The 281,241-nt window shown below is 37.7% G+C and overlaps 6 protein-coding genes, 3 long non-coding RNA genes and 2 pseudogenes across 24 annotated transcripts; 7 read left to right on the forward strand and 4 right to left on the reverse strand.

The window, feature by feature from the left end:
* The first annotated feature begins 4,262 nt into the window (after nt 1-4,262).
* On the forward strand, nt 4,263-17,199 carry L(3)mbt (lethal (3) malignant brain tumor). Of its 12 annotated transcripts, none has more exons than XM_071718340.1 (16): nt 4,263-4,367; nt 10,180-10,384; nt 11,418-11,709; nt 11,859-12,092; nt 12,184-12,800; nt 12,929-13,088; nt 13,171-13,342; nt 13,421-13,598; nt 13,699-13,897; nt 13,975-14,430; nt 15,063-15,252; nt 15,326-15,447; nt 15,522-15,912; nt 16,001-16,075; nt 16,165-16,480; nt 16,553-17,199. In XM_071718340.1, the coding sequence occupies exons 1-16, from the start codon at nt 4,333-4,335 to the stop codon at nt 16,676-16,678; spliced, it is 3,768 nt and encodes a 1,255-aa protein (XP_071574441.1). In that variant the 5' UTR covers nt 4,263-4,332; the 3' UTR covers nt 16,679-17,199. The 12 variants fall into 12 exon arrangements, with proteins under 12 accessions (XP_071574441.1, XP_071574449.1, XP_071574443.1 ...); XM_071718348.1 differs by having other exon boundaries at nt 10,180-10,294; XM_071718342.1 differs by lacking the exon at nt 4,263-4,367 and adding an exon at nt 5,709-5,882.
* Nucleotides 17,200-26,028: 8,829 nt separating this feature from the next.
* On the forward strand, nt 26,029-145,860 carry Fng (Fringe glycosyltransferase). Its single transcript, XM_071718338.1, has 9 exons — nt 26,029-27,033; nt 34,440-34,679; nt 42,943-42,991; nt 47,951-48,053; nt 78,630-78,789; nt 107,384-107,469; nt 127,159-127,324; nt 128,221-128,306; nt 130,834-145,860. The coding sequence occupies exons 1-9, from the start codon at nt 26,734-26,736 to the stop codon at nt 130,889-130,891; spliced, it is 1,248 nt and encodes a 415-aa protein (XP_071574439.1). The 5' UTR covers nt 26,029-26,733; the 3' UTR covers nt 130,892-145,860.
* On the reverse strand, nt 28,770-31,394 carry LOC139779864 (uncharacterized). The gene is made up of 3 exons (XM_071718337.1): nt 31,221-31,394; nt 29,949-31,133; nt 28,770-29,854 (listed from the first exon to the last, which is right to left on the reverse strand). The coding sequence occupies exons 2-3, from the start codon at nt 30,991-30,993 to the stop codon at nt 29,151-29,153; spliced, it is 1,749 nt and encodes a 582-aa protein (XP_071574438.1). The 5' UTR covers nt 30,994-31,133; nt 31,221-31,394; the 3' UTR covers nt 28,770-29,150.
* Nucleotides 145,861-158,510: 12,650 nt separating the features above from the next.
* LOC139779867 (uncharacterized) lies at nt 158,511-160,104 on the reverse strand. The gene is made up of 2 exons (XM_071718339.1): nt 159,558-160,104; nt 158,511-159,460 (listed from the first exon to the last, which is right to left on the reverse strand). The coding sequence occupies exons 1-2, from the start codon at nt 160,087-160,089 to the stop codon at nt 158,898-158,900; spliced, it is 1,095 nt and encodes a 364-aa protein (XP_071574440.1). The 5' UTR covers nt 160,090-160,104; the 3' UTR covers nt 158,511-158,897.
* Nucleotides 160,105-160,792: 688 nt separating this feature from the next.
* Nucleotides 160,793-163,032, forward strand: LOC139779865 (uncharacterized; annotated as a pseudogene).
* Nucleotides 163,033-168,432: 5,400 nt separating this feature from the next.
* On the forward strand, nt 168,433-169,546 carry LOC139779869 (uncharacterized). The gene is made up of 2 exons (XR_011720042.1): nt 168,433-168,820; nt 168,915-169,546. It is a non-coding gene; the product is annotated as an uncharacterized lncRNA (long non-coding RNA).
* Nucleotides 169,547-232,479: 62,933 nt separating this feature from the next.
* LOC139779859 (uncharacterized) lies at nt 232,480-240,432 on the forward strand (annotated as a pseudogene).
* Nucleotides 240,433-243,025: 2,593 nt separating this feature from the next.
* Nucleotides 243,026-246,464, reverse strand: LOC139779861 (uncharacterized). The gene is made up of 3 exons (XR_011720040.1): nt 243,811-246,464; nt 243,451-243,594; nt 243,026-243,347 (listed from the first exon to the last, which is right to left on the reverse strand). It is a non-coding gene; the product is annotated as an uncharacterized lncRNA (long non-coding RNA).
* Nucleotides 246,465-263,808: 17,344 nt separating this feature from the next.
* On the reverse strand, nt 263,809-266,031 carry LOC139779863 (uncharacterized). The gene is made up of 5 exons (XR_011720041.1): nt 265,895-266,031; nt 265,410-265,751; nt 264,820-264,865; nt 264,236-264,345; nt 263,809-263,955 (listed from the first exon to the last, which is right to left on the reverse strand). It is a non-coding gene; the product is annotated as an uncharacterized lncRNA (long non-coding RNA).
* Nucleotides 266,032-266,043: 12 nt separating this feature from the next.
* LOC139779862 (uncharacterized) lies at nt 266,044-269,287 on the forward strand. 2 transcript variants are annotated; one of them, XM_071718336.1, is made up of 6 exons: nt 266,044-266,166; nt 266,333-266,493; nt 268,226-268,444; nt 268,528-268,678; nt 268,834-268,937; nt 269,093-269,287. In XM_071718336.1, the coding sequence occupies exons 3-6, from the start codon at nt 268,243-268,245 to the stop codon at nt 269,218-269,220; spliced, it is 585 nt and encodes a 194-aa protein (XP_071574437.1). In that variant the 5' UTR covers nt 266,044-266,166; nt 266,333-266,493; nt 268,226-268,242; the 3' UTR covers nt 269,221-269,287. The 2 variants fall into 2 exon arrangements, with proteins under 2 accessions (XP_071574437.1, XP_071574436.1); XM_071718335.1 differs by lacking the exon at nt 266,333-266,493 and having other exon boundaries at nt 266,047-266,268.
* A 3,125-nt stretch (nt 269,288-272,412) lies between these two features.
* On the forward strand, nt 272,413-276,727 carry LOC139779860 (uncharacterized protein F21D5.5-like). Of its 4 annotated transcripts, XM_071718332.1 has the most exons (8): nt 272,413-272,545; nt 272,636-272,730; nt 274,199-274,576; nt 274,699-274,857; nt 275,900-276,181; nt 276,275-276,336; nt 276,425-276,558; nt 276,639-276,727. In XM_071718332.1, exons 4-7 carry the CDS (start codon nt 274,792-274,794, stop codon nt 276,426-276,428), a joined length of 414 nt encoding a protein of 137 aa, XP_071574433.1. In that variant the 5' UTR covers nt 272,413-272,545; nt 272,636-272,730; nt 274,199-274,576; nt 274,699-274,791; the 3' UTR covers nt 276,429-276,558; nt 276,639-276,727. The 4 variants fall into 4 exon arrangements, 3 of the variants coding, with proteins under 3 accessions (XP_071574433.1, XP_071574432.1, XP_071574434.1); XR_011720039.1 differs by lacking the exons at nt 272,413-272,545; nt 272,636-272,730 and adding an exon at nt 273,163-273,608 and having other exon boundaries at nt 275,920-276,181; XM_071718331.1 differs by lacking the exons at nt 272,413-272,545; nt 272,636-272,730 and adding an exon at nt 273,304-273,608.
* The last annotated feature ends 4,514 nt before the right edge of the window (nt 276,728-281,241 follow it).

A 281,241-nucleotide genomic window follows, 5' to 3' on the forward strand; every position in this document is an offset into this window, starting at 1 on the left:
AAAGAAGAACAAAATTAAAAGATTTCATGTCTTTATTAAAAACAATCAATTTTTTGTGGCTAACGTTACCTAATAATATTTATTGCAATAATAAGGTTTCCTTTGTCGAATCAGGGAAGCGGCGGCGGTAATCTTTTACAATTCGTAATAAATACTGTTTTTGATCTTCGTTTCTATAGTCATTAATTTACTGTAATCCTCCATTAACTTAACGCCTCTTTCCGCTGTATCGTCAACAACTTTTTAAGTGCTTTAGGCCGAATTTTTGTGGAAAATACGCTTTAAAAACCAATGTTAATGGAATAAACAGTTTAATACAAGAGAACTCAAATGTTTAAAAATCCCGGGGCACGGGTTTCCGTTATCCGATCGAGCTGAGCTTTGGCAGGGATTATTTTTTTGCGAATTGGAAACATTCTGGGGGGTGCCGCAAAAAAATTTAAAAAAAATTTTTTTGTCGAGTAAATAAGGACCACCCTAATGTATACTACTCGATTCTTGAATTCATTCGCAAGAAAAACATATGCGCAAATGTTGTTATGTTATAGAAAAGTTGCAAGTCGATTGGCTATCGCATTTTAACCAATCAACTTCCAACGTTTCTGTAAAGCCGGTTTTACAATACGTCGCAAACGATGGCAACTGTTAGTTGAAAAGTGTTATTTCCACGTTGCGCTTGTCAATTGCGTTTGTCAAAAGAGAGTTGGCGAACTTTTAACTTTTTTGGCGACAGTAACTGGCAATCGGCAATCAGAAATAACACTTTTCAACTAACAGTTGCCATCGTTTGCGACGTATTTATTGTAGAACCGACTTGAGAGCAGAAATTTCGCATATATGTTTTTCTTGCGAATGAATTCAAGAATCGAGCCCCAGTTTTCTCTATTCTGATTAATTAAATTTCAATCCAATCTCAATCCTAATCCGTAGTCTGATTGAGGGATTGAGATTGGATTGAAATTTAATCAATCAGAATAAAGAAAACTAACTTCAAGTTTAGTGAACTTTGCTCTAATTGGTCAAATTTCAATCCAATCTCAATCCCAATCCGTAGTCTGATCACGGCTTTAAGGCTGATTTATAGAGGCCGTAACCGTTGATTTAAGCCGTAATCTTTAAGAAATTGACCAATCACAGTCGAATGTGAGAAGAACAATCGACTGTGATTGGTCAATTTCTTAAAGATTACGGCTTAAATCAACGGTTACGGCCTCTATAAATCAGCCTTTAGGGTGCCGTCCCATGCAGGACGGAATTTCGGAAAACGGAATCTCGGAATCATTCTGATTGGTTAGCCTTATGGGGCTTGTACTGTGCCCCATGGGGCTTGTACTGTGCCCATGGGGCTAACCAATCAGAATGATTCCGAGATACCGTTTTCCGAAATTCCGTCCTGCATGGGACGGCACCCTTATACTTCAAAAATACTCCGAGGTCTATCTCCTTTTCTCTTGACAGTTAGTCCAAGAACCTAAAGTAGAGCATATGTGACGTCATTAACCCGATCTCAGGTTGGGTCAAACCCACCGCAGTTGAAAACGCTATTAATAAACAGACGTAAAATGTATGCGCCTGCATGACTACTAGGGCCGATATCACAGTCTCCGATTAACGTGATTCTCTGATTAAACTCACTCTCCATCTCTTTCTAACTGTCTTTTCGTCTCTTTCTAGGGGGACAGTTAGAAAGAGATGCAGAGTGAGTTTAATCGGAGGATCACGTTAATCGGAGACTGTGATATCGGCCCCTAGGCTTCGTATTACATTCATTTTTATGACCCCATATAAAGCCTTGTGTCCACGATGCTAGAACTGCGTCCGAGTTTCGGTTTAAGCCAATCAACTTGCAGCTCTTACAGAAAAGCAGCAATTTCATTGGCTTAAACCGAAACTCGGACGCAGTTCTAGCATCGTGGACACAAGGCTTAAGGAAGCGTCTCGTTTGACCACAGCCACTCACAGCCCCTGGTGCCTGGAGATTTTCCACTGGACCAGCCAATTAAAAATTTTTATTTTAAATCAGCCAATTAGGAATGTTCAGTGTAAAACTCGGGGCAGATGGCGCCATGGCGTTCTGTCCTGTCATGGCGGCGTCACTAACACTAACTCAATATACATGTGTGTGTTGGTGTATCTGTGAGCACATCCGTGAGATATAAGGTCTGTTTTTTGTTGCTGCACTGCTGAACTAGTACAGAACTAGTGTACTAGAGTGCACTAGTTCAGCAGTGCAGCAACAGAAAACAGACCTTATATCTCACGGATGTGCTCACAGATACACCAACACACACATGTATATTGAGTTAGAGTTAGTGACGCCGCCATGACAGGACAGAACGCCATGGCGCCATCTGCCCCGAGTTTTACACTGAACATTCCTAATTGGCGACGTGGTCAATTGGCCCCTACTCACTTCGGCAAATGGACTAATATGTTATTGCTTGATTGCAATATATATGACGTCATTAATCGTTCTCAGAGCGATTTAACCCGGCCCAGTCGAAAACGCTATAAGTTAAACCGAAATTAAAGTTAATTAATTTACATTGGTATAGAAATGCACATGAGAGAGATATATATTTTAGTAGGTATAAATTTTGTCTCTCAGTGTAAAAGATGTATTTTATGACGAAGGAAAATCGATTCGAAAGAGATAAGGTGGTAGTTTCGTCTCCCTTCTGTAATTTAATAAAAAATATACTTTAATAATTGTGACGAAGGAAAGTATATTAATATTTCAAAGTATATGATAGGTGCTTTTTATTTAGCGACACAAGTCGACACACGCACACATTTTGTCTTTTTCCAACATCTAGTGAACAACAAAGGCTATATTCCGATATTTACAGTTAGTACTGAAAATCTATAGTTTACGTCACGTACACTATAGATTTTCAGTACTGGCAGTGAATATCGGAACGTACATACATAGCCAAAAGGGAGCTTTCCAGCAAGAGACACAAGTCGACACAAGTGTCGTTTTGTCTTTTTGTTAACTCATTACCAAAAAATTAAGATAGATCGACGTTGTGTCGCTTTTGCTGGAAAGCTCCCAAAGATAGAGTGACGCTTGTGTGCTTGTGTTGACTTGTGTCGCTAAATGAAAAGCACCCATCAATTGGCAGAGATACTGATGTCTGAGCAGTGTTAAGGCCCCCGCACAATGAAAAATATAAGGAACAAGGAACAGATATTAGCGATTAGAAATAAGAAATCAGGAATAAAGCTGGTGTAGCATTAATACACGGTTTCCGATAGGTTAAAAATCTATAATTGCCTGCATGTGTTATTCCTTGTTTCTGTTGCCTGTATTTTTCATCGTGCATCCAACTTTATGATTTATTCTTTAGTCGGTAGTCCTAATCACTAATATCTGTTCCTTGTTCCTTATATTTTTCATTGTGCGGAGGCCTTTACGGAATTATACTCAAGACAATCAACGCAACAATGGCCTAGTTTACATCGATCACTTGATACGCGTATTAAATAGTAAATAACTAGTAAATTAGTTTGATTATTGGCTGATCAGTTCAAATATACTATTTGATACGCGTATCAAGAGATCGGTGTAAACTAGGCCATTGACAGCTGGGGGTCGATTATTGTGTCTCTTGAAATGAGGTAAAAATTACAAAAGTGAGAGAGAGAGAGAGAGAGAGGAAATTCACTAGCGTATCTACGATTTTATTTATCAAAATCTAGTAAAATCTGTTCATTTTTGTAATTTTCACCTCGTTTCAAGATACACAATCGACCTCCAGAACTGCCTATATCGATAAATTTTCGATTAATCCCAATGAATATATAGTTAGGATAACGAGACGAGACTTTCGTGAAATATACATGCTCGATGCGTGCGCATCACGTGACTATCATGCAGATACGTGTGTATATATATATAACAATAAAGGGCGCTAATATTAATAAACTACTTTACGCTTCTTGCTATTGTTTAAGTCAACGATAAGTCAAATGCATCGAATGTTCTATTAAACGCATGCCATTGATATTAATATTTCTATTATTTATCGTGTTTCTCGCGTGGTTCGCACGCAAACGAGAAATTGTCGTCGTTTCATATTCATGTGACTAACGTAGTTAGTAGTATTTTCCTGATCGAAGTTGTACTACGTCGTAAGGTGCACGTAGCTGCACCACGCTTTGTCCGAAGACGTTGGAAAGAGAGAGAGAAACTGTACAGATGGTGCAGAAGGTGTAGCTGCGGAATGGAAATGCGCAAGACAGGAAGCAGGTACGTGCCGAACGTCACTGCGCACGCGGGCGAGTTTCTCGTCGCGTTAGCATCTCTATTACCGCGTTTATCATCGTTCCATGACCCATCAGATGGCCCTGGTCAACTTTAAAACGTAAGTTGTTCATTTCTGCTATTTTACGCCCGTACAACGTGCCGCCTGCGTGCAAAATGGCCCGTCGTGCACGCGGAACGTTCTCGATTACTCGGTGTCGTTCGCAGCCCCCCGCGATCACTCCCTCGGCGCGTGCGTTGCTAAAATCATCGCTCTTTGTTAGGCCTGACGTTCGCCCGTGCGTGTTATTCCCTGATAAATATATCACGGGAGTATATACGACAGCGGGGCTCGTTGCGTCTCGCCGATCGTGTTTGCCGCGATCGCCCGCGGTTAGATTCGCGTAAATTGCAGGCACGGATTTAACACGAACTCTATATGTACGTGTATTTGCACTTTGCGTGTCCTACCGAGAATGCGCGGTATCGATATATGCCATGGTACTAGTCTTCTTTTTGTTTTTCTAATTCAGCATGGTTCGCTTAATCGCGTTCTCGAACGTACATATTTTTTATCTGGCACGTCGAAAATTATCTTTTTCTCGCACGGACCGCCGACTCGTCCGGGTGATAGAGCGTCAATTCGCGGGAGGGCGGACATATTTTATGACGTTTTACAAAGTTTTCGTTAACCTTTGGCCATTACGCGAAAGATGCGCGGGGTCTTCAGCGACGAAAATGCCCGACGGATATTTTATCGATTTAAATAGTTTATTTTTTTTTTACGAAGGATGATCTCTCGTACACTTTTCATGTCTTTTATATCGCGCTTTTATTTATTTTAGGGGAATGCCGTGCAAATTAATTGCAATCTTTTCTAGGTAACATTTGCTAAATAATAATAACGAAACGGCCATTTCTTATGTGCGTCAAAATGTGTCGTGACTTAATGGTGTGAGAAGTTTGACTGTGCATAAAATACTCCTCTACTTTCCCCGCCATTGCGACATCGAGCGCGATTTAACGATTCGAAGTTCGGACAGTGGTCGATTAAATTTTCATTCAAAGTAAGATCGAATGACACGGGAGCCACATGCACGGGACACTCGCGGCAGCAGCAGTTTGATGCATGGCTGACCTCGATTGTCGATACCTCTAGGCCACCCTGCAGCTAGCGAAAATTTCCAAGAGATGTCTTGGGGACGTCTTAAGGGGATCCTAAAGCCGTCTGTAATCCCGACACTTGTTTTAACCTCAACTTGCGAAAACATTCGCTTACTTAAAGTGTAAGTTTGCAATATTGCTTTTAGAGTCTAAACCTAATTCTGACAACGGTATCGTATTTTTGGATGTAATCCGCTGGGCATGCCACAGTCTTTTTGTAACAATACATTGTAGAATTTTTATATAAAGTGAATGTTTTCGCAAGTTGAGGTTAAAACAAGTGTCGGGATTACAGACGGCTTTAGGATCCCCTTAAAGACGTCTGAAGTCTTTTAGACGTTTTTGGGACGTCTTTTGGAAGCTTTCGCTAGGTTGCCAGATATACGCCGCCGTTGTGCGTGTGAAACGTGCGTGCGGCGAGAATTCACGGCTTGGAGGTTAAATACGCGCGAATGATGCCGCGAGCAGCAGGGTGACTTTTTTTCGCGCTTAATAATATGGTTGGTGGTTGGTCGGGATTCGGACTGTGTTACGGGTATCAAAGGAAGAGGACATCGATCAACGGAATTCGGAGCAACTCCGTCGAATTGCGTATACGTTCGTTAGCGACATTGGGAAACTCGTTGGTATAAGGAGTGGCGCAAACTTTCTCAGCGTGAGATTGCCGTTCGCCGATAACTTCGCGTGTAAGAATTGCTTAGGTATTAATCGCCCTAGCGAGAAGCAGGCGGGGAAACAGCGGTATTCCACCTTCGATTTATATCGATGTATCGCACACTCTGCTCGATTTCGCCTCTCATTGGTCCGCGCGACATTCGCGGATAAAAATATCCCAGACAGCCACGCATGTCCAAAATCGGAATAAAAGACGTCTTAAAGACATCGTTTAGACATCCTACGAAATTATGTCTAAAAGACGTCTTATGTCCCGATTTTGGACACGGTACTGGCTGGGACGCAACGTTGCTCCTCTCCCTTTCTTTAACGACTCTCGAGATGTAAGCTGTGTTTCCATATTCACTGCTAGTACTGAAAATCTATAGTTTACGTCACGTATACTATAAATTTTCAGCACTGACAGTGAATATGGGAACACAGCCGTAAGTCGGAATTTTGGCTCCCGAAGGCGAATGGAAAAGCGAATTTTCCCGTCGAATGTCGAGATGCGGCTCGAAAATCGTTAAAGGGAGACGTTGAGAACCTTGATTTTTTGTCCGCGAGTGTAAACTCGGCGTCTTCGACGCCCTCTGCTTCCGACTCGGCTGTTTCCGTCTCGACACGTATCTAGATAATCGGTGTGTAGCGGACCGTAGCTTAAAAAAAAAATCTAAAACTACATCTGTATTGGTTAACTTAATATTGCACAGCCTGCTCTATCCCAAGGTTCAATTTCTTTCGTACGCGTTAAACGTGGTTAAAACGCGTCTGAATTCACGGCGAAAATACGGGCGGGTTGCCCACAGCGTACTATCGATCGTATTTATGTAGTTGACGGTAAGCGAGCGAATTCGAAAGCTGATGTAACTCAATTTTTTTTAACTGAAAATTATATAAAGTCCCGTCGAAACGCGCCACTGGCGCGTTTTCGTGAATGATATTAAATAAAATTATCGACCGCACGGTTAACGAGTACACGAGAGACCGCGCTCTTGCTGGAAGGGGGAGAGGAAGAGAGGGAAAGGGGGGGGGAGAGAGAGAGAGAGAAACAAAAGAAGTTTAGTCGCGAAGAACAGAACTAGCAGCGTGGAGTTATCTGTTATCGTTGCAATTTTGGTGAATTCGGCGGCGCTCTAGATACGGTAAAGTATAATCGTTTGTTGCTCTGTCGTCGTCGCCGACACGGCTTATCTAGACGGATTTGCATGGATTTGCATATAAAGCGTGCACACGGGAAGATCGACCAATCGCGGGCTTAAAATAAAAGATGCCACATCGCGTGCTCTATACGATGATATACATGCGCTCGAGATGTGTGTTCCTTTCCCGGAGCTGCACTCGGATGTACTTCGGGTGCACGACTGCACGGCGTTTATCGGATGCTCCGGAGTACGTGTTTCAAGCTGATGTTAAATGTTCGATCTTCGTGGGCGTTTTGGCGGCGGTGTGATTAACGATAATCGTTTCGCGGAAGTACGAGGAAACGCGAGGGTCCGAAGCATTTCGGGAACACCGGGAATGGACCGACCTCTCCGTTTCTTTCTCGCTTGAAGACGCGGGGAGAGATGTTCGTTTTGCTCCGAGAGAGTTTATAAGAGAGCGGCGGGAGGGAAAAGGTAACAAAGGATCGTATTTATGTATATCTTATTGTGTCGCGCGGAGAAGCAGTTCGAGACGCAGTTCGATTGACACGCGGGTATCAATACTGTCAATTTTGGTTCCCGCGATCGAAACGTAGAAATCACGCATCTCCGATCGATTGCGTATGAATCGATCGCCTGCCAGCTGACGTTTGAAAACACGGTGTTACCCACTGTACGTGTATATACATGTTTAACCATATATGTATAATATACATATATAATATGTATATATAGATTGAACATTCCGCGGGGTGTAATCATGGCTAGCACCTTTCCCACTCTAGCTCGATATGGCCGCAGCGTAGCGTCGTAGAGAGAATCGAGACTTTATCCCACGAGTGGAAACCCGGTGAACACAATGTCTCAAATCATTAATACGTCTTAAAGACGTCATATCAGGAAACGTCTTTAGGACGTCGTATGTCTCGATTTGAGACATGCGTGTTGTCTGGGAACCTTCATCTCAAACAGAACAGAAAGTCACAATAAAGTCAAAAAGAAGTTAAAATGATGGTAAAATGACAAAAAAATCGTCATTTTGATATTATTTTAACTTTATTGTGACTTGCTGTTCTATCTGGCGCTTCTACTAAATTCTACTAAACGCTCGGTATATTCGCCGACCTAATATCGCTGGCATTTGTAAAATGTAAAATCGATGCGAGTTGTCGTGATTTTTCTTTGTAGAAGCGTTCGCGCGAGAAGCACGTCGTAAAGAGAGAGATATTTTTTTCTCTCTCTCTTTCAGTGAACATATAATGTCTCAAATCGGGAAATAAGACGTCTTAAAGATGTCATTAACATTAGAACTATCGAAGATTAATCTAGATTTATTTCTATCGAAGAAATCTTAGAAAGAAAAGAAAAGAGAAAACAAATTAATAAAATTATCTATGTAATTTCAATAAAAGTCAAGGAAAATTTCAGAAATTAAGATGTTTAAAAAAAAAAGTAATAAGTTATTTAAAAAATGTCAAACGGGTCATTTTGACGCCGTAGCTCTAGTGTTAAGATGTCTTAAAGACGTCTTAATGATGTCTTGAAGACGTCATATCTCCTGACTTGAGACATACGTGTTGATAATGAATAAACGCGCGATAAATAAGATCTACGCGATCGTATCGATCCGTACGATCGGCGATCGCGAAACGATCCGCGCGGGGATGGGGAATGGTGGGATTGTGGGACGGGGAACGGGGGCCGGGGGACGGGGGACGGGACAGGTCGCTTAATTCGAACAAAAAAAACGTCGGAAAAGCGACGTCGGAAAGAACGTTGGCGGCGCTGGGGCGGCGCCGATTGGCCGGCGCGACTGCATCCGTTCACTGTGCGGCTTGCGGCGACCAATGGGAGACGCGCTGCCGCGCCGTCGCCACTGCGCGTCCGGCCTATGGGGACGTAGCTGTGGCGTACGGGCGACCAAGGGCTCGAACGCTCAAAAGGAGTGTGCGGATATTTTTGTGTTAAAAGTTACGCGAGCGGCGTGTACGAATCGCTCACGGTTCGCAGACGCGCGGGGAAAACGCCGACCGGGCGATCGCGTGCCCCGCGCGAATCGACGAGACGAATCGCCGCCGCGGTATCGGGCCGCGCGTCCGTTATCCTGAAAAGTGCCGTGCCGCAACGCGCGTCGTGCCCCCTTCGTTCGACGAGCGACTCCGAGCGATGCGCGACGGCCGACTCGCCGAGTTTCGCGTTTGAATAAGAAAAACTGGCGAGCCCTCCTCGCCCCCGGCTGGCGGGACACGCGAAACGTTCTCCGTCGTCTCGCCCACGGTGAATTTCAAAGCGTGAAAAGTGACGTTGGAACGTGACTGCCGTACACCACGGACACCGACGGTTCGGCGCGCCATTTAAAATCGTGAACGCGATCGTTCTCGACGAGTGTGTCTCGCTCGGGCGTCTCCGAGGTGCAAATTCGCGCGATAAGCACGTCGCCCTACGTCCGTGCTTTTTCACAAACGGAGAATCTCGATTCTCCGCGAATTATGTAACTGGCACCGACGCCGATATGCCGATGATAAACGCTACGCCCGCTAGGTTCGTAAAGTTGCACTGGGTCTTTAGGGGGGAAAAAAAAGTGTCGTGTATTGTGTATTAGACTTTGTCTAGCACCCTGGCCTGTTCACCGAGACTGAATGACGATGGAACATTATTACGTTGCGATTTATTTCATGATTTTACGAGACTTCATCCAAACTGATCGGGCGAAATAATTTGTTGTGGTGCGCGTAATTGTTTAATTATACGAGAAGATATAACGTGTACATCATCAGATAATGTCGTGCATTTTCGAGCTTCACACTTTTCACTTTTTGTCTCGGACAGAACAAAGTTTGCCGAATTATGATAACTCATGAATTTTAGTTTACTTTTTTTTTAAATGTTCTGCACTGGATATATGATAAGACACTTTTAATGATGAGGGGGTGATACAAACTTTGACCATCACTTACTCTCTGTTGACAGAATGGAAGAGGAAATAGTGGTAGACGATATTGATGAAAATAGTACTGCGGATACGCAGCACAGTGATGGTACGACTACACCCGTAATGCCACTGCTGTACATCCAACAAAATAAAGTACGTTCTACTCTAGCGCCAAGCGTAAATCAAAATCTTGTTTCGCCTAGCACCCAACTCGCTGCCATTATTAATCCGGTTAATAACCAGGTAATTATTGAAATCATGGTGCACAGTACGTGTGCTGTGATGGGTTGCTCCATATCTTGCTTAACCCTGATGGCTTTGTACTTTGTGATTTATATAGCAAAGTTGAGAACCTTTCTACGTAGATTACAGTTATATCAATATTTGTAGCCTGTATCTCTTACATAAGCGTTTTAATATAATGGGGGAATATGTAGTATCATATGGGTGATTGGAACGTACAAGCGGCTTGCTCACAATAACCTAAAATTAAATATACATATTTTATATATATAATGCATTCCATATTTAATATATATATATGTATATAGCATATATATACAATATCTATATACATATAGGTGAAGTAGATATTATTGGATAAGACATTGTTGGAACAAAAAGTAGCAGTTCTAAATACAAGTCATATTCAGTATACATATATAGGTCTTGTAGCCTTACAAGGTGTGTGTAGGTGGTAGCAGTGATGAGTGGTGAATCTGTGCATCTTTCATAGTAAATGTAAATATAGATTTAGTCAACAGAAGTATGAATCTTCAGTGAGCATCAAGTTAAAGATGTGTATAAATAAAATTAATTCTCTTGTTGAGAAAACATATTTAAATGCTTATAATTGTTGAATTTTATAGTACTATATATGATATTTGTACTATCTTATCGTGTGAAGTACATTGACAAATAAAAAGTGAATATTGAATTAGTTTAGTGTTATTTGTAATAAATATGGACGTTATGTAAAAATTCTCATATTTGAATACTTTTGAAGTTCAGTTTTGGACAAAATTGTGGCTTTTAACGTTTACCACCAGTTTTAGACGGCGAATCCATTAAACTTTTATTCTAGATTGTAATTCGATAAAATAAGAGGTATTTCCGTTTGTTCTTTTTCGAAGAACTTCCTAAACTGGTGCACATTGGTGCAATAAGTTAAAGTGAAACGAAATATACTTGTCTCGTTCTAACTTATTGCACCAATATTCATCGGTTCAAAAAAGTTCTTCGGAAAAGAACAGACTTAACTTAACTTTTATTCTAGATTGTGACTGGACAAAATAAAGTATTTATACAAGGACCAAGTCAGGTAGCTACGTCTCAAAGTAAACAACACATCGTCATTCATCGTCCAATAAATACTGTGAGCACTGCGGCGACTTCACAGGCTCAAAAACACATTTTACTTAGAAAGTCGACATCTACTGCTCAGATAGTACCCTTGAATACAACGCAAGGAAATCAAACCAATTCGCAAGTGGGAAAGCATACATTTGCATATCTAGGAACTCTTATTAAACCTAACAAGTCACGAGAATCTGTCGTTATACCTGCAGGTAAGGAATTTTTGTATTTTACAAATAGCTACTTTACAATTTGTCAATTTATATAATATAAAAAAACTCAATACTTGATATATCAAATATCGATTACATTTTGGTCGAAGACTGCGCATTTACTTATTTAGTGTTGTATTCTAATATAGGGGCTCTAACACCAACTCAGATAACTAAGCCCAAATTAGTAATTACTCCAGTAATATCGCAATTAGCTCAATCCACAAGTACTACAAGCTCTCAGAGTCAACCTCCTAAACACATGGCGAATTTAATATTGCCAGTGAACATTCCCCAGCAAAGTTGCAGCACAAAACCTAGCATGTTCAATCTAAAAATCAATAATGGTCAACTCAGCACAGAGAGCAAAGGTACCATAACAGGTATAGAAATAAATTTCTAATTAGCATAATTATTTGGTATATTACTTTGAAGTAAAAATATAAAATATTTTTATTGCGTTGCGCAATGTAGTGTTACGTGAGTCAAAAACGACAAACTCAACGACACATCCTCCACCGCTACATCCAATAACGAAAATGAGTCTTTTAAATGCAAATAAGGGTAATTCTAATTCCATAGACAGTATAAAAATCACTGAAAACCCAGATTCAGCTGTTATCACGCCAATTCCGAAGAAGGAAGATAATCAACCGGAAAAGCGAAAAAAGACAATTAGCAACATATTACGAGGTTCTACTGAGAAACGGTTGAAGAAGCAGAATATCCCAAAATCTCCTCAAGACAGTCTGGCTGATTCCAATTACGCATTGAGCAGTCCAGAGTGTGAACAAGACAAAGATAAGAAGGCTCACAATGATGATGACATTACGTTAATAAAAGTTATTCCTAATGAGGATAAAGTTCCAAAACTTAATACGAATATGGATGATGATATAAAAATTGAAATAATTAAAACTCCAACGAATGTTGAAACAGTGCCAGACAATAAGAGTGAAGCAAAGAGTAACAATTATGAGGAGACAAAAGAACAGTTGAATACTCTGAATCAGAACAATACGAACTTTGATGCATCTAAAGTTTTAGATTGGAAAGACGGTGTCGGTACCTTACCTGGAAGTAATTTACAGGTAAAGGAAATATATATAGTAACTAGTAACATTAATTTAAAAATACAAGTATGTACATACATATAGCAAGATTGAATACTTTTATTGAATACTTTCGTTATTTATTTATTTTTACATATTTTTTATAGTTTCGTATGAATGAATTTGGCATCATGGAAGTAGTAGATGAAGATGAGAGTAATAAACAGAATAAGGACGGTATTGGTGACAAAGAAAATGTATGTTTAACACAAAATTCCTCAAAGACCAGCCCAGGAATCGTTAATAATACTAATGTAGAGAAAAAAGGTAATTTACAAATAGTATGTTCTGATAAATATTTTAGATATAAATATCTACACGTTACTGTAATGAAACACATTTAATTTAGCTGAAGATAGAAAATCTAGATCGGTAAGTGCAGATACCGTGTATCATTGTGAAGCTTGTGGATGTTACGGATTGGCTGCTGAATTTGAAAGTCCAATATCGTGTAGTCCTTCCTGCACAGAAGTGATAGAGGCTAAAAAACAATCTGCAAATCGAAAGGACAAGGATCTAAAGTATGTATTTTATATATAAATCTCAATGTATAATAATTTAAGAAATTATAAGCCTTATTCATATGATTGTTTGTACAGGGAAGTACGCATGAAAAAGAAACGCAAAAGGTTATTACAAGAACCACAATGGCCAAAGGAGATGGATGAAAGGTCTGATGAGAAGACACATGATAAAATAAAATTGGAGATGGATGAGGAAAAAGACGCGATAGCGGGTATGGATGATGAGATCCAAGGAGATTCCTCAGAATCAAAGGTAAATCAAATGTAGTAGTTAAAATATTAAATTTAATTAAATTGAACGTGTTAAAAATTATACATGTTAACTTAATTTTTTAATCTTATTTTATATGCAGTATCCTTGGCAAAGAGGAAAGCTAGGTTTTTCATGGCCAAAGTATCTTGAACATTGTAAAGCAAAAGCGGCGCCTGTTAAGTTATTCAAAGATCCCTTTCCCTACAGTAAAAATCATTTTAGAGTTGGAATGAAATTGGAAGGTATAGATCCGGAACATCCTTCTCGATATTGTGTTCTGACTATTGCCGAGGTTGTAGGTAAGTCATTAAAGACCATATATATACTACAGTACATATTACAACATGAAATTTATGAGATATATAACGTTATTTAGGTTATCGAATGCGTTTGCATTTCGACGGTTATCCAGAAAATTATGATTTCTGGATAAATGCAGATAGCATGAATATATTTCCCGCCGGTTGGTCTGAGAAGAACGGCAAAAAATTAAATCCACCAAAGGGTTATACATCTGCAACTTTTAATTGGAATGCATATCTAAAAATCTGTAAAGCGCCTGTAGCAGCGAAGAATCTATTTCCGAATAAAGGCGCGCTCCAAACCGTCTTTACCACAAACTTTCGCGTGGGCATGAAGTTGGAGGCAGTGGATAGGAAGCATTCTTCATTACTTTGCGTCGCTAGCATAGCAGGTTTAATGGATTCTCGAATATTAGTCCATTTCGATTCTTGGGACGAGGTGTATGATTACTGGGCTGACGCAAGTTCGCCATATATTCATCCTGTCGGATGGTCTCATCACAATGGACGCGTCCTGATGCCACCGAATAGTAAGAAATTTGAAATTAACGCATTACAATATATCGCAGGCTTGTTTAATCCGCGGCCCTCGTGAGCTACTCGTTTCGCTCTTTCCCCTACCTCGGAGCTCGGGCTCGATTCCCCCACTCTTCGATGGCTTGTTCTTATGGCTCTTGCACATAGGACGCAGAAATGCTTGCCGCGCGGCAAGAAGCGATGTAGTCAATAAACTTCGGGTTCTTACGGAAAAGCGGCACGTTGATTGGCTACCGCGTCGCTCTTAGCGGCGCGACAAGCGTTTCCGGATTCTGGGTGGAGAAGCCAATAGCCAATAGAAGTCTTATGAACATGTGCGTTTTATAAAATATCGCTTACTGCTTCTACGTTGCGACGCATATGTAAAAGGGCATTGTAACTTGTATTATTGTCTGAAGAAGTCGTATAGCGAGATATTATTAATACTATACTGCTTTATGCGTAAATAAGAACATTTACGACACGACGCAGCATCAAGCTACATCGGTTGTTACGGAAAAACGTGTCCGGAAAGTCCGAAGCGGTAGGCGTGAGATCGGCTTCTTCGCTCCTGGCGGTTAGACAGGCCTGATATATCGTATTTACTTATATTCTTCCACACGTAATTTGTAATATTTATGATTAGATTATAAGGATACTAAATCTTTCACTTGGGATATGTATCTGAGAGAAACCGGCTCAGTGGCTGCTCCGGCAAGGGCATTTAAACAACGTCCACCATGTGCGTTCAAACGTGGTATGAAATTAGAAGCGGTAGATAAGCGGGTTCCACAGCTAATCAGAGTGGCAACGGTCGAGGATGTAAAAGACCACCTGTTTGTATCGATTGCATTTGTTTTCTAAGTATCTTTATTTTGCGGGATAATAATTATATATATTTTTATGTAGATTAAAGATAAAATTCGATGGCTGGCCCGATAATCATGCCTATTGGGTTGACGACGATTCACCTGACATTCATCCTGTGGGCTGGTGTGCAAAAACTTTTCATCCACTGGAACCACCACTTAGTAAGCTAGCTTATTTTACATTTCGTATATTATAATTTCCACGTGCAATGTGATTTATTTTCATTATTGCGTAGCACCCGATAATTTGAATGATCGACCGGAATGTGGCACATACGGTTGCCGAGGTATAGGACATGTAAGAGGACCTAAATTTCTAACACATAATTCAGCATCAGGTTGTCCGTATTCTCCCCAAAATCTAAATAAATCGGGTCAGATGCCTGATAGACTCAACTTGTCGAAAAACCACGACTCTCACGAAGCCTATGATTATGAGGAGGAGATACAGGAAAAAATAAAATTAGAGAAGACTGACCGAATAAAGATAGAAAAGCCTGAGAAGTCCGATAAACTTTTGTTCTCAGACGATGGAATGTTAATGATCGAAAAAGAGATTAAGCAGGAAGATGGAGATTCATCAGATAAGAATGACAAATCTGAAATCAGATCGGAAAATTCAGACAAGTATGTTGTATATAGCGTGATAACACTATCAATATAGCGAATAATTGTGAAATAATCGCTACTTATTTATATCATTTTGCCGTTTCAGATCAAACAAGTTTAAGAATCTCCACAGCGATGGACAAACGGATGATGATGAAATTTCGAGAAAACGGAAGAAAAGGTGTGTTACTGAAATCATAAAAGCGAATTTCTCTCGTGTCTAATCATACTCGCATAATATTACAATTCAACGAGTTAATATATTTTCAGACATCCAAATTCGGAAGAGTCTTTGTTTACCGTTTCCAATGTTACGTATGGCGATCTGCATTGGAGTAGTACCACTGCATATGCTGCAAATATACCGGTCAAGCAATTGCGTAAAGAGTTGTATCAATCTGTATATAATCCGGGATATAATCCTCTGCCGAATGCACCACATATATGGGCGAAACATAGCAATGCCTTAAATAGAGTAGTATCTAGGCAGACTACGAATCCGCGACGATGGTCTAATGAAGAAGTGATCAAATTTATACAGAGCATGCCTAACTGTGCCGAAGCTGGAAATGTCTTTAGGCAGAACGTAAGTTTTAAAGAAAGTACAATTATATCAACAATTAGCTCAAGTAACTAATTGTATATGTTATTATTGCAGAATATCGATGGCGAGGCATTTTTAATGTTGACTCAAGAGGATTTGGTATCAGTACTACGTCTGCGACTCGGACCTGCGATTAAGTTGTACAATAGTATAGTTTTGCTACGTCAGAAAGCAGCATAAATTAAATGCGAGCGAAACATGTTTCATTGACTGGCGAATGATATGTGGCAGCTGCGTTATAATGGAATATATCGCCTATAATTTATTTAAAATATCAAGGAAATTTAATCTATATTTTTTTTGTCAATAAATTTCAGAATTGTATCTTCTTAAACAGGCAAACGAGCAAGAAAGAAACGAATAAGATTCATGCAAACGGACACTCGCAAGTGCTTGGTTCTGAAATATTTGTCTAAAATTTTTTGTTTAAATCGACAAGAGAAAATCGATAGAGAGAGAAAGAGAGAAAGCAAGAATTATTGCAAAATTGATAATGCTTACATGACACATTTTAATTTGACAATTCTATGAATCTTGCAATGGGACAAACTCAGTGCTGTACGCATTGCTCGAAGTACTTACGACATGATACGACATAATTTTTCGTATAAGATGAGTGTATTGAATCGTGTACAAATGTAAATATTGTTTTAATTATTAGGTATTGTAATAAAAATACTTATGCAAATCTTTTCACCTAATCCGTGCCGAGTATTTCTGAATTTCAAAACCAAGCGTATTTCCCATAAAAAAAACTCACGTCACTAACGGGACAAGATTCTAAGACGTTTTGGCTTCTGTTTTAAAATAATTAAATTATTGCGATTTGCAGTACGTCGACACTCAAAACTCCGAGAATCGCAATATTCCCTACATCTTCCATTTCAAGTTACAATCAGTCACTAAACGCGATCGTGACTTATTACAAATTTGAATATTATTTGACTCGTATTTCTCGCTTTTGTTAAATTTAAAAACTATCACACACGAAATATTAGTGGAGTATTTCTCGCGACGAGATAAAAAGCGTTCGCTGTAACGCATATATGTACATACAACGAATGTACGGATGTATCAAACTCGCTATAACATATATGTTGTTCTGCAATTTATATTTTATACGTTTGCGTTATTGATTACATATTCTTTGTAATAATTCATTATATTTTCCGAAACAATTTTCGAATTTTATTTCTGCGTTCAAGGATAGTCTTCGCGTTTCAGATTTGCTTTTAGACATTTATTTTTAGATTTTTAGATTTATGTAACAATATCATCCACTTGAAGCATTTGAAGTTGTTCCCAGACAGCACGCATGTCTAAAAGACGTCGTAAAGCCGTCTTAAGATGTTTTGATATGTATGTCTAAAAGTTATCTTAAAGATGTCTTTACGATGTTTTTTAAACATGCGTGCATGATGTTGTCTAGATTTGCTTCGTGGTTTTAACTTTATATATCAATTTTTAAGTTTTTTGCTCATGCACAATCAGAGGAATAATTAAGGAACAATAAGGAATTAAACATAAAGAGAATTCCATGTCTAGAAAAAATAGATAAGACCGTGTCTTGAAAAAAGACGCGATTATGATTCTTTCTACCTTGTTCCTAGCTTATTGCACAATTCCTTTCATTGTGCATGAGCCCATCCGCCTGAAGTTGCTCATTTCGAGTTCGATAACTTGGTTGCGAATGTTTCGCAACGTTGGCACCCTGTGACCCAGATAAATTTTGAATCGTCATTCGTCATTAGCTAGGCACTGTAGAAGGTCGGACGTTCGTGGACGTTCGCGCATCGGGATGACATGTATTAGTAAGTAGACGATCGCCGGTGTCGCGATTCCGTCGCATTGTCGCACATATCATCATCTCGAAATCCGGGCACCCGGAATCGTTCGAGATCCACCTTTATCGATGTACGATCGCCAGGTACGTATACGCTGTCTTTTTCTAATTATCCGCATTGAATTATTCGATCATCATTTGCATTTTTGTCGTTAAAGAATCGGTTTGACCATCTCCGATTAACTGCAACTCTCGATTAAACTCGCTCTTCGTCTCTTTCTAATGTCCATACCCAGGTAGCAAACACAAGTCATTTTGACGTCAAATTTTGGTCCTTTACTGACCATTCCTGACGTCACTAACTGGCGGCATAATGACGTTAAAATGACGGTCTAATGTCACAGACAATTGACGTCATTTTCTGACGTCTTATTGACGGCAAAAATAGGTCCATTGTACGACATACCGGTTTCTAGAAATGTTTTTTATGAAATTAAAATGTTAAAATGTCTACTTGATAAACGTTTATAAAAAAATGTTCTTTTTCTTTATCTAAGAAAAAAAAACTTTTTAACTGTTTCGTTACATGCCATGTGCGTATAGCCGCTCTCAAGGCGGTCACCCATCCTAGTACAGTACCGCGTCCGAGTCGCTTGACTTCGATGATCCAGTGGACAGTGACGATCTTCTCACCCTGATGCTTCCTTATTAACTGTACTTGTCTATAACAGGTACATCTTTAAAGTGTTCAAAAATCTTGTAATGATAATCTTCTTGATAGCTATAACACTGCGTGAAATAGTTATCATAAAACTATAATCACACGCAACTACATCCACTTATACCATAAATTCGCCACTTCAATCATAAAGTTGCTAAACAAACATATTGCAGTTAATTTTGTGGTTTTTATTTTATTATTACTTTATTAAACAATATTAAGAAGTAAAAATAGTTATATTACAAAAAGACCTTATTTGGACGACTTTAAGACGTCTTTAAAATGATGTCTTTAGATGGTCTAAGAAATGACGTCTTATAAACGTCCATTATTAGTCGCCGATGTCATAGACTAACCTAACCAAAAATGACTAAAAATAGACGTCATAATGATGTTATGGAATAACGTCAGTATAATGTCATTTTTAAAGACATAGTCGCTTTTTGGTCATTTGACGTCATTTGTACAAACATGACTAGTATTTGACGTCAAAATGACTTGTGTTTGCTACCTGGGTATCTATCAATGCAGATTAACTTCAATCTCGGTTTAACTTACTTTTTATCTTTTTCTAGTTTCGAAATTAGAAAAAGATAAAAAGTAAGTTAAACCGAGATTAAAGTTAATCCAAATTGATAGAAATGGTTATAAGGGGGACAGTTAGAAAGAGATGAAGAGTGAGTTTAATTGAAGGTTACAGGTTACAGTTTAATCGACGTTGGAAAACTGGCCCAAAAATGATATTTTTCAACAATATACATATAGTAACACATCGAATTTGTATCAAGTACGATTAATAAAATGGCCGTCGCGTTCTGATCGTCGCGACGTTACCAACGATCAATCATGTTAAAATTATACTCAATTTTTTTCAACCAAGGGTTTGTTATCTACTGTTGTGCCGTAACCGGGAGTTGGTGCTCAGGGTCGGCACAGGATTCGGGAATTCCGGGTCGGAGAATGAATTAACTCGTCGCACTGTGTTTAAGGGGATGCTGGAGCCGCAGGCGAACTCGATCAGCGTCGATAAAGAAGTGCTCACCGACTATATCTGTCCTTGTATAGACAAAGATATAGACAAGGATAGCACGCTACATTGCACGCACACATACGCACGATACACATCGACATTATACTTTTATATTACGCTTCCAAATCTTGATTTGGGGGGTTTATCGATGTTTTTATTGTTGTGCAATTCAGGGGAACTTGTTTTCGCGTTCGTACCAATGGTATATCTCTTATATGAAATACATCTTGTGACGAGCTGACAGCTCGCCGCTACTCGAGACGCCATATTGGGATAAAAGTAGATAAGGAAATCTGTACTTCCGTAATTTTTTCTCGTTTTCTATATAAAATCGGAGTTCCCCTGAATCATTAATGTATGTACTGCAATTCTGGAGAAGGATTTTTAATTCTGTCAAATATTAACGACGCTACGTGCCGACAACAAAATGCCGGTAAAACAGACGGCTCCAGCATCCCCTAATTGAAATATATTTCTTGTGTCAAGTTAACAATTGTCCCAATTACTATTAAGCCCCGATATTCGAGTTACACTTGAGTCGCTTAACGATTATAACGATTTATAATTATTGTGACAGTTATTGTGACGGTAAATTATGTGACGCACGTAAACGCTTAGATGTTGATTATATAGCGACTGCCCGCCTGATCTTTCTATTCGGCGATATTTTATAATGGGAGCTTTCCAGCAAGCGACACAAGTCGACACAAGTGTCGTTTTGTCTTTGTTACTCATTGCTAAAAAAGAAAGATAGAACGACGTTGTGTCGACTTGTGTCGCTTGCTGGAAAGCCCCAATGTCAGAATCGACACCCTGTTGCTAAGGCTGCGTTCGAAAACGTCACCCGAGTGCACACGAGTATACTCCCTTCTCTTTCTATCTCAGCGAGTTAGAAGGAGAAGGGAGTATACCCGTGTGTACCCGGGTGACGTTTCCGAACGCAGCCTAACTCGGGGGCTCCCGAGTTAGCGTTGACTTCTCGTTGTCAGCGCTTTGCGCTGACCTTCGCATCAGCGCTTTCGGTCGTCCAGGAGTTGAATGCTCCAGGTTCCGGTGTCGGTTTGCATCGGAAGGTCGATCGTCCGATGCAATCGTCACTCGTCAGGTTTTTGGCGGAATTCAAATTCGACTTTAGTTGCTAGGGTCGGATTACCTATTGGAGGCAACTCGGTGTTGCCAAGTACATTAATTAAGGGGGTAGCTTGGTCAAAAAAGTCTTTTTTTTTGCTTAAAATACTCCCCAACATCTGTAGAATACGGGGATATATTTGTTTTTTCGAAATTCGAACGGTAAGTCTACCGACCGAGCCTTTTTCCGAGCAGGTGAGCACGCAGTTGCCGCTCAGTAGTGCGATTCTGTAACTCGTTATGAGGTATCGACTATCGTTGCGCAGATATTTTATATCTTATAAAAAAGCTGCGCAATTGTCGTTATAGCTCATAACGACGGCATAACGAGTTACAGAATTGCACTACAGGTACAGCTTTGTACCGAAAACTTTAAACGCGTTTTTCTCGATAACATGTTTTTGAAATTGGCGTGCACGATTACTCAAAAACTAATAAACGGATTGACTTGAAACTTAACATACTTTGAAAATACATAATTCTCTTCTATATGAATAAAAAATTATTTTAAAAAAATTGTTTTAAAAAATTTTATTGGCCATTTTTACCGACTTTTTTATGCGAAAAATCGGTCTTCTTTTTTAAATTGCTGTAAAACTTGAAATTTTTAATTTTTTTAAATTTTGCGCCTATTCATATAGAAAATGTGAGTATATGTAGATTAGAAAATCATTTGAAATTTTCAGATTGGATCATTTTTGCGACCCAGAGACTGCACGCCGATTTGGTGCTTCGAATTTAAGGCGCTCAATAAGATCTGTTATATCTTTTGTTTAAATAATTTGTTTTTCATGAATAAAATTTTTCTGTATTGTCTAAGAGTTATACTAGTGTGCAAAAAAAGTTTTAAATTGATTGCAATTGTAGATTCTGAATACAACAGTTTTAAAAAATCACTTTTTTTCGGGCGCTTGACCAGGCTACCCCCTTAATCATTATAACGTTGTGCGCTCACAACACTACTGTCATTCTGTGGTCGATCTGTACACATATACATATAACGAATCGGTATTTGAATTTCATTAAAATTAAACAAAAATTAGATTACGGCACGTTGTTGACTACGAAAATAAATTTCTAAATTAAAGATATCGGAAGGTACATAAGTAACGGAGATTTATAAAAGTAAAGTTACAATGGGCGTATAAATGACTGCGAAGAGATAAATTATTTAGTATTTTATGAAATTATACTGCATAACATATATACAATCTATTTTATTTATATTTATTTGTATTATTATACCAGTTGAATAATATTACTGTTTACAGTACCATTACGTAATTACGTAATGGGAAATTTTGCTTCCTAGCATTGCTAACTACAAAAATGTGTTTATACGAAACATATATAGAGGAAAGTCCCCTATTATGAGATAGGCTCCTAATATGCGACAGCAAGGTTTCTGCTAAACTAATAGGCCCTATCTGTTGGTTCCACCATGAACTTATTACCCTTGGGATAAAACCTATTTAGTGGAAAATTCATTGTTTGATCGTGCGTGTAGCCGTTGCAGAGAAAGAAATTGTAAAATTGGATGTTGTCAAGTGCCATGGATATGAGTCTTTAAACCTTGTTTATTATATAATTAATAAATATTTGGCAATAAGTTCTGCATGCAGCGATAGAGTAAGGTCGTATTAATAGGAAAATACGGGATATGTTGAGTTGCTCAATTGTAGAGATTAGATTTGGTGATCGCGAAACCGCAAGGCGTGGTGCTCGTAACATGAGATACTCAGGGTACTCCTGGGTTGCTGGAGTATGAAAGTTATTGTATAGTAATAAAAGAAGAGAAAATACTATATTAACGTTAAGGGAAGGTTTATACGAATTTATAAGACTGTGCTGACCTTGATTTGAGGGGGAAGGGTGGAGGGGGAAGATTAGGTACAATATTGAGTATAAGTGGGTTTACGATTGTTGCAAATATGCTTCTCCATTACATTTGTCTTTCAAAAACTTTAAATAAAGTTTTTTAATTGCAATATGATGTATTTTGCACTTTATTAGCGATTTCCCGGGGTCTCTCATATTAGGAGCACACTTTTTCGATTTTTTTGAAAGTTTATTTTTTACATTTTTCTAATTTTCAGAAAAATCAATATTTAAATTAAATTTTACATTTTAGCATCTTAAAGCTTATTAAATTCCCTTCATAATGACCTACTTTTTTGTTCAATTCTGCCCATAAACTTCCGGCAATCATACAAAATAGATGTGGTATCTCATATAGTCATATATAATCGGGGTCTTTCCTCTATATATATATATATTTTTTTTCTGTAATTAAGAAAGATTGCTACGTTTAATTGTAGATGATTTTTTTCTTTTGATTTTAATGCATGAAATAGAAATATAAATTAAAAAATTATCGATCAATTTTCTTGTGGTATATTCTTTTTTGTATATTCTGTAATTTTACGTACAGACGGCGTCATTAATGCCTTCCACCTGAAGGCATAGTACATGTAACGTGCACTATAGAAATCCCCAGAACACAGCTAGGAAGGCATTAATGACGCCGTCTGTACATATATTATTCATACTTCTCTTTTCTTTTGTCGTTCTAAGACCAATATATTAGAGGATTTAGATAATGCAGATATTAGGTTTTATAGATATATAGCTTTATTGGTGTAACTGTTAAATTCGCGACAATGTAAAATACATACGATATAATACAAAATAGATAAAATTGAAAATTATAATGTTTTTGATTGAGATGACTTCGTTTCGGAATCGGGTTCGTCCATAACCTGTTAGTCTTATATTTAAGAACAGATTATTATTTTGAAAAATAATACACATATAGGTGTCTTTAAGATATGCATTTCAGTATATTATGTCATCAATATTATTGAAATGTGATAATTAAGTAAAATATTCTCAGCCAAAATAAATTCATCAAAACTTGCTTTTAGAGCGAAATTCGTCACTTCGACTGAATGTAACGTGACAAGATGTTTTATTTTTTTTTATATTAATATTTAATATTTAATATTTAATAGGTAAGACTACTCTCTTTAGTCTTTACGTGCACGGAAAAAATGATGATTAGACTGCATTAGCTAATTGAAAATAATCTTGTTAATTTAACAACAGTATTAATGAAACAAACAGGTCCGTACAAAAGGGAGTATAACGGATGCATATTAAGGGTGAAATTTCGGTTAAAATATAAGTATTTTCTATTCTTTTCAAATTAATAGATAATTATTTAAATTATAATTTGTATGCAAATTAATTTTGTTTCCATCTGCTTTTTATCAGCTTTACGAGTATATTTTACACTGTATACATATAACTGTGGAATTTGCTGAGAGAAGTTTTAGTAAATTAAAATCGTACTTACAATCTTCAATGTTACAAGAAAGAGTAAACGCTTGTACAATATTATCAATTAAAAATGAAATAACCAAAGATTGTAGTTTTAATTCTTTAATTACATTATCAGTTGGGTCGAAAAAGTTTTTTAGTTTATTATAGAATTATAAAATTCTATTTGTGTAATTCTATTTATGTTTTCACAATTTTGTGATATTCTGCTTTTCTTTTAAAAAATGTACTTATTTATAAATAAGTATAATTTTAATTATATTGTTTTATTATATTTTCTAATTTTCTTAAAACTTTTTAAATACTAAATTCAGGTAAAAAGTCCCATCCTTATCTTTGCACGGTCCTGGAAATAAATAAAATTTTTTTAAACATGACAAGAGCATGATATTTATAAATTAATAAGATTATTTTCAATTAAGACTGCTGTTAGCTAATACTCCCAATGTAACATTATTTTTTTTCTTTGCATACATACGAAATGTAATTTTTTACAAAACGCGAATTCACGCGAATTCGCGAAAGTTGCTTTTGCGACGTAAATCTCGATCAACTAACACCGCATGGAATAATATAACATATATTTACACGTACGCGCCCGTATGCTTGTCGTTAGAAACGTTTCGCATACCGAAAGGCACTTTTTAACCGACTTAAAAAAAAGGAGGTTCTATATTCGGCGTGTATGTATGTATGTCCACGATTTTCTCTAAAACTACTGGACGGATTTAAATGCGGTTTTCACTGTCCTAATAGAGCAATCCTCCCCCCCCCCCCAGTTTTTAGTACATAAATCGCGCTAGAATATCAGGGTACGGAGCAGTAAGAAAATATGCGATAATAATTATTCATATTAATTTAATGAAGCACTAAAAAAGTATAAAATAAAAAAATTTTTTTAAAATAGAACCGACTTCAAAAAAAGCTCTAAAAGGTATTTAAAAAATTTTTTAAAAATTGAAAAAGCTTTAAAAAGTATGAAATAATTGAAAGTATTAACTTTTAAGAATCCCTTTCAATTTTTTGAAATCGGTGCAAAATTAATAATACTTTTAAGAATCCCTTTCAATTGTTTGAAGTCGGCGCCAAATTAATAATTACTAAATTAATTTGGCGCCGACTTCAAAAATTGAGAGAAATTCTTAAAAGTATTATTAATTTTGCACCGATTTCAAAAAATTGAAAGGGATTCTTAAAAGTTAATACTTTCAATTATTTCATACTTTTTAAAGCTTTTTCAATTTTTTTAAAATTTTTTAAATACCTTTTAGAGCTTTTTTTGAAGTCGGTTCTATTTAAAAAAATATTTTTTTTTCGGTATATTTTCCGTCGCGCGTGACGTTCGAAAAAGCGGTGTGCCGGTGTGTGTACGCGTTTCTCGATCTATCCCCTCTCAAGGGCGGCCGCACGCCTGTTGGCTTGGCTCGGCACTCGACACCGCTTCTCCCCCTCCCCGGCCGGCGACGTGCCAGCCTGCTATGGCGATGTTTACAGCGTAGTCACGGCAACGGCTCGTCAGGCTCGTGTGATCAGTCGGTGGTCCGTCGTGCGTCGGGTAACAGTGGACGCGTTCGCGCTGTATATCGAATCGGATTGTGTTTCGCGTCACGCCGTCACCGTCACCCGCGGATCGCTATTCTCCCCAACCCCGTCTCTCGGTACGTTGACGGCTGCGGGCTGTCGACGATCGGCCAAACGGACGGAGTTCGACGAGACGGAAAAACGGTGCATGGGCTCGAACGTCCGGAAAAATGCGCGCGCGATGTTACATCGATGCGTTTCTCTCGCTTAACGCATGGATCTCGTTCTGTATGGATTAGAACTTAGAGGGTCGATTTCGTGACGAGTTCACGACCGGTACTCGATTCCGAAATGAAGTGCGTCGAATATCAAGGGATAATCGGAGCGCCGGCGAAGCGCGGATTCCATCGTTCGCGCGGATAAGTGTGCGCGTGCTCCGAATCGGTCGATTACACGAATTGACACGAAATCCAAAATGTTACAATGGTGCCACGTGAACCGCCAGTGACTGTGCGCGAGGGTGATTGACGGGACAATCGAGGATCGAGGCGTTCGAGAATCCGAGTGTCGCGTGAGGGAGAGAAGTAGCGCGCGAGGGGGTGCTTCGGGGAACGACGTGAAGTTGGCGCGGTAATCACGTGACTGCGCGGCGGGAAGGCCCGCGGATTCGCGAGAGCGAGATAACGCGCGCTCGCCGGCGTGTCGAATTGTTAATGGTCCGCGCGTTTTTGCTCGCGGGACGAAATGAGGGTGGCGACGGAGCGGCGCGGTCGTCGATGAGCCCGAAGGATCGTTGCGCGGATCCCGCGGTGGTGGAACGTGGGGGCCCGTGGCCCTGCAAGTCCGTTAGCAGCCCCCAGGCTCGTACGCCGCTCGCCGTCGCCGTTGCCGTCGGCCCGGGCATGATGCCACGAGGTCTGCCGACGACGAGACGTGGCCTGCAGGCGCTGGCGCTCGTCATCGCTACCGCCTACGCCACGATTCTCCTCTACCAGGCCGTCGCACCGCGCCAGGTAATTAGAACGATCGTTATCGTCGCGTTATCTCCCCAGATCCCCCTGCTGTCCCGGCGACGCGGACGTCAGTCCTGCGACGCCTGCGTTCGCCCGCCAGCCAAAACCGAGTCGAACGAGATCGTTTGAATCCGACTGACAACGTTGGCGTATACATATGTCGCTTGAAATCACTCAAAATCAAAGGGTTGGGTCTTTACTTAAAATGTAATGATCTATACGCACATTACTATGTAAAGTGTATACAATAAAGTACGTTTAATTTAATGTGACATGTCAATTAATCTTTATTAACTTCAACTTATGCCGAGAAGCGGACTTGGTTTACAAAGTAATTTAACTCACTCATACTTTTTATGCAACCATACTACTTACTAGTACTTACTCCTATCTACTCTTCCTTACTCTAACCTCTTTCTGTTTCCATAATTATTTCAACACCTTTCCTTTAACCGTCGTCTACAATACACGGAGTAAGCGTGGAGTAAGGAGTAAGAGTAGGCCTAAAAAGGCTATTTTCGGTTTAAGAGAGCTGGCGTAAGGGCGTAAGCGAAATAAATTAATTTTATTTCTTACTCCTACTCTTACTCTTACACTTACGCTCGGCCAATCAGGACGCAACAGGCTATAATGCTTACACCTGCCTACTCTTACTCCTTACTCCACGCTTACTCCGTGTATTGTAGACGACGCTTTATTTTAGCTCTATCTAATTCATTATTCCATATTTTATCTATTACTTCTTCCTCATTCTATAAACCAATCTTTGGTAAACTCACAATTCTCTATATAGTGTCTACTGTCTAATGCTATCTCTTACCTTGTCCGCAAAATAATTTAACGTGACATATAAACGATGAATAATCTACGGATCATCGAACATTTCTATTTTGTCAGAAATATCAGAAATTTATGTTTTGTTTGCAATTTTATTTTTAGTTACTATTATTTAATTTGGGCACAATTTTTAGGAAAATTACCTTAAGAAATTAACAATGATTTTAAAGATTTCGGTTTTTTCTATGAAAAAAGAAAAGAAATATTACATGCATGTTTTGTGCGTTGCAACTATGCATTAAATACTGCTTTTTGTCGTTTAAAAGCTCACAGTTCAATGTAAATAATATTTTTGCATTTACATATGTGTTAGAGTATCATACATCTTTAATTTATATCACTGTACAATTAATAAATAAATTATAACTGAAATGCATTTAATCTAGTTTAAAATTACTTTTTATTTTTGTAGGACTGTTTGCAAAAGTACAGTTTAAAGAAATCAATCAATTATTCAATTTATAATAATTTACACGGCTTATATTGTCTATGAAAAAGACTCGTTTAAACATAACGTAAATAATACGTAAACGACTCATGTAGATGTAATCTTGAAATTTACGGCACAACCTGCTTGAAATGTCGGGTTGTCGCCGCCGCATACTTACCCTTGATGCGACAGATAAGTTTAAGGTAGATACTGCATCAGCGAAAACAAAGATTTTTGATTGGCATGAAACTATGTTATTCTATAGGGCATTATACGTGATCAGAAATTAATTCACGATTTTTTACCACGTAATTACGGAAATATAAGCATTCAAAGTTGGTCAGTTTTACATTAGGGTATGTGTGAACGACGTGCAAAATCGTAATTCACGAGATTTTACGAGTATTTTAAAAAAAGATTGAGGTTTGGAAAACAGAAGATCTTATCAATTGAACTATTACGAATGATTTAAAAAAAAAAAACGTTAGTTCACCATTGCAATAAAAAGATATTCAATATTAAAGCAAACAAAATGTAGCTAACAGAGAAGCTCTGGCTAGTCGGCCATCAAAACTTGGCAACAGCGCGGACCGCACTTAACCTCACAGTCGGCGCAGATGTCAAAATAATCAGAAGCTCTCAACATGCTTTGACGCAATTCAAAGTATAAGCGTGAAATTTATTTGCGAAATATCAATTTAATCTAGAAATGAAAATTACCCAGTATATTGTTTAGTTTATTAGGATAATGAGCCCCCACAAATGTATTTGCATGTATTTTGGATTTGCTTTAGACGGTTTAGAAGGAGTAAGAAGTCTAAGGGTGCATGAAAATAATCAACAACTGTAATTACGAGTTCTCTATGACATTCTTTATTTGCGTGATTATACGTTGAATAACTTTTTTATTTTTCGTGACACGAGGATGTCCGTTGACATCTGAGGCTAAGAGAACTGTTACAGCGTCCTCGCCGCCTTCCAAAAATGATTCTTTTAAATGATTAAATGTTAAACCAGCTTTTGCCATTTTCGTTTTCATGCCTGCTGAAACGCCTTCCTTGATACAGTCGAACGAATTCTTATTTAACTTAGTTTTTGCGTTCTGCGCTTCTTCGATGAAAATCCCCTCAATAGATATACTCTCACCGCGAAGCTCTTCGTCGGTTATACCTACAACTCGAATAATATCTTCCAGAATTCTTACATCGACAGCCCCATTATGAGCGCCGGCAGAAGCGTTATCTCCGATAAATTCTTCCGCTAAAACCGATAAGCGGAAAGACTGCTTAGCTTTCACTCGTTCGGGAAGTTTTTTTTTTAGGACAGGCAGACTATCACAAAAGCCACAAGCGATTGCTCGAAATTCGACCATGAGACCAAGACTCTGTAATTCTCTGAGCAGCATAGGAGTATCGAATCGCCGGCCATTGTGAGCCACGAGAATTGTTGGACCTGGTTTTATAAATTCTAAGAACCGCAACATCGCAACTCTACGTGGTGTCGTCACTACTTGTTGACCGTGTAAATTCAGCTCCCCATTTTCGACTGTTAGTCCTAAAAAACACAAGGAAAATATCCATACATTAATTACTAAGTGACGGGTGCTTCATCCTACCAATGATTAGTATTATTCGCGAGCAAACCGTACCAGTAACAATAGATGCCGCTCGAGAAATTTCGTGAGTTGGTAGCATATATGCATCGAATTCCTCTGGACCACGTTTCGCTGATATTTGGATGATTTCAGAAGTGCTGTTGAGACCGGTTGTTTCCAGATCAAAAAATACGAGAATGCTGTCATTGGGGATCCCTTCGTTCTGAAGAGAGATTGGATTATCAACGTCCACCATTGCGTTAAACCCACATCCAGATGAATACGTGATGCCCTCCCTACTTTCTGCATTGTTATTCATTGCATGTCGTCCTTGGAAAAGAGATCGTCGTCTTTTTTTTGCCTCAACAGTTTTTGCCGATTTTCGCAGAGCTTTCTTAATCTTGTCCTTTTTTTCTCGAAACTTTGCCGTGTTTTTTCCTGGGGAGATATCTAGTTTCTCGTGGATATTTATTACGTAAGCCGTACCGTAGTTTTTTTGGCAAACCGCGGCTGCAACACGAAAATCATTAGATTCCGAACCCCCATAATGTCGAGATTTCGGCGCTTTGCTTGCGACTATCGTGTGAAATGCTTCATTCGCCTGAGTCGATCCACACGGTGCAAGTTTTTCAGCATTAGCAGCGAATTTCTTGAAAATTGCAGTCAGAGAGGCCTTCATATTAGGATCCGTGAGACCTTTTCCTCCAGGCAGTAACCGGTGCTTATAGTTCGTCGGATCTTCCTTATATGCGCACCACATGCCACACTTTTCGTGATCATCGAATGCATGCGGAACGATATTGAGAAGACCAGCTCGTACGTTCTCGACATTTCCTTTGTTCTTCAGCAATACGCAACCGAAGCAATATTTCATGTATTCAATGATTTTGCTCGGAATTTTTAGTTTCCACATATCCTTGCTGAGGGTGCACGTTGCGTGATTCTTGTCCGATTCTTTCTCGACTGCATGATGTGCTTCGCGACGTACATTGGCGATAGTGGACGAATCGTCGTCTCCTATGATTGTACCAATTTGTACATTCTCCTCTTGTAGCATCGGATTTTTTGTGACAATATCCACAGCCATTTTCTGTTCCATTGATTTCGAACTGCCCGTATGGTTGATTCTACAATCGTGGTCATCCGGTGAATGCCCTCTTTCGCATAGTACGCAGCGTTTATTGCGAGTGGCATAACCGCAAACTTTACCACCTTTAGCCCCTATCGCTATTGCATGTGCTGAAACACCAAAACACGAGGAAACATGTACATATATCCTATATGAGCGACATACATATTCATTAGATAATTCACAATATCAATTACCGGTGAGACTATTGTAACAGCGTCCAGATCCTTTTTTTTGCCATCCAGCGTCGTACGAAACCTTTATTTTCGTTGGAGATTTTGATAATTCCCTTTGGTTTTGTTGCTCGTCAGTTGTGCCGAATGTAGAAGGTTCGCCAGTACTTTCTACAGTACTTGCCACATTTTTAAAACTGGGGAATTAGGTGTGAAACAAAAAGGAAAATGCGATTAAAATATGAGAATAAAACAGGATAGCATGAAGTAAAAATGCATACAGTTCACGTGCCCTTCATATATAAATTGTGTGCAAATGCAAATAAAAAGTGCCACAGAAAATGTTTAAAAAATTAGAGGAAGATAAATAACAACAAAACCATAATCAGCAATATTAATAATTCTCAAACCAGAGGGTGTATTTAATATAGGGACATGCTGAGATGTCTCATACAGGAAAAAGAAAATCATGCAAAAAGGAAAATTGTGCTTTGCCACAGCAATGCTCACTAAGGGTATTATAGCAGCGATAATTCCTCCCATGACTGAAAAAACTTTTTTTTCGAAGAACTGCAATATCGAAAGCATGCACATTAGTTTAGGAAAATAAATATCAAGCCGAGTGGTGGCAATAACAATAACCAATGAAGAGTAACTGCATGGAACAGTGGCGTTGGCGAACCCTACAATGATGAACCATCGAGAATAGCAATAGCGGACTGGAAATAAATGCTGGAGCAAAAATCTGTATTACTTGACACAGCAAATTGGTTGTTTCTATGGAATAAGTATCTTATTACATATAATACTCAGTAATCATTCGTTCCTTTTCTCAGCGATGCTCGAATAACCTAAAAATATTGATAATTAGTGTCAACTATGGAATCAATAATTTTATGACTACATTTTTTACAATTTTTTATGTATGGAAATACTGAGCTGCTATTAACTATTTTTCGTTAACTGCTACTTCGTAAATTTTCATCTTTTGCAAGAAGTTGGAAATATATATTGGAGATATATAGACAATCAACACTATATGATCTTACCCTTCAGCTACTTCACTTAAATCCTTTTCCAATCGTAATGCGTCACGACAGCTCTCTTTGGCGATTTCTTCGATCTTTTTTCCAACAAATCGTTCATACCTCTTAATCGACGTGTCATGCACACTTGGAATATTTAATTCTGATAGAATGGTATTCAGATGAGTCACACCAATTCCACAATCGAGTATAGCTAGACAAAAGTATTATATAAGTTGAAGACCTAATAATGCACCGACCGGCTCCATATAGATTGTAGGTAATGTACTTACCAATAGCACTTTTTACATTTACAACGTATTGTCTCAATTGTCTGGAGCATGTATCGGTTCGGTAATGCCATTTCGAAGTGTGCACGGTATGTAACAGTAAGCACACGTGGCATTTGATCGTAAAGATACTCGCAAGACCAATTTTGATTTCGTGTATGACGTATCGAAATGACAGTGCCACGTCGCAGTCTCGGCACCACATTTCTTCGGCCAATTTTGCCACATCAACGATACGACGGCCTTCGGGGATACAATCGGAGAGATCTTCGTTTTGCACTTTTCGTCGCTTACATGCTATACTCAAATTTTCTTTCCACTTTATTTTTCGTTTCGTAGAAAACTGGCCGTTTTTATCGCGGACACGAGTAGCCGGCGTCGTCATATTTTTGCGCGTAACACATAGTATACAACACGTCAACATGTGGTTAACAGTCTTACCAATCTCGAAATATTGCAACGTTGCCACGTTTCGGTCGTAATTTCGATGCGATAAAAATTATAGTTATTTATACAATTAATGACCCAAAACTTCCAGAAAGTCATTTTTTATCATTATTATGATAGTTGAGAACCTTAAGACTATATTGCACCCAATTTTTTAGATTTTTTATTACAGTCGTTCTGACAAATGTGAAGTTGGTACCCGCGTGTAAGACACTTCGTTTTTAATTAATTACCTGTATCTGGGATTAATTATATGGTGTTATTATACATTTCTGGAGACTAGAAGTTGCACGGAACAAGGTGATACCAAATATACATTTTTTAATACATTAATAAAAATTTTTTTTCGAGTGCTCTATTTTGACTCACGACAACGCAGTATCTACCTTAAAGTTTTAGATTTGTCTCTGAGCGAATGTAGAAAGAAGAGAGCTTGCATTTAATACATTCCGTGGTTAAAATTAAAATAAATCTGCGATATATCGTCCATTTGCTGCAACAATTAATGACACAATTCAACAAATAAAAAGTTTTATAGAAAATGAGTTTGAATCAGAATGTTTTGAATCATTAAAATTTTGTAACATTGTATTTAAATGTTATTTTAGTGTAGGATAACTGATTGTAGAGGAATAAAAATACCTAACTATATATAAACTCTTCATTCAGTTCTCACCATTCTTTTGCAGTTATATCGTTGTAGCAAATAAGCGATATGATAGTTTTTATAATTTTACTCACACTCGTTCAAGTTACATTATATTAAAAGAGAAAAGATACCGTTTTTTGGTAAGATCATGCGCGTTAAAAGTATCTAGGTTCAGTTATAGCTTTTTATTATTTACTTAATTTTGACAATGTTTACCTGAGAAACTGATGACGTGAATGTCTACGGAAGCATTTTGCACATCAATGCTTTAGTCACAGACATATGGTATACAAAAATATTCGGACATTGATAGTTTTTGAATAATTAACATTTAAAAGTGAATGCATTTTTACAAACTTGGTTGAGAGAGTAGCGTAAATTAAATAACAAAATTACATTCTCAATTAATATTAAGTAGATTTTACTTTTATAGGGTTCGAAATTAAAGCTCAAAGAAACATTGTGAAGATATTTAATGTTAAGAATAGACAAATTCATAGAAAAATGATTTTTTTTATACCTTTGTGGAGAAAAAATCGAATCCAAATCGGTGCAACAAATTAAGTGTTAATGTGGAACATTATAATTATATTTTCATAATAATCAGCTATCTCGATATATTATATCAATTACTCTGTTAATATTAATAAGAGACATCCTGTTTTATTAAACGACATCGTGTCCATGAAAGTAATTGGATGTCGTAAGAAATATTTTTCAATCCTTTCTCAATACCTCTTGGCGCCGCGCGCCGAGGAAAGTCCACCGCAGGAGAAACTCACGCATTTTTCTCTTCATTTTAATAATATATTCTGGTAATTGTGTGTCGCAGTGGGTCGACGAGATGAACGTGGCGGAAGTGAATAGCCGAAGCGTGATAGTGGAGGTGCCGGCGTTGAGAAAGTTAATCAGCGAGGAGTCGGCGGTGACGCCGCCGGTGGCGACGGCGACTATGGCACCGTTCGCCACGAATCTCGACGACGTGTTTATCAGCGTGAAGACCACCAAGCACTATCATCACTCCCGCTTGCCGGCCATCGTCGATACGTGGTTCCAGTTCGCCAAGAATCAGGTGAGCCTCTTTAAGCCGCGCTGATCGCCGTGAAATGCCGATATCCCGGATTTATTAGCGTCGCTCGATCACCCCGTTTCTTGTGCTCCGACAACCTCGTTACGAATATAGCGCGATCGCCTGAAAATAATGAAGCTTTCTGAGACTGTTGTTCAATAACTGGGTTACCTTCTGATATGTGATTATGTATCCTTTATATTTGTTTCATTCATAACGGTACATTAATTTTATTATACCATTTTTGATAAGTTTTACTTGCTTTATAAACAGTTGTGTGTATTTCGAATTTTCGATGTCGCTCAGCATTTGCAAACTTCGAACTACCTCGAATCTACTTATTAATAACGTATAATTAAATACAACCGCTTTTTATTTTCCATTTAGACATGTTTCCTTATTACTAAATGTATTTAGTAATATTTTTAATGTCAAAGTTAGTTTTTACACGGGTGCAATATTTTTTCTGATAAAAATTACGTGGTATTTAAAAAAAAATTATTTTTGAGGAATATATTATTCGTTATTACTCGATTCTATTTGTTCGCTATTACTCGTAAAGAGAACAGAGGACGCGGATGAGAACCATAAGAATTAATCGTGTTAAAATGTGATAAATGCACGCACAGTCTTATCGCGATGTCTCCATCATCGCGAGATTCATCTACGCGCTTTCTTGCGGGGCGGAATAGGCCACACTTTGTACACGACTCGTTGGGCCTTATCCAAGGGTATCGAAGCGTATTCGCGCGTATTTACCGTAGACCGTGTCGCCGATGATCAGCGTGAATTCACGATTTCTCGCGCCGTGGGAATAAGATTCGTTCCACTCTTCTTTCTCTACAATTTCTCATTTGCCTTTTCGAATAATATCGCCGGTGCCGTCCGTACCTTGCGAAAACAAGAGGCGCTATATTCCTCGCCAAATTTACGCGATGTTGTCGCTACAAAATTAAATTGATTGGGCCATTTAAACTATAATACCATTTAAACTATAATAAATATACATATAATAGATTAAAATCTTTTTCTTTAAGCGCACGGCAATTATGCTATCTTCATTAGTATAAATTACATATTTGTATTCAGATTTAAATTAATAAATAATTACGTGTACATATGCGCATTATTATATATCTTTATTTTTACACATTTATTTATTGAAAAACATCGAGTACGTATCGAGTATTGTCTAGTTACTTGATAGGAATCGGTAGGACAACGAACAAGCATTTTTTGATAATTAATACTAATGAAGAACCTTGAGAATTTCTCATATGCCGGTGATGATTCTTGCGTCGGATAAAGAAACAAAATACTCGTGCATCTCGGCTTCCGCGTCCTTCTGCACTTCGCCGGGTTAATATACCGTTCCTCTAGGTAATTACTACCTGGATTTGCACGAATTCTCGCGTTTCCTGTAATCTCGGTTGATTTCCTCTACGCTCTTCACTCTTCAGGGAACAAACTTCACCGAATTCAGTTATGGGTACATTATCTCGCGTTTATTGTTCGCGTTGTTTATTGACATTTTGATTTGACTTCATTTTTCTAATTTTTCATTTCATATCCTCGATTCATTTATTTATATATATTATGTATATATTGTTATATACCTATATTATTGTGCGCATTTATCTATATATTATTTATATTATTTCTAGCAATTGGATATTTTCTTATCGAGTCTTAATTTTCAATTGTATAATTGCAACACTCTTTTTATATTATAAATTTCTAAGTCTCCATTTGATCAGTTTAATGTTATTAAATTTTTTTATACTTAATATCGCTATATTCAAGTTAAGCCTCAAGTTATAAAAATGAGAATATACATATCTATAAAAATAAATGTCATTACAAAAAATTTATTACATATTTGTTTTCATATCTTTCAATTACCATTTATTACAAGAATACAATTTATATACAGTGACAAAGCTCTGAATTTTCAGATGAATTGAATTAAGAATCGATAAGGATTTATGCGTAATATATATACGTCAATGATTTCGAGGAATAAGGATTGAAACAGATTATGAGATTATCCGAATTGTGTCCGCAATGAAAGCAGCATTCGTAATTCTTATGACGTGTCGCGGTGTCTTAATTTGCTTCGTATCTGGATTACTCTTCGCTCCCGTCGATCTCACGCTTTTTCCACGCGTACGCTCGCGTTGCACGTTGCCTGTGACTCGCGTCGGCACGCATTTTCCGCAACGCGAGCGAGAAAAAGTGCGATGAGAATAATAAAAGTCTGTGTACGGCTGTGTGTACGGTTTGTGGTTCGTGGGAAGATCTCACGATTTACCTCCGACCCTGACGACCTCCGCGTTAGCCGACTTAGTCCACCCACGAGCACTCTCAACGAACTCACCTTTTTCGTTGTTTCTTTCTCGATAATTAAACGATACGCCACGATCCTGCGAGTCGGCTGGAGCGATCGTTCTTTAATTTGCGTGTGTGAGATCGGGGTTATATTATTGATTCTCACGTATTGTTGCTGAAATCCGATGCACTCGGTGCATATAATATCGTATAAAAAAAAGATTATAATTGTATAAAGGAACTTTTTTATATTGTAAACGAGTATCGATTCAAATGATTACATGTTCGCAGCTTAATTCGCAGCTTAAGCGCATAATTAATGAAATGGTGCACTTGTAAAAGAGAGATGATTTATTTAAACACTTATAATTTATATATAAAAAACAGTATGGTTGACTCACACATAAATCTGGTTGTGCCAACCAGATTCAATAGTAAAATACGGAACAACCAGTTATGTGTTTGCTGCAGTCACAGAGCAATTGTTGAGTGACTATTGTTGCAGCAGTGACGATACCTGGTTGCTGCAACCAACCTATTTTCTTGATATTTCTTGATACTTCAACTACAAATATTGTTATGGCAACTACACCATTTGGTTGGCTTAGATAATATGTCTTGATGTAGTATAAAAGTATAAATCCCTATCACACCTTAATTACAACCATATTGTAAATACGATATGGTTATGTAAATATGAAACTGTCGTACCTTATTGGATTATTTGAAGGTATGTATGATTAAAAGTCGGTTTAGACATAACCGTGCCATACCCGTACCGTATCCGTACCGTGCACGGACAGAAAAATTAGACAAGGATGGAGACAATAGAAATCCTTGTCTAATTTTTCTGTCCGTGCACGGTACGGATACGGTACGGGTATGGCACGGTTATGTCTGAATCGACCTTTAATCATACATACCTTCAAATAATCCAATAAGGTACGACAGTTTCATACGTTGCAACGCAATTTTGCAACGCTCATCCATAAGGACGAAATAGAAAATGATAGAAACTGATAAATAAGTTGACCCGACGAACTCCTCAGTCAGCACGATATGTATACACTCTTGCACTTATATTTGACACTTTTCACCGTACTTATTTCACTTATATTCACCAGTCTTTGTATCAGCGATACTAGATAATGCGCTCTATAAACACGTTGCAACGCGTGCAGAGAAACGCGACTCATGACTCACTACGCTAGAAAATGTATGCGCGGGGCATAGCGAGTCGCTTTTGTTTTCTGACATCGCTGCCTCATCCCGATTGACGCAACTATACGGATAGATAGTCCATCCAAGTTCTGGTTGTGGCAACCAAATTCCGCGCAACTACATTCATGTAGTTGACATATAAAAGTAAATAAGTCACATCAACCATACACATAATTGTTACTCAAAGATAACTAGGTGATGCAGCTAGGTTGCTTACAACTAAATTTTTCTGGTTGTGTGCATCATATCATTTTTTTCCGTATAAAATTCACGTATGTTTTAAACGGTGAAATAAGAGTATCCGAAAGAGATGAAGAATTTTGCGAATGAAAAAATCAATCAATAATTTTGAACGATTAGAAAACTTGTTCTTTCTTTCCTTACGAGATTAGAAATTTACTATCCAATTTACGGTACCTGATTTATATAGGTGAAGATAATAGACTTGGGTAGAAACCCTGCAGCCACCTGCCTAGGTTCAAAATTATTTGCGGAGCAATGAGTCTGGAAAATGTAGATCGATTTCTGTGGATATTCCCAAAATTTCCTTAATTTTTCACAAAACAGTCTTAGCAAAAATGAAAGTAAATGCATCATGAGCTTTGAAGATTGATACCATAGCATGGAGTAAAAAAGTATATTAAGTTCCAATTGAAATTATGAAATGCAGAATGGCACTTGTTTACTTTTTGACGAAATGTATGAATTATATTTAAATTAAGTATATCTAACAATAAGTTATATTTAAACAGTCTTTTTAAACTAATTATTTTACAAAACTTGTAAATATTATGCAATCAATTGCGACTAATAACGTTATCTATATGTGAAAAGAAATTATCTTAGAAGCTGTGATAAAGAGAAAATTATATATAAATGTTATTTATATAATCAGTTAATAATCTCTTATGGTATTTTGCATTTAACAATTTCAATTTTAGAATACAATTTTATTGTCTTTAGTATATATATGTTAAAACTCTTTTCTGGAGTCTTAAAATAAGCTTTTATAGGTTTAAGAAAAGAAAAACAAGAGTATTGCGTGCAGTAGCTCGCTGTCGAAGTGTTAAGTTTCTCTCCTAAATTGGACAGAGGTGAGCAATAGGTCGCAATGTTTTGATTATTAATACGTCGTATATCACAAGTAATGCGTTTTAATAATGCGCTCCACTGAGGAGGAACATTGATTGCGCATTTATTGTTGACGCAATCCCCATGTTCGCCCCCTTTCTCCCCTTCGGCCACCACCTTACGACGCTGTTAATGACCTTTAATAGCCACATTTATACACCTCGCCACCTACTTCTTTTCTCGTTCTTATGGGCTCGGTGTTTTACGTGGCATGTAATAGGATCAAGTAGTTAATATCCGTTCGTTTAAGTCGTTCTCTAGACATCCGCCTGGAAATCCAGAAAACAATTGAGATTTATGTCTTGTTACAAAATCTGGATTGTTATAATAGCAGTAAAGATTACATGCATAATGTATGTGCAAATATTTTTTATACTATCTTAATGTTCAAGAATTTTTAATTCTGATTCTGATAATAATTTATTCGATCAGTTTTTTGAGTCAATATTTTCTCAAAATATATCCAAAATTTATTTGTTATGATTTTGCAATATCTGTTATTAAGTCTGAACAATGAAATGTCAAATTAATAAGCTTCCATTACTTCCAAATTACAATCCAAAAGAGTGGTTAAAAGCATTTTCTTTGGAATCTTTTCAATCAAATTTCGGTAATTTTATGCTTAATAAAGATTATACTTTTTTCGAAATTTTTTTGACTAAGCTTTTTTAGTTGTAACCCTTATTGAGACCGAAAATTCGACGAAATCTTTTCTTGCGCCTTTCTTTAAACTTGATGGTCATGCCGTTCGATTATCGTGTTATTAAGCGGAGGTGTGGACACACATGGTTAGGTACAAATTTTCGTGATTCATAAAAAGAACCCCTCGAGATCTCGAGGGTTGATCGCGGGTCAAAGTCGGGTGTCGTTACTTAGAATGACTCGGCCGATACTGCAATCCCCCAATCGTCGAAGGCCGACCCGCGCCGGTCGGAAACTGGCTTCGGATAATTGGTCGATTACTTTGGTTATTTAAGCAAGTCTTAAAAGGTCCGATGCAATTTAGCGCGGCGCGCCGATGAGAGCTCACTGCGCTTCGGCAAATTATTTCCTCTTAATTTCCATTGCTCTTATTTGCGCTGAGAGTTGCTAGGGCTGCGATTTTCAATTGACCTCCAATGCGATATAATCAACCATTACCGGCACCATCGGCATCGCCAAACGATAGGTATTTATCCAATTCTCTTTGATTGAAGATTACGTAAAAATCCCGTACGTCTCAAACAGGATTAGACATAAAAAAACTAAAATTTTGAAAGATTTCGCACGCAAAAATATATTCATCCTTTTGTAGCGTCAAATATATTTATGTTGGATTTTATTCATTTTTTACTTATTTATCATCCGTGTTCGAGAATAATTGTAGCACACAATCCATTCGATATATTAATGGCATATCTAATTAATTATAAAACTTTTGTCTTACATGTCAGAAGTTATCGCGTTTCATCGGTGTTATATTAATCAAGCTCAGTGTTACATTAATCAAGCTATTATTTATCTTAATAGGGAATTCGTATATAAATTCGTAAACATTTTTTATGACTTATTCTTTTCTTTATGGAAATTGGCAATGTTATGGGGAAGGCAATATGTTTGTTTCGCGTAGGTAGAACGCAATCGTTAAATTTCCTTTCGCGCTTTTAGGACAAATTCGTCTAATTAGACGTAACGAGCGAGTCTTAATATGATTCTACGCTCTTGACACATTCACAAATGTTGGATACCGTGCGATACGAGCGGAATAACCAACACTCGGGACGGCTCGACGAATTCCCGGGAAAAGCTCGAAGATCAGCTTAACGACGGCTCTTTTAAGTATGACATACGTGCGGGATTAATGCAATTATGTCGATGTAATGCGACGCCGGTGCCACTGACGTCATCGCGATACACCCGTCTCTTATTTTTGTACACGACATTCATTCGTTGCCGGATATTCATGTTCTCTTTCTGGGAACGCTGACGAGTTCTCAGGGTCTCTCTTTCTCTCTCCCTTTTTTCTCTATCCGCATGCCTCAGATAAACGTGTTGCAATTGTAGAGCCTTTATACACGCGCTATTTTTACGTTTGTCACGTTGCACCACGGATATCCGCTATAGCTACATCCGATCGAGATATGCAGGCGAACTTATTGAGGCAACTGCAGTTTATTCTGCTTGAAGCTTGCATAATCCCGATACACATGTGGTCGATTAAATTTGTTCTCAGAGATTGTATCATTGATTAAATCCCGCATTATTTATGTAATGCTTTGTGTGATCAATTCAATATAAGCGATTTAATTCTATTTTAATTAATGAAACAGAACGCGAGCATCGGCATGTACAGCGTGCATTTAATGATCGGCCGATATAAAATTTATAGAGATATTAGGTATGCCTTTATAGAGATATGCTGTAATTGCGTCGAAATTCTCTACCAAGTCGCGTTCGTGGAATTTTGTTAACGTACCGCTTTAGTGGTGGAAATGGCGAATGTAAAATCACGCAACCGAGCATCGCATTTTTTCGTGAAATTTTCTTCTTCGGTTTTCCCGGTCGCTTATAGGACCGACGCGATATATCGCTGCGTGAAAATCATCGGGACAATGCTTCTGACGTCTGGACCACCACACCTCCTCCTTCGGTTGTTCTTGCTCGTTCACTTCCTGAAGGGAACTACTCCTCCTGGGAACTAAAAATAAGCGACTACTTTAACACGTGTAGCGTACGCCGATCGTAACGTAACGACGCTGCGATACGTACGAGTCCAGATGCAAGTGCCAAGGAAAGGGTGTGCGAGAGAGAGATGCGACAGATACAAATGGGAAGTCTCAGCTCGCGGTGCTCCGAGATAAATTTTCCAGCGCGACGAAATACACGAGAAACTTGAATAGTTCTTAATTGAAAGTATGCCACTTTATCATTTATCATACGTTCTGGGCATTTTTTTTTTTACTTTTTTACTTTAGACAGCGATTAAAGCAAAAGAGAATTCTAATAATAAGATTTATCTATCTTCTTCCGAAGACATTTTAATTTACAACATACATATTATTTTACAGTCCGTAACTAGAAGATGTTGATTATATTTTCAAGTAGTTTTGTAGTTGCGGAAACAGAATATTCTACGTATATGCGACAGTGCGAGTTAGGATTAGAGTTGCTTTTTCTTGTGATTTCTATATATAAATATCGTTTCTGTGGTATCGCGCGTATATTTATAACGAAACATTTACATATGATACTTTTCTTAATGAGTGCATGTTTCTATCTCCCGTTTCGTTTTCAAAACTTGTTATGATTTCTATCTCGCGAATACAAAAATGAGAGAGAAGTGTATCGTAGTGGCGCAAAGTGCTTCAAGGCTATAAGATAAGATTTATTGCATATAACTGGCGAATGGAGCGATCCACTTCGAAGGGATAAGAAAGGGATTGAAATTTATGATCGATGCGTGTTGCGTTTGGCTGGATGGTCCGCGGTAAACAATCGAACGCGTACGTGCCGTAGCGTGATTATTGCGCCGCATCGGGTATAATCGAAAGGTGGTCGCGTATGTATAATCAAAATATAACGAATTTTTTTTTGTTTCTATTTGCAGACCTGGTTCTTCACCGACAGAGATGACCCTTACTTCCAAAATCAAACCAGTGAGTACTTGTCAATAATTTCTTGCTACTAATCCTTGCACGATAAAAAAAGATTGTCTAATTATTCGTATTTTTCATTCAAATTTTTGTAAACTGATTTCTAACTTTGTTTAAAAATTTTAAAAATACATTTTCAACGTTTAATACATACAGTCCAATATTTCAATAATAAGTTAAATAAAATTAAATATAGTATATGAAATAATTATTAATTAAACTGAAAGTTATATTTTTTGGGATGGTTGTATGATAATACATAAATTGTGTCTTACTACTTTATAAATTAATTTTTGATTTTGCTAAGATTTATAGTAGGTATAATAGTAAAAGCTACATAAGATGAAATTGTGTTTCGCTTGCAGTGTCTGTCGTCACGTTTGGACTTTTGCCAAAAACGCGAGGTAAAATATTAAGAGAATCCTTATTTTTCAAAGCAAAACTATGTTGTCGTTTGACGAGAGTGTAACATCAAATAATTACCATATATATTTAAATTACAATATTATCGCGCAATATATAGCGATGCGTTTATATCAAGTTTAACACTCTCCTCTTTTCTCTTTTATTTTAACCGGTGCCCTCCAAAGACAATATCGCCCTTATTTTTTCATCGTAGAGAATTATCGATTTATCGATTTTTTCAGTATGCAACGCGATTACAATAACATAAACACGGGGTAGTTTCGTATTTCTAACTACATAGCATGCGTTACGGTTTTACCGATTGCAATTTTACAAAGAAAAAGTTTACGTGAATAATAACGGATGTTGTAAACGTTGACCAACAATCTCGAAGTCATGAAAACACCTGTCGATGTGCGAGAGCGTATTAAACATCTCCCGTACAAATGGCTCTATTAAAAAAGAAACCCAAGTGAAGTACGTATATTCCCTATGTAAGACAAGACACAGATAATTACGACGGCGGGCCTTAATGATCGCCCTCATTTATGCGATAATTGCTGGCGAAACAGGCGCGTGTGCGGGAGCTTGTCTCGTTTGCTCGTAGGAGCCGAGTTGCCTCGTCAATCATTTCGAAAGTTTAGTCATATCCGCGTCTCGGTCGTCCGTTCAGAGAGTCGGGTTAAGGTGCGGTTTATTCGGACAATTACTCGAGGCGTCCTCGAATCGAGGGCACCGAAACAGCGAAAAAGTGCGATATAATTTCCATTTGTTTTACTATTTCATAATCTAATATTACGAGATGCGATCTATCTAAAATTTTTAAGCGAACTAGATACGCTAAATTAATTTTGTAGCAAACTTGAAGAGTTTGAAAAACAAAAACAATGAGTTTGATTCGCCAGTGAAAAATAAAAAATTTTAACGCAGGTAGCATGTGCCAGTTGGATCGATTAAAAGCTACCTGAGTTAAAATTTTTAAAGAGTTTGCTAAATCTGCTATTGCATATTTTACTTCTCAATTTACCTCTCGACTAAAATATTAAATAAAACAATCAAGTTAATGTAGTATATTTTGTAATAGAGCTTTGATTGCAGTTTTATTTTCGCGACATTCTGGATTCCGTCCTATTACGTATATGACAATTGTATTTTTTGAAACGAGAAAGATGCAAAATTATTTCGTTATCTATGTTGGCCAATCTTGTTCTTTCGCTTAAAGATGTCCTTTTATTTGGGAATCATATCGTTTAATTAATATCGCAGCGCGCGTTAACACGTATTGGATAATTACTTGCTGAGTGGACACTGGGTGTCCAATAAAGAGAAATCGATGTGTCGAAAGAAGCAGAGGGCACATGTGCGAGTTACTTCGATAGGTTCCATGATATTATTCCACATACATGCTAGACCGACCGGTTTGCGAACTCTGCACGCAAGCAAATTACATGAGATCCTGTAATGATCGATAGATCAATCGATCACGTCGATAACCTCCCTAGATATGGAAATTTAAAGCTTAGTCATCAGGTTCTTGGAATAAATATACGATAATCGTATTAATAAGCTGTTAAATTTTGTTTTGATTATTAAAATAGATTAAAATTAATTACATAAAGTTACATTAAATTATTTGTTTGAATTAATTGCATTTTTTTATTTTTAGTTTTTATTTATGTTTCTCTTTCGAAAATTAATTCATATGCATAAGAAATATGAGGTGCAGTCGTTCTTAATTAACTTTAATGGATTAAAATAGAAATATTTTTGCTTTTACTTCAAATGTAATTACGTTGATTATTTTCTTTGATATTTAATTCTATTATACAAAATTTGTTAAGTGTTATTGAAATTTAGTGTAACCACACTGGAAAAAAAATTATTTGTAAGAAAATAGATTTCTTTGAATTTAGTTTCTTTAATTCAAAGAAGTACTGGGTAGATTTGAGAAAACATTTTTCTGAGTTTAGAATATTTTCTCGAATCTAACTAATACTTCTTTGAATTAAGGAAAATAAATTTAAAAAATTATATTTTCTTGCATGAAGTAATATATTTTTTTAGTGCAGTTTTAAAATAAAATTTATATCAAGATTTTATTACTCGTATTATCGAAGCAAATTTTCGTAATATGATGGAAATCGGATTTATCGTTTGCTTCAGTCGCAATGTAAGTTAGTGACAGACAGGCTTATAATACTCGAGATAATAACAGCGGCGAATTTTGATCGGCGATATCATTGCTAACCTTACTATGAAGCGCATCCCAATTGCACCCTCAGGCGCGGATGCAGATGACGAGCAGGCGGAGAAAGCGGATGATGAGAAATGGCCAAGGGAGGACGGAAAGATGCACCGAGGAACGTGAATGATGCTCATTGTCAGTGGACGAGGTGAAGAGCAAGTTCTCGTTCGGCCGTTATTTCGGTCATCTGGACAATAACGCTGTCGTTCTTCGAAGATCGACAAGAAAGAAAAGGAAAGAAATTGTCAAGGGAAAGCATCGCAATTACCGAACTTTCACACGCGAGATAAAGAGTACTGGTATTGAGGATTAATTTAAGTGAACGAAAGTTGAACAACATATACGACAGTCGTAGGGCACGGAAAAGATGAAAGCGCGCGGATTACCGTAGCGCGCATAAGACGTTTCTATAATAAACTCGATATTATTTCGTGCTTCGCTCATAACTCGGGCTACGCATTAGTCACGAGCAGCGGAGGCAGGAGCGTGGGTGGACGCGGGTCCCGAGGAGGATAATATCGGGTACGGAAGGTCGCAGGAGGAGGGATGAGCACGCGAACCCTCGGGCACCGTCCGACATTTGACCTCACCACGCGCTCTGCACCGGTTTGCACCTCCGCATCGGCCATTTCTCATTACCGTTTCTACCTGACTCGAACTCGATCCATCCTGCGCGATTTATTCAGGTGTGGATGCCGAGAACCTCGCGCGGGAGATCTCGATCTCGCGCAATGACACCACAGAAAATACCAGTTACAGGAAATTAATTCGATTAAGGTGATTGGGCTAAGTACCGTATGAGTCGATATAAGGTCTAAATTTTTTTTTAAGAAAAACCCTTTTTATGCATATATTCTAAACACTTGTATAATTACTAGTTTTATAATGTAACTTTTCATTCGATCATGTATCAATTCATCTACTGATAAATGTAAACAGTTCAAGATTTGACTTCAGTTGACATTCATACAAGAGAAATGTCGGCAATGTCGCGACATTGCATCTCTTCGCTGTAGACAGCTATCATGCCAGTGCCATGTGTTTGAGTGAGGTTATGTATTGTGTTTATGTTGAAAAATAATGGAAGATAACAAACAATTGCGATAACGGGAGATTTGTTTGCAAAAGAATAGTGCTGTGGAAAGAAAACACTACACGGCGCGGCGTTGCCACATGTTCACGTCGCGTACAGCTGATCGAAAGGCCGACAAGAAACGCGACGATTCATCAACTTTTGATTGAATTTTTGGCCTTATTACACGTCAACGTCGTTTTGCCTTATACTTAACAAGTGCTAGAAGAATCAAATAATGTTATTTTCAGTTTTTTGAACTTGTTTCTTTACAGATAGTGAGTGAAATCCTCGAAAAATGTGTGTTTCCGGTACAATTTCCCGTAAAACCTATGTTAAAAATGCCAACTTTGAGATTTAATATCTCAAAAACTAGACGTCAGATCTTCTCAAAATTGCAAATTTAAGTGTATTTAGGTTTTCTTTATAACATATTTTTTAATCAGATTTTTTTCTTTGACATGCTCTGATGGCCCAATCACCTTAATTATTTATTGATTACACGGCATTTGGTTGCTTTTTATTTAAATTGCTTCTAAAGCAAAACCCTTGCCGTTCGGAGTTACCCGCCGGTTTTGCTTTTTGTTTAAAATTATAGTTTATGTTGATAATCTATAAATATTAATTATTGTAGTTTAAAGTCAAATAACTGGAGTATTATTTAAAATAAGGTTTTATAATTGATAAATAATCATTGACTTTATTTAACTTTCCCTTTAGGTGTTTGCAATTTCCCCACTCTCCCTTATGTATATATTTTTTCGTAAGTTGGCTAAATTGTAAATATGAAATTAATTGTTTTTCTATGTGTTGCGACGTGCCAATGTGACTTGTAGCCTGTAATCGAGTGCTAGTGCATGTTATTATAAGCAAGTCAGTTACGACCGAGACACAAGCTGCGAACGGATGTTAGAAGTGATCCTTTGGATCGGATTGCGAACGGATTTTCACTCTGAATTTCTTTTACGTATAATTTAATTTAAAATAATTATCTTTGATTACGATTAAGAATTACTTGCGATTTGATTGTTTGACAAAGGGGATACTCCGTGTATACGTATATCATCGATCGCGATACACCCTCTTTCCGAAAGGATGGTTCTCGCTCCTGAAGAAGCGAGAACCATCAGCTCGAATTAATTAGACCGCCGCCGCGCCGCAGCGGCTCACGAGGATGATTATTAACCTCTTAATTAATTGCACGCCCACCCTACATTCAGCCCTCTTCCTTTGCTTTCAGACAGCCACATGATCAACACCAAGTGCTCATCCTCGCACAATCGGCGGGCCCTTTGTTGTAAGATGTCGGTGGAATTCGACAGATTTCTCGACAGTGGCCGAAAGTGAGTACTATTTTCAGTCTCTAAAAATTCAGCAAATGTGTCACGAATATTATAATATTAGGAAACTTTTAATACAAGCACAGCAAACAATTTAATAGTATTAATTTAATAGTATCATTATAGATATCTCAGTTTTCTGCGTTGTTGATTTCGTCAGTAATTAGTAATATATATGTATATTATTAATATAATATGATTATATATAATTAAATATAATTGAAAGTATATCTGTATTAAATCTTAATATGTGAAAGATAGTATAATATTGTGTTAAAGTTTCTATATATTACTAATACAGTAAAGTTTAATCGCATAAGATTTCGAACGTATTATACTATGTGGTATAACTATATTTTCGCAATGATATTCTTGGAATATATCGCGTTCTCTTATTACTTACCGGATAATAATTAATGTCGAACGACTCAATAGGTTGATTCTATATCTTTTATGTCATCGGTATGCTCATCGTTTATTAAAATTTACATTTCTGCTTGTTCGAAGTTTCTAGACGTTATTCAATTTGCGCGTTTCTAGTGGTATGTAAATATTTATGGATTAACGCGTTTCTCTCAACTTTTTTTTTTTGCTAAGGGTCGTGCTTCGTGCTTGCTTCGATGAAAGCCGGTTATTTATAAACAGCGCGATTATTATTGCTTTGTAAGTAGGAGCACATTTAGATATATTTCCTTCGCCAATGGTGAGGTAATGATCAACGATTTATGTTTCCGCGTTGGACGATTTTTCGGAATAGTAAAGAGCTATGGATCATTATTAATCGGTGTGATTCTCTTTTAGTTTGATACGATGTAGACCACATGATATTTGTATTATATTTGATTATAATCTGAAGTCTTTATCTTTAAATCATATAATCGATTTTGAAAAAGTTATTTAATACAATATTTTGAGAATAATAATAAAAAATAATCTGTTTAAACCGCAAATTATAAAATATTATTTTGTGCATTAATAAATATAATACATGCACATAATATGCAATTAAAATTCAAAAATTAAATTTTTGTCTTTGTTTTCAAATAAATTTTGCTACATCAAAACATATCATTTGTGAATTTTTAGAAAAAGTAGGTAATATTAATTACAAACTTGTACCTTGTATTTATCGTTTTATCACATCTATCGGGTTAAATTCTAGATATTCTTAATGAGCATTAGAGAAGATTTTTTCTAAGCATAAACAACATAATAAGTATAGTTTGATACAGAAATAGCGCATTATATGCGTAAAATAAAACTTGCTGTAGACTGTTATTATTATATCCAGTAATGTGATAAACCATTATACACAATACACATATCGTGATATGTAGTAATATAGAGCCTATACCTAACGTATCGGATAGCGGTATCCCGGAAACTAAAACGGCTTCTCTGCTAAAGTAAAGACTAGCGATAAAGTGGAAGTTTCTTTCGCATCCGCTTCTGCACTTTATCTCGCTCGTATACCTTACATTTAGCGCACTAATAAGATTATCCACGCAATTGTCTCGCACGGGGTGGAACAGCACCCTATCGCGACTCGTTCTCGGAACAATTATCCGATCTCGGACACGTCGGGTGATCCGATAAGCCCCGAAGCGCAGGACACCCGGCGTATCGCCATCCGGACAAATAAATATCGCTGGTGAAGACAGGCTTTATATACGACGTCGGGACTATCCGGTGCCATGGCAGACACGTATCTCTTTTCTTCGAATAGACGTCCGGGTCTCCATTACCGATCCGCTATTTGGCCGTATGTCGATAATACTCGATATTCTTTCGATAAGACGTATCTATACTCGTGAGTATATGTGACCGTATATGTGTTCACGACGAACAATGCGTACAATGGCATGTCGCGTCAAGTTTCTTCGGACGTACGAGGTGAAACATTAACGATTCCACGTCGGAGATTTGTGCGGTTGATTATGTCTGAGTGGATAGATAGATTATAGATACATTCTTGGGGAGGAAGTAAATGCTCCTTCTTTATGAGATTGATATATGTATATCTACTATCATAGCCGCTTTTGTAGTTCGATATTAGAAATGAGATCAAACTTGACGTGAAAAATTTAAACTAATTTACTATTTTTTTTCTCTTTCGAACGAGGAAAGCTCGCTTCCTGTTTTGAATTTGATGTGAAACTTGATAAATAAATTAAAATTAACGATACCGTCCACTCGTCTAGAGATTTAATCGCGATTTAAAAAGTTACAGCAGCTTAATAAGATCGTAAGATATTCTTTTTATTTAGTTTTGATTTTGTATTTTTTCGCTGTTAAATATTTGTAATGTTTAAGCTATTTTTTGGAGAATTTATAAGGAATTTTTAATATATTTAGTATATTATATATTTTAATACATAATTAGTACTTATTGTTAGTTAATTAGTACTTGATATAACCGATTTTCCATTTTGATCCAAACTTACCGTAAATTTGAAACTGAAGCTCCTCTCTCCCTCTTTCTCTCTCTCGTGCTTTTATTTTATTTTCTTTTCAGCCGAATGTGCGTCACTGAAGCGCGTATCGCGCGCATTCTAAACAATCTTGGAGGCATGAAGAGACGTTAATGGATTTGCATAGGTGCGTTTTTCGAGGGTGGAAAATGAGCCGATGCACGAAAAAAAAATATATAATGGTTTAAACGCGACTATGCACGGCAAACTTCGGTAACCCGCCCGGGACTTCCGCGTTGTTTGCGCACGAAAGTGTTATTACCGCGACTTGACCGTCGAAAATTCATGTTTGCATAAGGTGGCCTAAACGTCGACTAACGTACGCAGTTCTAACCACACACACGCTCACACACACCGGCCACACACACCGGCCACGCATCGTCAAAATATTATCTCTACGAGAAGTGGTAGCGCCTAGAAAAACACATCTAATGGCCTGTCGCCGTCACTGGCGACTTCGTCGCAAACCAATTAACGTGGTCGGCGTTTCTTTTCATTTTGGAGAGACATTCTTTTAAAATTTATCTACGCGCGCAAAGCTTTAAAACGGGAGCTGAAAAATATCCGGAAATGCGACGTAATCTTTCTATAGATTGTTGCTTTGATCGTTCTTTCTTGTGTCGAATGTGCGATCTGTCAAAAAATTCTTAAAATACATCAGCAATGTTTATTTTCGTACAAACACATTTTAGTATTTTACATTACACATGTTAGGCATCTGGTATTGCCAGAAGTAGATATATGGGAAATTTTGCAAATACCATGCGCCTTTTACATAATCATTCTTTATTGTTGGTATTAAAATACTGTTTAGATTAATATATTCCCACGTTTATGCACGTTTTGTTTTTTGATTTATTATGATGTGGTGGCATATGTTCTTCCGCGTTCGGAAGGTCTCTCGTCTTTGATCTTGTATCTCCCTATATTCGTGCACCGTCGCATGCTTCCTCTAGTTTACTTGCTTCACCGCCTGCCTAAACAGGCGGTTTAAGTACCGACGACAGATTGTTCTGGGAAATTAGCTTACTGAATACTCGACAGAGTGAGTCCTTTGTGCGTCGCGGTAAAAGCTGTTTTAGTTACTTGGTGTTTAAATATCAACCTCCTCTCTGTTATTTTTCACCTACTTCACCTACCATCCGTAACGTTCGATGCAATTTCTAAAAATGTAGGAATATTTTAATATCTTACGCTTTGGGTTGTGTGTCATCGCGAACATATTTATACAATCCGCTGAAAATCGAAGAATACAGAAATGTTCGTTTAAAGCAGTTGATATCGGAGTTAATCTTCTCCGTGAACGAATACGCATTTTTCGTGGTTCTCTTAGGCCATTTCAAAATGGCTCGCAGCGAGAGCATTCCTTTGTGCTCTTTCAAAAAGTCTACAATACGCCACGATTCTGTGGTACGAACTACGAAAGTGATGAGGAGAAAGAGAGAGAGAGGGAAAGGAAGGGACGAAGGGTAGTGTTGTCTTTCATCGAGCTCGTCCGTGTCGTGAAGACGAGACAGGCGGGGAGAGATTAAGGACGGGGGGAAGTGGTACCAGCTGGCCAGGAGGAGACGATTCAATCTCTTTCTCTTCCTCCTTACCAACCGAAGCCTTTCGAGAGGACGACGGGAGATAGCCGGAGAAAGGGAAAAAGTGTCTCGGATGTCACATGCGGGCCTGCTATGTTTCTTATTGCCGCTCTTCCCGTCTTTAACTACTTTCCTTCGCTTCTACGGAAAACCTATTGCCTGTGTTTTTCTAGCTTAGATTTTTTTTCTTATTCTTTCATACACCGCATGAAGAAGAGAAATAATAATGACGTAGGCTTCACGAAAATAAAAGTTCAAGTAATAATGTGTTAGATAACCACGAGTCAAATAATTCTTCTTAATCAAAATTTATCGTCTAAATTTTTTTTGAATATTTTTAAGACATTTAAAAGATCTTGAGAAAAGATAGATGAATCGCGTACTCTCTTTTAAACAAATATACTATTTATTATCTTACATTTCCTTAAAAGGAAATAGTCGTATTAACGGTTACGCGAAGATACCATCGATGGTTTTACATAGGTTTTGTAAACTGCGAGATTAGCTTGACCGATATAACACGTGTGTCTTTTCAAGGCGTGGAATTTCAGTGTTTTACTGCTGAAACGCGTTACGACTTCGCATCCGTTTGAATTATCGTCAACAATTTCACACCTCGCTTCGTCCAATTATACAGACGTTTTACGCATAGCCACTTAGATCCTCAGCGTCGATAAAGAATAACCGTGGTGCAAATTTTTGGAACTTTGTGGAGACACATTTTCGTGGAATTTTTAAGAACAAATATTCTTTCAGGGACAATTTAATTGAAACTCGTATCTATTTCTTTTTATTTTGTCCACTTTTAACTTCTCTAAAAGAGAATTAAATTTTTTGTGATATTTAAATTTTAATAGAGGTATAATGTTTGACCCAACTGGCCAAATTTTATATTTAAATTTTATCCAGATATAATATTTTCGTTAGAGTATTTTAATTGTGAAATTAACTTGCGATATAGCTTAAAGTATGATAGTCGCGGGCAAATGTAACTATTTCGTTTGATAAAAGGATCTCTGCAGGATGAGGAATGCACAGCTCAGGCCAGCTTATCGTATCCCCGACAAAGTCCTACAGTTTGTACAACGATACCACCTATCATGTTCAAATAATATATTTTTTTCCAAGAAGTCTCACGTCTGATATGCCATTGGTATCTTGCATTCGACAATAAATACCGTCTGACATAGCGACAAAAAATTATACCTGAGCATGATTCTGTATCTTATAAAAAATAGGATATTCTCTGTCAGAAACGGACAGTTTATAATTTTTAATTTACGTATTATATTTTAATGTTCTACCTTCCACGCAGCTTCTCAATTAAAGTCGACAATTTACGGATATTCTGACTTTGAATATCTTTTACTGTGATATATACATACGTGAATATTGAGGCACGGGTTTATACATGATACGCATTCACAAGTCGATCTGCGCTCGAGCGCACCGACTTCAAGATGCTGCAAATTAGAGGGAAAACTCTTCCGCTTTTTTCGCGCTACTTCGCTCTCTATCTCGAGTACCGTACTGACTTCGGATGGTCGCTTGGTAATTACAGCGGATATCCTTGGATACAATTATCCAGCGCCACGAGCGCGCGGCACACCGGGACAAAAAACTCGCATCGCTCCTGGACGTGGAGTTCCCGCAATGGTTAACGTCGCGTGACCGCGTATTACACATATACAGGGCTGCCGGTAATGCCGCGTAATAAGCGTTTAGAGATGTCGGAAGGATCGCCTTGCGCGCTTTCCTTTTCCATTTTTTTTTGGTTCTTTACCACTTCGCTGTTCTTACCGTGATTTCATCCCGTGGGCGCTACACCTTACATACGGTCGCGTTCGTGCGTCCAGATTTCTCAACACCTCGACATGATAAATGGTACTTGGCGCGTTTCTATCATACCAATCTTTCGAAATTATTTGAAATTATATAAGATACTCTTTTTTTTAAGTTATATTTTAGTTATATTTTAGTTATATTTTATAATACAATTTGACGATTGTTACGCAGAAGTTGAAGTTTCTATACTGAAATTGGAATGATAATAATTGGATAGTTGAATGAAAAATTGTAGACAGAGCAGTCCGTTTGTATTCATGATGAATAAATATATTTTTTGGAGAAAGTAGACACATATTGCTTGAATTTTTCTCGGGTGACGTTTCTTTCAAGCTGCGACATCGACGAATGCTGCATGACATCGTGACGAATGGAAAACATGATTTACATCATGTACTCTGATCTAAAATCGATTGCTTTTATGAGATATCAGATATTTCAGTCTTTTAATATTTGATACAATAATTATATATAATTTAATAGACGATATTTAAGGTTTTTAAATATGTATATACTGTTTTTATAAACGCATTTGCATAGGCGGATTTATTTTCTATATTAACTTTGTTTTGCCGAGTTTTGCAAAATTGTGCAATAGAAAATTATACTGATACATTATATGTATGTATTAATATATTATACGTTGACATATAGTATATATATAATATATGTATATGTTAATATATTTTAATATATATCTATTTAATATATAAAATATATATTTTAATTATATGTATATTACAATAAATTAACTGTCGTACTGTTTTTGGCGCTCGGCTGTTCTGGCATTCTTCTACCATACAGTGCGTTATTGTGAACATGCGGTTGCCTCATTCTCATTAATACGCGAGACTCGACAGCGGATAGCGGCACGAGCCGTCACATTATCCTTTGCATTCAAGTGACAAGGGCTGGAAAAGAATGCGAATTTATTACTTATAAGATTACAAATAAATTCCTTAATTTAATGATTAGAAACTCGCGTTTAATCGATAGTCGCGATTAATTTGTAAACGAATTGACAGTGGAATCGAATTGATAAATCGATAATTATTTATCGAATTATTTCACGGATAATACATTTAATAAAATAGGAGTGATCGTTGCAATATATTGGAACGGGAACATTATACGTGATCGTTTTATGGTGGATATTTACGAGCGATTATATTTTTTTTAACTGCTGAACTCGCGTAAATCTTACATTGCTTTCGAACGTTTATCTGTATTTAAATATAATGCATCTATTATTTTTCTGATTGAGAATAATACGCTAATCAGATCGAATAATTCTAATTGAAAGAAGGCTATAATTACACTGACATTATGAATAATCGGAAATACAAGGAAACGAACAGAATATTCAGTGTACGTTTATTTTACGTCGAATACTTCTTACTGGTAACGAATTGATTTCTTCGCGTTCATGCTTTGCGGCGCATTGCGCGTTGTACGTTTACATTCGCGTCGGCCTTGTATTGTGCGCGAGAGGGTTGGGGGGGGGGGGGAGAGTCGAGTTGAGTCGAGTCGAGTCGGCAAATAATCTTGTGTATCGTCGTACCTCTCGAAACGCGATAAGGGCAAGTACTAATTATTGTATTAAGAGACGTTCAACGCGATCTTTTCGCTATGAATATTTCGAGATTGCCAGCTCGCGTAATCAATTTGCTCCCGCGATTCGTGAGAGTATTGAGACGACTGCAATGCTAGGGATGACGGGATCTTAGCAACAGTTAGCGGAAATGATAGTCCAGTAGATTTCGCGGAGTTGTTATGATAAGGTTTCAGATGCACCGCCAGAGCGATTATCATGTATTCTAAATATCGATAGCTGAAAAGACTATGTCGACGAAAAGCGAGAACGTTACTTTGTAAGCTATGAATAATGAAACTCTCGAACATTCGTAATTTTGAACAGTTATTAAAAATAAAAAATTGTTATTTAAGGTAAGAAGAATCAAATTTTTTCGACGTTTATCAATGAGAGTATTAATAACACACTTAAATTAGTTTTAATAACTTTTGCAATGTCATACTATATAGTTGTCTCTCTAAATTTCATAGAATGGCTTTGCCACTAATCTACTATGCATTTTGATATTTATCCTGCCCGGTATTTATTCAGAGTATTTAACATAAAATACATATTGGTTATATCCATAACGCGTCCCTGTCACGCTTGATCCCGATTTTAATCTTTAGCGGCATTAAGCGGGCTGTCGAATCTTGTTTCTTCTAATTCCTATCGACATGCGGCTTTAATCCGGGCGTGGATTGCTGAAATGAGGGATCCGATTTACAGACGACTGTAATCTCGCCTTAAATAGACGTTTCTTGTAGCCGCAGGTGTATCGTACTCTTTAAATCTCATAGAGTGGTTTTGCCACTAATAAAGTGATTATTGCGATAATTACTCCAAAAGAGAGGATTGTCAATTTTTCACTCAAATTTTTAGAGTGACATAATTAACTTCTATGAACACTGCTCTACTGCACTCGAAAAGAGTGCCCTTTCACTTAAATTGAGTGCGATTTCACTTCAATTTATAGAGCCAATTTTATTCTTTCTTAAAGTGGCGAATCACTCGAAATGCACAGGCTCAATTTTCACTTTTGCTACACTTGCATTTCACTCATTATCATATTTCACTCTTCGACTTTTAAGGAGTAGGTATCTCCCAAAACGGGATATGAATTTCAGTAATTCCATCTTTTTTTATCTTGCGTGAAATATTATTTCTCTCACAATTAGTACGACGCGTATAATATGCATTATAATATGCGTACGATGCCGTACGCATTTATATACAATGTTGTTTATATACATTTTGCTTATGAGGAGAAATATAAATAGCATTCTCATAAATCTCACTTTTAGAATTTTCCGACTTGGACTTCTGTCGTTCTGTCTTACACTAGCAGTAGAGATAGTATCGTATGAACAAGGGACCTAATGTCTTAAATTACTCTTGTTGACAAGTATAATGCTCGCCGTGATTAAATCTTCTTTATGGACCACATCGCAGTATCGTCTCGTCGCGTATCGCGTTATTTTATGCACGCGTGAACGTCTTTTAAGTGTCGTTATTACCATCGATCATTTAACCGAATCGACCGTTTCGTTTCAGAGCTCGCAATTGATTTATTTAACGCTCGATCGTTGAACCGCAGTCGTGACAATTGACTAGATTTGTCGTTGCGTAACTCCAATAAAATTAATCGGAGCACGATCGCCGCGCGATCATTATGGAAATCGTCGACTCGTTCCGTAGAAAATCGCGGTTGATGCGTGCGCGCATCAAGCACGATTTTGCTACTGGATTATTACTCGGCGATTGATCCTCTTCCAGGAGGCGCAGCCTAGCTCTCCTTCCAGTAATTTTCAGGCCGTATAATTCCGTGCGCGTAGACACGGGGGAGATCGCATTAGAGATGGCAAGAAAAGGTAAATCTCGTGCGCGAATAGTAGATCGTATAGAGGCAAGGCATGTTCTTGAAGGGATTGCTTTGAAAAACAGCGAATGCTGGCAAATGGTATGTCACTTTTGACAGAATAATTTATAGAAATATTTATTCGTCTAAATATTTAAGAAAACATTTTAATATAAATCTTTGTTATTAATTTTTTGTCAGTGGTTAATTCTAAATTCTAGTAATAAGTATAAAGTATAAACAATAATTTTACATAAGTCGATCTCCATTGCACTTTTTTTCATTAATTACTATAATAACTATAGAGTGATTGCGATAGTCACTCTAATTTGAGTAAATGCGGGCACTCGTAAGGAGTAAAACTTGCATTTCACTCGTTTTGAGTGATATTTCACTCTTTGACTTTTAGAGAGTAGTATTGCAAAACAGTCGTTATCTCCTTATATGTTACAACAAATGCATTTACCATAATCTACGAGCCATTTTTCTGAAGTACCTCCGGTATAATATGACGATAAATAAAGCAAGAAATTATATCGTACGTATCTTTCAACGCTCCACGGTCGTTTGGCATAATCGGTATTTATAAAATCTCGCGTAAAAATTCTGGGATCGTTTACGACCACGCGATTCCGCCGGCTGGCTAAGATCGCGGTGTCGTTCGCGGTGCTATTTATTTTATACATTCAGATTTCCACCGGCGTGGCGAGAGAAGGCGCGTAAAGTATATGTACGATAGTAACACGCGGTGCGTATACTTCTCAAAGCCTCAACGGATTTACATCGCCGCACGAACTCGTTCGGTAACAGGTCGCGCGCGCGTGCACGCATACACTCGTATCGGAGAGTACGTATCTCGCCATTTGCAGATCGCCGATGCACGACGGGCTCGATGTTCGTGCGGCTTTTCTATATGCACCGAAACTGGTTTGCACCTGATACTGGCCTCGCGATCGAATGACGCGTTTCAATGCGCTCTCCCTCGGCCCGTTCCTCTCTGATTCTTCTCCCGCTTTCGTTTTTCCTCGTCCTCTTGTAACCGCCCTACGGAGATACCGCGTGTGGATCACGCGAGTCCCCTCGGGCTCGTTTAATTCGTTCTTTCGTACCGCGCACCGCGATGTTTGCTCTCGTGGGACAAGATATCTCGATCGTAGAATTATGTTTAACGTATTAGAAACACGCAGCGGACATATTTCACGCTTTGTCCAGAACCAATCTGACGATTAACCCTTTGACTTCAATGACGGAAATATCTGCAAAAAAAAAACTGGCCAGGACTGTAAAAATTTAAAATATCACTCGGTTTGCACATAAAAATTAATTTCTAAGAATTTTTATAAATTTATCCGCTATTTAAAATTTTTGAAATCCTCTTTAGATTCAGCGACCCAAAAATCCGCAGAAAGCATTTTTTAAATAATTTTATTAATTCTTTTGTCAAAAACATTTTTGGTCCACAAGCATTTCTTTTTTCTTTGACCTAACAGCCAAGGGGTTAATCGCGCTTTTGGCAACTTTTTTTATGTTTAAAGAATGATCAAGTGAGTAATAAATATCGTCGATATTTGTGTTGTGTGTTCGTGTTGCATACAAGATAAGAGAATATAGTCAACTTGAATAAGTTTCGCCAAGCGTGTCGTGATTTTTCGCCTGTGAGATTTCTCTTCCATGAACAAAACCATGCCAGTTACAATCGAATACTTCGTGTTTTATGATCCGTGGACTGTTAACGTCCACGAGTTATCGTTCAAATCGTGTTAAAATGGCTCTCGTGCATCTATAATGCTGTTCACTAGAATAATTCTCGAAACGAAATAAAATTTATTGCAATACTTAGAATTGCTTTATTCACTATAATTGTTGATTGATTTATTTGATAACTTATTGGATACATTTTTTAATTTGTTATAATAATTACGATAAGGTAGTTTAATTTCTTAAAGTATACTTAATTTTATTTATGTGAGAATTTTATAATTAATTCCCCAATAAAAATGAATTAATAATTAGTTCTTCTGGGTATATTTATATAATATCACTTAGAATATAGTTGGACATATCACAGATTACAAGCAGTCATTTGCGGATTCTTGGAATCTCCGATAACCTCGGATCGTTTCGGTGCAGGTTTCTGTTTTCTTTATCTTATCAAGAGTAGCTTGTATGTTATATTTCTCCGCATGAATGATTCCATTGAGAACGCGAGTGGATAAGTCGAGAAGTCGGCACATAGAAAGGTCAATTCTCGGAGATGCTCGAGTTTTGATTAACAAAAAAGCATAAACGAAGCATGGACCCCCGAATTCCGTGAAGTACATTTGTAACATTGACGATACTATTCATACGAAAAAGTAGTAAGTAACGTTCAAATGCATGTGTGTCAGTCACGGTGCAACGATACGGATTCTCGCGGACTTTTTTTTTTGCCAGGACCTCGAAAGAAACGTCTTACCGTCCGTCGCGAGTACTTGGAAGGTAATTTCTGTTATCAATGTAATATTCTGCAGCGAGAGGCCCCGGAAATGGCTCATTGACTCTCGCCGCGCCGCTCATTGGTACATCCGGCGCGATGCTTGCTGGTACACAATATAACTTGATACACTCGAAAGTGGAACAAAAGAGTCTCTACGTGTCGTGTACCGCCCCTGAATTTGTGCACTCGCCTGAGGAGCACCTATAACCGATAATTGGGTCGCTTCCTTTTAACGCTGCCGCCCGTCTACCTTTACGACTCACGATTCGCTTCCTTGTCTTCTTGATGGCGTAAAAGCAGGTCTTTTCACAGAGTTGTTCGATAATAGGCGTTTTTGGTATCCGATATTCTTTTGCGAAAAATAAAACCATTTTTTCCCGCTAGTGAAGCTTAATTGAGAAAGCCACATTTACTTCTAGTTTTTAAAGCTTTAATATTAAACATTTATAGCTATATTATATTATCATCACGATTATTACATGTAAAAAATAATTGGATAATTGCAATGAAAGTATTAACAGCTAATTTAATTCCTTTCAATTCTAATTCTTGCAGTTTCTATTTTAGACGTCTTATAAAAATTATAATTATCAAGTAAGAGAGTGCGGTCCATTTTTAATTCCGCAAATAGTTTCAAGGTGTTATGTTTCTTAATGATTGAATAAATATGTATTTAGAATCACGCGCTGCGTGTTGTACGTAGCTTGTACAAACCCCATTGCTCGCGAGTCGTACAATTTGATCGTTTATTATCGCGTTTTTTTACAATGCTTCGTGCAACTCTACCTCGAGTTGTTTTATTGCGTTATGGCCACGCGCAATCGATTTTGCTCTCCGATTAACTTGATCTCGCTTTCTACTTACAATCTATTTATTTTGACGCCACGCCACGTTTAAGAGTCGCAGAACGTACGTATATATATTAACGTCGATATACCTATCTTCGATCGCTATTCGGTAGATTTGGCAGCGGATGCATTTCGAACTTTATATCGGAGCGTTTATTCAGAGAGAAGCTTTTTGAAACTATAAAGTTTATAAACTACTCGTAAAGTAGACATATCTTTTCTTTAGAATCTGGTTCTTAACTTTTGCCGATCAAAGACTATTCGTATGATTATGTTATTTTCCGTCTACGCAAAATTGATAACTCTGGTGGACGTTTTTAATTTAATACCGATAATCATAAATCGCTTTATTTATTTGGTACGGTACACTGAAAAAAAATTATTTAGATCCAAGAAAATATTTATTTAGATAGTACCAATGACTTATTTACTTAATATAATCACATATTTATTTAGAATTAGATATCTTTACTTAAATTAAGTAAAAATATCTAATTCTAGATAAATATGTGATTATATTAAGTAAATAAGTCATTGGTACCTACTATCTAAATAAATATTTTCTTGGATCTAAATAATTTTTTTTTCAGTCTAGTTCCTGCGTTTTACATATTTTACATAATTTTTTTTATCGATTATTAGAACGTTAAAATTTTAATTAAATGTTAATTAAACGTTAAAAAGTCGCTAAAATTATATTATTATTATGTAATTTCTATTATATATTAGATCGACTAATTCAAGACGTTGATGGTTTAAAAATATTTAGACTTTATGGATAGTTTAAGAGAGAGTATTTCGATTGTTCTATAATAATGCTTTTCGCGATGATACTCTTAGTATTACATTTCTTGCTATAAAATGTGAAGATAACGCATTTTTTAATCTGTGATATCTGCAATTTATAAGATCGTATAACCCAACGCTGCAGGCGTCTCAGCTTACCGAAAATAAAAGCCACGTAAAACAGGTTGGTCATCAAATAATAAAATGTCACAGTGCTGAAATCGTATCTGCGTAATAAAATATTCTGAAGACTGCAAAAAGAAGTCATGTGGTCGATATTTAAGTCCTGCTTATATATCGAGTGTACTCGAGTGTTACACAGAGAGTTTGATATTTTGCAACTCTTGCTTCTTCTCATTTTCTCCTTCTATTCGAACGACCATGATACTTGGTTTAATGTGTCCACGCATATCTCAAACTATTTTTTTGTTTCAAGCCAGAGACAAAGGAATGCACTTAAAACAGCAATATATATAACTTACATTAAGCAATATTTTAATAATATATATAGATGAACTTTTTATATTTATCTTTATATGAATATTTATTATATCTCGTGCTATTTTAACTTATGAATATTTATTGTGGACCAATAAGTATGTACAGAAATTTCTAAATTATGTATTTTACATTTATCTTCAAAGAGATTCTAACAAATATCATATATGAATATTCAGTTTTAAACGCCTCGACGTTATTTCTTTTTAATTATAATTTTTACACCATGAGTATATCGCATATGAAACTTGAGCTTTATATCCCCGGAGTATACCTTAACCTTCAATTACTTCATCAAGCATATGGGCTTTATTAGCCGGCAGTTAAGCTCTCTCGTGTCTCAAAATTCGGAAACGCATGGCGGTTTATGCGCTTTCTCGGCGCATATGTAAATATGATGTGCGTGTAAACGGAGGCAGAGCCCGCGGCGGAAGACGGCGAATGGTTCGTCGTCGGTGAGGGGTAAAAGCCCGTCTGATGTTCACGGTTAATCCCTGGCAAGGTGCGCGTAATTCCCGTCAGTTCCGCTGCACAACGCAACGCATTGCTACAGTGGTACCGTGGCGATGGATCAACCCGCGGTTACAGCTGTCTAGTTTAATTTTTTGTACGCCAATGCGTGTAGTATCCGCAACGTTTAACGTTACGAAAAATAGAATGCCTGAGACCCCGGACTAATTGAGAAGTTATTAATTCTTAATTATATGATATTTAAACGCATTATCATATTTATCGTAACACACATTTTGACTATTCTCTCTCTCTTACTCTGGGAAAATTTTTTACCGATTTGGACCCACAGTTAAGCACTTCAACATTTTGGTTTGTGCGCTTTAAGTGAAAATTATCTTTGCGTAACTGAATATCGACAGAACTAATTGAGAGAATTGACTAATGCAACTTAAAAATCTTTGAAATAGGTAGAATAGCTATAATTACGATTTTTAGTTACGCGGTGTTATTTCTAGTTCAAATACGTAAAATTAGGATTACGATATCCAAATAATTTGATTACTATAATTGTTGGGCCCCAAATTTTTCCCAGAGTAAAATCGATAATTTTCACATTATATAGCATCTGGATAATATTGTTTAGACATTACGATCTATGTTGAGACCGGCGTTATCCTTTTGACAGAATTTAATATTTAATTTTATGAATAATGCCGACACCTGGCGCGGCCTGGGTCAATGGCTGCCAGCACGGCGATTCTCTAACTAGTCTAACTCCTTAACGACAGTTTCGGTATCGTTGCGCAGCTTTTTTTACCATATAATACCTGCGCAACGATACCGAAACTGTCGTTAAGGAGTTAGACTAGTTAGAGAATCACCGTGCAGGGCTCTAAGTGATTTGACAAAATTACCTTATTAATTGGGCGCCAGTTAGTTTTGTGAGAACTAACAAACTTATATTCTCCTAATTTTCCGTAATCGGCTAGCGATTTTGAGCAATATATTATGAGACAACACAAGGGGAGTTCCGTCGGAGGACCCAAGGATAAATGGATTTGCAAGACTGCTATTCCAAAATTATATACTGCTTGAGGCAAAGAAATACAATTTATTTTGACTCACGATACAGGCTTCTCCGATTGAGCTGTCCTCAATCACAATTAAGTTTCACAGAATATTTGACACTTTATATAAATTTACAAAATCTCACAATCTCTATACTTTATATTATTCCTCGACTAGCCGCTTCAATAGACGGAAGGGAAGTATCCTTCCTTGCTTTCTAACGGCAGCGCGCGGACCGTTCCCCCCCCCAATTTCCTGATCTAACTCTTATATGGATCTATCCATACGGATCGATATTGAATTCTTTTGCGCACGTGCGTTACCGTTTATCAAATTCGACGGAGCTCGCTAACAACGAATAACGCAAAACACAACAACATTCAAATGAGACAAACAGAGGATACATACATCGACACAATTAGACAAATGGGCAAGTTTCGGCGACTCTTCGAGGAGTGATTGAGTCAAGCGTTGACGTCAGAGGGAATTTTACTTTCCTGTCACACTGTATTATACCTATAAGTGAGATAAAAATTATTAAGATTATAAAAGATTAATAAATCTTTTACTGCATGGATGCATATCAAAATTATAAAAATAATATTCCCAATCCTAACTAATGCAATTATTCATATGATTCAATGAAGTCGAATTATAATGACGGATAATAATGATGGTATAATTATATGTCAATTAAATATTCGATGTTTAATGGCTCAACATTGGAATATCGGTGCAATTAAATTTTATCCTCTGTCGATCCATCTAATGTCGATATTGTCGCGCATGTACATATGTATACATACATACATACATACATACATACATACATACATACATACATACATACATATACATACATACATACATACATACATATATATATACATGACTTTATGATTTGATCAGAAATTGTCAATCGCTTTGTAATGATGGTGTACTGGTTGGTTCTTTTACGATGTGTTTATTATTTGATGCCATGGTTTAGTGATCAATAATCTCGAATGTATGTATCATACCCGCATAATAACGCGTAATGTCCACAAAAAAGTTTCGCATAGTTATCCGAATATAGACCGACTGATGACTCACTTTTGAACTAATAATTATATCTGACGGAATTATAATACTTTCATCGAAGTATTTATATTATAATTAAATTAGATCCTGGCACAAATTAAAATATTAAACTTAAAATGTTTTTATTTTTTAAATTGTTAGTTTTTTAAATTCTCTCTCTCTTTCTTTGTTCTTTCTCTTTTATTTTCACGCTCGTCAATTTGTATCTAAAACTACACTTTGAGTACTTTAATTGTTTTTGTCGATCTTTTTGATCGATATGGTTGTCAGATAATTTTCGATATTTAAGTGAAGTGTTTTTCTGGAGCATTGCGACAAAAATCGACTGTTGACGACTATCCATCGCGAATTTTTTAACGGCGTATCTCGTGATAGTTACCGCGCCGCTGGGCCCCGAGTTTAATAATCAATAATTTCCCCCTGGAGGCCCCGGGGTTGCACGTGTACGGACCGTGCCGCGATCGTGTTGGACTTGCCGCGAGAATTTTGTCCGTCGTTGATCGTCCTCGCGAACGGTGCGGCGCCTCGTAATCTGGACGATACTTTCGCGACGGCCGAGGAGGGGGGCCGGACGCCTCCCCCTTTGAAACTCGGCCTCTCCGCTCTTTATCGTGGTCGTTTTATTTGACAAACAGCGCGCCCGAGCTATGCACACTTCCTCCGGGAATCTTGGCTTTCATCCGGGCCGTTACAGTGTTCTCGATTTTCGATGCCTCGCGCCCCCGGGCCACCGATCTATATTATCGTCGCCGGACTCGTCGTCAGAAATTGATGAGGACGAGAGGCTAAAAGGTAATCGCTGTTAAATTCAGTTTATTACTACGGCCGTGTAATAATCTGTAGGACATGGCCCCGCCACTTGCGGAAAATTGCGAAACACGCGTTATCGAGATCTTTTCTGGTTTCAAAAAGTGAATCGCCATCGATCACGGTGATCCATATAAGACGTTTTTGAAGTGACAAATAATTTTTTACAGAAATGCTATGTTTACCGAGAAAAAGGTGAGAGAGCGAAATTAAATTCTTTGTAGTAATCGAGATAAATTCTTCTTATAAAAGATCACAATATAGCTTTATGATAAATGATACATAATCGTATATAAATCAATTTCAGATTAGAAATAATTAATATCTTGAACCCCTGCCGAAATTAATTCTTCGCAGCGGAAGCATCTTGGCGAAATTGTATTTTTCTTGATAAAACGTGACACTTCCGGTTTCACTGAGCGGGTTGACTGGTATCGGGTGACCAATCGGCTGCCGCTTGCAAGATGTTGCGACGCCTGAGGGCCCCAAGACTGACCTGCGACCTCGTTCTCCTTGCCTCCTTACCTCCTTGTCTTCGAGGCGATAGCTCAAACGATCGCGAACTTTCATTGAAGAATACACCGGTCGTGTTTTCTCGAGATGACAGTCGAGAAAAAAAATCTTTTATCAGACTTTGTGCTAGATCAGTACGTAATTAATATGTGGCAATTTTTATGTGTTAGTGCTGATCAATAGATATTATTCATGTTCGTAACAGAGGAAGGCATATTTTTAAAATATCTGTTTATTGTTTTATTCACGTTTTAATTATTGATGGGATTAAGTAACTTACAAGCAGTTTCGAATCTGTTGGTGTAGTTTCGAACTCTTTATGATTACTTCGAAAAATAAAAGTATTTTCAAGTAGACTCGAACCTGAACGAAATAGATTCGAACCGTTTATGAATATCTCGAAAAACAAGAGTATTACTTCCAAGTGAATTCGAACCTGGATCAAATATATCCGCGAATCTTTTATGAGTACTTTATTAGAAATTTTATGTTCCTTCGAATCAAAACGTTTTATATAAAGCGACAATTATTTTAATATACTATTTTTTACTAATTACAAATATTAGTATTAGATTATCAATTGTTGGAACTAAATTTAATAAAAATATGATTAAAAATATAGAATAACAGTTACTTGAAATCTTTATAAATTTACATTTATACATTCTTTAAACTAAAAACCTCATTTTTAGAGTTTGAGACTATTTTTGTAAGAGATCCGATTCTTTATGATAGAAACTGTTTATAAGTACATTTTGAATTCTGCAAGTACCTATTCTAAAATTCGAAATTAACTAGTCGAGATCGATTACTTTGGAAGTACAATGTATAAAATATTATTTCTTATGAATATTACTCGAATTCTAGAAAATAAAACTTTATTTGTTGAATTTTATTGATTTTTATTGATTATTGAATTTCGTTGATTTTTTGAAGTACATATTGAACTTATTCCTAGTTTAATTCTTTATTTCTACTATTTCGCATTTTATCTGATTTTTCTTATTGTTATATATCATGCATCCAAAATTGTACGTCCAATTCTTTATGCATCTCACAGCATGTATTGGAATCTGCTTTTAATGGATTCACTAAGCTGTTATCACGTGTTATACATGTTACCCACAGGTGCAGCCTATATTCCCGACGTTATTTGCATGGCGACGTGATAAAATCTCGCTCGCATGTGTCAGGATATACAGGAAACCCGAGCAGATCCCCTCTGTCACTTGATACTATCAATTTGTCGTTAACGAGTCTATTTGTATTACACCGAGTGTATAACGTTATTTTACACCTTATTTTAAATTTTAAAGTTATGTGTGATAAGCGATAAATAATAAATTACAAAAATGTTCGGTATTTTATGCTAAGAAGTGATCCATTTCAAAGAACGTTCCGTTCCAGAGAGCTTGAGGGAATTAGATATATTTTTCATACAATCATTATGTGCGATTTTTATCCTTCTTCTTTACTGCTTTTACGATTTATTCTCACCTGGAAAGAAACCACACACATTCTTCTTTTCTATCCCAGCGGTATCGTTGGGTCATTTCATTATTTCCTATTGCGATCCCATGGTGTGTGTAGCTTTCGCGGTTACGTGGTTAGCTGTCCGCCTTCCTCGAGTGCAGGTGCAGCCGATATTTACCATGTTATTTACAATTTACGCGGTAAAGGCGATAAGATCGGCCGTGCGTGTTCGTAAGCGGAGAACGAACGTGTCAATATTGAAAATATGGAACGATATTTTATTATGCTCCTCCTATTATGGGAATTATGTGTGCGCATACTTTCGCTTCTTTTGCGGGCCGACCTCTTTTATCTTTAATCTTTCCGGCCTTTGTATCATCATGATTTCAACTCCACGGTTTTTCCGGTGTATTCGAGCCGTACAATAACATAATTTTAGATTTAACGTAGAAAGATTATTTTTATTGGCAATCTTACGAATAGTACAGGGCATAACTAGTGCAACATTAATTCCGCTTATCACTAGGTGAGAGAGACTATTACGAAAGGTCCTTTGCTGCGTACGCTCTTCCGGCGATGTTTGCCCGCCCTTTAATCGAACGGTTTATTTTATTACTCGCATAATTATCATAAATTATTGACGCTTAAGTCTCGATTTACCGTACTTAATACTCTGATAACGACGACTTCAGCGATCTTACTTGCGCCGCGTTGCAATATTACACCTGGACTTAACGTAGCCACCTTATCGTTAAATGTCTACTTAAGGATTGTGCGAAGACCTTAATACGGGAATTAATAGATCGGATAATGTGTTTCGATAATCACCGTATTTATTGCAGCTATTGCACGATTATTCGAGACCGTGACAAAATACAAATTGGCTCGTATCATGATAAGAATGATACGAGCAATTTTAGCATTTCAGCGAAGCTTTTATCGTAATTATTGTATATATATATAAGAGAATTCAATTCCAGTGTTATTTAGTTAAATATACTCTCTAAAAGTCGAAGAATGAAATGCAAGTGTAACGAAAAGTGAAAATTGAGCCTGTGCATTTCGAGTGGATTTGCCACTAACTATGAGAAAGAGTAAAATTGTGCTCTATAAGTTGGAGTGAAATTACACTCCATTTGACTGAAAGGCACTCTTTTCGAATGCAGTAGATCAGTCTCCATAGGAGTGAATTTTGTCGCTCTACAATTTTGAGAGGAAAATTTTATTTTGTTAGAGTCATTTATCGATCAGTCGATCTTTAGTGAATCATGATTCACTATAGCTTTAGAATGAGATCGGATCACTCTAAAAATTTGAGTGAAAAATTTACTCCTACCTTATGAGAGAGTGCCCGCATTTATTCCAATTAGAGTGACAATCTTCTCTTTTGGAATGACTATCGTAATCATTCTAATATATTAGTGGCAAACTGTATGAGATTTAGAGAGTATTATAACCAAGATTCGATATTAATCTAAATTAGGCAGTGCATATTTCATTAATTTTATAGATACGATCTATAGATAATCTATAGATTATTCCTTCATAGAAAGACGTCTTCAATTGAATTTATTTGATCAATTTCTTTTAATGCATCGTATAATGACTATAATGAATCGACGAATCACACGGTCGACTAAGCGAGAACGATCTGGCTAACTGGAAAATTAGCGGTGACGCTTGAACACGAAATTACTAATAATCATCGATACGGTCTAAAATATATTTCGAACGATCGACCCTTAATAGCTCAATTAGCGAGTTAAACACTCTCGGTAAAATTTGCTGCAAAACTACCGTGGCCGCGCGACACGTGTTTACCAACACCATTTGTCTAATTAATGTATGCTGCAACGTAATCGCGCCGCGTCTATCTCTTCTTAGAACGCGTGAATAAATCATCGATAGGAGTAATCGTTCCCGCGGCAAACGTTATCATTAGCCGACAATTAGTCAAGATACAAATCGACCATGCACTTGCCATTAAATCATATGCTACGAAGCTTCTATAGTACGGTCGACGCATCAGCGAATGACCGGTTATGGAATGTCTTTAGATTCAAATGTCTTTGCCGATTAAACTTATTGTTTTATCGTACAATTATCTTTTATATCGCGAACGTTGCCACTTTTACAAAAGTGTACTACTTATAATTAATAGTGTGAAAAGAGCGTATTAAAAGTACGAGATCATTGACTACACGAGTGAATGACTACTAGTTATATAGTAATTACGAAATGATATCGTATTATCAATTTTGAGAAAAAGGTACGCTTACATTATTTGAAATGTGGCCACGGAAATAAAAGAAAAACGTATACTGCTCATTTACTGTGGTGCATTAAGTTTCACTTCTCGAGTACGATCCATTCTCTCGTTTTTACTTCTCGTTTTCTGCCTGCGTATCTTTGGTTTTTTCTGCGCCTTTTCCCTCGTCTTTCGCAGTCTGGAATAGCTTCTGATAATCGTAGTGGCGCGGCGGCGTAGTCGGGACGGCTCGTTACCTTTACAAATCGAGTCGGCCGATCAGATTCGCGCCGGATGTGCAACAGGTGAAATTACATGTCGAGAAAATTGCCGATCGTCGATCTCCTCGCCTTTTCTTCGACCGAAGATTCTTCCTCCTTCCTAGTCGTCTCGTGCGTCTCGTTTCTAATTGCCGATTCGTTGACTTACAAACTTTCTTTTTTTTTTCAATTTTTTGCCAACATTACTAGTATTTAAAAGTTACTTATTTTTCTAAATAAAATTAATTTCAACACGTCTTGATTATTTGCTAGTATTGTTATGGTAATCATCACACGTATCAACTTAAAATAGCACTTGGCAAATAGCAAGTAACATTTGGTATATCGAGCATCGGATACGTCGTTGAAACGATCTAATCGAGATCAATTAAATTGTACGGGCTATGGCACACATGCATATAGCGAACACTTATCGCTTTGCGAGCCGCAATTGCTAGGTCATACGCTAAGAGCATTAATTCGGATTTCATGGTAAACGATGTGCTACTTCGATTAGCTTGGGAGTACAATCCGTGTTCCGTTATTTCGCGTATCGGAAATTAGTATCGCGGAGATACGCGGGGCAGATACGCCGTTCCCATTAATCACATGAGTCACGTCCGTTCACCATCCGAATATCGAGCATTACGGCATTATAGAAACGATTTAGCTTCAACACGCGGGGGTCGCGCACCCGGCACAAACGTGATTTAATATATGTTTTGCAGTCGGCAATCATGAGCACCACGCCCGTCTCAACGAGCCGGCACACGCCAGCCCTGACCTTTTCCATCCTCCCGCTCGTCCCGCGTAAGATCGAGAGATTGCGGCTTCCAGCCGCGATCGGCGCGAATGATGCCTTTATACGACGCTCCGAATTCCGGCGTGTACGCCATTTGGGGTACCGGGGGCCGGTCTTTTCATAGAAATTAATTAAAAGTAACGTGTTTTCCTCATCGAGGCGTTTCATTCTCCGTGGTTTTGTTTGGTACGCTTGAGAAAAGCGTAATCCTGATGTAACAAGTCACGCTCGTACGCGTCTTTTTTACCGGTCAATTTAATTATAATAACCGCCCTGGTGCCTTGTTTCGTTCAGCGGATTATTTGTATCGAGCACAGATTTTTCTGATACAAACGCGTGATATATTGCAATTGTAGTATTATTGCAATTATTCTATAAATTCTTATCAGTTATGAAGAAGTGAATATAAATAAGAACGTGAAGGATATTTTATCTCTCGAGATAAAATCTTTATTGTATATAGTAAGATATTAAAAATGGATAACTTACAAGTTCATATTTAATTATATACCTAATAAAAATGAATAATTTTCCAGAGATTGAATTTCATAAAAAATATATGTATCTCAAAAAATATGCACGAAGAAAAATGCAAGCAAGAAACCGGTTTAAGACTGGAATAAATTATTCGACACACGAGGGTAACAGTTAATTGTTGCGAAATGCAGCTGTTATAATATTCCGCTTGTTACATTCAGATGAGAGATTTACTGCCAAAGGATCTTCTATTAACGGATACGATTATTAAGTTGTAATCTTTTTAGCAGAAATTATGACTTAATTGCGATTTAATCGAGTTCCGGTCTTGCAGACTTTATTATAAATGCAGTGAAGTCATCTTCAGATACGAAGCCGTGATATCTCTTTCATGATATTATAGCTAGTTACGATTACGAAACGTTAATTAACGGGTAATCGCTGCCGCGTCATTACGTTCATTAGATCGATTGCGAATTATTCGAAAGTCGAAAGTCCCTTTGATGGGAATCAAGTCGCGATCAGTTCCCACAGTAGACTACCGCTACCCTCTGCAATCGCCATTTTCATCATCCCCAATCCATCTATTTTGTTGACAAGTGGTCATATTCGGTCGATAGTAATACGGCTGCAACTCGTCCATATATTCATATGCTCGCTTACAGACACTGGGTGGTCATGCAATTGTATGTTTGATCTCGAAACCATTAGAATTACAATAGAAAGGCTAGAAATACTAACATAACATCATGTAATAATTTAAAATAATGTAACCAAATTCGATCTTTCTCTCGGTGGTATGAGTTTATAAAAATGTATCTAATTCTTTGTTGACATTTTTTATCAAAAAAAAAAGTAAAATAAGTCGCTAAGTTGTTAAGATATAATATAAATTGACAAAACTTTACTGTTCGTAAATATAATGCAGACAAAAGTTTTTATTAAAAATTTTATTAGTTAATAATTTATCGAAATATTAACTGTTTATAGATTTACCAAAGAATCTTAGGCACACATGGTAGTTCTAAGTGCACGGGGATTCACGCGATATATGCGTAGAGAACCTTGATTCGGCAAGCACGCGTGTCGCTGCACGTGTGAGCGGAGCTTCCGGCGAGCGTCGCTGGTCGCTGCACGCTTCTCGAAAGCCCCGTGACTGCACGCGTGGCCGTGTGCAGTCACGTATGGGGGTCTCGCGGGTTCCCACGGGCGGATGTGCATTGTGGTACGTACGTACACCCACGGGGGAACGGGCTACGAGTGTCGTCGTTAACCGAATCATTCGGTCACATGCCACGGGGTTGCCGACCCACAGAAGCGGACCCCTTCTTCACGCCCTCGTGCACACACGACACACGCCGCGCTGCCGCCGCGCCGCCGACTTGGTCGCCTCGTTGACTTACGCTATACCAAACGCAGGTGGTCGAACGAGGGGTGTTTCGCTAGTAGGTATATACAAAAATAATGCGTGCAGATATCTCGCGTTGTATCGCGTTTGCGGGAAATACGTAGCGCGAGAACGAGTCGCACGTTTGCTTTAGTAGGCTGGGATTAAGTGAGACATCGATGAAAGCATAGGGAAACGGTAGAAGGTGGGAACGGATGATAATACATAACAAAGAGGGGTAATAAACTGTGTGAACAATACGTTCTTTCGCGAATTACATCTTCAGGATTTTTGCTATACAGGGTGTTTTCTAAGTAAGTACAAAAGCAGTTTAGGGCATATGTTTATAGGACATATGTTTATAGTTTTCTTCCTAAAGTAAGCCACGAAATATTCTCTTCAATTTTTTGTACTTACTTAGGAAACACCCTGTATTGGAGTAGGGGAGACCGGGGCTAAAACGTCTACGGGGTAAATACGTCTAATCAAATATCTCGGAACCTGTATATTGTGCAAACTCGCTATTAACATTGTAAACGCTGCTTATAGTACCCATGTGACCAACGGAGTTTCGGCAGGTTACCTGATTATGTTATGATTTTTACGAGGGCAAACGTGTTTTCGAAAGGTGAAAGTTACATTTTCTGCGCGTGGAAATTTTGTAATATCTGCAATAATATTTGCTCTCCAAATCTCTAGGTACGTGATTATAAAGAGTAATGCATGCTGAACACGAATCCAGTGTAGTTTTTTCATTATCGTTGATGTCTAATATTTCGTGGGCGATCAAACCTGAAACTTGTGTTTGGGGCTAATCGGTCAGTAAGCAGTCCGGGTGCATTTCCAAGGCATTTTCGGGCTCACTGCATATGGAATATGGATGAGACGGGAATTACAACCGTTCAGACACCGAATAGAGTCATCGGACGTCGAGGAGTGAAACAAGTCGGGCGAGTGACTTCTGCGGAAAGAGGAACCCTCGTAACTATTTTTTAATAATGTTTCGCATAAAAATTTTAAATAATTTTTTATATTTTTCTCTTAAAAAACAATTATTGCATGTATCCTATTATTTTTTAGAATTAGATGTACGTATATGTATTGAAAATGCAGTGCAGACTGTTATACCCCGGCATTTTTGAGATTTCAATTTTTCCACCGTTGTCGTTTTTGCTCTATACCGGTTAAACAAAGCGACGTAGACAAAAATTTCCTATATAAATTTTGTAGCTAAAGGTTCACTCTTTACAGTGGTATACCACATTTAACTACAATTATTTATTTTGTTGTTAAAAATCGGCACCGAAAAAAAACGGACTGTTTAGCCCCGGTCTCCCCTACATATGATGCGATTTTTTCGGGAGATGTACGTTATTCTTTAAAGCAATGAAGCGTTGCCGCGCTTGCGGATTGCCGGCGAGAACCTAAAGTTTTTCTTACGGTATTTATCCACGCACGATCGGATTCCGCGGTTAGGGCAAAACCGAAACATCGCCTTGAAACGATATCCATTCGTGTACGAAAGGGAGCAATTACGCTCGAAAAGAAAGTATAATTCGGTCGATTTTTTGCACATCCGCTCTCTACGATGTTCTCGCGAGTGGATTGCTAGTTTTCACGATAATTAACGGTACACTCAAGCCTTTCTGAGCGCAATGCTAATTTTATCATCCTCGTAATACAGTTTGTTTGTTCGAACACTCTCGTATACAATTGTCATAAAACTATACAAAGATAATTTTTATAAACAAATTATTTAATTGCCCGACATTCCGGCAATGAGTCGTGATTTATTACGAGACACAGTATTTTTGAACAATCGTTTAAGCCCTTCAGAACCATTGAGAGGAGTCATTAATTTCTATTGACATTTAAGTGTGTTATTAATGATACGAGCGTTGTGGCGTTACTCTTAATAGAAATCATATATCCGAACACGGATCTGCCTCGCCAATCCGGTACAGAGAATGATTTATCACTCGATTCGCCGAATATCCAAATCGTTCGATTATGCATATGACTAACGGATTGCGAAAGAAAACGTATTTAATTGTTTTTTTTTATTAGCGAGCGTGGCTGCTGGTTCTTCGGGCAGCCGTGTGAAGTTGGCCCCCCCACTACTGAAAATCCAATAATAACTATTACCATTCGTTTGGTGGTGTTTGGTAGTTCATTCCCGATGATTGGTAGTCAAAACTGTAACTAATAATGCGAAAAAAAGACATATGCGCGTGAAATTAGCCTCTCCTCTTGTAAAACTCGACTTTCCAGACTGCGTATATCGTTATAACTGTAAGCATTCGTTTGGTGGTCGCATGCTGACGTTTGGTAGTCCATTCCCGATTATTGGTAGTCAAAACTGTAACTAATAATGCGAAAAAAAGACATATGTGCGTGAAATTAGTCCCCCTTTTGTAAAACTCGGCTTTCCAGACTGCGTATATCGTTATAACTGTAAGCATTCGTTTGGTGGTCGCATGCTGACGTTTGGTAGTTCATTTCCGATTATTGGTAGTCAAAACTGTAATCAATAATACGATAAAAAGACATACGCGCGTGAAAATAACCCCCTCCTCTTGTAAAACTCGGCTTTCCAGACTGCGTATATTATCAAACCGAACAAGTAGCATTTTATGATGTTTGGTAGTTAATTTTCAATAATTAATAATTAATAATTAAATACATATGGATCAAATTGGTGTAATCCACTTCTAACATCAAAACGTTTTTTTCAAGCTTTTTCTATAATAAATCGATACAATAAAATAATATAAAAAGTTTTTTTTAATTCTTCTTGTAGTTATATTTCATAGTTATTTTTCGAAATGTCAAATAATATATAATCTTTTAATTTTTAGAATTGTAGAGTGTAATTAAAATAACGACTAATTATGTTTTGTGATTTTTACGACTATGCACATTTAATAATTACAAAAAATATATAATCATAAAATGCTCGTTAAATAAATATTAATGATTATAATTAAACATGCAATCGTACAAGAATATTTTTATAAAACGCGCATGGTTGCACACATATATATTTTATTGTCTTCTTTAACAATTATATTTTTAATTACTAAATGCACCAAACGAATTCTTATAGTTATAATAATATATGCAGGTTAATTATTTATTGGTAAAGTAAATGTTACTTGTTCGGTTTGATAATATATGCAGTCTGGAAAGCCAAATTTTATAAAAAAGGGGTCTAACTTCACGCGCGTATGTTTTTTTTTGTATTATTAATTACAGTTTTAGCTAACAATCAATGGGAATGGACTACCAAACGAATGCTTACAGTTATAACGATATACACAGTCTGGAAAGCCGAGTTTTACAAGAGGGGGGGGGCTAACTTCACGCGCATATGTCTTTTTTCGCCTTATTAGTTACAGTTTTGACTACCAATTATCGGGAATGGACTACTAAACGTCAGCACGCGACCACCAAACTAATGCTTACAGTTATAACGATATACGCAGTCTGGAAAGCCGAGTTTTACAAGAGGAGGGGCTAACTTCACGCGCATGTGTCTTTTTTTCGCATTATTAGTTACAGTTTTGACTACCAATCATCGGGAATGAACTATCAAACACCACCAAACGACCACCAAACGAATGGTAATAGTTATTATTGGATTTTCAGTAGTGGAGGGGCCAACTTCACACAGCTTCTTCGGGCTCACGCAACACTTTCGAGGAATTGCGTTTAATTAAAGGCGTCATCTCGATTTTACGAGGCGGCACAAGTCAAAGCGATTTATCTCCGACTAAAACGTAATTTTCGGATAACAAACATTTCAAAAATTGAATTTAATCGAACTTATTTAAAAATATTCGCACTATTGTACGCGTATTTTTTTATGAACTTGTTTTACATGTGTTTTACGTGTGTTTTACGTGGGCATGGAGAGAGCTCATCTTTATACCACTAACTTAATCCTTCTCCTGCAATTATTTCCTTCTTGAGAAAGAGATAATCCTCTGCGTTTCGTCCATTATACGACGCAAATCCGAGCGCGTGTGTCTGTATATTCATATTTTTGTCATGTAAAACAAATCGCAGAGGGCCTCGCACTCCGCCTTTTACCTGCCAGAAAAGAAATAAGAGTAATTTCACACCTTTGTTCTCCTCTTTCGGTACGTTTCTCCCTCGTTTCGCTCGTTGCTCGGCCGCAGGCTGATTCTAATATATATGTAAATTGCCGATACAAGATCTATCTCGATTTTACGAGTACATATAAGTATCGCAGTTTTCTTCTGTTGAGCTCACATTTTTAAATTAAAGTGCACTCTTTTTGAGTGCAGCAGATCAGTGTCCATAGGAGTGAATCATGTCACTCTACAATTTGAAGTGGAAAATTTCACTCTGTTAGAGTCATTTATCAGTTGATCTTTATTGAATCGTGACTCACTATAGCTTTTAGAGATCATATCACTCCGGTAGAGTATAATAGCCGGTGTAAAAATGTGAGTGAAAAATTGTCAATAATTAATATTAAATTGTCCAAAGACATCAATTTTTGATAAGTCAAGTGGTTGAGATTTGAGGTGTAGCCTTTAAGGGTTAAATCGTGGTTCGCGAAGGAACAGTTCGGTTGTACAGGGTGAAACGCACTGCGAGCGCCGATCGCACGGTGCGAACACCATTCAGGCTCACGCAGGAGATACGATCTCGCGCATATAGGAGCAGCAACGTCCTCGGTCTCGGTCTCGGTCTCGGTCTCGGGCTCCCTCCAGGCGTAAGCCGGCTACGCCATTAAGCTGGAATTCAGGTGTATTAACGATGCTGGACCGCGCGCGGCAGGTACGCAGCGACCACCCGTGGCCACCCGGTAGCACACTAATGGCAACGCTATGGCGGAACTGTTCGTTAGAGAGATTTTATTTCGCCTATCTTACGCGCTCGCGCTATGAGCAACACGACGTTTACCGTCGGCGCAACACGGGACTCGATGGGAAAGGGCTACGGGGCGCAATTGTGTACGATTGAGAGCGTCGCGCTCGTATACTCACGGGACGTTACCCTGATTGCCGCAGCCTCGATGAGGTCGACTGATTGTGAGAGGCTTTCGCGGTATTTTACAAAGTGCTCCGAGATTATTGCCATTTCATTAATTACTGTATTAACGTACTCCCCCCAACCAGAATCCCAGAATGCATTTGAAATCTGACGGAAATGTTAATTCGATCGCCGTAACTGCGACCGATGATGAAATTAAGTGAGAAGCTTAATTTTATGGTATTTTTAGAGATATCACTCAATTATAAATACAGTCTTAATTACTGTATGAATTTTTAACTAGAATTGGTTTGATAATATACGAAAACTTTATATCTCTACATGACCTTATTCATTCGTATATATATATCTCTCGCGGAACAAATTGCGCCGAAGCGGAAACGTAGCGATGCGACTAATCCCGCGAGAATATAAGCAGGCTGCATCGAGTCTCCGTGCTCTTATTTGAACTCGAGGCTAAGCGGCATCGTCGTTATCGAGAAATTCCAACGAAGGTTCCACAGGTGCTACGCGTAAATAAATGAAAAGGTCCATGCATTCATTGAATTATTTATTTCTCCGTCGTAAAAAGCTTCTATCGTCGATGGAATGTCCTTGTAACGATTATTCTTGTTAATGTGATATATAAAGTTTCTTTTTTAAATGTGTAGCGATTTATAATGTATAATATAATGTAAGATTAATATTTAAATCATAATACCAAGAATATCTTGTATCTGTTAATATTTTATTAACTCGCTTATAATTACGTCTATCTTAAATATATATCCGTGGATTAAGATTTTAATAACATTTGAGAAATTTGGAATGTTATTTGTTATAATTTAAAGACACAAGATTTACATTTTATTAGATTGTATTTCTTTGTGTATATCTGATGACACTTGGACGACAGTTGCATAATGAGAGTTGTGCAAGAAGTATGTTTATAACTAAGCCTTTGTATAACAAGATAAAATTATATAGTATATACTTTTATCTAAATTATAAAGAATTGTACGAGACAACATTTCTACTTTATTCGTATTTTTATTGTGTATTTTAGGTGGTTCTGCCACTTCGACGATGATAATTACGTGAACGTGCCGCGCCTACTGAAGCTCCTGGACAATTATAATCCACGCGAGGATTGGTATCTCGGCAAGCCCTCGATACCTGCGCCCTTGGAGATCATCAGGCAGGGCCCGGAACCGCAGAAACGACCGGTGAATATTAATTAATTATGCTTCCTTTTTTCGCATATTTTTCGTTCGCTTTTCGATATGCTTGGTATGTAAATTCGTTTTATTTAAAAAAGTTTGTCCAAAGATGGCAAGCAATAACACGAAGGCACTGCTTGCAATATAAATCAAGTTACTCGCCAAGATGACTGATTGTATAGTTGTTTGGGGTTACAATAGCGAACCCACGGATCCCAAGCTCAACATACTGTAGACACGTACATTTATTATTACACATCCGCGCGCTGACATACATGCGTTTTTGCGAGAGACAGTGCAGTGAATGATTGAAAAAGAATAAAAGCAGAAGCTAATCTAAGCTGAGAAAATGCATCACGTTAGGAACATGACTCATATATTTGAAGATTTAAACTGAATAATACAAGCTAAAGTTTTACTGCAAATCCAAGTGTGTTATTTGTACACATCTAACAATAAGTGTGTAAATCGTGTAGTCACTTTTTACGCATTTGTACGCGTGTTATTTTTTTTGAAAAATGTGTAATTTTTACACACTTGGCTTTGCAAATGTGTAATTTTTACACACGTGGCTTTGCAAATGTGTAAAAATTACACATTAAAAAAAAACCACGCGTACAAATGCGTAAAAAGTGACTACACGATTTACACACTTAAATGTGTAAAAATAACACACTTGGATTTGCAGAGTTGTTTTTACATTTTATTCTGAAAAAGTTAGATTATGAATATCCCTTAGGTATTATAAATATCTTATTTTTATTGAATAATATAGTACAGAGGGTATTCGCATACGAATTACCTATGTAATACATTTTTAATTTTCTTGACATTTATTAGATTTTTTATCTTGATTAATCTGTATATGTATAGCACATGAATTGGCTTCTTTGTTAGGTTTATTTTAATACAAATGAGATTATCGCTATATAGTACTTACAATAGTAGCTTACTCCGCGGACATAGGTTTTTTTATTACTCAAAATTTGAAATTGGGACACGTCTAACAATGAGATCAGCCAGCTATCCGTTCAAATATATAACGTCTGTATTTCGAGGGACCACCTACTTCGACCTAGATTTACTTATACTATAGATCGTGTGGACTATAATTACACCCTTCTCCGAAAGTCAACTTATTATCGTCCCTCGCGGTCAGTCAACCGAAGGAAGTTGTCCCTCAGGATTTATTTAGCGGCGTAATAGAGCTCAACAGTAGTAATTTGAAACAATGACAATAACAGGCGCTACAAAGACGTGATGCCTTTGCCGTGTCGGAGATGTCGCAAACATGAAATTCGTCCGACCGTCTTTGAAGCTTCCGGTGGGTCTCTCGATGAAATTAAACTCGCCAGAGGAAGAAAATGCCGGGAGGCTTTTAGAGGAAAGAAGGGAAGCAAAAGAAAGCGAGGGGTGGTGAAAGGGGGCAAGATCATCATTTGCGAGATTTTCTTTCTTCTCTCTTTCTCCTCTCCTCGCTTCGCGGTCTTTACGCGAGAAGCGTTACTATACTGTGCCATCACTAACGGGTGGTCTTATCGAATTTATGCATCCGCGAGGCGGCGGCTTCCGGCAAAGTCGAGCGCGTGCATACGTCTTGGCAAATGCAGGTTTAGGGTGAAATAGCGATCGCTCCGTATTTGTGAGCAGTTCGGTCGACGATGAAAGCAAAGAATATCGCGCGATAGCGTCTATTTTTTCCCTCTTCCCCGGCGGCGTCTTCTCCCTGCCGTGAGTTTCATGCTATTATTCCACACCTCGCATATATACAGGGTGTTTCCAAATATGTGGGAAGTATTCAGGACACAAAACCAATGAAAAAAGTTTATAAAAGTTTATCAATATGTGTTCTTGTTTACGAGTTATAGTCATGCTTGTACTCCAGTATTGTGGAGCAGTTTAACGTTATAGATGCTCGAAATGGCTACATTTGAATATCTCCGCAATATTTCCCGACCTTGATTTCACACATTCTATTGATTGAGTTTACTCACTTCAGTTCGTCCTCTTGCTAGAAGCACTTAATAATTCAATAGAATATGTGAAATCAATAAGGGGTCGGGAAATATTCTGGAGATATTAAGCACTGTTTACAAATACAAACCAAATATGACCATTTCAAGCATCTCTTATGAAGGTATAAGCAGCTGTAAATTACTGGAGCACAAAAATGGCTATAATTCGGGAACAAGATCAAATAGGACATATGTTCACATAAACTATCTTCATTGTTTTTGTGTCCTGAATCCACGACTGCAATACTTTCCACATATTTGGAAACACCCTGTATATTTCTCTTATTCCGTGCGAGTGCATATGTTTTTATGAGTGGATCTAATCCCAGGCTCGCGCCCGTGAAATTCCGATTTTCCTCCGCGGGAGATGCAGTTGTTGCGACCGCGGGCGGTTCACTATCTTCTCGCATATTCAATCTACGACACTTTTTGCACGCCTCAATGCGCGTATATCCGCAAAATTGTTCTCGGAGATTCGGCGTATGTATGTGAGACGTGGTATTCTTCTATCGTGAGTTTATAAGCAGTAACAGGAACGATGTCGCAAACGTCCAACTTATTGCACAACACGCCTATAGTGATCAGCTTATAAACATAATGAAGATGTATTGAATTAGAGAATGTTTTAAGTATTTAAATTTTATATTATGTATTTTTCATTTTTCAAATTATAGCGGTTTTCTTTTCAAATATTACTTAAGAAATTCAGGTTCTGCAAATGTTTTTTTTTTTAGAAATTCCTTGGAATTCTAAATTGTGCGTCTTATACGAACTGTGTCATAAAATGATCTAGCTACTATAAATTGTTGAATCGTGAATAATATTCTCTCGATCTTGAAATTACATTATGAATTTCAAATCAGTATGAAAGATGAATATGTTCGTAAGAGGCAGAGCGAAGTATAGAGCGCCTTTTCAAGGCACAAGCAAGCGAAGAAACTCGCCCGTGCACAATCACGAATCGATAAAAGCCCGTCTCACGTGCTGCTTTAGGAGATACACGATGCGATTCGGATGTCGCCGATATGATCGCCGACGCTCGGCAGCCGACAGTTAAAGGAAACCCGCGATCTTATCACGACGCAGTGTCATGCTATGAGGCCATTAATCCTTTTTCTTCTGCCGAGACGAGAAATGAAAAAGGAGATCCGTCGCGCCGTTGACGTCGCTCACGGTCGAAAGGACAGGTCGATTTATGCTCCAGAAAATAATTTCAGGACACGCGCGTCACTCGCTTTAGAAATTCATAACCGCTTTTAATTCGCTCGTTGGGAAATTTAAAATACTGCACCTCTTCTCTTTTTGCGCTTCCACTTTCGCGATATATGCGCATCGAATCAATTTTTAACCGATCGTTTTTTATATTCTCCCGGAATTTGCATTTCGCGGCGAAAAGTTGGACATGGTATATATATATATTCAATATAATTGGAAAAGCTGCTTCCCGCGTTTCTTCTTTCATCGCGGGGAGAAAAAGATACGAGGTTGTCGGGGGGAGGGGAGAAATAGATAAAGACGAGTGGAATCCGTGGTGCTCTCGAGATGAAACGATAAATCTTGCAAAGCCCATAGGATCCGTTCTTCCTTCTGAGATTAACCGTTTCTTATAAGGTCCGATCGAAGCCATTTATCAAGGTCCCTTTCTTGATATCTCTTTCCCTGATTTCTCTCCGCCGCTCGTTAAAGTCTAATCATAGTACAGATTCCAATTCTGTTTCTTTTCTGATATCCGTGAACTTCGCGCGATCTATGACTGCCAATAAATCGATCGGACCTTTCACTACTGAACAGACTACCGCACTCGCGGAGATTGAGCAGGAAGAGGAAACGAACGAGATTTAGATTTCTGATTTATTGAGTAGTTTACTTATTTACAATGTACTATATTGCGATCTATTTCAAGAATTTTCTCTTATTCAGCGTCGCAAACAGAGAGGATGCCCCAGATTTTGGTATAATATTATGACAGATTTGAAGGAATTTTAAATTGTCTTATATCTCTTAAAAGAAATTTCGAGGAAAACAAGCTTTTTAAAACTTTCATCTTTTTACATCTAATGTGAAATATTTTAATTATTAAACATTGAATTAAAATTTTATGAAAATAAAGTCTATTTCAAGCGAATAGTTATTTATGTTTGGACATTATTACTTCTTTATGAGAAAAATATCGATTTCTGATTAAAGAATCAGTCTTATTAGAAGGTCCACGTTTTATATAAACGATTGAGAACAATTAATACGAGAAATATTGCAAAAATTTGTAATCTATGATTTATAAGAAAAACGTTTGACGTACAAATTTAATGCGAGCGTTCGCGGAAAACCTCTTGCGCGCTTATTCGGCCGTCGGAATCATTTTTCACGCGGAATTATTTTTCATTATTTCATGTGGAACTGTTGTTGTGAGATCCGGTCCGACAACTACCACGGGGCTGATGCCAGTCATACAGCGAACTCGTTATCGGTCGGTGAAAGATACACGAAACTCGATTGATCATAGTATACGTGCATGTTGGTGTATCGATCGTCGCGTGGTAACCCATTTAAGGTGATCATGCGATGGTTCATGTGGAATTTAAATTGGTTGATACTCTGACATATTTCCTCGATATAAACTGACAAAAATAGCGCTGAATGCAAGATTTTTTCAAGTATACCGTCGAGTGTCGAGAAACTCTAATGAAATCTAATGAAATCATCGAGAGATGATAAGTCAACTATTATTTTAATAAATGTTAAGCATTAGGATCATTTATATGACTGAATTACTTCATTGCTATTAATTCAATTGCTATAAGTGAAAGTAGAACAATTCATAATTAAGGATTTTATTTGCGTCATGAAAAGAATGTTTATTTTATAAACTCGCTTTTAATCTGATTATGTAAAATAAATCTCACAATCAGCGTGCGGACATTACGTAGGATTTACGTAAGGTGATAAGCTCGAGATCAGTATTCTGATCGTTTCATTCCAGTTTTATTACGCAGCTATTTGACACAGTGTTGTTCTGCACGGTGAATGGACTGTTTGGTCCGTGCGGTACGTATAAAAGAGTATCGACTCGACGTTTTTCTGCTCTCTGCGTGGTCCTCTTTCTTCGCGGTCCTCTTCATTCAGCCTTCTTACGATCTGGTCGAACCAGTATCGTGTGCACGAAACCACTTGAAAGTCGATCGACCGCGGTTCCTGTGAGCACAAGTATCGATAACACGCATGCCAATCCGTTTAAACATTTTTTTGGCTTATACCAAAATCATTTTTATGCGAATGACGTCCGTCGCTGTGATACGAATTAAAATAAAAATCATGCCCGATTACTTTCTCCCCGTACCGGACACGATCCGCTCCGCCCTTTAATTAAGCGAAGAGAGACCTCGCTTCTTTATCTTTATTCATTTCATAAAAAAGATAATTTGCGTACAAGAAGAAAGTTGCCTGCTCGACCGAAAGATGGTCGTTACTTTGCGCTGTAAACCCTCTTCTTAATGCCTGCAAATATAGGATTATTTATTGAATTTTCGCGTTGAGAAAATTTCAATGCTGAAATTTTTAATTTTATTTTACTTCCCGCGCGGAATGAGGATACATACAATTTCTGTCAGATTTTCCAGTCGGTCTTGAATTTGGTCACGTCGCGTGCTTCTTTGCACGCGGATGCAGATGCATTCTGCTCGTCCTTATCTCGGGCGCGAATCGCGATTCATGGCGCGACATGGACTCATAGTAGGATCTCCACTCGTATGTACGGCGTAATACCTACGGTGTAATACATACACGCGGGTGAAAGGTGGTTACGCGTTCGCCGGGCGAGGCATGCCGGCCGCCGGAGAGTACTTGAATCCGTTGCCCGAGTACACTGGCCGTCTTCGTGCCGGCTTCGTCCCTTCGTCGTGGTCGAGCTATCTCTCCCGACCGACCCCCCATGGGTGTGGTACCATCTTCCAACCGAGATTATGGTCTCCGCCGTGGACGTTGCTCCCCGCAGGCTTCACGTACTCGTATATTATATTTGCTCGAGAAATCCTCGGCGGGACTCGCTCGATGCGCGCACGTGTATGTGTGCGTCCACCGTGTGCCCGGAAAGAATCGGCTCGTTACTGCCCCGGCAACTGGAGCGATCCGCGCCGCGTCTTCTCGTGAACAATATTGCATTTAAAAGATACGGCGGCGATTAATGAAGGCAACGATACGCGGTAACATCTCTGACAGACAGCGTTTTATATGAATTTCTTTTTGCGCTGAAGCAAAATTTTTGGACACCCCGTAGCGTGCGTAATATACATTTGGAGACCCGCCATCAACCACAGGAAGCCGAGATTCTTCGCTAACGCGGCATGCTGTGTCATTAAAGTTCTTGCAGTTTTTTTTTTAGAATTTTTGACGGAGCTAACCGATTTTTAAGAGGATCGCCAAGCGAGATCTGTGCGAGTTTGCTGTCTTATGCATTATGCACATGTACAAAGTCATTTCAGCCAATTTAAATGCATGTTGAATTTACAATTACTCTAAATTTTATTTATTTTAATTTTTGATTTGAAAAGATCATAAATCGATTTAACCCTAAACGTCCAAAACTTAAGTAAACTCGAAACATGGGTAAATTTTATTCATATTTTTATTTGCTCATAACATCCGGAAAAACGATCGAAATTCAATGCCTTTTTTTACATAAAACAATGAGGCCAACGAGATTTTAAAGAAGGTTAGTTAGGAACAGATTGCTTTATTATAAGAAAATAAGACATCTTAGTTCAACATGAAAAGAGAGAATCATATTGTATTATATTAATATTATATAAGAATCATTTGTATCAGCAGAATAGTCACGTTTTTGGACAAATTTTTAGTCTTCAACAAGTTTTAAATAAAAAAAAAGAAAAGAAAAAAGATAATCCTATTACATATAAGAAAAAATTAAAAATGAATTTTTGAACAAAAACTTTAAACATGAATAAATATGAATAAAATTTACCCAAATAAAATTTTGCTGTTTTTCTTGTCGAGAACGCTTAGGTGACAAAAAGCAGCTAAGTCATGCCTTCCAATAGAGAGAGATTAATAAACTAAATTTTATCTATGTTTAGGATTCCAGGGTTAATGATGTGATATTTGTTGAATAAATCGATTTACGGGAGATAGCATTCGTTTCCGATGCGTGCGCAATTTGCGTTATGGAGAGCTACGATCGGGCATAATTAACGTCCGCGGATTGACGAATGGTCAAGGCCCGTGATATACGGTTGATCCGTAAAAGCGTGAGAGCATGGCAACTAGAGGCACGATTTGTCGAAGGGACAATTAACTCGGCGCGGCCCACGGGGCGCGCATACGCGCGGATCGTTACGTTCGGATTCTTTCGGTGGCCCCTTGGCACGATGGTGCAACTGCAATGCGCTGCAACCGTTGCCTGCGGAACCGTTGTCTCGTCAGGTGAAAGGTGCTCCCGCCCGCGGTGGATGAATGAGCGTAACCGTGTATTCCGCAAATTGATAGGCAAAGTAGAGCTAGGCAGCAACGCGAACGGGTTCGCCATTCGTTGCTTGTAGGTCAATGCCGGCGGATAGCTTGCTATAATCGCGCGTTGCCTCACAACTTCGCGCGAACGTAATTGCCCGGGGGTGGGGACCCATATCGACGCCGAATCCATCGTCTTGTAATTTTACGAGCAACTTGTAACAGAATTGGTAGTGTAGGAAAAATCTTTGAGCTTGACTAGGTTGAGTTAGGATAATTCCTCAATACTTTATTAAAAACATTTTTTTTATTAACTTTATTTTTTAGGATAAATTATATTTTATATTTAACTTTTTGTTCTTGTTATATATTTTTTAACAGTGTTTACTCTTTTCTTTAACTCTTTATTTTTCAATGTGCATTTCATATTTGCATTGAGAAATATTAAAATTTTAAATTAATCGAGCCCATGGTATAGATAACTGTATATATAATTATCATTATATTACACATTCTTTTTATCGACTAGTCTTACAAGGAGATGCTACGAACTGCTAACTCTACTTTTGAATAAGCTTTAGTGCATTCGAAAGGGGAGGTCGAGAGTATAAACCGCGTCAGGGCTTTTGGGTGTATGGGCTTTAGTTTCGGAGAAAATTTATTGTAAAATTATTTATCTTAAAAAATAAAACAAAATTGTGTTACCTAACTCAACCCAAGTGGTATGTATCTTTGTATTCCTGAGGGTCTTTCTATCAACCCAAGTGGTAGTAGTTTTAATTCTCCTTGATAAAATTATAATATTACAAAGAATTATTTTAATCACAAAGAATTAAAGAGTAACATTATACAATAAAAATATTTAATTAAAATAAAATAAATAAATTTTTCTTCACATTTCACATTTTGACTCTCAGATATTTATTATTTTATTCTTTTGACGCACCTAACATCGTTCGCACGATGTAGCTTGGATACAACATCTGGCGACGCATGATTTAGTGCTGCGTGCTTAATTTTGTATATCTCACTTGAGAAGGACCAAATTGTGGTCGAAACGTCGTGAGTAAAATAAATAGGAACTGGCCAGTTGGGTCGCTTAATTTCGAACTTATTAAATTTTTCTTGTAAAAAACTTGACGCTGCTTTTTTAAGGTCAATCCAGACAAACTTGCATAGGTGCATAAGCATATGCATAAAGAGATGGATTGGCCTATTTCCTTTTGCACATATGTATATATGAACCAATCAATTTTTTACGCTTATGTTTATGCGCGATGCAAATTTGTCTGGATAGACCTTAAAAAAGCAGCGCCAAGTTTTTTACATAAAAAATTTATTTATTTTATTTTAATTAAATATTTTCATTTTATAATGTTACCTCTTTAATTCTTTGTGATTAAAGTGATTCTTTGTAATATTATAATTTTATCAAGGAGAATTAAAACAACTACCACTTGGGTTGATAGAAAGACCCTCAGGAATACAAAGATACATACCACTTGGGTTGAGTTAGGTAACACAATTTTATTTTATTTTTTAAGGTAAATAATTTTACAATAAATTTTCTCCGAAACTAAAGCCCATACACCCAAAAGCCTTGACACGGTTTATACTCTCGACCTCCCCTTTCGAATGCACTAAAGCTCATTCAAAAGTAGAGTTAGCAGTTCGTGGCATCTCCTTGTTAGTATAGTTCTTCGTGATAAGAGAGAAGCTTACGGGACACGCCCCGTTACAATGGAGTCGATTGCCCCGGAGAGCGATTAATTCACCTGGAGGCGAGGATCGACGTACGTCGGTGGTCGTTACTTTACATTTTCCCCGGCGGCGTCGTAATTGCGCCCGCAGGAGCGCGATATCGCGCGCACCACGCCTCTAGGTGAAAGGGTGAACGTGCGGGCGGCGTACCGATGCGGTTCGGTGGTGAAAAAGAGGCACGGGTAGGAATAGAAAGGCTGGCAGGCAAACGCGAACGAGCGAGCGAGCGAGCAAAGCTGGCAGGCAGTCGAGCTCTCGTTCGTCGTCTCGCGTCGTGCATGGAGGCTGAAAATCGAGCCGTGCACGAGACGGTCATTTTAGTCCGACGGTAGGCCGATCTAGCCGAGGGATAACCTGCCGATGAACCGTAAACCAGGAACTTATTATCGGGCCGTATACCGCACGGACGCTTTATTATTACGACTACTAGTATAGTGGAACCGGCGAAGAGGAGTCGTTCGCCGCTGCTAGATCTCGGAGCGAAGAAACTACGCGCCCGGCGTTCCTAATATCTCGCCGCTAACTCCGCGACTCGCTCGTTTATAATGATGTTGTCGTTATGATACCTCGTAAGCGTCACGTTTACAAGTTATACAAGCGCGGCCAAGAAAATTACGATTTGACTTTATCATCGGTTTCAGTAGATTTGATCTGGAAAACCGGAATGAGCTTGAATAGACTGAGTTATAGGAGAATTTAACGCGGTAACGTATGACGACGCATCTTCAAAGGATGTTAAAATACACCCGAGTATACGTAACGGAGTGCTGTGCAATGATTTCAGAGAGAACGCTAGAGTTTAGCTTAGAATTAATCTGGAATCTTCGACATTCTGCGGCTTATAACTTTGGCGCAACTTGGCTTACTTAGCATAATAACTGCGGAATTCGCGTCGGGCATTGTCCGTGAAGTTGCGCGAGCGAATCTTCAGGAATTTCAGGTCTTCGTTGCTTCGGAATAGCTTCAAAAGCCGCATGCATTCGTAGTTTACGATCGCCCCATCCATCAGCGAGCGGTCCAGCGATGTGACTAACGTTTTACCACTGCGATTAACCCCGATTCATCATCTACGCATAGAAACGTATGCGCTCCTCCAGCGTGTGTCTTTGCCTACATTATTATCTCCGGTCCTGGAAACAATTATTAGCGGCATATAAAGCATGCGACTGAAACAGTTGCATTATTGACGAAGAAACGCGAAGCGGAGACTCGTTCCGCTGTATTTATTGCGCTCTTGTATAGTCATCTCCGCTCGAGCAATGAATAATAACAGTACCAGTCGCGTTTCCTTCCGTAATGATAGGTGGAGTTCTGATTTTTCTACGAGCAATATTCGTCGCGATTGCATCGATATCTCTTTCCTCCTCTTGACAACTGGCATTTACATCGAAAAATATCGGCGCCGGCATGGCATGGACCGTAATTTTCACTCGTAATTTGAATTACGCTTACCATTAGGCTCGTAATAAATTCATCGTTCACCTGCGACGCTTGCTCTTTGCTGGTCGGCGGTTAATTACCGTCGGGGGTCGTAAGTGTTTCGACACGGGTCTTTTTCGTTCTCAGTCCCCGGCCACGCGGTCACCTTATAATTCGCGTCGCTCCGCTTTTTACCGGCAAACTCACCGCGAAAGTCTGCCAATTAATCGTCATTGTCCTCCAAGGTGAGACAGCGTTTTATCGAATTTCATCATACCCGATTAACTGATCGTAAGTAGGACAGAATTTAATAATGTCCGGTGATTGTCAGTCGCTAATAGCCTTTATTCGTGGCTTTTTTGCGGTTCTTTTTAATATATTTTTATATGTTTTCTTTTGCGTTGCTTTGACTTACACACGTACGAGTATTTAGTGGAAGAATATAGAGAAGTGCATTAGTATTATGTAATAAATATGGAGCATGTCTATTTTTATTTTATCAATGAAATAGCAAATCTAATAAAATAATTATACACAAAAAACCTCCCCTTTTATATTTGTGATAGAGACGTTTCACAACACGTAGCTTTTTACTCTCGACCACTAATTATGTGCACGCGTTTTGTTATAAAGATTGATGTGTTTTTTTAACGCAAGATGATCTCGTTGACAATAGATCTCATATTATTTTTGTAGCATTTTCGTGCTGTAAAACAAACCGAATCTCGCGTTAGATTGTGCGTGCATAAACTTCTGGGTATAAAGCGCATCTTTTCACGTCGTTGGCTATCTCGCTGGTCCGCCCACAACCAATGAAACAGCGCGGCCAGTAACGATGCACGATAATAGTAATAACAGCGGTAAATAACTATAATTACGCGTTATTGTTGCCGCTTATTATCGTTACCGTTAGCGGGATGCTTTTCTCGCGCAAGATCGCCGAAGCCACGTATAATCCACCTGTCGTCTGTTTTCTAACGACGTCGCCATAGACCTGGTAATTACTTAGTGCGCAATCTCCTCTTGTTTTAATTATAACGAGCGGGGGACGAAATGCATTCTTCTATAATAATCGGAGAACTAAACGGGGGGTCAAGAAAATACATCGGGAATGTAATAATAATATCGTCTTTCCGTGCGACAGAAAGATCTTTTTATATAAATTTTATTGAAAGCTTTTATAGGAAGGCCCGTTCGACGATTGTTAATTATGGTGTCAGTACACTTGTCAAAAGGGTATCGCGAGAAAAACGGATGGTGATATATGCTGTTCTTAACCGCTCTTCGGCATTGGATGCGATCGTGACGTTAGATATTGCCTCGGTTCTGGCTGTAATTAACAGGTAGACAGAGAACGCGGGATGCCGTAACTCTGTAGGGTGTTGACTAGCTTAATAGCCTATCAACGATGTTTTTCTTGCGTCCAGCTACTCTTCTCGTTTCGTTTCGTTCGAGCGATTTAGGTATGGGGCGATGGATCGTACGCGATCGTATATTAAACGATTTTATGCGAGCTCAGTTGACTGGACTGAAAAGGATCCTGTTACCATCAGATAGTCGATTTAGAAATCAACGTTATAATTCATTGTTAACGAACGTCTATTTAATTATTGTTTATATTATTCTTAGAAAGCATTGTACTCTTTGAAAGAATGTGAATATGTTCGTGACAGTCAAATAGCAATAATAGCATTGTCATTTATCTTAAAAAAAGGAAAGCAATATTGATCTCCAACTTAATTCTATGTGTAAAACAGAAATACTTAAAAGTTATAAGATGAAAACTAATTTTTTGTCATTTTTTTATATTCTATAAAATATGCATAATAAAATGAGATTTTATCGCAGCCTTTTATGCTTTGAATTTCAGTTTTAAACTAATTGGAGAATGGCAACTTATTTGTTACAAATGTATTTTTTAATTTCAAATATTTTTATCTCATTAAACATAACACGTACGTTATTAACTATGTATGTAAATGAGATCGCAGATTCTAAATACGTCTTGTATGATTTATGAAAATTAATGCAGGCATGCATAATTAAGATCAAACATCGGAGATTTTGTGTGATACGTTTGCGTAACAGACAGCTAGATGAGGAAAGACATAAAGAAATTGATATATTAGTCATAATTACGAAATCGGTCAGCGTTGCGATATCATGATATATGCCTATCTTGTGAAACTTTTTCTCTTGGAAACTTTTTCTGTTGTTTCAGATAAAAAATACATACTTGAAAGCATATCAGAAAAGCGAACGCAATTAACATTACTTCTTGTATTTAATTCTTGTATTCATTAACATATCAATATTATACATATGTTGAATATTATGCGTATTAATTGCGTTTATTTTGAATGTTATATTAAATCCATGGATAAACAATATCACGGGGAGTTGTCTTCGTGTCTTGTATTTATCGCGAAAAGCTGTTTTCGGCTTGGGTTTCCTATTCAGATCCGCGCAGCAATAAGAGTGACTGTCTTCCGAAGTGGGAAAATTCGATCAGTTCTACCCGAACGAACGATGGCAGTCGGCATAATGGCTCCATTATAGTCGACTCATGCGATTTGTTCGAATACGGCGGATTCCGCGGATACCTCGGAGTAGATCGACCCGATCTCGATTTATTCCTTCTTGGAATCCTTCTCTCAGTGAGATGCCCTATCGATTCTTCTCACCCCTGTCGGATCCTCTGTACCACCGCGCACCGCGTCGGATATTACTTCAGACTCGTCAAATGCGCTCCGGTAACGGCTACCCGGGCTTTTCGCAGTGATTGACAGCGGGGAAATAAAAGCGTTACGACTCCGTCGGACGTGTCGCGTTTCGCTCGTGCGTTCGCCAACGTGAAAAGCGTGAAATCGACTACCGTCTCTCCCGACGGGAAGGAGGATGCGTCAGTTCTTTTTGCAATTATATTTCTTTTGTCCTGCCTATGTGCCGTGACACCTCCATTATGATTATGCGGATACACAAGTGTGTAAAAAGCGGAGCGTACATTGATTACGACGAACGAATAAAAGAGACATTAATAGTTTTTAGTGGTAACATTAGCCTATATCTCTTAGATGCTAGAAAGTTTTATACTCTCTAAATCTGAATCAGTGAATGGTACTGCTGAATCAGTGAATAGTCACTGATATTAGTGTAAAATATGCCACTGATTCGAATCACTGATATCAGTGACTATATTCACTGATTCAGATTTAGAGAGTAGAAAATATACTCTCTAAATCTCATAGAGTGGTTTTGCCACTAATATATTAAAGAATTAAAGTGATAGTCACTCTAAAAGAGAAGATTGTCACTCTAATTTGAGTAAATGTGGGCACTCATAAGGTAGGAGTAAATTTTTCACTCAAATTTTTAGAGCGGCTACTCTACCGGAGTGATACGATCTCACTCTAAAGCTATAAGTATATAGTGAATCACGATTCATTAAAAATCGACTGATAAATGACTCCAACAGAATGAAATTTTCTATTCAAAATTGTAGAGTAACATAATTCACACCTATAGATCTACTGCACTCGAAAAGAGTGTCCTTTCACTCTGGAATGCGATTTCACCCCAACTTAAAAAGTTTCGAGAAATCGTATATTGACTTGCAATTTGATGATTGATTTGCAATCGGAAGCGGCTATTGGCACCCCGTGGAAATATATCTTGGGCATATCTGCACGACTGGCACGATATACCGCGTTACTAAATCGCATAACGTGGGCGTAGTCTCGGCCGTATTGGCAGAGGTCGGCCGTTCGTAAACGAAGAATACGACGGAAGGCAGAAGATGACGAGAAGATATAGGTACTATCGGTAGAACGAAACGAGAAGGCGAAGGAAGGAGAGAACGGTAGGTGGCCGCAGCAGGAAGGCAGTAAACTCGCAGCGCGTCAGTGGCCGTATTAATCATTTGAGAAAAGAAAGGGAGAGAAGGGCGAGATGGGCTGGGGGCAAGAAAAAGATAGGGCCAAGAGAAAGATAGCACAGGCAGGAAGGAGGCGGGCGAAATCTCTTATGAAATACGAGACATTTTATTAAACCTATTCGTTGGACCCGCGCTCCGACCGCAGCCGATAATTATCGGCTACTATTCGTTTTAATTAAGAGCACCGTGTGTCCTTTCGGAGATAATTTGGCCCGTATCTGCTAACGTTCCAATTGAGAATATTGCGCTGAATTAATTCTGTCTACATTCGGTTATTACTAGTTGTTATTTTTTATTTTATTTGGATTTACACAAACTCGCAATATTTCAATTTCTATTTTGTTTTACTTTTTATTTTATTTTATATGTATACCTATATTGCAAGACAGTTTTCTAAATTAAACTCTTTTTTTTTTTAGATAATTTTGTTACATAACGTTAAAAAGTGGACTTGATCTGTTGGCTGTTGATTTTACTCGGGTGAATATAAAGAACTTATAGAGCAGGCATATAAAGTTCAGAACGTGATCAATCATGCGTGCGCAATGTTTATTCCCTCCTTTTTTTGCGACGGTGATAGAGAGAAACCGCAAGGAAATCGCTCGCAGAGAACATGCCGCCACTCTCTGAGGCAAATAACCGACGTTGCTTCGTGGTGAACGCGGCCTTCTAATGTAAGATCAAGGTCGATGGGGAAGTGCATCAGCAAAGATCTCGAGTCTTACGCGCTTGGCATGTTACGCGTTCTTTCGCGATGGTGTAAATTACGGCGCTCTGTGGAATCGCTTTTTTTAATTTTATGACAAGTTAATGACTACATTTCAGTAGGACAGAATATGGCCTTAGACAAAGAATATCAATAACCAGTGACACAATATCTAATTAATCAACAATCATAGATGACATTATTATAAATTAAGGCTCTATATGTTAGGCTAGCTTGAAAATTATTAACAAAGATACGTGAAATAAGACAGTAATTATTACGCGGTGCGAAAATGATATGCATTGCACACCACTATACTATTTTTGCTCGTAAAAAAGAAGAAAATCGCATTTTATCTGTGGCTTGAAACCAAAGCACACGGATGTGCACCACATGTCGTGCATTCTGTGGCGAATCTCTTCGCTCGTTTTCGTTTTTTTTCCCCGTTAATTTTGCACCTTTTTCACCTAATCCTTGCACACTGTATTCAATACATTTACTCGTCTTAGCCGCATTTTCTATATTTCTTTTACTTCTTTCACTTTGCCTCTTTAATTTTTTAATTGCAAGTATCTTATACATATATGTAACAAAGATACTTGAGATATTTGTAACAAAATCAATGTAAAATTTTTAATTGATAATTTATTAAAATTTCTTGTTTAATTCGCGAGATAGAGTTTTAAAAAATTCTCAAACTTGATTATTTTTGCACAAGAAACTAAATATTATAATTATTTATAACCTAGATTTTCTTGAGAATAAACGTTACGATACTATATACTTTTGTTGGAGACTGTAGTACTGTTGGAAACTCTGCAGGAAGCTATTTTGTGAAAACCTTTTCGCTCTCTGGGGAATGTCGGCAGCGTCTTAAAAAATGTTGTCCTTTCAATGCATATTTTAGTCAAGGAAGCAGGTAAAAATCAACTGGCGCCAGGTATGGAAAGTATAGAGGGTATCCCAATTGTCACGTTAATGTTTTTCTCCAAGAACTGCTTGACCAAAAACAAGCGATGAACTGGAACGGCGAAGAAAAAACGAACTATTATTTTTCCATTTTTCCGGACGTTGCCCTCTGAGCGTATCCCTAAGGCGCTTAAGGATCAACGGGCATTTCTTTGTTCGCAGTTTGATTCTTTCAAAGTTTACAATACTGGTCAACAACGAAAATGCTTTGGAAACGAATTCAGTTAAGCTTTACTAATTTGAGATCGCTCCGAATACGTATTGAAAAATTTTAATTAACTCTAGTTTCAATGAGGTCTCTAAATACGAATCTTATAATATCAAGATTGCAATCGATCTGTTAGAAAATTGCAGTGGATATAAACAGACAGACAAGCGTACACAAACCTCTGCAAATAAAATTAAAAATCACCCAGGAATGCAAATATTATATTTGCAAAAATTTGAATTTTTTCTTGATAAAGTAGAAGATATAAGTTTTCTTTTGAGATGTTTCCGAATCATTTATCATGTTTCGTTGAAAAGTTACAACCAATTAAAAATAGTCAAAAAAGTGATTTTTAGGGATTTCAACTCCCTATATCATCGAAACTAGAGCTAATTGAAAATTTTTACTAACATATTAAGCGACCCCAAAATTAGTCAAGATTAGCTGATTTCGTTTTCGAAGCAGAAAATGAGTTCAATTTTGTTGACCAGTTTTTTAAGTAATTGCATTCCGTTGTAGTATAAAGAAAATTTTTTAAAAATTAAAGTTTGGATATACGCTAATGGTATATAGTATAGACAAATATAGTGGTTACACATACAGTTCTGAGGAGTTTGAGGATAAATTAGGTGCTATCAATTGAGCGTAACAATTAGTCATTTTGCAAATGGAGCGATAATGCGTTATGTCGTTTATATGTTGTCCAAACCATGTTTTCTCGTTTTCTGCCCCTCTGCCTTGCCAAGTTTTTGCCAAACCCACTCTACCCCTTCATTGGCTTCTAAATCATCGTTTAGTAAGTCTCGATGTTTGTTTTAAGCGGATTCTCCGATGAATTCTCGTGATATTTTTTCGCGATAACTGTTCATTAAATTCCAATATCTAAGCCGGAATAATACGCAATTAGAGCATATGCTTTCATCTCAAAACTTTGAGAAAGAAAAAGAAGGTAAAAACGACTCCGTAATCTTTCGTTATTTCGCGAAAGATGCGCTCTTACTCGCCACATGTCGTGCACTTCTTCCACCCTTTCGCATCCTTCCACCGTCTCGCTCCTATGGATTATTTTTTTAATGAGGCTTGCGTTTCTGCGGCTCCTCGCATCGCTTCTTTGGCTTGGCTTGGTGTGCTTTTATATTCGCTGCGGTTTCAGGACGGGAGAACCGTTCGGACAAGAGGAAGAATACGAGAGTAGTTCGGTTCGGCGAATGAGCGAGCGATCGATCGTAATCATCGTGTATCATAAAGAGAAGTGCGGTGGATTTTCGAACGCGCCACTCCTGGATGCCACGGTAGGCAATTTTTTCAGCAGTTCGATCGTTCGCCTGTTCTCGTCGATATATTATCACTTTTGCGCCGCGTTGCCTGATCTCTATAATTTACGCCACTAAAGTAAAATCGCTCATGTAGATGTCGATATTATTATTAGTATACTCTCTAAAAGTCGAAGAGTAAAATATCAAAACATGTAAAATGCAAGTGTAACGAAAAGTGAGCCTGCACTTCGAGTGATTTACCACTCTAAAAAAGAGTTAAATTGCGCTTTATAAGTTGGAGTGAAATCGTACTTTATTTGAGTGAAATGGCACTTTTCGAGTGCAGTAGATCATAGCAGTGTCCATAGGAGTAAATTATGTCGCTCTACAATTTTGAGTGGAAAGTTTTACTTTGTTGTCATTTATCAGTCGATTTTTAGTGACTCGTGATTCATTGTAGCTTTAGAGTGAGATCGTATCACTCCGGTAAAATAGCCGCTTTAAAAATTTGAGTGAAAAATTCATGTCTACCTTATAAGTGCCCGCATTTATTCAAACTAGAATAACAATCTTCTCTTTTTGAGTGACTATCGCAATCACTCTAATACATTAGTGGCGAAACCACTCTATGAGATTTAGAGAGTAGCATTGAAATCTGTAAATATTTAAATTTCTGTTCGTGAGATGTTACGGTTGCCGGTGAACGCAAGAAACGAGGGGGAGCGGAATCTGAAAAGTCCATTTCACAGATAATGCAGACAGAAACGAGAGTGCCGAGAGTTCGTAGAAGGCAACGAGCCGCTTATCTAGCAGTCTGTTGCACCTTCGGTGCATCCTATTAAACGGAGGTGTTAAAGTGGAGATACTTCGTGGTCTCGAGACCAGATAAAGTTGCATTTGTATATCAAATTTATCAGATAGATTTACTGCAACGGATCCGTGCTATCAACTGCTTCGGTAGATAGATGAACCGGCGAGTTGATTTCTCGGATACTTTACCATACTTACAGATTCGATATGCGTGCGTGCGCGTATATGAAAACGTACTTATTGTCGCCTACCTTGATGAATATGCGGAAGTTGGCCTCAATTAACCAAACCTTCGGGGTATTCGTCTACTGAATCATCCTGCATGAAATATACTTTACTTTTTGCGCGCCAAAAGCGCAATTGAAATTGGAATTGCGCGTCACAATTCGCGAAGATTATTACCAGCCCGGATGCTTTCGCGTTAGATTGCCATTCGATGTTATTTATGATTGAAATTAACATTTTGATCGCTGTAACGATTTTGCCTATTACGTTTTTAGTGTATTAATTGTACTTTGTTACACAAATTCTTTTTTCATCGACTTGTGCGTGCTTCTGCTTTGAATAGAAACATTATTTAGCCATCCGAGAGGAAAATTTTAAATAAGAAGATCTTTGAGTTATTTATTGTCGTTCCTAAAATAATTAATATTCTTGTCTACTTTTTTTTATACCAGACTTGTCATTATTTCACTTCAAGTTATTATGTTAGCAGAAAAATAAAATTAATTGAAGTATAAAAGAAAAAAGTTATTCAAAGAGTTGAATCTTCTTCTTTTATATCTCAACGAATTTTATTTCTTTTGATCTTCTTTGAGTTGCTTCGCTGCCGGTTTATCGAGCTCGTTTACATTGTATCTCATTCGATTTTTTCCTCGCCTGCATCCTTGATAACATGCCGAACATTGCACGGACAAATACATCCGCATCGCATCCATCAGGCGCCAAGAGGAAAAATGTCAATAAGAAGAAGACAATAACGCGAAATTCACGCGGAATGCGTCCGCTTCTCGTATAACCGGCCGAATCTCGCGGCTAATTGCATTAAGATAATTAAATTGGTACGGGCCATGAGATTCCGCGCAATTACGATACGCGCCGTAAAATTCCGACGTTATTTCTCGTTCCGAGCGCGCGCGCAGCCAGACTGTTGAATCGGATGAAATTCACGGCTATGCAATTATCTGCAGAAATAACGATGAGCAAGGAATTACGCTTATGGAATGAAAGTGTTTCGAACGGCACTGGAAGATAAAACGTTTCTTTTTGAGAATCGAATTTAAATGCACAGTTCGTGTATAATGTCTATAATTATAATATGATGGACATATCGTGCTTATTATTGGGCTCTTAACGTTTTACAGCCGTTTCTATATCGTAATTACTCTCGTTTGCAACCGTTTCCCTGTGCATGTAATGCTATTTGGTAATAATTTTCGAGTATCATTCACCAGTTAAATGATTCCGCGGGAAATCTTGTCGATTGTTGCGTTCTAATTATTATTAACATAGCGATGTATCAATTTTGTACAAATAAGAAAATAATTATATATCGTAGGTGAAATTTTGATTGTCGTAAAAATATTTTTGCAAGGGCGACATTCCATCCGACGAGTGTGACTACCGGCTAGCTAATCTACGAGAACCGTGTATCTAACATCCCCATCTTAATTGCGGCGCAAGAGATTTGCTTGGGCGCACTTGTCCCTAAACTTCCTTGAAAGCCCGGCGTGCAGAACGCGTTACGAACGTGGGAATCGTTTTCAAGGTGCACGACGCCGTGAAACGATCCTGCGCCCGTAACATCTTGGTGTTTACTCCGCCGGAAAATCAATATTATTCATGAGACTGCGCCCATGCGATTCTGATAAAATTATTTACAAAAAGTGCGCACAATGAGTGCCTTTAGAATAAATAAGTAATGACCGGACCGTTCTTCTTGTTATTCATTCGAGTCTGCTTTTTGCATTTTGTATTCTCTTCTCTCTAAATCTTATAGAGTAGTTTCGCTACTAATATATTAGAGTGATTGCGATAGTCACTCCAAAAGAGAAGATTGTCACTCTAATTTAAGTAAATGCGGGCACTATAAGGTAGGGTAAATTTTTTACTCAAGTTTTTAGAGCGGCTACTCTATCGGAGTGATACGATCTCACTCTAAAGCTATAGTGAGTTACGATTCACTAAAGATCGACTGATAAATGACTCTAATAGAGTGAAATTTTCCACTCAAAATTGTAGAGTAACATAATTTACTTCTATGGACACTAATCTACTGCACTCGAAAAGAGTGCTCTTTCACTCAGATAGAGCGATTTCACTCCAACTTATAAAGCGCAATTTTAATCCTTAGAATGACGAATCACTCGAAGTGCACAGACTCAATTTTCACTTTTTGTTACATTTGCATTTCACTCGTTTTGAGTAATATTTCATTCTTCGACTTTTAGAGAGTTATCATGAATCTCAGGATGAGCAAGAAATCTCGCAAATGAGGCATCTCGCGACATGCACCCGCGCGCGAATACATATTCCGCGGCTACATTTCTGTTGCGCACGGCTGCATTCTGCCATTTTCGCACTTTACGGAAGTTTTATCGCACGTGAGAACTCCGCCGCCAAGTGGAACGACGCGCAACGCGGTGCATCGGAAGAAGAAGCTCTGAGTGCAACGAAGAAACGAGCTAGGAATGGTAGGAACAGTTGGCATTAGCATGTTGCGCTCCGTCGGGCGCTTGTCCGGCGCGCTGCTGCGGCTTTTTTTTCGCTGGAAAAGTCGCGCCGTAACCGAGTCCGCGATTACGCATGCACGCGAATACGCGCGAAACGGAATTATCGGCAGTGCGTTTTCGCGAAACACGCGGAAGTGTTCGAGTAAGCGGACACGTAACGTTCGCGCGCGATTACGTTCGACTTTCATGTATGCCGTAGCGGTGTGGTCGGCTTTCAATTTTTCAACGGGAAGACAAGAGAGGCGGGGAGAGGGAGGGAGAGAAGAAGAAAGACCGTCCGGCGATTTTAACGAAGCTTTCGTAATTACAGTAGGTGGGCATTGTTCGTAGGATCGGCCGTAGGAATACAATGGATGAGTTAGCGTGACCCGTGACGACTGTACGGTATCCCTCGATGTTGTGAAAAATGAGAATGCGTCGGTTCCGCCGCAACGTCGTTGAAAAAGAAAGCTGCGCGGTTTTTTCAGAGTCAATTATATCGGGATAATGCAACGTCGGGCAGGGAAAATTGGAGAGGCGCAATGTAATCGTTGCATAATTTTGAATTAATGCACAGGTTGGAATAATACGAGATTTACTGGAATTTAAAAACCTATTATTATGGGCTTGAACTATAGAAGTTGCGTTTCCTCAAACTTCAATGTTTTTTATATTTAGTCAAATATCTAATATCTCTGGTTTTCTACTTTTCTAATCATACATTTCTACATATACATAACTTTATACTGCGTTCTCGCGTGCTCAAACGGCGCGAGCAATACATCTTTGTTCCCCGTCGCTAAATTGTTTAACGAGCTTGGCCGTAATAAATCATGCACCGTCATTCCCGCATTCTGCACTGCCGCGTACGACCTAACTCTTCCATCTTCCCTCCCCGTCTCGCAGCTCGCAGTTCGCAGCCGCCTATGCCACGCGATTAGACATCGGATAAAAAAAATTGACAGAATGAAAAGAGGACAAGGGAAGAGCGGTCGAAAGCCGCGAACCAACGATGGGAGATGCGCCCGTGACCCATGACGGCCTCCGTGGGCACACCGCGGAAAAGATGTATATCCATTCCGACACGGCGAAAGACATGGCGCGGCAGATAGGAGGGGCGAAAGGGGGTTGACTGATGTTTCCCTATGCCGCGTATGCTACCTCCATTACTTCGATATTATTATACCTGTTGCTTTATATCTCACGACACCATCTTTGTTTTGCAGCGCCGGTGCATCCGGTGCACCGCTGCGCGGCTGCATATCGTACGGTGCGGAGAGTTCTGCTTTATCAGTTTCTCTCGCTTTCTTCCTTTTTTTTAATTTTATTCCGACGACGGTTTCTTTTGCACGCTGCACGTGCATACGTTCATGAAGGTTGCAAGCCGGATGCCGCTAATTGCGTTGATATTACTGTACATTCAACGCAGAATCTCAAATACTTCGCAATCATTGGTATTCTGTTTTTTTTTGCATTGTACAATTCGCATAATAAATGCACAATACATTGATTATATGTACGATCCAAAATATTGAAAATACGAAATCCTTTTTTTTTTTTTTTTTTTTAAGGAGTTGCTGAACGTAAGACGTTTGATAGTTTACGTGAAATTAAACTACATCGTAAGTCGTGAAATGAAATCTAGCCGAGAAGGCGGCGCCGTGCTTACTTTACCGGTATTTATTTAGAAAAACTGGTCGGCAACCTTGTTTGGGAGCCTACCAATATTTGCATGTGCACGTGCTCCTCGGATTCTCGAGGGGTTGGCCAAGGATCGCAAAGTGGATTCCACTTGCGGCGGCTTTAGGAGCACACTCGTCCCTTTTACATCTCTCGAGGGATTTTATCCTGTCGTCCGATTGCTCAGAAACTCCGAGAGTGATGCTTAACGCTGTCGTACGATTTCATCAATTATTTGTTCATGAATTTGGGGCCTGTTAATCATCACAAAATGAATAATTATAATAATAACTGGTAATTTTGTGAGACAATGTACATTATATATTTATTCCAAGAATATATAAATGGTTTATTATAATTTATGATAAATAATACATATAGACATGTGTCGAATATAAATTGATTGATATCGAACTTGTTTTATATTTTTGAAAGTTGCTATTTATGCATGCTTATATTCTCACGTATATCTGTAACGCTTACTCTTTATCTTAAAGCTTTCATGTTGCGAAAGAGTCACGAAATGTTCTTGAAACCAAAAATAAGAGGCATTGTCTCTACAGTGTAACAGATTTATTCGTTTCGGTTAAATGTGATATTGTTCGAGATTGAAAAATGCTCGGCGAGGAATTTATGGCGATATCAAAGCGCGGGGTGTCTCTGTCAGTGCGCTCGCGTTTGTATGCCACGGGATACGTTCGAACGGATTGGAAACATGCAAGAGCAAGAACGACTTCCTGCCGACTGTAAATATCATTGATAAATCTACGTGGAAGTGCGGATGACTGTGCATATAAATCGCCAGCCATTGGTCTTGCGGCGTGGATAAAAACGCGGCCGGTGCGCTCGAAACGAAAAAACGTGACTCCGAAAGATCGAACGTTGTTTCAGGGTAATTCAATTAGATTTGCACATCTTTCGAAAAAACTTACACGATTACCCACGAATACACATACCCATACACACATGCATGCAAACATTGTAAACGCGAAAGAAATTGTCGCAGTCAGCCGACTCGTTAGAGATTTCCGAAAGAAAGTCGAGGAGAATGCGTTATCTTTGTTGCATTATTATCTCATTTTTATCGGCGTGAGGATTGGAATTCCTTTTGCCGTCTCTTTTTCCCATGCACTGCTACGGATGCAACGAATTTCTTAGTACGTAGCTTCGCACATCTGCTGTTCGTGGGGTCATATCGGTGCCTCTAATCTGTTCATTAGTCCTAATATACCGAGCAGCCACACGTTACCCTCCATCAGATATTACTCGCCGTGTCACTCAGCCTCGGTTTTATGACCTCGAGAACGAACCGCTCCGCGCTCGTTCTGAAATAATCCGGCGGTTGCAACAATCTTTTCTGTTTTTCTTTTTTGAACGATGGTCAAAGAAAAGTCACTCGATGTTTGACGAGCGTCTGATGTTTGTTAAATAAATTTTTAGCTTATCCGTTATATACCTGGTATACGATTATTTTGACTAGAAAATTAAAAGCCGAATAGTTATCTTGATTTAAATTCCTTTTGCTTTTCTTGTTCAATTACATATTGAATATAGTTGTTACAGTTTGTTTTGTATGCGCTTAAGAACTAATCTGCTTCCGCCGATTAATTGCATCATGTCGATGGTAAAGAAAGTAATATATGTTTGACGGGAAAAACTTATAGTTATATCGGAAACGATCGAGAGGTTCAGCGGAGATAGACAGTAATTAAGCGGAAAGCATGATCCCGAATAATTCGCATCCGCTCGATGACGATAACAGGTCGAGGAAGGCCAATCCAGTCGCGGAACATATCTACGGTCCCGCTGCCAATCGTCCGTACATAATTGGATATAGAATCGTGCGGCCTTTACCCGCGTACGCTATTCCCTCCGCGACGTGCCCCCGTCCCGGGTTAGGAATGTAATTAGTCAGACCGGCACAATCTTGGCCGCCGATCGGTAAGTCCCTTCGTTACCGATGATGCCTGTACGCGATGCCCCCGAGATTGCCGCGTCTGAGACTCTGAGATCGAGCGATTACCAGTCGTAAATACGCGCGCGCGATAATTAAAATTACTGACTGATTACCTCGTCGAATTGCGCCTGTGCGAGAGACATTTCTAGCCTAGCAAGTGCTGATCGTCGGAAAGTGAATCGTCGGCGGTGCTTCCTGTCTCCCGAGCCTCGTATTTTCTCGCTGTAGCGAGTATCAAACATCCACTACTTTCATTAGCAACAGGATCTAAAGTGCCGCTGTTGCAATGAAGCTGTCTACATTTCGGGCATTGAAGGAAAAGTTGAAAGTAACATACCGCTATCGGCTTTTTTTCCCCTCGTGCAATGAATATCCGATATTTATCTGCGTTATTACATTGAAAATCATCTTTGTATATCATATCACTCTACGCTCGTGTCAACGCTTGATAGTAACATGATTCTCATGATTCTACAAAATAAAAGATTAAGCTAGAGTGCAGGTTTTTAAAATTGCTTTGAAGGGAAGTTTTTACACAATATTATTATTAGACTACCAAGATCCAGTCCGGACCGTAAATGGTGTTTTTCTCTCTAATTGATTACATATCACATTGGTCCTGTTTAATTTATAATTAAAAAATTAGAGAAATGGCGTGCTTGAGATCGAGAAAGTGCGAGAGAGAGCCAGCCTGTATGAAAGGAACTTGCGATAGGTACACAGCGGGGGACGCAGACAGGATTGCGTTGAACATCGTTTCGCGAGGAATCGTCGGTACCGATCCCGCTGTCGTCCCCCGTATACTTCGCGCACGTTCCTTCGCAACAATAAGAACGAGTTCGCGGGCGATCTCAGAATTCTCGCGTCCCGGGTCGCGCCGGTGGCTTCCCTCGTGACTCCGCACGCCCGCCATACGATGTTGTGTTATTCAAATGGACTCGAAAGAGAGAAATAAAGAATAAGCTTCCTTCTTGTAAAAGCGTTCCGATACTATCTCGGGCTACCACTATCGCGCGTGTATATCTAATGCGTCAGTGGAGTCCCGTCTGCGTGTTGCTCTTTTTTTAGTATCTGTCGCTCGATACCTTCATAAAGCGAGTGACATCGCATATAGGAAAGGGTGATGGGAAGAGAAGACGAGAAGAGAGGTAACAGTTTTTAATACGAGGCAATTTGGGGCAGCATTTTTCGTGAATGATAAGTACTGCTGTTCCTGACATAAAATCTTTTAATAAAAGTTACTAAGAGTGAGGATTTTATGATATTTATTAAAAAAGTGTCTTTTTTGTCCGAAAGAGGAAAAAGATTTTTATATAAAATTAATCAAAAAAATATTGAAGATGTCTCATGTTAGAAACTACGTACTGGTTTCTCTTATCGCAGTCTGCTTGAAATTAATTATAACTTGCAAATTATTGATGAGATTAGGAAATTTACTATAGAAAAAGGTTGATATACTATAGGAGAGATTAATGGATTCTGTCGTTAAAATGAAGTCAATGATTTCCAGGACGTATCTAGAGAACATTACCAATCGGAATCGTAGAAGGGAGCAATATCGAGAACGAGCCACGCAAATCGCAGCGATGTGCAAATCGTAGCGACGCGCAAATCGCAGGGAGGCGCGGCAAGGCGCGATATTATCGTGGTAATTTCTGCCATGTCATTCGGCCCGGTAGGCTTTTACTAGCCATCTCATTACTTGCACAGCGGAGCGAAATTATAGATCCTCCAAAGTGCAAGAGGGCGATTATACCATTATATTCCCGCTTGCGCGCGCGCGCGCGCGCGCGTTCTCGTCCTGGGCGTAGGTATGCTGTACATCTATAACGGTAACGCCGATCGTCTTGTCAGCTGACCTTACGGATATATCGCGAGGTATACGTACGTGCGCCAGTACGATATGTCCGTGGTGGTCGTTCTGCTGCCATCCGTGCTCCACCACGCCCAGTCAGTGGAAAGGAGCACGCCGGCATCATGTCCGATGTCAAGATAACGATGATGTAGATTTATCTCAAATAGTTGCAGATGCAGAACTTTTTGAGTTCAAAGTATAGCACATAGCTGGTATATTTTAGAGCTTAAGAAATAAGACAAATCGGATAAGCTTTATAAGAATATTTGATTGTACCGGACATCTCAAAATAAACAAGCCAAATAGTAAATGAGAGATTTTTTAACCCTTAGCTGGCACTGTGGGGTATTAAACGCCCCAGCCTAGTTTAGCTCTAATTTAAGCCCGCTTATAGTACGAAAATGGTACTAAAAAATGGAAGAGTTAAAATGGAAGAGTTATGAATTTTTGAGTGAAAACAGTCATTTTTTCGTTTTCTTATACGTTCTCCAATTTTTTTCATACTTAATATTACATTTTATCAAAATAACCTATGACATCTGTTAAAACAACAATCGAAGACATCTTGGAATTTTTTTAAGTAAAAAAAATCAATAGCTTTCTCGCAGCAAGCATTTTAGTGTTGGGTCTGAAACGGCTCCATTGCAGTGTGCCAGCTATGTGATTCTGGTGAAGTGTGCCAGCTAAGGGTTAAATCGATTTTTTAAATCGATTTGACTTTTTTTTCAGAAGAATGTCGAATTCAAACATCCATATGAAAGTAAGCACCTCTTGATTATTCGAAAAGCATGACGGAATCTGCGTGATAGACCGCTAGAGTCATCAGCAACCACACCTGGCACTTATCTTTAATTAAGCGAATTTAGCGTTTGACTGATTCGCATCGCGAGATGTGCTTTGGTAACGTGCTCCGTTAAATTCTTTCTTCATGCATAGCGAATTAACATAAACGTCGACGATCCGCGCAGAAGAGACGAATAAAAACTCGTGACAGTTTTATCAGCGAACGCGTTGTGCATGCACGTGTGCGGCCGTTGGCTCGTGGACCGCGCTCGTGCACCACGCCTTCGTCAAGAAAAGGCGCACCGCGCACGGTTCTACGGTCCTATACCGGTATTGAGATAATATCGGTCGGCATGGATTGCGCTTAGGCCGCCTAGGAGTCCGGCTTTAATAGCCTGCAGCTACGGCAATCGGCCAGAAATCGCTCGTACCTCAGCTCGTTGTGTTTTCGCGTTCGCGCGTGCACGTGTGTGTGCATGTCTGCGTGCACGTTTGTACGCCCATCATGTACAAGAGAATGTTTCCTGGAGCAAAGTTTTCAGGTCAGAGAAAAAGACCAATCGGCAGTAGATACATTTTTTGACGCCGCGTTTTTTAATTTCATTATTTACGTCACTGTGCCCAGCGAACAAACCTTCGTATCGTTATTTATTTCTTCAGGATAATTGCTAATTAGATTATATGATGGTCGTTCGAGTGCTCGGTTGATGATTTCATCGTGGACAGTTCCGCGAACTTCTCGAAGCGAAAGTAAGGAACTGGATCCCGTGACTGGACGTAAGCTCGCCAAAATATCATGGCTTTTGTCATAATTTGTTCTCCCGAAGTAGCGTGACATCCGACGATACGTCAAGATGTAATCTATCCCGGTCCCTAATTCTCATCAAGCGAGTCATTCATCCTTAATCGGTTAATAACGGCCGTCGAACGCGGTCGGTGTGCGCCGACAACGATCGATCATTCGGCCCGATCTCGGATCGATGTATCGTATAATTACAACGGCGGCTCCCGCGATTTCTAGCTCGCCTCTCCGTTGAACCTCCTATTAAATCGTTTTTCTTTTCTGTGTGTTTCAGCAAAAGGTGAAATTTTGGTTCGCCACGGGCGGCGCCGGATTCTGCATCAGTCGAGCATTGGCGTTGAAGATGACGCCGGTGGCTGGGTGAGTTTCTCTACTTCCTTTTCGCACTATTTCCGTTTATGTCTCCTATGAAAAGCGAACTATTCCGTTTTACTGTTCGTTCCGCCGTACTAAAGAATGAAGTCAAGTGCGTTAAAATTTAACTAAAATTTTGCTTTAGTAACAACAACAACATTTATGTATTGCAATTATTTAAAACCTTATCTGATTTATCTTACTGGATGTTGGAATATTATTGGCGCTCATTTGCTACAACAACGACAAAGAAGGGTGAAAATTCTTACAATCGCTTTGTGAGGTAACTTGATCATAGTTTCATCAAATTAACTTACGATCTCTCTCTCTCTCTCTCTCTTTCAAATCTCTTTGCGGCAGGTGTTTTTTTTATCATAGAATAGAAATCTCCATGGAATGTGATCAGTCACGCATGACACGTGTGACATGTGTTACCGCTGCACATCGTGATGGTTCTTTCAGGATTTAATGTAACGTGAAAATGCATATTAACGATCGCGTTCCTCCCGAATACTATCTCATCTCTTTTTCTATACGCTATCCATCTATCCATTTCTACCTGGGGAGGATTAAATAACGCCGGCGCGCGGTGGCTTTGCCTAGTCACGCTTACTTCGATCGGAGCGATCGGAGCTATCCATTACCGAACGCTGATACAAACATTGTAGCTGATAATTACGTATAATATAGAAGTTTCTTTCTCCTGTAAAAGTCGTTACGCGGCTTTGCAGAAAACCGCGCGCTAACTACCGAAGCGTGGAAATGCAATGAATACAAATAAAAGAATCGTCGATCGTTAAGAGAATCATAACGATGGACAATTATGTCTGCTGTTATCGACGTTGCCCTCAATAAATGCACCTCAACGAGCACTGCAGTTAGCATGTATGACGTTTATATACTTTGTGCGTGATCATCGGGATGATCGCCGATGGAAGGTCGAAAGCGTTCGCGCACTCATGTTAGTCGTAAATCGCCGTTTATGGCGCACAGTGGCCAATTGTTTATCTTCGGTCCTTGAAATCGTTGATCGTTTATTGCTATTAACGATATAAGAATATAAGATGAAGGATCATATGTGGTTCGATCCAGTTTTTCTGCGGCGACTGCATTTTGTGCTTATCATCGTGAATCTGAAATTTAAATTTCGCGGCCACCTATATAAAATCTCTTTATTCGATTTCAGTGACTTGATCGGTTTATTTAGAACTTATAGTCGTCTTGCTCCTTCTCTTTAAATTTAATAGAATGGTTTTGCCACTAATATAGTAGAGTGCGATTGCGATACTTCAACTTTTAGAGAGTTCCCTTCCTCTTGCTCGTCCTTGTCCTCAGCCTCCTCCTTATACGGATTCGGTGGCAGAACGAACGCGAGGATGAACGCGAATGCGTTCTGGCAAAAAAGTCAGCACCTGGGAGGGCTCGCGCGAATTAGTTGTACCTCCTTTTTCTCGTTTTTTTTCCACTCTAGCTTCGTCACGCTCTTCCGTCCATTCTGCGATATACACGGTCCCAGCATTATCCTGCCTCCCGGTACACTCGTTCGCTTCACGCAGCGATGCGAATGGCGGGGAAAGGGGAAGGAAGCGGGGCAAGTACATCGAACGGCTTTCTCATTCAGAGCCGGCGCGGCACGGCGAACGATTCTCTCGTCGACACCATTTTATTTCGCCGCGCCGGACGTAATCCGCGGCGGCATTACGCTTTATCTGCTCTTACGATTTATCGCGACTAAACCGGTCGATGACAGTTTCGTAATTTATGCTTGTCGCTGTAATTTTATACTTTTTTTCGTCGCCGCTGGGAATTAAGAGAGACAATAATCTTTTTTGCTTGGAAGATGCCATATGCTTGCGGCAGCTGCGAGAAGTGGTAAAACTTCGTTATCAGTCGCGCGTGAATTATTCCGTGAAATTTCCATACATTTTTCGTCGCGCTGCTGGCTCGCGAGTGAGATGCTCGCGAGACGCGATGCTCGAATGAGTTTACCGGCCATTTTAGGCGTCCTTCATCTCCTGTCATCTCGCGTTTTACATTTTACGTTACTTTTACATTATTTCTAACGCCGTACAGTGGGAGGAAATGCCGTTTAAGCCGGACAAAAGGTCAAAAATAAAATGTTATTGTATATTCGAAAGTATATTAACATTTTTTACATTCAAAAATGTCCAAACATTATGAAAGAATGTATTCTTATTGCATATATAGCCTGCGTGTCTTTGTTTCGTGGTTAAAACGTGAGCGTTCCAAAAGCAGTGAAAATATCCAGTGCATTATAGGGGAGCACCGGTCTCCCCTACTAAGCCGACAACGGGGCTATTTGCATGGTTCTCAATTTTAATGAAAACCTTAAAAATAAAGCAAATAAGTTATTTTCCATTTAGTTTTATTAATATATGCTTCATACAACCGTTTACATTTACTTCTTAATGAATTAATATTAATCTAGTCATTCAGTAATTATTTCTTATATTTATGAAGCTATTCAATAAGTGTCTCGTGTCATACAAAAGAGCCAACGTAACCCAACACTAAAATATTTGTATAAATTGAAGACCTAAACCACGAGCTTGAATCTGAAAAAAATATTATCTGCGGCTGCTTGCGCTTTTGTATGACACGAGACACTTATTGAATCAAATGTCCCATTAAGGTGGTTCATGCAGTAATTTGAAGTCACAAAAACAACTATTGTTACTAGTGACAAATATGAATGATTTAGTATGTAAAAATCAGCATACATTAAAATTAATTATTCCTTAAGGTTTTTTCTCATTTAATCGTTGCTATAAACTGAAAATATCAGAGCAAAGTCACAAATTTGACTAGAGTTGGTGATATAACCATAAATATGATCACGCCGGTAAAGAATAAAATATACTAAAATAGAAAAAATATACGTCACAATTTCTACAATTCCGCGATAGTGAATATATTCATACAACTGCCGAAAAAGATATGTTATCCTTATAACCTCCATTCAACGGTAGGAGAATGGTAGGACACGCGTCTTGTGCGTCAGCTGACGCGTGCGACGCAGTGCGACGTTGCCAAGCAGCCATTGAAGACGGCTGCCATGACTCTCGTGTCGTGTCGAAACGTCGAAAGTTGCCGAAAGTTTGTCGAAAGTTCCGCTTTATTTATATACGGTACGGTCAATCAATTTGGTGTCGCGTCAGTATCTTTAGAAATGTTTATTGCATCGATTAAACAGTTTTTTATTCGTTCATCTACTCGAGAAGTATGAACGTATTCCATAAATGTGCGATCTGACCCTCCTTTCCCTATTATCACCATGTAAAATTGGCAAAGTTTACGGACATATATCTCCGGAACCAAGTGGTAAAAAAATTTGAAATTTTTCAGACACTCTAGGAACGTTAACCTTTCATTTAATATCATATTTTCCGGGCTATCTACATTTGACCTAAATGCTTGAACCACCTTAATATGCTATAATTCTTTGAAAATTTCTAAAGCATTTAATCTTTAATCTGTAAAAGTTGCTTATCTTATGAAGGTTTTTGCGATAATCTCATCTTTAATCATTTGATTATTTGCTCGTTACTTATTCTGTGAATCGCTTCTGTTCTGTCAGACGCTTTTCGCGCGCGCACGCGGTAATTGGATTACTGTATGTTTCCAGATATACTGTTTCTTGTACGAACAATTATTGTGGTCGGCCGAGCAGGTTGTCCTTCGACTTCAGCGAGTTCTCACGTTCGTTATAAGATCCACCTGAAGTTCTAGTGGACGTTCCACTCATTGCTTCGATTGATGGTTACCATACGCTTACATCCGTCCCGTTAGCTCTATTGCTATTATTTCTTCGTAGGGTTGATACTATAATAAAATACATGTTGATCAGTAAAAATTGTAATTTATTGTTTCGACGATAACTGATCTCAAATACTAACCGTACACTTTTTAGTTTAATAAAGAAAAATCTTTGGGAAAGTACTTAACGTAAAAATTCTACTGTTTTTTTTTAGGTATTTCTCTTATAAGTGTATAAAAAATTTTTCAAGTGACGTTTAATTTAGAAATTTGGTAATTAAATTTTGTACAATTTTATATTAGAGCAAAGAATAATTTCTTTTTTTACTATCGTTTTTGCTATTTTTCACCACAGTGAAGTACGCAACGTGAGACAGGCATTGGATTTTGAAGAGACTAAAAAATATATCTTTTCCATATTACATTTCTATTACCACGACACTAAGATTGTTTGCTCGTGCGGCATTGAAGTTTAAATAATTATAGCGGCTTCAATCTCTCCGTCGCTGAGAAAAGGCAATAAATCCGAATTCGCGGAGCGATTCCGCCATCGTGTTAGCCATTAATCGAGCGACGAAGGGGGATAATGGTCAGTTATCTCGTGGCTCTCGCGGAAATGGATCTTAATTAACGGCGAACGCAAGAAGCCGCCATTCGTTACAATGGGACTGGTGAGACGAACGGGTTGATTGCCACCCACGTGTAGATGCGGAGAAGTGCAGCAGGAAGGCATGCGTGGAGCACGTTGCGTATGCCCGCTCTTATGCGTGTACCTATATTTACATCATTTCCTTGTTAGCGCAGAGTGCGCACGCGGAAAGAGGAAGCTGAAGGAGGAAGAGGGCAATAAATAAGAGAGATTAGAGCGCAAGGAGACGATGAATGCTACGCGATTTCTACGACAGTTCCAGTTAGCTGCGTACTCGGTATATTTTATGGGGTATAGAATGAATATCGTTACATTTACATGTTAGAGAAATAATTTAAAAAACAAATTTTAATACTGGGACAGTTATGGAGTTATTTAGAATTAGAAAATTAAAGAGTTTTGCTTCGGGTTCCTGGAGAATGTAAATAACGAAAGCTTTTCAACTTTATTTATATATCTTACAAAAATTCAATTTCAGATAATATTTTAACGTTAAGATATAAATTTGAATATTAGAAGCTTATAATTAATAATTACGTCCCGTAAAACATAAAGTGATACTGTGGCTAGATTTGAAAAAAAGAAAGAGAGAAAGAGATAATTGTAAGACATTCTGTATAGATTTTAACTCGTACTTCCTCGTTTTACTATTTCTTGCTGTTCGCTCTCTCGTTTGCGTACTTTATCTTTCTATCCAGAAATTATAGGAGAATGAGAGCAAGAAATCACTAAAAACTATCCTCTCCCTATTGCTCTTAACTTTACGATCTTCGCATCGATTATAACGTTAACGTACCGAGGAAAATTGCCGCAAACGAGAAATGAAGTAAAATTCCAAGCTCAACGCGAAACGTCAACATCCTTCATCAGTACTGAAACCGGTGTAATCACGACAAGGCTGCGATCTCGATTCTTGAAAGGCCCGCATAATCTTGAAATCATTTCTATCTTTATTTCTGAAGAAGCAGAACGTAATAATATGGATAAGCTGCATTTTTTACACCATTGTGAAAAACAAGTCATTGAGAAATTGCACCGATTTCATTTTTCATCTCATTCTGAGACGTACGATTGTCGATCCGCGATAATTTTGAAAACGCTGTAAGATCGTGTCTCCTCTGCCAGTTGACTTCACCGCTTCGCACTTTTTTTCTTGTTTTCTCTTTTTCGCTTCGTTCGGTGCTTATGTACATATACATATATACGTATATACCTGTTTGCCGAGCATTTTTATTGCCCTTAAAAAACCTGAAGGTGAGTGAGCGCACCTGCGAGTGAGCGCTTAGTCTCGCTCGCCGACAGCTTCCTCCTTTGAATCCATTGGATTCCGGCTTGATCGTAAACGGTTGCTGTAGGATCTTTGGGAGATTTCTCCCGGCGATGACACGCACAATCAGATTCGGGAATTACAGGAGTCGCAATTTGCCGCTTAATTTGCAAATGCCGTAAATCCGGTTTTGAGTTACGTATCTCAATGAGATGCGTGTTTAAATCGACGCCGTTGCATTTACGTATCAAGTGTTGAAATCTTGACTTACTTACGCCGTTTTTGTAATAAATTTAATAAATTGTAATCTTTATTACGTTTATCTATTTGGCACGGGACAGTTATGAACAAACAGGCAGTTAAGATATCCGATTGTAGATAATTAATCGGGAATTTACTCTGCAATCTTTTCAATCTATTGTTACGTCTCGCTCGTAAGTCACACATACTATATTTATTATATGCCACATTTACTGATTGTGAGTTGAAACAGGCATAAAATTTATTAATATTACAAAAGAATCGTTTGTATAATTAAAGTGCTCTTCGTGTGCTAGAACCTGCATAGAGCTTAGGAGATGTGTATCTTTTTCAAAAAGCGTGATGTTATCTTAGAGTAAAATCTGGTGTCTTATCCTAAGAAAAATGCCAACGGGCGAAGAGGATCTTGTAATTTGTCATGAATTCTTTTTTAAGAGAGAAAGATCTCATACGTGTAATGCGGACAGCAGACATTTAAGCTGCCTTCTTATACGATTTTTTTTGCCTTCTTACCGTAATCAGATTACGAACCGGGAATGCGTGGCGTCTTCTTCTGCATGCACGTGATAAACGTGTCGTCGAAATTACACAGCGGGAAATAAGAAAGAGAAGACCTTCCGAGCGAAGCTCCGAGGGTTAAGGAAATCGTTAACGAAAGTGTTAACGAAATCGAGAACGCGATGTCGTCTTTGATAAAATTTATTTCGATTGCTTTCTGATTTATCATAATTACGAATCTAATTTACTATTACGACTCTTTATGCGCAATTTGGGAAGTTATTTATTTATTATCTAAATTCTAAAGCAATTTTCTACCGGATTTAATTGCTACAAAGTCCATATAGTCGTGGGGTTTGTGTTTCCGCTATAAATTGGAGACATTTAATCTTATCGGGGACTAACGAATTAAAATCGTCCCACGGGTTTCGGCCCGACCCGAAAGTTCCGATAATAAACGTGTCTGAATAATTCCGCGGTCGGTGAGAAATAGAAAAAAAAAGAATCGTCGAACTAAGAGGACGCGGAGAGAAAGAGAAGAGGGGGAATCAGAGAGATTCGACGAAGCTCGCGTCTGAGGATCTCTTCGATTCTCTTATTGCTTGCCTAATTGGATTCCTTTCTACCATCGGCGCGATCGCCGCGTATACATCTATCAGCCCGCGGCTCGTGAAACCAATTTGGGCATTCCTATACGTATATATGTATATATGCAGTTGGGGCTCGCGCGGTGATCTATAGATTGAAAACTACAGAGACCGCATCGACCCCTTCTGTTTTCTGCCGTCCGCGTCTTGTTCTTCGAAATGTGTTAGAATACGTCCCGTAGATTAACTTAAGTCACGTCATGATATATACATTTTATAATATCTATAATAGATATACATAATTTGTACATAATGTATATGTTGTAATTTAAATCAGGGTTGAATTTTTTCCCAAAATTAAGTGGACTTAATTCTTTTTTACCATATTCTTCAATATATTCGATGTTTAATATCGAATTTACTAAATGTAGTACAATTTTTTTAGCTTTAGCGTTAAGGTTGATAAAAAATTGCAATTAGATTACATGAATATATCGGGAATCGCTTCGTGGGCATGCACACATTATACATATAGATACGCGTATATATGTGCATACATCTCAATTCCACGTTAAACTCACGCTGCTGCTGTGTTTTATTGCTCGATGTCTTCGTGCATCGTCCACCTCGATCGATATCGATTCAATTGCGAATACACGACGTGTTTTCACGATCAGTGACCACTTTACCTTTCCTGTGTGTCGGATCAGAAAGGAATTGATGAAGTTGCGCACAATATGTCTAAATCTTGACTTTATTACTTTTGCGCCAAGATTTTAAAGAAATAAACCAATAACTGATTTTTTTATAGAGGTATTGATTACTGTCCTAATTTAAATTAATATTTTATATTAGTATTATGTCAAGTTAAAATAAATTATGATTTTAATATATATTTAAGCATTGCATCTCTTTCCTATTTGGCTTGCATTTAATTTATTTGTTAAAAAAAAAACTATTAATATCATGAGAAAAAAATGGATTTTAAATTGTGGACAGAGAATTTATAACTAAAAAGATTTTGGTAATTTTTAGACATATTGTGTATTTAAAGTTGATAATATACTTTATTTGCTACGAAATTCTGAGTGAAAAATCTCTTTGTATACTAATAAAACTTGTGGAATAAATATCTACGTATAATAGCTAGGGAGATCAAGTGGCGCTTCTTTCAATTCGGGTTGGTTTTAACATACACAGAAGCGTGTGCCACTGTGAAGTTGGTACCTCATTTTCAAAAATCGGAAATTTTATTAAGAGTTCCATTTGCACCCACAATAGTTCTACAGTTTCTGATAGATTTCAGAAATAGTTCCGTCGATTTAGATAAAAATATAACGATTCAAAAAAATGAGGTGCTAACTTCCCGTGACACCTCAAGTTTCGAAAATATTTATTTTTATCACGGAATTCTATAGTTCTTGAAGAGTTCTATAGTTCCTGATAGGTTTTAGCGATAGTTCTGGTCTTTAAGTATTTTTAAATAATTTTTTAATCTGACCGCTGGCACCTCAAGTTTCAAAAAAATTGATTTTTATCATGGAATTCTATAGTTCTCGAAGAGTTCTACAGTTCCTGATAGGTTTCAGCAACAGTTCTGGACTCTAAACAGTTTTTCAACAATTTTTTACTGTTACCGCTGGCACCGCACACAAGAGTAAAGTCATGAATCGCAGGCAGTTTCGATCAACTTTTTGACAGTTCTCGATAGTTCTCGCATAGTTCCAACAGATTTTTATAGATTTTAGCAACAGTTCCGGCCTCTAAATATTTTTTAAATAATTTTTTACTGTTACCGCTGGCACCGCACACAAGAGTAAAGCCATGAATCGCAGGCAGTTTCGATCGACTTCTTGACAGTTCTCGATAGTTCTCGCATAGTTCCAACAGTTTTTATAGATTTTAGCAACAGTTCCGGCCTCTAAATATTTTTTTAACAATTTTTTACTGTTACCGCTGGCACCGCACACAAGAGTAAAGTCATGAATCGCAGGCAGTTTCGATCAACTTTTTGACAGTTCTCGATAGTTCTCGCATAGTTCCAACAGATTTTTATAGATTTTAGCAACAGTTCCGGCCTCTAAATATTTTTTAAATAATTTTTTACTGTTACCGCTGGCACCGCACACAAGAGTAATGCCATGAATCGCAGGCAGTTTCGATCGACTTCTTGACAGTTCTCGATAGTTCTCGCATAGTTCCAACAGTTTTTATAGATTTTAGCAACAGTTCCGGCTTCTAAATATTTTTTTAACAATTTTTTACTGTGACCGCTGGCACCGCACACAAGAGCAAAGTCATGAATCGCAGGCAATTTTGATCGACTTTTTGACAGTTCTCGATAGTTCTCGCATAGTTCCAACAGTTTTTATAGGTTTTAGCAACAGTTCCGGCTTCGAAATATTTTTTTAACAATTTTTTACTGTTACCGCTGGCACCGCACACAAGAGTAAAGTCATGAATCGCAGGCAGTTTCGATCGACTTTTTGACAGTTCTCGATAGTTCTCGCATAGTTCCAACAGTTTTTATAGGTTTTAGCAACAGTTTCGGCCTCGAAATATTTTTTTAACAATTTTTTACTGTTACCGCTGGCACCGCACACAAGAGTAAAGTCAAAGCGAGAGCAAAAACTATGCGAGAACTATTGAGAACTGTCAAAAAGTCGATCGAAACTGCCTGCGATTCATGACTTTACTCTTGTGTGCGGTGCCAGCGGTAACAGTAAACAATTATTTTAAAAATATTTAGAGGCCGGAACTGTTGCTAAAATCTATAAAATCTGTTGGAACTATGCGAGAACTATCGAGAACTGTCAAAAAGTCGATCGAAACTGCCTGCGATTCATGACTTTACTCTTGTGTGCGGTGCCAGCGGTAACAGTAAACAATTGTTAAAAAACTATTTAGAGTCCAGAACTGTTGCTAAAACCTATCAGAAACTGTAGAACTCTTTGAGAACTATAGAATTCCATGATAAAAATCAATTTTTTGAAACTTGAGGTGCCAGCGGTCAGATTAAAAAATTATTTAAAAATACTTAAAGACCAGAACTATCGCTAAAACCTATCAGGAACTATAGAACTCTTCAAGAACTATAGAATTCCGTGATAAAAATAAATATTTTCGAAACTTGAGGTGTCACGAGAAGTTAGCACCTCATTTTTTTCAATCGTTATATTTTTATCTAAATCGACGGAACTATTTCTGAAATCTATCAGGAACTGTAGAACTATTGTGGGTGCAAATGGAACTCTTAATAAAATTTCCGATTTTTGAAAATGAGGTGCCAACTTTACAGTGACGAAGCGTGTCCCATGGAAATCGATATCAATCGTGTTTGATATCATGTGCTATAAAGCACGAAGTAAGAGGCTTTATAAATGTACTCTATTCGATCGACAGCACACGCGTGTATATGCGGGTACGCGTATTTACCGATCAATAAAGCGCTCTTTCAACCAGCGACCGAGTGCTATTTTGCAAGTTAAAGCGAATAATGCAAGAGTGGCAGAGCGATATGGAACGTAAAACACAAATCCTTTATTTGCGACAGACAATGTATGAACTCGTGCCGACATCGAAAATATTATACCTGTTTTTAATTCATATTATTCGTATGATACGCAAATTGCATGTATACATTACAATAATGTGTAAAATTGGTGTGTAAAATTTATCGAAATAATGGTCTGTTCTGTCTCTAATTATCGAAGAAATTTTATAAATCAGCAACGAATGATTGTTTTGATTTGTTTCTTCGGTAATTCTTTAAACGTTTGTTATTTTAGAGGCGGTGGACTAGCATGATGAATGATATAAATCAATACTTTTAATATGAACATATTAAACTTTCTGTTAATATATGCGAGCGATAAATTCGGGATTAATTAAAGGGAAGAATTAACAATTATAATTAATATCTGATTATATCATAAATTCAAACTTTATTTCTTATAGTTGAATATGTCCAATGTCCAATCAACAGAATTCAATTAATTTGATAAAATCAATATTCTTTTCCAAATCAATTAATATAATTATATATAATGAGACAATAGAAATATACCCACCATGATACCTGCAACTTAATTATTTAATGCCGCGTATTATTTTTTCGTTCGATCAAATAAGAGCCAACGAAATAAGTAGCAACGGAAATTTTTTAAATCACGAACGGTAGAGCGACAATTGGGAGAGTTCTTCCCCGAACTTGTCCGCATCGCGTGTCCGTGTGTCTTTTGCCATCGAGCAAACAACGACGAAAAGCACCAAGGACGCGAGGCCTCCCTTCGCGTCCCCGCTTCTTTTTCCTTATAACCCTGAAAATTCGATTTCGTTGCCGCCAGGTATTTTAACGAGACCGATATTCCGTGGCGGCGGTGTGTGCCGAAAGGCCGGCGGGTGACGAACGACGGGGTGGGAGCGGGTGTGTGTACACGAATTCGGGACTAATCTGCCCAATTAAAAAGGACCCGGTGACCACGGCGGAGAGAAACGGCGGGTACGACAGGCACAGATTCGAGAATCCGCCGATGGTATTCGCTAATGAGTGCGATTCCTCTAGCCCTCTCCGTTCCTCTCACGCTCCCTCTATCCTTCTCTTCGGGCTTTTTTCTCCCGCCCTCTTTTTCGGCTACATGTCTAGGGCGGTCACGATCCTGGGGGTATTGGAAAACGTTAATTAAGCACGCCGTTTTCGAGCGCTTTGCGTAGAACAGGATCGTCGTTAATTGGACAATCGCCACCGAGACTTTTGGCGGAGTTATCTCGCCGCGAGAAGCGTGAGAATATTGCGCGGGGAGTAATTTCGACAAAACCCGCCGGGAGGATTTTCTTAAGCTCATCGCTAAAATATTTGCAGGATTTGTGAAATGACTTTTTAATGATTCAGGATTTAATCCTTTATTAAACATCCCATGTGCGAATGTCGGACTTCTGCCAGAGTTGTCCGCATGGCCCAGAAGTGGCACAATATTGGCTGCCAAGACTTGATGGGTGGTGCTGCCCCAGTACGGATAAACCGCTAGATCAGTATTGTGCCAGTACCCCCATGCAACCATATTCTGTTCTGAGCCGAGTCTCGTCTCAGTACTGACCGTGTATAAGGCCAGAAATTATATTGATCTACGGCCGAGAGTCGGCTCAGTACTGGGCATGTATTGGGTCGACTTAGAAACTTTTCGCTCGGGCGGCGCCGGAGGTAACAACCGCGCGAAAGCAACACGCCGCGAGGGGATTTTTTGCTAGAGCCCACGCCGGAGGTAACGACCGCGTTCATGCCGTCGTCGTCGCTCTCAGCGGTCAAGTCCCGATGATCTCGATATTTCGCCTCCAGCGCCCGTAAGCGACCGTGCGTAAGACCGTGCGTCGCCGATTGCTCGGCCGGCCGGTTGGGTACTATAAGAGGTGCGGTGCGCTCGGCGAGCCGAGCGACACGAGCGATACGTACGGACGTGCAAACGCTTTTCGCTTGGTCCGTACAAATGTGTAAAACGTTTATGGAATACGTACACGAAAGGGGCACGTACGACGAAGTCGATGCGGGGAGCATCGTTTCCCGTTCGCTCGCGCTCGTAGTTGATCGCCACCGTCGTGTATCTTATACGAACACAGCATTGCCACGAGTATCGAAAGACCGAATTGGACTTGGAGAAATTCTCGCTCGAGCGGCGCCGGAGGTAACAACCGCGCGAAAGCAACACGCCGCGAGGGGATTTAGAAAGCTTTTTGCTCGAGCGGCGCCGGAAGTAACGACCGCGGCACGAAAGCAACACGCCGCGAGTATGATATGGCAATCAGTGTTATCCCCGTACTAGTACTCTGTGTCGGGCCAAAGTTGGCGCCAAGAGTTGGCCCAATACTGGCAATCAGTGTTGTCCCCGTACTAGTACTCTGTGTCGGGCCAAAGTTGGCGCCAAGACTGGGACCCGTGTTATCATTCCGACATTGCCCCAGTAATGACCCCGATCTTAGCTTGTACTGGCCCAGAATCGTCAGCCAGTACTGGTAACTCTGGCACCAGTACCAAGCCAGCACTGAGCCTTTATGAAATTCGCACATGGGATCATTTGTTGATCTCTCAGATAAAAATATAAAAATTTTAGAGGATAACAGAGGAATCTTCTCTCATTTATATATTGTTAATAACAAACTGAACAACCAATCTATCTAATCTGTCTAATATGAAAAATGATTCGGTAAATTATATAAGTTGTTTTAATATAAATTTACATAGAGTACACAGTAGAAAATTTTGTGTCAATGGAAGTCCACTCTCAATTTTGTGTTAAAATAACTCATTCATCGTGTTATTTTTGACATTTAGAAATGTTATATCGACATTTATAACATTTCTAAATGTCAAAAATAACACGATGAATGAGTTATTTTAACACAAAATTGAGAGTGGACTTCCATTGACACAAAATTTTTTACTGTGTAAACTATTTTAGTGTGCAATTTGAAGATTTAATTATTGATCGCTGTTATAGTCCGATTTCGGCACGCACGTTAAATTACTTTTATCTTTAAAATGAGATGCCGCATCGCGCCATTTACGAGACAAATGCACTGTATTATATTGGAGCGGTGATGTAAATTGTGCAATTTTTTAAGGACAATTTCCAAGTGATAAACACGATCGTTTCCTTTTTTCCCCATGCGAAATCGATCTCGTTAATAGAGGACTCGTTTATTAACGGACGCGTATGGCCGAGGTAACGTCAAACTGCTCGAAAGAGTGTTGGATCGGTCCTCTGTCAGAGAACATTATATCAACGTATAGTAGGTCCCGCATCGCGAGTACTTCATTTCGTTGTTACCTTATTTTATCCTGCCGAGCGCACCTGCACTCCTCCCTTTTCCTTCTCCCCCTTCGTCCGTTCTGCCGGTCGAGAGGCTCTCTCGTTGCATCGCAAATGTATGCAGGTCGTACACGACCTAGCCTAAGAAGTGTATTTCTGGTTCCGCACATTCAGCGGCCCCGAGAGATGTCGGATTACGTATCGGATGGTTGTCTAACAAATGAGAGCGCGGCGATCCGCACTGTCAGTGGGCACAGAGTCAGAGTTTCTGTAACATAGGCGAACTGAAATATTGGTTTAGTTTTCGAGCGGCGATTAACCAGTGACTCGACGGAGCTCATCGGAATTTCTGCATAACTTCAATTTGAAGTGGTCGAATTTCGTAATTCTCGTCTTACCTTGGGTTTATACGGTCACATGTTTGTTTACTAGTTGTAAATTGAAATCTTGAATTCTAATTTAGTTCGCTCCCTCGATATTTAGGAATTTCTTCTTTTCTTATCCCCAGCATACCGAACGTGCGTCCCATTTTGAGAGGCTTTCGTATTCCTTCGGACCGCGGCGGCGGCACCCCTTTGAGACATTTGTTCGTTCGTGTTCTTTCACGTGCCTGGCACACTCTTTTCCTTTCTTTCACACGAACTTGCTGACCGATATATATACGGGCTTTGGTCACCGGAGTTGTGACTACCTGCCGTCGCCTCTAATTGGCACGATTTATAACCGCCGTGGATCGTGCATCTCTCGCCTTGCGTCCGTAGCCATTGGCTCTTCGCCTGTCGAAATTTCCGTCGATTCGTGCGAATCGGCGTCTCTTTTTCGATGAAAGATCGCGACCACCTGTTGCAGGGAGACCCTGGTTCAATCTTGCTCGACGTGGTATCGCTCGGAAGCTTCAGCGACAGCCGTGGAAAGCGTCTCGTCTTCCTAAAGAAGAGTTATCAGCGCGATATACAAGCAGTTAGGGAAATCGGTTCCGCGTTCCTTCATGGAGACTACGTGTTCGCATTACGAGACGGTGATCTGCGCGATTCACAAAATAATTTCCCGATTGGTCGTGAATAAATCTCGTTCGCGTGTGTACACGCGATCGGCGCGATCGACTACGGGTCCTCAAGCGAATCGTTATCGTCATCATTGCTAACGGCGTCGATGACAGTATTCGACGGTGGATCTGTACAATTAATAGCGCGAATTAACGGATTAATCGACGGGAATTCGTTATCACGGAGCCGTGGCCGTGTATCGCGTGTCAGCGGCAGGCGCGCTTAATAAATGCGAAGGGGGGTCGACTTTAATGCGGACCCGACCAGTTTGAAGCGGAGAAGCGGTAGCGATCGCGCAACGAGCAACGGCAGTTACGAGCAGCAGGTGCGTCTCCCACTCGACCTAATCTACATGAGCGGAATGCAGCCGAATTAAAGTTCCGGTCTTCTTGTTGCGGTTGCCGTCGCCGTCGCCGGGACGACGCGGCAATATGCCGGCAATTAAACATTTACGTCACGCGCACCGAAACCACGGGTTTCCTCGTCATTTCTGCGCGCCCTTCGCTTTTTCTACGTCGCGCAAACTCTGTCGAACGCCAGTCGAGTAAATGCGCTAGATTATAAAGAAGAGTAACGATCGTGTCGGACGAGCGCGTTATTGGGTGAAAAGTGATCGTTACTGCGCGCGTGACGGCTGACGGAACATATCCATGCTCTGCACTCTGCTTTGATTAATGCTGAGATTAATGAAGGATATGACGGTGAGAAATGAACGTTAATGCGTCGCACATATGCAATGGTCGACCCCGCAAGATTATTATTGGCTAGTTATCTATAATATGAGAGTGTTGAATGATCGAGACATTGCCAGACGTGTATCTTCGAAGGGCAGTGTACCTACTCTTTAAAAGTCGAAGAGTAAAATATCACTCAAAACAAGTGAAATGCAAGTGTAACGAAAAGTGAAAATTGAGTCTGTGCACTTCGAGTGATTCGCCATTCTATTAACAATAAGAAAGAGTTGAATTGCGCTCTATAAATTGGAGTAAAATTGCACTCCATTTGAGTGAAAGGGCACTCTTTTCGAGAGCAGTAGATCCAGTGTCCATATAATAGGAATTAATTATGTTACTCTATAATTTTGAGTAGAAAATTCCATTCTGTTAGTCATTTATCAGTCAATCTTTAGCAAATCATTATAGCTTTAGAGTGAGATCGTATCACTTTAGTAGAGTAGTCTAAAAATTGAAGTGAAAAATTTGCTCCTATTTTATGAATGCCCGCATTTACTCAAATTAGAATGACAACCCTCTCTTTTGGCGTGATTATCGCAATCACTCTAATAAGTGGCGAAACCACTCTAGAGTTAGAGAGTAGATGAGAAGTATCGCTGCAGAGAAGTAAAGGGACAGTACCAGATTGGCCTTATTTCACGATTCGCCTAACCTGATGCTATGTCGAGCCAATTATTATCCTTTCTTTTTTTTTAAAGGAGTAGTATTTTTTTGCGACAATCTTCGCTGTACTTGTGTATGCACCCCTTTCCATACCTGAGAGCGACTCTCGCGTCGTCGTCGGGGCAGCAACAGCGTTCCGTCGGCGTCGCCGCGTTTCCGGCCGACCTTAATCGTGCATGCGTGTCGAGTGCCACACGAAGGACTTAAGGACCTTAAGCCGGCATCGCGTGACTTTCGGGGTGGTGCACAGGGCCGGTAATTTATTCCCTCCGGGGACCCTATCCCCGAGGTTCCGTGACGCGTCTCCGTCTTTTTTTCCCATAATTCGCCGCGGGCGGATGAACGACCGTCGCGAAACGAGTTGGCGGGGGGGACCCATCGTGCTTCTGCGGGCGCACGGACACACAAGGTGCGTGGCGCTACGGAAATGAGTTAATTACTTCATACGCAACGCGGGTAGTGGTCGGTAATTATTTCGTGTAGTAGCAGATGCCCGTAAGCAGACGTTGAACGTTCGAGCGGTATAATCGGTAAATTACATCCGCATATATCTCACGGCATTTTTAATGAAGTTAATAATTAATGGTTATTCTTATGCCGATGTTGATTGAAAATGTTAAAAAGATTATATTATAATGAAAATTGTATTATACTTATAAAAGAGCAATATTTCTCAACAAATTTAAAAAAAAAAAAGTTTTTGTTAAAATTTTATATAATAATACCAGAGATTGATATATTTATATAGTAATAATTTCTTTCAGCATTTAGGATAGTATCTACATTTATATATTCTATATTTGATTTACTCATCACACATATTGAAATTATTTTTGTAAATATTATAATTAATTTATATATTTTTCTCAATAGCTTCTTCGGTTAATGAAATATGCAGTTAATGTAATTTTAGCAGTTGTATCAAGCAAAGATTTAATTTACTAAAAATATTTACGGTTCATAAATCACATTTAATTTACACCGTTATTTAGAGAAGTTTAGTAGATTTTCGTTGATTTAATTAGTTTGTCCTGACACTACCGTTTCATAATTGTACTACTGAGACGATCGTTTTGAAATACTCATGAAATTCGCAGCTTTATTAGGTAATTAAATGGAAGGATTCTACGAAATAAATGCGGATATAAAGCACGAGTTATCGTTAAATGCGCCGGTTGAACTCCGTGAGTATCTAGATTTTATATCTAAACGAAGATCGTCGGTCGAAGTAACGAAGTTCGTATCGGCGATGTCTGGTTAATAATTTTCTTGTGTGTGTGACAGCAGTTATCAGATTTCCGATCAGGATTCCGACTCTTGACTACACCATGTTTCCTACATTCGCTTCTCTCATCTCGTTGAGAAGAGAACAGTCACTTGGTTAGCTTTACGAGTTTTCGAGTTTATAAAATGTGTCGTAGATCATACTATTTAAACATTATATAAATATTTATTTCAAACATTTATTAACCCTTTTAGGTCACACTGGGTAAAATACACCCCAGCGTTTTTTGACTTCGAAAACGACCCAGTAAACCAATGGAAATGGGCCTTGTGCCGCCATCTACAGGTAGTTGGGACCTTCAAGTATTGATCCCCGTCGGTGGTATATTTTTCGGCCCGTTAGTTCTCTCGGCATTTTTTTCCGCAAAAAATCGCACTTTCATACCTCAAAATCAATATACTTTTTGGAACGGCCGGCATAAACTGCAATAATCAGTGAAAAGTGCGTCATCTGAGGATGAAAAAACCGTTTGAAAAATTAAAATATCTTAAAAATTGAAAAAGTTACATTAGTTTTTGTGAAAAGTCACTTTTCCGACTTTTTTTTTTCAACAATTTTTTTACATATGTTAAATTAATTTTTTGCAAATCAAACCTATACAGTCTTTTTAAGGAAGACTTAAACTACAACAGGATATTTTTCTTTTTTTTTTTAAGGTCACCTACAATTTTTTATACACGTGTAAACACGCTGGGGGTGTATTTCACCCAGTGTGACCAGTACGGGATTCTCGGGAAGTGTGACCTAAAAGGGTTAAAATAAAAAATGCAGAGAAATGTTTTTTTTCGCTTCCAAAGAATTTCTTCTTAAAATATTTATTAAGATAGATTTGCGATAACTTGCATGGCAGATCCTATAGAATTATTTGAAATTATATAGTGAACATTTTTTTTGTAATTGGTAATTTTTTATAAGAGAAGAAGAGATAGAATCCTAAAATAAAAGAATATTAATTTAAAAAAAGTTTTTTAAATATTTTTTGAAAATTGTACTAAAAAAAAATAGTTTTTTCAGTTATCATCAGATAGCAACAGATATCAGTCGGTATATACATATAGTTCCAGACGTGACCACTAGAGTTCTCTTTCGCCACCTATCGTGTCCGCTTCGGTTCACGTTCTCAAGATTTTAAAGATAAAATTTAATTTAGCAACATTTTTAGCAACAGTTATATGCAACCATTAAACATCGGTCGAACGAATTAATTTTTACATTGAAAATTTAAATTAGTCTTGCATACTATACAAAAGCTCAACGATTTCCTGTGTTAATCACGTTCGATAGCTCTGCTCCAGTTGATTGGCTCTTAGATCCGTTAGCTTTGAATGTTACAAGATGGTAACTGAACGTTTTCCGGTACGTTGAATAAAATAAGTCGTCATCAGTTAGTCATCAGTTCGCCATTGTGCCGACACTGCCGACTTCACGTGCCACGTCACGTCGTACATTTATCGTTTATTGTTTATTTAATACGCAATAGACGTCTTTGGGAAGGTCAGGAGTTTGAACCTCTCTTTGAACATGACAAACGAAAATCGAAAACAGTCTTGTGGCATGGAATGCAAGTATCAGCGGTATTCGTTGTACGAATAATAATCGTCTTTGTGTAACAGGAGATGTTACGTAGAAAATACAGAACAGACAAACGATGAAGATACGTCCGTCGCACAGAGTGATGGTAAACGGAAAATGACTTGTAATAATTTAAGTCCGTAGAAATTGCTAGTTTTTCGATCTCGTAAAAATTATCTTAAGATTTAATCTTAAGAGTTAATCTTAAGAGTGCCCGCATTTATTTAAATTAGAGTGATAACCCTCTCTTTTGGAGTATCGCAGTTACTCTATAATATATTAGGCGCGCAATTACTCTATTACTACGTTTACGCAAGTGTTACTTCTGTAATAACTTACGATAATTCACTCGTTTACGCGGAGAAAATTATCGTAAGTTACTACAAAATCCCGTTTACGCGAAGGAAAATCCCGTTTACGCGAAGGAATTATCGTAAGTTACTACAGAAGTAACGCTCGCGTAAACGTAGTATATGAGATTTAGAGAGTAATAACTTTTCAAGATCTTGTAACCAAATAATATTTCGTGACTGACATGCGACATTTGTTTCAGTGGTGGAAAGTTTATCACCGTCGGCGACAGAATCAGGTTACCAGATGATGTGACAATGGGATACATCATTGAGTACCTCCTGAAAAAGCAACTCACTGTGGTGGAGCAATTCCACTCGCACTTGGAGCCGATGAAGTTCCTGAACAAGGATACCTTCCATGAACAGGTAATTTCAATACGTTCTTTGCCCTTTAAATTCTATTTTGATTAGAACAGTTTTATTATTTTTTTGTGACAGTCTATGTTCTAACTAAGCATTTCTTATTGTTAGTTACATGGTGGAATTTGATTTTGCGATAGATCTCTAGTTACATGGTGCTGAAACGCATTGCAGCGAATAACTGTTGCTCAATATCAACAAAATCTCTTCTCTACTTTATTATTGGCGTTGTAAAAATCAAACTTTTACGTTTCAGTTATTACATTAAGAGGTTCAGTTTTATGTCCGAATATCTATTGTATTGTAATTTGAATGTCTATGCATAGAAATAATTTTCTACTACAATGTGAAATAGATGTTATTAAGGGGGGAGCCCCCCCCTCATGTAAAACGCTGAAAACAAGGCAATTTTGTGGAATTTTTTTTAAAGAGACATTAAAATGAAACTTATTGAAACTTGGGTAATGGTTTTAGCAACATTTGTAGATGTAAAAAAATCTGTACTTTAAATATATCGTACATCTTGATATGTTAAACATCATTTTTTATTTTTAAACTCGAGATTCTTCACAAAAAATGATAAAATATTGTATTTATAAATTATTAGCCGTGGTATTGCCATATATCAAGATTGAGGTACAACGTGTGAATAATCTGTGTAGCCATGAAGCAAAATTCTGGCACAAGAAGTATTTTCTTTTATCAGCATATTTCTCTCTCTCTCTCTCTCTTTCTCTCTTTGCTTTCAGATTTTGCAAAATATGTGCAGGAACGCAAAATATGTGCGTCAAAAATAAATGATATGGCTTTTAACGTTACACAGTTTCTGATGACAATTTTCTACCGAAGAAAGCTTTTGCGATTTTTATTGAATTGAAATATTCTTTTTTTGTATTTTCCAGGTCTCTTTTAGTTATTCCAAGGGACCTAGAGACGAATGGAATATCCTGAAAATTGATGGTTTTGATATGAAGGAAGATCCAAAGAGGTATACTGTCTTGAATTTTATTTTACTCCCATGTACTTTAAAAACTTTTCAACATGAAAATATTCTCAAGATGGTCTTTGATGTTGAATCAATTCATACTGTTAATTTGCATCAGTACTGACAATTTATGTAAAAACATATAAATTTATATTGATTTATTTTTGCGACGGAAAGTTTTCTCTATTATAATTTTTTGTTTCTTTTTGAACTTGCGTGCTCTTTTATGTGATGCGATGTTACATAAAAGCTTTAATTACGTCTAATTATTAACTTCGCGTAGAGTGCTCGCACAGAATACCGGTCTGATAAGGAGACTCTTTGGGAGAAATAACTAAATTAAAGTACTTTCGCGGTATTTCTGCAAGAAAATCTTATAATATCGCAAATTAACGCTGCAATATTTATTTATTTTTAACTTTACGTTCCTCAGTTGGACAAGATTATATCATTATCAAGTGAGTTAGGCGACCGCGACAAATTTTTTAATTGAAATAGAAAGTACAGAGATTAAGAAAAATATCAAATATTATTAGTCTCAGTCTTTGCATATCTGCAATGTAGAATAATTTTGACGAAAAATGAAGAAAAATATTAATAAACACACATTGATATATATACAGCACATAGACCAAATTTCATTCTAAATTACTCTGTGTCATTCGCGAATATCTTTTGAAATACGTGAAACTATGTTCGCTGTACTCGCGGGTAATGATTAAATAATTCGCTTTCCTCGTCAGTCCATCTTAAATAATTTCATGTTTGCGCGCGCGAGTAAATGATCGTTTTGTGAAATGACGGTGCATCTCAAGACATTTGCAATTTGCGTTCGCGTTAATGTACGTATGCGAAATGCTTCACAACGTTTTCCGTGTAATTGCCACCGGTGAAAGAAGGGAGATGAGTAATTATAAAGACGACATCGCGGCATACTCTTGTAAGTTTTAATTGGCTTTACAATAATTGCGACTTTTACGCGAGCCCCTTTCCCCTCCCCTTGTCTCTCCTTACCTTTGCCGAGAGAAAGAGATGGCTTGTTTCCTTTTGATGCAAGTTTTTCGCGCCGCGAATATCTGCCAGAATTTTTTACTTAGTGAGGAATAAGCGAAGTTCTGTTTGTAAATATATATATATATTAACGAGGAAAGACATCGAAGCGAGTCGTTATTGGTGACGTATGACCTCAATGGTTTGCGATATAATCGGAATGACATAAAACGCGGATATTATAAATTGTGTTTTCTTTCGTTGCTCTCCCTGAAAGACGTTTTATTAAAAGTTTACGAAAATTCGCTATATTGATTGAATTGGTCATATTTACCATTTAGGCGGCAATTGTTGTAATTTATTGTATTTATTAGACACGAAGAGTTTATTATTAAGATTGCACGATATTACATTAAAATTTAATATTCTTTTATATGGGACTATCAGGATTTGTCCTAAGCCACTCGATGCAATATTCAAGCATTCACGAAAAAAATGAGTTAAAATTTTCCCGTGCTCGTTATGAACCGATTTGTTAAGATTGTCAGCTAATAGCCATAGTTGAGAGTTTAAAAGACCGTCTATAATAGCTGTAAAAGAGTGCAGTAAGACGTAAGCAGTAAGCTATTGACCAACCACAGTCGATTATTCTTGAATTGTAAAACTCCCAGTAGTCAATAGCTTACTGCTTACGTCTTACTGCATACTCTTACGTCTATTATAGACGGTCCTTAAGGCGACTAGCGGCCTACTATGATGGAATACTGTATCTTATAGGTTCAAATCTTGCCTTTTTCCTTTTTTCTAAAATCTGCATTTACATGGATGTAATTGTACAACATATTTTAATAAGAAAATTATTACTAAATATTTATGCTACTAAATCGACATTTGTATCAATGTTATTAATTTTTTACTTTTGTCACACGTCTCCAATTACAAGTTACATATATTAATATGAGCGAATTGCCAATAGGAAAAGTGCTTGCTTGAGATATATCAGAATGTATGTATAACATATATATGCAAATCAATGTGATACATATGTGCGAAATAAAAATCAAGTCTATAACTAAAGTAATTGATATGACAGAGAGTTGAGAAGGATACTGGTACGTTGCTCGTGCACAGAGAACAAATGCGAAATAATTGATCAGACAATAAAGGATTATTAATAGAATAGAGACTTATTAATAGAAATTAATATGCTTAATATAAATATTATATGAGTAATGAATATATATTAATTTTAAATGAGATAGAGTTATGTTAATGTAATAGCAACGATGCAAATAGCATAATTTTACATAATTGGCAATTATTTTATGGATAAACATTTGAAATAATCTACATGATTACAAAATGTTACGTTCTTATTACAAATTTTTTTGTAGCTTAAATTTATATATAATTTATAGCATTAAGTACAAAAATTTCTATATTTACAATTGAATTAAAATATTGTAGTTAAGTCTCTCAGGTTTCGTATTCTCGTTAATATATGTACCTACATACCTATATATCTGTTTTTTTGTTTCAGATTTAAATCCATCCATTGTCATCTGTTTCCATATGTTCCTTATTGTCCGCACAGATGATGAAGATTGCAAGAGGCGAAGCAAAATTTATTCCCAATTACGGAGGAAATGGAAGATCAACGTATGGTAAGGAGCATAATTGCGTATAAGATATTCTAGAAAAATTATTTACATTGACGGAAATAGAAATCCCAAATACATATGTTATTTTGCACCTATATTGCGCTATTGTTTATTCATGCTTGTTTGAATTTTACATGGACATTCAGAGCCTCTTCTCAGTCAGTTTTCTATCTTTCCAATTTTCTGAAAACTGCTTTAGATTTATGAAAATCGATACGTTGTACATACCTGTAAAACAAAAATTTATTACTTTTGTTTGTAACAAGCATGAAAGCTGTGAACTAAAGCTTTTTATTTTTATCCTATTGGCCTCATGAATAGTTTATTACTGTTCCTCTAAGAAAGATAATGGACTTTGACTATCTCATTTATAGAGATATCTGTTTAAACTAGTCACAAAGTCAATAGAATAAAAACAAAAACCGCTTAGTTTCAACAGTTATTAATAGCTAAGTTCCAAGATAACGCCTAGTATAAATTGTGAGGTGCTCGTCGAAAGAACTAATGCGAAATAAAATGTATTTAAAACCTTCTTTTGTTTGAACGTGAAGTTCAGCGTAACTCACAGTTTGTGTGATTTATGCAAAGTTAGTATCTTACCTTTGTCTAAATTTACTATAAAACATTATAGTATATGGTCACAGAATACTGAAACAATTTTTTGATATTATAAGTAATTCTCTGACGATCTAGTTTAATGAGAGATGTTCTGTCGATTTGTCTTATTTGTTAGTCTAATTGTAATTAGACCTGTTACTCCCTTTCTGCCTCAATTTCTTCATTAATAGATGAAAGAGTTACATTGATTGTGTAAGGGGAAGTCACAACAGTCAGCGTTCGGGAAAAATGTTTATTAATACTTATCGATTAAATCAATGTTAAACGCACATGTGCGACGCAGTTAAATTTTTTTGGTATTCACAATTTCATATTTTTGCCTCTCAAGTACCTCTCAAGTACCTTGATATTTCTTTTGCGTCTGTTGGAAACCTTTTACATCCGCGACTACCGCGATACATTTTATGCATTTTAGTTTTGTTTTATAATTTTGAAACTGGTATATGTATGTACCTCTCCTCTCCCAAGTCACACGTAGCAGTGCCCAATTGCTGGGAGAATCAACAACAATATTTCAAATTGTAGTCAGATGCACTCGAACCCGAGTCCTCGTTATACCGCACAGTCCCGTACTACAGTACGAAGAAGTATATGGTATGGGAGACTGTTCTTATTAACTCCTCTAAAAAAAAAAATTAACAGATTAGTCTGATTATTTAAAACTGATTCTCTTACAATATTACAATAAATTAGTGTACCATTAGATTGTGTTAATTGAAACTCAAGTATAGAGTGTTTTTTGTTACAAGAACCTATATGAAGGATTACATATAAAGGATTTACATAATTTCATATAGGAAGAAGTAGGAATATTTTTAGTTATATTACCTTCAAACGATTTGATTTGTTTAAAAGTGTAGTCAATCCTTGGCTGAAAACAAGATGTTTTACTCGAAGAAGAAAATCTTTCAGACACCAAACCGTGAACCAAAATTCAGACAGTTCTGATTCTAATTAAAGAAAAAATTTCATTTCTCTACCATTTTTCAATTTTTTAAGGGGGGAGCCTCATGCATGTAACCGATCAAAAAAATCGAAAAAATTTTTATTACATAAATCATTAGTATAATATCTCCAGAATATGTTCCCAAAGTTCCAGACCGAAATTCGAACTTGAAATAGCCGATTTTATACCTGAGCGTTACGCAAGTAAAGCGCGCGCTCCGAGAACTTGAAACTTTAAATGCGTTTTTCTCAAAACCATGTTTTTCAAATTGGTGTGCAAGATTACTCATAAACTATTCGACCAATCCACTTGCTTTTTGGCATGCATGTAGATAACTAAATACCATTTTATCAAATTAAATAACTTTTATTGCATAATTAAAGCCAAAATTTTTCCGTAAAAATCGAATTTTTTTTTCTAAGTCTTGTTATTTTTTTAATTTTGCATATTTTACTGAACAAATAGGTTTACCGGCAATGGTAACTTATAATAAAAGTAAAAAAATTTTGTATTTTTGATTCAGTGATTAATTGCAGGCGCACACCAATGCTGCACACTAATTGTGAAGTCCGCGGCCTTTGAGAATATGCTTTGTTGCTACTTATAAATAAAGAATTTTGCAATAAAAAATATTTTTTTACATCTACAAATGTTGCTAAAACCATTACCCAAGTTTCAATAAGTTTCATTTTAATGTCTCTTTAAAAAAAATTCCAGAAAATTGCCTTGTTTTCAGCGTTTTACATGAGGCTCCCCCCTTAAGTCATAATTGCATATAAATATTATATACATGTCCCGTGAGGAAAACCGGACCATTTATATTTCCATTTATTTATTATTTATTATTGTATTACTCTACCCCTACTTCATATTCATCAATATTTTATACGTTCTTAGATGAATACTTACTTACAACCTCGCGATAAGTGTCGCGTTAACGTGCCTGTATCATTGCAATGTTTTATGACTTTTTTACACTTTTGGCACGTCGCATCTCTGCCTTTTATATCGAACTTATCCCATGTTTTTGCTCTTGTTGTCACATTTCAGGTGATCAATTATCAATTAAATGTCTTATTAAAACGTGAAACAGTACCGTCAAAATAGACGCTTCTGACATTTTATTTTGTCAGTACCGTATATTAGAAATGTAAATTATATTTTCTTTTACTGGGGCGTGACGTGAAAAACATTTATTGTCTGGGAAATGGTGACAATTTATATTTTTCTATAATATTCATAAAATGACGTCTCATACGCTGTACGTTATTCGAATATTTTTCCTCACAAGGATTTCCTCCTAAGGCTACAGTTGTAGCGAAAGCGGCAGCATAAATTCCGCAACACGTACCGTCCGGTTGTGTTTGGACCTTTTCAAAAATTATATCACTTACGTTTATTTTTGGAAAACGTTTGCGAATATAATTTTTCTCCTTTTCTGCTAATTTTTTGTATGTACATACAGCCAGGTATGTTATCATACATATGAAGTTTGGAGCCATCAAAGTAAATACATCGCCAGTGATCAGTACAATTCCCGCCAATGATTTGTAAGCTTTTGTTACTGTCACTAGCTATAATCAAGTCAGGGCTTTCTATGTACTGAACGCTTTGCGTTTCGAAACATGAAGTTTCTCTTATGACACGTAAAAATAAATCTAATGATTCATCATTTACTTTGCTACGTGTGGGCAAGACATTCTGTTCTACCAAATGAAGAGGAGCAATTATGTCATCCAGACACTTTCTACGTCTTGCCATATCATCTTCAGTTAAATTTTGTTTACTATTGTCATAACTGATTATGATGCAATCATCATCTTGCTGTGCATCTGTAACAGCGGCAGATGGTGCTTTTGTTGAAAAAACGTCACATTTTAAACGTTTGCTCTTTGGAACAAATTCTTCTAAATTTTCCCTTTCAATACTACTTTCTCTGCTATTTTGCGGACTATTTGTTTTTCTACGCGCATCTTTAGCTTTTTTAGCTTCTTTAGCTTCCATTATATATTGTGGATTTCTTATTGGCATATGTCTATTATGGCGGCTGTCCAAAATTTCTGGAAGCATGCATTCATAATAGAAACGTGTTAAGAAAGGCAGCATTTGATTTTTCCAAAAAACATCGTCTCTTTTCACATCCACTGTTTTTATACTTTCTGGTGTCCATATGGCGAAAATGCAATAATCTCGCTGCGTTATGTTTAACTGGCTTTGAATTTGATAAAAGAATCGATGATTTCGATTCATTTTATTTGCATTCTTTTTATCGAATATGCCCTTCAATTGAGACAATCTTTTGACAGCCACATCAGCTGTTAAATTTTCAGCTGACAAGGGACATTTTATCTCTACTAGACCGTCTTCATCAATAAGTCCATCCGGAGAAGCACCCAAGAATGGATTTTCATTATCAATGAACAATCCGCATGGTGTGATATTTTTGTTCAGTTTTACAGCCAACTCGTTTCTGGCAACTTTTTCTTGTTTAAATTTTTTGGGGTTGCCATGAATTTGTCGATAATTTTTAGTCCTCGAAACTTTTTTTTGTCGTCGTTTTTCTAAACTCTCGACAATCGGAGGAACATTTCCACACACGTTTTGGTGCACTTGCGTAAGAACTTGTTGCGTATTATACTGCACAACAGCTCCCGCAATTCTCGTATTATAAGAACCTCGTAGGCCATAATTAATACGCTTTCCATCTATTTCTTTGCAGATTATGGAATTAAACAACTCTGCAGGATTGTTTGTTAACTCTAACAACAAACTTTCGGAATAAGCGCTCAAGTACATGATAGCACTCTCAATTGCATATAATTATTATATATGTGCCGTGATAAAAACCGGACAATTTACATTTTTATTTATTTATTATTTCATTACTGTACCTACTTTATATTCATCAATATTTTATATGCACGTTTTTGGTTAAATCTATACTTACTTACAAGCTCGCAAATTGACTCCGTAAATTTCGAATATCATCGAAATGTTTTATGCTCGTCTCACATGTGCTGCACGTCACATCATTGTCTTTTACTATAAACTTATCCCATATGCCAGTTTTTTTAACTTTTTTTGTATTAACAGATTCACATTTATGAGGATGAGTCCGGTTTAAATGCTTTGTTAACAAACATACGCCATTTTTAAAATTGGTTTTTCTGTTGCAATGATTGCATTTTGCTTCATATTTCGATATTAGATAATTCTGTCGTATAAAGGCACGTTCTCGATGTGTGTTTAGTTCTGTTATATCATGTATGTTGCATAAGTGATCTTTTAATTTTTTCTCGCGATCTGGATGGAAAAACACTTCTTTACTTACACATACATTACACTTTACTGAATTTTCTTCCGATGTAAAATATTTCGTCAACCATCCTCGAAGTTTCCCCATTTTTAACTATACCATACGAGCCTTTAAATTGCGATATTAGTTTACGCGCATACCCCGATGTGCTATCAAAGTTACTACATGACATAATTGCCTTCCCTAAAGTAAGGATATTTATGTTTAGCATTAAAATATTTCATTTTATAATTTTGCGCTTTCGCAATATTAGTTGTCACTTTTGTTTATAACAGTTTAAAGTCACGCGTCTTGTCCATATTACCATCCAGATATTGTTTTACTCCATCGTTAATTTGCTCGTTATGTTGGTCTAAATTGAACAACAATCTACTAGGAGTCTCTCCCATTGACCTATTTATACTATTATTTAAAGTATATTTAACTTCTCTCGGCTAGTATTTTGTACCTAATAATTTCTGATATCATTGTATCGATTTTTTCAACATAGGGGCGAATATTCTATTTACTCTCTCGATTTGACCGTTTTTGAGGTCGTGCTTGGAGCGAACCTGTTGCTACTATGACGTGCTTTACAGAATATTTCTCCAAGAAGTTTGCTTATCGAGAAAAATATGTTTTTCGATCAGATATTAATGCACGATTTTCTGTAATTTCTAAAATATTCGCGTAAGCAATTCATTGCCTCACGACTAGAGTTCTTGTCGGATATAGCTTAAATTTTGTAAACGAATCCAAGAGAAGACAAGAAATATGGGTCGCTTAATTAACTTTTATTTATGGGACCATAATGATCCACATGGATTGTGCAGAAAGGAATTTTGCCCTTCGATATATGTAGTACACCTGCTGATCTTCCTACGAACTTGCTTAGTTTGTTCAGATATCTGTAGCCAATGGTAAATTGATTTTTATTGATTGAAGACGCTAGTTCGGAAATATTTTTGATGTATGGTATAACTAGGAAGGTCTTTCTTGTCGAAATTATATACTGTCCGATTCGTCATCATCCCGTTTCACATCATGTGAGTGTTTTAATTTAACATTGAACAGTTTTTAAGGCTTAAATTGATTTGTTTGAAAATTAACTCGAGAGGGTAACCGTTGTCCAGCAAAACATTAACACAGAGTTTCAAATTTTTTTGGTGGAACATGGAGTGAGAAAGTGAAATAGCTCTATCTACAGGATCGTCGTGAACGGCGTAGGAAAATAATATACATTTATTCTTGAATCGTCGCGTCGCATCTTTGTCAAATTTCGAATTCGCGACTGTGTAATAAGTGCCTGATTTCCCTGTATCGTTGCGAATATTTGTACATATGTACAGTATATACACACAATATTTGTACGTATGTACAATATTATATACAGTATTATATACTCTTTTGTTTGTAAATAATTGGCATATCTCTACCATAAATACATAGCGACATAATCGCTATATTTTACTATGTCTAAAGTACATTTTTTTACAATAAATCTAATTTTTTCTGAAATTATGAGGGAATGAACGTACGTAACGTTATCGTCATCGTCGACTATAAATGGTACCAATCTTGTGGCATATTGGGTGATTGGAGAGAAAATATTTTTTTATTTTCTGAATTCTTTTCTTTTTTAGCTTTCTTCTGTTTTTTTCCATGTGTATTCCAAAAGGTGAATGCATCAGGAAATTCAGGTGGTGTGAATTTATTTGCTGAGAATAATTGACTATTAGTGAAGATGTTCATTAAGTACATGAAATGATTAACTCCAAATAAAGCACAAAGGACTAAAATTAAGTAAGCTTGTTGATAGGATCTAAATGTATAATTCCACTGTTGCAAGTCATGATGGAAAGTTACCCAAATAAACTCATCTGTCTCTGTTAAGGTGAAAAGGACATCCATTTTATGTTTTAGTTCTGAACCAGTAAGTGTCATGGATTGTTGTTTAAACAAAGAAAGGATTTGTTCCCCTAAATTGCGCTCACATGCAGAAGCCATCATCCTGCATTCAAATGTCAAGATAGAAAATACTTTAGCTTCTATCTTTAATTCACGCTTTTTTGCCATCAATTGAATGACAGCCCAGTTCTTTGGAATGTGGCCAAGAGTTTCGACTTGCTTGTAAAATTCTTTAATATCAATTTCAGGTCTAGATAGTATTTCCAAAATAAGGCGAGTGTTTTCTTGAGTATATGGTTTCTTGAGATTCATGACATCCAATGCATCCCATGCAAAGAGTTGGTAAATGGACTCTAAGTGGGGTGTTATAGCTTTATCATCTAGAAGGTCACTTATTTGGGGAAAATAATTGAAATCATGGTTCTTATCGTACTCCATCTCAAACCATGCACTGTTTGGGATTTTTAGACATTCTCTAATGGATCCAGGTCGTCCACGTAGAATTAATCTTCGTATTCTTGGATCAAGTCTCCAATTGTCAATCACTTTAGGTAGAATTTTGTGCTTTTCATAATATGCAACAAAGTATTCTCTTTTGAAATCAGCAGCAATATCTCTAACTGCCTGTTCCTGTGAAACTCTGATGGATGTTCCATATCGGTGCATTTTCTTTAGTCCTTCTTCAATGGACACAATCGGATAGTGGTGAAGTTTTTCTTGCCCATATTGTTCTATTAAGAAGGGTATACCTGAGATTTCATAGATTATTAAATATTGTGTACCTATATCCCAGAGTCGGAGCATAAACTTGTGTAAATAAGATCTTTCTTGAATAAATGTGTCACGGATTATAACACCAAATTCCTGATCATGGGTCAAGGGATCTAAATGTTGTAATGCAATGCCAACTAGGAGTGGTTCTAAGAGTTTGTATATTCTAATTGCTTCATTACCTACTTCTAAGTATGCAGACTCTAAGACCTTATATATAGCTACAAACAACTCTTTAGTACGGAAATTCTCTCTACTGGGATGTTTATCCATATATTCCACATAGTACATCCATTTTCTTTAGCTATCTTTATCTGATTTTCTAAATATATGGTGAACCATGTTCTTCCACCAAAAGAAACGAAGCTTTCAATTTAATTCTATCAAAGAAGGAGCTCTAAGTCCACTCTAAGTCTCGTCCGTACGCTTCCGGTGATCCGGGTTTACCTCTGCTTTCTCGGCCGAGTGCCGAATTTTGGTTTCACCTCTCCGCTTAACATTACCTTCTCTTTTATAACAGAGTCGGCCTTGAGCTTCTCGGAAGAAGGAGGGGTAGTTCCGGTCTTCTTCCCGCCCGATCTTTGCCCGTACAACCTTCTTTGCCCTCGTCTTCTCTGGGTCTTCCACGGTAGGGGAGGTAGGTCCTTTTCCGTTTACAGGATCTTTCTCCTTGTTCCTTCCATTCGTGGAAGATTCGCCTGTCTCCGATGTGGACGATACCTTCTGTATATTTGGGGTAGCGTCGGCTTCCTTCAACGATACCCCTACCAAGTTTGGACAGAGCTTATTGATAGCAGCGAGGGTCGTTTTCTCAAGCGTTTTATTATCTGAAACCTGATCAGCAAGATTTCTTTGTTTGATTTCCAAACTCTTTGAATGGGAGTCTTAGCATTTTTGTAAAGCATAATGAAATTTACAAGCAAATTTAAGAAAAATTTAATTACTTTAATTAAAGCAAATACTCCTATGATAAATGAAAAGTGGTCTTATTAATGGCCGCAATCGGCAGTTCTGGAATGATCTCATGTCCCGAAGGACAATGGTCGAACTTTCGAGTCGTCTCCGTAAAGTCTGCTCGAATTCTCTCCGCAAGAATCTTTCCGTTAGAACATAGGAGGTTTTCTCTCAGGAACACGCTTCCTCTCAGAAGGATTCTCTTTCGTATTGCACACGATACCAAAAGTTTCACGCTTCCACAGAAGCCACAGAAGGCATAATATCATTGGGATTCTGTAAGATATCAACAACGAAATGGGCCCTAGGTATACATGTTTTCCCCAGCAGAATACATGTTTTCTTCTCGACATTATCTAATATTTCAAACATTGTCTCTTATTGATGAAGTGCAAGGCGCACGATTTATTATCCAGATTGAACTCTATGTCAATCTGTATACGTTTTACATTCTTCTTTGTCAATCTCTGTTTTTTTTCCTTTGCGGAGAGAAATTTTCGCAATGCGAGCAGACGGATCATAACTCATTAGAATTACATTTATTTTTAGCCAAAATTATCAATAATATATCATCAATATCATAACAAGCCAATAATATGTAATATAACAAAACCAAGGTATTACCAAAAAATGTACTCGCATTTCCCGATTTCCTTTGATATTCAGTTTCAAATACTATACCATTCACTTTATCCTTTAATCATGCTCTAAAATATGATGAATCCTGTATAATAAATATTGTGACATATTTAATATTTTTAATAATAAATTTTCCATAATACGTAAAACCAGATGTTGTGCCTTATCATTGTTGTGAGCTGGAAGTAATAGCGGTTAGTAACAACGATCGGTTAGAAACAGCGAGCGGTTAGCAACGCCGAATGCAAGATTCGGCAATCAAAATACGATTTCTTAGGTGGCATTCCGGAATATCACCTGAGGTTGCGCGGTCACTGACCGTGCAACCCGATTCCGGAAAGCTACCGCCGTTCCGATAAGCGGCGGGCAATCTAAACCGAAAAGCGTACCGTGACCCGTGCGTGTATTACTCGCGACCTACCCGCAAGTCAGGGTATTCGAAGTAACCGAGACAAGTGTATCCATTAAAGTGTCTTGATTAAAAAGTATTAAAAAGAAATCTGGAGTGTTGTCCTTTCCTCGCGGATTGACGGACCCCAGTGCCGTTACGACCGATCTGATCCTCGTACGGCACAACACTTGATACAAAACGTTATAAGAGTGAAAATTACACATGTCAGCTGGTAATGGGGCCCAGAATACGTTTGCCCCAACTTCATCGATACATTCATTCTTTGAGAGTGTGCATTGGACTCCTGATGTAAGAATTTTTTTTAAAGCGCATTGGCCGAGAGTGGATTTTTATATATTACATTCTTAAATTTCAAATTTTATAAATACATTATTACGAGAAAGGTCTTCGATTTGTGTTTTTAGGTGCTTTTCTACGTAGATAAATTTTGAATTAATATAAGTAAAAATATCTAACGGGAACGGTCGGAAGTGTCCCGACGTTGGCGCTTAGGAGTGGCGGGGTCAGTGACTACAACTGGTAAAGTTGATGGGCTAACGACCTCGGGACGATAGCGAGTCTGTGCATGTTCAACACATCCAACACTGTTAATAAGCTCAGCAACTAAATGAAAATTCTGTGGGCAACTTGCCAACTTGCCACCTGATGTTGCATCTCTGGTGTCAATTGAGGATTTTGTGCATCAAGTTGTTCAACCACAGGGTCGGCAAAGCTTCGGGAAGTATCAGATAGGTCCATTTGATATTGCAACTGGGCCATCGAAACGCGATATGACTCTGAAAGTCCGTAATTTTGAACAGTCTTAGGACACTGGAGTTCTGCTTCTATAAAACTTTCGTTGACCAGGAACACTGTCTCACCGATTTGGATGGGCTTTGGATATGTTGTAGAGCATCAAAAAATATTAGACTCTTATTTTTTTAGCGGCGTATCTCGACGTTTAGGGGTTGAAACAACCTTTCGAAAATAACGGATTTTATAATTTTTAGCGAATATCTCTCTTCGAAAATATAAGGCGTATGAAAAAGAGTTTTATACAAAAAGTTTATGGTTTTTTGTGCTCTTTACAATGGCGTAATCACATTTTTCAAATATGTCAAATTTTTTAATTTAACCCCACCTATTATTTTTGCAAAATATAACAATTATTTCAACGCAAAAATTTTAAGAGCATTGAATGCCAAATACATCCATGTATATTTTTATTATGATACCATTATTCGATTTTTGGGAAGACGAGATGATATGTGGTATAGGCGTCGTGCTGTAGGTAGGTGTTGCGTTATTTCTGTTTAGTTGCGCTGTACGCTTAATAATTTCCATTTGTGCATATTTTCTCATACTACAATATATACTATATACTACGACATAATGTGCGATGCAAGCGCCGCGTGGGGGGTCCGCGTTCGCGTTCGCGTTTGCGGTCCTACCTTAATTTCGGCGAGGGGGGGCCCCATGGCCGCGGCCCACCATTCGTCTCAATGCAGCCAGCAACGACTCCCACGGATTTTGGCGCCCAGGGCGGTTGACGGGAGGAGGACCCGCGATTTGTAGAACTTGAACCACGTCGAACGCCAGCTCGTCCGCCAATCTCTCGTCCTCCGCCGTTGGACGATACGCGCGGCCCTGCGCGAGGGCCGCGGCGTAAAACTGAGCCCGCCCACGTCCGATACCGAGTGGCCGAACAGCGTTCAACAGCGCCCGCCCGCGTCCGATGGCGGGTTGCTGACGCGGGGGTTCGGGAGCAGCGGGCCCCTCCCCCTGATCACTATCAGAGTCGTCAATTTCACTTATTTTTACGTATTTAGCGTTATACGGGGAAAGCCCAAGCAGAGGATTCTCGTCTACTTGTGTATGCAAAGGATAATGCTCATGAAGATCTTTGTGGTGAAGTTCGGTGATTTTGGTGTGAAGGGGGAATGTACGAGAGATTATGTGCAATTGCCGCCATGCGGGAGTTGGTTCACCGGTAGTTGGTTTACGCTGACTATGGAAACTGGAATCATATGTGTGGAAACAAATGAAGTACCTTTGATTAGAGGTGCATTGTCGTCGTGCACACTCGTCAATCTCTCGGTTCTGGTCTCCACTGGATCGCGAATAGTTTCCGCAATCACCAGTTTCTTTTCCACGATGTCCCACAAACAATACCCATCGTCCAGATACCTACGTTCCATAAAATCCAATGATGGGATTCCTTTGTTGTTGTATCGAGACCTCGTAGACGCAATTGAAGGTGTGGTCTCTTTTGTAGTGGGCGGCATGGCTGCCATGGCCACAATGTGTGACCTTCCTATGCTGTTGTAACTCAGCTGGCTATATGTTTTACAACCAGGGAATGACACTGAGTCCCTAGACCAGGGTGCCCCTGTTAGCCCTACGTCGTTTGGTCCCACGTTCTTGTCTGGGGCCACCAGCTTCACTGCTAACAACGCCGTTGATGTTTTGTGTAGAATGCACTTATTCATCTTTGTAATATCTTTCTTCTCTATTGCCAATTTAGTCGTTTGCTTAGGCTCGACCGAAGATGCTCCTTCAGTCTCACCCAGCTTGACTGCGATTTCTGGTGCTTCTTTCACGTTTAAAGCCATAACGTCCACTATGAGGGTTTTTTACGTGGTCCCTCTCCATCCCGGTTATACACACAGAAGGTGTGTTCGCTCGTAGCACACTCGGGGCACAATGATAAATTCGCGGCCACTTGTATGTACCAAGCCGAGTGACAAATTAAATTATATGCTGGTTGTGCGTACGGGTTTGAGTAATCTCGATAATACACGGGCGTCGGTAACGGTAATGGCAGTCTAAGTGGGGGCGGCGAATTTTGCGGGATTGGCATCGGGCGCTCACCTATGATATGATGCCGATATGCAGGTTCCTCAAGGTGGTCGTATGACGTAAAAGGGTCCCGTCGGAAGATGCTTATCGGAGTACGCGGCGGTGGTTGCGAGCCGCGGCTGCTACCAGGCTCTGCGTGTACGGATGACATTTCAACATAGCCGTGGTCTTCGCTCGTCTGCGTGAATGGGGCATTTCTGTAGGGTGGTGGTGGTCGTGAAAAGTCAGGTAGAATGACATTTATCTTTTGGAACCTCTCTGACATCGTTGTGGCCTAGTATCGTTCTTATGCGAGATATTGAATAATACAGCTGATACGACATTTTTTCTTACTCCGTAAGAAAATATTTATAAAAGTATTTACTTTAAAGTCCAGCTAGTTCTTCTGCTATAATAATTTTTTTTTTCATTCTGAAAAAGTAGGATCTAAAATTTTATATCTTGTTGAAATAATTATGCGCAAGAGAAGAGAGAGATATATATATAAAAGATACGTCTTTTTTTAATTGTAATTTATATCACTTTGAATTATACGCAACTGAAAAGACAAAAATAAGGAGACAGAACTAAAAAATGGATTTTAATTCTCGGAGGAGAGAGATACAAAGAAATGATATTAATAGAAACTAACTCGCGGCGGATATTTGGCGTGAACTAATTCCCAGGTCGATATACGAACGGTATATTCGCGGTCCCGGTCTCTAAATGAACTTGTCCGAACGGAAGGGTGCCGGATGTATTTATGTGCGGCGGTTGCTTGTGCCGCACGAAAGCCGCAAGGTCGGGCCGCATTAATAAAACAAACACAATGTACGACGCAATTCTGCATACAAGTAGGCTGTCCCTCCCCGAGGCGATGGTTTTCACGTACGATCGACAGGTACTATCTCGGAGCCCAATGGACACCGAATAAGTCGCTTCGGTATCTCTATCTCTCCGGCTTCCTCGGCTCCCTCCTCTCGGACACGTTGTCGTTTCACAATGGATTTTTGTGCAGTCCAATCTCTCCGAGATCGTTTCACGATAGGGTCGATAGGAGCGCAGATTTTAACGCCGTTCCAGATAGCAATGGGTCGCTCCCGACGCTGACATCGTCCATAGATGATTCTCGATTGATTTCAGCGAGAACTTTATCGATCAATGTGGATGTGCCGGGCGTTATGGTAGCTTCTACAGGCGCCAGCGACATGCGCGGCACCTCGTAGATGGGTTGCCGTGCCGGTGTTGGTGGACGTGAGAGCCGATCGTAGACCTCCGGGTCCGTGGGCCCCACCAGGTCCCTGTCCATTCCCGGGTGTATGTCGATCCCAGGCGAACGCATATCTCGCTCCGGTGGTGGTCGTTGTAGCGGCGGCGACCTCCGGTATGATCGTGCCGTACTCAGATCTACTGGTATGTCGTCGAGTCCTGGCATGGCCAAAACGATCCGTCGCAGTCGTCCCAGTATACGATACCACTGCCGGCGATGGTCTTGCATGCAGCTACTTCCGGTTACCTTTAAGTGAACATACCAAAGATTGTAATTTGTGCATAAATCGTTTGGTTTGACCACTTACGGTTGTCTTTGAGTGTGCGTCTCAGCTTCGTATATCTCCGTATTATGTTGCTCAGCGATTTCAATTTCTGTTCTCGACTGTTCACGTCGGGCCTCGACGTCTCGGCTTTTATTCTCGCTTGAGGGGTAAGGGGTAGGTCCCTTAGATTCTTTCTTACGGCAGCATAAGATTTTATATGTTAAATGTTCCACGCGTCCTCGTAGCTCTATAATTATTGTGCGACACGCGAAGCAATCTATAGCTCGCCTCGTTTGCATTAGAATCTCATAGCATTGACCACAATGTAGGTCGGTGTGTACAAAGGTACGGGATATTAAATGCAGTTGTCGCCATACCGCGTTTACTCGGTTATAGATGCAAAATGTATGCTCGGACGTGGCGCATTCGGAGCAAAGCGTTAGGTTTGCATCGACCTGTACGAACCATGCGGAGTGGCATATCAATTTATACGCGGGTCGGACGCGGGTATAAAAAAAAGGTTACAATAAAAAAAGGCGTACAAAAAGAGAATATTATAATGAAATGATTGCGATTATTCGTCGTCTTGCTCTGTAACTTTACAAACTTTAGAGTGATTGAAATAAAAAAAACAAGTGAAACATAGAACTGACTTACACCAAGCACACTTTATAAATCCAATTTTTTCGCAAGCACATTTTGTTTTTAATAATGAGACAGGAAAACACACGTCATTAACATTCAAAAAGCTCGGCCGTTCGCTCGTCAGTTTTGATGCAAACCATGCGTATTTAATCATAAGTGAAAATACCGGAGCATTTAACTGATGCAATATTAGAGTGAATTTTTATAACATCTTCACGAGATGCTATTTCTCTTTTTTCTTGTAGTAATATAGGAGCCTTTTTTTATTGTAACCTTTTTTTATACCTATACAAAACTAATAAATAAACCAATAAATATACATACAATTTTTTTAATATTATGTAAATATCCCCGCCAATATATATATATATTTTTATTTACTTTCAAAATCGCTAATATTTTACGAACATTTTATACACAGTTTTAAAATTATAATCATAAACATTTTTTTGTCTAAAAGTAATAATAATAATAATAAATATATTGTATATGATGTATACTGTAATATAAGTACATCGCGATTTCTCGGCAACGGTTGAGAAGCGCATCGTCTCCGTACAGCATTTGTCACTTCTATATCAATACTACATTTTAGTAAAATTTCGACAAAATCGGTGACCCCGAGGGTTGACCCTTCCCTTGTCAGTATGTTGCGTAGTCTTTTTGATTTGGTCACTTACGATTTCTTCCTTTGGTCGCGGCTACTTTCCTTCGTCTCCTGGCGCTTTTTTTTTTATTTGTCTCGCACGCTCCTTCATCAGCTTTCAAGTTGGACTGTGCGCCTTGGTTCTCGATGTCTTGGCTTTTATTCTTTCCTGAGGGGCCAGGGATAGATCCCTTGGTTTCTTTCTTACGGCAGCTTCGTGCATAAAGCAGATTCGTGGTACTGCCGATCCAGGAAGTCCGACTTATCAGCAAGATGATGACCATAAGTGTTCCTAGAATTCCTATGCCACATCCTACTGCGCTATAAGCGATAAACCTTTGTTCTCGCATCTTCCTGTCCTTGATCTGGCGAGCTTTTTCAATGATGTCATCAAAAGTCGTCTCTACGTGGCTATTATTCGTTGTCCATAGCTCGTGTGCTGCTTCTGTCAAGTCAACTTGGTATTGTTTACGTGTTAGAAGGTTCAGAGGATGGCAGGGTCGTATAATTGCAGAATGCTTAAATTATTTGTCGGAGCATAATGCTGTACGAATTTCATTGTACGAATAGATGGATGACTTATCGTCGTAGTTCCTGCTCTAATTTTGCATCCTTGTTGTACGGAAATAATGCCAGAATTATTTATCTCCACTTGTTTATTTTGCTGACATTCCACACGAATTGTTTCTTGTTTTCTCGTGGTGTAGATCCAATTTCCGGGCGTAGTTAAAGCTTCCCAGTATGTTTCTCGTAGGTTTTGTAATATTATATTGCAATATTCCATTTCTATATTTTTATTCAGTAAAAGTTGAATATTACAACTTGTCGCTTGCCGTATTTTTTTCAAAGGAAAGGTAGCTGGACAGATAAATACGGTGCTGGACGATATGCATTCACGCAATTCCCCTTCTTGGAATTCGTAGAAACTATCGGTGTCCTCGTTTATCCCAATGTGTTCTGCGTCGGATTTAATTATTGCGAATTTTTTTTCATCAAACGCTTGTTTGGCAGGTAATGGTACGGCTCTATACATTTTGTATATTCCGGGAATCAGTAATGGGATATGCAGGATATAAATCAATCGATTGTTGGAATAGGCAATTTGTAAATCGGATATTTTTGTGAGCTGATCCATCCCGGTTTCATCGGTATTCACCGGAAATTCCGCATGAGGATTCTGTTCCTTTATTAACTTGCAGTTCTTTATCAATTGTTGTGGTGAAATTAAACGGGGATGGATGAATCCCTGTTTTCCGAACAATATTCCGTCGATTAGAATGTTCAAGTCTATTTCATGTTGTAGTATTTCTGTATCAAGCTTCGTCATAATTTCCCAGAAATAACGATGTTTTTGATTTAGCATCGTTGCGATTTCTAGTTTGCTAAGCTGCTTCCTTATCGCAAAGGTGGCGTTGTATAATTCTCCGAAGCGCGCTCGCGTTGCTACAGTTTGATTCATGAGTAGCAGGGCAAGATCGTTAGTTTTATTTTCCACATGCATTATAGCATTACGCATATCATATTCATCTTCCATGGTTAAAGTTCCGAATAATATCTTGCTAATTTGTCCCACAAATTCTAGGGGAGCTCGTTTTATTCGGGATTCTCCTATAAGTTCGCTTATATGATTTTGGTAGTGTTTTATTTTATTTAGCTTAGCAGTTATTGAAGTTAGTCGTGGTCGTATTTCACAGTGCGAATTGTAATAATCACATTGCTGTAATATCGAATTCATTTGTTGCTCAAGCTTGGCTGATGTATCTTTAATATCGCGTAAGTCGACGTAGATTATCATCTTCCAGGAATTTTCGGATGTACGCATCTCTCCAACGGCCTCGAAAAATATTCCAGGATTATCTTTTAAACCAGTAATTGTGTATTCTTTTTCTTTCATCCCTGATCTGCAATCCGAGCAGGTTTAGTTGGGTCTGTATGTATAACTTTAGTCTTATTCTGCGCAATTAATATCTTAATATTATTATTCTCTAAAATTTCTACAGCTTGATACGGCCCTACGTATTTGTCGTCGAACTTATTTTTCTTTTTTCGCTTTCAATACATATACAAAATCTCCTATTTTATACGCTTGTTTTTAATTTTCTATCATAATAGTATTTATAACGCGTCTTGGCTAATCCTAAATTTGACACATAAGTTAGGTGCTCTATTTGTTCATGTAGCTCGATGACAATCGTTCGGCAATGGTAGCAATCAATCGCGCGACGAGTGTGAGTCAATAATTTATAACAACGTCCGCAATGGAGGGAAGTATGCACAAACGTACGTGATAGCACGTGTAATTGGCGCCATGCAGCGTTAGGCCTGTTGTAGACGCAAAAAGTATGTTCGCTAGTGGCGCACTCAGGACACAATGATAGGTCGGCGGTGACCTGGATGTACCACGCGGAATGACAGATTAAACTATACGCCGGTCGCACGTGTGGATTTAAATAATCGCGATAGTATATCGGCGTCGGCAAAGGCATCGGGGATCTGGGAGGGGGCGGCGAACCTTGCGGTATTGGGATCACTCTCCCACCTATTGCATGGTAGCATCTGGTCGGTTCGCTCACATTGTCGTATGATGTTGAAGGGAGGTAGGACCCGCTGGCTGGACCGGTCGGCGATCCTGGCGATGCTCGCGGGCCACGGCTGCTACCAGCTTCTGCCTGCTGCGACGACATGTCGAACGTATTCATATGCCCCACTCGTACAGGTCGCTGGGGTGTTGATGTAAGGTAATGGTGGCCTTGAGGTGTCGGGCAGCGCGATGTCTGCCTCCCGTGGGCCGCTTCCAATGCTCACGTCATCGATCGATGACTCCCTATTTACCTCCTCGAGAACTTCATCGATCAGGTTGGACATTCCCGGCGTAATAGCAGTCTCCACGGATGCCAGCGTCATCCGTGGCACCTCGTAAATATGCTGCCTCGCTGGCGTCAGTGGGCGCGGTGGTCGGCGATAGACCTCCGGGTCCGTAGGCCCCATCAAGTCGTCCAAGCCAGGCATTGCTAATATGATTCGCCTAAGATCTCGCCAGGATCCTATGCCAATGTCGGTAATTGCTTCGGTTGTGGCTGGCCTTTTGCATGCTGTGAAAGTGATCGTACCAAAGACTAAATATTTCGCAAGGTCTTTTAGGTTCGGTCACTTACGAGTTTCTTCTGCGTTTGTTGCAACTCCTTCTCGTCTCCTGGTGCCTTGTCGTTCGTGTGCGCTTCTTCATTAATCTTCGAACTGGACTGTGCGCATTGACTGCTTCGCACTGGATTTTATACACAAGATGGCCCGTCCGACCGCGCAATTCAATGATCATCGTTCGACAATGGAAACAATCGATAGCTCGTCTCGTTCGCATTAGTAATTTGTAGCATCTACCACAGTGTAAATCCGTGTGTACGAATGTTCTCGAAATAATGTGTAATTGTCGCCATACTGCGTTTGGCCTATTGTAGATACAGAACGTGTGTTCGCTAGTGGCGCACTTGGGGCAAGTTGATAAATCGGGGGTAATTTGAATGAACCACGCGGAGTGGCAAATCATATTGTATGCCTTTTTCGGAGCATTTTTTGAAATTATTACCAGTTGTAAGATCTCTTTTGTCAAACCTTACTTATACATACGAAATAGATGACTCGATTCCCTGGAAGGTATTCATTGAACGAGATATTTAGTCAAGTATATCCGCAGTTTTATTTTACTTAAAGACGGCTACAAATATCTCTCCGGCAATCGCCTCTATACGCACGCCTGTCATACATACACACATTCGCTCAATAAATACTCGCACGCACAATTATCGCTCATTACGCCTCACGCCGAAGATGGTTGTCATATTAACATGTACGCGTCTCGATTGGAATTAAGAAAGATAATGTAATTGTCCCTAGGACAGCGTATGGGACAGATGGATACAGTTGTATAGCGCTCAAATTCTTGTAATCTCAGAGGCCGAGTGCCGGCTACGATTCAAGTTCATAAGAGAGACAAGTACTCATCTGCGTGCTCGGGAGATCGCTTCTTCCGCTTCCCACGTTGGCTCTCTCGCCTGTTCCGGGGACCCTTGCCTCAAGTAGCTGAGAGAATGCTGGGCGGGCCGTATTGCTCCGCAGTAGTTTGATCGCCTTATCCAGACTCGTGTTTCAATCCGCGGTCAGTCCGGTCGTGTAAGGCCCGTATTCAGAGTTATGTGTGGTCGGCTCGGAGTCCCCAGAACGAAAGAGGCCGAGCTTCGCTCGGTCTCGTCGATTACCGCGGATCGCTGATCGATTGTCATGCGCAGATCATTCGCCTCTTATTTCGGGAGAAGCATGGAGTGGTGGAAAAGCGCGCACATTCCGATTATTACCTCACACAGTCCACACAGATTACAGGCAATTTTGGTTTTCTCGTATTAGGAGCATTTTTTTGAAACGATTCCAAGTTCCTTTTTACAATTTGTACCGTTTTCGCGGCGTGTTGCTTCGGAAGAAATGGAAGTCCCCTTGGCGTGATGCTCGACGAAATTGCACCAAGTCCTCTTGGCGTGTCGCTTTGTACGCGTAGTAACACACAACGTATTCGTTTTGATAATCACGGTAATAACTCGGTGTTGGTACGGGTATCGGAGGGCGCACAGGGGGCGGCGAATTTTGAGGGATGGGTATTACTCGCTCACCTATTATGTGGTGTCTGTAGCTGGGCTCGCTGATGTCATCATAGGATGCCGTAGGTCTTCTCCGGGAAGGGCGGCTGCTCGTAGGCGTGCTTGGAGGCGGATGAGAGCCGCTGCTGCTACCGGCCTCCGCGTGCACAGATGACATCTCGACATATTTATATCCTCCGCTTGTCTGGGTCGCCGGGATGTTAACGTAAGGCGGTGGCGGCCTCGAGACATCCGGCAGGGTGATGCTCCCTGCGGGATCACTGCCAATGCTCATGTCATCAATCGAGGATTTCTGATTGATTTCAGCGAGGACCTCGTCAAGGAGCGCAGTTGTCCCCGGTGTGAATGCTGCTTCTACTGATGTCAAGCTCACCCTTGGTACGTCGTAGATGGGCGGTCTCGGAGTTGGTGGACGCGGAGGTCGAGTATAGACCTCCGGATCCGTTGGACCGATTAAGTCTCGATCCATTCCACGGTGCATGTCGACACCTGGAGACCTGGTGTCGCGCTCCGGTGGTGGTCGCTGTTCTGGTGGTGACCTTGTGTAAGATTGCGCTGTGCTGAAGTCGAATGGCATGTCATTCAATCCGGGCATTGCTAGAATTATTCGGACGTTTCAAGATTCGATGCCACTGCTTTCTGTGATTATTGTAGTGATGGTGGTCCCTTTGCATGTGGGCTGGAAGTGAACATATCAAAGAATATAATTTTGCACTAAGTCTTATAGTTTGGCCACTTACGGTTTTGATAGCTCAGGTTGCTCTTCGTGGTTTGATTCGCTCTCAGTGTGATGTCGTTCGACTCTCGGACTCGATTGTTCGCCCTGAGCCTCGACATCTCGGCTTTTATTCTCTACCGAGGGGCAAGGGGTAGGTCCCTTGGATCTTTTCTCGCGGCAGCATCGTGCATAAAGCAGATTTCACAGTACTGCCGATCCAAGAATTCCGACTTATCAGTAGGATGATGACCATAAGTGTTCCTAGAATGCCCATGCCACATCCTACTGCGCTATAGGCGATAAACCTTTGTTCTCGCATCTTCCTGTCCCTGATTTGGCGAGCTTTTTCAATGATGTCATCAAAAGTCATTTCTACGTGGCTATTGTTCATTGTCCATAGCTCGTGTGCTGCTTCCGTCAAGTCAACTTGATATTGCTCACGAATAGGCTCGTATAATTGTAGAATGCTTAGATTATTTGTCGGAGCATAATGCTGTGTGAATTTCATCGTTCGAATAGATGGATGGCTCATAGTTGTAGTTCCTGCCCTAATTTTGTATCCTTGTTGTACGGAAATAATGCCAGAATTATTTATCTCCACTTGTTTATTTTGCTGACATTCCACACGAATTGTTTCTTGTTTTCTTGTGGTATAAATCCAATTTCCAGGGGTGGTTAAAGCTTTTCAATATGTTTCTCTTAGTTCTTGTAATATTATCTGACAATATTTTGTCTTCATATTTTTATTTAATAAAAGTTCGACATTGCAGCTAGTAGCTTGTCGTATCTTTTTCAAGGGGAAGACGGCCGGGCAGATAAACGTGGCGTCGAACGATGTGCACTCGCGCAGCTCTCCTTCTCGGAACTCGTAGAAGCTGTCAATGTCTTCGTTTATTCCGATGTGTTCTGCATCGGGTTTAATTACAGCGAATTTCGTTTCATCAAACGCTTGTTTGGCTGGTAACGGTATGGATTTATAAATTTTATATATCCCAGGAGTTAATAACGGGAAATGTAGAATATAAATCAGACGATTGTTGGAGTAAGCAATTCGCAAATTAGATATTTTTATAAGCTGATCCATTCCCGTTTTGTCGGTATTCACCGGGAATTCTGCATGAGGATTTTGTTCTTTTATCAGCTTACAATTTTTTATTAATCGCTGCGGCGGAATTAAACGGGGGTGAATTAATGCCTGTTTCCCGAATAATATTCCGTCAATCAGAATATTTAAATCTATTTCGTGCTGTAATATTTCCATATCGAGTTTCTCCAGAATTTCCCAAAAACGATGATGATTTCGATTCTTCATACTTTCGCTTTCTAACATATCGATCTGCTTCCTTATCTTCATGGTAGCGTCGGGGGCTCAAGTAAAACCACCGACTTACTATTAAAACTGAGATCTAGAAAGCCGAAGAACTATTACTACTATAATACTACTACTATTGAACACAATGGTGAATACAACTAGTGAAAATGGAACAAGGAAACTGCTTTTTCACTCGATTTTTACTGTAATATGCATAGAAGTAGTGTGACACGAATACAAAGCGGTGGCAAAGTTCAAACGGAATCAAAGCAGTATAGTATTGCGATTGAGGATGATCGAGATTAAATACAATTTTGATCGATGCACAAATGGTCGGAACCGACATTCCTAATTATATGATGATGTCTATATTATCAGTCTTTTTTATCAGTCTTATAAGGGATGGAGGTGCAGGTAAAGGTAAAGGTAAAGATGACGATTTCAGTGACGATTTCACTATCAGTATCTACTTCCATTGCTTCCAATTCTCGTTTGTTTAATGGTATATATTTTTTCTAATACTTCGATAGCATCAATGTCATCTGGTAATTTTGGTAATTTCTTATCAGTTTTGACTTTTGATTTCGGCATTATCCGTATACGTGAAGGTGGTGCATGAACGTCTGCTTTTATTTCAATATTAGTATGTGCTTGATAACTATCGCTAGATTGTGGTGCTATTTCCATAGATTCGTTTTCCGATTCTTCTTGTTGTTCGCGTATTTCTTTTTTGTCATAAAATTTTTTGTCATCGATCCGTTTTTCTGGGACACCCGTTGTGTAGCTTTCGCTCTGTCTCTTGCACGAGGCGCATGCGTCGTCCGCGGCGTTTCGAGCATTTCCCGCGGTATTGTGCAGGCAGCGTCATCGCTAACAAGGGAACCTCGCGAAGTGGAAAATTCTGATTTTAATGAAACTTTCCACACATGTAGGATTAAAAATTAAAAAGAAAATTTTTTTTTGAAATTTTATTAATGTGGTTGAATAAAGATGTTTTTACCATAAAACTTTTATTTGAAACATTTTTTGATATCTTGAATACTTTCCGAAATATATCGAGAAAAACAAAAAGCCGCTCTATATACAGGGTGTATCAGAATGTTTGGTACTTTTTTCATATTTAGCTAGAGCGAGCCAAAGTTTCCTAAGAGATCTTTTTAATATCTCAACATTAATTGAACAAATTTACAGATATGGATCAATTGGTCTATGTTTCTGATACTTTGAATCAGTAAACTCACCATACGGTACGGAGAACGTGTAACTTAACTTCTGTAACTACCGCTGAAGATGGCTCAAAGCTGAGCCGAAACGTACGGATCGATGTAATGTATCAAAACGACGAATAAATCAGTTATTTCTGATATTACGCACTGTGATCTGCGTCTGACCGTCATAGCCTTGACTTCTCCTATTTTATAATCTCGAGGGTCCTCATATTACTTATTTATTATTTTGACTTTTCTTTAATAAAATTTTATTATGTTCTTTGAAGGAGTATAAATTCTTCTTTCGAGTACATGATAAAGACTCTTTCTAAAATTTGTACATTTTAAGACTATTATCAAGAAAATATTCTTTCTTAAAGACAACCGTTACTTACTAACAGAAAAAAAGTAAATTGAGTAATCGCTTTTTTAAGCAGTACAATTGATATTTTACTGTGTATGCATGTACACACGTATGTACATAAGTACGCACAAAAAATTTTTCTATGTTGTTAGAAAATTTTATTTCTATTTAAAAAAGGCGAGAAACTATCATCGCTCAGGACGGGGGCCCGGCGTTACGCGCCGCTCGTGCCGCTTGAAGTAAACAACTGCCCGCGCGCCGACCGCGGGGCGGCCGCATCTCGCCGCGCGCTTGAATTTGGCGGTGGGCCGGGCCAATACGGCGATTTTTAATCATTAATAACTCATCAACTATTGCGAAAATTGCAAAATGGTACATGACTTTTCGACTCAGTTTGGCTCGCTCTATCTAAATATGAAAAAAGTACCAAACATTCTGATACACCCTGTATAAAGGGTGATTTCACCCTTTAGAACCATTTTTTGGCAGCAACAAAAAATTTCTAAATTCATCTTTTTACCCCCCCCCCCCTTACATGTGTAAAAAGTTTTATAATAAGAACATTTATGTGTATTTAACCGCAACGAATAATTTTTCAAAAATTTATATTTTTGCATCTCTTATTTAAAAAAATATCTGTTGCGTTATTTAATATTATAAAACTGTAAAATAAAGATACTTTTGTACTGAATGTACTTATAATTCTTTAAACAATATTGTAACAATTTTAGCGCTAACTAAAAATTTCTAAATTTATTCATCTGTGCTGTGCGTGCGTGCGTGTGTGTGTTTTATAAAATATTTAAGTTTTAGATCTCGCGATAGTAGATCTCGCGAGGCTCGCTCCGACGCGCGACGCTCGGCGACCGGACTTGATGGTGGGGGCGAGCGCGCAGCGGTTCTTATGCCCGGTCTTCGTGCCCGAACGTCCGGACCCTATTGATGATATTCTTCATAAGACCATACGTGTGACAGCGTTCCCTAGAATGTATAAGAATATTTATTACAAATATTAGTAATAAATATTATAATTATCTAGATAACAATATCTTTTACTTACGAACAATTCTTATATTTCATAGTATTTACAATCATGATATTCCTCAAAGAAATGATGCATACAAAAATATTTTTTGCACCAGGAACAACGTATTATGGCAGGTGCATCACATATGGAACAGCGTGGTATTTCTTGTATATCTTTTCCAGAGAAACAAAAATCTACTGGATTTCAAACTGTGGTGGCCGTACGTCGATATAGCCACTTTTAAACCAGCGTATTTAAAAAGATTATGGAATCGTGGAGAAGACAGCTGTATATGCGTTAAGGATTGTAATTTAATGATATTATTTCTTAAATGTAAATTGATATCATAATTTAACAATGTAACGCGATCACTAAATGTCCTCACAAAGTTCTTCCATAATAATATGAAACTGTTCCACTGTCACTGCTATCGTCTAAAGCTTTTAAGAATTTGCTTCTCGGTGATATTTCCTCTTCGCTATCCGAATCTATGTAAGGAGATAGTTCGCCAGGTCTGTTCTTTTTGTGCGGCGCTGGATTTCCTGATCCTTCACCAGGTGAATAAACATAATTATATATTAGTTATATCATTTTTATTACTTTATCAAACCTTTTTTTCACATGCGTACGATAAATGTTAATTAAATGATTAATATGGTTAATAGTTAATATGTAATAGGATTGCGCTGCGCTCAAATCCATCGGCAGGTCGTCCGCTCTAGGCATGGCTAATATTATTCGTCTCAGCCTTCCCAAGATGCGATGCCACTGTCTATAATTGTTGCTTTGATGATGGTTGTGTTGCATTCTACAAAATGAACAACCAAAGACTCAGTATGTTGCGTAGTCTTTTTGGTTTGGTCACTTACGATTCTTTCCTTTGGTCGCGGTTACTTTCCTTCGTCTCCTGGCGCTTTGTTTTCTTTATTTGTTTCACACGCTTCTTCATCAGCTTTCAAGTTGGACTGTGCGCCTTGGTCCTCGATGTCTTGGCGTTTATTCTTTCCTGAGGGGCCACGGGTAGGTCCCTTGGTTTCTTTCTACGGCAGCATCGTGCATAAAGCAGATTCGCAGTACTGTTGGTCCAAGAAGTCCGACTTATCAGCAAGATGATGACCATAAGTGTTCCTAGAACACCCATGTCACATCCTACTGCGCTATAAGCGATAAACCTTTGTTCTCGCAACTTCGTGTCCTTGATCTGGCGGGCTTTCTCAATGATGTCATCAAAAGTCGTCTCTACGTGGCTATTATTCATTGTCCATAGCTCGTGTGCTGGTTCTGTCAAGTCAACCTGATATTGTTTACGAATAGGCTCGTATAATTGTAGAATGCTTAAATTATTCGTCGAAGCATAATGCTGTGTGAATTTCATTGTACGAATAGATGGGTGACTCATCGTCGTGGTTCCTGCTCTAATTTTGCATCCTTGTTGTACGGAAATGATGCCGAATTATTTATTTTCACCTGTTTAACTTGTTGGCATTCTATACGAATTATTTCTTGTTTTCTTGTGGTATAAATCCAATTTCCAGGGGTGGTTAAAGCTTTCCAATATGTTTCTCTTAGTTCTTGCAATATTATTTGGCAATACTTCATTTCCATATTTTTATTCAATAATAATTTATTATTGCAACTAGTTGTTTGCCGTATCTTTTTCAAGGGAAGACGGCCGGCAGATAAACATGGCGTCGAGCGATATACACTCGCCCAGCTCTCCTTCTCGGAACTCGTAGAAGCTGTCGGTGTCTTCATTTATTCCGACGTGCTCCGAGTCGGGTTTGATTACAGCGAATTTCATTTCATCGAACGTTTGCTTGGCTGGTAATGGTATAGATTTATGAATTTTGTATGTTCCAGGAGTTAATAGTGGAATGTGTAAAATATAAATTAGACGGTTGCTGGTGTAGGCGATTTTTAAATCGGATATTTTTATAAGTCGATCCATTCCCGCTTCGTCGGTGGTTACTGGAAATTCTGCATGAGGATTTTGTTCCTTTATTAGTTTGCAATTTTTTATTAATTGTTGTGGCGGAATTAAACGGGGGTTAATTAATTCCTGTTTTCCAATAATAGGTAAATGTCTACAATTAGGGCCCCAACGAGAAATCAATTGAAAAGAGGTAAATTCTATGTATTTTTGCCCCTCGAATCCAAAACTGTTGATAAAATTTGGGGGTCGCTTGTATTTTTTAAGATATTGTTAGAAAATGAGAAAAAAACTAAACTCGGATATTTGGTTTTTTTATTATCACACGTGTGTATGTCCTGTTTTATAGAAGTTGTGATTTTCTTTAAAGCAAGGCACACACACGTGTGTATGCCCTGGTTTATAGAAGTTGTGATTTTCGTTAAAGCAGAGCACACACACACACACACACACACACGTGTGTATGCCCTGCTTTATAGAAGTTTTGATTTTCGTTAAAGCAGGGCACACACACGTGTGTATGTCCTGGTTTATAGAAGTTGTGATTTTCGTTAAAGCAGGGCACACGTGTGTGTGCCCTGCTTTAAGCAGATATTTTGTATTTAATTAGCAGACAGTTGTCACGTGACTTCTTCATCACTTCTATTTCGCTGCACCGTTAATGATGGGATATTCAGTTGAGCAACTTAATAATAATCCCTGGCTTGCTGTACAAGACGTAGTTGGTGATGCTAATTTGTGGCCAAAATTTATACGCAAAATGTATTTTAAAAACGTAAATTATCATTTTCCTACTTACCGACATCATAAAACTTCGAAATTAAATTAAAAAAAAAAAACGAGACATGAGCGACGATTTTCCTTCTCAGAATGTGTTTTATACACACAAAAATAAACTATTTTACAAAGTTTCAAGAAAATCGGAGGGGAGAGCGTTATACCGAACATTTACCCAATATCTTACAAGGGAACTACCACAACTGTCCGGCTTCGATTTGAATTTCCTTTAAGTATGTTGTTAAACACAAAATCCAACAGACACGTATTTTTTATATAGGGGCCCTAATTCATCTTTAGGGGTGAAACACCCCTTCGAAAAAATCGGTTTTTTCTTTCGGGCCGAATATCTCCGAAACTATACGAGATAGAAAACTTTTTCAAAATGGAAATTAAATGGCTTCAAAAGTACTTTGAAATAATGACAAAATAACTTTTTTATTTCTTTTATTTTTAAATATACTCCCGCCACCAATACATTTTTTTCAAAATTTTAAAAATTTTTTATCACCAAATAAAAGGTTTTTTTTACGAATTCAACCATATATAATAAAGTTATGTTACGATAAACCATTTTCAAGAATTAATTACAAACGCCTCCGTATATACGCTATCCATGCTCATCCGTACTATGTGCGTAAGTAATTATTGTCGAAACAATAAAATATATAAAAAATGTTGTAAGTAAAATTTTTATAGTTTTCTATATGTTATAATTTATAATTGTATATATGTATATAATATATATCTAGGTTTTCTAAAAATGTAATAATTTTTAAAATACCCCCAGCCTTGTTATTATTTCTTTGACATGATATTCGACGAAAAAATGTTTCAAACATAATGAATTTTTGCACCAAGAACATCTTACTACAGCTATATTATCACAACCTTCGATATCACATGTTGTTGAACTGTCATACAAACTAAATTGTACTGGATTTTCAAATTTTTCTGGTCTTTCGTTCGTATAACCACTTTTAAACCACGAATATTTAAATAAGTTGTGATATCGTGGGGATGACAATTGATTATGTATCAGAGATTGCAATTTTATTATATTATTTCGTTCATGCAAATTTATATTACTTTCCAATAGTAAAACAGTATCTGAAAACCTTTTAGCAAAATTTTTCCAAATTCTAAATCCATAAACATCTAACGGTTGTATTTTTCCTGTAGTGCCTTTTGGTATTATCATAGTAGTAATAGATTTTCCTGGAGGTGTTAAATCCGAAATAATATTAGGGCAATGCCCAGTCCAGGAATCGATAAGAAGAACGCTATTAGAACCAATGTTTGGAAAATAAGCTTCTTCTAACCACATTTTAAAATGATCTGTAAGAAATATAAATGTTAATTTAATATAGCTCTTTTATAACTCTTATTAGATTGTTAAATAAAATATAAAATAGTTATAAACGGAAGTATATACCTGATGTCATTTTACCAGATTTTGATGCTTTTACAATAACATTTGTTGGTTTAAACAAGTTTCCTTCTACTCTTGGTCCAAATCTACCAGTAACTTCTTTTAATACAATAAATAAAGGTGACAGCAAATTGCCATTACAGGATATTATTGGTTGTACCGTGTATGAATGGGTTGTTGACGATACAGATTGCACGACACGTTCTACTGTCTTTACTCCTTGGTTATCCAATGATCTTCCAGAATGAATTTCCAATTGGAAACCACTTTGATCTGAATTATAAATATTTTCAGATTCAAACTGTTCAATAAGAGGTTTTACTGTTTCCAGAAAATCATTAGCTGTTTTTTGCAAATTAACAGAATCTTCCAATGTTTTTCTAGTGACAAACTTCGTAACTTTTCTTGAAACAATTCGGTGAGACTTCTTGAATCTTGCTATCCAACTGAGAGATGCTTTAAATATAGGATTTAAATTTCCTATTTCTTTTTGAGCTTGTAAAGCCCATCTTTTTAGATCAATATTATGAACCATAAATCCTGATTCAACAGCTGCAGTAAAATTTACTTACTTACTTACAACATTTTTTATATATCTTATTGTTTCGACAATAATTACTTACGCACATAGTACGGATGAGCATGGATAGCGTATATACGGAGGCGTTTGTAATTAATTCTTGAAAATGGTTTATCGTAACATAACTTTATTATATATGGTTGAATTCGTAAAAAAAAACCTTTTATTTGGTGATAAAAAATTTTTAAAATTTTGAAAAAAATGTATTGGTGGCGGGGGTATATTTAAAAATAAAAGAAATAAAAAAGTTATTTTGTCATTATTTCAAAGTACTTTTGAAGCCATTTAATTTCCATTTTGGAAAAATTTTTCTATCTCTTATAGTTTCGGAGATATTCGGCCCGAAAGAGAAAAACCGATTTTTTTCGAAGGGGTGTTTCACCCCCTAAAGATGAATTAGAGCGCCTATAAAAAAATACGTCTTTTCGATTTGTGTGTTTAACAACATACTTAAAGGAAATTCAAATCGGAGCCGGACAGTTGTGGTAGTTCCCTTGTAAGTAAAGTATCTAAGTCCTTTGAAAAAAGTGTTAATTCTGAAACTATTACTGTGTAAAACACTTTTAAATGGTCATTATTATTAAAAATAACTGTTCGCGCGCGTGTGAGTGAGGAAGGGATAGTGCGTGAGAGACCACTAACACCGGAAGCTTGAAGTAACACAATAGTTTATTTAACAACAAAAAATAATGCCGAAATTAAAGAGTGACATAACTTATAAATGTATTTGAATTTAAGTGAACTCGGAAACGCGGGCGTTTTTACGCGAATTCTCTATCAACACTTTTTCGCTTGTAGTGTTGGATAACCCGCGCGTGAATGAGAAACTGACCATCACAATATCGCTCGATGACAGATCGTGACCTACTAACGCACTGTTGATGACTGGCGACGCGCCGTAAGTTCTACGGGTTTTTATACCCACGCGAGACAAAGAACGCGTCAGGGATGACGAATGCTTAGCTAAGGTCAAAATGTCATGGAATAGAAGCTTCTCGAACTGAAATACCGAAGGTGCATATAGCCATTGTCTTTGAGATTAGAGTATCAATCGTCGAGAGTGACTCGGCTTCGTACGGAGAATAAATCTTATGACGTGAGCGCGAAGCAACAGGGGTGGTCCGCTGGATAAATATCGTGTTACACTGCCGCTGTGACTCATGACACAGTCGTCTAAATGAGAATAAGAATATTCAAGAGCATTCGTGATCTCGAGCATTCGCGATCTCGAACAATAACATTTTTTAAACTTATAATAAGTTGCGTCTCGTCTCTCACGACGTTTGTGCCCCTCGAATCGCGTCGGTTTCTCTCTGTTTCGCTCCCCGCTCGCTCTCTTACCTCTATCGGCGATAACGTTCGTCGAAAAATACCCTATCGTGGAAAATTACGACTGCTTGGTAGAGCGTGTGTCGCGTTCGGTAACGCGTGCGGGAAGAGCGAGGGCAATACGTGGATTCTTTTGTTCTACAATTACAATGGCAAGAACTTGTTAATTAATTATTAACTAATAATTAATTGTTCCTTTCTAAAAGTTTAATTTAATTAAGTTCTTTTACACTAAACATTTATAAGTTACATGTTTGCTGGTTCTATGGCAGTCTATAATTTTGTACAATGATTTTATGTTTTTTCTGTGAACAAACATTTTTATCCATGGATACCTTAATGTTACATATAAAAGTGAGACACAAGTTGCTTATTTATTCTACAGTTAAATGTAATTTCAAGGACTGCACAGATATATTTAATAACATTTATAATTTACGGAAACATGTTTTAAATACACATATTACAACATCTCTACAGAATGCTTCTGTAAAACAAAATGAAACATTAGTCTCTCAAAATATACTAAAATGTAATGTCGAAGATACCCTTCAATTTTTTTATACTACAAATTTATTGTCAGATGCGATTGATAATACAGGTGAAATTAATATTGAACATTAAAAAAAAATAGTTTCCGAATATTGTGTTCGTTTTATAACAAAATTGTATGCTAGTGGAAATTTAAATAGAAAATTTATTCATGAAATTATAACAGATATAAGTATAAATTACATTTCTGTGTGTTGTGATATTTTATCTATAAAATTTAAAGTTGTTACAGATTTGGATATTTTTTTAAATATTATAAAGAATGGCTTTAAACCTTTTAAATCAGAATATAAAACATTACAGTATTTACAAGAAAGAAATTGCTTGTTTTTACCAAAATTAGTACCTATAAACTCTATTTTGTCATTTAGTAAAGTTAAGAAAAGATCATATCAATCGCATTTACAACATCAGAAATTAAGCATAATACCTTTAAAGGTCATATTACAAAAATTTTTAGAGCTTCCAAATGTATATAAAAAAATAGTCATATATTGAAAAGAGCAAAAAAAGTGAATCTTTAAATTCTATTTTCCAAACTGATTTTTGGAAATCTGTTGAAAAGAATGTAGATGATAAATTTATCTTGCCGCTTGTGCTATATTTTGATGACTTAGAAATTAACAATCCCTTGGGTTCTTGTAAAAATAAAAGTAAGATTGGTACAGTTTATTGTGCTATTGACAGTTTACCAAATAAGTTCTCCAGTTTATTAGAAAATATTTTTTTAGTGCAATTGCATAATTATATGGATCATAAAGCTTTAGGAAATAAAAAATGTTTGCTCATGTTATTAACCAAATTAATGAACTTAATACTAATGGAATTTCCATTAATGTAGAAGGAAAAACAAAATTCTTTTTCGTTCATGTTCTTCCTTCTTCCGTTTCCGGTTCCGTCGATTCTACGCACGCTGTTACATACACGAGAATAAAGCCACATATTAAATATCGGATTCTTGTGTCTCTTCACTTGAGTAATCCTAACAGATTATCTGCCATTCCACAATTAACCTGATTAAGGTAAATAAGTTACAGGTTATGGGCCCAGAGCCGAGGCAGGAAAAGTGAAGTCTTGAGGAAAAACCTATACGAGCATATAGAGGTTATATCGTATAGAGGTTTGATAGTAGAGCGACGATATTCGCGTGCTCTACTATCGTAATAAGGAAGCGATGGATAGTTTCAAACACTTTCAAATCCAAAAGTTTGACGGAAAGAATTTCCAGTTATGGAAACATCAGATGGAGATAATATTCCGATCAGAGAAGTACATGTTCGAGATTATCACCGGAACGACACCACGTCCATTGGAAGATGCACAATTACAAGCCGCATGGGATCAACTAAATGCAAAAGGAATGTTGCTAATATCCTCTGGAATGGAGTACGATCAGCTGCAAACGGTTGTAAGTTGCAAAACACCACCGGAAATGTGGAATCGCTTAAAAACCATACATGAACAGAGGTCAGTAGTAAACAAATTGCAACTTAAACAACAATTTTTTAACTATAAAATGTCAGAAACTGATACAGTTGCTCAACACTTGAGTAAAATTGATTCTCTAGCTCAGGCACTTGGTGATATAGGAGAGCAGGTCACAGAAGTGGATAAAATAGCGAAAGCACTTGGAAGTTTACCTATGAAGTACAATGGTTTCATTACAGCGTGGGACTCTTATGATGAAGGCAAGCAGACGTATGATAATTTAGTTGCACGACTGTTAAAAGAAGAAAAGCGAATCAGAAGATATGGCGGTAGTGTTTACATCACTGAATACAGGGAAGAACTTGAAGACCAAAGATCAAAAAGGAAATAGTCAGAAAAGAAAAGTATTTGATAAGAGAAATATAGAATGTTTCTATTGCAATAAAAAAGGCCATTACAAATCGGAGTGTCGGAAGAGGCAAGCTAAACAGAAACCAGCTGGAGATGATAAACAAAAACATCAAGCACTGGTTGTTGAGCAGAAGAATGTAACTGCAGTCATCAATGAAGACGATTGGCTAGGAGACAGCGCCGCATCGAAGCATATGTCCTTTAGAAAAGATTGGTTCACCACGTTTCAAGAAAACAACGATGGAGCTACTACGTCAGTCCAAATAGGGGATAATACTCACATTGAAGTGGAAGGTTATGGCTCTGTTGAAAAGTCCTGGCATTAGTCAACGATGAATGGGAGCCACGGACAATTGAAAACGTCTTGTATGTACCAAAGTTAAGAAAAAACTTATTTTCTGTGGGCGCAACGACAAGTAAGAATTTAAAGGTTATTTTTCTTAAGGACAGAATAGAAGTCTATAGTAATAGATTAGTAGCTGTAGGTATCAACCAGTCAAATCAATGTTATAAAATGCTATTTAAAACTACAAGCAATATAGAAGCGAATGTATCAATTTCAAACTCTATTATGTTATGGCACGAGAGACTTGGTCACCCAAATTTTCAGACAATGAAGAAACTAGCAGACGATGGATTACTTCCAGGGGTGGAAATTAAGACAACAGAAGGATTGTTTTGCGAAACATGCCAATACGCAAAACTGCATCGTTTACCCTTTAAAAGGAATCTAGAAGAAAGAGCCTCAAAGCCCGGAGAATATATACACATGGATTTATGTGGCAAGATGTCTCATCCATCAATCAGCGGAGCTTATTATTTTATTTTATTCAAAGATGATTGTACCTCTTATCGGATTGCAAGATTTATCAAGCATAAAAGTGATGCCTTCTCAAAGTTTTGTGAGATCCAGAAATTAATTGAAAAACAAACAGGCAATTATCTTAAAAGAATCAGAAGCAATAGAGGTCTGGAGTTTAACAACGAACAATTCAAACAACACTGCAAGAAACACGGAATCATCCAAGAATATAGTGCTCCATATACTGCAGAGCAAAATGGAAGGATCGAACGAGAAAATAGGACGATAGTAGAAGGAGCTCGTAGTATGCTACTTGCAACCAATCTACAGCCAGGTTTATGGGCTGAGGCAGTCAACACAAGTATTTACCTATTGAATCGACGTCCTCGTGAACTGGAGAAGATACCCTATGAATTATGGACGAAGAAAAAGATTGTGCTGAAGCATCTCAGAAGATTTGGTTCCGAATGCTACATTCACGTTCCGAAGCAATTTAGATCAAAGTTCGAGAGTAAATCGAAAAAGATGATACTAGTGGGATACGATAATGATAGCCCGAATTATAGAGTAATGAATCCGAAGAGCCGACAAATAACAATAACAAGAGATGTCGTCTTCAACGAAAAAGGCAGCAATCCACAAACCGAAGAATATAAGCATGCAATACTTTCGATCAAAGACATAGAACATCAAGAAGTTTTGGACAATACAGACATTGATCCGGCAGAAGAAGACAATAATCAAGATGTACGCGATAATTCAGACAACACTAACAAGAATGAAGATCCAGTAGAAGGCCAGCGAATATTACGTGATAGAAGCAAGATTCAACCACCAGCACGATACGATGAATATCAATTAGCGTGCGCAGCTATTGTAACTGAGGAACCGCAGTCATATGATGAAGCGATGTCAACCAACGAAGCTGAGCATTGGCGTCAGGCAATGGTAGAGGAAATGGATTCTCTTTTATCTAATGGAACTTGGTCACTGGTCCCGCTACCAAAAGGTCGTAAAGTACTAGACTGTAAGTGGGTATACAAAATTAAACGTAAAACGGATGGTTGAATTGAAAGGTATAAAGCTCGATTATGTGCAAGAGGTTTCTTACAAGTAAAAGGTATAGATTTTCATGATACTTTCTCACCCGTGATAAGATATGATTCGATTAGAGTATTATTAGCGATAGCTACGATATATAATATGGATATACAACAATTTGATGTAAAATCTGCCTTTCTACACGGAGAGTTAACCGAGGAGATATTCATGAAACAGCCGGAAAATTTTAACACGAATCCTAATCTATGTTGTAAATTACATAAGAGTATATATGGACTTAAACAATCGTCACGTCGGTGGAACGATAAATTTAAGGAATTCTTGAAGTTTTTTAATTTTAGCCAGTTAGAATCCGATAAATGTGTTTTCCTAGCAATTATCAAGGGAGAAGTAGTATTTCTCGCACTTTATGTTGACGATGGTCTTGTTCTATGCAGAAGGACAGAAATTATTAATGATATACTAGTTTTTCCAAAGTAATAGGAACTAAATAGTACGGAATACTATAAAAATATATTCACAGAAACAATATTTTTCAACTATTAGTTGATAGTGAAATAGCGCCTCAACTATAATTATTATAGTTATATAGACTCCATAAAATAAGATATGACAATAACATTTTTCCAGTTTAGACAAATATTTTTTTGAAGTGAAGCATACTTCCAGAAGTCAATGCGGCGCGGGCGGCAGCGCGGCTCGCGCGGCGAGAAAGTTCGGTTCGCGCCCGCTACGCGGTATCTTTTCGCCAGTATCTTTTCGCGTATTTAAAATTCAACATCGATTCCTATAACTAGGGCCGCTCAGCAGGGTTTTTCCAGCGATCCTTCTAAGGATCGCCAGTCAGGGTGTGCTCATCCACGTATATTAATCAATTTTGAATTATAAATCTGTATATTTCTTTTTTACGTTAAAATTCTTATTTTTCATGTAGTGCTTTTTCACTTAATGTTTACTTTTAAGTCTTTTACTTTTTTTAACAAATAAAAAATTATTCTTTAGACAACTCTAAAAATTATGTCCCCTTTACTACAAAAATTATGTTGATATTACTACAATAATATTATTCATGTTACTACAACACATACTTCTTGCATACACAATATATTTTTCGTTAATGCCACTATTTTTTGTAGTTTATATAACTTATTTATTGTTGTTATTAAAACTATATTATACATAGTTGAGGCGCTATTTATCCACAAATTTCTAGTTGCTTTGTCCACAAATTTCTAGTTGCTGATACAAATTTTTTCTCTGAGTGCGTTAGATGAAACATTACTGATTTCTGCAGAAAATTTTACAAATATCAATAATGAAAATTCAAAACTTATTTCAGATAATACAGTATCTGATTTTAGAAAAAAAAGAGAAGAAACTCCTTGTAAAGTAAAATTTACTTCCACTCAAGTTAATGATTTTCTGCAAAATAACAAATATCATATTTTTGAACATAATTATAACATTGAAAGTGAAGGTTGGTATTCTTCTGAATACACAGAAGAAATCATTAAACATACAATGCTGGTTCAATTGTTCATATTTTAAAACGTAAAATTCACTGTGAAAAATGCTGTGTGAACTATTAGATGGAACCAATAGTACTTTTAAATCTAAATTAACAATTTTAAAAAATCGTGGAGGCTTAAATTTTGCATCTGATGATGTAAATTTTATTTACAAATGTACAGAAAAAATCATACGTCAATGTAAAAATTTATTATCTAAAAACATAAATGCTACACTAATTACTAAAACATTGGAAATTTTGCCAAGTACAATTTTAGATGATAATAAACATTATCTCGAGCAAGAGCCTTTTATGGACCACCGTAATCAATTAATTTTACTTATAATACAAAAATATATAGATATTCGTTTAAAACACGAAAGCAATATTTTACAAGATCAAACATAAAGAATATGAATGCAAAATAATAAGCTCACGATTTTCAGTGGACAATAGCAAAACTTTATACTTTTATAAATATTTAATAATATGCATATTTGATATTATATTGTTTGTACTAAAATTTTTATTTTTTTATTTTTTTGTGTTAAATAATAAGACTGATTTAAAATATTTAATTTTTGTGTTAAAAGAATTTAATTTTTGTGTTTAAAAAATTTAATTTTTGTGTTAAATAATAAAAGACTGATTTATTTAACTATTTCATATATAATTGATTAATTATATTAGTTTTATTATTATATATATTGAGTATATTTATATACAATTCCATATTCAATTCCATATTCAAAAAAAGTAATATTTTATGGTAACATTATGTACTTTGCTGTAATAATTTTGTAATTTTGGGAATTATTTTTTAAGAATATATTTTCAAAGGGGTTCAAGGGGTTAGAACATAAATGATGCGTTATTATAGGTTATATCTCTACATGCGTTATGGACAATGAGCAGCGCAAAGGCGCATGCGCGCATAGACAACCCTTAGGAAAATTTACTTAAAGTTCTTTAAAGTTACTTAAAGTATTTTAAAGTATTATAAAGTATACTAGCCGTAATAATAGTATACTAATAGTATAATAGTAGACTAATAGTATACTGACAGCCGAACGTAAAGTTTTCTTTAAGTTATTAACCTCAATAAAAACTTTATAAGCAAGTCGCAAATATACTTTAAATTTACTTTTAACAAACGTAATACTTATAAATATACTTTAACTTTACTTTTTATAAAGGTAATACTTAAAGCTGATTTTAACTTATGCGTGTTGTTTCAACAGTATACTTAAAAAGACAAGTTCCCTTTTTCACCACACTTGCACCACACGAGACATTAAGAAATATTATATCATATATCCAATTCAAAATTTTATTAGGGGAGACCGGGGCAATTCGTGACAATACGAAAAATTTCCCGCGCGGATAACTTCTATGCATTTGCTGGTAGAAACCTGTATTACAGACCATAGATGGGTCTAATGGTCCTCTATATTAGAACAAAATTCGGTGTGCGTATCTACAATGTTTCGTTGTCAGTGGCGGAAAAAGTGTTTACCTCGTGTAAAAGTAAATTTTTGAATCCACGGATATTTTGTGTTCAATACGAAGCAATTGCTTCCAGATTTGAAACGGTAAGTTTTACTTGTTCACCTGGCATTTACACACACATGTGTAACGCAGGTTGCATGCATTTATTTCTTGTCTGGGTTTTTCGGACCACGAAAGATAAAAAATGACGCTGGGGCATTTCGTGACATGACCGCCTGGGGTAATTCGTGACACATTGCGTGAACAATCCTGGGAAAACGATGACGATATATGACATCCCTTCGATCGTCACCGATTCTTTGCCTTTAGCCACAACAAGTACAAACATCAGGGCCGGATTCAAAGCAGCAGGAATCTTTCCTTTCAATCCTGACGTTTTTGGTGAAATCGATTTTTTACCCGGTCAAGTCACTGATCGAGGATGGAATGGAGATGACCAACCACAGCCAGGTACCTCAACTGAAAATGATGTGTCAAGGGCCTCAAACAATCCCTTCGATCGTTTCCAAAAGCGGGCAAAAGGAAAGTCACGACAAGAGAACAAAAACGAAAGAGAAGTGCAATTTTGACTGACGCTAATGAACTCGATGCACTTGTTGACGAAAATGACGAAAGAGTACAAAATAAAAAAAAAGAATATAAGGATCAAGCTCCCCAAGAAACAGCCAGCTTGCAGAGGACGTGGACGCCCGAGAAAGGTCGTTACTCGCAGTTCGGAAAACGACGAAAGCGAAGCCTAACGATTTTTTGCCCTCCCTATTCCATTTAATGTACAATTTGATTAATAAAAACCTTTTTTGAGTGAGTAAGTGTACGTTTTGATATAAATCATGAAAATAGGACAAATTCGGATATTGAAACCCGTTGAAAGAAGAATTGTCACGAATTGCCCCGTGCCTTGTCACGATTTACCCCGGTATTGGGGCAATTCAACTCAAATATTTATCTCAGAAAAAATTCAAAACCAAAAAATGTCACGATTTGCCCCGGTCTCCCCTACTCTTTTTAAACTGAATTTGTTTCTTAAGATGATTTTTGGAAAATTAGATATTTGCGCTGGTTATGACATATGTAGACTATATATAACACTTACATCAAATTAAGAAGTAGTCTTCCACGTAAGGCAGTTGGCTCACGATCCAGAGGTCCCGAGTTCGAATCCCACCAAGGTAAGTGCGTTTTTCAAATACGAGAAAATATTTATAATCATAGACTGCATCTTAAGAAACAAATTTAGTTATAAAATAGTAATAAAATTTCGAAATAAATAATTTTTTTTATTCCGGGTGAATATCGGAAATCAGTGTCCTCTAGTATTAAGAGGACTGCAATCTTAAGTCTAGTGTCTCATGGTTAGAGGATATTCCTCTAGATTTTAAAATATCTTCTTGAGACCGTATTTCAGAGGAAAATCCTCTAAAATCAAGCGGAAGCCACTAAATGACAGAATATTTTTTTTGGGGTGATTAATAGTAATTGTATGAGTTAACTTAAAGTAACCTTTAAAGTATATTATAGAAATACTTAAAGTTTGGTTCGAAATCACTTCTAATTTATCAATAGTTTATCAATAGTAATTTCTTTGGTAAATTTTCTAGTTTATTTTAAGTTTTTTAAAGTAAATTTTCCTAAGGGAAAGACAGCAGGGGCCCATATGCAGCGTTCTCTTTCTATTCCTATATCGCAGTCTCTTACGTGCTAGCATATGAGACTCGCGCACTCTATTCTTATATCTCTATGATTATTCCCTACACGTTTAAAAGTTTCGTTCCCGCTTTTTCTATCTTTTAGATAAGAAAATAAAAATAATTTTGAATGTTAAAATCACATCCTTCTACTCTTCCACTTTTTAATCTCCTTTCTTTCCTTTCAACTTTAGCTGATCATTCCGTGGACGAATCAATGCTGCTAGAGGCCATTCTATATACCAAATTCGAAGGGAAGGCCATGACCGATTTCGATACGCGAGATATTCAAAGCTTCGAGCAATTGAAACGCAAATTAGAGACCGAATATCTCGGAAAGCGAGGCATGACGCACTTGCAACTCAAATTCAATTCCTTGAAACAGAAATCGGGAGAAAGCGCACTCGAATTCGGACGACGTGTAAATAAATTGGCCAGAGGCCAATTATTATACGAGGCCATGGAAGAAGGCCAAAGCTATTCGCAGGAGCAACAAAAGGCAATCCTCGATAGCATAAAAATGCAAGCCCTTCACAACTATCAAATAGGGTTGCACGATGATATTAAAATGTTAGTCCGAGCGCAGAGATATCAGAGCCTACAAGAGGCAATAACCGGCGCCAGCGCGGAGGAAAAAGTGAGAGGCCCCTCCCCGCGGAACGGCCAACCGAAGAACAGAAACAAATCTAGTAATGAAAACGCGCGATATTCGCGAAATCCGGCCATACAGTGCCATAAGTGCAAGAAAACAGGCCACTAATTTCATTAATTTCATTAAATTAATCGATTAGATTAATCATGATTTAATAATAAATCGTGATTATATACAACGATTAAACGTTAATCAATTATTTTGCTTTGATTAATTCTACACTGATTAACGATTAATATCATTAAACGATTAAATTTGTCATTAGTCATAAAATTTTAGTTGATTAAAGTAATCCATTAATCAATAATCGAAATTAATCAATCATCATACATGTAATCGACTAATGCCCAACTCTGCTCCAAACCGAGCTGGGTTCCTCATTGAATTATCTTGCCACAAGGTGTTATCGTGTATATCAATCATATTTTGTTCCGTAATAATTGCATGCGATACGAATCTGAGGCGTGTAATTTTTATCTCATATAAGTAATTACGTTGGCACACTGACATTGATGTTACTCGACTCGATGAGTTAGCATGTAAAAACAAAAGTTGCTAACCAAGGATGAAGAAAAGCGCGAACGATACCTATTATACGTCACCTTGCATCTCCAACATAATAATTTATTTATAGCATCGGCGATAAACTAACAAGAAACATCGACCTTCATCCAATTTCGCATAACGGTCCAATAACTTGTACTTTGTAGTGCACGAGACACGTAATCGTTATACGACTGAACGACTAACTAACGGTTAACGGGGTTAACGTAAGAAAGAGAAGTAAAGCAAACGAATCGTTTACATTTTCAGACTATGCGACGGCTCAAAACAAAACTCTCAGAGACCTTTTTAACAGCACATCCTGCGCCAAGCCGCCTTACACTTGTCCGCATCCGCAGATAGAGTTTTATCTGTACACTAGAGAAACGCAAAAAAATCCTTTGCTATTAGATGTCCGTGACTTTAACTCTCTTTGGAAATCCAAGTTTAATAAAACGCATCCGAACAAGATTATCATTCACGGCCTTGGCGGTGGACGAAACTTAGCACCTAGTACAGATTTACGAAATGCGTATTTCATGCAAGTGTTGTAATACGGAAGTCGAGTTGGCCTAGTTGCGACACCGAGCTGCCAGCGCGAGTTCCGGCTATTGCCAAATACACCTGAGGTGGCATTCCAGGCGTCACCAGGTCACCAGGCTCCGGCTATTGCCAAATAAACCTGAGGTGGCATTCCGGGCGTCACCCGGTCGCCAGGCTACTGACCTGAGCCCGGAAGCAAAAGCGCTGAGTCGACAACGAGGAAGCGACTCCGAGCGATAAAAGGCTCGCCCTTCCGATAAGCGGCGGGCAGTCAACAATCAGAGCACAGACCGCGTAACTCCGTATACGTATTATTACACCCGCAAGTCAGGGTAGTGAAATAAGTGTTTCATGTGTAACTAAGACATCTCCTTTTAAGGGGTTACACCACAGTAGAGAGTGAAAATTTAACGTTTTTTTGCGATTTTTTTTTAAGTGGAAGGAAAAGTAAAAGGGTAATTCTTTTTAAGGATGTTGTTAAGCATGTTTTGAAGTTTTAAAAAAAATTTTGTTTATTAAAAAATATTACAAAATGGCTGCCCAACAGTCGTTTCTGCGGAACGGTTTTTTTTGGAGGGGCTCCGCGGCACGCAGTAGAAGTGCAGCAAAAATTAATCTGGAACAAAATAAAAAATTTTTTCTTAAACTACATTAGTATAGCTATAGAAATACGTAGGGGATTTTGAAAATATTCATTTTTGTTAAATTGGCGAGCATTTGAAAAAAAAAGTTCATTTTACTACCAAAAAACGGGCACTTATTTGTACCTAAAAAATCGAAATATTAACTTATCGAAAATCGGCTACGTATTTCTATGCGGAATGTTGTTTTAAAGATGTGATATTAATTTGGAGTGAAAAAATAGAAAATTGTTTGAGTTATGCTGCGTGCCGATTTGAAAAAACGTGTTTCGAGAAAAACGCGTTTAAAGTTTTGACTCGTGTTTCGAACATGATAAAATAAAAAATTTGATTATTAAAAATTTTTTACCATTAATCTGCTATCCCTGGACCATAAAGCTGCCCTTCCCTGTTTAAATATTCCTCCTCATTTTCTTTCCTCGTCGATTTTATGCTGGTGCGTCCCTGTTTTGCCGCATCTATCAAAGACTGCTCGGCGTGCTGGATCCGCATAGCATCGGCTTCAAGGCAAAAATTGTATGCTTGGAGGCCAATATCCATCTCCAAAACTTTCTTAATTCGCAGAATGTTAGTCAAACCGTCGTTAAAATTACACACAGCAATATCAGTCGCTACTTGCAATACTTTTTTGCCACTTGAGTAGGACTTAGCAGCCAGGTTCCAAACAGTTGCATGGAAACTTTCGTTGCAGTTTTTAGTGTATTAGAGAAGTTAGAAATCAAAAGGAAAGTCATTAGGCTGTACCCTTCCAGCAGGTATCTACGTGCCGCAGGTAGTCGTTTCGGAGCAGTCCGACGCGCTTGGGAAAAAGCTCGAAATTTCAAAGAAAAAAATTTTGTACAGGTATAAAACTTTTTTTCCCTTATTCTAGAAGGTTCAAAGCATCTTTTAAGCCAATAAAAAAAAATCGATTTTTTGAAAATTCTACAGTGGTGTAACCCCTTAATTAAACACCACTACTACAACCAAGTAAATCTCGAGAGTTGTTCTTTCTCCATCCTGCGGATCCAACGAACCCGGTGCCGGCCCTGAGACGAATTTCAAGGCGCGGCACAACAAATTGGTGGCAGCGGTGGGATCCGCTAACCGGACGATAGGACATCCAGATCATCAAAAGACGGTAAAGCATCCCGGAGAGGAACAGCCAGCCAGATCCAGAGCGAGAGAAGCCACGGTAGCAGCCGACGAGTGTTATCTGCGACACCGGAGAGGGCCACGACCTACCGCACGGACTCGCCAGCCCGAGCAGCGAGGCAGCGAAGCCGCCCAGCGGACGACGACCCAGCGGAAAGCGGACACCATGCGTAGCGCGGCGTTACTGTAAGTCTGTTCTATGTTATAATAAAATTCGCGAGACGTTAAGAAGCGGACCGCGAGCGCCGCCCATAAACCTCGCGAGCACCGAAAATATAAGCGCAAGCGCCAATAGATGTCGGACGACTTATCCCGGCACCCCCCCCCCCCCCCGTCACCAACGCGTCCTTCGTGCTTAGCGAGCGCGCTCAACAAGCGATCCGAAATAGCATTCGAAACCGCCTCCGCGCCGCGCGACGCACGGACGACGAATCCTTACTCTAAGACTCCATAGACGCGTTGAGCTGCGGCAACGCCGTGCGGCAGAGTGCGTTGATCAATCTGATTGGTCAACGCACTCTGCCGCATGGCGTTGCCGCAGCTCAAACGCATCTATGGAGTCTTAGCTTTAGATCGCGTGCGACGAAACTTAGACGCGCAAAGGGCCGACGATAATACGCCAGAGGTCAAATTACACCCCAACGTCATAGTAGAACGTGAATTCGAGTTTTTAGACGCTAGCCTCTGTAACGCGAACGAAGACCCGCGAAATAGTATAGCTAACGAAAGCGGTGACGAGAACAGTGACGATCACGACCGTGACGCACGCCGACTGCCCCCGACCGAAGGAGACGCACGATCGGACATCTCGGCCGACACTCAGAGCGAAAACCCCGGGAGAGGAGAATTCTCCCTGACCTCTTACGACAGCGACGTATTCGATCCGACCGAAGAGGATTATACCCCCCAGGCCAACAAAATGAGCCAGCAACGAGCTACCCCGGCCATTGCATCACGCGAAGATATAACACCCGCGCAGATCGACGCGGAAATAGAGAGACTCAGACCCTCGGAAAACAGGCGACCGTCCGAAATGGACCAAAGCCGAGCCCCAGGGTCGGCACGAGCAGACCCAGGAGCGCGGAACTCCGTGCTCAACGACGTCCTAAACATGATGCGCGACATGCAGGACCGCATGAACCGTGCGGAGGCCACAGAATTCGATCGCTCAGTCGAAATTCTCCGCGCAATCCGCGATATACAGGACCGCGTAAACAGACTAGAATCCGGTAACTACGATCGCCCCGACGAAATAGGGCGCCGCGTACGCAGCCAGGGTCCTCTGGACGTGACCTACGGGCAAACGCATAGCGACGTCCGTAATCAGCCCGGACACCACATCAGGTTCCTCAGCCTGAAGGAAGCCCGCAATATGATTCCCGAGATAAACGGAGAATCACGAGAGCGCGTCCGCGAATTTATAAGCACGAGTACCTACGCGATGAAGAATATTCAGCCTGCGGACAAGGCCATGCTTTTAAAGGCAATATTATGTACGAAATTCAAGGGCAAAGCCATGACAGACTTCGACACGCGCGATATTCGCGATTTCGAACAGCTAAAGCGCGAGCTCGAAACAGAATATCTCGGAAAGCGCGGCATGACCCATCTGCAATTAGAATTCAACTCCCTAAAACAAAAACCGGGAGAAAGCGCACAGGAATTCGGGCGTCGGGTCGAAAAGCTAGCGCGAGAATTATACGAGGCAATAGAGGAAGGCCAAGGGCACTCGCAAGAGCAGCAGAAAGCCATTCTCGACAGCATCAAGGTGCAGGCCCTCCACAATTACCAGATCGGACTGCACGACGATATAAAGATGCTGGTCCGAGCACAACGGTATCAAAGCCTACAAGAGGCAATAACCGGCGCCAGCGCCGAGGAAAAGGTTAGAGGCCCCTCCCCGCGGAACGGACAACCAGTAAACCGAAACAAATTTAATCAGGAAAACGCGCGAAATGCGGGAAACGCGACCGTGCGATGCCACAAATGTGGAAAGACCGGCCATTACGGGCGAGATTGCCGCACGAGCCGGCAAGCAAGCAAATTCTCGCTGCCGAGAGCGGACAAGCCCGGCGGCATAAACACGATAGAGTGCACCTACTGCAAGAAGGCAGGGCACAAGCGGGACGAGTGTTGGTCGTTGAACGGGCGATCAAAAACAAAGCGACCGCACCGACCGAAAAGGGACGCCACGAAAAAGGCGCCCGTAAGTACGGTAAGAAAACATAAATCGCGAGAAACGAGCGACGAGACATCCTCCGGCAGTAGCAGCGAGGAGGAAGAACGGCCCAGGAAAAGTAAGGCACGCGCCGCCGAGGAGTATCGAGTGACGCAGATAACGGGGACACATAAGGTAGGCCCGTTGGACATGATAAGGGCTCAGTCACAATGAGAAAAATAAGGAATAAGATAAAGGAATAAGGAATAAGGGAATGTCGCATCTCACTTCAGTACACGTACATTAAAGTGAGATGCAACATGCCTTATTCCTTATTCCTTTATCTTATTCCTTATTCCACTCATTGTGACTGAGCCCTAACTCTGCCCATCCAAGAGGCGGAAAGAGGAAAAATGGATCTACTACTAGATTCAGGAGCGACTTTAACCTTAATTAAAGTAGGAAACCTAAAAGGAAAAACGATGGTGCGTGAGGAAAAATTAGCGCTGATCGGCGTAACCGGACACCAGATTCACACGATCGAAAAAATAAGGGCGACAGTGGACCTCGGGAGCAAAAGGATTCGCCACACTATGCATGTGGTGAAGGACGATTTCCCGATCGAATATGAAGGGATACTGGGAAACGACTTCCTAACAAAACATAAGGCCAAAATCTCCAACGCATCAAAACAACTAAAAATAGGTAAAGCCACATTTAAGCTCCGTCCGTATCGGAAGGTGACCTTGCCACCCCGCAGCGAAACCATCGTGGAAGCAGTAACAGATCACAACCGAGTAGGTATCGTAAAAAGCGGCGAACCTGCCCCAGGAGTTTTCATAGGACATTGCCTGGTAAAACCCGTTAAATTTAAATGCCCCATAAGCATACTAAACGTGACGGACAAGCCGGTCGAGATACTCACACCACACGTAACGTTAAAAGATATGCCGGTGAATGACTCTGCCGACGTGCTCACCTTACACGCGACCGAAGAACGCGAGTCCATTACCGCGCGACGCGAAAAATTACGCGAACAATTACAGACCGAGCATTTAAACGATGAAGAGCGAAAAAAAGTAGAACAAATCTGCGACGAATTTTGCGATGTATTTTATTTAGACGGAGATAAACTGAGCGCGACTACGGCAATAGAACATGAAATAAATACACGATCCGATAGCGCGCCGGTAAACGTGAAACCGTATCGGTTACCGGAGAAGCATAAAGCCGAAGTAAAGAAGCAAATTCAGAAAATGCTGGACGACGGAATAATTCGCCCCAGCGCAAGCCAATGGAACGCGCCGATAATAATTGTTCCGAAAAAACCGGACGCGTCTGGCAAAATCCGATTTCGAGTCGTGATAGACTTTAGAAAGGTGAACGACCTGACAATGGGAGATTCATTCCCCATGCCGAATATCACCAATATACTCGACCAATTAGGCAACGCGAAATACTTTACGGTGTTAGATCTAGCATCGGGATACCATCAGATCCCGATGCACGAAAACCATAAGGGTAAGACGGCATTCTCCTCCCCGGATGGACATTTCGAGTTTAACCGAATGCCGTTCGGATTAAAAAACGCGCCGGCAGCATTCCAATGGCTGATGTATGCAGTACTAGCAGGACTATTAGGTTTGAAATGCTTTGTATATATCGATGACATCGTGATCTACGGAGCATCACTAAAAGAGCACCTCAAACGACTAATCGCGGTGTTAATCAGGCTCCGGAAATTCAATCTCAAGCTACAGCCGAATAAATGCGCATTTTTGCGAAAAGAAGTCGTCTATCTAGGGCATGTGATTTCCGAAGGAGGACTATCACCGGACCCGTCCAAACTACAAGCGGTAAGAGAATTCCCGACACAGAAAAGTGAAAGATATTCAATCTTTCATCGGCCTAGCCGGATACTACCGCAAATTCATAGAAAATTTTTCAAAAATAGCAAAGCCTTTGACACGACTCACGAAGAAAGGCGAGAAGTTTAATTGGTCAATAGAACAGCAAAATGCGTTCGACCTACTGAAAGAGAAACTAACGACGGCGCCCATGTTGAATTACCCTGATTTCGACAAGGAATTCTTAGTGACGACGGACGCATCAGATTACGCCATCGGAGCCGTGCTGTCACAGGGGCCAGTAGGTCAGGACCGACCGATCGCTTACGCCAGCAGAGTGTTATGCAAAGCGGAACAAAATTATAACACGACCGAAAAAGAACTATTAGCGATCGTGTGGGCGGTAAAACATTTCCGCCCATATTTATACGGAACTAAATTCAAAATAATAACAGACCATAAGCCACTGATCTGGTTATTTAATGTAACTGACCCCGGCTCGAAATTAATCAGATGGAGGCTCAAGCTGGAAGAGTACGACTACGAAATTATACATAAGGCCGGAAAGAATAACGTGAACGCCGACGCGCTAAGCCGAAATGCGATAGCGGAGGCATCAGCGATAAATGTAACGCAACAAAAAGACGACTCCCCGAGAGAGTACTCGGAGGAAGAAAAGCAGCAAATACTTTACGAATTTCACGACTCACCTACAGGAGGACACCAAGGAATCACGCGTACGTTGAACCGGATCCGATTACAGCACAACTGGAGCGGTATAACAAGAGACGTAGAGATTACGTAAAAAAAATTGTACAATTTAATTTAAAAAAATTTCGATAATCTTCATGTGACCTTATAATGTAAACTGTTCAATTACAGATAAGCGGGTGGAGAACCATCAGATCATGAATGATTATATGATAAGAAAACGACGTTTTTTAGTCGAGTTTGTCGTTAAGGCATATGATCTGCTGTATAACAAGTTTTATCCAGACACAAAATGGTGCGGACCAGAAAACCGGTCCACTGAATATCATGATTTGGGCTCCAATCGGCAAGAAGATATGTGTTGTAGACAACACGATCATTGTCGATATTGGATTCCACCAAAGACCACCAAATATAACTAATACAATGATTCCCCTTATGAATTATTAAAAAATTAATAGTTTACGAAATATTTTAGACTTTATTTCGGTACATTTTGACATAAAATATTAAATGATTCAAAATTTGACGCTCTATGTCGATACATCGTCCGACTCAAGCCTTTTGATCTTTGTATGAGTCGTGGAATGATGCGCATGTTGAATGTAGTAGTGGTCCATGAAGTATGTAAGACTCCTCCATCAATATGGGATTTCTATGAGCGGTTAGGAGTCTAGGTGGCTTTGCCTTAAAGGTTCGTTGGTACGCGAGCCCTGTCTCTCGCAGATCTCATAGGGCCCGGACTTTTGCTCCAAATGCATCGCTCATCTGGTGAATTACTTGAGAGATCACCCACGGGGCACGAGGGTGGAGAACAATTTAAACCTGTTCATGGGAGAAGTTGTATATAATTTCACCGATGAGCGAGTCCAGGAGCGGAGACTAGAATATTATAATATGCTGTCGCAATACGACGCAGCACAAGAAGAAATAACTACGAAAACAGATGCCAGGCCAAGTAAAGATAGTTTCGTGGACTCGGAAGAAGATAGAAAGAAAAATCAAAAGAAAAACAAATTTAAATGTCCACGTGCTCGGATACAGCGTAGGTGCGCATATCGGTGGACTCATCGCAAATTACTTGCCCAATGACAAACTCGGGAGAATTACGGGTAATTGCTCGTATGCAGCCGATCGCCGTCTCGCAATTTAACCGTCCAGACGTAACACGAGCTTTTTATCGTTATAGTAATAACGATACACTATCATATCAATCTAATAGAATAGACTATTATATAATAATTTTTTTATATTTTATATTGTTTACTCAACAAATGTTTTTGTGTTGTTTTATTTCTAAAACAATGCAAAGAGTGACATTAAGACAAAATCAAAAAGAAGAACATACTTATTAAATAACAAGATTCGAAATTATTTATCTCCTAGCAATGAATACCTTTTATTGTGCCCCTTTTTTGTGGGACACGGGGTTCTTTGATTCCAGGGGGAAAACGTTTTATTAAACTTGGATTTCCAAAGAGAGTCAAAGTCACGGACATCTAATAGCAAAGGATTTTTTTGCGTTTCTCTAGTGTACAGATAAACAATGTACACGACAAGTTAAATAAAAGATAGACTTTAATAATTTCTCTGTTTTACAAAGGTTATTTGCGTGAAATGCCCGTCACTGTCTCTAACTCCAGACTATCTGATTTCATACCGTAGTATAACCATCTAATTAAATTACACCCCTATAATGAGCTCTTGCACAGTCCTTTGCCATTCAGTATTAGAAACCGTCTTTGCGTTCGTTCGTCATCATCTCTATTATTTAAAAAATGGCCCAAGACATATTATTAAAATAATGTATCCCGTCGATAGGGTACGTACGATAATTTGGATTCGCGAGTGAAGTGTGAATTATATTTATAAAGTTAATTTATAAAATTAACCAGTGTTTTTCTGCACTTTATAGATGCTGTGGATAGACAACCTACCGATTCAAGAAGTCCACTTATACGACATGGTGCATGTGCAAATTCCCCGCAATCAGATCTCCCAACAAAAACCAAAACAAAAATTTTAGTGGCTCCGCACTGAAAGATGTACGAAAAAATGAATGCGTGTTTAAATTCACATCTGTCACATACGTTTAAATATACACGTACATTTTTTAATAATTTTAAAACATACGGTTACGGTTCCATAACTGATGGTATTTATAAACTAAAAATCCAAATAACAAATTATGAACATGAGAATTACTTCACAAAAAGTGAATAGGTGGAAATAAAAGGATATGTAATTTCTGCATTTTACAGATGCTATGAATTGACAATCTACCAATTCGCGAAGTTCAATACGACGTGCATATACAAAAAGAGATCCCCCGCAAACAAATCTCCCAACAAAAACCAAAACAAAAATTTTAGTGGCTCCGTACTGAAAGATGTACGAAAAAATGAATGCGTGTTTAAATTCACATATGTCACATACGTTTAAATATACACGTACATTTTTGAATAATTTTAAAACATGCGGTTACACAAGGGGATGCTTTCTAAATACAAATAATAACGTTTAATTGTAGTTTTAATTATATTAAAAATTTTATTAATTATATCATTTTGAGTATATGAGCTTATTATTACCAACCTGCACATCGTTAAATAACGGTACGTCTATCAAGACGGGATATTTTAAGTCGCTATAGGCATCCTTAATGTCCTCTTCAACAGGCTGAATTAATTTTCTTTCCACACGGATTCCATTACCGATGGAACTTACAAATTAAAAGTCCAAATAACAAATTATAAACATGAGAATTACTTCACAAAGGGTGAACAGGTCGAAATAAAAGGATATGTAAAAATAGCAAAGGAAATAGGTGAGGCAATCGGAGCCAAGCGCGGTAGTCAATGCGCAGACAAATTGTAATAATAAATAAATATATTAAAAACGAACGTTTCGACACTTTTTTTGTGTCATCCTCAGCGTAAAGAAGTTACATAAAATAAAAATTTACATGAAAAATCGAGACAAAGTAGTGTATAAGAAGGCGCAGTCAATAAGTAAAATACAATAAATTAGACTCATACGGATGTAACGTCGTCGAAAGTCCAGATAAGCCGGTATGCACCTGCTCCATATCCATCGCATCTTAGAAATAAACTATAGCCAGGTTGGAAGACCAGGTAGGTAGGGAAGATTCGAATGCCCTACCTGTACCATCAAACGGAGTCGCAATGTTGTAAGGACGCTATTAAACCGTGATATAATCAAATGACTAATGAATTTACTTACGGAGCAATTGCAGACCAGGATATCGCATTGTAACAACGAGCCTGTCACTCTGACACGTCGCGAGTGATTGAGGCATTAGGTGGAAAGATTAACATAATAAAGGCCAGTGTGTACACCGGAGGTGGGGATAACAATTCGCAAACAGATGTTCTAAATTTTAGACAACCTATCGATCACATTTAAATAAGTATCCGGTAGACCTTCCGTGTCCGTTTGCAAATTCAAACCATTTGCCTGCCTCTTTATGCATATCATCTCCGAAATCAAACGCTTATAATAATAGGATTCACTGTCTAATATTTCTACGTTGTTCCAATCGAAATTATGATTTAATTCTACTCTATGCTCAGTTATGACAGACTGATTCGGTGTATTCCAGTTAATATGGTTCTGATGTTCCTTGATTCTTGTTTGCAATTGCCTACTAGTTTGGCCCACATACGAAGCGTCGCAATCATTGCAATTGATTTTGTATACTACGTTGCATTTTTTGGATCGCGGGAGGCTGTCCTTGTGAGCTTTGATGAATGCGCGCATCTTATTTAAGCTGTTATACGAAAGTCTCACTTTCAAATCCCTTGTGACGTTCTTAAATTTTTCAGTAATCGTAGGGACGTACGGTATGGTGAAAAAAGGAACAGCCTCCTTTTCATCCTGTCTCACAATCGCATTCGAGCCTCTGTTAAACAATAGCTTAAGGCGCTCGCGTAATATTTTAAAAATGAATCCCAAAGGATAACAATTGTTAAGTAAGATTTCAACGACCAGTCCGAAATTTTTTACGTGCAAGGAAGGGTGAGATAACAAAAATGCCCTGTCAATTAAGCCTATGGCCGTCCCTCTTTTTTAGCAGGCTGGATGCTGCGACATAAAATTTAGGTACCTCCCAGAAAAGGTTGGTTTATGGAACCAATCAAAAGTTAGCCTGTTGTTGTTTAATAGCATTGTGATCTCCAAAAAATTCAAAGTGTCGTCTTCCCCGATTTCTAAGGTGAATTTCAGCCTAGGGTGGAAGGAGTTAAAAACTTGTAAAGTGTGCTGCAGCAAAGTCGACGGTGCCGCAAGTGTGATGTCATCGATATACCTTTTATAAAAAGGTGGAATGTAATTTAAGGTGATAAGAGCTATAGTTTCCAAATCTTGCAACACTATGGTAGCTGTGAGTATCATAATAAATCTGTACTCTCTTGCCTGAGTCATAATTATATAATTTAACCATATGATGTTAAATATGTGAATTAATAATAAGCGAAAATCTAATTCAGTCATATCTGAGGGTCCCTCCGACCATCCACCCCTGAGTTTTGTTGTGTATCCTTTTGCCAATTTTGTAAAAATTGGCTGGCGCCCTGTAAATATTTCTATTGTAAACTTAGAGCCCCGACGGCTACAGACCCGGCTGCGTCGGGTGAAGGCTGTAATTATGTATAATTAATAAATTATAAATATAACTAACGATAATGCACTGGTAATAATTAATAAAATAAAACAGCCTGTCTCAGAATAAATAAGATAATTCAGAGAATCTATATTTAATTCACTCAACTATATTATATCAACTATTTCGTATTTTTTTATTTAATTGTATGTTGAGACAACTCAACTATATACTGAGAAATATAATTTATTATGAAATTTAGTTCAGTGAATTAAATTTTGATTCACTGAATTAAGTATTTTTTTTATCCAATTAATTCTTTTATTGTTACAATTAAAAAATTAATTGTAACAATAAAAGAATTAATTGGATAAAAAAAATACTTAATTCAGCAAATAATTAAAAAATTAATTGTAACAATAAATTATTATTAGAATTTTCGGATTTGCAAGCTTCCTTTGTTAGTTTTTTAAGTAACAATGTGTATTTTGCAATAAGTAATTTTACCTTATTTGTTGTACAGCATTTTAGATTTTAATTTTAAATTTTTATAAAGTGAATTTTTGTGACATGATTTTTTTGTTATACAGCACAAGGAATTGATACAACATTATTAAAGCATCTAACGCCTGATTTAATAAAAGAATTAATACCAAATATTGGTTTGAGGATGCAATTCACAATTAAATGGAAAGAGAATTTTGGAGTTCTGAAAGTAATTTTATTTTTTATTATTATTTGAATTAAAATAAGATAAAAGAGTATACGTTATTTAACAAAAGCATCACTATCAAAACATTTATTTTCTTCAACTAAATCATTATACATAATAAACTTGTGCAATTTTAATTTTAATTTTATTTGACTAAAACGAGATAAGTATCATTGAATATAAATATAAGTTATTTCCAAAAATATTTATTTTATTAGTGTTTAGTATTTTGTGTCAAAATATTGAATAAATATAATTATGTTTTTATATTAATTTAAATGCTACATTATGTAACATTGTAAAATGTACTATAGTATTCCACAATATAATTACCATATTTTAAGTTTGATTTTAAAAGTGCGTGCTAATTCTTTCTTATAATTGCAAATATATATTGCAAAATTTTTTTTTATTAAAATTTATAAAAGAATCATATTTTATTTTACTTCATTTAACATTTATTTTATACATTTTACTTTATAAATAATTACAGGACGACCACAATAGTACGGATACAGTAAACTCAACTTCATCTTCTGACTCAGAGGATACAAATAATTGTAGCGCTTTAAGAAGTCAAAATTATTCTGTTGGGAAACAAACGTATAAAAGACTTCAGCGGCCTACTGTTTGCGAAATATTAAATGTAAATGAGCAAGGCCGCTTGATACTAAAAAATTATTTACAAACTAAAACGCTTTCAAAGCATTCCCGAAATATTTTTGTGGAATTAGTATATAGTATCGCATCTTATAAATGTTGTTCAAGGGTAAATGTTGTTCATGGTGAAATCTTACATTCTAATAATTTAATAAAGGGATAAACAAAAGTAATTTATAGTTATTATTTATGTTTTAATTATTGTATTATTATATTATTTATTTGTGTGATTTGTCTTCTTATTTGTTTAGTCAATAATTCAAATTTAGTTTACGTTTTTTGACATTGATTGTTTAGTATCACAACGCACTTGTAGAATCGTGGAACAAAATTTTAATTACTCACTTAACAAATAAAAATATCAATAATACAAATAAATACATTAATCACAAATAAATAATAATTATATTTTGCTTTGTTATCCTTTGTTTTGCTTTATTAGCCTTATAAACCTTGACAGATTAATTATCTTATTATTACAATAAATAATTATATAAAATATTTTAACACTATTTTTTTTTATTACAGTCCAATTGATAAACATGACTTCCTAAGTCTTGCACGAGGTATTGTAGAATTATTTCCATCTGAGACTGCATCTCTGTATTATGTTCCGCCGATATCTAAAAAAAATTCTTTAAACAAAAAATATATTCCCGTACGAGGAAAGCTCGTAAACAAATATCGTAATAAAGTACGTCAAAGTAAGCGTATACTTTCAGATAATACAAGTTCTACTGATCAAGACAACGAATTACGTAAGTTAATGAGTGTAAGCATTTAGATATTTATTCATTTTTTAATCATTATGTGCATTATATGTTTTTATTTCTAGTAACAGATGAAGTATTAGAAAACAGTATTAAGTGGTTAGAAACTAATCAAGAACCATGGAGTATGGTTCTAAGTCATTGGAAGAGTACATCTTCCTATCGTTTGAGTGATATCAGAAGAGATAATAGCAAGACACTTTCAGAAATATTTAAGAAATGGCCGATTTTGTATCATCCCATGAGTTGGTCATTGATACTGCAAGATTTTAAATATTTAGAATTGTGTACAGTAGATGATGCTATTAGTCAATGGCCTCAATTTTTCCAAAATATACTAAAAGTTTGTCCTCTTGAAAAAAAGAAACATGTACGGGCACAAGAATTATTAAACATATTGGCAAGTGATCTAAGTGATGGTACGAGGCAGTATTATTTTACATATAAAATAAACATTTTATATAATTTCTCATAATAATCTCCATTATGTTTGTAAAAATAGAATCCAAATCAATTGCACAATTATGTGCATTATCTTACATGATACCTCCAAAAGGAAGGATTAGAACCAAAAAAGGTCATTGGAAACCTTCGATAATAGAATGTGAGAACAGTCTGGTCATACATGTAAAGGTACGATTTATATTTTGCTTTAGTGTAAATAATAAATCTATAATTAATAATATATAAAAAATTTTAGTAAATGAGATATACGCGGTGCTAGTGTTAGAACTAGTATATTTCTATAATTTACCGTATAAATGTTTTAAGTTTATATTGAATCATTTTTAATGTGTTTTAATAATAAATAAATAAAATTATATAAATGGTGGCAATTTTCACAGTTTCAACCACATGACAAATTAATTAAATTTCTAGGATATTAATTCTTAGAAAGTCTGGCTCACAATCAGTCAGACTTTCTAAGAATTAATATCTCGAAAAATTTTTTACATAATTTAAGCTGCAAAAGTTACCATGGTTTATACAATGTAATACACTGAACATGGTCCGACATAGGACTGACACATTTGTGCAATAGACTAGTTTTAACACTGTGTACTGTTCATTTATTCCAATTTTTTATATGTAATTTAAATTACATAAAACCGTAATTGGAATGGATATTGTTAATGTAGTTTGTTAAACATATTGTAATACTTTCAGAACGCTGGAGATATAAATAACATCCAACAAGAACAAATTGATAAGACATTTCAAATAAACCTAACAGTACAACCATATATTATTGTCGTTGGACCTTCGTTGGATAAAATATCTTCGTTTTTTGTGGCAGTGGATACAGTTTTATACAACGTAAAATCAGCGTTCAAAGTAATTGATGCTTGTTTCAAAATTTTTCACGCACTAAATGCAACGTATCCTGCAGCAAGTGAGCACATATGGCTATTGATTCAACGTGAGTTATACCAATTTACAACTAAATCTGATAAATGTCCTTCATATATATTAGAGATCATAACTGAGTTGAAGGACACAAATGTTTCTGTAAACGAAATGAGTACTGAAAATGATCTTTAACGGTCTATTATTACGTTTCGGTATTGCATTATAAGTCTATATATTACATTATAACTTAACATTATTGTATTAAAACTTAAAGCACATTGTTGACTGAAAATTTCATGCAAAAATTAACATGTGTTACCTATTTTTCTATAATTGAATATTAATTTGAGTCTGTATGTTAATACTTTTTTCGAATATAGTAGGTTATATAACATTTACTTATGTATAGTAGTTTTGCAAATATATTTTGTTTTGCTGTATTTTTCTTCTGAAGAATACACTCTACATATTCTGGTGGGATTTCTATTCCTTTTTTATTGTCATTCTTACACATTTGCCCCTTCCTTCGTTTTTTCAAGTACATGTGACATAATCTTTATCTTTCTGATAGTCTGAAAGACAAATCTTTCAAGGAGTTTTTTTAGAAACACCTGAAAAAGTATCAGGTTTGTGCTTCATTCATTTGAATTTTTGGTTATCTATTCTGTAGCTATTTTTAGAACAAATGATTTGTATTTTATTTTATTCTGTAGCTATACTAAATTTTGAAAGTATTAAACTAAGTTTACTTGTAACCGGTTAACAGTGTGTTTTCAAAGAATCTATATCGTAAATTATAATTGCCCAATTTATTAAAATATAATATTTCACTCCATATGTGCAAGTATTTGATACATTATCACTTATTATAATATTCATAAAATTTTGTTAAACTTATCACAATATAATTTTAATATAAGCCTTCTTTTAAAAAATGTGAAAAACATGACAAATACGTGATATTACAAATTTATGATATTATTGTGATACTATGTATTATTGTGATACTTGCTAAAGTAATAGTAATTATAACGATATAGATTTATAAAATCTATGAGATTAAGTTAGATGTAATTAGATAAGGTCTTAATTAGATTTATAAAATTATTAATTTTACGTTTTTATAATCACATCAAAATAATTGAATTATTTGTAAAACATTTCCTTTTACTTTTATCCAAGATGTATTTTTGTCCATTTTGTTTTGAATCGTGTGTCACGATTAAAAGTTTGAAGGCTCATTGCAAATTAAAACATTACACAAAATTATATTCTTCTTTTAAATGCTGTCAAAAGCCATGTCCTCGCACTTTCAGTGATAGTTACACTTTTTTCAAACATTTATCTACAAGTCATGCAGAAAGAAATAGTAATATAATTGATACTTCGGATACAAATACGGAAATAAAGAAAAATATTAAAATTAACAAAAGTACTGACATTAACAAAAATATTGAAGAAACAATGTATTATTCATCCTCAGAATCAATTGAGACACCGTCAACTTCTTATGCCATTAATAGTTGCGATAACACTGTTGAAGTGATAACAGTTGAAGAATTTGCAAAAAGTGTTGCAAAGTCTTCGGTTTTGCTTGTAGCAAGCTTATATTCTAGACCATCATTACCGCGTAAATTTTGTCAGGAAATAATTAACTCAATAAAAACTTTTCTTGATTGCGTTAAAATTTTAGAAGATAAGTATGAATCTATTGAATTAAATACTCATACTCATGCATTCGCAGATTATTTTTCGGAATACAAAACTATACAGTATTTCAAAACATTAAATTGTTTAATAGAACCACAAGAAATATCTATTGGAGCGATTATTGATTATAATTATAAACGTAAAAAAGCGAGTACACAAGCTTTCATAACAAATAAAAAGATATGTATTTTACCTTTGGAAAAAATACTACAGAAATTCCTAGAGTTACCACAAGTTTATGACAAAATAACATCCAATATAAAAAGAATTAAACAGAATAAAATAAAAACTAATTTATTGCAAAGTGAAGTTTGGCATTCTATTGAGCAACAGTTTGAGAACGATGTATTTCCTTTAATTCTTTATTTCGATGAACTTGAAATTAATAATCCGTTGGGTAGTCATCGAGGTGTGCATAAACTTGGTGCAGTATATTGTACCATCGGTGGTATAGACGAAAAGTACGCAAGTATTCTTGAAAATATATTTCTAATACAATTGCATAATGTTGTTGATTATAAACAATTTGGAAATAAACAAATTTTTACAACTCTTATTAATTAGATTTAAAAAACTTCAGACTGATGGCATAATCATAAATATTGGAAATTTAAAACGAAAAATAAATTTTGTGTTATCTCATATTCTTGGAGATAATGCTGGACTTCACGCCATTTTTGGGTTAACTACTAGCTTTAATTCTAATTATTCTTGCAGAATTTGCTTAATCGATACAACAACACGTCAAACACAAATTTCTGAAGATGCAAATTTACTTCGAAGCGTGATAAATTATGCGCAAGATGTCAAAGATAAAAAACATGGAATTATTGAGGAATGTATATTTCATTCAATAGAAAATTTTCACTTTATAAGGAATATCAGTGTTGATGTTATGCACGATGTATTCGAGGGAGTTTGTCGCTACGATTTGGGCCATCTCTTATATACGTTAATAAATAAAGAAAACTTATTTTCTCTTGAAACATTAAATAATAGAATTCGCTCTTTTGATTATGGGTCTAATCCTTCTATAAATGTACCACCTTCAATTAACGTAGATGCTATAAATAAAAAATATATTATCTATTCGACAGCTGAAATGGCTTGCTTTTGGCAAAATTTAGGCCTAATAATCGGTGATCTTGTTCCAAAAAAAAATAAAACGTGGCAATTATATATAACTTTTTGTAAAATGATATCTATTATAACCCTCCGAGAACACATCGGGTCAATTTGACCCTTACCTCGAGTTTTATCGTAAATATCTTGAAATCATTTTGAAAATTGGCGGACCTGAGGCCCTCTAGCTGTAGCTTGGGGTACTAACTATACGTTAGGATGCTCCCATTGTACAGCGCAACACGCAGTAGGCGTTGGACATTATATAAAGTCGGTGTAGGGTCATTCTGACCCTGGAGGTGTACTTGTAAGCGTCGGTTTGCAATAGTGAGCACGATGGCGTATAGTTTGCGGCCACGTGTTCAGAATGTTATAGTAAGTGCCGAGCCAGAACATTCCGATGGCAGTTCTTCTGAGAAGGAGGATAATATGTCAGTACAGTCAAACCCATGCATACACCACTGCTCGTGCAACAAAGCGTTGGCCGATGCGCTTCTTTTTCGGCATACTTGATCAAGCGCAAGTAAATTCTAGAATTTTGTATATTTGCAAGTATGAAGTGGAAAAACATTTATCTGCTCCGAGTGCTGTAAAACAACTTGTCTTACATCTACTTACTCCATACTTGAAAGAAAAACTACAAAATCCCATGCTGCGTCACGACGTACGCAAAGGTATTCAGCTTATTCTTGATCTTGATGATAAATCAGCTATGCCAGAAGAAGCTAATCGACCGCAATTACAAAAAAGAGCAAGATGTTCACTTTGCCCTTCCGCGAAAGATAAAAAAACTAAGATGCAATGTCCGAGTTGCTTGGGTCCGATGTGCGATGAGCATCGTGTTTATTTATGTAATAACTGCGCCGGAAATAAATAAATAATGTAACTTTTATCAGAAGTCATTGAAATAATAAAGTATTAACTTTATGTAATAAGTATGTAATAAGAAATAAATTTTTTCACAAAATTTTTCGATTTTTTTACCGTAAAAACCACCTTCGTCACCTAGCAAAATAAATACCTTTTTTTAAAGGTACACTAAAGTACAATTTTTTTCTTGATTGTACTACATTTCAAGAATATACATGTAAATTTTTAGCCAGAAATATTAAAAATTAAAAAAAATACAATTTTTTTCGTAAATTACGTTTTTTTTTAAAAAATAATTTTTTGTTAAATTTTTTTAAAATATGTAAATAATTCCAACGGCACTTTTTATTTATATCAATTGATTTAACAATGTTCCAAGTACATCTGGAAATTTTTTCAAGCTGATCGCACTCGTCAATTTAAAATGGTGGACGATCAAAGTGTGTGTAGGGTCAGATTGACCCAGAGGGTTCTCCGTGAATGAAAAAATAGGTGTGTTCTCGGAGGGATAATGGCACAAGAAGTAACGGTGTAGAACATCAACTTACTAAAAAAACTAACAAGTAAACATCATAAATTATATATGAAGTTATTTAATGATACATTGAAACCAAAGCATCACTTTTTGCTTCACTATCCACGTATTATGCAAGAATTCGGACCTCTCAAACAAATGTCATGTATAAGATTCGAAGCTAAACACAAAGTACTTAAAGAAGTAGCAAAATCTGTTACATCCAGAAAAAATCCTGCATATACATTAGCCTTCAAACATCAACTACAATTAAATTACAGATTTATTTTATGTAAAGGATTTGAGAGACCTTTAGAATGCGGTGTCACGTTATATAAAAACTTGACAGATGTTGAATTTTACACCGACTTCAAAAACATTCTGTCTTCTGATTCTTTTAATAATTGTGAGAGTATATCTTGGGTAAAAGTAAATGGAACATTTTATAAGCCAAACATGGTTATTTTAATTGACAAGAATTACAAATTTGCCAAAATAGAATATATATTAAAAAACGATTTGTGTGATTTATTTTTTATATGTAAAGAGTTAAAAACTTTGAGATTTTGTACCCATGTTTATGCATACGAAGTGATAGAGTCACAGGTTTGGAATTTTGTGTCGCAATCAAAACTTAATACATATAATGTTTATAATATACATGTTTCTGTCGAGGGTAAAAAGTATATTCCAGTTTGGCCTTAAATGTCATATCTTCACATTTTAAAGTAAATTCTATTTATACTACTCAACATACTAAAACGTATTTTTCTGAAAAATAGTCAATATAATATAAAAACATTTAGAGCAATATTAGAAGCATATAAAAAAATAAGAATTTAATTACTTAAAATCTATCCACTAAAGGAAGTCTTTAAACTCATGTATTTTTACATACAACACATGTAAAAAAAATTATTGTATAACGATATGTAAAAAAGCATTTTTAAATTTAAAATGTCAGAATTTTCTAATGCTTTTCGATGTCAGATGAGTTTGTATTTAACCTTCTTTAGCGTAGATTAAGTGGCTAAATTTTTATAGAATCATATAATATTGTGTCATTTTCTATAATTTTAAATTCTTGCTGCATCAATTTTAAATGAATATTACTATATAATATTGTTATTTTTTTATTTTTCGTTTAAATTCTGTTTGTTGAGTGATATAAATTCAAAAAACTATACATAAGTATTATTAAGTTTATTATGATTTGCAACGTAATGTAAAACTTTTCTTTTATTTTTAAGTACATAACAATATTAGTGCTAATTATAAGATGTTTTCTATCATATTTTTTGTTACATAAATATAATTTTTTCTTTAATTTTTATATATTTCAAAGTTGTATAAAAATGTTGTATGACAAAGTTGTATGTATTGAAAACAAATTGTTCACCTTTATTTTAAATGTATAAAATAAAATCTGAAATAAAACTATTATACATATATGATAATAGGAATATTACAAAATAAGTATTTATTAAAACTTCCTGTTGTACTAATTTTAAGTGATATTCATATGAATAATGCATTTTATGTTTCATTTAAGGCTCCTGGTACTCATCGTGATTATGTTGAAATTGTGACGTTAAAAGCGAAAAAAAACAGGCCTAGAATAATTGTATGTTATTTCTAAATAAAACGATATTTCACTAAAACAACATTATAGCTCGCTTTAGGATACTTGAGGAAATTATCCAGATAATATGCTTTTGTCTCGACAATTCATAAATATTCATAAAATGAGAGCGAAATGAAGCCAAAACACATTGTTTTATAATTGTCAATTGAAAGCAGTAAAAAATGTTATTGCTCTTATTCTACTGATATTTATGAATTGTCGAGGGAAAAGCATAATATTCGGACAATTTTACAAATGTCCTAAAGCGATCTATAATATTGTTTTAGTGAAATATTTTAATTCAGAAATGGCACTCAATTATGTTTGGTCTGCTTTTTCTCGCTTCTGACGTTACAATTTCAATATGCCGCGATAGGTTCAAGAGTCTTAAAATTCTTATTGAATCAACTCTATATGGAACTTGTACGAGTAATGCATTACATTGTTTTATTTAAAATTTTTGTTGGATTAACTCCAAATGGAATTCATGTGAGTAATGCATATTATTGTTTCATTTAAAAATCTTGTTGGATCAACTTTAAGGGAAAGTTGGCAATTACCGCGCGGTTGACAATTCCGCGCCATTGTTTATCTCAATAACTATTTGTATTACGCGCCTACAATGATGTTAATATCATAGAGTAACACGAAATACCCCACCCGCATGCGCCGTCAATGCGTTCCGGCCGTCCATGTAAACACAGTGCGCTCTGGAAGCTTCTCTGCTTGCTCGTTGCAATTTTGCTGGTAGTTTCGATAAGAGGTGAGTAACATAATATTTTCATTAGAGAAATAATCCTAACGGATTTGATAAGCTAAAACACTATAAAATTAGGTTGCAAAGTGATTTTAGAAACACGCGTTTCTTTCCTATATATTTTAAGGTTATAAAGTGAAATGATTGAGTTTGATAATTTCGCGCTATTGTCAAACGTATGTGCGAAAGTGTCGAACATGAAAATGTTACGTTACGGCAATTTAATGTTTTCTTTTTAGATGGCTGAATCTATTTCGAAAAAGAAGAGGACATGGGATCCACAAAATATGAAGTCTGCGCTAGATGCAATAAGTAAAGGCAGTAAAATAAAGACAGCGGCCAGGAATTTTAACGTCCCTGAATCTACCATCAGAGACCGATTAAAACTGGGAGAAGATGACGATCCTCCATTGGGCCGGAAAGCTACGTTTACACAAGAAGAAGAGAAAGAAATGTGCGAGCATATCAGTACAATGGCAAAGAAGTTTTATGGGATTACCCAGCAACAGTTACGAAAATTAGCCTATGAATTTGCAACTGCAAAGAACATAAAAAATATATTTTAATCAGAAAAAGGTATGGCCGGAAAATGTTGGGTGTATGCATTTTTGAAAAGAAATCCTGGCATATCTCTGAGACTACCAGAGCCCACGAGCCTAAACAGAGTGTTGGGATTTAATAAATCAGAAATATCAATTTTCTTTAGTAATTTGGAAGAACTTATCACAAAATACAGTTTTTCAGCAAGTCGTATATTTAACGTGGATGAAACTGGGATCACCACGGTTCAAAAGCCTGGAAAAATTTATGCCCCAACTGGACTTAAGCAAGTCGGGAAAGCAACCAGTGCTGAACGAGGCCAGAATGTGACAGTGGTTTGTGCTTTTAGCGCAACAGGAATATATGTTCCACCGATGTTTATATATCCTCGCCAGAGAATAAAGGTCTCTCTAAGTGTTGGTGGCCCACCAGGAGCAATATACGAATGTTCTAAGTCTGGCTGGATCAACGAAGACCTCTTTGTCAAATGGTTGCAGCACTTTGCAAAACATATTGGTGCTCATGCGCAAAATCCAGCATTACTTGTTCTTGATAATCATAACAGTCACCAATCATTAAATGCGTTTCAGTTTTGTCGAGAAAATGGTATTCATATACTATCACTGCCACCCCACACATCTCATAAAATGCAACCACTTGATGTGACGTTTTACGGACCGTTAAAATCTGCATACTCTCGTGAGTGTGACTTATACATGAAAATGCATCCATATGAGAGGATCACGCAAGATCTTTCAGCTTATATTTTTAACAAAGCATACACACGAGTAGCCACAATGGAAAAAGCTGTAAAGGGATTTGAAGTGACAGGCATATATCCACTCAATCCACATATTTTTGATGAAGATGATATTCTGACGTCAGATCCTATAGTTGAAGAAGCCACATCTTCCAGGTCAATCCAAGCCAATCAACGTGAAGAAATTGTATCAACTGTAGACAGTCCATCGATAGAGCATCCAACTAGAGCATCACGCATTAATCAAGACGATTCCACACGTAGTATTTCACCATCATCTTCTATTTTAAATGAGTCATCTGTTAATAATAGCTCCACTCTGGTCACTGCAGATTCCATTAATGATCAACCCAAACGGAGCACATCACGGCGTATTCTGGAAAAATTGAGTCCTGTTCCACAGAAAATAATAAAAATGAAAAGAAAAGTAAAGAAACAGCATTCACTCATTTTAACAGCATCGCCGTTGAAAGGACAGTTGGAAGAAAAAGAAAAAAGGAGAAAACTGAAAGAAAGCAATGAACCTAAAAAAGGAAGCAAAGCCAAAAATGTGAAGGGGAAAAATCTAGCAAAAGGAAAATCTGTTAAAAGGAAAACTTTCAGTACCATCGAAATCAGTGACGACGATGAGACTTTGGCGAACGAAGACGAAAATAAGAAACCCCTACAAGGAAACAAAGGTAAAAATCTCAAAGGGCAAAAGAAAGCCAGAGGAAGGCCGAGAAAATGAAATATTTCCAGCAGTAGTGAAGAGAATGAGGACGATGTGCCGTTGGCTGAGTCATACAACGACGATGAAGATGACGATATAGAGGAGGGTGATAGTCTTTGTGCTGTATGTGGAGAGTTTGGGCGTGACAGAGAAATATGGTACCGTTGCGCTGCAGCTGCTCCAAATGGGTACACAAGGACTGTATTGGGAAAGACTTTGCAGAGAATTTCATATGTGATTTGTGCTACTTGTGATTGACTTTTTGAGACAAGTTGAAATTTTGAGACTGATAGAATTTTGGAGACTGATAAGATTTTAAAGTTGTTTTTGTAATTCATAGATAATAGATATAACGATAACTGTTACCGTTAAAAGTTACCAAAACTGTTTAGTTTACAATAAGGTGCTTACAGAAAAGATCGTTGCTTAAGTTTTGATTTTAATTTATAATGATCGTTATTTTTTAACACATTCATTTATTTTTATATGTAGGTACCTACCACATTAATGCATAAATATAAAAAAACATTTTTTGTTATGTTCTACTTCATGTCACAAACTAAAATATTAATAATTTTTCAAAAAGTGAGAAAACGCGGTATTATCAAACTGGGCACGATTTTATCAGACCTGATCACGATATTATCAGACCAGTTTGATAATACTGCGTTTTCTCACTTTTTGAAAAATTATTAATATTTTAGTTTGTGTTTAACTTTCAACATTATTGTATGGATAGCCAAATAAATGACCTATCTAAAACTGCACAGTTTGTTTTTTTGAAGCATTTCTGAGCTTAGATATACGCTTCGGTTCTTAGGGGCTCGGTAATTGCCAACTCTCCCCTATATGGAACTTGTACGAGTAATGCATTACACTGTTTTATTTAAAATTTTTGTTGGATCAATTCCAAATGGAATTCATGTGAGTAATGCATATTATTGTTTCATTTAAAAATCTTGTAGGATCAACTCTATATGAAATTTGTACGAGTAATGCATTACATTGTTTTATTTAAATTTTTTGTTCGATTAAGTCGAAATGGAATTCATGTGAGTAATGCACATTATTGTTTTATTTTTAAATCTTGTTTGATCAATTTTGTATGGAATTCGTATGAATAATACATATAATGTTTCAATTAAAATTCTTGTTGGATCAACTTCTTATGTGATTTATGTAAACACTGTATAACACTGTTTTATTTTAAATTCATGTTGAATCAACTTTGTATGGTATTTACATTATCATTATGTTTCATTATTTCAAAAATCATGTATTTTTCTTTTAACAAAATGTGTTGTATTAAAATTTAACCACAAATTATGTTCAATTAACTAAATGATGTTTGTGGCAGCCCGTGACGTCGACGTTTAATTGAAACAAGTAATTTTTTTTATTCAACAATATTTTTTTTCCGTGTAGAATTACATCTTAACGTCATACTAGAGCGCGAATTTGCCTTTTTAGACACTAGTCTTTTAGACGAAAATAACGGTCCCCGAAATAACGCCGATAACGCTATTAATAACGAAAACGGAAACGAAAACAATAACTATAACGAAAGTGACATACTAAGACTGCACCCAACCGTAAGTGACGCACGTTCAAACACATCGGCCGATACGCAGAGTAATCGGAGTTTGAATCGAGTTCGTACCGACTTTCGTCTCCGTGTACGCGGTTGCGACACGCGACACTCGCGTGTTCGCTTCAGCCCTCTCCCCGTGTCGGGTGGATCGAGTAGCTTGATCGGGGAAATGGGGGCGGGCGAGCCGTGAGTGCGCGTAAGGAGAGTCTCAATTCTTAATTCTCAAATATCAATTCTCAATACTTATTATTTATTTTAAAAATATCAGTATCCGTTATTGAAACCCGATTTTCTATCCCCCTCTATCCTTTATATAAAAGAAATCTAATTACGACAAATAGATATCACCCCTTTCTCCTAGCAAGAATGACCAATTGGTCATGTTGCCTGCTCCACACCACTTGGTGCCATATCTTTTCATGACTAATTATTATTTCACCAAGAATCTTAAATAATTTAATAATCATAATTAATTTTTATTAAAAAATTTAATCTGTACAGTAAGATGATTCCATAAATTAAACTACTCATTAATTCTAAACTCTAAAACTATACTATCATTATGATTTATATGGATGAGCAATGTAGCTATCTAAATTGAAGTCAGTAAATCTAGTAATTAAGTCGTGAATAACTGCATGATAAAATCAAGTCTACAATATATATATATTGTGGAAATTCTGTCACTAATTTTATGCATAAGCAAACAATTGGAGTTAATTCTTAAACGCTTTACGTGACGTACAAGATCGCGTAAATCGAATAGAGGCCGCAAGTTTCGAACGCTCCGACGAACTCTTACACGCGATTCGCGATGTGCAAGATCATACGAGCCGACTAGAGGCCGCAAATTTTGAACGCTCGAACGACAGAGCCCGACGCGTACGCAGTAATGGTCCATTAGACATTACGTACGGGCGAACGCTTGGCGACGTCCGAAATCAACCGGGGGCAGTCTAAATCGAACCGCGTACCGCGACCTGTGCGTGAATGTTATCGCGATCTACCTGCAAGTCAGGGTACTTGAATAATCCGAAACAAGTGTAACTAAGAATCAACTTTATTAATAAAAAAGCAAGTATTAAGAAATCTCGCGAGTGTTGTCCTTGTTCCCTGCGGATTGACGGATCCCAGTTCCGGCCCTGAGGCACGGCAAGACATATGCCAAATTCATCATTAATCATCTATTTGCAATTATAAAAGTTATTCAGCTTTATATAATGCCAGTAACCACAACCAGAAAAATGTTAATGTTAGTTATATCTTTCAACTAAAGACGAGAATATTTAGACCACATATTGTTTCTGTTGCGGCCTCAATTAAGAAATAAAACTTATGATTAAGAAATAAAGTATTATAACAATGTATTAAACGCGAAAGCCCAGTCAGCAAAATTGACGAATTGCGCGACCGACCTACATCCTACCAACCAACTCAGCAGAAACGAAGGACGAACGAGGGAATAAAAGAGAACGAGAAGAAGAAGCCAGGACAGATTGGAGTTAGAGGCAGTGACGGGCATTTCGCGCAATTAACCAAACTAAAGTTATTAAAGTATCATTTTATTCAAAACAAAGAGTGTCGTTAATTCCATCTCGCCTCCCCGTGGATTGAAGGAACCCCGGTGACCCAATAAGGGGCACAACATTTCTATATAAGTAATTGTCTACAGTTGTACTTTATGACCGTGTTGGAACATTCCCATAAACACAAGGATGTCTTTTGAGTATCACATGACGAGTCAATTCTGACGATTAGGTATTGCTCTCTAATTTAATGATTATTATTTATTTATTGTATTACACATCGCTACGTTCCTAATTTTTAGACTGCACTTGAGAAGGGCTCAAACCTCGAGCCGAAACGTAGTGCACATTATTTATATTTTTGCCAGTTTGTCGAGAATAAAGGAAAAATTTTGGTTTTTTAATACTGGCGGAAGAAGTTATTTTTTAAATATATTACATAATGTCATTATCCATTGAATACTAAGAACCCCACTGCAGGAAGGAACGAATCCCGGATCTTCCGGATTGTCTCCCGACAACGATCATTTCGACAGTGAAACAACAACGACAATCACCGTTCTTCATAAATGCAAATTATGCAATTTTTCAATATAATTCGCGGGAGGAAATATTCTTCCATTATTAGGAGAGATACATCTTTTTCTCCTATAATGAAGATAATATATATCCATTATCAAGATATATCTGTCTTGTTAAAAAAATTAATACAAACAGAATAATTCTCAAGAAAAAGTGGCTACAAAAGAATATATTTAATAACTGATTTTCCGGCCAAATTTACAATGCCGGAGATGGTTTTTATAAACAGAAAATAAAAGTTAAAAAATAAAGTATAGGGTTTGTAATCGTATTCTTTGACGAAGACAAAATATAAATTTTTCATTTTTTTAAATATCTTTTTTTTTTTTAAACCTTTTTTTCTTTTTTCTTTTTTTCTACTTTCCATCTTTCTTTATTTTAAAAAGAATTGATAAATAAAGTAACGCTCGTATGTCAATAAATAAGAAACAAGGGCCAACAATCGAGCAAAAACAAAGATGTCAATATAAAGTTAATTTAATAAACATACCTATATACAACGGAACGTTTCAACCGCACAGGGTCTTCTTCAGCCGTTATAAATTACAAAAATACATAGAGTCGCGCAAAGTGAAAAATTAACATGTTAAAAAGTAAAACAGTAAAAAATAAATAAAAGTAGCCGTTTCTCGAAAGCAAATGACAAAGCCATCTGGAGTCACATCTAACATGAGAGCATTAAATATTAAAAGTAAAATTGTATATAAGTAATAAAATTGTATATAAATAAATATCTGTGAATCTATTGTAAATTGTAAAATTATAAATATGAGAATGTCTAGAGTCAATTCGCAAATATGCAGTCAGTGATGAGTCCATGATCTATTATTCGTTGGTTGGCGAAAACGAACCAAGTCAGCAGTTAAAAAGGCAGAGAATCTTATGTCCATCAACGTTGTAGTCACGTATAAAAACGTTCTGAAATTCGATATCACGATAGTGGGAGGACGTCTATGTGGTTGTTAAAAATAATCTCCGTATGGACTTACATATTACAGAATTGAATCGTGGTCCGAAACTAAGTGCTCTCGTGATCGATGTTCACTCCTATACGTCTCAAATAATAATGACGCGCATTCACATTAGGTTAACCGCGAAGGTTAGTCTTCGCAATAATAAGAAATAGTTAGATGTCGGTGAGTTCGCTAAGAATACCGTTATATGACTCATCCAGATACTCTGTGTCCTTGTTCAAATTAATGCCACTTTTTTGTTCTTTAATATGTAGCATTTCCGAGACGAGTCTTTTATAATAGTTAGGTTCCGTATCCATTATTTTGACGTTGTCCTAATCAAAGGAATGATTCAATTCTTTAGTATGTTCGGAAATGACCGAGTGTCTGGATGGGTCCATTTTTATATTATTTTTATATTCGTTAATTCTAGTTTTTAATTGCCGCTTTGTCTGTCCCACATATGAAGCCTCGCAATCTTTACATGCAACCTTATATACAACATTACTATTAGTGGCTATTGAGTTCTTGTCTTTTTGTGCTTTGATTATGCTACTTAATTTGTTAAGGCATCTATCGCCAATTATGTGTTCCTTTTTATTGAATAATAATGTTGCTTTTTCAGATATGTTGTTGACAAATGGGATCACTATAAATTTCCTATTAACATCGCTCAAATCTATCGAGTTATTTACATTATTTCTAAGTTTACCATTAATCAGATTGTCGAGCCTGGTGTTAATTTTTTTAAAGATTAATTTGAGGGGATAACCGTTGTCCAGTAATATTTTGATAATCATTTCTAGATTATTCTTATGATATATAGGGTGAGATAACAAATTTTTTAATATTTTTATATTTTTGTAATTTATTTTGTAATTTATTTATATTTTGGTAATTGATATTTTTGTAATTTATAACGGCTGAAGAAAACCCTGTGCGGTTGAAACGTTCCGTTGTATATAGGTATGTTTATTAAATTAACTTTATATTGACATTTTTGTTTTTGCTCGATTGTTGGCCCTTGTTTCTTATTTAAAAAGAATTATTATACCTATGTTTACTTTATTACTGCCTTTTCGTCAGTCAAATGGAATTATCATTGGTAGCGTCAATGGGAGAATATTTATTGAAAAGGATAAGATCTTTCTTATAACATATTAAATCTCGCGACTCGATTTTTATAAGTAGGTAAGCTATGGGCGCTCTAACCAAGGGGCAATGAGGGGGGGTGAGGGGCGGGGGGTAAACCGCGGGAGAGGAGGGGGAGTGTACCGCCGGGGGGGGGAACCGCGTTTTCGGGCACCGCGGGGGAGGGGGAGGGGAGGGACCGCGTTTTCGGGCACCGCGGGGGAGGGGAGGGGGGGACCGCGTTTTCGAGCACCGCGGGGAGGGGGAGGGGGGACCGCGTTTTCGGGCACCGCGGGGGAGGGGGAGGGGGTACCGCGTTTCCGGCGCCGCGGGGGAGGGGTCCGCGGGGTGAGGGGACCCGCGTTCGCGTTTTCGGGCGCCGCGGGAGAGGGGTCCGCGGGGTGAGGGGACCCGCGTTCGCGTTTTCGCCGCGCCGCGGGGTGAGGGGCGACCGCGTTTTCGCCGCGCCGCGGAGTCCGCGTGCAATGGCCGCGTCGGTCCGCGTGACGTCACACGGCACGCTCCCGCTTGCGTTATCTCCCCCTCGTAGATGTTCTCTCGCGCCCCCGTCCCCCGTTCGCGCGCGTCTTCTCGTTCTCTTTCCCTCGCGCGTTCTCGCTCGCGTCTTCTCGCTCCCGGCTCCCGGCTCCCGTTCGTGTTCTCGCTCACGATCGCATATCTTTTCTTCGCCGACGATATTTAATCGTTTAGATCTTAATATTTAATTTTTAATATTACATTTAAGTAAACGATAAACGAAGACAGCTTAATGACAGGGAACGGTAAATGAAAAGGAAAAATAATTAAAATTTTTTTAACCATATTATATGCATTTATTTATCATGTAGCGCATTATACACAATAGTATCGGCAGCATACGCCAACAGTTCGCAATCTATTAGCGAATTTTTATCATAAACTTCATGCAAGCTTCTAACTGCATTACATTTATCGGTAATACAATTTTGGCGTAAAATTGTTACAAATTGTTTAAATTTTTCACTTACGCCGTGAACATTTTGACATAGTTGAAAATATACATTTTCGACGCAATGTTCTAGTTCGAACAGGAAGAGTACGGTTGACGGTTTCATGTACAGGCTGGTGTCGCACGATGTCAACTTTACAATATCTGCGTCACGTATTTTAACGAGTTCCAGATCTCGAAACGCTAGCGATGAAGGCGCCGGTGACTGCACGAGTCGCTGAATATCTGCACGTTTTTCGATGAATGTCACCCACGTTGCATGAGGCAGAATTATCCGATTGCCTCGATTATCGCCAATAAGTATATCCACAGAGGACATAGGTCCCGCGTTGATTCCAACATCCAAAAATTTATACGCTGTCGATGTCAAGGCAAATCTTCTTCCCAAAATACGAGGCGTGTAGCGGGGTTTATCAAAACTGAAAAAATACAATTATGTTTATAAAAGATTTTTTTGCACAAGCATATACGAAAATTAGCGGTACTTACTCATTGTGCTGTTTCTCGCACGTTTCATCCTGAATCGGAACGTAGTAGTTCGCACCGTAAGTGTACATCGTAACTAGAGGCTGTTTGCGACGTACTCGAACCGTATCAAACTCTTGACTGCGCTCTAGAATCCTCGTAGACTATTTATACGTACAAAAATGCGAATCTTGCAAATAGCGCCAATGTACGGCTGCTGCTGCATGGTGACCACCACCACATATATGTTAAATGAGATATCTTTGTCAAAAACATTCGTGATGAGATTACCTCATCGGGCATCAAATATGATTTATTTTCAAGAGCATACGTGTCTCGCAATGATTTCATCGAACACGTGCAAAACTGCAAATTTTGCAATTTCGCATAAGTCAATTGCGCGATATTGTTTTCAAGAACATGTCGCGACGTGTCTGGCGATGATTTTACCGAACACGTGCAAAACTGCAAATTCTGCAATTTTACATAAGTCAATGGGGCGTTATTGTTTTCAAGAACATACATGTCTCGCGATGATTTCATCGAACACGTGCAAAACTGCAAATTTTGCAAATAGCGCCGATGTACGGCTGCTGCATTGATACAGATCAAATCACCGAAAGTCAATGGCGCGATATCGTTTTCATGAACATACGTGTCTCGCAATGATTTCATCGCACACGTGCAAAACTACAAATTTTGCATTTTTTCGGAAGGCGCAAATGTACGGATACAGAGATGAAATTAGATATGATAAAAACAAACGATGCATCATTAGTAGAATATAGAAGGACGAATCTGGGGGATACGCTCAGCAGTTGAGGACTGGAAGTCGCGAGTACAACAAATTGTGGTAGAAAGAGGAACATGGAGCAAGAGTTGTTGGACCAATCCACCCTTTTAAATTCGAGGGAAGACTTTGCCGCGTGGGAGCAACGATGCGACGAGTTTATCGAATCGTTGGAAGAACAAAGCCGAATTAAACGGCCACGATTATCGATCGGTCTCAAACAGTCGTTGGTCGCCTGTATCGCACGACTCGAAGGTCTGAAAGACTCGGTACGTCAACGTTTTGTGCATGTGGGTGCAGGATACAGTGCGTGTGAGACAGGACTCAGATGGCGCGAGATAGATACGGCTTTTGAAAGTCGTATACTGACCGGTGTGGTAATAAATTCCAAACACATCGACCCTCATCAATTTCTCAAAGATGCGAGAGACATTGTACTCATTCATGTGCGGAACGTCATGCAACGACATGACAATGTAAAAATAAACACAATGTTTAATGGTGAATTTGTTGCGGGTGACAAACGCGCAAATAAAAATATCGCAACGAGAAACTATGAACTCTTTCGTGAGTCCGATCTGTGTGAGTGGTACAAGCGACACGTCATCGAGCCTACCCTAGCATCGCTGGAGGAATTCCAGGAACGTGATAGCGGATGGGCGTTGTCGCGTATACTTAATTTGACTGTTAACGTAAACAAATATAATCCATTGCACGCGGGGTGTTTTGTGGAAATACCGCGAGAAATTAAATTGAAGAGAGCGGTGATAAACGTGCGATCAATGGACAATGCATGTTTCGCATGGTCAGTGGTGGCTGCTCTGCATCCAGCCCAAAGACATGCAGATCTGGAATCGTCGTATCCTCATTACACGTCGGTGCTAAATCTTACAGACATTAAATTTCCAATGACGTTGGATCAAATTAAACGGTTTGAAAATCACAACGATATATCAATCAACGTCTTCAGCATCGAGAAAAAAAACAAGGAACTTGCGATCTTGCCAATACAGGTTACTGGTCGAAAGATGGACAGACATGTAAATCTGCTGTACGTGCAGGACGACAACGTAAAACATTTTGCATGGATCAAGAATCTGTCCCGCCTCGTGAGCTCGCAACTGAGCACGCACCATGGTCGGAAATACTTTTGCGATCGGTAAGTATACATCCTAATAAATAATAATTTTTACGTAAAAAAAATATATTTAAAAAAAAATTCTTTATTTACAGATGCTTGCACTACTTCGGCTCCAGCGAGAAATTGGAAGCCCACACCGTCGACTGTCGGGAGATGAACGACTGCGCGATCAAGTTACCGAGCGATAACGACAAGTGGTTGGCTTTCAAGAATCACGGCAGGAAGGAACGAGTTCCGTTTATCGTATACGCCGACCTTGAATGTACTCTGGAGAAGATGAAAGCGGATCCGGAAACGTCCAGGTACACATATCAACATCATCGCGTGTTTAGCATAGGGTACTACGTGCGCTGCTCATACGACGACTCGCTATCAATGTATCGGTTTCGTCGCGATAAGGATTGCGTCGCGTGGTTCGCCGAGGAGCTAAGACGTTTAGCTCACGACGTAAAGACAATCTTGTCCACTAATATACCCATGGCGAATTTCACGCGAGACGAGTGGGAAAAGTTCAACAGCGCAACGCACTGTCACGTGTGCGAAAAACCGTTCGAGCCAGACGACGTGCGAGTACGCGATCATTGTCATCTGACCGGTCAGTACAGAGGTCCCGCGCACTCAAACTGTAATCTGAACTACAAAGATTCGCATTGCATTCCCATAGTTTTTCATAATTTATCTGGCTACGACGCGCATTTTATTATAACTGAAATAGCAACAGCGTACGAAGGACATGTAGACTTGCTCCCAATCACAAAAGAGAAATACATTTCATTTACAAAAAACGTTAAAAGCACCGAAGATAAAGATAAGAAAACTTGCGTCAAATTGCGATTTATCGATTCGTACAAGTTTCTCACCGCTAGTCTCGACAAATTGGCATCTGATCTAAGCAAGGATAAACTGCGAATATTGCAACGCGAATTTTGTAAAATATCCGCAGAAAATTTTGATATGCTGACACGAAAAGGCGTATTTCCGTATGAGTACATTGACTGCGTCGAAAAGTTGGAGGACTCGTGTTTACCGCCGCGCGACTCGTTTTATAGTTCATTGACAGGTGACACCGTATCCGAGAGCGATTACGCGCACGCCGTCAACGTCTGGCAGCGGTTCTCCATTGGAACGCTCGGTGACTACAGCGATTTATATCTCAAAACCGATGTCTTGCTGTTGGCCGATATCTTTGAAAATTTTCGCGATAGCTGCGTCGCGAGTTATGGACTCGATCCGGCGTATTATTATACTCTACCAGGTTTTACGTGGGATGCTATGTTGAAGCATACACGTATCAATTTCGAATTGCTCACTGACATTGACATGGTCATGTTTATCGAACGCGGCATACGCGGCGGTTTGAGTCAATGTTCAAACAGATACGCGCTGGCCAACAACAAGTACATGCAGTCGTACGATCCATCGAAACCGTCGTCATATCTGATGTATTTTGACGTAAACAACTTATACGGCTGGGCAATGTGTCAACCATTGCCTTACGCAGATTTTCAATGGGTCGACGAAGTAACCGATTTTAATGTTATGGATGTTGCGGTGGATGCCACGATAGGCTACATTCTCGAAGTCGACTTGGAGTATCCGCAACATCTTCACGACGCGCACACTGACCTACCATTCTGTCCGACGCGCGATAAACCACCCGGTAAGCGACAGGACAAGCTCCTCGCAACATTATACGATAAGAAACGTTATGTCATACATTATCGCAACCTGCAGCAGTGCACTCGTCACGGTCTCCGTGTAGCAAAGATTCACCGCATATTGAAATTCGCGCAATCTCCATGGCTTCGCGATTATATAGAACTTAACACGAAATTTAGAACATTGGCCAAGAATGATTTCGAGAAAAATTTATACAAATTGATGAATAATGCTGTGTTTGGCAAAACCATGGAGAATGTGCGCAATCACGTTAACGTGCGACTCGTGACTCATTGGGAGGGTAGATACGGCGCGGAGGCATTGATCGCGAAACCAAATTTTCATAGCCGAAGCGTCTTTTCGGAGAATTTAGTAGCAATAGAAATGCGAAAACTCGAGGTGAAGTTCGACAAACCAATCTACGTGGGTATGTGCATCCTCGATATATCCAAGACATGTTTGTACGAATTTCATCACGAGTACATGTTACCGTTGTATCGCGACAAGTGTAAAGTCACGTACACCGATACTGACAGTCTCATTTATCACATCGAGTGCGAAGATGTGTATGACACCATGAAGCGCCACATTATTAGATTTGATACTAGCGATTACGCGGTCGATAATGCGTACGGTATCCCACTCGCCAATAAAAAAGTTCCGGGCTTAATGAAAGACGAAAATAACGGTGCGATAATGACCGAATTCGTCGGGCTTAGAGCAAAGATGTATGCCTTGCGAGTAGACGGTAAGAAAGATACGAAAAAAGCTAAAGGTGTTAAGAGTAACGTCGTAGCCAGGTCGATAACGTTCGACGATTACACGCGGTGTCTGCGCGATGAAATTGAAATGACGCGACAGCAGACCTGCATAAGATCCAAACAGCACGAGGTATACACCGTGTCCGAAACGAAAATAGCTCTAAGTCCGTACGATGATAAACGATACATTATACCCGGTTCTACCGAGACGCTGCCATGAGGGCATTATAAAATATCATTGTAAAATACAATTGTAAATACATTTAGATATGTATGAAAATAAATGACTCATTTGTATGTATAATATGTTTTTATATTGTAATAAATTTTTACAATACATTATTCTTGTGTATCCATGAATTGTGTGAATTATCAAATCCTAACCACTTTACATAAACCTCATCCCCCCTTTTGCGCAAAACTTTTTCAACGAGATACACGTCGGGATTGGCAACGCGATGTAACTCGTATTCGTAGAAGCCGCCGGCGACGGGTTTTCCGCAGGAATCTTCCAACAGGTACGTCACGGGATTAGTTTTCTGCACTTTGATGATTCTAAACACCTCCGTGGTCCAATTTGGCGTGTAACCTTTCTCGAAGATTGTCTTGAATTTACTCACGCGTATCGAGTCGCCCACTTTGAATCGCGCGGGAGCAGCGATCTTTACGTGGCTGTACACCGTTGTTAGGAGCTTGTCGGCGATCGCGGGGGTAACATCGATGGGTCGCATGCCGATAGTTCGATGCTTTCGCGCGTTGTAATCCGATACGAGACCCGGCAGCGAGCCGATCCATTTGTAATTTCCGTTGAGCGTAAACATTTTCCACATATCGTTCTTGAGCGTGCGATTGAATCGTTCGACGACCGATGCCTTCATTACGGAATAGGTCGAATAGTGATTGATATTATGTTTCTTCAAGAGTTTCTGCACGTTTGCGTTGTAAAATTCTTTGCCCTTGTCAGTCTGCAGATTTTTCGGACGTCTTCCGCCGTCTCGAATTATTTTCGCTATCGCCGTAGTAACCTCGGTTCCGCTCTTGGCCTTGAGCGGTACGGCCCATGCGTGCTTGCTCAGCACGTCGATAACGGTGAGTATGTAGTAGTAGCCTCTGTTGAATCGCGTGTATGGACGCATCTCGACCACATCCGCCTGCCACAGGTCATCGTATCCGCGCACTATGACGCGTCTTCGCGAAAAATTTCTTCTCGCAGGAGCGTGTAGTTCTTCCACCAGCTTCCGTTTCTCAATTGATTGCTTCTTACTAGCCATGACGCTGACGCGCAACTGACGCAGCGACCAGATGTACGTTCTTATCTATTCGCGATGATTCGCAATTACATCTTGAATCATCTTTTGAAGTTCGTTTAGGGTAATTTGCACGTTATTCTGGAATGCGGCCATCTTTCTCTCGATTTCATCCTGCTGATCTTTCAAAATTTGCATGCTCTGCTGCACGTAACGTTTATTGGCTGCATCGCCATCATCTACAGGCGGCGCTATCCGTCGAATCTTGCGCGATTTCGCGTCAAAGTCGGTGGCGACCATGCAAAGAGCGTTATCGCGCACGTAATTTCTGATTAATCCGCTCCATTGATAGTACGGTTCCGCACCGCCTCTTCCGAGCGATATACCAAACTTGTTGATCGGCATTTCGATGTTGATTGAACGACTCGCCGACGCGCGGTTTAATTTATAATAAGTCCAGCCTCGCGAAGTTCCTCGATAATCGACAGGATCTCGTTATCGTGACCGGTGTGACCCGCTAGGCGCGAAGCTTCGAGCAATCGGAGACGATCTACAAGCTCGTTGGGATCGTCCCAATAAACATAGTCGATCTTGTTGTCGTTTAATGTCATGGCACGCGGTATACCTTTTCCAGCTTTTTTACCCGAAATCGACGATGCAATTATATGGTCGATCTTGTTGCCGTTTAATGTCATGGCATGCGGTATACCTTTTCCAGCTTTTTTACCCGAAATCAACGGTGCGATTATTTGTGTGTACTTGTATCCCCTGTTGCCATTTATTCGAGCGTGAGCATCATAATTGCGTTTATGAGCACTCGTCGTCAACAGAATGCTCTTGTATGTTTGCATATCGTCCTCCGTGTAGATATCGTCATTGGGAAATTTCTTAAAGATCAACTCGTAAAGACCGCGTGTGCCAGCGTATCGTATGCCGTCGATAATTATGTTGTCCGCGTTGTTCACGTCAAAACGTTTATTACCGAGCATCATTCCATCGTTGCTGAAATAAACGCCGTATACGGTGTCTATACCGCTTTCTTGATCGCCGCTCAGAACTGCCCCGACGTACTTTTGGCCCAATAGACCAAAGTGATCTCGCAACGTTTCTCGACCTTCAGATGTTTGCAACTGCTGTCGAACGGACGTCACGAGTGAGTCATCCGTGGTTTCGAAAACATCTTCGTTTGCGAGTGATTCGAGCATTGTGGGTTGCACGAAAGGCGCGGAGGTTATCGGTGGTTCATTCAATGGACCTGTCGATCGTTTCGATTTATGCGGTTGTAAAATTTTGGTTATTTCGCTCAAATTAGATGGCACATTTATCGATCGTTTCAACGTAACCGGAGTTGAAGCCATTACAGAGTCGTTAAACGAGGCGTTTGGTCGTTTTCGTTTGAACTTTGGCTCTTCGTCTTCCCACGCCGTTTCATTCTCAATCTTTGACACGTCAGATTCTTTGCCAACGGTGTTTTCGGCAATCTGCGTTAGAGGCTCGATGATGGGCTTAAAGTGTCTCTCCAACGCGATATCTTCCTCCATTTTACCGGTTTTCAAGGCGTGATACTTTTTGCGAATCGAATCGCTCGTTTTCGCAATTTGATTTGCTATCCTCTCGCGCTCTCTAATCTTTTCGCCGCTGTCCATGTCGCGATAACGTTGTTCAATCGGCGAATCGACAACAACTAACCTCGTTTCGGTATCGCAAAGTCGTTAAATCCTTTTCTGTATCGACCATTCGAAATCGCGCTGTCCTTGTCTATCACCACAAATCCATACTTTTGTTGCCAACATGTATGACACAATTTACTGAAATCATCGTATGACATATCTGTGTTTACGTGATCGTTGAATATGTGTTTCAGATTGGTACCATCCTGTTTAAACAGAATCAATAAATTCGCGTTGTCGCGTATAAGATGCTTCGGTATCTTTGCATACGTCTGACAAAGATAGAAGGAGTCAACGTTCGCGTGCCGGCCCATTGCAAAGTATTCTCTTATCGTATCCTGCTTGTCGCATGCCACGTCATCAAAGATAAAAATAGAATTCGGGAGCGCATCGCTCGGTGGAATGACGTCACTGTTATTCGAGAACGTAAAGTAGCCAATTTCTTCTATCGGTGTTAGTATATTCTCCAAATATCGGTATTTTGACTGTTGCAACGATTTCGAGTACACATACACGTTCTCGAAACGTACACCGTGCGGACTTTCCAGCAAGCTTATCAAGACGTTTGTCTTGCCGCAATTCGACGGACCGCAGATGATACCACGTATAGAAATCGGTAGCATGTCTCCATGTTTGCGTACCTCTTTCGTTAACTGTATCCTATCGTCAAAGTTTGTCACTTTGATCGTCCGCGATTGTCGTACGAACCGCATTTTACCTCCCCTCCACAACGAATGAAAAACAGTATCGAGAAAGCTGGCCTATTTATAGAGGCGCGTAGAGCTGAGATGCTCAGTCTTTAAAATGTTTTTGCTCGTGTCGGATAACAGCGATATTTACAATTTAACCGCTGAGCAGTTAAAGTATATACCAAAGGTCATTCTACTACGGCAGTTTTATAATCATATAGATTATTTGTGGGATAAGCTTCCCGAACATATCAAGGCAGATTCGGAGGTTCAGCAATACCGTCGCTGTTTAATACATTATAATTTGCCGTGTCAGCAAACGCACATCGACGGTCCGCCGCCGTTGATAAAAAACTGCGGCGAATGTCGCCGAAGATAGGTCGAGGTCTGTTGAATCGCGCGATAAACGCGCTTCCGATCGAATTACACATTCCCGGCTATCAATTTTGCGGTCCGGGAACTCATTTAGAAACACGATTGGCAAGAGGTGATCGGGGTATTAATCCATTGGAGGCAGCGCGAGCACGACATAGCCTACTCGCGTAGCAGCGATCTCGCAGAACGACACGTGGCAGACAATATACTTGCCGCGAAAGCGCGAAAACGTGTCACCGCGAACGATTCGACTCTCGGAGAGAGAGCTGCAGCTACAACCGTCTGGGCGGCCATGAAGGCTAAAACGAAACTCGGTATGGGTTTGAAAACGAAGAAAAAGAAGAAGAACAAGCGAATACTTTCGATAGCGAAACGCGGCGGTATCCTACCGATCCTGCCGTTATTAGGGGTTCTCGGTTCGTTGGTCGGCGGAGCGGCGGGAGTCGCAAAGGCCGTGAACGATAACAAAGCCGCGCGGCGTCAGCTGGAAGAGATGCAACGTCACAATCGCGCCATGGAAGGTCACGGACTTTATCTCGCTCCATACAAACGCGGACGGGGAGTCTCAAGAAAAAAAAAACGTCGAAGAGACGCTAAAAATTCCCCAGGGCGTAACTACCAACGTACAACTGCAACAATTGGCAAAACGTATGCACATTCCATATTTTCGAGGTATTTTCATGCGCGACTCGTTACCGATCGGCGGTGTACGTCGAAACGAGAGCGGTATCGTGAATTTGGATAATACTGAGGGACCGGGTACTCACTGGGTGGCGTACGCGAAGAGGAAAGATCGTGCCATATATTTCGACAGTTTTGGCAATCTTCGACCACCGAGAGAATTGGCGCAGTATCTAAAGAACAATGTAATAGAGTACAATCGCACGCCATATCAGCGATACGATCAGAGCAATTGTGGACAACTGTGTCTGCGTTTTCTACAGTCGGCTGACAATCAATTTAAAGACCGGCGTTACGCTGTTTAATCTCAGTATTCATTCAAACATGTCACTGACATTTACGCTCACCGGCAAGAGCAGCATCCTCGCGGTAAGCTACTTTCCCGCCGTGGATTTGAGCGATGGCGATTACGAGCTCGGTCTGACAGATTTTGAAACCTATCACACGATACCGAATGTAAATTCGTCGAACAATAAATTCTACTATGACGACGACAAGGAGATTACCATACCCGAAGGATCATACGAACTGCGTGATATAGACATGTATCTGAAACGCGCTCTTTTATGGGATCAATCCAATAATGTCTCGATAAACGAAGATGAATCGCACCCATTGATTATTATTCGGGCTAATAACAATACGATGAAGAGCGAGATCAAGTGCGCTTATCGGATAAATTTCGCCAAACCGAACAACATTGGATCGCTGCTGGGATTTTCAGCGAATCGCGTGCTGGAGTCGCGACAATGGCACGAATCGGATGTTCCGATAAATATCATCAACGTAAACATCATTCGCATAGAGTGTAACGTGACCGCGGGTACGTACAGCAACGACAAGTACGTGCACACGATACACGAGTTTTCACCGAGTGTGCCTCCAGGATATAAGATATCGGAAACGCCGGCACAGATCATTTACCTTCCGATCATCGTACGGAGCATTTCGGACTTGACGCTTCGCGTCGTGGATCAGGACGGCCGATTGATTGATTTTCGTGGAGAGGAGATCACCGTTAGACTGCATGTACGAAGACGACAGCGATAACGTGAGATGCTCGTACTGAACGAAGCTGAGCAGGTGCAACAGACGAGAAACAAAATTAGAGAGACAATCCGATCGCCAAAGAAGAAACTCACGGCGTTGAATTTCTGAAATCATTGGGTTTCGTCGTACGAAATGGCTAATATCTTAAACATTGGAGGTGAACCAATCTTTGACGACAGCGTCGTCAAGATTGAGACACACACGTACAATCCGTACGCCAACACAACGTTTGGACATAACGATGAGATAAGAATACCCATACAACAACAGGATTTATACACGTTGCCGTGCGAGAGCTTTCTCTACGTTGAAGGAAGATTGACGATAAAGAAAAGGAATGACGAGTCTCAGGCAACGCTTGCGAATAATTGTGCAGCGTTCATGTTCGATGAGATTCGATACGAGCTCAACGGTGTGGAGATTGATCGCAACAGAAACGTTGGAATAACCAGTACCATCAAGAACTATGTATCGCTATCGTATAATGATTCTCAACTCATGCGGAATGCTGGATGGGACGTTTCATCGAGCATACCGGAAGGATACTTCAACTTTTGCGTACCGCTCAAGAGGTTGCTGGGCTTTTGCGAGGATTACAAACGCGTGGTTGTTAACGCTCGTCACGAATTAATTTTGATACGAGCGCGCAGCGACAACAATTGCATTGTGGGAAATCCGGCGACGGAGCCGGAAATTGAATTGTTTAAAGTACAGTGGCGAATGCCTCACGTCACATTAAACGAGATCAATAAGCTATCCATGCTACGGGCCTTGGAAAGCGGGCGATATCTTAGTGTTAGTTTCCGTTCGTGGGATCTGTACGAGTACCCCATGTTGCAGAGCACGACCAAGCATTCGTGGGCCGTCAAAACGGCGACTCAGCTGGAGAAGCCGCGATACGTTATCTTTGCGCTGCAGACCGGGCGCAAGAATATCATGTCTCAAAATGTTAGCGTATTCGATGACTGTAACTTGACCAACATGAAACTTTATCTAAACTCTGAATTTTATCCGTACGACGACTTGAATCTGGATTTTGGCAAAAATCGATACGCCGTCCTTTTCGATATGTATGCGCGTTTTCGTAAAGCTTATTACGGATACGATTCCAGTGATACGCTTTGCAGCTTGTATACATTCCTGATGGAAGGACCTTTTGTTGTCATCGATTGCTCGCGACAAAACGAATCTGTCAAGAGCGCCACCGTGGATGTGCGAATAGAATTTGACTGCAAAGAGAATGTACCGGCAAATACTACCGCCTATTGTCTCATCTTGAATGATCGCGTAATCGAATACTGTCCATTGTCGAACGTAGTGCGCAAAATCATGTAAATTGCAATATCAGCGGGTATTGCGATATAAGATACACTGATGTACCGCGATAAGATACAGATTGCTCCGTCGTTTCGTCATGATCGTACCAACGTTTGTCGATCTGCAAGGCTTCACCGTCGGGATGAAATTTGTCGTAAAGGAGGTGGCGGTTCTGAGAAACGGGACCGTTTTGGCGCATTACATTTTTACATGTCCCATGCCATGGAGTCTCCTCACGAAATCCGACAAATCATGCGCTTCTTGGTTGATTGCAAATCACCATGGACTACGATGGGAGGATGGAAACGTGCCATACAGCATGGCGAAACATTTAATTACATCGGCCGTGCTTGGAGAGGGCGACGAGACGTCGACTCTTGTGTACGTCAAGGGATGCCAGAAACGAGAATGGTGGATCTACTTGAGAATAAAGCTAGAAAAAATCTAAACATTGAGACTTTGGATGCCGATTACGAAGATATCGAATCTTTAAATAATCTAGATGTTACTAATACTATAAGATGTGAAAAACATGTTAAGAATTGCGCATTACAAAATGTATTAAAAATATGTAACTGGTGGTCGCGACACCAGAAAAAATTATGATTTTTTTTAAATAAACTATATATGTATATATAAAATGTTTTATTTCCTTTTCCCACATAGTTTGTAATATAATATAGATGTTTTAGTTGTTTAAAAGCTATTCAAAAGCTGTTTTAGCTGTTCAAAAGCTGTTTTTAAAGCTGTTTTAGTTGTTTTTAGTTGTTTGATAGCTGTTTGATAGTTGTTTTTAGTTGTTTTTAGTTGTTTTTAGTTGTTTCTAAAGATGTTTTTAGTTGTTTGATAGTTGTTTGATAGATGTTTTTTAAAGCTGTTTTAGTTGTTTTTAGTTGTTTTTAGTTGTTTGATAGCTGTTTGATAGTTGTTTTTAGTTGTTTCTAAAGATGTTTTTAGTTGTTTGATAGCTGTTTTTAGTTGTTTTTAGCTGTTTCTAAAGATGTTTTTAGTTGTTTGATAGCTGTTTTTAGTTGTTGTTTTATAGCTGTTTTAAAGAAGTTTGATAGCGGTTCAATAGCAGTTATACAGATAAACCATTGAAAGTTAATGGCGCGATATCGTTTTCATGAACATACGTGTCTCGCGGTGACTTCATCGCACACGTGCAAACCTGTACATCGTAGATTTTTCGCAAGGCGCATCCGTACGGATGCTGAGATCATTGTGAAATTAGATATGTTAAACAAACGATGTGACAATAGTGGGATATAGAAGGATGAATTTGAGCGTATGCTCAGTAGTCGTGGACCGAAAGTCGCGAGTACAGCACATGACGCGATATGAGCGACGAGTACATAAAATTGTGCAAACCGGTGCTCAATTCTAAATTCAGGATCGTGAAAATCAGCGAACCGCGCATGAGAAATTGTAGCAGATTGAACTTGTGGAACGTCGACGTAGCGCGATATTTGATCCGTCGCGAATTGGGAATCGCCGATCTTCGATCGAACCGGGAGTTTCTCAACAGCGAATTTGATTGGAAAAGAAACTTCGGATATTTTCCAAAGTTTATATTTTAGCGCGTGAGTGGAACAGAGTGTATATAAAATGGATTTCGAAGAATTGCAGTTTGAAGGAGAAGAAAGAATGGAAGTTGAAGCAAACGATGAAGAAATGGAAGTGCCTGAAGAAATAGAAGTGAATGAAGAGGAAGGAATGGAAGTTGATGATGATGCTATATTGTCAGACGATTCATGTTATGATAGTGAAATGGCTGATGAGGATATTCCGGATGAAATTTTCAGAGTGTTGAATCAAGCTGAAATTAATGCGTTAAATCCTCTGACAAAGATGTGCTGCACATACTGTTATTTCACTCCAGGACAGGTGAAGTTTTGTGCGTCATGCATTGTGAGAATCAGTGGATTATTCTCAATGCTGTACGTTTATCGTAAACATGACACCAGGCCTTATATACTAATGGACGGTCTCTTCTGTTCGTCATGTGGAGACCCATTATATTTAATTTCACCATGTAATCTGTGTCCTATGTGTGTTTTTGTGTAAATTTTAACTGCTTTGAAATAGTATTTTTTTAACTATTTTAAGTGTATATATTATTGTTTAAAATTAAGAGACTATGGCCTATACTGCTAAGAGACTCTACTGCTAACAATAACTGTAACATATATAGACAATACAAAACGTATTCATCAATATTGTGTCACACAGTGCGGGATGTGACTGACTCACGAGCCGGGGGTTTCTGATTCAAATCCAGCGGTGGTAAGCAAATTTTCTATGTATAATATAAATTTATTTAATTCCACGTACCGGCGCGGCGAAAACGCGAACGCGGTCGCCCCTCACCCCGCGGCGCGGCGAAAACGCGAACGCGGGTCCCCTCACCCCGCGGACCCCTCTCCCACGGCGCCCGAAAACGCGAACGCGAGTCCCCTCACCCCGCGGACCCCTCCCCCGCGGCGCCGGAAACGCGGTACCCCCTCCCCCTCCCCCGCGGTGCCCGAAAACGCGGTCCCCCCCTCCCCCTCCCCCGCGGTGCTCGAAAACGCGGTCCCCCCTGCCCCTCCCCCGCGGTGCCCGAAAACGCGGTCCCTCCCCTCCCCCTCCCCCCGCGGTGCCCGAAAACGCGGTCCCCCCCCCGGCGGTACACCCCCCCCTCCTCTCCCGCGGTATACCCCCCGCCCCTCACCCCCCCTCATTGCCCCTTGGTTAGAGCGCCCATAGCTTACCTACTTTTATAGCTGCATGTCATCGCTGAGTCATGCCGAAACCACTGCTTTCGGGAATCCGAGTTAAATTGATTAAATAAAATCTGAGATTAATTCTGGTTCTGCAACGGGGACCTCTAATTTTCAACGCAAATATTACCAAATCGACGAGAAACAATTCCCGTCGATAAGGATAAAATCATATATACATATATCATTACCCATTGAATACTAAGAACCCCACTGGGTTCATACTGTTTCACATTCGGTTCTATCAGCATCAGTCTAATATAATAATATGAAACAATAATAAAAATATACGACACAGTAACCTCGGGGCTCGTGATAGAACATCACCTTATATTATAATTAACTCTCATTAAAAGAAGATCGCAATAATATTATAACTTAAAAATCGGCAAGGATCTATTAAGAATAACTAAATTTTTCTGCAAAAGCAATAAAACAAGCAAGGTAATAAATACAAAATAATGTGCAACAGATTCCTCGATCGTTACATACATATAAAGATACTGAAATCAGATTTCCCTAAACGTGAGATAAATTGGCTGTAATAATTCGTAATTATTTTTACAGCATATTTATAAAAATAAATTAGGCTAAATTAGGCTAAATTAGGCTTATAATAGTAATGGTATAAAAAATTAAAATAATTACGAATTATTACAGCCAATTTATCTTATGTTTAGGGAAATCTGATTTCAGGTTTGTATATTCTAAAAATATCATGCTATATATTATATATATACACACATATGTATATATAATATAGTATGCTAAGTAATTTTTATGACTTTTTCAAGCAATTTGAAACAAATTATTTACGACAAACTTTTAGAATTTTTGCATATTATTATTATAGCTAACACGTAGAATATTTACAAAATTAGTTAGTTTGTCAATAATAGCATAATAGTGATATCTTTACTTTGGTAAGACCGCAATGCATATAATAATAAAAAATATAATTTTTATTCTTATTATTAAGTTATTCACTTGAGAAGCTATGTTAATTAACGTTATATATTCAATATCGCGCTTCAAAGTTTGAAGCTTGCAATATTATCTTTTTACCAATCTCAAATTTAAATCTAAATAATTCTTTTCAATGTAGATGGTAGGTACGGTTAAGAGAAAACGCTTAACTTTTGAAGACATAAGCCCTATTCTTAAAAGGCGCAAAATTATTGAAGACGCAATAGCCATGCTAACAGTACTTTATCATCTGGATATTTACAATCCACTCTTTGTGAATTTTAATAACATTACAAGGTGGCTAAATGTAACAGATATAAATATATCAAATAGTAAAATTGATATATTCGGTAATAAAATTGATTATTTGCCAAAGAAATTTGGTACTTTGGTTTGTCTTCAACGGCTTAATCTATCACGGAATAACTTGAGTAAATTTGGATGGTCATGGTTAAATCAAGTTTTCATTAGAAAGACTTTGCTTTTTTTAGATATAAGTTATAACTGGGTATGTCATATATTGTATCTAAGATATTACAAAATTATTGCTAAAAACGATTTTATCATGTTTTAAATGTTTCAAAAAATATTTGATTAATAGCACGCTGCCATCATAAATATGTAATCCTAATATTATTCATAGCTTCCCGAATTATCAGAGCATATCTGGAAGTTGGGCGCTTTAGTGGAACTGAATGTTAGCCACAACATATTGGGACGTTTGCCACCAGGCATTGAAAATGCAGAAAATCTTAAAATTTTGGATTTGTCACATAACAAGTTATTATGCCGGGGGTCTCGTCCGGATGAATAATATGGTAGTAGTGCCTCCGTGCACGGCTTCAGACAACAGTGTTCAGAGATTCACTAAATCGAAAGCCCCGCGCTCAGGTGGCGCGGCGGGCCCGAGGCGCTGCGCCGTGGCGGCGCGCCGTGGCGCCCCGGCGTGGCGCCGTCCCCTTCATTGTGTTTTGTTGCTCGCAACGACAACACGTTAGCTGGTGTTTTAGATAATTTTCACCGTTATTCTTCATCAATGGCTAAAAGTAAGTCGAGAGATCGCTCGCCTGGAAACAGGCAGCGTTCTCGGACCCGTCGATCTCGCAAGCGAGACCGAAAATCACGCCGCAAATCTCGCGAGACGGAACGGCATTCCCGCCGTCACGCCCGCGAGAGAACTAGAAGCAGATCACCCAGCCGAGCATCCAGTCGATCATCTAGCTGTTCCTCGAGGCACCCGCGGTCACCTCCTACCAGCCAGGTACTCGAGAAAATTTTGGAAAAGCTCGCACAGCAAGAAGAACGTCTCACGTCCATCGAGGTTAAGACGACCGTGTCGACCGAGCCCGATGCAGCCCAGCCCTCGGCCACGGACCCGAGCGGAGAGGGGGAGACGGTTCTTAGTAACCGGGGCTGCGAACCAGGTATGTTCCCTCACCGACCCTTGATCCCGGCCGTTGTCGGCTTCTTGGCAAAGAGGGGACATAACCGACTCCGCGCCTCTCCGCACCGCCTTACGCACCTAATGCTTTCAGGGTCCCCCGAGGCAACGCAGGACCGCTCGGTATCTTTCCTGGAAGGGTCGCGAACCGCCCAGGGAGAACTAGCGACGGGTCATGACCCGCTGATGGACGAACTGTTCGGTCCGTCGGAGAAACCACCGCCTGACTGCCCATGGCCCTCCGCACTGCTCAAATTTGTCCAGAACACAGTCCGCACGGGCCTAGCAGACGAGCAGCGCACTGGACTGTTAAAACAGCACGAGACGACGGGACACCTCGCCGTCCTGGGTCCACCGAAACTTAATAAACTCCTGACCCCGGCTCTGAAAACGGCAGCCTCGGTAGTGAAACGAGACGAATATCAAGCTTCGGCACAGACTCAAGTGGCAGCATCTCTGAACGCCTTTGGCTCTGCCATCGCAGAACTTCGGGCACCGGAGGTAAGAGAACAGCTGCCCGAAAGCGTCAATCCAGTACTAAGACGGCTGGCAGAGGGGCTATACCTGCTCTCAGACCATCAATATCGCCTTTCCCTGGCAAGACGAGCGTTCATTAAGCCGTCGCTCAGCCTCATGGGCAAAAGCGTCGCGGACGACGCTCCTATCGACGAGTGGCTCTTCGGAACCGCATTCGCGGAGGGCCTGAAAGACGCCCAGGCATGCGAGAAAGCGGCGCGTGACCTCCTGAGACCCGCACCGGTAGTAACGAAGCCCAACCCGCAACCAGCACGACAACAGCCCACGAAGCAGCCGGATCAGCAGAAGAAGACCTCGGGAAAAGGAAGAGCCCCTGCCCGCCGGATCACCTCGTCGGCTCGCCGAGCAGGGGCACGCCTTGCACCGAGCCGCTCCCGGAGATCCCGCTCTCGCTCTCGCCGCCGCCGATAGCTCCGGTAAGCTTGGGGGGTCGTCTGGCTCTTTTTCTCCACAACTGGAAAAAGATAACAATGGATCCCGTAGTATTGAGCGCTACCCAGGGATACCAAATACCTTTCTCCTCCCCGCCACAGATGAGACCTTGCCTCGACGAACCAAAGCTGTCTTCATCAGAGGCCGCGTATTGCGATCAAGAAATCGATCGCCTCCTGAGCAGAGGCGCAGTGGTCACTGTAGAGCCATCAGCGGATCAGTTCTTATCCCCATTCTTTTTACGAGAAAAATCCTCAGGAGGCATGCGGTTCATCCTGAACTTGAAAGAACTGAATTCATACATCTCTCCTCCTCACTTTAAGTTGGAAGACTGGAGGACAGTGGTGCGCCTGATGCTTCCCAACACGGAAATGGCCACGCTGGACATTGAGGATGCCTATCTCCATGTCCCGATCCACCCACTTCACAGAAAATTTCTCAGATTCCAATGGCGAGGGGTGACCTACGAATTCACGTCATTACCTTTCGGTCTTTCCACCGCGCCATACATTTTTACCAAAATCGTTCGGCCAGTGACATCGTTTCTCCGCGAAGAAGGATTTGAATCCGTGGTTTACTTGGACGACTTCCTCCTTCTAGGCTCGTCCAAAGCCAATTGCCGGGCCAATGTACGGGCGCACATTAACCTCCTCTCATCCCTCGGGTTCATAATCAACTTTAGGAAATCCGAATTAGATCCAGCAAGGAAAAGGAAATACTTGGGGTTCATTTTCGACTCAGAACGGCAGTCCATCGCGATTCCCGAAACACGCAGGGAGAAACTCCTTAAAATGCTAACAAGTTTTGCCTCAAAATCCCATTCTACGATTCGAGACTTCGCGGCGATGATCGGCTCTCTCGTCTCCGTGTGCCCGGCCGTGCGCTACGGCCTTCTTTACACCAAAAGATTCGAAAGAGAGAAATTCCTGGCGCTAACGCAGACAAATTCCTACGCGGCGGTAATGCGTATTTCCGAGGTCCTGAAAGAAGATTTCTTATGGTGGCGCAGAACTCTGTCCAGGCCACACCAGGATAATCGTATCTGCACTAGCAGCTACGCGCTAGAAATTTTTTCGGACGCATCTCTGTCAGGCTGGGGAGCCTCCTGCGGCCCCCACAGCTCTCACGGTTGGTGGTCGGAGGCAGACAGGACCCTCCACATCAACGCGCTAGAATTGAAAGCTGCCTTCTTCGCCCTAAAATGTTTTGCCACAAGTCTCCAAAACTGCGAGATACTGCTCAGAATTGACAACACCACAGCCCTGTCTTACATCAACCGCTTTGGCTCAGTACAATATCCTCTTCTCTCCTCCCTCGCCAGAGATATTTGGCAGTGGTGCGAAGAGAGGAATATTTTCCTGTTCGCTTCTTACATTGCCTCAGTCGAAAATGTTATTGCAGACAAGGAATCCAGGCGCTCGGATACCGATACCGAGTGGTCACTCTCGGACCACGCATTTGATGACATCTCTGAGCACTTCGGCCCTTTCGACGTCGATCTCTTTGCCTCACTGCTCAACACTAAATGTGAGAGTTATGTCTCCTGGATCCCTGACCCGGGTTCCTTCGCAGTAGATGCATTCACCCTGTCTTGGAAGGAAATCAATTTCTACGCTTTCCCCCCGTTTATTTTAATCCCCCGCGTTCTGCGAAAAATCGTCGACGATGAAGCGGAGGGAACCCTGGTGGTACCATGGTGGCCCTCACAAGCCTGGTTCCCTCTTTTTCGCCGCCTGCTAATATCCGAACCAATTAGATTCGCACCCTCTAAGTTCCTCCTGTCTGCCCCTCTTAGGAAGAAACATCCAGCACACAGGACGCTTTCCCTGGGAGCAGCCAGGTTATCAGGGAGGCGTTTAGGATCCGCCAGGTACCAGAGCCCTCACTAGACGCACTATTAGCGTCACTTGCCCCATCAACGCTGAAACAATATACACGCCCCCTACGGGACTGGTGGTCATTCTGCCAGATACACAAGACCTCACCATTCTTCCCAAAGGTATCAGAAGTTCTCGGCTTCCTGACAGAAGAACTTGAAAGAGCGGGCTCCTTTTCTACCCTCAACACCTCGAGATCGGCCATTTCCCTGCTATCCTGCAACACAATCGGCGAAGACCCTCTCATAAAGAGATTCTGCAAGGGAGCAAGCGTCCTGAAGCCGCCGCGGCCCAAATACGACCACATCTGGGATCCTGCTCCCGTAATCTCGAAACTCGGAACATTTTTTCCGCATGAAGATCTTTCCTTGGAAAGAGTCACAAAGAAACTGGTTCTCCTTCTTGCCCTAGGCTCGGGCCAACGCTGTCAAACACTAGCAGCGTTAAGACGCTCACAAATTTCCATCACGGGGGAAAAAATGATTATTACGGTCCCCGATCGCATTAAAACGTCTGCTCCAGGCCGTCGCCAACCACTCCTGACCTTTTCGCGGTTCACGGAACGCAGCAATCTCTGTATCGTTAACCTCTTGGAACATTTCCTGCGTCGCACAGAAAACCTACGGCCAGATAATTGCGACAAACTGTTCATCTCGTTCAAGCGACCGCACAAAGCAGTAGGCGTACAGTCCATAAGCAGGTGGATTCGCGAGACGCTAAGCGAATGCGGAGTGGAAGGAAACTTCACCGCCCACAGCACGCGCCACGCATCCACATCCTTCGCGGCCAAAAAAGGCGTCTCTGTAGATCTAATCAAGAGAGCAGCGGGCTGGTCCGCCGAATCCCGAACGTTCGCAAAATTTTATAACCGCCCAATAGTAGATACCCACGCCTTTGCGAACGCTATTCTGTCAGACTAACGCCTTATGCTTTATACTACTAATACTTCTCGTTTTCACACAACTCCAAATGTGTCACAGGAAAACCCCACTGCGGGACATAATAAACTGCATTTGATGTTCCTAGCCAAGATCAATTCTCTACATAAACACCAGCTACTAGATTCGCTATCCACACCGATATGGCAAATCATTATTTAAACATCTACCATATTATTCATCCGGACGAGACCCCCGGCATAATCTAAAGATCAAACGAACTTACCAAGTGAAGTTCGATCTTGATTATGCCGGGGGTCTCGTCCGGATGAACTTCCCACCCAATAATCCCTCCACCTGGAACGACGAGGACTGATTTGCCCCGGTTTTGAACAATGAAGGGGACGGCGCCACGCCGGGGCGCCACGGCGCGCCGCCACGGCGCAGCGCCTCGGGCCCGCCGCGCCACCTGAGCGCGGGGCTTTCGATTTAGTGAATCTCTGAACACTGTTGTCTGAAGCCGTGCACGGAGGCACTACTACCATATTATTCATCCGGACGAGACCCCCGGCATAATCAAGATCGAACTTCACTTGGTAAGTTCGTTTGATCTTTAGATTATATTTACCCGCAGGAATCAGCAGGAGAACAAATAAACTGCAAACTATAAATATTTCAATGAATCCATTAGTAACCGCTCCCGTAAAATTCATATGTGACATAGTTTTCCCGACGAGAGTTTTCCCGAAAAGTGCATTCGACTCGAGGCACGCGCCCTTCTAGCGTGAACCCGAGATAACGTAAGATCTTGTTACGTCTTCCCATATCCCCTCCCTTGGATAGCCTTTCCTTCGCTATCCTTTAAATTCCGGGTTTCTGACGTAACACTTGTATTAATTGGCTTTTGCTACACAGTTCTGCGAGGCAAAGATTGTATTATATTTCATACTCATTGCAAATTATTACTTGATTAATTAGCCTTCGCTACATATTTCTGCGAGGCATAGCGTTTACTATATTACTGTTCATCGCAAATATTCATTTCTATTGATACTCTTTCTCTCATAAATTGATTAATATTGTAATATAACTAAAACAGTAAGATAATATACAAATAATTATTATTTACTGTTACTTATTAATATGAAATACAAATAATGATAATAGTATCAATTATCTTACTGTTTTAATTACTAATGTTATAGTAAATTTGTATATGACAGCTTTTAATGTGCACCAGTAAGTACCAGTATATTTTACCAAATTTGGTATTAGACTTCTATAAGAGAAATAAGAACTTTTTATTTCTTTTTGTTATACAATTTAATTTACATACTTCACTAGCGACAACTTGATATGAAATTACTTATGCTTATATTTTATCAGGAATGTGAACTGAAGAATTTTTGTGAAAATAATTATTTTGTGGAAGATCAATTTGAAAATCTGGAGGACAACTCACAACCTTCTCCACATTTAAACACACTTGAGCCATCTTTCTGTCAACAGTCTTCTTGCATCATTGTCAATGAAGAACAACATTTTTGGGAGGAAAAGCAAAACCAGAAATATGCTATATGTTCGTGTACGAAGTCAACCGCGGAAGACGTTATACTCACGTGTTTGACTCTAGGATTAAGACATAATTTAACATGGCAAGCACAAGTTGATATATTGAAAATGATTAATGCTATGTACGGAGATGAACGAATTCCAAGCAGCAAGTACATGTATTTTAATCATATAGATCGATCAGACAGTTATTTGAAATACCATATTTTTTGTCCTGAATGTGAAAAATATTTTGGAAATACGAATAATTTATCAGGATCTATCGATTGCAACTGTGGGCATGTTATCACTGTTTCCTCCTCAAATTATTTTTTATCCGTAGATTTAGAATCTCAATTTAAGACACTTTTTAAGAATACAACTATTGTTGATTCTCTTCTGACTTATAGATTTAATCGATTAAAAATTAATGATACTGCTTTAGAAGATATCCATGACGGAGCAGAATATAGAAAATACTTTGATAATGGCAATGTTCTTTCACATATTTATAATTTTTCGTACTCATTTAATACTGATGGCGTTTCTATGGGTAAATCTTGTGGAAAAACAATATGGCCTATTCATATTCTGATAAATGAATTCCCACCAAAGGAAAGGAGTAAACACGTGTTACTTGCCGGATTGTATATTGGGAAGAAGGACCCAAATCAAAATGTATTTTTACAACCTTTTGTTGAACAAGCTAACAAGTTGTCCCTTCACGGCTTTCATTGGAATCATAACGGGAAAGATGTGATAAGCAAAGCGATTCCTTTGTACGCTATTGTTGATTCTGTTGCTCGATTTCAGATGTTAAATATGTCTGGCATTAATGCTTACTATGCATGTACATTTTGTTATCAAAAAGCTGAACATACAATAAAAGGGCAGAGATTCCCTCCATGTATACAAAAAGCAGCTGAAAAGACATCGAAAAAACGTTTGAAAAACAAAATGAACGTGATATAAGGAAGAAATACGTAAAAAACGTGAAGGGACCAACTGCGTTGTTACAACTGCATTTCTTTAATTTGATTGCTGGTTGTGTACCAGATTATATGCATTGTATACTTCTGGGTGTTATTTGATTGCATACAGAATTGCTTTTTGACTGCTGCAGCCGTAAAAAGTTTTGGAAAATAGGAGACAATGATGAAATAGCTATGAAGCACATAATATGTGCCATTGATGAACGTTTTACCCACATATGTTCTTTGACTTCTATCACTCGATCCGTTCGCTCTCTTTCACAAATTAGTATCTGGAAGCGTCTGAATCTTGGTTGATTTTTTATTGTATACCGTGTTTGAAAGGTTTATTAAAGAACAAATATTTAAAGCATCTTGCTATGCTATCAAAAGCTACAAATATTCTTCTGCAAAAGTCTGTTACAAAAGAGGATGTTGAACAGGCGCACAAGTTATTTTTGACTTATATTTTCTTATTTAACAAATACTTTGGTGTAACATCAATAGTATTAAATGTGCATTTTTTAACTCACATTTGTGACGTCACACGAATTAAATTTTACTCCCCTTTCTAAAAACTCTTCAAAATCGATCAATTATTATAATTGTCTTTCACCGTATAACCTTTTGCTTTTGTCTCGATTTTAACCTTCGCTACGATTCTATTTAACCTTCGAACTAAGACGTTGCAGTCGCCTCCTTACAATACGATCAATAATAATTTAAAAACACGACTCGGCTGTACCAGAATATCGGCAAGAATCAAAGAGGCTTCTTTTCACTACGCCGAGGTAGTAGTGCTAAAGGAAGAAAAACAGTGTTATACCGCGGTTGGTATCATTCCTAGCATTTGTCCAGAACCGTGACGTAACACATTGCACAAAGTGTCCTTAACTGGGGTCCCCTTTGGACTCATAATGCTTTTGTTTATGAAAGACAAAATCGTCACTTGCTGCAGTTGTTGCAAAATCCTGGTAAAGTTGTAAAGCAAATAGGTAGCTCGCAAGTTTTTTATATTTAGCGACTTTTCAATTTTGTGCAATAAATTAATATCAACAAAATCAATAATGACATTTTGTGAAAATGTTCTACAAAAAAAATTGCAGCATTTTATTAGATGCAAAGGAGTAATTCTTTTAGGTAAAAAAGAGATTTGTACATTTTCACCTGAGCAATATACTTGCGTTCAAGAATACAATTTTGATTTAGACGATTGTACGTCGTTTAAAAGAATGTTGTATAATGGTATAAGATACTTGTTCTGAAGATTATGCAGCTAATATGAAACATAATAATTCATTTATTTTAACTCGTTATAAAATGATTGTCGTCATAAAAAAAATTATAAGTGTGTCCGATACAAAAGTATTACTTCTAGTGCAAGAAGGAAAAATAATAAAATTCTAAAACTTTAATTGGCTTATGTTTTTCCTTATTTTCTCTTTTATTTCAATTAAAATCAAAAATAAATCTCTCCTTGACAGAATAATGTCTTTAACCTCAACACCAACCACTCTGGCTCCAAAACCTCAGGATGACAAGGAATTAGACATGTTAGACTTTGAATGTCAGTCTGCAACTGATGAATTTTGATCAGATCAAGATGAAGAAATCCCACCACCACGGACTCCAGGGGGGAACATTGGAAAAGTGAATCCTAGGAAAGATAAGAAAACCTCAAAAGGAAGACCTTCAACTCCTTATAACAAACCTACCACTAGACTTCAACTTGCAAAAATTGATAAAATTCCTCAAAGCAACCCAGATAACAACAGTTCAACTACTAAGGACAAACCATCCCAAACTCCAAGCATACCATCAGCCTATCAAGAATATATTCAACATTCAAACTTCCAGCTAATTTCACCATGGACAGCCCTGGAAAAATACAAGGAGCTATCATCCTCTGATGGACTAGACACAGAAAATTTTTGGGAGGAGCATTACACTCTCTTGAAATCTTGGCTCAATGAAGCGACTGCATCTCCTATAGTCCTATACGATCGATCTTAAATATATTACCAATGGGAACTCATGCAGCGAGAATTATGATGACTGGAATCAACATTGGAATAAATATTGAAAAGAATAAAGCTCATAAAGATCTAGTAGGGGGTCTCAGTGCTGCACTGGAAACTTCTGGTGTAATAATTTCCAGACTGCAAAAGGAAGGATTAGCACACAGCCTTAGAACAACTCAAGCTAGAAAATCTCCGGTTGCAGCAGACACCAACAACGCCCACATAACCAACCATTCCGGGACCATCCACCCGACAAGACATCCCGATGAACATTAGGCCTCCTCCTCGGCTCGGCACACTTGTGGAACTAATTGGAATTCCTGGCACTTATATGAATCCACATGGAACAATAAAAATTGACAATTATTCTATAGCCTCCATTGATGCAAATACAATTGGTTTGAGAAGTTTGGCTGTTCCTCAAGGAAAACCATTGACCTTGTGTTATATCGTTCTTAATAAAGATCTTGAAGCAATAAATGATCGAGCAAGTGAGAATATTAAATGGATATCTTTTATATTTGATGCCCCTCAAGCTCAACGGAATGACTTAATGATCAAGTCAACGGCAAGTCCTCCCATCAAAAAGTTTCAATGGGAAAGAAAAGACACCGACCAATCCCTCCTCTCAGATCAATCCAAAAAGACCCGCGAAGTATGCGAGAAGTGTATTAATAAGCTTCATACACTCTTTACGGAGCGTTCGGGGAGCGTGTATGGGTATTCGAAACCGCAAAGAGTAAATGGAAAGTCATTAGAGTGTCAAAGAAGCGTTAAAACTCTTCATTTACGCTTCTTTGACGCTCCGAGAAGCTTTTTATTTTCACCAGGGAACGCTTAGCGACGTCCGAAATCACCCGGGGGCAGTATAAATCGAACCGCGTACCGCGACCTGTGCGTGAATGTTATCGCGATCTACCCGCAAGTAAGGGTACTTGAATAATCCGAAACGAGTGTAAATAAGAATCAACTTTATTAATAAAAAAGCAAGTATTAAGAAATCACGCGAATGTTGTCCTTGTTCCCTGCGGATTGACGGACCCCGGTGCCGGCCTTGAGATCCATTTCACGGCACGGCACGACATATGCCAAATTCATCATTATTCATCCATTTGCAATTATAAAAGTTATTCAGCTTTATATAATGCCAGTAACCACAACCAGAAAAATGTTAATGTTAGTTATATTTTTCAACTAAAGACGAGAATATTTAGACCACATATTGTTTCTGTTGCGGCCTCAATTAAGAAATAGGACTTATGATTAAGAAATAAAGTATTATAACAATGTATTAAACGCGAAAGCCCAGTCAGCAAAATTGACGAATTGCGCGACCGACCTACATCCTACCAACCAACTCAGCAGAAACGAAGGACGAACGAGGGAATAAAAGAGAACGAGAAGAAGAAGCCAGGACAAATTGGAGTTAGAGGCAGTGACGGGCATTTCGCGCAATTAACAAAACTAAAGTTATTAAAGTATCATTTTATTCAAATTAAAGAGTGTTAATTCCATCTCGCCTCCCCGTGGATTGAAGGAACCCCGGTGTCCCAATAAGGGGCACAACATTTCTATATAAGTAATTGTCTACCGTTGTACTTTATGACCATGTTGGAACATTCTCATAAACACAAGGATGTCTTTTGAGTACCACATGACGAGTCAATTCTGACGATTAGGTATTGCTCTCTAATTTAATGATTATTTATTTATTGTATTACACAACGCTACGTTCCTAATTTTTAGACTGCACTTGAGAAGGGCTCAAACCTCGAGCCGAAACGTAGTGCACATTATTTATATTTTTGCCAGTTTGTCGAGAATAAAGGAAAGATTTTGGATTTTTAATACTGGCGGAAAAAGTTATTTTTTAAATATATTACATAATGTCATTATCCATTGAATACTAAGAACCCCACTGCAGGAAGGAACGAATCCCGGATCTTCCGGATTGTCTCCCGACAACGATCATTTCGACAGTGAAACAACAACGACAATCACCGTTCTTCATAAATGCAAATTATGCAATTTTTCAATATAATTCGCGGGAGGAAATATTCTTCCATTATTAGGAGAGATACATCTTTTTCTCCCGTAATGAAGATAATATATATCCATTATCAAGATATATCTGTCTTGTTGAAAAAATTAATACAAACATAGAATAATTCTCAAAAAAAGTGGCTACAAAAGAATATATTTAATAATTGATTTTTCGGCAAGATTTACAATGCCGGAGGTGGTTTTTATAAACAGAAAATAAAAGTTAAAAAATAAAGTATAGGGTTTGTAATCGTATTCTTTGACGAAGACAAAATATAATTTTTCATTTTTTTAAATATTTTTTTTCTTTTAAACCTTTTTTTCTTTTTTCTTTTTTTCTACTTTCCATCCTTCTTTATTTTAAAAAGAATTATTATATCCATGTTTACTTTATTACTGCCTTTTCGTCAGTCAGATGGAATTATCATTGGTAGCGTCAATGGGAGAATATTTATTGAAAAGGATAAGATCTTTCTTATAACGTATTAAATCTCGCGACTCGATTTTTATAGCTGTCATCGCTGAGTCATGCCGAAACCACTGCTTTCGGGAATCCGAGTTAAATTGATTAAATAAAATCTGAGATTAATTCTGGTTCTGCAACGGGGACCTCTAATTTTCAACAGATATTACCAAATCAACGAGAAACAATTTCCCTCGATAAGGATAAAATCATATATACATATATCATTACCCATTGAATACTAAGAACCCCACTGCAGGAAGGAACAAATTCCGGATCTTTCGGATTGTCTCTCGACAGCGGTCATTTCGGCAGTGAAACAACGACAATCACTATTCTTCATGAATCCAAATTATGCAATTTTTCAATATATATTCGCGAGAAGAAATATTCTTCCATTATTAGGAGAGATACATCTTTTTCTCCCGTAATGAAGATATATATCCATTATCAAGAATATATCTATCTTGCTAAAAAATAAATACAAACACGGATAGAATAATTCTTAAGAAAAAGTAGCTACAAAAAATATATTTAATGAAACGATTTAATAATTGAGGATTTCCATACAAGAGAAATGTAAACCGACTTACATCTCTATTTTCTTTTGTTGCAAAAAAGAAGATCAGTAAACCTTAAAGTTACCTTATAAATTAGATTAGCAGCGAAAAGTGCGTTAAAAAAGCTCGCCAAAAGCGTTTTTCAATTTTTGTAGCTTGACTTTCAGTTTCTTTGAGCAGTGCCTTTGAGCGGACCCTCAGTGCCTTTAAGCAGTGAACAAACATCAGCAAGATAGCGGCCGCCATAAATAACGACGATTATGATTCTCCATATGATTATGAAACAATACATAATCAAGATTAAGATCTCACGGAACATGCTATTTATAATAGCAAATGGTGCTGAGATCATTATGGATTTGGAGAAACTTCTACTTAAAGTACTGTGCAGTTGAAATATTCCTCCAACAGCATTCAAGTATGGGAGGATTACAATGGTCTACTGCTTAAAGCATATCCTCTGAATGCTAAAAAGCTATTTCAGAGTTGGGGCACTGTAAACTGGAGCCAAATGCAATATCAAAAAAGAAACAGAAAGATGTAAGAACTATCTTACATTCTTGCGATACGTCTCCAAAAAAAGAAAAACGCTTTTTTACATGGACTTGACGGAAGAAGCCCATAAAAATGTTGAGACAAGCGCCAATGACGACTCTGATCTTGATATTTAAATAATATTTATATTGTAATTGCTTTTTGTAATAAATTTTTATTTTAAAGTGACATAAATAATATGATTTGTTTCCATTTTTTCCCCCAAAACTACTGTTGCTATAGGATGTAAGTATCATTAAATAAAATCCTTTTTTTTACACTTTTTGCAATATATTAAAATAGTTTTATTTATTGCAAAAATTTATAAGTTTTAGAAAAAAAAAACGAAACAAATTTTATAGCATGCTTTTATTTTAGTAATTTGACAGTTAATATTAAGAAGTTATTTTATTATCCTCAAAACGGAGTTTTCTTGATTCACATCCCTCTTGTATGAAAGCTCTCAATTGATTCTAAACTAACAGGATTTACAAGGCTCAAAGTGATGGTTTTTTTATCAAAAACCAAAAGTTAAAAAATAAAATATACCCGTTTGTAACCACATTCTTTATTAAAGATAAACGTATTTTTTATTTTTTTTTTAATATCTTTACTTTTTTCTTTTAAACTTTCTTTCTATTTTCCATCTTTCTTTATTTAAAAAAAAATTATTATTTATTATATCCATGTTTACTTTACTATTACGGTCTTTTCATCAATGAGATAAAACTACTATTGATAGCATCAATGGGAGAATATTTATCAAAAAGAATATGATCTATTCTTATAAAAGAAAAGTACACATGAAATCTCGTGACTCGACTTTTATAGCTGTCGTCGCCGAATCATGCCGAAACCACTGCTTTCAAGAATCCGGGTTTAAATTCAATAAAACCTGGGATTAATTCTGGCTCTGCAACGGGGACCTCTCTAATTTTCAACGGGAATATATATATTATACAAGTTTTGTTGTGCCGCACGAGGATCAGGTCGGTCGTAACAGCACTGGGGTCCGTTAATCCGCGAAAATACCCTGACTTCCGGGAAAAGTCGCGAGTAATACACGCACGGACTCGCCAGCCCGAGCCGCCCGAGCAACCAAGCAGCCAAGCAGCCAAGCAGCACAGCGGACAACGACCGAGAAAGCTGACACCATGCGAAGCGCTGCGTTAATGTAAATCCAATTTGAAATTGCGAGCGCCAAAAATAAAATTCGCGAGCGACGGAAAATATTGCGAGCGACATTCGCGAGTGCCGAAAATAAAATCGCGAGCGCCGATAAATGTCGAACGGCGAACTGTACCGATATCGGATATACGCCCGCGGATATGGACTAACAAATCAAAATCAAAGATAAGCGAAAGTTCGCAAAGTACAAACTCCTCTTTAAGCCTGAGACAACCCGCATCTGAAGATATGATCACAAAAGCGGGTGCTATGAACCCCCTGACCCCATGGATGCGGAGAACCTCCCATTGCCATCAGGAGGAGACATAGGGATCTACCAGGAGAAAGACGACGATGAGAATCCAGACAGACCAAAGGCAAGGAAAAGACCCCGTCACATGCCTCAACCTACTCAAAAGATAATGGAACAACCAAAAAGAACCACACGACAGGATGACATACTAACTCCCCAGATAACAAAATGCCTGGTAAGTGAGCTCACGACGCGTGCACGTCGTGCGGATAATTTGCACGGCGTGAACTCATGGTACTAAACAGATGCGTCCTCAAATAATGCTCATATGACCCGTCGGGCGAAAGAGAATCCGGTTCCTATTCCGGAACCCGGCAGCGGAACCGCATACAATTCGGGCCCTCGTAAGAGTGTTCGTCAGGGTAACCCAAAATGACCTGGAGACGCCGTCGGGAGATCCGGGAAGAGTTTTATTTTCTGTATAAGCGTTCGAGAACCCTATCAGAACGTGTGAGTGCGGCATGCGTGCGGGTCATATGAGCATCAATTGCTCTCACATATACATACATATATATTGGTTTTTATGCGAAAAAGAAGCGATAAAAATGCGGCCGAATCGACAAAACTCGAATCTTTATTAATCAATGTTCATACAATGAGATCTCACATCAGAAACGAAATTTATATTGTTTTCATACAAAAATATATCTCTCTAATACTACTATCACACTAATGCGGCTCGCGCGCGGCTTAAACGGTAAAAAGTAGAAAATATCGTGCACGCTACTGTACACATGTCGTGAAACTGTGCGGGAACTGCGCGGATCCGCGAATTTCCATGCCTTTCACACTTAAGAGCAGTCTATTAAACGGACGCTCTCGCCAAGGTAACGAGCGTACGAAAAACTTTGGGGATAAATAAAAGAAAAAAGGAGAGAAAGAAACAAGGCGGAGGAGAGAAAACAAACGAGTATAAAATTACGAAATATTAAATATCTCTGCGCGTTAACAAACTAAACGTCGCTTAATGTGTTATTTGTACATTTTGTGCTAAATTCTCGCAGGAAACCTGTCTGTCTTTTTTTTTAATCATGCCGGCGTACCAGTGCAAACAAAAATAAAAAAAATTAATAATAAAGGAAATGAAAGAAAAAAGAAAAGGAAAGATCGCAATACTGTAACAAATAACACTCATCTCTTGATCACGCATAGCAAACATCGCCCGTTGGACGAATCGTAAACCTTATTCTAATACGTCTACCCCAGAAAATTGCAGCAAAAAGAAAAAAGAGAAACGGGAGGATCCCTTCGCAGCGATCTTTCCGGTTGAGGAGTGTAAATCTAGCAACAATCATACAGCACGCTTTTACTGCAGAATCCGAGCTAAACGCGAGCTGTATTCGACACGCTAAATCTACGTTCGTCACTCGCGTTACTTAAAAAAAAAATACAATACAAAAAATACAAAAAAAATACAATAAATCGTACCCGAAGTTATACGTATTTGTAACGTTTTTGCCATTTTATCTGATATTTAAATATTATTTTTATATGTAGAGCGATCTTTTACGATCAATATTATAATTTATCATTAATTATATATTAATCGTAAAAGATCGCACTGTCATCACGTGTGTGTTCACTATGCCATCACGTGTGCGTAATCACTATGCCATCACGTGTGCGTAATCACTGTACCATCACACGTGTAATCACACGTGATGGCATAGTGCGACCTTCTATGCAAATACGAATCTGGGTGCATGTGGTATGAATAAGCGTCTACATTATGCATACGCCGTAATTATACGGATGTAATAGACTTAGCCGGATTGTACTGAAAAAAAAGCGACCGTAGAAGCTTTTTTCGTATTTACGGGATGATAGTGCGTTTTTATGCTAAAAGGCTAATTTTTATGAATATATGTATAAGTTGAAAATATAAAATAAATTCTTTTCATACGAGATTCATTTTTGATAAAAATAACGTTACCAAAATGAAATGAACTAACAAGGGAACGGTCGGAAGTGTCCCTACCCGATTTGGATGCGCTTTGGATATGTTGTTGAGCATAAAAAAAAACAGACTTGTATTTTTTTTTGCGGCGTATCTCGACGTTTAGGGGTTGAAAAAACCCCTAAAAAATAACGACCGATTTGGATGCGCTTTGGATATGTTGTCGAGCATCAAAAAACATTAGACACGGGTTTTTTTTTGCTGCTTATCTCGACGTTTAGGGGTTGAAACAACCCCTAAAAAATAACGACCGATTTGGATGCGCTTTGGATATGTTGTCGAGCATCAAAAAACATTAGACACGGGTTTTTTTTTGCTGGTTATCTCGACGTTTAGGGGTTGAAACAACCCCTAAAAAATAACGGATTTTATAGTTTTTAGCGAATATCTTCGAAAATATAAGGCGTATGAAAAAAAGTTTGGTACAAAAGGTTTATGGCTTTTTGTGCTCTTTACAATGGCGTAATCAGATTTTTCAAATTTGTCACATTTTTTAATTTAACCCCACTCCCACCTATTATTTTTGCCAAATATAACAATTTTTCCAACGCAAATTTAAGAGCGTCAAATTCCAAATACATCAATGTGTATTTTTATTATGATACCATTATTAGATTTTTGGCCTTTTTTTCATACGCCTTATATTTTCGAAGATATTCGCTAAAAACTATAAAATTCGTTATTTTTTAGGGGTTGTTTCAACCCCTAAACGTCGAGATAACCAGCAAAAAAAAACCCGTGTCTAATGTTTTTTGATGCTCGACAACATATCCAAAGCGCATCCAAATCGGTCGTTATTTTTTAGGGGTTGTTTCAACCCCTAAACGTCGAAATAAGCAGCAAAAAAAAACCCGTGTCTAATGTTTTTTGATGCTCGACAACATATCCAAAGCGCATCCAAATCGGTCGTTATTTTTTAGGGGTTTTTTCAACCCCTAAACGTCAAGATAACCAGCAAAAAAAACCCGTGTCTAATGTTTTTTGATGCTCGACAACATATCCAAAGCGCATCCAAATCGGTCGTTATTTTTTAGGGGTTGTTTCAACCCCTAAACGTCGAGATAAGCAGCAAAAAAAAACCCGTGTCTAATGTTTTTTGATGCTCGACAACATATCCAAAGCGCATCCAAATCGGTCGTTATTTTTTAGGGGTTTTTTCAACCCCTAAACGTCGAGATACGCCGCAAAAAAAATACGAGTCTGTTTTTTTTTTATGCTCAACAACATATCCAAAGCGCATCCAAATCGGGTAGGGACACTTCCGACCGTTCCCTTGTAAGTCTTTCAAAGAAATTTTTTACTGACTTTTAATTAATAATAATAATAATTCTGGGGAAAATAAATAGTTTTAAGTGTATGACTCATACGTTATATAAATGTAATATAAAATGTTATATAAAATATCAGTAAGAAATTTTGAAACGTAACATTTATGTCTATAGAAATGTTGAAAATTAATTTGATAATGAGTAGCTCGTGAGTTATTACAGTGGATTTCCAAACGTTTATATCGCGTAAATTCCTCTTTTTCTTCGTAGACTAACATAACAGCCACTATCGCTACTAACAACAATTGCTTGAATTTTTTGTTTCATTTCAATCCCAAGTCTTCCGTGGATACGTGTGGAAGGTTGGTTCCGAATACGTGGTGTGAATGTTGCTCAATATGTAAATGAAAAAATAGAAGTGTCCCAAGTTTTGTTTCGTAAAGCGAGCATGATGCGTTCGTGCATGCACGGTGTGATAATCACGCCGTGAAGGTAACATGAACCCGCACGAATTGTTATCTGGGTCTCCTCCGTGAAATAAAAGACATAATGACTGATCTATCCATAAAGGTGCCTTTTCATGCTGACGCTCGACGCTCTATTTCAGCGTCAGAAGACATCACGTGACCAAAAATATCTCAGCGGAATGAAAAGACATTTCAGCGTTAAAGTCAGTGAGTGTGAAGGTTATAAAAATGTCACTTACTAAACATCAGATTTGGTTAAACCAATGCAATGAAATAATCAGAAAACATGAAATGAAAAAAAAATACTAATAGCATTTTTGATTAACGAAATAAAGAAAAAGAATTTATCATGCAATATTTCCTGTCGTTACATTAGAAAATAGTAGATTTCGAAATTATTTTCGTATGAATATAACTCAATATGAAGAATTATTGTGTATGATTTCACCCTTTATAACTAAACAGACTGTTGTTAGAGAACCAATATCAGCTGCAGGCTGCAGAACGACTATCTATGACATTAAGGTAAGTTCTTCGTAAATTTAATTTTCTTTTTTTATTTATATTATTTTTTATAGTAAATTTATATAAATATAATATTTATTTTATAAAGATTTTTGGCATCTGGTGATCCGATGACTTCCATATCGTATCAATATCTTGTTGGACTGACAACTGTCAGTAAGATTATATTGAAGAAAGTTGCAGTGTCATATGGAATTGTTTAGTAAAGAAAGTACTTCCATCTAATTTAAAAGAAGAAAGTTGATTAAATATTAGTAATAAATTTGAAAATAAATGGAATTTTAATCATTGTATTAGAGCAATTGACGGAAAACATGTTCTTATTCAAGTATGTATATTATATATTAATATGTAATAAATCTATTACACACACGCACACACGCACACACGCACACACGCACACACGCACACACGCACACACGCGCACGCGCACGCACACGCACACGCACACGCACACGCACACGCACACACACACGCATGCACCTCCTCCTCCTCCTTCTCCTCCTTTATATAAATGTCTAACCTTATTTGCAAAAATAAAAAATATATAAATTATTAAGCTTATTTTAAAATTTTACAGTAAAATAATTGGTTTCATAGATGAAATTAAAGGCCTGAAAATTGTTGAAGAAGCTCAATATTACTGTTTATTAAAATTTATTTTCAATAATAACAGTAGACATCGAGTACAAGTTGTTGCTTGGAGTAAAGAAATTGATGGAATTGAACATCATTTAAAACCTAATCGATAGTTGAAAAAGCTCAACATTACTGTTTATAAAAATTTATTTTAAATAATAACAGCAGGCATCGAGTACAAGTTGTTGCTTAGAATAAAGAAATTGATCGAATTGAACATATCATTTAAAACCTAATCAATAGTTGAAAAAGTCCAACATTACTGTTTGTTAAAATTTATTTTAAATAAAAATAGCAGGCATCGAGTTCAAGTTGTTGCATGGAATAAAGAAATCGATCGAATCAAACATCATTTAGAACCCAATCGATAGTTAGAAAAGCCCAACATTACTGTTTGTTAAAATTTATTTTAAATAATAATAGCAGGCACCGAGTACAAGTAGTGGCCTGGAATAAAGAAATTGATCGAATCAAACATCATTTAAAACCTAATCGATAGTTGGAAAAGCCCAACATTACTATTTGTTAAAATTTATTTTAAATAATAACAGCAGGCATCGAGTACAAGTTGTTGCTTGGAATAAAGAAATTGATCGAATTGAACATCATTTAAAACCTAATCGATAGTTGGAAAAGTCCAACATTACTGTTTGTTAAAATTTATTTTAAATAATAATAGCAGGCACCGAGTACAAATAGTGGCCTGGAACACAGAAATTGATCAAATTAGAGATGGGCGATACAGTATCGATATCTCAAACATCGATACGATTAACGATTTATGAAAACAAGGATATATAGAGTGTATTGAAAGGGATAAGGCCAATGAACTGGAAGATGAAAGAGGAGTTTGAGCAGAAAACATAATGTATGTATATAAATTTTTCTTGTATTTGCTATGGTTCAGTAAAGCACCGGTGGGTGCTGGGACTGTCACTTTTGGGTGACAGAGTTTGCACCGGTGATGTTTTATCAAACAAATCAGTGGGCGCTGGGACTGTTCCCTTTTGAAAATAGAGTCCTCACCGGCTACGCTGGTGGGTGCTGGGACTATTTTTTGGGGGGAACAGAATCCGCACTGGTGATGTTTTATAAAACAAACCTTAACGTATTTTTAATGTAAAGTATACTCTGTTGTGAGCGCACAACGTTATAATGATTACACTGGTCGACAAAAAATGACTTTTTTTCTGATTCAAGCATCGGAATAGGCTTATCTTATAGATTTTTCACCGCTGAACACGAATCTGGTCTCAAAAATTGCCCATCACGTCGAGATTTTGAGGAAAACGGACTCAAAGACTCAAAAAACCCTGTTTTTGCTCGTTTTTGATGACATGTAGAAAGTGAAGCTGAGGTGTTAGAAGTCTCTAACTAGGCTTAAATTAAAGCTTGAACCTTCAGCTAAAAGAATCAAATCGAAAAGACCCTGAATCAATCATAAATTTTCATGTAGCATAACTTTTCCATGTGCGCGTGTCCTGCTCTCGGCATCACCCAGAATCAACGACGTGGACGTAGCAGGAAGCTGATCCCTTCGGAGTGTTGGTTTAAAGTGAGTAATCCCCTTGCCTCTCACGTGTGCGTGTGTGTGCGTGTGTGTGTAAATCTCGTGATACCAAGTTTCAATCAAATCCGTCAATATTTAAAATTTTATGTCCGCCATTTTGAATCCGCCATTTTGAATTTTTAAATTTTGACCTTAGATTCGTAATCAACGACCACAAAAACAGTAAATAGCAAAATTAAAATTTATAAGTAAGTGTGCCACTGTGCACGGCTATGTAAGTGCAAGTAGAGTGCGCGCGCACATGAAAAAGTTATGCTACATGAAAATTTATGATTGATTCAGGGTCTTTTCGATTTGATCCTTTTAGCTGAAGGTTCAAGCTTCAATTTAAGCCTAGTTAGAGACTTCTAGCACCTCAGCTTCACTTTCTACATGTCATCAAAAACGGGCAAAAACAGGGTTTTTTGAGTCTTTGAGACCGTTTTTCTCAAAATCTCGACGTGATGGGCAATTTTCGAGGCCAGATTCGTGTTCAGCGATGAAAAATCTATAAGATAAGCTTATTCCGATGCTTGAATCATTTTGCGTGTCGACTTGTGTTAGTTAATGTACAATACTTGGCAACACCGAGTTGCCTTCAATAGGTAATGCGAACCTAGCAACTAAAGTCGAATCTGAATTCCACCTAAAAACCTGACGATTGCATCGGACGATCGATCGTCCGATGCAAACCGACACCGGAACCAGGAGCGTTCAACTCCAAGACGACCAAAAGCGCTGAGGCGAAGGTCAACGCTAACTCGGGAGCCCCCGAGTTAGCAACAGGATGTCGGTTTTTTAATCTTTTTAAGGTCAGTGATTTCAATAGGAAGATACTATTTGTAAATAGTGGTCATGGAGGAAGAACCCACGATGCACACGTGTCTGGAATGCTTCAATTCTTTCGCGTCACTTAGAACAGCAATTTCAGAATGGACGAACAAATGCTTGGTTATTAGGTATATTACATTAATATTATTATTAATATTAGAAATATTATATGATATACAGATAGAAATGTTATATCGTTGATATATGCATGGCAGGATTTTAATATTATAGGTGATTCCGGATATCCTTTGTTACCGTACTTATTGACACCAAAACTAAGACAATCAGAAGGATCACCTTCGGCTCGTTACACTAATGCTCATGTAAGAGCTCGGTCATGTATAGAACGAGCTATTGGGATGTTAAAAGGACGATGGTGTCTAAGAAAAGAGAGAGCATTGCATTATTCACCAGAATTTTCAGGTAAGATTCATATACCAATTGCATCTTGTAAATACTAATGTAATACCAATAGTTATATTAATTTTATGATGTTATAAACAATTTCAGCTCTCATTGTTAATGCTTGTTGCGTCGTTCAAAACATAGCCATATGGCATATAACATACCGCAGCCTGAGATATATTACGACGAATTGGACATAGAGGAAAGAAATATGGGATTGAACGATATAAGAAATGTAAACGGTAACGAAATACGAGAACATGTCATTCAACAGTATTTTAATTAACCTTTAAATCGTATATTCAAGGTATTCAAGGCTTCCGCTGTTGGCTGTTTTGTAAGTATTTATAAATAATATCACAAAATTGTAAGATTTATAAACGTACACAAAACGCTTTAATTATAATTTCCAAATTTAGACCGAATGTTTCGGTTTATATAGAATTTGTTCACTTTGATTACGTATGAAATACACAAAACACGTAAATTATAGTTTGTACAAATATAATGAATCGTGTAAATTCTGTTGAAGGTGAGGAAATTTTGAAAAGTACTTGGTATTATAATGGTATGATTATGATGGTATATATATATGAATTCATATCTATCAATATGGATTCTAATCAAGAAGATGTAAGAATAGTCTACCATCCAATATTCTCCCTGAATAAAAGTAATTTAAATTTGAATTCACCAATCTAATTAAATTCAAATAGCCTTTAATTTCCAGAACTCCTATTCAAAGCTGTCGCTGGCAACAGTGAACTACCAAGTATTCTTGTCGCTGCTGTTGTAAACCGAACGCGATTAGGGAATCATTTAAAAAATTCGGAAATGCAGCTTGACTCCAATTTAATAATCGGCCTGATTTCCTAACAGTCCGATGAGGTTGCCCGATGCAACCAATATCTTGACAAATCGATCTCGATTTAGAAATCGACCTGATTGTCAAAAAACCGCGGATTACACGTCCGCGTGTTCTTGAGATCATGACGTGCAGTTTCGAACTCACATTCGTAGTTCAGACACCGAATACATAACACTCTTTCCAGATGGCTAATGGCGAACAAAATAATGGAGAAATTCGTGAGAGTTCACAACGAACGAACTTGGATGTCTCGGATGTCTCGGATGTCACATGTCCATTATGCAGGAAACAGTGAAACTTGGATGGACACCGCTTACGCTCGTTACGTTGCGGACATATGTTTGGCTATAATTGTATACTGGATTGGCTAGACTCATGCAGCAGTTGTCCACAATACAAGACGACAGCTACCGTAGGAGATATTAGGATGTTGTATGCAACAAAACTTACAACAACTGATTCTACTCCATACGACCACCTGAAGAGTCGTTTCGATACTCTGACACAACAAAAGGATATTTTGGAAGAAGAATTAAAGGAAGCCAATATTTGTTTAAAAGAATACGAAAAACAAATAACTTGTATGGAGAAAAGTATTTCCAAGTTGAAAAGCAAAAAATTAATATTAATAGTGACCAAAATGGTTATATCTCTGTTGAGGTTGCATTGACGCTGCAACCCGATCGAGCGAAGTGCAATTGCCGAAGTAGAATATAAACCATGAAGAAACAGGCAATCAGGCAGTCGGAAAATCGATCAGACAAACGCCCGCCCAAATCACGTGAGATACACGCTCACGATATAATATATTCACCTAAGCAAAGTCAAATCCACATCGAGGTCAAAGAAAATCTGATCAAAAATGAAAGTTTTTGCTTACCAAGACTGACGATCTGTTAGTACTCTACGTACGTCATAACGTTGGTGAATCTATGCAACGCTTATGACGGTTATGAACAAGAGGAAGACCCTTTCATACCCGAGGTGAAAGAATTGATAAAGTTTATTTTATTTCATTTTCCCGAGGCTGATCTGGCCACAGATGACAACTTCGTATAAAATAGACGGTGCGTGTTAGCAAATGCCGGTGTCAATCCGAAGAGTGCTCCGCTGTAACGCGATAATGTAGATCCGAAACGAAATTAATTTGTAAACCCGAGACGAGTATTAAGATTTGCATTATGGAATGAATATTTTAAAATAAATATAACGGGAAATATATGGACATGGAAAGCGCACGCGTTAGCGCGCGCTGCGTGCTAGTAGACTCAGCATAAATTTAGCATAAAACGCAAAACTATATGTCTCCTGATATTTATAAATTCTTTGAATAAAAATAGTAAAAAAGAAGTTACTTTTATGAACATTATTAATTCCCTACCATTTAAATTTATATATAACACGCGAGTAATATATATAATAAATTCTCTGATGATTGAGATAATATATAACATATACTTGTATAATCATCTATTATATGTATAAATAGTTTATTGATAATTATCATAAATATCATAATTATCATAATAAACTGCCCGACACAGTTTAGAGTGAATGGAGGAACATCAAGTTCCTTGGAAAACAGTTGAAATGCACTGAGAGAGAGAGAGACATAACTCATGATACACGTCGCAATAACATGCAGCAATATAAAGATAAAATCATAAACACCTTAGAAAAGTAGCATATTTTAAAGCACCCATTAGGACACAAACTTATTCTTATTACTATATTATTGTTAAACGAGCTAAAATTTGATTACGTTTATTTTCTATAAAACGATCGTCTTGCTTTGATATTTAAAAAGTCTAACAGAGTGTAACGAACAGCGAATTTTACCATGTCGCATGTTCGTGTCGCAAATGCGCATATTGTAAATAATGTCGACATTATTGTAAAATTATTAGTAAGGCGCCTGTTAAATATAGTGTAAAGTAGTATAAGTATTAGTTAAGGTATAACATAATTAAAGGAACGCGGAAATAACTAAATTACGATATAATTCGATAAGTTCCTTTATTTAGCGTACAATACTCAAAATCCGGATCGGCACACGTTGCTCTCGGAAAATCACGCGATTTTCGGATGATTCTCACGCGACGCTCTCACGTATTCGCGTGAGCCCTACGGTCCCCTACCCCGGGACGCCACCGAACTGGAGGTATATATATAGGCCCTGTGAGCCGGCTTTATTCATTTTCATTCTCATTCTCATTCTGATTCTGATTCTCACATTCAGTTTTGGGCATCCTTCCTCTATCGGAAACGATATTCGAGAGTTCCGTGAGCCGAACGAACTTAACCGCGAGCGCGTTACTCTTTGAACTGTGCCTCTGTAAAAAGAAATGAAAGTGTGGTTAGCAATAAATCAGTGCACATATTGCCTAAATAATCTCGTTCTACTTACACCTCGGCGATCTTAAATCCGATACTCACCAGTCGAAGCGCGCCTCCCACAGGGCGTTCTCGATAGATCCTCGTTTCGATGCGCGCCTCTATCAGGGCGTTCTCGATAGTCCTTACCTAAGATGCGCGCCTCCCGCAGGGCGTTCTCTGAGTCCAGCCGTTCTTTCCTCGTTCCTGAAAGTATGAAATAAAATTAGATTATGGAATACCGACTATCGAGTAATTAATTACACGCTACCGCTAAGGATTATACACATACAATTTTACACCGACACGAGGACACACGCACACAACTTGGCTTACGATATAAATGCGAAGGAAGTCGAAATACACACATTAACCAGGAATTGTTATTATCGTAAGCAATCATTAAGGTAAGTCTGTATTTACCAATGGTACGCTCGAGGCGCTCCGGACAGGCCCACCAGTTGAAAAGGCTTCGGCGAGCCTACTATAAGACCGGAGATTTCGATCCAAGCATATTTCACCACGTTCCGTCACAGGGTGTAACAGCCGAGCCTGTCGGCGACGTTCATCACGCCTCCACTTCGCGACAACAGCCCCCGGCTGTCGTAGAGCGCCCGAAACCTAAAATAATTCGAGAAGAAATTTTAACTCAGAAAATTCAGATGATCCTTCGAGAGTGTAGCGCGACCCAAAATGCTAAAGGAAATAAATCAGAGCCTCACTTACCTTCGCGCTCCGCTTGAGATATTTTAACGCCCGGATATTTAGTATCACGAAAACCCACTCCGACGTCGAGATCAAAAACCGGACGTGACAAAAGCAATCATTAAATATAGAAACGTGGATAAAATTTATTACAGACGTTACAAAATATATATTAATCAATTTAAAAAATAAATGCGACTAATTTGCTTAAGAAATACAACTCACAAAGCAGTGATGGTAAGTTCTTTTTAATATTTTTTTGCTAGTAGCTTATTCTTGACATTTATTTTTAAATCTCTAAATTTTAGACACAAGAGTTTGCTAGCTTATTTACTTGAAGTATAAAATGCAATTTTTGCTTTATTACCGAATAAAATGTAAAATTGCAGCAGAAGTTTTCAAAATGTATATTCATTGATAAAACATTTAATTAAATTAAACGATACGGACTTACAGTAACACCGCTAATCACATGTTGATTGCTGCTGTCTGTTGTTGCGCTACTTACTTACAATTAGCCTGTCTGCTAGCTAGAGAGTCACGTTACGGTAAGTCAACGCGCCTTCTCGGATTTCACTGATTGTCCCACTCGTCGGCTGTTACCGGATATATTTCTCGCTCTGGATCTGACTTACGCTGTTCCTCTTAGAATTTGCTTCACTGCCTTAAATTCGCTTTATCTTGCAGGTTTCTTCGTTGGTTAGTTTCTCTGACGCCTGAGATGGCGAATCTCACCGCTGCCACCAAATTGTTGTGCCGGACCGGCACAGAGGATTTGTCTTTCACGAGGAGTCGGTCGAGAAATCACTATATTTTATTTTATATAAAATTTTAATAAACTTGAATTGGAATAAACTCCAATTGATTTCAAATCGAACGAAGGTTTTAACTTATTTAGCGCACGCGATAAACGGCGATGTGATTCGAGCGCGTTTGATACAAAAATTGCCCGCGTGTTCGTTCTCTCGTCCGCTTTTATTTCAGCGGGTCTGTTGCTGAATCGGGTTGTCTCCAGGTTGGTTGTGTTATTGCCCGACCATGATACTGAAACTAGCAGCCGAGCGCTGGCGGCCAAAGTAAAAACGGTCACAACGATGCGCGGCGTGTATGGTGAGCGGCGTACTTCATGCACACAACATTTGAAAAAAATATAAAAAACTATTTCTTTACGTCGCCGCTCGCTTCTATTAATTATTGATCGCCATCTGAAATATTTCATAAAACAAAATTTATTTTAAATTTCCACGACGTTTGGCATCGTGCAAAAGTGCGACGAAGCGTTCTATAATGACTTCAAACGCGTAAAAAAAATAGAAAGACACATTGCTCCCACTTCCTACATGACTTAAATTGTTGCTGAAGATGTGTAGAATGCTGTAAATAAAAAATAAAAAAATAAAAAAGATGTCCGTGCATTTGGCAATGTATTAACGGGGCGCGTGGTCTCCAGCAGCAGTCACGACACCTGAAAAAAATATAAAAATCTATTTCTCTGCATCGCCGCTCGTTTCTATTACTTGTTGATCGCCACCTGAAATATTTTGCATAAAACAAAATTTATTTTAAATTGCCACGACGTTTGGCATCGTGCAAAAGTGCGAAGCAGCGCTCTATAACGATTTCAAACGCTTAAAAAATAGAAATACCCGTTGCTCTCACTTCCTACATGACTTAATTTGTTGCTGAAGGTGTGTAGAATGCTGTAAATAAAGAAATGGAAAAAATGTCCGTGCATTTGGCAATGTATTAACGGGGCGCGCGGTCTCCACCAGCAGTCACGATACCTGAAAAAAAAAATAATAATAAAACGCGACGAGCTCGCGCGACGTTCTCATATCTGTTTCGATGACGAGGAAAGCGATGAGCGTCATTTGTTTCATCGTGGATGTTTAGCGCTGCTACTATGCAAGTCGTTTATGTGGGTGCAAAATAAGCATTTCTTTTATACGTCGGGGATCTTGATCGGTGTCGAAAAATTTTTATTTATTTTACTATATTGTAAGTGGTGCATTGTTCGCGCAATTGTTGTTGAAAATTATGAAGTTCTCAATGGAACAGTTGGCCGAAGCGCTATTTTTGTTTATGCCAAAGACTAATTTGCATTGTTTCAAGACGTCACCCGATTGTAAATCATATAAAATAGAAAATTGTTTTTTGAGCGTGTGTGTCGTCATATTTTGGCTCAAGCTGGATTTCCAAACCCTCATAAAAACACTGTGAAAACGCACACCACGCAGTGAATTTTTAAGAAAAAATTCGACGAGATTGAAAAAATATATCACCGATTGGGTTCTCCACCTGTGCCACCACGCGTAAGTAAATTGTTAAACGAGTGTAATGATAATAATGAAACGAAAATTTTGCATGACAAGGCGGAAGATACGACTTCCGTTAACCCTCGTAGAACACACCTATTTTTTCATTCACGGAGAACACTCTGGGTCAATCTGATCCTACACACACTTTGATCGTCCACCATTTTAAATTGACGAGTGCGATCAGCTTAAAAAAATTTCCAGATGTACTTGGAACATTGTTAAATCAATTGATATAAATAAAAAGTGCCATTGGAATTATTTACATATTTAAAAAATTTTTTTTTTAATTGTTTTTTTTTTTGAAAAAAACAATTTTTAATTTACAAAAAAATTTAATTTTTTTTATTTTTAATATTTCTGGCTAAAAATTTACGTGTATGTGTTTTTTACGATAAAACTCGAGGTAAGGGTCAAATTGACCCTGTGTGTTCTCCAAGGGTTAATACAAAAATAAGTAGGGGAGACCGGGGCTATGTGTCCACACTTTACGCTTTTTTCAAGTTTATTAAAAAACTAATAAAGATATTTGGCTAAAATTTTAATGACGAAACATTTATTGTTGTCGACTGACGATTGACAATGTATACAAAACGAGATCTTATTGTCGGATAGTCGTTTCCATGAAGTCAACATCAGTTTAGTAAGAAAAATCCTTATAAATAACTCGTTTCCTACCGGAATTATCGATAAAAGAATTAAGGCTCGACTTAAGACGCTCGAGAGTAGGGTGGAAGGAGTTGATGCGTCACAGAGCGGGTTTGACACCAGACGATGCGTTACGGTACCATACGTGAAGGGCTTAGGCGAGGATATCCGACGCATATTTAAGACAGTCCATCTCGACACGTTGTATACCATCCCGAAAAAACTGGATGGTGTTATAGGTAGTGGTAAGGACGCTTAGCAAAGAAAAAACTACTGATTTGATATACAAGATAGATTGCGGTGATTGCGATGCAACATATATAGGGCAAACCAAATGTCACTTAATGACACGGGTTAATGAACATCAAAAAGACATTAAAAAACATGATAGCAATCACTCGGTCGTTAGCAAACATCGTGTTTTGTCAGGCCATAATTTTAAATGGTCCGAAACTAATATCATTCACAGAGAAATAAACACAAAAAAGAGAGAGATTGCAAAAATGTTTTTAATCAAAAAACACTCCAATACGATCAATTTAAAAAAGGATACAGAAAATTTAAATCCTATATATGATAAAGTCATTGCGTTGGTTTAGACATCACGTGAGCATCACATGTATATATAATAACAACCAATGTATTCGTAAACTGTGAAAACGATCAGTATGTTTCTGAACACCGACATGTGATCACGTTTGCTGTCGGCGCTCCTTCGATAATGGTTTACTCAGCTTATCTGAGCGACATTGTTGCATCGATGCGGGCGAAGTCATCTTATTGCACTCATTCTTGTGTGTCACAAACTACACGTAAAGTATATTTTCATAGAACACACAATGTTTTAAATATTTGACACTTTTCCTGCATTGACTTTTGACCATTGTTCTTATAGTGACTGTCTTTATGACTATTTCTGGTAAAATTTTCTAAGATACGGACGTGTAGGTTTTGACATGATTAACAAGGTATCGCTTTTCATTAATTTATTAATTCAGCATAGAAATTGTTATCCCTCCGACCGAATTGATTTTTCTGAATTGTTTGTCAGTTAGAAGCTTGAGGAGGACCTAATCCAAAGGTCGAAACGTCGCAGCGTTTTGTATACATTGCCAATCGTCAGTCGACAACAATAAATGTTTCGTGGTTTATAATCATTGGCGGAATAAACAATTATTTCTTGTAAAATTTTAATGGTATAACCCTTCAACCTTGCTATTAAAAAAAACAATTAAAATCGTTAATCTTTTAACATTTTAAAGAGGCGAATTTTTTAAGTGGGCAAGTCAAGCGTAGACAGCCCCATATACGGGACTATCTGTCCACATTTATACTTATTTATACTTATTATTTATTATTAATCGCAAAAAAACAAACATTTAAATCTCTTACGTAGGGCATTTTTCAAATACTTGTTACAATGGTAGAGACATATGTCTCTTAAAACTTGAGATAGCAGTACTGTGGACACATAGCCCCCGTAGACAGATAGCCTCGGTCTCCCCTACAACATCGTTTCCTCTTTCCCCGCAGACCGATCGTGATGATACAATGCATTGCTCATCAGCATACACATCGCCAATAGATAAATTTGAAATACATGGAGACGACTTCGGAGACTGTGATAGTCCTATGTCCGCATCTACGCATGGAAATCTTTTGTCTTCTCTCGGTTGCAATGAGTCAGTGAATTACCCAATCTACAAATCGCCCGTATTCGAAATAAATGACGACGAATTTAAGGACAATGATAGTGCTATTTCCGCAATGCACGAAAGTGTTTCATCTTCTGCCGATTGCGATGAGTTCAAAAACAACAATACCTCACAACATAGTGAAGAATTCAGTACGCATGACTCATCTGAAGAAAATACGTGCTCTAGTATTTTGATACCTCGGGAATTTTGGGAGACGTACTTAAATAATGGCACAAGGTTACTCAGTGGCTGGACCGACGCGTTTAATGATTTTTTCAAGAAGTCATTTCCAAATTACGTCTTACGCTTTTTAGAGCATAAATGCTACAATAATAAAAAATTCAACACAAAGTTTTTCTGGCGAAAGCGCAATGTAAAAACAGTCACTGTGTATTGTTCACATTTGTAAGTAATGTGCCATTAAAACCGTTTCGTGACATAACACTAGAAGTGTTACTCAGCGGAACTATAGAACATGACCCAGACGAGATTCATCGTCGTTTTGTGAAGAGTAAAAATCGTGCCAACATCGCGCAAATCCTGAAGGGCAAGAAACCAAATGTAGTAAAGTTAGAAATGCTCGGTTCCGCTAATGAAAATGTTTTGAAATCTGGTAACCGCAATGATGCTTTGAGCTCCACAGTTCCACAAAAAATTTCAAGCGAGAACAACACTCGTGACGATTTAGATCGTGACCTTATCAACTTCTTATTGAAGTTGAAAGATAAGTTTAAAATTTCTTGGCCCCATACACTCTTAAGCATGTGTCGCCAAAAATTGGAGGTACACGTTGAAATAAAAACCCTACGTAATTACGAGGGACATAAGTACCGCATAACGTAAGTACTTCCTAACTTCGAGGTACCATCTTTCCTTCTATTTTTGAGGGTACTTATGTCCCTCGTAATTACGTAGGGTTTTTATTTCAACGTGTACCTCCAATTTTTGGCGACACATGCTTAAGAGTGAGTGCAGGTCAATCTCGTTTCCGCCGCGTCGCTCGTATACGAGCGGCGCGGCGGAAACGAGATTGACCTGCACTATATATACTTGAACAAGAAAAGATATAGATAACTGACATTAGAAAAGACAAAGCTCTGACAAAATTCTTCTGCAATAGATATTAATAATCTTCGTCCATATATAAAACAAGAGACCAAACTGACACTATTTAATAAGATACACAATTTATTATATATCTTTAAATAACGAACAACTTACAAATACAATTTGCAATATTTACTATTCATATACGATAAAATATTTAGAGTGGAGATACGCGATACGCGGCCCGATCGCGCTGTACAACTGAACGACCACCGAAGCCCCCGGGGGCCTGTAGAACTTGATTGCTTAGTAGATTGCTGTCAGCTCTCTGTCATAAGTACTGTAATTAGTTTGAGCTGGCGTGAACTTTTTTGAGAAAAATCCCAGGGGTCGCCAGTTGATGTCATCTGTCGATTGTTCCAGCACTGCCCCCATAGCGATCCCTGAAGCGTCTGCCGTAATTCGCAATTTAGCGTTTGGCGCTGGATGCGCTAGTTGCGTTGCATTAGCCAGATCTTGCTTTACTTTATTAAAAGCTTCGATGGCCTCTGCTGTCCATTCTATTGGTCGTTTGTCGTTCTTTTTTGAGTCTTTGAGGTACTTATTCAACGGCGCTTGCGTAGCTGCGGCGTTTGGGATACATCGATGATAAAAATTAACGGCTCCTAGAAATCTGCGGAGTTCTTGTACCGTCTCTGGTCGTTTAAAATCAAGGACGCTTCTGACTTTGTCTGGTAACGGTTCAGATCCTTTGCTGGAGATCTTATAACCCAAGAAATTTACCGACTCTGCTCCGAACTCACATTTGTCAACGTTGATTTGAAGTCCGTGCTCTCTCAGCCGATTGAAAATAATCTTCAGGTGTTGCTTATGTTCTTCGAGAGATGACGAAGCGATGAGAAGATCGTCAATGTAAGCGAAAACGAAGTCGAGCTCTGCCAAAACTTGATTGATAAATCGTTGAAAAGTCTGGGCTGCGTTCCTAAGACCAAATGGCATTACCAGGAATTCGAAAAGTCCGAAAGGCGTAGTGACGGCTGTTTTAGGAATGTCTTCGTCAGCTACTGGTATTTGGTGATAAGCTCTGGTCAGATCGATGGTCGAGAAAATTTTCTTCCCGTGTAGAATTGATGAAAAATCTTGAACGTGCGCGATTGGGTACCTGTCGGGTCGTGTTAGTGCGTTTACCCGACGGTAATCGCCACACGGGCGCCAGCTACCGTTTTTCTTCTTGACCATGTGAAGAGGACTGGCCCATTGGCTTTTTGATGGTCGGCAATAGCCTAAATCAATCATGAATTGAAATTCCGCCTTTGCCGTTTTGAGTTTATCGGGATGAAGACGTCGTGGTTGCTCAAATACTGGCTGTCCAGACGTTTCTATGTGATGCTTAACGGTATGGCGTGGATTCGTGATGACGGTGGATGGTTTGGTAATCTCCGGGAATTCGGCTAGGATGTCGGTTATAGGAGCTGTTTTATCGAAGCTGGATATTCCTTGTAATGGTGCTTTATCCATAGTTGTTTTGACCGTTAATCCTGTTTCCGCGTCTTCCAGTATCTTCGAGCGAAGATTCAGAGTGAGATTATGCTTGTATAGAACGTCGGCTCCTATAATCGCGTATGGCACCTGGGCGATGAGACAGACACAACGAATTGGTCGACGGAGTCCGAAATCTAGCATCATTACTCGTTCGCCGTATGTCTTGATGTGTGTACCATTTGCGGCATAGAGTGTGCCTTGTTTATGGCTGACCGGGTCCCAAGGATGTGGTGGAACGACTGAGACATCCGCTCCTGTATCTATCAGGAAACGGAGTCCGGATATCTTATCCGTGACAAAAAGTCGGCGAGATGAGTTGGTGCCGTCCGTTGCCGCCGATATCAACGACGGCTGTTTTAGTTTCCCGTCGTTTGTTTGTCTTGCTTATCGGCTGTATCTTTTGGCCAATCACATGGGTCCGCACACTTTCTTGCTTTTCTTCCGAACCGCATGTGATAGAAACAAATTTTAGGTCCGCGCGACCGTCTACGTGACGAATTCCTGGAACGCGAGTCAGGGCGCGAGCGTGGGCGCGAACGTGAATGCGAATCAGACGTTGGCTTGCGGCGAGTCACTAAATTACTTACTTGTTTAATCAGTTCTGCGATCATAGGATCAGTTTCTGCTTTATTGACTGCTGCCGTTTCGTCGTTATTGCTCGATTTTTTTATTGCTACAAGTTCGCGGTTATCGACTGTCGGTCGATGTTCCATGATTTTGTCTGCGACGGCTGCTAACGCGTTAAGGTCTCCCGGTACTACTTGTAATGTCATGCGTACGTCGTTGGGGAGATATTCCAGAAAGAGCGTTTTTAAATCTTCATCGTCGATTCTTCCGGGGCCGGCTAGCGATCGCATTTCCGCGAGTAGTCTTGACGGTTTTTTTCCTTGAATTGTTAGACCGGATAGCAGCTTCCGTAATTCTTGTCCTCGCGTTAAGGAATAATGTTCAATCAGCAGCGACTTGAGTGTTTGATAGCGATTTTCACGGGGAATTCCGATGATCGTACTGCTCATACTTTCGTAGACTTCGTCATCTAGGCTGGATACCAACGCCGTGAATTTCTCTGCTTCTGATGTATTGCGATCGCGAAATTCATTTTCTGCAATTTCAAACCATGCACGCACGTTGGTACCGGCTTTAAATTTGCGTAGATTTATCTTGTACTCGCTATATCTACGGTACATCAAATTGTCTGGGTACATCATTGGCGGCTGCATGTATTGGTACAGCAACTCAGGTGGTACTTGCGATGTTGTCGTCCTCGATGTTGTGGCTTCCGCGTTGTTTCCTTTTTTCGGGGCCTCGCTACCTTGGTCTTCTTGCTGGTTTTTCTTCGCGTCTTCTCTAATACGGCCGTCGTTATCGAATTCGATGAGGCTGGTATCGGGTTGTCCGTTGCCCTCGGCCTGCTCGTCTGGTCCGTTCTTCCGTGGCGAATGCATCACGTTCATGTTTCTTCCGGTAACTTCCGATGGATTGTACGAGAATCCAGATCTCAGAATGCGTCTATCGTTCATCTGCCGGCGCGCGGTCACGCACTTCCGCGTTTTTTGCGAATCTGAACGACCCGAGCGAATACACGACGCGGGTGAACGTACGACGCGAGAAAATATACGACACAAGCAGTTACCCTGCGCACGCAGTGCGACGGACTACGCGGAACTCGATTCGCGGTACGCGAAGTTACGAGAAGATTCCACCTCAGCACAACGTTACGAAGAATTAGCTCGGACGTTTTGTTATACGTCGAGATCACGTCGGGGTCACCAATTTGTAGGGTTGTGCGCGGTAGAAGGTTAATTACGAGACGAGATATATCTTAACTATAACTATTTAATATGACTCTCAATCTCTTTACAGTTGGTATGTTCGCGTGTTACGACTTGTATCTGTAGAAGACTTGGCGCGAAGTATCTACTTCGGAAGGCGGTGTGTAACTAACTTAACTAGATGAGCAAATGCGTTGGAAGTGTAGCGTGAGTGTAACTAGTGTAAAAGGTGTGGTTCAGTGTTGCCAATATCCCTACAGCAGTCCGGATAACTAATACCAGACATCGGGCATGTTTCATTGCTTGCGGGTGGCGCTCATGCCCGTGGGCAATACATTGTCCACGCTCGAGCAACCAATCACATGCCCGTATTTCCATTACCGTACCGTTTTGCTTCCTTTACTGCATTGATGACGTCACGGCCCGTGGAAACGACATTTCCGTGAAGTAATTGGCTTACCGTGAGAAATAGGCTATTTCTCGCACAGAAATCCGTGAAATAAAGGGCACTTTTCCGCGCACATGTGATACAAATATAAGAGAACATATACATTCGAAGATAAGGCATTAGCACTAGCACTTTGTAAAAAAAGTCCAAAGGCGTATCGATATATGGCACAAATATTTTATTTACCTTGTAAAGAATTATTAAGAAAACTCGTACAAAGCGTTATTCTTAAACCAGGTATTTGCAAAACAATTTTTGAAGAAATAAAAGTTCGTGTAGCTTCATTTGCCGATGATAAATATAAATATTACACATTAATATTCGACGAAATGAAATTGGATGCTTCATTGACATACAATTCAGCTGCCAATTTGATTGAAGGTTTTACCGATGATGGCTATAACAGAACAAATGAAATAGCTGATCATGCACTTGTTTGGATGTTAAAAGGAATATATGGTACTAAACCATGGAAACAACCTGTTGTATTCTCTTTTTGTAAAGGAACAACTCCATGGGAAAGTATTGTATTAACGTTTAAGGAGATTGTTAAAAGAGCACATAATGCAGGATTAAAAATTGTAGCATCAATATGTGATCAAGGTAGTACTAATGTAAAGGCTATACGACATTTAATCCTGGATTCAAAACGAGAGGCATTCCATAATAATATAGATTTAAAACATGACATAATAATTATTAATGGAGAACGTATTATCCCATTATATGACCCACCACATTTGTTGAAATGTATACGAAACAATTTATTAACTAAAGATTTGCAATATAAATTAGAAGATGGCAAGATACGTATAGCAAAATGGTCACATGTAGAAGATGCATATGAAATTGATAATAGCAACGGGCATTTTCGGGCAATGCCTAAATTGATTTTCATGTTATACCAAATAAAATTAAAAAAATAAAAGTTTCATATTGTACTCAAGTTTTTAGTTATACTGTATCAACAGTCATGGCACTGATGAGTAAAAGTTATAGCCACAGTTCCATTTCCAATAAAACCATGCCACCTGAAGGAGTAGATACTGCTGAACTGCTGTTCTTTTTTAATGAATTATTCGATAGTTTAAACGGTAGTGTACAATTAGAAAATAATGAACATGAACAGTTGTGGATTGATGCAATAGCAGTCATTAAGACAATGGAATTTATAAAGAAAAGACCAAGTGATCGAAAAACTCCTGCAGTATTACAAAATTGGATACATACACTAGAAGGTTTCCGATTATTAAGTAATTATTTACGCGAAATCGAATTTGTAACGTTTACAACTAGAGCGTTTAACCAAGATCCAATTGAAAACTTTTTCGGACAAGTGCGACAACATGGTATGCGGAATATAAATCCTAATTGTAATAGTTTCTTAGGATATTATAAAAGTTTATTAATAAATACTTACATTCAAACTTACACAAAAGAAAATTGCGAAGCAGATAATACATCTGGATTTTTAATTAATTTAAAGAAACTGTTACATTTAGCATTATCAAAAGAAAATCAATCTTTACCTTTACCAATATCAAATATACCTACTTCATTACAAGAAATATCTATGACAGATGATATCAATGTCGCAGCTACCATACCAATATCAATAATAAGAAAAGCAACTTTAACGTATGTGAGAAATTGTGAAATGTGCCATACAAATGTAAATGCCTTACAACAAAATAATATTTATTTTTCAAAAATTATTAATGTTACTTATTCTTACTTGCCAATTATTTCGCATTTGGAACAATTTTCAAAACATATTAAGAACAATTTAATAGAAAGTATACATTTCAACTTTTTAGAATGCGACCATGTTGCATCATTAAAAGAAATTATAATATGCAAATGTGTTGATTGGCTCATAAGAAATTATTTTCAATATATTACAAAAATATTAAAAGGCATAATACAACCAAATAACGGAGATATTCTTATGCAGGCTGCAGAAAATTATTATAAAAAACATAGTAAAAAGATTGTTCATGATGCATAATATATAATATATATATAATGTATAACATATATATGGGGCAAAATTTGTCAACCGGGACACCGGCCTGCCCATAATTGTTTTCATCGCAGAAAAACGACCTTGCGCCTAGAGGTAGCTATGGGTAAGAGCTATAGAAAGCCGTGTGCAACTTTGCAGAATTCAAAATGGCGGTCCCAAAATGGCGCTTCAAAGTGCCAAAAATCTCTTCGTTCTCGTATGAACCTTGGATCTTTAGCTCAATCATGATTAAAACAGCTCTAAAATGACCTGTGTTAGAGTTAATAGTAGGTTGACCACGAATCAGTAGCTGGGTGATCGAAATTTGGGATGGTAATCCAATATGGTGGCCAGAAACTTCATTTACGCACCGCAAACTACTGACAATTGACCGGATCTACTTGAAAATGGTTGTGCGAGTGGTTCATGGACTGTATATGACAAATCCGATCCCAAAGAAGCAAAATCCAAAATGGCGATGATCGGAATCCAAGATGGTGATCCAATATGGCGTTCGATCCACTCTGTATTGTAAGTCACTGGAAATTCAGCAGATCCACTCAAAAATGATTGCGTTTACTTTGCTAGATCATTACTACACAATGGACATTGATGAGAGCAAATTAATCGACATATCAAAGGAACCAATCCTTTCACCCGTTCGTCAATTTGGATTATTCTGGCAAAATCTAGGGTCCCATCTGTTTCGTATCAGATCATGTCTATGCCTACTTGGTTTCTTTGGGACCGAATTCTCAATGAGAAGCCGTAAAAACTCGTACAGGACTATTTTCGAGAGGATCCGACAGGTTTTCAAGGATTTGCAGTACGTAATGGAGTGTTCAGCCACCATATTGGATCTGCCATTTTGGATTTGGCTTGACTGAGGTCAGATCTATGATGAGCAGTCCCAAAATCATCCACGCAATCATTTTTGAGTGGATCTGCTGAATTTCCAGTGACTTACAATACAGAGTGGATCGAACGCCATATTGGATCACCATCTTGGATTCCGATCATCGCCATTTTGGATTTTGCTTCTTTGGGATCGGATTTGTCATATACAGTCCATGAACCACTCGCACAACCATTTTCAAGTAGATCCGGTCAATTGTCAGTAGTTTGCGGTGCGTAAATAAAGTTTCTGGCCACCATATTGGATTACCATCCCAAATTTCGATCACCCAGCTACTGATTCGTGGTCAACCTACTATTAACTCTAACACAGGTCATTTTAGAGCTGTTTTAATCATGAATGAGCTAAAGATCCAAGGTTCATATGAGAACGAAGAGATTTTTGGCACTTTGAGCGCCATCTTGGGACCGCCATTTTGAATTCTGCAAAGTTGCACACGGCTTTCGATAGCTCTTACCCATAGCTACCTCTAGGCGCAAGGTCGTTTTTCTGCGTTGAAAACAATTATGGGCAGGCCGGTGTACCGGTTGACAAATTTTGCCCCATATATGTTATATATATATATGTTACTACCATGTTGTCGCACTTGATATATATAGTGTATAAGTATATAAGTATAAGTATATAAGTATAAGTATATAGTATATAAGTATAAGTATATAGTATATAAGTATAATATATATATATATATATATATATATATATATATATATACACATATATATATGGAGGGGTTAAAGCCATAGTGGTGTAAGTCAATTTTTTTGACCACTTTTTTTTCTTCTTTTTTCAACATATCTGCATGTGTAGACTGCATCTATGAACTTAACTCGATAGGTTAAAAAAAGTGACTTACACCACTATGGCTTTAACCCCTCCATATATATATACATATATATATGTCGTAGGCAAATGGTTATTTTAGGAAAATAGCTTCTGACTAGGCAAATGCTATCTGCCTGGCCAAATAGTTTTCACCATTTATTCTTGCTATTTTCCTAGTCAAATGCTATTTTCCTAGGCAGATGCTATTTGACTGAACCGCTGTTAAGCAAATGGTATTCCGCGAAGCATGCATTGGTGCACTTCAATGACGCGCTTTAAACAGTTAAATACTTTTAAAGCGCGTCACTAATCTATACGCCGAAGGCGTGTCCTAAAATCAGTGAAAAGTTGTCGCGGGGCATGTTTATGGTCGCTACATCTCGTCGGTATATGACAGGAATCATAACCTAATTCCTGTCAACTTTAACGATTAATATCTCGCTTCGCGGGGCAGAGCGACACTTTTTTCTGCCAGATTCTTTCGTTTCGTGCAAAAACGCGTCGAATAAGCCTAATTTCATCGATTTCTGTGCTGGGGTAGCTAAACTGAAGAAATACCCACCAATGAATGCTTCACGGAATACCATTTGCCTAACAGCGGTTCAATCAAATAGCATCTGCCTAGGAAAATAGCATTTGACTAGGAAAATAGCAAGAATAAATGGTGAAAGCTATTTGGCCAGGCAGATAGCATTTGCCTAGTCAGAAGCTATTTTCCTAAAATAACCATTTGCCTACGACATATATATATATATATATATATATATGTATATATATATATATATTTCTTTATTACATGTATGTACATATGCTCTGTTGTCCGCACAGGATGGATTGATCGAGTAGGTAGCTTCATTATGGGCGTATGTATTGTTTATTATGTTTATAATATATATTGTAATATATTATAATATTTATTATGTTACATAAACATAAAATTTTATTATAAAATAAATATTTTTAATACAAATTATATTCTAAATTTTTAATTTCTGCAATTCCTCACATTGGTATTATTTAATAATTTAAATAATAATTTTAATACATAATACATTTGATATTTTATATTATTATATTTATTTGATATCTTATTCGTTTCTAATTTATAAAATAATCCGTTATTATAATTAACTTTTGAAAGATAATTTTCTTTTGACGATGACAAATATTTTAAACTTTAACTTTAGATTATATAGTTATTACATAATATTAAACTTTAATAAATTGACGATATTTGAGCAAAGAATTGTTGTTCTACAGAAATATATATTTCATGTTATTATTTTGAAGAATTTATTATTCTTATATTTGTATTTAATAAGTTTAAAGATTAATTAAATTACAATATTAAATCACATGGATTAGTTTTCATTCAATATTGGTTTATTGCATTGATTAATTATAAATTATATAATATTTAAAAGCAATAGTCTTATTTTAATTATATGAATTAGCATATAAATATTTAAGCTTATGTATAAACACACGCACCCACGCACGCACGCACGCACGCACGCACGCACGCACGCACACACACACACACACACACACACACACACACACACACACACACACACACACACACACACAAAATTAAAATAAGAAAATTGCTTTTGCATACTAGACAACAATTTCTGGTATAAGTATTTAAGAATAATTTTCTTGTTTCAGTTATATATGTTTATATAATTATTTATGCATATTTATGCATAAATTATATGCAATCATATACAATTAAAACAAGAACATTGTCCTTAAATACTTAAAACTAGAAATAAGGTTGTCTAATATGATAGGAAACATTTAAATACAGCGGGAGAGACGCCATATTGGTTTTTAACTCACCCCCGAGAATACCAGAGTGCGTTGCAAACAGTCATCTCGCCAAATACATGGGAGATTGTCCCCCCTGAACCTAATCGATCGATAGTTGGAAAAGTCCAACATTACTGTTTGTTAAAATTTATTTTAAATAATAATAGCAGGCACCGAGTACAAATAGTGGCCTGGAACACAGAAATTGATCAAATTAGAGATGGGCGATACAGTATCGATATCTCAAACATCGATACGATTAACGATTTATGAAAACAAGGATATATAGAGTGTATTAAAAAGGATAAGGCCAATGAACTGGAAGATAAAAGAGGAGTTTAAGCAGAAAACATAATATATGTATATAAATTTTTCTTGTATTTGCTGTGGTTCAGTAAAGCACCGATGGATGCTGGGACTGTCACTTTTGGGTGACAGAGTCCGCACCGGTGATGTTTTATAAAACAAATCAGTGGGCGCTGGGACTATTCCCTTTTGAAGATAGAGTCCGCACCGGCTACGCTGGTGGGTGCTGGAACTATTTTTTTGGGGAACAGAGTTCGCACTGGTGATGTTTTGTAAAACAAACCTTAACGTATTTTTAATGTAAAGTATACTGTTGTAAGCGCACAACGTTATAATGATTAGTTAATGTACTTGGCAACACCCAGTTGCCTTTAATAGGTAATGCGAACCTAGCAACTAAAGTCGAATCTGAATTCCACTTAAAAACCTGACGATTGCATCGGACGATCGATCGTATAATTATTAAATATAATTAAAAAAAAATGTGCAAGTAGAAACTTGTACATTGCTTCTTCATAGTTTTTAAGTGTGCAAGTGGAAACTTGTACATTGCTTTCTCATAGTTTTTAAGTGTGCACGTAGAAACTTGCACATTGCTTCCTTATAGTTTTTAAGTGTGCAAGTAGAAACCTGCACATTGCTTCCTCTATGAGAAAGCCTGTTTTTTAATGCATAATTATTAGTAGATATTTATTAATTTGGCTTCCTCATAGAGGAAGCAATGTGCAGGTTTCTACTTGCACACTTAAAAACTATAAGGAAGCAATGTGCAAGTTTCTACGTGCACACTTAAAAACTATGAGAAAGCAATGTACAAGTTTCCACTTGCACACTTAAAAACTATGAAGAAGCAATGTACAAGTTTCTACTTGCACATTTAAAAACTATGAGGAAGCAATGTGCAAGTTTCTACTTGCACACTTAAAAACTATGAGAAAGCAATGTGCAAGTTTCTACTTGCACACTTAAAAACTATGAGGAAGCAATGTGCAAGTTTTTACTTGCACACTTTTTTTATGGATAGAGTATTATTAAAGATAGATTGGTGCTAAATTTGGCAATGATCGGTGAAGGGGTTACCAATTTTTGCCTAAAAAGTGTACAAATCATACACGTAATCTTATATATAAGGTATCATTAAAGGAAGGTTGTTTTGAATTTGGCGAAGATTAGTGAAAGGGTTACCGATTTTTCCCAAAAAATGTATAGGGTAGACCGAGGCAAATCGGATTACTAATTAGCACGATAAAATAGCTCGTTTAAAATAAAACACTAATGAAAATTGTCTTAAAACTTATATTAATCCGATTCGCCTCAATCTACCCTAAGTTATTTGATGGATAGAGTATCATTAAAGGAAGATTGTTATTTAATTTGGCGAGGATCGGTGAAGGGATTACCCGATTTCTACTTAAAAAGTGTATAAGATGTACATGTAATTTTATATAAAGTATTATTAAAAGAAGGTTGTTTTAAATTTTGCGAGGTAAATGGGTTACCGATTTGTGCTTAAAAAATGTGTAACAATTTCTGCTTAAAAAATGTGTAAGTTATTTGATGGATAAAGTATTATTTAAGAAAGGTATTGAATTTGGCGAGGATCGGTGAAGGAGTTACCGATTTTTGTTTAATATACATAATCGGTAATTTTATATAGAGCATCATTAAAAAAAGATTGGTATTGAATTTGGCGATAATCGGTAAAAATGTTCTTTCTTTATATTGAATTTTTCAAAATTTTAAATGCCTTTAACTCAAGAACTGATCAACCAAATCTTAAAGAATTATATATGAAATAAGGGTAAAAAAGACTAAAGAATATAATAAAATTAGAAATAGTCCAATATTTCAAAATTTACAAAAGTTAGAGCAATCAGGGGCATTTCTAAAAAAATTCCAAATTTTATAAAGAAAGAACCTTTTTACCGATTATCGCCAAATTCAATACCAACCTTCTTTTAATAATACTCTATATAAAATTATAACACATATACAACTTATACATGTAACTTTTTGAACAGAAATCGATAACTCCTTCATTGATCATCGCCAAATTCAGTACCTTTCTTAAATAATATTCTATCCATCAAATAACTTACACATTTTTAAAGCAAAAATCGATAACTTTTTCAACGACCCTCGCAAAATTCAATACAACTTTATTTTAATGATACTCTATATAAAATTACATGTACGTCTTATACACTTTTTAAGCAGAAATCGGTAATCCCTTCACCGATCCTCAAAAAATTCAAAATTTTATAAAGAAAGAACTCTTTTACCGATTATTAGATATACCGATAATAATCAACCAAATCTTATAAAGTATTATATATGAAAGAAATCGGTAACTCCTTCACTGATCTTCGCCAAATTCAATACCTTCCTTAAATAATATTCTATCCATCAAATAATTTACACATTTTTTAAGCAAAAATCGATAACCCTTTCACCAACCCTCGCAAAATTCAAAACAACTTTATTTTAATGATACTCTATATAAAATTACATGTACATCTTATACACTTTTTAAGCAGAAATCGGTAATTCTTTCACCGATCGTCAAAAAATTCAAAATTTTATAAAGAAAAAACCCTTTTACCGATTATTAGATATACCGATAATTAACCTAATCTTAAAGTATTATATATGAAATAGGGGTAGAAAAAACTGAAGAATATAATAAAATTAGAAGTAGCCCAATATTTCAAAATTTGCAAAAGTTATAGCAACGACGGACATTTCTAAAAAAATTCAAAATTTTTTTAAAAAAGAACCCCTTTACCGATCATCGCCAAATTCAATACCAACCTTCCTTGAATGATACTCTATCGATTAAAAAAAAAAACAGCCCGATATCTCAATATTTGCGGAAGTTAGAGCAATCACGGACATTAAATCTGCACATACACACATACAGACATGCGATTTTAATGCGATATTTCGACATTTTAGAACACTCTGAACATATTGGCATCAAAAACTCAAAAACCAATTTCTTCGTTGGTTTCTTCTACCCCTATTTCATATATAAATCATTTGAATTTGGTTGATTAGACCCAACTTAAACGCAATCAAAGGTTCATATACGAAATTCACGAAAACAAAGCTTCCTCTATGAGGAAGCAAAATTCATTTAAAATATTTAATATTACACGGAATTCTTTGAGAATATATCTATATTTAATCTAGTGCGAAATAAAATATGGCATTTCGCGAATTCTGATTTTTACTAGCGATAACGTAAAATCTAAAATTTCATAAAAATATAATAAATTTTCCTTATAATTTTATAATATTTAAGATAAATGTCAGCGAATAAAAGTTTAATATTTAATCATTGGCTTAGCATCAAATTTTTGCACTTTTATTTAATAAATTAATATATATTGCCATAAAAATTATGGATAATTTTAAATCCGGAAATTTAAAATTAAGAATTTTGTAAAATTATTAACACTTACTAATGATTTTTGTAAAAATATAAACCATTATATTTTTTAAGATTCCCAAAAGTAAATATTTATCAAATATTTTTTATAGTGTATAGAATTTTATTTTGTTGTATACACTCGATTACATAATTAATATTTTTAATATATACAATTATTACCAAATTTATAATATATACCTAATGTTTATAATAAGATAATATATTACATAATTCCTAACAACTATGTGTGTATGTGTGTGTAAGTGCACTGAAAAAAAATATTTAGATCCAAGAAAATATTTATTTAAATAGTACCAATGACTTATTTACTTAATATAATCACATATTTATCTAGAATTATATATTTTTACTTAATTTACGTAACTTTGTGCAGAAGGTAGAAACATGAGTAGGTAGGAAAATGAATAGGTAAAAATGAGGATAAATAGGAATACACGGAAAAAAAGGAGTCGCAAAATGTGGACAACTATAACATTTTTTTGCTGCGAGAGCTATATTTTTAGCAATAGTAGCAAAAGGTTTTGCTATTATTGTTAAAAATATTGCTCTCGCAGCAAAAAATGTTAGTTGCCTATATTTTACGACTAGATTTGTTACGGTAGCTAATTTTTTCCGTGTACGGATAAGTAAAAATACGGGTTGATAGGTAAGAATAGAGGGACATAATTAGACAGTTAAAAAACTGCTGATAAAAATTTATAATCTAAATAAATAATATATATATTAAACCACATGCACACTTACACACACATACACACATAGTTGTTAGGAATTATGTAATATATTATCTTATTATAAACATTAGGTATATATTATAAATTTGGTAATAATTGTATATATTAAAAATATTAATTATGTAATCGAGTGTATACGACAAAATAAAATTCTATACACTATAAAAAAAATTTGATAAATATTTGCTTTTGGGAACCTTAAAAAATGTAATGGTTTATATTTTTACAAAAATCATTAGTAAGTGTCATATAGGTCCGTTACCTCAATAAAGAAATTACTTTCTCACTCACCGACCGATGCGCAACAACGGAGTTATCTGCAACGTCGCTACGATGATTCTGTAACAAGCAAATATAACGTTTACATTAAAATAATGCTCCAAATAACCAATCCTTCAAACATTAATTATTATAAGTGTTGAATTTTTTATTCATCTTCAATATTCAAATATTACGAAAATAATTTTGAAAAAGAACCATAAGAATTTTCAGAATAAACTTTACAAATTTTGATCATTTTATAAATCTTTTCCTCTAATTAATATTTTTAATTCGAAATAAAACAATTCAAACTTAGGAAAGAACAATTAATTTTGCATAAATAAGAAATAATACTCACCGCAAAGTTGCTCCGACGGCGCCCGATGCCTCCTCCTCCTCTCAGATTGTCCAGATTATAAGCTTATTCGTAGAACTCCCTCGACGCGACACATTCTGGGCCGTTATTTTCTGAAACATATGAATAAACGATTTTGATTAAAAAGGAATAAAGGATACTTTATTAAATATTTTAACATAATCTACACGTAAAGTATTAATTCCAAAAGAAGCTACACATCTCCTGACAAAATATTTATTGGATCTCATGTTTTATTTTATTTTATTTCAGACAACGCAAAATGTCATAATCTATCCTGGCTTATTTATTATGAAATAATGGATCTATGAAATATTACGATTATCTGTAATGTAACGTTAATAATTGTAATATAATATTAATAATATTCTTATAAGCTTAATATAAATTTTTTATCTTTTATATATAATTGTATAATCATGGAAACAATTAGTAAATTCAGATGTCAAGTAGTTTATAACTATCCAATTATAAATAAGAAGATATTTTATTACGATATTTTTATATATATGTATATATATTTTTTTTTAATTTTTTTTTAAAGGTATTTTATTTTATTTACTTACCGGATACGATGCACAGCAGCGCAGTTGTAACACGTACTGCATTGATCTGTAATATGTACAAATATATTCAAATAAAAACAGTATCTAAAATAAATCAAAGAATAATATAATTAATTATTGCGTGCAAGACATAATTTTTTTGTAATTTGGACAAATATTTAATAAAAGAATGAATATGATAAGAAAAATTCTATACAGTTAACATTAATAGATATAATTTAAACAATTAAAAATCTTTTTGAAATATTTCATATGTATTTATTAATATTACATTACAAATATTTTACTAACTATTTTTAAGAATTTTAATATTAGAAAAGAATTTTAATCAAGAATTTTACTAATAAATATTTTACTGAATACTTTCGAATTTTTTAATATTAGAGAAAAATTTTAATTAAGAATTTTTTATAATTCAAAATATGCTATATATATTACACTATTATTATTATTATTATATTACATCATTATATTATACACCGATCTACAATGGATCTCTACTATGCAAACGAACGTGATTACTTGATCCATCAGTAATATGAATAATGAAACAGGTTATGAAATGTTCACACATTGCTCTGATTGCTCACCTCGCGATAGTCGCTCTTCTTCTTCTTCTTAAATTTTTTGGCTCCTGCCGCCGAACGGCGGACAATAAGGCCAGATATTCCCCTGTTTGATTAACAAAGTCTGAATCACCGTTAGCGTGGCAAAGTCTAAATGGAAATCACAAAGTTTGAATGCGAGTCAATGCACAGACAGTAACAGTCGCAGTACTTAAAAAAATTTTTTTGTTCCGGACAAAACACGTCCGAACTGGTCCGCGCACGTTGAGCGAATGATATCGCGATAGTCGCGACTGCTCCGCCGCTACCCCTGGCCTCCTCCCCTTTCTCCGTTGTTGTTGCCACTTCTTCGTGACACTGGCATATCTGTTCGCGAAAACACACGTTCGTTAAAATTAAGCACGCTAATCACTCGAACACAACGATCGCGCGGCACTTTGCACGACGCGCTCAATGTTAATCGCACGCGACACGCAGTTAATCACGTCGCGAGAGCGGAAAAATAGTACCTAGTAAACTACGAGTGCGGACTGTGCGGAGTGCCGAGTGCGTTCGATACTGGCTGCGTTCGGGGAGCGCGCTATTAGCGCTATTTGCTTATTCTATCCTTGTTCTACACTTGATGAGCGATAAAGATAGAATGATGCAATAGCGCTAATAGCGCGCTCCTCGAACGCAGCCACTGGCGACCGGCGGGCGGCGACGATACGCAAGTGAAAGTGAAGCGTGGCGTGAACGCGTCTGAGATGGTGGAGGGGACGCGCGGGCAACTTCACGCGCCGTGAGTGACGCAGCGACGCTACGTGCTACACCTGTTGCTCCTAATTTCGCGTTCGTGCGTTCTCGAACGCACTTCGAGAATGCGACAAATAATATACGCTCGGTAATAATCTCTCATGGCGCGGTTATTGCCTTATTGTCAATTATTTATGTATAACGCAAGTTAGTATTAGTGAGAAGAAATCGATGGGAAGTAACGTACGTGACGGTATGCGGAGCGTCTCGTAACACTATACCTGCTCGTTCGAATGTTGCTGCGTCAGTGATAGCGCGGCGTTTTCTTCGATAACGGCGCGCGTTTGTGAAGTTTTATCGCGCGTAATTATCTGTGTGTATTTTATATAGCGAAGTATTTGAAGTAATCATATTTGAAAATACAGTGTATATTTATTACATAGATTACACATTGAAAGATCACATAGAATAACATAGATAGATCATACAGAAATCTTAGAATGCATAACAATGCCGAAGCGTAAATTTCTACCCTTAGGAAAATTTACTTAAAAAAACTTAAAATAAACTAGAAAGTTTACCAAAAAAATTACTATTGATAAACTATTGATAAACTAGAAGTGATTTCGAACCAAACTTTAAGTATTTCTATAATATACTTTAAAGGTTACTTTAAGTTAACTCATGCAATTACTATTAATCACCCCAAAAAAAATATTCTGTCATTTAGTGGCTCCCGCTTGATTTTAGAGGATTTTCCTCTGAAATACGGTCTCAAGAAGATATTTTAAAATCTAGAGGAATATTCTCTAACCATGAGACACTAGACTTAAGATTACAGTCCTCTTAATACTAGAGGACACTGATTTCCGATATTCACCCGGAATAAAAAAAAATTATTTATTTCAAAATTTTATTACTATTTTATAACTAAATTTGTTTCTTAAGATGCAGTCTATGATTATAAATATTTTCTCGTATTTGAAAAACACACTTACCTTGGTGGGATTCGAACTCGGGACCTCTGGATCGTGAGCCAACTGCCTTACGTGGTAGACTACTTCTTAATTTGATGTAAGTGTTATATATAGTCTACATATGTCATAACCAGCGCAAATATATAATTTTCCAAAAATCATCTTAAGAAACAAATTCAGTTTAAAAAGAGTAATAAAATTTTGAATTGGATATATGATATAATATTTCTTAATGTCTCGTGTGGTGCAAGTGTGGTGAAAAGGGGAACTTGTCTTTTTAAGTATACTGTTGAAACAACACGCATAAGTTAAAATCAGCTTTAAGTATTACCTTTATAAAAAGTAAAGTTAAAGTATATTTATAAGTATTACGTTTGTTAAAAGTAAATTTAAAGTATATTTGCGACTTGCTTATAAAGTTTTTATTGAGGTTAATAACTTAAAGAAAACTTTACGCTCGGCTGTCAGTATACTATTAGTCTACTATTATACTATTAGTACACTATTATTACGGCTAGTATACTTTATAATACTTTATAATACTTTAAGTAACTTTAAAAAACTTTAAGTAAATTTTCCTAAGGGTATCGCGTATTTCAACAAGGTACCGCCGTAAATTAATTCAAGACAAGAGTGATAAATTATGTCAAGTAATATTTAATGAAGACTCTACAGCCAATTCGCACATAAATTTAAATATTTCTGCCTCGGATAATGAGCATGAAGAGACGTTACATATCGATTATATCAATAACGCCGATTCCGAAATTGTACAAGACGAAGTAATAAATTTACCGTTTTCCGATCAAACGAATATTTCCGCGTCTGATGTATTTTCACATCAAGCCGTTATAACAGCAGTTGCAGTAGAAGATAGCAGTTCAGACAAAGAAAACGATGATTTTAAGACATTGTATTGAAAATTATATTAAAAAACTGCATATTTATAATATATATTACGCTCCGTTTCTATAATTTTCTTATAATAATAAATAATAATACAAATAATAATAACAACTAATAAATAATAATAACGAATTAATAACAAATAATAATATATAACATATACACATAACGATCTATACAAATCTCGTTTACGATAATTCTTGTCAAAATGTTTTTGTTAAGCATTTCAGGATAATAAAATGTCGAATCAAGGATTTATAGTCGCAGAATTCTCCGATGGTATTCAAGTAATACCAAAAATTTGGCTACAAAATGACGATTTGTGCAAATATCCTTCGCATTACAAAACGGATTTGAGAATTCGAAAAGCAGTTGAAAAAGAGGAAATACCGAGTTTTGATTGGCCTGCTTATAAAATTAAGAGTATTTTTGGCGAGTATTGTAAGTATAGATGTAAATAAAATAGCTATTGAGTTTTGCATCGTAATACTTATTAATAATATTAAACTGTAAAATATTTTTAGCGTCCTTACACAGGGCTAACGAAAAAGCAGAAAAGGCAATCTACACGTCAGATATGGATACTGAGCAGGATACAAAATATTACAGGAAATTTAAAGCGAGAAAATTTATATACATACCTCCTCCGAAAGCGAAGAAGAGTCATGCGCAAACGTAAATTTACCACCTGTTCCGTGTCCTCCTGTAATACGTATGCATAAATTCTGTTATATTGTACATATTCAAAAATATCTTATATTTTGCATTAATATTTTTTATTACATTAATATTTATTACATTAATATTTTTTCAATGTTCTGTATTGATAGATCAACGACAGTGCAATCATCGATAACATGTTCTCGGGATCCGTTAAAAAATTACAGTGAATCAGAAAAGAATTCAAACTCAAACTCCCACTCATTTTTACAAGGTAAGCATACTCGTTACATCTAATTATGTAATATAATTGTACATATATGTGTATTAAATTTCATATCTATTTATAACGATATTATTGTAATTAACTAATTAATTACCTCTTATTTTAAATATTAAATAATGTAATTATTATAGTATATATTTCAGACATAGATGATTCAAATATATCATCCAATAAAGATAAAGAAACGCATAATACTGCCAACACAAGAGAGAAAAGACAAGATCGAAGAAGTGCTATAAATTATAATGATAAAATGGAAGATATATGTTGAATGTCTGTGAAGTTGGCACATCATTTTCCAGCAGATCAAAAATAAAAGGGAGTTCTTGTCGCATGCAGTCGAGTTCTATAGTTCCTGATACTTTTTAGTAATAGTTCTGGTGATTTTACCCAAAAAACAGTCGATCGAAAAAATGATCTGCTAACTTCCCGTAGCAGATCATTTTCTAGCAGATCAGAAATAAAAAAGAGTTCTTGTCGCATGCAGTCGAGTTCTATAGTTCCTGATACTTTTTAGTAACAGTTCTGTTGATTTTGCTTAAAAAAAAAGTATATTGAAAAAATTATCTGCTAATTTTCCGAAATCTCGGAGTTCCGGCTTATTTAAAATATTTTTCGAATAGTTCTGAGCATACTGAAGCATTTTCTAAAGAGTTCCCGACACTAACAATGTTGTATGATTATTTAAAAAATTAATACCGCCCAAAAACCGAGTACTTAAAGAGAAAAGAGTGATATGCTATACGAAATGTAACAGTTCCGGTTTATCTAAAATATTTTTCGAATAGTTCTGAGCGTACTGAAGCATTTTCTACAGAGTTCCCGACATTAGCAATGTTGTATAATTTTTTTATAAATTAATACCGCCCGAAAGCCGAGTATTTAGAGAGAATAGGGTGATATGCTGTACAAAATGTCGCAGTTCCGGTTTATATAAAATATTTTTTTAATAGTTCTAAACATACTAATTTATTTTCTAAAGAGTTCCCGACACTAGCAATGTTGTATGATTGTTTAAGAAATTAATACCGCTCGAAAACCGAGTATTTAGAGAGAATAGGGTGATATGCTGTACGAAATGTCGCAGTTCCGGTTTATCTAAAATACTTTTCGAATAGTTCTGAACATACTAAAGCATTTTCTAAAGAGTTCCCGACACTGGCAATGTTGCGTGATTGTTTAAAAAATTAATACCGCTCGAAAACCGAGTATTTACAGAGAAAAGAGTGATATGCTGTACGAAATGTCGCAGTTTCGGTTTATCTAAAATACTTTTCGAATAGTTCTGAACATACTAAAGCATTTTCTAAAAAGTTCCCGACACTGGCAATGTTGTATGATTGTTTAAAAAATTAATACCGCTCGAAAACCGAGTATTTAGAGAGAATAGGGTGATATGCTGTTCGAAATGTCGCAGTTCCGGTTTATCTAAAATACTTTTCGAATAGTTCTGAACATACTAAAGCATTTTCTAAAGAGTTCCCAACCCTGGCAATGTTGTATGATTGTTTAAAAAATTAATACCGCTCGAAAACCGAGTATTTAGAGAGAATAGGGTGATATGCTATACGAAATGTCGCAGTTCCGGTTTATCTAAAATACTTTTCGAATAGTTCTGAACATACTAAAGCATTTTCTAAAGAGTTCCCGATCCTGGCAATGTTGTATGATTGTTTAAAAAATTAATACCGTTCGAAAACCGAGTATTTAGAGAGAATAAGGTGATATGCTGTACGAAATGTCGCAGTTCCGGTTTATTTAAAATATTTTTCGAATAGTTCTAAGCGTACTGAAGCATTTTCTACAAAGTTCCCGACACTAGCAATGTTGTATAATTTTTTTTATAAATTATTACCGCCCGAACCGAGTATTTAGAGAGAATAGGGTGATATGCTGTACGAAATGTCGCAGTTCTGGTTTATCTAAAATATTTTTCGAATAGTTCTGAACATACTAAAGCATTTTCTAAAGAGTTCCCGACACTAGCAATGTTGTATGATTGTTTAAAAAATTAATACCGCTCGAAAACCGAGTATTTAGAGAGAATAGGGTGATATGCTATACGAAATGTCGCAGTTCCGGTTTATCTAAAATACTTTTCGAATAGTTCTGAACATACTAAAGCATTTTCTAAAGAGTTCCCGATCCTGGCAATGTTGTATGATTGTTTAAAAAATTAATTCCGCTCGAAAGCCGAGCGGTTGAATTTTTTAAACGATTATACAACATTGCTAGTGTCGGGAACTCTGTAGAAAATGCTTCAGTACGCTCAGAACTATTTGAAAAATATTTTAGATAAACCGGAACTGTGACATTTCGTACAGCATATCACCCTATTCTCTCTAAATACTCGGTTTTCGAGCGGTATTAATTTTTTAAACAATTATACAACATTGCCAGTGTCGGGAACTCTTTAAAAAATGCTTTAGTATGTTCAGAAATATTCGAAAAATATTTTAGATAAACAGGAACTGCGACATTTCGTACAGCATATCACCCTATTCTCTCTAAATACTCGGCTTTCGAGCGGTATTAATTTATAAAAAAATTATACAACATTGCTAGTGTCGGGAACTCTGTAGAAAATGCTTCAGTACGCTCAGAACTATTTGAAAAATATTTTAGATAAACCGGAACTGCGACATTTCGTACAGCATATCACTCTTTTCTCTCTAAGTACTCGGCTTTAGGGCGGTATTAATTTATAAAAAAATCATACAACATTGCTAGTGTCGGGAACTCTTTAGAAAATACTTCAGTACGCTCAGAACTATTTGAAAAATATTTTAGATAAACCGGAACTGTGACATTTCGTACAGCATATCACCCTATTCTCTCTAAATACTCGGTTTTCGAGCGGTATTAATTTTTTAAACAATCACGCAACATTGCCAGTGTCGGGAACTCTTTAGAAAATGCTTTAGTATGTTCAGAACTATTCGAAAAGTATTTTAGATAAACCGGAACTGCGACATTTCGAACAGCATATCACCCTTTTCTCTGTAAATACTCGGTTTTCGAGCGGTATTAATTTTTTAAACAATCACGCAACATTGCCAGTGTCGGGAACTCTTTAGAAAATGCTTTAGTATGTTCAGAACTATTCAAAAAGTATTTTAGATAAACCGGAACTGCGACATTTCGAACAGCATATCACCCTATTCTCTCTAAATACACGTGCCTCTCGAACTGTTACCGACAGTCGTAAATAGTACTTGCAAGGTGTGTTTGCAATTAAATATTTTATTAGTTGAATGCATATTTATAATATATAGACGGCATATATTTTTAAAATTGAAAGGCGTAAACAATGCCCCTTCGAGATTTTTATTTTAAATTCGTCGAAGCATTTTGTCATTTAATTATGTATACTTGAGTTGTCTTTTATCTCATTTCATACGTCAAAGAGATACATTAGAATTGATTAGAATACGAAAACTTGCAGGTAACCGTTGAGAATCATTTTTGTTCTTAGATTATCTACGTTGCAAGAAATCCAAGAGACGTGGTTTGTTCATGGTATAAATTCCAGAAATCTTTGAAACTTTATGAGGGATCTTTCGAACACTTCTGTAATAATTTCATGAATGACCACAGTAAGTTTTACGAAATGTTGATTAGTCTTTTCGGCTTAATTTATTTTATCTCAGTTATTATTCTGAAAGCCTAATCTCCGACAATTTCAGCGCTATGGAGTTCTTATTGGGAACACGTGAAGGAAGCTTGGATGATAAGACACAGAGCAAATATGATGTTTCTTTTCTACGAAGATCTGATAAAGGTGAGATAAAAGGAAATTCTACTTTAGTGCATTGTTTCATATAAAATAAAAGATAAAGAAGTTTCTTTAATTATTACATGTGTCAATTTGTTCTCTAAAACGATAGGAGGAAATAAATATTTTCGATTTTTAATCATTTTTGAGATTTTAAGTATTATAAATATGAGTAAAATTCCACTAATTAAACTTAAATCTTCTATACAATACTTGATTATATCATTTGGATTTAATAATCAAGAGACACGGTAGTGTCTCGCGCCAAGTACACGCGGAGCGAGACCGACCGTGACTCTTTTACGCGACGCGACGGGTTGCGAGTACTCGAGATGTTGAGATCTCGATAAACGAGTGAACGGATCAAGTTCTAAGTAGGCTTGATCGACAGCTTGGGGTCGAAATAGGGGGGGGGTTTCTCTTATAATATTCCGCTACGTGCCCTACGAGCGGAGATATTGCGACGCAAAGTCCAAATGTGAAAAATTTTATTTAAGATACTCCTCCTCCTAACGCCGCGATATCTTGATCACGTGATCAGAGAAAATGTCCCTTTCACTTTTTCGCCACTGGCGGCGCTTTCGCGCAGTGCAGATATAGTGCGTTCATATACGTGTTTGTACTGCGCGCAGTGCAGATGTACTGCGCGCAGTGCAGATAGTTAGTGCGTTCAGCGTGCTGTCACGTCACAGTCAGTTCACTTAACCTATCGAGAGATACGGTAGTGTCGGAGCGAGACCGACCGTGTGACTCTTTATTATTACGCGACGCGACGATTAATTCAATAACCTATAACACGGTAGTGTCCCACGTCAAATACGCGCGGAGTGAGACCGATCGTGACTCTTTACGCGACGCGACGTTAATATTTTTTCTGATTCAAGGTAATTGTTTTATTTACATGTAATTATCCTATTATTATACGACGCGAAGCGAAACCGCACCGTGACTCTTTTACGCGACTAAGTGCATGTGACAGGAATTATAATAGTTTACGTTTACGTGAGTATTTACTTCTGTAGTAACTTATACGAACGATATCTCATCGTAGTTACTATAAAATCTCCCGTTTATGCGGAGGAATTATCGTATCGTTCTTCGTAAGTTAATACAGAATTAAGTAACGTTCGCGTAAACGTAGTATAGGTTAGATTACCGATTTCTTACAAAATTTTACATAAAACGCGAGATTCACTTATGGGAGCTTTCCAGCAAGCGACACAAGTCGACACAGGTATCGTTTTGTCTTTGTTACTCATTGCCAAAAAAGAAAGATAGAACGACGTTTGTGTCGGCTTATGTCACTTGCTGGAAAGCTCCTTATGTATGCAAGTTTAACGTCTATTGAGTTAATATGAAATAATTTTCCTAAATGTAATAATAAAAATAACACGATGTTATATATATGCGGTTTGCCGTGAATATATATATATATATATATATATATATATATATGTGTGTGATTTCTGCCCAGTGCTCTGAATGTCATCTAGTCATACATATCATGCTTTGATACAAGGAACGTGAAAAAGAGCAGGAAAAGAAAAGGACAAACAGAAGAGACAGATTCAAACTTTGTCTTTTAATCTGGACAAAGACAATGCCGAAAAATCCCCGCAGTCAGAAAATGAGCAATCTGATGGCCTCGCGATTAAGAAGATTAAGAAAAATCCAGATGTAGATACAAGTTTCTTGCCAGATAGGGAAAGGGAAGAGGAGGAAAATAAACTTAAGGAAGAATTGAGGCAAGAATGGGCTAGAAAGCAGAACGCGTTGAAGGAAGAAGAAATTGAGATCACATTCAGTTATTGGGATGGATCTGGCTATCGTCGGAGTGTTATAATGAAGAAAGGTGAATGTCTCAGTAATTTAGAGAATTTTTAAGTTATTAAAATACTCCAGTGTCACTTTTGGAGTAACATTGGCGTGATATATAATAATGTTCTACTGCATAAATTAAATTTTCACATACAGGTAATTCTATCTATCAGCTTCTTCAGAGATGTTTAGAAGTTCTGAAGCGTGAATTCAGCGAGCTTAAAACAGTAATGGCAGATCAGTTAATGTATGTCAAGAAGGATCTTTCTTATATTACCGCACCATTATACGTTTTACGATTTTATTGTAACTAAGGTAAAGATACTAAATGATAAAACTTATGAAGCAATATCACAATGTTGGCATGTTATTTTAATGTATGTAATATTGCAATTAGGCACGAGGAAAAAGCGAACCTCTGTTCACATTTGACGTTCACGATGATATTCGTGTTATGCACGATGCTTCTGTCGAAACCGAGGAATCACATGCCGGAAAAATTTTACTTAGGTATTTATCATTAAAAGAATACTTTGTATAATTCTCTTTTATGTTATTTCTCATTAGATCATGGTACGAGAGGAACAAACACATTTTTCCAGCGAGTAGATGGGAACCTTTTGATCCAACAAAAAGTTTTGACAAGTATACAGTGTCGGATAAAAATAGGAAGAAAGATAAAATCTGATAAACTTAGATTCAACGAATTGTCCAATTTCGTTTAAAGGATTCAGATTCAAAGGACTGTAATTTAGTAGAGCTACATAATCGAGTAAATGAATTAAATATTATCACATAACTGAATGAATTAAAATCACAGTCCTTAAAAATACAATGTAGCTACAATATATATACATATATATATATATATATATATATATAATATATATATATATATATATATATATATTGTAATATATTACAATCTGTTGTATAATGAATCAATTGTACGATGAAACAAAGTTATTTATCTGGTTATAATATTTACAGTCCTTTGAATCTGAATCCTTTAAACAAAATTGGACAATTCGTTGAATCTAAGTTTATCAGATTTTATCTTTCTTCCTATTTTTATCCGACACTGTATACTTGTCATAACTTTTCGTTGGATCAAAAGGTTCCCATCTACTCGCTGGAAAAATGTGTTTGTTCCTCTCGTACTATGATCTAATGAGAAATAACATAAAAGAGAATTATACAAAGTATTCTTTTAATGATAAATACCTAAGTAAAATTTTTCCGGCATGTGATTCCTCGGTTTCGAGAGAAGCATCGTGCATAACACGAATATCATCGTGAACGTCAAATGTGAACAGAGGCCCGCTCTTTCCTCGTGCTTATAGATATCCATTAACAGGTGGTGCTTATGGTCGGCAGTCCAGACTCCGGAAAATCGCATTTTGCAAAGAATTATCTGAAGGAATACGGATACGTCAACAGAGACACTTTAGGCAGCTGGCAGAAGTGCATTGCTGCAGTCCAACAATACTTGAATCAAGGAAAAAGTATAGTTATAGACAATACCAATCCTGATCCAGCTTCGAGAAAGAGATATATTGAGATAGCCAAGAAGCGCAATGTCTCGGTCAGATGTTTCGTCATGACGACAAGTATAGAACACGCGAAACGTAATAATAAGGTAATCGAAAATTAACATTAACCGTCATCGTGTGAAAGAATCGTATGAAGTAATGTTTCCGAAAATTCTAATCGATTTATTATTATATTACAGTTTCGCGAGTTGACTGATCCAAGCCACATTTCAATCAACGAGATTATTATCAACTCCTACGTGTAAGTAGATTTTAGATATATACATCTCTACACTCAAAATTATTTATCTTTGGATATGTAATTATACTTTGATGTTACTCTTTTGCAGGTAAATGGTCGACAGAAGCTTACAATGTGGTACAAAATTGTTCCTCAAAGGGAGTTGCTGCCCAAACTCAGATTGAAGGTCGCATTCAAACTAATATTTATGCAAATATTTATTTTATGATACAAAATTATGAGGTAAGTAGTTATTATTATCCAATCTTCGAGAATCTCTTTGCAGATGCGCAAATTAATTGAAATTAATTGATTTTTTAAAGCTAATTTCCCTTACTGAAGAACTGGTAATGAACGGACATGCTGAACAAGTAGGCATGGGACCAGATGAATGAAGCCAGAAACACTTGAATCCATCTGTACATAAGAGTTGTCAAGAAACTCTACAATTTTCACGCATAATCCGCGATTCTTAGTCAGTATGGACTAGAGTTTAATACAATCGCCATTGATGATCCCCTTTAATCGCGTCAAAATTGATTATTTCGCTTTTTGACTTCGTTCTTTACTCATGTTGTAAAATAGTTTTCCGATTGTGTAGAATATATTTATTTAGAAAGAAATTTATAAGATTGTTATATTGATCGTAGAGTAGAGAAAACAATAAAACTTTTAACATTTTACAAAGTAGTGTCACATTTAAACTAGAACATTGTATCGAATAACTCAGACGAATTAGGAAATTCGTTTCTACGTGACTCATGTCTATTTCTGATTGGGGACGATTCGAGAACTCATTGAAATAATTTAATTTCTTTTCACGTTTAAATTTAGGTCACCGTAGATTAAACTTGTTACCTTAGAAGTTATTGTTAAATGGCGCATTTTATTTAATATTCCGCACTTCACTGTTGTGGCATAAAATTATTTTATGTTTCAAAAGATGGAGACTAAGCTTTCGGATTAATCCAGATGTACGCATACTGTATATATTTGATTAAAATTGTTTACTTAGATATCGATGATTCTTGCGCGATATGCTAATACATTTTTTTCTATGCAAGATTTCAATGCAGTAGAAACTAGTTAACTGAGAAAAAGAGTCTATAAATGATTCGTAACTCGTGCAATTGCGCGCAACTGGAAACGTTTGGCAGTTATGAAATGTTAATATTTAATATTGTTGTTAAACATAATATAGAAATATTTTTTTAGGAAATGTATACAAGTAAGGTTACAATCATTAAATCGCTCACAGTGCTCACGTACATAACTTTGTCGCGCGCTGCGATTAACTCAATTTATTATAATTTTTTAACAAAGCGAAAATATAGCGCAATGGACATCGTTACGTAATAATCATTCGTAATTCATTTTCGTGTATATAATAATTTTCGTGTATATAATATGTAGCTGACCGCAATCTTTGACTCTATTCAAATTTTGTACAACACTTCATTTAGCATTGTATTAATCATTAAGTAGCTTTGAGTACATTTAGTAGCTTTTGTATATTCGTCAGTTTAATCCTTGAAGTTATTAAGACTTGCATGAATTTTTACCGCAAGTCCTCTTACATCTTTTATACGTCTTCTGTAAAATATATAAAAATATATCATAACTGAATTAACTCGCATATCTTGGTCTGTCTTTTTTTTCTCCATTGCTTAACTTCTATTCGCCTCCCAACTTGACGTATACGCTACTATACTCGTCCAAGACGTTATTCGCGACATTTACAAGCTCTCTGTCTTTCTCTTCAATCGCTCTAAAAAAAATGTGTCGTCTTGAAGTGATTGTCTTCCTAAAGGATTTAAAAGTTACGCTTTGCGAAGACATAAGATATACGTTAGCTGGAAAATCGATTCACAGCGGGATTAGAAAAAGACGGAATGTTATGCGGTCGGTTCTTCAAACAGTATAACGGGTGAACGTTTCGCGACTAGGTTAATCCACTTGCATATCGGTCATTGCGATCTCGTTCTTGTACATACTTGACTCATCGTTATGAGACTAGCTCCATTGTTCGCGAAGATACTTTTCTCTTGTTCTCTCTTCTGCTACCCTAAGGCGCGCGCGCGCGCGCGTGCGTGCGTGTGTGTGTGTGTGTGTGTGTGTGTGTGTGTGTGTGTGTGTGTGTGTGTGTGTGTGTGTGTGGTGTGTGTGTGTGTGTGTGTGTGTGTGTGTGTGTGTGTGTGTGTGTGTGGTGTGTGTGTGTGTGTGTGTGTGTGTGTGTGTGTGTGTCAAACGTTTTACCTATTATTAACAACTTCAGACACATTACATTTTATTTTTAAGTAGTAATTTTTTTCTGTGGTATACATATGTATAGCATTAACAAGGTGTACAACTAAAAAGGTTACAGATTATTATTTTTAAAAACTAAGCAAAATATTAAATTGTTGTTTTCTTTAGAAATAATAGTCCGTAACACCTTTAGCTTCACACCTTGTACATACTGTTTATAAGATTATAAGATATATTGTTTATAAGATTAAGATGCGTAACACTACAAAAAGGCGTGATATCCGTACAAAATTACCTTTTTTAAAAAAAAGGTAAAAAAGGCGCCAAGTACACGCATAGTAGTGTATATGTATTATGTTGTTACCTCGAAAAAAACAAAGTGGTAGTATAATACCTCCAAATAGCTTTACCCTGTACATACTGTTTATAAAATGCGTAATACTACAAAAAGGCGTGATATCCGTACAAAATTACCTTTCTTAAAAAAAAGGTAAAGAAAGGCGCCAAGTACACGTATAGTAGTGTATAGGTTGTTACCTCGAAAAAAAGAAAGTGGTAGTATTATACCTCGAAAAAACCTAAGTAACAAGTGGTAGACGTACTCTTTGTATCTCGAAAAATCTCGAAGAAATCTAAGCAGTAGTATCTTATTTCCAAAAAATTATAACCCAAGTGATACACATCACAAAATTATGTTACCTTATCAAAGAAGAGTCGCGCTTCAAGTGATCTATTACAATTACAAAAAAGAAATGATATCTCTTTAAATTACAGCGCCAATTACAGAGAGAACATATATATTGCCTCAAAAAATAATTGTTGCACTACTTTGAAAAATCTTTACATGGTGTCAATTAGAAAAAGAATGTATGATAACAATTTTATAAGATTAAAAATTTTATTTAAATTTAACAAGGGAATACAAGATATTTAAATACAAAGTTTACATGTGTATTTTTTAGTGGTCACAAAGAATTACAGAGGAACAGTACAAAATAAAAATATTTTATTAAAATATTTAATCTAACGAGGGAATACAAGGTATTTAAATACAAAGTTTATATATTATTTTTCAATAGAATAAAAGATTTAATCACAAAGAATTACAGAGGTAACAGTACAAAATAAAAATATTTTATTAAAATACATAAATTTTTCTTGTAAAAAACTTGGCGCTGCTAGACCTCGAAATTTTAAATAAATAAATAAACTTATCCTATACTTAATTATAAGCCGCATTTTTCGGCCGTCGTCACGCACACCCATATCACTCGCTCGCACATACACACCACGCTGATAATCATTTGTTACTCCCGTAGCATTCTTCTCTGAATTATTTTTATTTATGTTGTCCTTATTTATTTAAAATTTCGAGGTCTAGCAGCGCCAAGTTTTTTACAAGAAAAATTTATGTATTTTAATAAAATTATTTTATTTTGTACTGTTACCTCTGTAATTCTTTGTGATTAAATCTTTTATTCTATTGAAAAATAAATAATAAACTTTGTATTTAAATACCTTGTATTCCCTCGTTAGATTAAATATTTTAATAAAATATTTTTAGTTTGTACTGTTCCTCTGTAATTCTTTGTGACCACTAAAAATACACATGTAAACTTTGTATTTAAATATCTGTATTCCCTTGTAAATTTAAATAAAATTTTTTAATCTTATAAAATTGTTATCATACATTCTTTTTCTAATTGACACCATGTAAGATTTTCAAAGTAGTGCAACAATTATTTTTTGAGGCAATATATATGTTCTCTCTGTAATTGGCGCTGTAATTTAAAGAGATATCATTTCTTTTTTGTAATTGTAATAGATCACTTGAAGCGCGACTCTTCTTTGATAAGGTAACTAATTTGTGATGTGTATCACTTGGGTTATAATTTTTTGGAAATAAAGATACTACTGCTTAGATTCTTCGAGATTTTTCGAGATACAAGAGTACGTCTACCACTTGTTACTTAGGTTTTTCGAGGTATATACTACCACTTTCTTTTTTCGAGGTAACAACATATACACTACATACGTGTACTTGCGCCTTTCTTTACCTTTTTTTTAAGAAAGGGTAATTTTGTACGGATATCACGCCTTTTTGTAGTATTACGCATTTTATAAACAGTATGTACAGGGTAAGCTATTGGAGGTATTTACTACCACTTTGTTTTTTCGAGGTAACATACAATAATACATATACACTACTATGCGTGTACTTGGCGCCTTTTTTTCCTTTTTTTTAAAAAAAGTTTAATTTACCTACTAGATCGATCGAAATACGCGCGCGATATCGAAACTGGCGATACCTGCGCCGCCAGCGTCGAAAAAGTGAAAGTGACGCGACTCCAGCCAATGAAATGATGGCATAGATGAGAGAAACGGTCGACGTATCTGAACGACGTATCTTAAAAATAAATTTTCACATTTGGACTTTGCGTCGCAATATCTCCGCTCGTAGGGGCACGTAGCGAATATTATGAGAGAAACCCCCCCCTTTTCGACCCCAAACTATCGATCAAGCCTACTTAGAACTTGATCCTTCACTCGTTATCGAGATCTCACATCTCGGGTACTCGCAACCCGTCGCGTCGCGTAAAAGAGTCACGGTCGGTCTCGCTCGCGTGTACTTGGCACGAGACACTACCGTGTCTCTTGATATACGCACACATATATAAA

Source organism: Temnothorax nylanderi, unplaced genomic scaffold (assembly GCF_030848795.1).
Source record: "Temnothorax nylanderi isolate EJ_2023f unplaced genomic scaffold, tnyl_v1.0 TNYL_tig0246_pilon, whole genome shotgun sequence".
In the NCBI taxonomy this organism is placed as follows: Eukaryota; Metazoa; Arthropoda; class Insecta; order Hymenoptera; family Formicidae; genus Temnothorax; species Temnothorax nylanderi.

Coding starts and splice junctions, on each gene's coding strand:
- LOC139779867 (XM_071718339.1), bottom strand. CDS start 160,089: ATGGTTCATAATATTGATCTAAAAAGATGGGCTTTACAAGCTCAAAAA. Junction 159,461..159,557: donor ATCTGGTAAAATGACATCAG/GTATATACTTCC, acceptor TATTTCTTACAG/ATCATTTTAAAATGTGGTTA.
- Fng (XM_071718338.1), top strand. CDS start 26,734: ATGGTCCGCGCGTTTTTGCTCGCGGGACGAAATGAGGGTGGCGACGGA. Junction 42,992..47,950: donor TTACTTCCAAAATCAAACCA/GTGAGTACTTGT, acceptor CTTTGCTTTCAG/ACAGCCACATGATCAACACC. Junction 78,790..107,383: donor CGGAACCGCAGAAACGACCG/GTGAATATTAAT, acceptor TGTGTGTTTCAG/CAAAAGGTGAAATTTTGGTT.
- LOC139779860 (XM_071718332.1), top strand. CDS start 274,792: ATGTCAAGAAGGATCTTTCTTATATTACCGCACCATTATACGTTTTAC. Junction 274,858..275,899: donor ACGATTTTATTGTAACTAAG/GTAAAGATACTA, acceptor ATCCATTAACAG/GTGGTGCTTATGGTCGGCAG. Junction 276,182..276,274: donor ACGCGAAACGTAATAATAAG/GTAATCGAAAAT, acceptor ATTATATTACAG/TTTCGCGAGTTGACTGATCC.
- LOC139779862 (XM_071718336.1), top strand. CDS start 268,243: ATGTCGAATCAAGGATTTATAGTCGCAGAATTCTCCGATGGTATTCAA. Junction 268,445..268,527: donor GAGTATTTTTGGCGAGTATT/GTAAGTATAGAT, acceptor AAATATTTTTAG/CGTCCTTACACAGGGCTAAC. Junction 268,679..268,833: donor AAGAAGAGTCATGCGCAAAC/GTAAATTTACCA, acceptor CTGTATTGATAG/ATCAACGACAGTGCAATCAT.
- LOC139779864 (XM_071718337.1), bottom strand. CDS start 30,993: ATGGAACAGAAAATGGCTGTGGATATTGTCACAAAAAATCCGATGCTA. Junction 29,855..29,948: donor AGCGGCATCTATTGTTACTG/GTACGGTTTGCT, acceptor TGTGTTTTTTAG/GACTAACAGTCGAAAATGGG.